General features: G+C 45.3%; 1 protein-coding gene across 4 annotated transcripts; it reads right to left on the bottom strand.

Annotated features, from left to right (window-relative positions):
- Positions 1 to 39031: 39031 nt before the first annotated feature.
- LOC138285741 (caspase-8-like) lies at positions 39032 to 227774 on the bottom strand. 4 transcript variants are annotated; one of them, XR_011201638.1, is made up of 11 exons: positions 227603 to 227772; positions 200608 to 200659; positions 193020 to 193070; positions 164152 to 164457; positions 153149 to 153251; positions 107069 to 107213; positions 74894 to 74991; positions 65354 to 65477; positions 53379 to 53886; positions 46479 to 46564; positions 39285 to 39409 (listed from the first exon to the last, which is right to left on the bottom strand). XR_011201638.1 is itself a non-coding variant. In XM_069226073.1 (10 exons), the coding sequence occupies exons 4-10, from the start codon at positions 164442 to 164444 to the stop codon at positions 39229 to 39231; spliced, it is 1449 nt and encodes a 482-aa protein (XP_069082174.1). In that variant the 5' UTR covers positions 164445 to 164457; positions 193020 to 193070; positions 200608 to 200659; positions 227603 to 227772; the 3' UTR covers positions 39032 to 39228. The 4 variants fall into 4 exon arrangements, 3 of the variants coding, with proteins under 3 accessions (XP_069082174.1, XP_069082173.1, XP_069082175.1); XM_069226073.1 differs by lacking the exon at positions 46479 to 46564 and having other exon boundaries at positions 39032 to 39409; positions 74894 to 74988; XM_069226072.1 differs by lacking the exon at positions 46479 to 46564 and having other exon boundaries at positions 39032 to 39409; positions 227603 to 227771.
- Positions 227775 to 288358: the final 60584 nt, after the last annotated feature.

A 288358-nucleotide genomic window follows, 5' to 3' on the forward strand; every position in this document is an offset into this window, starting at 1 on the left:
TAAGAGGAATAACGCGCGTTGGCACAGCGCTCCAATTAAGAGGAATAACGCGCGTTGGCACAGCGCTCCAAATTCACAGGAATTACGCGAATTGGCACAGCGCTCCAATTAGGAGGAATAATGCACATTGGCACATCACTCCAATTAAGAGGAATAACATGCATTGGCATATCGCTTCAGTTTCAGAGGAGAAAAAGCGCATTGGCCTCAATGTTCGAAAGTGCTTCAGTTCACAGAAACTAAAGCGCCCTTGGCTCAGTACTTAAATCGCTTTTAATTTAGAGGAGGACATTTATGGAAAAAGTTTCAAAGATAAATAAATCACAGTTTCATTGTTTTAGGATGCATGATATGTGAGATACATATTAAGGTGTTTTATATTATGTGAAATACTCATTTAAGTGTTTCTAAACTGAGATCTAATGTTTAGAGTTTTCTCAATGCATAAGTGGTTCCATGATTGATATTTAAGAGAGTGTCCATAGTCTAAGACTCTAGTCTTCCCAGGACTCTGAGGTCTCAGTTCATTCTGGTTTCGTGATTTAAAGAAGGGGCTATTGCCCAATTCATAAAGAGTTTCAATCTGATATTATGGAGATGCATGTACGCAAAGGCTCTAATGGTGAGTTAGATTGTCATGAATGAGTATCTGCATATTTGTTCTAACTTTTTCCTTTCAGATCTCTCTCCCAGCTGTACCCTACCCTAATTCCCTTCCCCCGCCTGGCTTCATCATAACTCTGTGTAATTAAAGCTTTCTGAGTTGGCGACGCCGGGAGGTGGGCCTTCTTTTTCGGCAGCGTGCAGATCCTGAGGAAAAGACACTGTGACAACAGGTTTCAAACGCTTATTCCTTCTCTGCCTCAACCGCCTCCTTACAGAGATTGGGGCTACACGCTATCTCATAGGGGGTGACTGGAACCTCGCACGATATGCAGTGATAGATAGGACAGGCCACAATGACATTAGCAACAATCCAGATAATAATGACGGATGTGATAGCTGACCTCGGTCTGGTAGATTTCTGGAGACTTATCCATCCGGCAGAAAAGGAATATACTTTTCTTTCACCAGTGCATGGGACCCAATCATGACTAGACTATTTCCTTGTGTCGCAAACATTGGTGGCGCAGATATGGGATGCACAGATACTAGAGGGCACCCTCTCCAATCACTCGCTGGTTACAATCTCTGCGAACCTACGTCTCACCTCCCTAGGACGCAAGCCCTAGCGTTTTGCAGCACACCGCTACCGTACACCCCAAGGCAAAACACAGCTACAGTCGCATGTATCCACCTACCTGCGAGACAATCAGGGTTCAGCCCCTTACCACAGATTTATATGGGCGGCCACAAAGGCGACCTTGCAGGGCCAAATGATGCAGGATGCAGTGCTAGCCAACAGAGAAAGAGCAGCTTGCCAGACAGAGTTGGAAAGTACCATTACATCTCTCACCCGGTTGTATACCAACAAATCCTCACCACAGGTGCGCAGACGCCTCGAGAAAAAGCGTATGGCCTTCAATGAATTATATACCTCCCAAGCCGAATATGCGTTGCAACGCTTGCAGGGACGTCTCTACGGACAGGGGAAAAAGGCAGGCAGAATCTTAGCGGCCCAGCTTCACCAGCGGGAAGCAGCACAGGCTATTCCTGCAATATATTCTGAGACAGGTGAGATCCTCACTCGCCCACAAAATATAGTCCAAGAGTTTGCAAACTATTATCAGAACCTATACACACCGGAAGTGGAGTCCAGCCCTATCCAATTAGAATCCTATCTAGACGGTGCCCATCTTCCATGCTTGACGGATAAAGGAAGGGCCCTAATAGGCAGGGAGATCAGTAAAATCGAAATCACACAGGCTATATCTAATCTCCCATACCATAAATCACCAGGGGAAGACGGTTTCCCTGCAGAATTTTACAAATGGACTGGCCAGAAGACGGTGGGTTTCCTCTATGATAACTTCTGGGAGGCCAGACGCAAGGGGTCACTAGGCTCTATATCCAACAGAGCAGTAATAGCGGTCCTCCCTAAGCCCGGATGGGACCCTCTCCTTTGTGGCAGTTATCGCCCTACATCCCTTTCAAATAGTGATGTCAAAATTCTCGCCAGTGTCCTGGCATCCCACCTACGAAAAGTCCTCCCGGCCTTAATCACCCCATACAAGTGGGAATTGTTCTGGGACGTAGCTCCAGGAATCCTCTCCGCCTCCTTCCCCATGTCTTATGGGAAGCTAGGGACAGGCTGGAGAAATCCCTAGCACTATCCCTCAACGCTGGAAAAGTGTTTGACCGTATCAAGTGGAACTACTTGTTCGCAACACTATGGAAATTTGGACTGGGTGACCCTTTCATAGCCTTGGTTCAACTACTCTTTGATTGTCCCAAGGCGCAGGTTAATTGCAGTGATCTGCAGAGGAACGAGACAGGGTTGTCTGCTCTCACCGCCACCATTCGCTAATCTCAGATTATCAGGGGCTCTGCGTACAGAGGGTGGAGGCCAAGCTATACCTATATGCAGACGATATTCTACTTACCCTAACAAACCTAGATCGCGCCATCCCGGCCTTACTATATCTATCTATCTACTAGAAAGCATCAATGGATTTGCCTCTATATCAGGGTACCGGGTGAACTGGGACAAAAGCAAAGCACTACCCCTTTCCACTAACACCACAAGGGCGGCGATTCATGGTTTCCCTTTGCGTTGGACACCATCCTGTCTTAAATATTTAGGGATCCTTGTTAACCACGGACTGGATTGCATGGTGATGGATAATATGGACCCCCTTATGGCGCGTATGTCTCGCGATTTTGAGAAATGGGCCCACTTAGGACTTTCTATGTGGGGCAGAGTCCAGGCAGTAAGAATGGTTACACTGTCGCGCTTCACCTACGTGTTGGACATGTTACGCATGCAAGTACCCCTATTGACCTTTAGACGGATTGACCCTAAAATTAGAGCTTTCATGTGGGGCTACTCCGGTCCCCGCTTGCTAAACTCATGGCCAGTTGCTCATGTGGAGGTATGGTACACCCATCAGTGGAACAATACGCTCTAACTCTTCACCTATCTCAACTGGCACCTTTGGTACCTGAAGTGCCGGACCAATGGGTCCTTGTAAAACATAAGATGCTCGCCAGCCAGGGCAGTCTCAGCTCCCTCTACAGAACCTGTACCTCTAGGCTCAACACCAACAATCCGGTGACGGGGGCAACGCATGTGGCCTGGTGCCGGGCACATCACCTTCTCGGTTCCCACCCCTATCTACAAAAAAAGGCCCCTATATGGGCTAATGAATGCATACGCATAGGTGGGGATACCATCCATTGAGCACAATGGAAGGCAGCTGGCATTGAGCACCTAGACCAGCTTATTGTCAATGGTGAACTCACATCATTTGGGATATTACGTGAGGAATACGGCCTACAACCAGACCAATCGTGGAGGTACTTACAACTTCAGCACTGTCTTCGGCGCGTAATGGGTGCCCATCCATGGAATCTCCAAGCCTCTCCTGTTCTGTCCTACCTAGTGACATGGGGCAGATTTAAAGGCGTGACGTCAGGTTTCTATGAAGTGGTTACACATCACCTATACTCACAGCCCCTCCTGGACAACTTACGCTCTAGGTGTCAACTCCGCCTCCGAACGGAAATCGAGAAGGAGTACTGTACTAATATCATGACGACCCTGGACAGGGGAACCAGGAAGTTCACCTGAAGTTCTTTCTCTTCAAAATAATTCACAACTGGTATTGGACCCCAGTGAAATTGCGCAGAATAGGTCTACCTCACGCGAACTGCTGGAGATGCGCAGAGACGTGGTGCGATCTGACCCATATCCTTTGTGACTGTCCCTCAATATAGCCCCTGTGGGAGGAGGTGGGAACTACCCTCTATGGCTCTATCAACATTAGACAGCCGCTCTCCCCTACTCTTATCCTTCTTCATGACCTGAGGGACCTTCCCGACTTGTCCAGACCACAGAGGACTTGTCCAGACCGCAGAGCCGACTGCTACACACTGCTTTGGTGACAGCTAAGATATGCATCCTCTGTCACTGGAGATCTATCACTCCATCTACCCCAGAGGAGTGGCTAGTGACGATGATATGAACGGCTGCCCATGAACGTGTCATCTATAACCTACAAGATCAGTCCGCCTTGTTCACTCAGATATGGGCACCCTTCCTCCCTGGGGGGGCCATTGAACGCTTCATTAAACGTTCCGGTATTCCCACTGCTATTGTCAATGCTAAGACTGCTCACACTACTATACCATGACATTTTCCCCACGCACCCCTCACCTCCCCCCCCTCTCCTGCTGAACCATTTGCTGATCAACAAGATTACAGGTTTTCCTTGCTATACCAGTTTCCACTCCCCCTCTCTCTCTACTTCCTTCCTTCTCTCTCCCCCTCAAACACCATCTGGCGCTGGGTGCAACACTGCACCTCCTCTCCCCTCCTTCCTCCCTCTCTCCCCCCCAATTACCCTCCATCATTCTTCTATCCCTCACATGGATTCTCTATATCTATCTCTGTACTATGCTATCCCACTCTGGTGTCACAGAAACGACTCTACCCAACCTGCTTACCTCCTACTTCTCATTCTCTCCCCATATCCTCTTCCAACCTACGCCAACAGAGACCAACGCGAGGCCAGGCAAAGTGCGAGGTGAATAACACCTTCATCTCCACCCCCAACCCTCCAGTTGTTAGCGATCGGACTACTGCTTAAGAGACCAGAATAAATCTGTACATACCTGTGGGTATCTGCCATGAGCCAGGATATTCTCCCCTTCGTATGTCAAGGTTACTTTCTGACTTCCAGCCCTCACTGATGAAGTACTCTTTCCTACTGCTCCTCTCCCCCTCTCTTCTTTTCTTTATTTTCTCTTTCTTCTCCATATTCCGAATTCCTAGAGATAATCCCTTTTACCAATGTTTACTCTATCTCTTTTTGCAAAATGTAGGCTATAATGTATTCTGTATTCATGTATGGATATCTCCTAATAAAAAATTACAAAAAAAGGGTACATATGTACTGTATAGCTACACTATAACAATATATAAATTGGTTAACTGTTAATGAATACAGCATTTGTTGAGTTTAATGCTTGTAGGAAGTTGGCTCTGTATATATACTATTTCAAAGTAAGAAATAGTGTGCACAGAGTCCAAGGGTGTAGTGAATCCAAGTTTGTTTTAATGGGATAACAGGAGTTAGCTTAGCCTCTGGCTTGTAGACTCGTGCCCCCGTCACCTAGTGACTTTTAACCTACTTAGCTTGCTCTGTCTCAGCCCATTTAATTATTTATTTCTTCCAAGACGGCTGTCTTGTTTATAGTTGGGCCACTTGTTATGAGTTACATTATCAGTGTCACCGCGCCAAGGCATCAAGATCAAGCACCAAAGACAAACAAACAGTAGGTGTTCACACTTAGGGATTTTCCCTCTCTATACTTTCGAGGGAGTGTTGATATTAATTGCCGTCCCAAGCACGCCTGTTATCTATTGTTTAGGAATACACCTACGTCAGAGGACCTTGTAGATCTGTATAAATACATCACACTTTAGACAGATAATCAGAGGGATTCCGACCAGAGGGCATCGCCACCATCGCTGATACCGATGCTGTAGTCGTCTTGGCGCTGACCCAGTTTTCGTGTCCCTGCGGAGTCTGAGTCATTCCAAGGTAACGAGGGTTGGGGGTTCCTCCCATGGACATGGCATTGGCAGATTAGGTTTAACAAACCCAGCTCTCCTTTAGGTAGGAGGTTAGGACTTTTTACATTAGGGTATTAGGGCATCTTGCATCTCATATATCTTTTCTAAGTATTGCTAAATGGTGGGGGTCTTCGTAACAATGACTCTCGTCTTCACAATACTGTTACTTGCTTTATTCATTATCCTAATCATTGCAGTCCATGCAACTTATCGCAAATTGCAGTTATGTTAAATAAAAACTATTATAACTTTACTGCATCTGTGTCATTGCCTGTCTTTGTATGAGACATGATATATCTGTGAGAAAAGGGTAATCTCCGTTTAACCACGACACTCCCTGAGATATCTTATTTTTGAGTCCATGTGTAAACGGCTGCCATAAATCACCTTTTACTATTGTGTTTCTGGTGAAGTGCTGCTAGTGAGCTGGTGAGGTTAGGATAACAGTTGCGACTTGTTGTAGGAAAGACGCAGTCGCCTACAAACAAAAGTACTGTCATCCTTAAACCAGCAGTCTTGCTCAGAGCAAGAGTCCAAACTACGACATGGCGCCACCAACGATGGTGTTTAGGCACTAATTTACGGATACCCTGACTATCACTGTCTCACAGACAAAAAGGTACCCTAAGTACCATTATACGGAGACGTCCGTGGTCTTTGGGAGAATCCTCCTCAGCTGAAAAGGTAACACCTAATTAAGCTGTAGATTGTTCGAGCTCGAACTCATAAAAGGAAAATACTTCCCCTATCTGGTGTTCCATTTCTCTAAACAAATATGGCTGATGCCATAGACATTCCTGAAAATGCTAGACATGCACTGACGCAACACTTATTAACACATGGCCTTACATATGAGGGCGGGGATGTTACTCTGATAATAGAAGCTACTGAAGCATACCAAACAGAAACATTTTACTGTTGGGTCACCTTTCCTGAGGTTGACCAACGAACGCACACATTTCACACATATGAAGTTGCGAACGTACCATTACGGTACCAAGCATACCAGTATCATGAAATATCGCTCACATACCAGGAGCATCAGAACTGGTTTGAAGGCGCCCTACCACATGTAACACGAAGAGTGAGGTTAGGTCCCTTAAGTAATGATGGACCTACGTGGCCTATGTTTGCCACATACACACCTCACCCAGGCATTCAGAACATGCCAATAGCAGAATTACAAGTTTTATATAATGAATTAGTGGCATTATATAGACGCTTAGTTCAGTTCGTAATGCGGACATTGAACACAACACCAGCGCGTCCAGCACCGCCAGTAGCTGGTGGTTATCAATTGGACACTGGGATTAATCCACAAACAGTGCATACTATTATGGGTAAAGTGCCCACGGAACAGGAAAAAATACCGTTCTGGATAGCCCAGAAAACTAATCAGCTGGAAGCTGTGTTTCCCCATACGGGACCACAGGAAAAACATAGATTGCTCACTATGTGCTTGCCGTTTGGGATGGTTCCCTCGGTGGATGACTGTGCCACATGGGGTACAGTCTTCGCTGCCATATATACTACCACACATGGTACCCCGACACTTGCCAATTTACTGGAAGTGTTGAAGCAAATACAAAATGAGCATGAGGCTGCACCAGCCCTGGATTTGGGGATGAAATTAATGCGTAACTTTGACGCCGTATCCTCAATAATACTAAGTAATATCAAAGGGGAAGCGGTAGCACTGGCAATTCGCCAGCGTCTCCGGGAAACTCCAAATCAGGAACAAGAGAGACAGCTACCGATAATAATTTCCGATACCTATACTAGTATAGGACGGGATAATTTGGGAGCTAAACCTAAAAAATTGGAGTTACAAGGTACCGCCCATAAGGAGGGTACGAAGCAGGCACAAGAGGGCTTTAAGAAGTGCTGGGACAAACAAAAAGATTTCAAAGAAAGAAGAAATAAGAGAGCAGATTCTCCACACCCGGAGAACTCCGAAAGGAGATATCATCTCAGAAATAGGGAGAACATTAAACCTCCAGACAGATATACTGATTCATGCCCCTCTCGTTCCTTTCAGGACGCACCGGATACACGCAGCGAGAGAGGGGGCCGTCAAGATCGACGTCTGGACTACGTGAAAGAAAAGAAAGACTCACAACAGTCTACCATTAAAAAAGAAGAAAAGATTCCTCAGTAAAAGCCACACTTTAAAAAGAAAAAGGTGGCAGCTTTGACAGTTAAAAATGCCAGTAAAATTGAGAACGCTGTTGAGGAACAAGATGTGGGCAGTGACTCTGTTAAACAGTGCGGCAGAAGTCACGATATGTCGCCTGTGTCTGAAAGATCATCTGGATGCGACAGCACCTAGCGATTATATCGCGGTTGAAACAGCGGGTGGCCACGTTCTTCCCCCGATAGGGTTTATGATTTAAAAATTCAGATAGAGGGAGACATGAGGCGTACTATTAGTGTAATATTTTGGGATTAACTTACTAGTGATATCCTATTGGCCGAGAGAGACTGGCCACCTGAACACGTCCGCAAGCTCCCGAATGGGGAAGATGTAATTTTGCCTTCTTTCTCCAATCTTGTTCCGGAAGCAGCAAAAGAAACCTATGCTGCTGAATGGGCTTTAGCGCAGGCACCTGCACTATACCGCAATCATGTAGGTTGGGACAAGGAGTCTCCTTGTCATGTTATTCCCGTTAGGTCTACACCCCAACCGCAGCCACAATATGCTGTTAAACATGAAGCGAAAGCTCCAGTGAAGGAGATCCTATCACAACTTGAGTACCAGGGAGTAATTGAGCCCTGTACATCTGCAATGAATAATCCGTTATTTCCCGTAGCAAAGCCAGACCATTCATATAGAAAAGTAGTTGATTATAGACACTTAAATAGTCATACACCCACGTATGCTATACAAAATTCACACAGCACAGCACTGATAAACAATATAGTGTGTAAAAAATATAAAACTTCATTAGATATATCTAATGGATTTTTCTGCCAGAATTTAGCACATGAAAGTCGGGACCTAAGTGCATTTTCATTTGGCTCTCAGAAACGCTTTTGTCGTTTACCTCAAGGCTATAAAAATAGCCCAGGCCTGTTTTCAGCCTGTGTAACATCAATATTACATGATATTGATTCCAAGGCATTGTCCTATGTGGATGATATATCTCACACAGACGACGTCCTCGACATTCATCTTGCGAGGGTCGATCGGATAATTTTGGGGTTTGCAGACCTCGGTTATAAATTCAATTTTAAGAAAAGCAAGATAGCCTTTCTTAGTGTATTATTCCTGGGATATGAGCTATCAAACGAGGGCGACGAGCGTGCCCCCGCACTTTCTAGAGAAGTGTGCTCAACTACAGCCTCCAAACACACTTAAGAAATTGCAGTCATTACTGGGTTTCTTCAATTTTGGCAGAACATACATTCCAGATTATGCAGAACGCATCAAGCCACTTTATGACTTAGATCAGCCCAATTTTTCTAGCAGACGCTGGACGATTGAACACACACACATCCTTAGGGACATGCAACAGGACAAGCTAGAAGCTAAACACTTACACACACGTGACAATAAAACAAACTTGGTCATCAGAACAATTGCTGGTGCCCTTGGATTTACTTATGTCACCTTTAATGAGGATGACACGATACCGATAGCATATAAATCACATTTATATTCCAATGCTGAACAACATTTTGCACCTACAGAAAAGATTCTGACGGCACTTCAGATGGCCGTCATAAAAGAGAGGCCACTTGCCCCGGGGAAACGCATTATTGTTGTCTCCCCGGTGCCGGCCTTAGAGGCTGTCACTAAAGCGAGCGTTCCGAACGCTAAGGCATTACATCCACGTTGGATTCAGTGGGCAACGTCTCTGACCACCACTGATGTTGATCATATATTCGATCCAAGACTTCAAACACAAGAATTTCTCCAGTATGAACAAGAGTACCCCGCTCCTCTAAATATCTTGCCACTAGACAGTTATAATACTATCATATATACTGACGGATCAGTACAACCGGCTGTAGGTACTAAACATCAATACTCAGCAGCTTGCGCAGCCGTGAGCGGAGTGATGGAAGATGGAGTTTTCCACCCTCACAATACCTACACACAGACCTTAGGGGACTGCACAGCACAGTTGGCTGAGCTTAAAGCTCTTATTCTAGCACTCGAACATACTGAGACAGGAAGCCAGACTTTGATAGTCTGTGACTCTTATTACTGCGTCCAGTCATACAATCAATATCTCAATCATTGGAAACTGAACGGGTTTAGAAATTCAAAGGGGAAGAACCATTAAACACAAAACATTGTGGGGGAGGGTGGCTGATCTTAAGGATAAGCTCCATACATTAGGACACCAACATGTAGGAGTACACGTTGCCGGTAATACATTGGCTGATGAAGCTGCCAAAGCATCAGTAGCTACGGCTTCTGTGGCTGCAGTGACTCGTTCTCGGACGAGATTGGATAATGAATTACTGATTGCCGTTAAAGCTTCGGCTGCAGGCAAGCCCCTTCCGAAAGGATATCCTACCAACTATACTTACCATATCAGTGCACAGAATGTTGCTTATACAACGATTCCTAGGGTTGGAGATAGAGTGATCCCCAATGAAGACACGAGATTAGAGCCGATTACAGCAGCCCATGAGGGTGTCGCTTCTGCACATGCTGGTATACAGGCCACGATAACAATTCTACAGCAACGCTATTGGTGGCCTGGTCTATGCAGATGAACTAAGCAGTATGTCCTGTGACATTTGCCAGCAGATTAAGGGCTCTAATATCAAACGCCCTCCGCAGACATCCCTCTTAGTGTCTGACAAGCCACTTCAGTGTGTGTACCTAGACCATTGTGGTCCCTTACAACCTGATGGTGCATACAAATACATTTTAGTGGCTGTGGATTCCTGTTCTCGATTCCTGTGGGTATGGCCACAGCGGTCGGCTGACGCCCGGACTGTTATAAAAGATTTGCTGATCTTTATCGGTACATATGCGGCTGCAGCATTCCATTCGGACCAGGGCCCTGCATTTGCCTCTAAGGCATCCAGGGACACCATGAGGACGATGGGTGTTGAACTCCATTACTCCTCAACATTCCATCCCGAGGGAAATTCGGTCGTGGAGAGGCGGAATCGTGATCTAAAGCAGTCCTTAACAGCTCGAGTATTAGGTTCAGGTTCAGTTGGTTGCATCACCTATATGGGGTCCAGAGAGCACAGAATAATCTGCCAAGACGGTCCTTGGGGGGATGCTCTCCATATGAGGTTCTCTTTGGGATACCTATGTATGTCCCAGATCTTGATGCCCCTGGTATGGTGGCAGCAGAAACACCGTTTGACATAAAAGAACGTCTCACTGTTTTACAGGAGCTTCAACAGTTTCGTGATAATAAATCATCTGCAAGTGCTGCATCTTAGGAATAAGAGAATTGGCGAAAACTTCGACGGGCTGGATTCCTAACGTTGGGGATCTGGTTTGTGAGAAGACTGCTGTGAAAAAGGAGTTCGGTCCATCATACAGAGCACCTGTACCAGTCTTAGGAATACAAGGCAACAGGACTATCATCTTACCACCACTGTCTGGTTCTAAGTCGAACAGATTCATCTCCATTGATGTCATCAAATTACACCATGTGGCCGATGTTTCACAGTAGACCAGGAGGTCCCTTGGGTGGTTCCCGATCCCCTCTCACTCCCCAACAGGACATCCATCTACATAGTAGGATGAACATCACTACTACAAACTATGCAACAATGTCAACTGCTGTTCCAGACACTTCCTCGACCATGGGGAGGGCGGAAAATGAACTTTTGTTGGTTCCAGTCACATCTTCAGTGACCACCCCACTTCAAGATTTGGCTGTATTTTACACGAACACTTCCACGACTAATGACGTTGTCTATCAAGAGCCTCCATGTGCGGTGGATCAGAATACACCGGCTCCTGTGTTTACAGAGACTACCTCTGGCTATTTTATTGACATTGATGATTTTTCTTCGGATTCATCCTCTACAGTGATTGACAATATTTAAAAAAGTAGTAAGCTGTATCGATGGCTTAAAAATAACTATTTAATCTACCCATGGAACTACCTGTGGTTCTGTTTGACATTTATTGCATTATTTTTATGGATTGGTTTTGTTACTGTTTTCTTTTTGCTCATAAATGGTCACTATATTCCTGATCGCTCATCAGTGGAGCCTGTTGATGAAGTTTTAACACCACATCATTCTTCACATAAGGTCCGAAGAGATTTGTCCCCTGTAAATATTACAGCAATACCAATTACTGATGGGATTGTGTGGGACAAAGTTCCATTCGATATATACGGACCTACAGAAATTATTCAAGTACCATACGTGTTCAAAATTTCAATGTCTGATGTTATTACACCTGATGTTGTCTCTGATGATTGGGATGTCCAAACAGTTGATTCCATGCTAACTTGAAATGAAGGACTATTCCGCTTTTGAAAGTGATGATGTATATGATTATACAATGAATTATGGGGAAATGTTCTGCTATAACAATTGGGGACATCACTACCTACACCGTGCCACTAGATATAGGCCTCTCTTAAACTACACACATTGGGAACACTGTTCTACACCACAGGTGGGGAGTCCAAAGTATTATAGCGATAAATTTACATACTTTTCTGGGTATGATACAAGAAAAGCAGAGTCATATTATTTTAAAATACCTCCGGCACAAATTAGGAACATTTTGCTAACATACAAAACTGATTTATTCAGATCCCTTTGTTTCCCAGCTCTCAATTGAGGGTTATGAATACTGGAAGAGCACTATTGACTTAAAAAGTGCATGGGGAACACAAGATTGGCAGATACAGGGTAGGGAGGCTTTGTTTCGAGCATGCCTGATTCCTGTGCAAATGATTTTCTTAAATGACACTATTGAGCAGACATCCTGTCTGAGGTTAGCAAAAATTAAAGATCTGAACAAGCCCAGTATCCCTACTCCGGCAAAGTTTAAAGATTGGCAACACTTCCTTAATGTCACAGAGGACAGGCTAGATGCAATGGTTAAGGCTGCTACCTATAATTCTTTACTTTCCAGTCCCGCGGGTGGTTGGTATGGCCCACCGACACTAATGAGTGTCAAAGGCATTTCTTGAACTCTTCAGGGGTTTTTTCAATCAACAGGCCAGACCCTCGCTTTATATCGGTTCAACATACAGTTATAGTTACAACATACAGTGTGGGTAAGCTGTGCCAGCAATGGGTGCAAACGAACAAGTTACCAGCAGTTAAGAAACACCTGAACACTCTTTCGGACAGTATAGACTTGCAGGATTTTCTGCTGGGTCCTAGAAAACAGCGCTCAAAAAGGTTTTTATATGCTATGTACAATGAAATTTGGAAACTTTCCCAGATTGAGGCTGCTGCGCGTTTAAGGCAACTAGATAAGGAAAATTTGGAAAAAACATTAGCTGTTGTCGACAATGGCATGAATACACTGTCCAACAGGATTTATTCACTATCAACTATAGTGTTGTCTGCTATTGATGTCACTCAGACAGACTTCTCCCGGTTATATCATGGGCAAACACAGCTACGTTCCATAATGCAGTCAGGTTGGACGTTGCAGACACTGAAAAGTGGCCACATTCCATGGAAATATATTAATGGGAGTGAATTCTTCACTGCTTTTAATTTTTCCAGGGAACAAGAGACAATGGCTAAAAGGGAGGCTAGTTTCACCCTGCTTCAAGTAGAGAAATTAGATAAGTTGCCCTTCACGGTAGCTGAGAGTCCTTCAACTATCTGGCTCTTACACGGCATTATTAATTTACCGATTTCGACCTTTCGTTTCTCGAGCTGCCTGAAACATCTTGCAGTGGGACGATATGACCAACTAGGAGATAGCTTTATTAAGGAAGAGTGGGAGTTGCCCTTTGACTATAGATGTCTGAATGGTGAAAGGGAGGTCTTTCTTAGCAGAAGCGAATGTGAGACTGCTGTTCGTCATTCTATGATATGCAAACAGGTGTCTCTTCATGGTCTTTGCAATGCCGGGGTCGCGAAATTGGCCTGTTTTCTGAAGGGTACTCCTGTCCCCTTGATTCGTCCAGTGTTTCATGTACTTTCCAATGGAAGTTATGTGGTACTGAACGATCAAAGTTGTTGTGGCATGCGACCTGGAATTGCCTACGCAATCTCGGTCACGAAGGTCGTTACGTGTTGTGGACATGTTTTGTTTCCCCCCACACGAGAGATAAAAGTATCTGACATGTGGCCCCCCCACAGAAACTATTAATGTGAACTATGACAAGCTGAGTAGGCTAAAGGCGCTATTGTTTCAGAAACAGGTCACCTTGACATCCGCGAAAGAGACGTATGCTCTCCAGATTGCGAGATCATCAGCTGAGATACAATCCCTTTTAAATACCAATTTCCCCAAACACTTTGGAGAGCTGGTATCAAGAATATTCAATGCTTCGAGCACCACTGGGATTGTTAATTTCTTTAAGGCTGTCGGGTCTGGTTTCGTGTCCATCTTCCAGACTGTCTTCGGAGTCATCCCATCAGCCATCCATTCTCTCTTTTCAAGTGTGTTTGGTGGCTTTCCAATTATTTTGGCTTTAATTGGCGGACTACTACTGCTGTTTCTTCTGATTCGCAGTGGTTGTTTCTTTCCAGCAACGCAGAGCAATGGGAGCCGCTCCCGCCAACTCCACTGTGCCGTGAGCGCATGGTTCGGATCTTCGCTGCACCTTTGCTGGTGGAACTGGAGCTTGACTGCTCGTTGTCATTTAGGCCAATTCTCTGGTGTGTACAACCAGTCTTCCACTGCATATGGTGTCTCTTTGAACATCTGCCTATGGTCTGTCTTGCTGTTGCATCGATATCTCCTGTGGACCACGAACTGCTGATGTCCCCGATGAGGGTTCATACACGGTCATGCCTCTTGAGACTGAGGTTGCTCCGCGAGGCCACCTATGAGCCTTCCGTTGTGAGATCTACCATGGATGAGGACACTGCAACAAGTAACGATACACCAGGAAATACGTCTCACTTCTGCTCTGTGGATCCGTTTGTCCGCCCAGCACTCGACTTAACTTCGGTCGATGTTGACTCATTTTTTAGATCGTTGACTGGTGACTTCGATGACATTCTTCAAGATCATGTGTATAACAAATAATTTGGTGAATTGACTTGCCATTCCCGATTCCAAATTATGCATTTAAATTGACATTTGCTGTTGCACGCTGTACTTGTCATAGTTGACATTAACATCTCTGTATGTATTTTAAACGGATTTGTTTTAACATATTCTTGACACATGCAAATGCTTTTTTAGCTCGTTTTTGCTTTTCGCTTTTAGTTCAGAAGCAACTTTTAGCATTTGGGTTCCTGTACCTTCATCATACCTGTTACGGCAATGGGGAGGGTGTAGTGAATCCTAGTTTGTTTTAATGGGATAACAGGAGTTAGCTTAGCCTCTGGCTTGTAGACTCGTGCCCCGTCACCTAGTGACTTTTAACCTACTTAGCTTGCTCTGTCTTAGCCCATTTAATTATTTATTTCTTCTAAGATGGCTGCCTTGTTTATAGTTAGGCCACTTGTTATGAGTTACATTATCAGTGTCACCGCACCAAGGTCAAGCACCAAAGACAAACAAACAGTAGGTGTTCACACTTAGGGATTTTCCCTCTCTATACTTTTGAGGGATTGTTGATATTAATTGCCGTCCCAAGCATGCCTGTTATCTATTGTTTAGGAATACACCTACGTCAGAGGACCTTGTAGATCTGTGTAAATACATCACACTTTAGACAGATAATCAGAGGGATTCCGACCAGAGGGCATCGCCACCGTCGCTGATACCGATGCTGCAGTCGTCTTGACGCTGACCCAGTCTTCGTGTCCCTGCGGAGTCTGAGATAGAGACCTCATTCCAAGGTAACGAGGGTTGGGGGCTCCTCTCATGGACACGGCATTGGCAGATTAGGTTTAATAAACCCAGCTCTCCTTTAGGTAGGAGGCTAGGCCTTTTTACATTAGGGTATCTTACATCTCATATATCTTTTCTATGTATTGCAAAATGGTGGAGGTCTTCGTAACAATGACTCTCGTCTTCACAATACTGTTACTTGCTTTATTCATTATCCTAATCATTGCAGTCCATGCAACTTATCGCAAATTTCAGTTATGTTAACTAAAAACTATTATAACTTTACTGCATCTGTGTCATTGCCTGTGTTTGTATGAGACATAATATAGCTGTGAGAAAAGGGTAATCTCCGTTTAACCACAACACCTCCTGAGATATCTTATTTTTGAGTCCATGCGTAAACGGCTGCCATAAATCACCTTTTACTATTGTGTTTCTGGTGAGGTGCTGCTAGTGAGCCGGTAAGGTTGGGATAACAGTTGCGACTTGTTGTAGGAAAGACGCAGTCGCCTACAAACAAAAGTACTGTCATCCTTAAACCAGCAGTCTTGCTCAGAGCAAGAGTCCAAACTACAACAAGGGTTCCCCTTAGAGGTAAGATAGTGGCAAAATTAGATAATTCTAATGCTCTAATTTGTGGCAGTGTGGTTGAGCGGTAGGCTTATCACAGGGTAGTGTTAAGCATTTGTTGTACACACAGAGTCAATAAATGAGGAACGCACACTCAAAGACTTACTCCAGGCCAATAGTTTTTTATATAGAAAAATATATTTTCTTAGTTTATTTTTAGAAGATTTGAAGTAAATACATAAAATGCAAGTTACTCCACAAAGGTAAGTTAGGAACTTAAAGCAATATCATGTAGTTTTTGTTAAAATAGCAATAAGCTATTTTAAAAGTAGGCAGTGCAAAGATCAACAGTTCCTGGGGGAGGTAAGTATTGGTTAGATTGTGAGGTAAGTAAGGCACTTACAAGTCTCAGTTCCTGGGCATAGACAGCCCACCGTTGGGGGGTTCAAGGCAACCCCAAAGTTACCACACCAGCAGCTCAGGGCCGGTCAGGTGCAGAGGTCAAAGAGGTTCCCAAAACACATAAGTGCCTATGGAGAACAGGGGTGCTCCGGTTCCAGTCTGCCAGCAGGTAAGTACCTGCGTCCTCGGGGGGGAGACCAGGGGGGTTTTGTAGAGCAAGTAAGTAGTAAGTACCCAAGTAAGTACCCAAGTAAGCACACAAAACACCCTCAGCGGCACAGGGGCGGTCAGGTGCAGTGTGCAAAGCAGGCATCGGGTTTTGTATAGGACACAATGAAGGGCCTGGGGGTCTCTCTAGCGGTGCAGGCAGGCACAGGGGGGGGGGGGCTTCTCAGGACAGCCACCACCTGGGCTAGGAAGAGGGTCGTCTGGGGGTCACTCCTGCATTGAGGTTCGGTTCCTTCAAGTCTTGGGGTCTGCGGGTGCAGTGCTTGTTCCAGGCGTCGGGTCCCTTGTTACAGGCACTTGCGGTCAGGGGGAGCCTCTAGATTCTCTCTGCAGGTGTCGCTGTAGAGGTCCAGGGGGTAGTCTTGGGCTACTCCGGGGGTCGCAGTTGCTGGGGAATCCTCCCTGTGGTGTTTGTTCTCTGGATCTTGAGCCGGGCGTCAGGTGCAGAGTGGGAAGTCTCACGCTATCGGCGGGAAGAGTGAGTTCTTTAAAAGTTGCTTCTTTGTTGCAAAGAAGTTGCTGTTATTGAGCAGAGCCGCTGCTCACAGGAGTTTCTTGGTCCTTTAGTCCAGGGCAGTCCTCTGAGGCTTCAGAGGTCGCTGGTCCCTGTCGGGTGCGTCGCTGTTTGCAAGTTTTCGAGTCAGGAGACAGGCCGGTAGGGCTGGGGCCAAAGCAGTTGTTGTCTTCTGTCTTCTCTGCAGGCTTGTAGGTCAGCAGGCCTTCTTGTTTCTTCAGGTTGCAGGAATCTAATTTCCTGGGTTCTGGGGTGCCCCTAAATACTAAATGTAGGGGTGTTTAGGTCTGGGAAGGCAGTAGCCAATGGCTACTGTCCTTGAGGGTGGCTACACCCTCTTTGTACCTCCTCCCTGTGGGGAGGGGGGCACATCCCTAATCCTATTGGGGGAATCCTTTTAAAACTAAGATGGAGGACTTCTAAAGGCAGGGGTCACCTCAGCTCAGGACACCTTAGGTGCTTGTCCCGACTGGTGGGTGACTCCTCCTTGTTTTTCTCATTATCTCCTCCAGCTTTGTCGCCAAGTGGGGGCAGGGGCCGGAGGGGCGGGCATTTCCACTAGCTGGGATGCCCTGGGGTGCTGTAACAAAAGGGGTAAGCCTTTGAGGCTCACCGCCAGGTGTTACAGTTCCTGCAGGGGGAGGTGAGAAGCACCTCACCCAGTACAGGCTTTGTTCCTGGCCACAGAGTCACAAAGGCACTCTCCCCAAGTGGCCAGCAACTTGTCTGGTGTGTGTCAGGCTGGCAGGAACTGGTCAGTCTACACTAGAAGTCGGATTGGTATTCAGGGGGCATCTCTAGGATGCCCTCTGGGTGAATGTTACAATAAATTGCACACTGGCATCAGTGTGCATTTATTGTACTGAGAAGTGTGATACCAAACTTCACAGATTTCAGTGTAGCCATTATGGAACTGTGTAGTTCATGTTTAACAAACTCCCAGACCATATACTCTTATGGCTACCCTGCACTTACAATGTCTAAGGTTTTGCTTAGACCCTGTAGGGGCATAGTGCTCATGCACATATGCCCTCACCTGTGGTATAGGGCACCCTGCCTTAGGGCTGTAAGGCCTGCTAGAGGGGTGACTTACCTATGCCACAGGCAGTGTGAGGTTGGCATGGCACTCTGAGGGGAGTGCCATGTCGACTTAAGTCTTTTTCTCCCCACCAGCACACACAAGCTGTGAGGCAGTGTGCATGTGCTGAGTGAGGGGTCCCCAGGGCGGCATAAGACATGCTGCAGCCCTTAGAGACTTTATCTGGCATCAGGGCCCTTGGTACCGGGGTACCAGTTACAAGGGACTTATCTGAGTGCCAGGGCTGTGCCAATTGTGGAAGCAAAGGTACAGTTTAGGGAAAGAACACTGGTGCAGGGGCCTGGTTAGCAGGGTCCCAGCACACTTTATATCAAAACTTAGCATTAGCAAAGGCAAAAAGTTAGGGGGTAACTATGCCAAGGAGTCATTTCCTTACAATGCTTATCTATACATTCCTAATATAATGTGATTGAATACAGCTATATTTAAAGATTACAACATACAACACACTACGGACCGCCGCCTGCTCTGGACTGACTGCCACATCCAGCCAGTGCATTGGCCACTGGAGCTGTGCTGCGGCATAATACAACTCAAATGGGGGTGCACCTAGCCCCCCCCTCCGCAAGCGGACATTGAGCGATCACTAAAGCTACTCGACGATGACCTGACTCTCATATTAAGGCCAGCAGCAGACCATTTAGTTTGCGGGAGAAGGCTTTGGGAGCACTATGGGAGCACTGCAAAGAAATATAATAATCTCAACAAGATCAGCATTTTAGCTATTGCTATGCGACCCAAATGGGATAGAGGTAAGGAACACCAGAAGGGGGCGGATCCGCAGTCAATCTCATATGCGCCCCAAACTGCCCTCCTTAAGGGCCATCTCAGAGTGCTAAATGTGAATGCCGAAATATTTAAAGGTGTCACAGCACCATTGGAGATGATGCTTAGGCCCCATCTCCCTATGGATTTCAGGTATCCAGGGCAAGTGAAAACAAGCAGGATTTGCCCCAGTTGATCCAGAGTCCTGATATTGAGCTGAAGTCCTCTCTACAACCTCATCAGCAAGGGTAGAGATGATACTGAATCGCACAGGAAACCAAAGCACTGTTGGTATATAGCAATACGATGCAATGCGCAATTAACCCTGGTATCCCCATCCTCCCACATGAGGTGCAGGTGTCAAGCCAGGGGTTGCAGGGGTGACAGTGGGCATTTCTGGCGAGTGCCCCCGCTGGATGGTGAAGCTTTCTGATATCAGCTGGCCTGTCTTGACCCGGGCAGTCGCACCCAGTCCCGGGACCAAAGCCTATGCACGCCAATGCAGACAACAGATAGGTCCAGCTGAAAGTGTCAAAGACCTTTTCCCTATTCAAGGACACCACCACTCTACCATGTGTCCCAGGGGGTATGTCTTGGATCAGTCACAACAGACGACTGACGTTGAGAAAGGTGTGATGTCCAGGTATAAAACATGATTGGTCAGAATGTATTAATTTGCTGATAAGAGGTAGCAGTCTATTAGCAGGAATTTTTTCCAGGACCTTACAACTGAAGTTTAGTAGGGAGAGGGGACGGTAGGAATGTACATCCAAAGGGTCATGACCAGGTTTAGGGAGGACCATGATTATGGCCTCACGCATTAAAGCCGGCAAGTGGTTGGATGAGTGGGGTTTGTTAAATACCTCTAATAAATGTTGGGAGGGCATTGTTAAGTATGTGGTATAGTATTCAACGGGCAAACCATCAGAACCCAGAGTTTTATTCCTAGCGTTTGTGACAAGGCTAAGTTAATTTCCTCGAGTTGTATTGGGGGGTTGAGCTCGGTCCGCAGGAAGGGAGATAACCAAGTTAGTGGCAAGTTTTGCAGAAACGTGGGTATACTGGCAGGACAACGGTCGGCTCCAGTCGCGTACAATATGCAGTAATAGTCACAAAATTCCTAGTTTATTCCTGTTTGTGTGTTAGTCATGAGGCCGTTCCTGACACAAATGGCACCCTTTGGTGTGTGTGGCTGGCCCTCCCCAACCAACCAGGCCAACAATCTGCCCGAGCAGTCACCTTCCGCGTAGAGTGTGGTAAGTCAGCGTTTATAGTCATATCAGTTCAGTCGCATAGCAGCCTCCCTGTATTGTTTGCATAAGTGTCAGAGTCGTTCAATCCATTCTGTATTAACAGCCACTTCCCTTTCTATTGGGCATAAATCACGTTCCAAGGTCATCAGTTCTGTGTGAAGTGTGTGGCGGATGCCCCCTGTGGCAGACAGGCAATGACCCCGTACAACCACCTTGTGGGCATCCCACTCTGTTGCTCTGGTAGTGTTAGAGCCCTTGTTGTGCTCAAAGTATTGAGCAACACATTGTGAAGGGTCTTCCGAAACGGGGGATCGAGCAAGGCTTTGGGCTATAGTCGCCATAAGGGAATCCTTGGACTCAGCTTCCCCCACTGTATCTCTTCCTGGAGAGGGCAGTGGTCCAACAGCGTGTGGGGTAAACATTCTGACCTGATGATTTGTGCTCCCAAAGCTCTCGTACAGTCTCAAGCCCAGTCCTGTGTGTATATTGTGAACGGGAGAGTAAAACACATATTCCCGTTTGGTTGGGTGCCCCAGGCACCATACGCTGTGAAGACATCGCTGCGTGAGCTTGGACCTACGTAGGCAAAGTTCGGTTGAGGCCTATATCTACCACACAGTTAAAGTCCCCTTCCCATAGGCTTGGCGCTGGGAGATCCGTGAATAAAACTGGAGTGAGGGTATCAAAGAATTCAGGTTGGTTGGAGTTAGGAGCATATACACCCACCAGTATTAATGGAGATCTGTTTACATGTCCTTCTATGATCACATACCTGCCCCCTGCGCCAGCAGTGTGTCTGTCCACCACATAGGGCACCCCTGGCAATCCATATAAGTAACCCACGGGCATATGTTGATGAAGTAGTGCCATATACTAGCCCATGCCATTTCTCACATAGTTTGCATAGTTCCGTGGCAGTGAGGTGAGATGCTTGTAATACTGCAATGTGTGTGTGTGCTGGCGTTTAAGGTTTACATGTATGCAGTATCGTTTAGTGGAAGTGGCCATGCCACACACATTCCAAGTAATTATATTATCGTTGGTATCCGCTTGTCAAGCGAGGTAGCCATAACTTATGGAGGTCTAAGTCGGCACAGATCACGGTCCAATGGTCAGGCCTTGTGGATGTTGGGGGTGGCGTATGACCCCAATTGACATGGCGTGGTGTGCCTCCCTACGTGTTTGTGTCCCAATAATGTATAGTTGTGTGCAGAAGTGTCTTGTGAACTTAAAGAGAACAATATAAACAATACAGGAAACACAAACCCCTCCCAGGCCAGGTGACAGAATGGTCCCCAGCCACATATCCCTAGTGGAATACCAAAAATGTTGCAACCTCTTTAAGAGATAAAACAAGTTGACTTAGAAGTCTCTGTGGAGCATGAAAAACATTGGACAAGTGAGTCTGCGTCATGGGCACTCATCCAGATATTTTAAGGTAAACCGGCTTACCTCAGCGGCCTGCAATTGCAACCCAGGTGTAGGCCACAATTATCTAGCATTGCTGTACGATCATATCAATGTCACATGTCATCCGTGGAGTGACTGCGGGGCCCTGGAAGGATGCTGCTGTCGACGATTCAGGACCTCCTGCTTCTGAGTAAAGTCTGTTGGGTGATCCTTTTGGAGGGGGGCAAAAGAATTTGAGCTAAGCCTAACTCCTCCATCATCATTCTAGCCTGTGCATTGGCAACTTGGTTGTGTGAAGGTCGGGTTTTGTGGTCTTGCGCTTGCAACAGTGGGTGCGGGATTTAGCCATTCTCCGTTGTTAGATTCCCCAGTAGTCGTGAGCGCTAGCCCCTTGGCATGGAACCAAGCATCTTCGGGGAAAGAAAACACACGAGTCATCTCGCCTGCTATTACTTGCAATTTCGCTAGGAAAAAAGGGCATACTTTTAGTTCAGCTCCCGTAGTTTTTGCTTTACTTCACGCTGAGTCATTGTACCTCAGCTGTGAAGTCAGGGTAGGCGGTGATTGAGGCATTTTAATACTTCATAAGGACCAGGACACAGTCTCAGAAGATGACAAGCCAGGTAATGATGGGCTGGTTGACTGACAGGTATCCTGTGAGCTTTCTCCATGGAGAAGAACTTGGGGACCTTCCCTTCCCGCACCGTATCGAACAGCCACATTTCTACAAAGAGTTCCGAGCTGGGCCTTCCACTCTCTCAGTGACTTCATCTGTCTGTAGTTCTTGCACCGTGGGACATAGGGTAGTCAGCGATGATTCTGTGTCTTCCACTCTGTCCACCAATTTGCAGTAGTCGGCTCACAGTAAGTTGACCTCAGGAGAGAAAGTGTAGGTTCTGGTTTCCAGGGAGGTCTTGGTCTCAAGTAAAGCTTGTAGGACTTTCTCAAATTGTGCGGAGTGCGCATTGAGGGTGTTTTCCGGGTGATGTAAAGCCTCTGTCGTGCTGTCCATGGAGGTGGGGGCATTGGGTGGTGGTGCGGTCAAGTCTGGCAGTAAGGGCTTCGTAGACTTTGGTTTTACCATTGTAACAGTTCCCAATAGTGCCCACAGCTCCATCGAGTGAACAGCAGGCTTGGCATCCATACAAGATTGCTTGTGAAGCAATCAGGAGGTCTGATGTCTCTATACAGTGAATAAACATGATGGGCCAGCCCACACTTCGAGCGTGGTGAAGCCTCAGCTCATGCAAGACAATGGGGGTGAAGTGCATGAACGAGCAGGTCCCGTAACATGTCATTGCACCAGTGACTCTCTCTTAGTTCATAAAGTGGATGCAGAGAGTATTAACGGTGTCGGCAGATCTGGCTGAAGCTCTCTCAATAGGCAGCACTGATAGAGTGAGGGACACCCGTCGCGCCCAACGCACTGCGAGTATTGCTTTTCGCCCCTCTCCAAGTATCCAGCTTAGGAAGTATTTTGACAGAAAGTTATCAAGGTGAGGCCCTCATGTCAACAAGGAACGGGCACCAGCTGGTTAAATGTTTGAGGGTACTCCGCACCATTCAGATATTGCCCACGTGTAGAGTAGAGTGGCGTTTCTGCAGCCTCCTGGTGATAAGGTGAGATTTCCCCATCCTGTGCTACTTTTTGGTCAGTAGCGCTAGCTGGCCAGTTGGGTGAGATAGGCCAGCCCCTATTGTCATGAGCACTGTAGTGTTCGGAGCCCTCAAGCAGCAGTGTTTTCGGTATCTGGCACATCAGTGGTGAGGGGGCAATAATCAGCACAGGTCGAGCCAAGAAACAGATGGCAGCTGAACCCTGTGTCAGAGTGGTCCAGCCGAGAAGTAGGCCTGCACTCCCAGTACGTGAGCAAAGACATGCGCTCACTCTGCGATCAGCGTTTGTTAGATGCAGGGGCCAGGAGGGGCGGTCCGCAGCAGTTTGGCACTTACCAGCTTGCATATGCTATAATTGCACATATCACCCAGCGACTGGAGTGCTGCTACAATGGGTGGGTGCTGAGTGTGGAGTCTGTATACTCCTACTCTGGATTGGGAGTGCAGGCTCCTCAGTTCCAGATCGTAAATCGGGCCCGCTGTATTATCAATGCCTTGCGACTGCTATTTTGCCAACACCGGCGCCCCACTCAGAAACACAAGCAGGTGAGTTCCAGCTGTTGTGCTGCAAGTCCCGATCGTCTTGCGATGGCTAGTGTCACTGAACGGGCAGAATTATGTGCGGGTATTTGGCGGGCTAGGCGGAGAGCTTGGTTTTAAGCGTCCAATATGGGCACCATCTTGGCCGCACCTTCCCTCGATAACGACACTTAAGGCAAGAAACATGTCAACCTTTATACACTTTTTTTTATGAGCAGCATGGGATCATTACCTCCACATTCAGCCACCCACTGCTTTTTAATCATACATTTATTTGGGTATCTCTTAGCTATTTTTAATCCACATCATACCAATCTACACCTAGGGCACCTCCACCCTACACTTCACATCGACATCTCATGCTCAAAATACCTCCGGCAAAGAGCCCCCTTGAGGGGCCCACTGGGCACTGCAGCATCGGCCCAAGGAAGAGCTGCCCGATGATGAAGCATGACACCCACCTAGTTGTCTCAGTTCCCCTGTCCTAGATTTTCTCTGCTCCCCCCCCCCCACTTCCCCCTTAGGAACTGCAAACCTATTGTACTACAATGTCAAAATTTAACCAGCAGTAGCATTTAGGCATTTCATACAGTTTCCCTGTGAAGGTCATCACGGGGACTTCCCCTTCAGTCTGAGACAGACGCACATTAAATTGAGTGCGGAGAGCTCTTTCAGCAACTGAATCTGGCTGTGGAAAGAAGACTGGCAATTCCACTGACTGATTAATGTGAAATCGAGAAACCACTTTGGGTAGAAATTTTGGATTTGTCATAAGTTTTTTTTTGTGTTTGTGAACTTGGAAGAAGGGTTCTTATAAAGTGAACGCTTGAATTTCACTTACTCTTCTTAAGGAAGTCATTGCTACCAGGAAAGCAACCTTCCATGAGAGAAACTGAAGAGCGCAAGAATGCATGTGTTCAAATGGTGGACCCATAAACCTTGTGAGCACAATGTTAAGATTCCAGGCAGGAGCTGGTGGAGCGCAAGGTGGAATAACTCTTTTAAGGCATTCAATTAAAGCTTTTATGACAGGAATTCTAAACAGAGAGGTATGTTGTCTGTTTTGGAGGTAGGCTGATATTGCTGTTTAATTAATTTTAATAGATGAATATGCAAGATTTGCTTTTTGTGATTGAAGCAAATAACATATAATATCCTGTTACTGATGCTTTAAGTGGATCAATGTATTTAGGTTGGCAGTAATATATAAAACGTTTCCATTTATTTGCATAGCACTGCCTGGTTGTAGGTTTACGTGCTTGTTTTAGAATGTCCATACATTCTGATGGAAGCTGTAAATATCCAAATTCTATGTAGCCAAATTGCCAGGTTGAACATACTGGGATTGGGATGCCTGATCTGACTATTGTTTTGAGTCAATAGGTCTTGTCTGTTTGCGAGCTTGTGATGTGGTACTACAGACAGATCTAACAATGTTGTGTACCAGTGCTCATGTGCCCACGTGAGAGCTATGAGCATCATAGTGAGAGAGGTGTGACAGATTTTGTTGACTAGAAATGGAATTAGTGGGAGAGGGGTTAAAAGCGTAAGCAAATATCCCTGACCAATTCCCTTGGATCGAGGGTGTGGGAACCTGGATGTGAAGTTTGGGCATTTTGCATTTTCGCTTGTTGCGAAAAGGTCTATGTCTGGTGTTTCCCACATGTGAAAGTACTGTCGAATTACCTGTGGGCGAATCTCCTAGTCGTGTATTTGTTGCTGCACCTTGCTTAAGAGGTCCGCAAGTTGGTTGTGTATCCCTGGGATATACTCTGCTAGTAGTTGATTGTGAATTGCCCATTTCCAAATTATCTGAGCTAGAAGGGACAATTGGGATGAGTGCCCCCCCGTTTTTGCAGATAATACATTGTTGTCATGTTGTCTTTTCTTATTATCACTGTCTTGTGGTTGATCTGTGTCTGGAATGCTTTGAGTGCTAAGAACATTGCTAGCAATTCCAAGTGGTTTATATGGTAAGTTTGTTGTATTGAGTCCCATTCTCCCTTTATAGTAAGATTTTTGGAGACGGGCTCCCCAAACTGTCATTGATGCATCTGTGGTGATTATGGTCTGTGGCACAGGGTCCTGAAATGGCTGCCCTTTTGATAAGTTGGTGTGATCCCACCATTGCAGAGAGTTGTAAGTTTGAGGGTCCAACAACATTAGATCCTGTAGTTGACCCTGTGCCTGAGACCATTGTTGCGAGAGACACTGTTGCAGCGGTCTCATGTTTAGACGTGCATTGGGCACTATTGCTATGCATGATGCCATCATTCCCAATAGCTTCATGATAAACCTTACTGTGTAGGTTTGATTGAATTGTAATTGGGATATGAGAGTGTGAAATGCTTGAAATTGTTGTGGATTTGGGTAGGCTAATGCTGACTGAGTGTCAGAATTGACCCTAGATTATGGTTGAATTTGTGCTGGCTGAAGGTGAGATTTCTGGTAATTGACTGTGAATCCTAGCCTGTGTAGGGTATCTATTGTGTATTGCGTGTGTTGTTGACAGGTGTGAATAGTGCTGGCTTTTATGAGCCAGTCGTCCAGATATGGGAAGACATGTATGTACTGTCTTCTGAGGTATGCAGCAACTACTGCTAGGCATTTTGTGAATACCCTTGGTGCTGTTGTTACTCCAAAGGGTAGTACTTTGAATTCATAGTGCGTGCCCGCTATCACAAAACTCAAGTACTTGCGGTGTGCTGGATATATAGGAATGTGGAAGTAAGCATGTTTTAGATCTAATGCGGTCATGTAGTCTTGTTTTTATAACAAGGAAATTACATCCTGTAGAGTGACCATGTGGGAATGCTCTGACAGAATATATTGATTTAGAGGTCTGAGATCGAGAATTGGTCTGAGAGTGCCATCCTTTTTTGGTATGAGGAAGTAGAGGGAATATACCCCTGTCTGTTGTTGATTGATGGGAACTACCTCTATTGCACCTTTGAATAGAAGAGATTCTACCTCCAGTTTTAAAAGACCAAGGTGTTCGGGAGAAAGCCTGTGTGAACTGGGAGGAATGTTTGGTGGAGTGGAGATAAGTTCTAGGCAATAACTATTGCAGATAATTGACAGTACCCATTGATGTGTTGTAATTTGTTGCCAGTGAAGATGGAAATATTGCAGTCTTCCTCCCACAGGAGATGTGTGCTGTGTGGGGATGCAGGGAAAGTCACTGCTTTGATGAGGTGAAGGCAGCGGATTTGCCTCTAGATCTGAAAGTATGTCCTCTATAGGAGCTCCTGAAAGATCCCCTGGGATAATTTTGTTGTCCCTGTTTTTGTTGGGACATAGAGGCCTCTGATGTTTGCCGCTTAAAACCTCCTCTAAATTGAGGTTCACAAAATGTGCCCCTAAAAGGTGTTGTGTAAAGGGCTTCCATGTCCTTTGCTGTTTCGGAGTCCTTTTTTAATTTGTCAATGGTTGTATCTACTTCAGGTCCAAAAAGTTGTTGTTTATTAAAAGGCATATTAAGGACCGCTTGTATTTCAGGTTTAAATCCTGAGGACCTCAACCAAGCATGCCTTTTAATCAGGACACTAGTGTTAATTCCCCTAGCTGCTGTGTCAGCTGCGTCTAATGCTGATCTAATCTGATTATTGGCAATGGCTTGTCCTTCTGCCACTACTTGCTGTGCTCTTTTTTGGTGTTCCTCTGGGAGGTATTGAAGGAACTCTTGCATCTCGCCCCAATGTGCCTTATCATACCTGGCCAAAAGAGCTTGGGAGTTGGCAATTCTCCACTGATTTGCAGCTTGAGTTGCCACTCTTTTTCCTGCTGCATCGAAATTGCGGCACTCTTTTTCAGAGGGAGGAGCATTCCCCTGTGGCCTGGCTATTTGCCCTTTTCCTGGCTGCACTGACCACGATGGAATCAGGGGGCAATTGCTGTGATATAAAAACTGGATCAGATGGTGCAGCTTCATATGTTTTGTCCACCCTAGGTGTTAAAACCCTAGCCTTTACTGGGTCTTTAAAAATGTCATTGGCATGTTTTAACATACCTGGTAACATTGGCAAACATTGATATTGTTTGTGAGTTGAGGAAAGTGTTGAATAGGAAATCCTCTTCTAAAGGCTCAGAGTGCATCTGTACATTATGATTTGTTGCTGCTCTGGAAATTACCTGATTATAGGCTGTGGTATCTTCAGGTGGAGACAGAGTTGTGGGATACGAATCAGGGTCATTGGAAAGAATTGGGTCAGAATCATACATATGCCATTGGTCCATGTTATAATTATTGTCACCCATATAATCCCCATGTGAAGAAACAGGAGAATGTGTGGACAATTGTGTGGGTGAACGTGGTAGTAGTGGAGTATGAGGTTGTGGAGAATAGGGAAGATAAGGTGAATGCGGTGGAGAAGGCTGCTGTACAGTCTTTGGCTTCTCCTTGTGTTTAAAAATCTTCACCGGTGAAGGGCCAGTTTCCAAGCCTTGTTGGAATGCTAGTTTCCTCTTTGTTATAAGAGGAGAAGAGGCAATAATCTTCCCTGTATCTTTCTGGATTTGAATTCTCCTTTGCTTTTGGTCCAAGACCTCAATAATCGGTCTAATGTCTGTCTCATCTGTTTCCTGTTCTGAAGATGAAACCTGTTTCCCACCAATGAATGCTCCGAAAGCTGGGTGGCAGTATGCTTTATACAGGCCGAAAAAGTGGTTTGATCAGTAGGCGAAGCTTTGATGTTTATGTTTGTATATATAATCTTCTCGTTCTGCAGACAGTTTTCATTATAGGTCGAAAGCTCATGAAGATGTTGCTCGAATGAGAATTTACCATAAAAATAAATAAAAAAAAAAGACGAGGCATCTGGCAAAACAGGAAACGGTTTGTTTAATTAAATATTACAGCCAGAAGAGCAGTTACAGCACTAGGGTCTGAGGACTGTCACTCCAAGCACACTGAAATGACCTACATTTTATACATTTCTCTGGGAGCAATAAACACATAAAACATTCTTTCCCTGGTGAAATATGCAACCAATTGTAGATACAATTTCCAGATAGGGAATGCAGGTGGGCCTCAGCCTGGCATGAACACAGTGGGCCAGCGAGTACGTGTCCAGATGTCCAGCCTAAGCAGCGCGTGGTCACTGCGTATGCAGTGTCCTGACCGGCTAAGTGTACCTAACTACATTTGACATCTAACTTTATGGTGTTTTGGGAATGTATGCGTCCCTCTGGCCATTTGTGCTTTATTGGGGCCAATCTGAGGGGACAGTTGTAGTGTTGCTGCCTATCTGTGGGATCAGATCTAAGCTTGTGTGTTTGGCTGTCAGCTGTTTACCCCATCTATGACCTGTCAGTCATTAACCTGCAGGCCTGGGCTGCAGAGCCTGCCTGACCATGCACCTACATGTTGAGGTTGACAGAGAGTTTATAACGTGGAAATTCAACAGGGGTTATGTGACTTTGTGTATGAAAATGTATAGTTTGTGTATAAAGTTGTGTTGTTGTCGTGTGCATTGATTGATCCTAAGTTAACAAAGTGCTGCAAAATGGTTTGGGAAATATCTTGAAACACTGCAAGTATTCTTGAAAAGACAGCTCCCTTCAAAGTCTTGCTGCCTCTAGCCCCTACTCTTTTACTAAAGTATTGAAACTTCACCAGGATACCCTTATTCTCTGCATGTTGTGCCCTCTGCTAGTGTAATGTGGCATGTAAAGTCTAACCGACTGCTCTATCGCTCCCTGAAGGGTGGAGCAGATACCCAACAAAGCCCTCAAGGTCTGTACCGTGTGCATCCTCTCAGCTCCCTGATCCTCAGATACTCACATCAGAAGCAATTTTCTAGGTCCTCCGGTTCTGAGAATGAGCTTTCCAATTGCACCTCCAGGATGTCACACTGCTCCCTATCAAGGTTCTGCTATGTTTCAGGCTCATAACTTTGCACTCAACTTCCAGCACTCTCTGCTCCAGTAAGTTCATTCACATCATGTCTAAACTCACCAATTTTGTGGTGAGGATGTTAAGTGGGACTGTCAAGCTTTTTGTTGATGTCACTTTTGAGTTCATCCTCGAGTTCCCACTGAACATGTGAAGGTTTTTCATAAAGTCAGATTTTCTGAGGGACACTGCTGCAGCCGGGGAGCTCTCTCCTGCATGCTCCTCCCAGCCAATATTGACATCAGCCCATCTGTGGACCCATGTCTTTTAGATTTATGCAGATAGACTAGGAGTCTGTTCCAGGACTTCTTTTTGGGGGCCATGTAATAAGTTGTGGCCCCCACAGGTTCATGATAGACTACGCTTCTCAGAGCACTCAGGAGTTCAGGCCCACTTAGAGTAACAGGTACCTCTGCAATCCTGGTACACACAGTCAACAGGAGGGGGCCAGTCTGAAGGGATGTCTGCTCATGCTGGTCACATTGAGGTAGTGAGGGAGGACAGCCCAAGTATGCCAGCCGTGTTTCGCACCTGATTCTCCCAGACACTCTTGTGATTCACATTGGAGCTGGGTCTCCATTGATTTTGTTGAATATGCCATCTCCCCCAGTCCTCTTGCAGCTGTAGACCCTCAAAGTGCGCTGAATTACGCTTTGTGCTGTCCGCAAACTGCCATGGAGGCTGCACAGTCATTGGTCTCATCTTCAGACAGGCTCTGCAGCTTCACACACACTTTCAAAGGATCCTGGGAGAACCTTTCACTCAGGAGATTGCCACTTCAGGGGCCTTGGTGCCATAGTTTACTGCATCTGTAATTTTGAAAGGCTGTGCTACGTTGTTGCCCTGCAGGCCTGGTCTGGCCTCAACTGTGCCCCTCCTGAATCCTCCTGAGGCAACCAGTGACTCAAAGTCTTCCACCCGCAGTCCCCTGACCTGCATCATCGGCTCCTGGATTTTATTGGGTTCTGTGTAACAGGGGCCGGGAGCGTGATGGCACACTTTCACTCACACCGCCATCTGAGCCACATCCCATTTCATCGGGTTTTTTAATATCCGAAATATAAAGCTCACCGGCAGGAACAGCCACAATAGGTAATGCATTCTAAGATATGTTATTTGATGGGGATATAAAAAAAAAAGCATTGGCAACGCCAGTAGGTCAAGCCAATGAATGCACTGTTAAGCCAGACCTAAATATCCATGTACATTAATGACTGCCCTCCTCCCATCTGTGCTGCTGCCATAGAAAAGCGCAGTAAATTAAGACACCTTAATTACATTGCAATGGCAAGTGTGTGCCCTGGAAAGTTCAAGCTCAGGCAGCTGGATAAACAATATAATCAAAGCTGTGTGGCGGGCATGCAATTCTTTTCTGGAAGCACTCAGCTTCTGCCCAACCAAAACATGTACTCCTTGCTCCCATTGTGTGGGTGGAACCAAAGCCCCTCCCCTAGCGATACTCACATAATTGTTTGACGACAGCTTTGCGATAAAGCCAGACCATAAAAAACAAGCTAAGGAGTATTGGCTATAGAATTTTTGCTTCACACTCAATTTGTCCCTCTTCCCTTCAAAAACAATACCATGCTTGCATCCAACTGATTCATTTATAAAAATACAACACTAGGGAAGCACTGTTGACATCTCAAGGAGACAAATCGGGCAATACTTAATCAAACTGTTTACAACAACGGACACCAGTATTTCTTAGGTCAAGTACCTAAGATTTTCGTACAGTCACAATGATTCTCCCTCACACGCAGGCAGACAACACAGCCTTACATTTCACCTATCAGTCCATAATACATATAGTTCCACAGGCTTTGAAAAGAACCATACTCTCTCACTTGGCAAACCCAGACAAAGTGGGCAGTACATTATCAAGGCACATTAGTGTCAGAATGTTTCTTAGAACCATTATCAATCTATAAAATGTAATATTTAATGTACAGAAACATACATATGCGTAATGAAGTTGCATTTCATGATTCAAATGAAAACCAATTTGATGGCTAAATAAGACAAGAACACGCCAGTCAGATTTCCGAATCCGCCTGTATTGTACATCTGGTTCTGTTTTCTGAATGTCCATGGGTAGATGGATTATATACGTGCTAAAGAAGTAACTAGACTTTAATGTTCCGTAGTGGGTTGGGACAGGAAGATGCTGGCATGGATTCTCAGAGTATCAGTAGGGGAGTTAAAAAAAAAAATGAAAATGTAGAAAGGAAAAGGGTGAAGAAGATCAATAGAGGAGAAGAAAAACAAGTGAAAGTAGAGAAGACTTGGGTTACAGAATAACAGGAGCTATACAGCACACTATTATTTCTTCTCAGACTTTAGACCATCCTGATGCTGCATTCTAGGATCCTTTTTTCTGAGCCATCAGAAGAATAAGTTACTTACCTTTGGTAGTGCTCTTTGGTGGACACTCTATCTAAACAGGGATTCCTCACCTTGTAAATACAGGGAGTGCAGAATTATTAGGCAAGTTGTATTTTTGAGGATTAATTTTATTATTGAACAACAACCATGTTCTCAATGAACCCAAAAAACTCATTAATATCAAAGCTGAAATTTTTGGAAGTAGTTTTTAGTTTGTTTTTAGTTTTAGCTATGTTAGGGGGATATCTGTGTGTGCAGGTGACTATTACTGTGCATAATTATTAGGCAACTTAACAAAAAAATATATATACCCATTTCAATTATTTATTATTACCAGTGAAACCAATATAACATCTCAACATTCACAAATATACATTTCTGACATTCAAAAACAAAACAAAAACAAATCAGTGACCAATATAGCCACCTTTCTTTGCAAGGACACTCAAAAGCCTGCCATCCATGGATTCTGTCAGTGTTTTGATCTGTTCACCATCAACATTGCGTGCAGCAGCAACCACAGCCTCCCAGACACTGTTAAGAGAGGTGTACTGTTTTCCCTCCTTGTAAATCTCACATTTGATGATGGACCACAGGTTCTCAATGGGGTTCAGATCAGGTGAACAAGGAGGCCATGTCATTAGATTTCCTTCTTTTATACCCTTTCTTGCCAGCCACGCTGTGGAGTACTTGGACGCGTGTGATGGAGCATTGTCCTGCATGAAAATCATGTTTTTCTTGAAGGATGCAGACTTCTTCCTGTACCACTGCTTGAAGAAGGTGTCTTCCAGGAACTGGCAGTAGGACTGGGAGTTGAGCTTGACTCCATCCTCAACCCGAAAAGGCCCCACAAGCTCATCTTTGATGATACCAGCCCAAACCAGTACTCCACCTCCACCTTGCTGGCGTCTGAGTCGGACTGGAGCTCTCTGCCCTTTACCAATCCAGCCACGGGCCCATCCATCTGGCCCATCAAGACTCACTCTCATTTCATCAGTCCATAAAACCTTAGGAAAATCAGTCTTGAGATATTTCTTGGCCCAGTCTTGACGTTTCAGCTTGTGTGTCTTGTTCAGTGGTGGTCGTCTTTCAGCCTTTCTTACCTTGGCCATGTCTCGGAGTATTGCACACCTTGTGCTTTTGGGCACTCCAGTGATGTTGCAGCTCTGAAATATGGCCAAACTGGTGGCAAGTGGCATCGTGGCAGCTGCACGCTTGACTTTTCTCAGTTCATGGGCAGTTAATTTGCGCCTTGGTTTTTCCACACGCTTCTTGCGACCCTGTTGACTATTTTGAATGAAACGCTTGATTGTTCGATGATCACGCTTCAGAAGCTTTGCAATTTTAAGAGTGCTGCATCCCTCTGCAAGATATCTCACTATTTTTGACTTTTCTGAGCATGTCAAGTCCTTCTTTTGACCCATTTTGCCAAAGGAAAGGAAGTTGCCTAATAATTATGCACACCTGATATAGGGTGTTGATGTCATTAGACCACACCCCTTCTCATTACAGAGATGCACATCACCTAATATGCTTAATTGGTAGTAGGCTTTCGAGCCTATACAGCTTGGAGTAAGACAACATGCATAAAGAGGATGATGTGGTCAAAATACTCATTTGCCTAATAATTCTGCACTCCCTGTACACCCAAGCACCAGACTGGATCCAGAGATTTGTCTCAGCAATTGCCTTGTGTGCTACTAGTTTGCATCATCCTGCTCCACCCTGGTGCTGTCTCCCACCCTGGGATGACATTGAGGCCACAATTTAACACAGATTGGGGAGGAGAGTGGGTTGTTGCAGAACTTGCAGGTAAAGTATCCGCTAGAACATGCGTTACCAAAGGTAAGTAACTTTCTTCTGATGGATATTTCTAGCTGCTGATTCCTCCCCTTTTGAATAGATACTGAAGCAGTATCTTCCCAAGTGGTGAGTCTGTGGAGTAGCTCAGACCAGAACATCCTGCAGGACCCTCCCGTCGGAGCAAGCTATCCAAGCAATAGTGCCTCATGAACATGTGGACTGATGCCCACGCAACAGCCTGGCAGGTCCTCAAGACAGGTACACCACAGGCCAGCTCAGTGGTTGGAGCCTTGTCCCAGTTGGAAGGAGCCCACAGGCCTTCCTGGAGGCTGATTCTTGCCAATCCGTAGCAGACTTGAATACCAAGGACAATCCACCTGGAGATGGTTTGTTTCTGCACTGGCTTTCCCTTCTTTGCTCCAGAAAACCGAATAAAGTGCTGATCATCCTCCAGATGGTCTCTGGTGTAATTAATATAGATGCTCAGAGATCTCTTATTCCCGAAGCGATGGAGTTTGTCTTCCTCCTTGGATGGATTAGGGGGGCAAAGAACACTGGCAGAGTAACAGACTGCCTCACGTGGAAGAGCATGACAACTTACAGAAGGAACCCTGCCTTTGTGGTTAACACTAGCTTGTCTGGAAAGAAGGTGATATAAGTTTGCTGCACAGAGTGTTCCTGTAGCTCACTCACACAATAGGCTGACATGATCGTATGAGGAACATGGTCTTCAGGGTTAGTAATCTTAGAGAGCAACTGTGCAATGGTTCAGATGGGATGCACATCCGAAATGTAAGAACCAAATTCAGATCCTATTGGGGCATCACAAAAGGTTTCAGCAGGAGCTTACAGGTCAGCCCTTTTAGGAAATGCATCACCACAGGTGAAATAAACAGAGATGGCTGATGAGGTGACCATAGAAGGGCCAATAAGGCAGATCAATAACCTTTAACTGTGCCCACATGTCTTGCTGGTCTAGTAAAAAGGAGAAAAGAAAGATGTCAGATACCTGGACTTGCAGAGGCAGGATATGCCTAGAAGAAACTACTCCCACTATACTGCATACATGGTTTGGTGGAGGGACACCTATCTGCTAGAATGGAATTTACTACCTCAAGAGGATGGTCAACTCCAACAGGGTGGTGTTGGTGAAGGCAGTTTCCCCCCCAGATACCAGAGTCCTCTGATCTCCACCTCTTCCAGATGGCCTTCCATGCCCAGCAGTGATTTATCCATCACAACCGTCCGTTAGATGTGGGCAGGTTAGGGAGAGAGGTCTGCTGTCAGTTCAACAACCAACCCTGCAGTCTTTTACAGTCTCCTCCAACACCTGGATGGAAATGTTGAGGTTCCCTTGATGCTCAGGCCACTGAGACTTCTGACTTCCACAGAGATGTGCATCCTGGCCTGGTCCACTAGCAGGATGCAGGAGCCGCTCTCACTGAGACTAAGGTGAAGAGTTGAAACATCACTATCATAGCCCAAATATCCTGGACTCGATGAGGAAGAAGGGACGATTTGAAACTGCACTGTGTCCAAGATAGCTCCAGTGAAAGTGAGTTTCTGTGAAGGAGTCAGGTGTGACTTCGGCACATTGATGGAAAACCTCAGAGATGTCAATAGGTCAGCTGTTGTCTGGAGGTGACTGACGACTGAGGCGAGCCCACCTTTAGCAACAAGTCAATGAGGTATGGGAAGACTAGTACTGTCAACCTCCTTAGATGGCCAGCAACTTCCACCATCGCTTTTGTGAACACCAGAGGGGCACTTGTGAGGCCAAAGGGAGCATGGAGAACAAAGTGCTTGTGGAATACTTGAAACTGCAGGTAGCGTCTGTGGGACTGCAGGCTGGGGATATAGAGGTAGGCACCCTGCAAATCCAACATTATTAACCAGTCACCTTGATCCTAGGCAGAACTTGGGCATCTTTAACTTGTTCTTCTTGAGGAAGGAGTTCAGACAGCGTAGGTCTATAATAGGACAAATCCCTATATCCTTCTTCTGTATCAGAAAGTAATGGGTGAAGCAGCCAGTTCTGACCTCTAACACCAGCAACCTCTCTATGGCTCCCTTCTTCAAGAGAGTCTGAACCATCTTCCATAACATAGACAAGTGATTCCCTGGAAGTTGCAGTAGTGTATGAGGCATGTCTGGAGGGTGGATAGAAAGGGCAGAGCATAACTATCCCAGACAATTTGAAGTTCCCATCTGTTCGATGTGATTATTTGCCACAGTTGGAGGAAAGAACTTATTTTGCTTCCAACATGGCTACACTAAGGGAAAGCTAATGTGATTTTCCAGCAGCTGCAGCAGGAGGAGTGGGGGACTGGGTAGTACTTTGCTCCTGGTGACCCAGATGATGTCAGACGGACCACAAACTCTATCCTGAAAGGCTAGGGATGCTGCCTCTTGTGCAGGCATGTTGTAGCGTTGCCTCTGCTAACTGCCTCGTCCGAAGGCTCAAAAGGAGCAATATTATTGGGGGGGGGGGGGGGGGGGGGAACTGTCACACAGGTGCAGAAATAACTTTGGGAGCACACGCTGGCCTTACTTTCCAGGGCCAAATCTGTCTGGTCCCTGAAGAGATGGGTGCTACCAAATGGCATGTTCGTTAGTGATGTTTGGACATCACTTGAGAAGCTCATGGATTTAATCCATGTGAAACGCTTATGCACCAAACTGGTAGTGGCTGCTCGACCCAAACAGTCTGCAGTGTCCAGCTGTGTCCAAATTATTGGCCTGATTTAGATCTCGGCGGATGGACTACTCCGACACAGACGTGATGGATATCCTATCCACTGTATTCTAATCTCCATAGGCTACAATGGGATCTTAAAATGGCAGACGGGATATCTGTCATGTTTGTCTGCTGAGAACTAAATCAGGCCCTATATTTTGCACCTTCTTAGCCACCATGATTTATCTGGGCTAAATTGGCCCAGGGGTCTATTGGGAACGTTGGCAAGATCTCAGCGACCATGTCCCACAACACATTTGAGTAACGTCCTGAGAAGCAACTTAAAATGACTGATCTAGGGGTGAGGCTGGCAGAAGAGAAGATATGTTTTTTGAAGGCCTGCATGCGTTTGGATTCTCTATCCAGGGTTAAGGGTGGACCCTGGGATGAGGTCGAGAGGCACAGTCAGCATTGGGGACAAATACGCCAGCAGTAACCTGGCAAAGGGCCTCTTTAGATCCGTGGGACACAAATGTGCACCACAGGGCTCCAGAAGAGTACTGAAGATGCACAACATGGCTTCATTGAAAGTCTGTCTCTGTTGGCTTTGCTGATGGGCCCTGGAAACTCATTCGGAATTAGGACCAGGCTGGGTATCGGTCCGGAGGTGAAAGAGTGGGACTGAGACCAAGAGGTATCCTACCGTCTGGGCAACTTCTGCTTGATGAGAGTGGCGAGAAGAAGGGGTGTTATGTTTGAACTTATGTTTTCTTTGAACTTCACTTACTGGAGGGTTTGGAGTGGGACAACAACTGGAATCGAGACGAATGGAAGAGCATCAGGACCGAGAAGACATCTGTGTCCTCTTCTTCGACTGGGGCCTTCCCAGCCTTCCTGTGATGCTTGGAGACATAGAGTTTGGCTTCTCGGTCCCAGGTGGGCTTCAGATTCATCCCATTGCATCTGTCGCACAATGCTGAGTCATGTCAGGAGGCCAGACACTAGAGACAGACCTCTTGAGGGCCTATCACTGTTTTCTTTGGGGTTGGGAGGGGAGACACTTACCCTGTACACTGCAAAATGTTTTAGTAAAGTTTTCCGCAAGGTGACAGAAATTGATGGAGTGAGCTCTGCATCTGCATCGGAAGGTGCATAAAGAAAGAAATGGATATTGATACAGAGGTGGTTGTTATACTTTGGCCCAACATCAAATCTGAGGTGGGACATGACAGACCAGATTTGGAGCCGCAAAACACAACGTAGCAGCACAGAAGGGAACTGCTGAGTCGCAAGGCGAAGAACCTGTGGTTAGAAATACCCATCAGATATTCATCAATAGAGGTGCCACAGTATTCAAGCTGAGAACTGACAACCACACCAATTACAACGATCATCTTTCCCATACCTTAACAAAAACAATTGACTGTGCCAGATCAGAGAAGATTTTGCGGAGAAAAAAGATTCTAAAAGATTAAAAGAGATCACGAAGACATCAGACAGCAGAATGAAGTACAGGCAGATATGGAATGTCTGCGGGGTACTGCGAGCCACAAAGGACAGAAGAAGCAAAAACATTTTCCTAGGAGTAAAGTAGCAGCAGACTGGAAGTACAGGAAAAAGCAGCGAGGACGGTGAGACAATGTGCGATGTAAAGAAGGTGATGAGGTAAAGATGAATGAAAAAGTTAGCCTCAGGGCAGTGACAATTAGGAGGTGGACGTCACAGAGTTAAGTTAACTACAATGCTCGGCCCCTGACGATGCTCTTAAGCAACTTTCCCAGCAAGGTAGCTTGTGTGTGGTGTCTGCCTGCTGAATCACCCGGAGCACTTTGCACGTAGGCAGTAGGCACAGCCCAGACTTCTCTGCTGGGCAAGTTGCTTATGTATGCAATATATTTAGCTTAACGCAACTGGGCTTTGGGGTTATTTTGTTTTTACCCAAGGAGCAGTGGATCAGTCCCAATTCCACTTTACTTGTGGAAAAAAAGGAAGAGTTTCTAGCATTACTATGACAAAATTCTGCCCACCTCTACTGGCTAACTGCTTACTGGTATATGGAACTTTCTTAAAGTACAAAACATAAAGTGAAAAGTTTGCAAGAAGAATTCCCAATCGTTGAGACATTCCGGTTCAGTTTGCAGATGAGATGGAGGAAGATGAAACAAGTGGGTGGGGCTTGCAACGTGTGGTGGGGGTATGGCTACAGGAAAACATAACACAAGTGTTTATTTCACATGTATTCATATGACAGAGGTGCAAAATCAGTTAAAAATGTTATCCCACTATCACCAGCGTTAGCACCTATCTTCAATTTGGCAGGAAAGAAAAGATCATTTCACAGGGCCAAGCAGAATCAGATCTTGAAGTAGTACATCGAACAGCCTTTTAGCGTCGCTGAATCGAAGCACTGTAATTCTATCTAGCCCAACGTATCCATATCTTCCTCTTCTCTAAATTCATCAGGCTTTTGCAGAGGGACAGGGAAGATCAACTTCTTCCGTAGGGTTGAATCGATTTTGGGCATCTGTTTATTTCCGTTCAGAACTTTAATGGATAAATCTTTGTTCACTTCAGTGAGAATAGACATCAAATCAAACTCCCTGAAACACAAAGTAATGTAAATGTCAATGCCATGTACACTATATCATTTTCTTTTATGTCAAGTGATCTGTAAGATCTATAGAAACAATTTTCATGCATTTGAAAGTGAATTCCCCATAGGCAGGACCAACACTCATTCACATGTGGCTCGGCAGTGACTGAAGTGGCATAATGGGCAAAATGACAATGGACTTCCTGCTGCTATCAAATGTAACCCCTGCTCACAGCACAGTTGTGCCACAGTTACGCCACCAGGTAACTGAGGAAGCTTATACGTTTATGTTTCACCAGATTATGGAGCCTTACACTGCAGAGCTGCATCCCTACTGATAAAGCATTAATGCATAAGCTTCTTCCTGGTCGTGCTAAAGTGCCCACAAGCTATAATTCAAAGCACAGCTGTGGGTAATTTGTTGGATTGTTAAACTTTCGAACAGGGAAATTACTGTACAAGATCCACAGTAGTACAATAGTCTGGAGGACATATTTCTCAGATACATTTAGTACAGCCACATCAACCTTAAGTGCCACCTCGAACAGCTCTTCCAATTCTCTTTTCTGGAAGCAGAAAGTAGAGGCTGTCTGGAAGCCACATGCACTATGTACAAGGGTCTGTGTAGTACAAGAGTGTGTGCCATTTGGTGGAGTCCACTAACATAGCTTAGGCACAAGAGAACCTAAGTGATAGTGGCCTGTCCGCATGAGAAAATCAGAGGAGGACAATATAACTCATAGTAAAGGAGAATCTGGTAACCTGATATACCTGTTGAAGAATGAAGAGGTCACCATCAGGTTTGCTTAGGGAAGAGGTCACCCTCAGGTTTGCTTAGGGAAGTTGGGAGATCACTGATTTCCAAAGGCAAAGGGTAGAACAATGATGTGGGGACTAGTTTGCACATGTGAAGATCTCTATTTTGGAGGAGTTGAGCTAGATGTGATCACACAACATCCTTTGGACCTCTGTTATGCATGATTGTAAAAGGTGATGGTCATAGATTTGATGATTGTTAGAGGGTGCTGAGGTAAGCACTGAAGAGGAAGAGTGATGGTGGAGTCTTGAGGAACATCTACATTGAGGAGGAAATTGGAAGATGGGAGAGAAGGGAGGGATATATATATTTTTTTTAACAGATATGATGCCGTCCCGTCCAGGACTGCACCTTGTATTCTGAGATTGCTCGGTCTTAGTAAAAATGTTGGTGGTGGACTGTGTCTACAGCATAGGAGAGGGTTGGTAGCAGAAGGGCCTTGAGTCTATTCCCATTGACTTAAATGGGTTCAATGTGGCTGTAAATGGTGGTTCCATGAAATACAGAGGGAGGAATGTTGCCCAATACTAAAAAGAATAGAGAAACCAAAATACGCTGCGACCCAGTATCCCTAGGAACCCGGGTAAGTATAAATTACCAAATAAATAGGTTCCCTAAGGGGAAGCTTACACCTTAGCTTTCTAGGAAAAGAACTGTGCGTGATCACAAAGCGCTGGTAACTGGCCAACTGTTTAATGGATACCCACACAACCTAGAGTGCACAATCCTGTGCAGATATAGGGTATTACACATCTGCATGTGGTACAAATATCCACATCAATAACAAATGACGAACTGTAGGCATTCTTTGTGGACAGTGCAGTGTAAGTGGAAGGTGTGATATTTTGTGAACGAGAAGTGCGCAGAGAAACATTTATCGGAAAAACAGATGCTGACTTAAAGTTGCAAATTTGTGGTCTGTGAAGCCCTGTATTCAGGGTCAACAACGCCCACATTCTCATTGCCGACTCGGACACGGAGCCGGGGCAGGAACCTTGCCTCCTATGGTGGATCCTGAGCCTTATTTCTATGGCCTAGGTTACGGTGTGGAATGGGAGAGGTCCCTGGACCATTTAGAATACCAGCTCCTAGACGCCATGGACTGGCGTACAGACCTGGGTGAAGCCTGTGCCCTGGATACCTCTGAAGAAACTGGCACGCTCTCTTCCCCTTCCATGGCTATGGAGGGAGCTTCGTATTCAATGGTAGTGCTGAGAGCGGCCGAAGTCCTGAACCTCGAGCTGCCTTCGGTGGCAATCAGGACTAATCTCCTGACAGAGGTGCTTCAGCCTGGGGCTTCCTCTTCAGAACCCCATCGCTTCAAGGATTCTTGTGCTACAGCCAGGTCCTTGGGCCTCACGGCGTCCTCTTTTCCACTCAGTCTGCTTTTCGCCCCTTTAGTGGCTACGGAAGGGGAACCCAGCCACATCCGTTCCCCTCCAGCCACCATGCTGCGCAGCCTCTACGTGGCCGGGGAAGTGGGATCCACCGTCCTTGTGGATCAGAGAGCAAGCAGTCTGGCCATCCCCTCCCCCCACCCACTCTCTACAGCTGCCTGCAAACCTTCCTACCCTAACGATTCCTCACCAAGGACCAGTTGGAGGCAGGATTTGCCATCATCTGCTCCGCTGGCAATCCATCACGTCAGACAGGTGGGTTTTGTAGACAGTCCAAAGGAGCTACGCCCTCTCCTTCGAGGCTACCCCTCCATCCATGACACCATCCTACAATCGGATGATGGAGGATTCCTTGCCACTTCTCTGACAGGGAGTTATGGCTCTCTTGTGCAAGGGAGCCATAGAGAGGGTCCCTGTGCCAGACGTAGGTTGTGGGTGCTATTTCCACTACTTTCTGGTGCCCAAAAAGGACAAGGACCTCCGCCCTATCCTAGACCTTCGTCCTTCAATCTCTTTCTCAAGAAGGAGAAGCTCAAAATGATCACTCTGGCTCAGGTTCTATCTGCCCTGAACCCGGGAGACTAGATAGTAGTGTTGGACTTGCAGGACGCGTATTTCCATATCCCTCTCCTGCATGCCCGCAGACGTTACTTGCAGATCATGGTAGGCACGAGCACTTTCAGTTCATCGTTTGAAAACAGCCTTCCTTGTTGCCATTACATCTTCCCGCAGGGAGAGTGACCTGCAGGTATCGTCATCTAAGCCGGCCTTCCTTTCCATCTATCCTGACAAAGTGGTGCTTCTCACTTGGGCTTCCATTTTTGCCAAAAGTGGTCTCAACCTTTCATGTAGGCCAATCCATCACCTTGCCTCCTTTTTACGCACCCTCACATCCTTCTAAGGAAGAGGAGAGACTCCACTGCCTGGGCCCAAAAAGTGCGTTGCCGTTCTGCCTTGACCGTACCAAAGAGTTCCAGATGGATGATCAACCCTTTGTTGGTTACTGGGTGCAAAGAAAGGTTGTTTTGTGCAGAAGAGAACCACCTCAAGATGGGTTGTACTCTGCATTAAAACGTGCTATGCACTGGATAAAAAGCAACCCCCTCTGGGCTTTTGTGCTCCTTCTATTAGAGCTAAAGCTGCGACCACTGCATTAGCACATGGAATTCCAGACATTGACATCTGTCAAGCGGCAATGTGGGCATTTCTGCATACGTTTACTAAACACTACTGCCTGGATAGTCAGGTCCGAAGGGACAGGCACTTTGCCTATTTGGTCCTGCAGGACTTTATAGTATGATCTTAGTTTGCAGACCCACCTCCCCTTTCGGGACCCTACTTTGGATGCACCAGTGGTCAGTATTCTTCATGGCTCTGCACTTCTGGCGTAGAAAGTTGTGAAAAGAAACTGATATCAGCGCACAGGGGTGGCTCCTATATAGGACCTGCTATGTTATATGTCGCGCAGATGCCGCCGATGACTGACACAGAGCCAATTGACACCACCTAAAGGCACACAGGGGTACTGCTCAAGAAAAATCTCTGGATCCAAACTGAAGCCTGGGGAAATTATAAGGTAAGGAATATGCAACTAGATGTCTAGATCAGATGATGAATACAAAGAAAATCTTCTAAGAAGGCTCGGCTGTGCAGAGGGGACAGTAAGAAATGAATGATTGTTCTTCTTCTGTAGTTAGACTATCTATACATTAGGACATGGAATGGTACCTACAAGACTTTTTAGTGGTTAATTGTTGACTGAATCATGTCCCTAAGTAAGAGGGGTATGCCCAAATGTGGCCCAGAGTTTGCTCTGCTTAGTAACTCAAGCTGCCCTTCACCAGTGTCTTTCTAGTAGGACCAAAGAAGTCTCAGGTTGTAGACAGGATGGACTACCTATTTAGGGTTGTGCCAAGAGCGATTAAGTTTTGTTTTAAGCACATTGGTCATTACTTTTTCACTCTCATCATAAACTGACAATTTTTTGTACACCATGATAAAATAGGTCTCCTGATACTTCCATCAGGATGTTAATTACACGGTCATCTGGATGGTTAACATTTATGTGCCACAATCTCTTTAAAAAATGAATTATAACACCTGGCAGCGGCAGACTAGTATGCTCACTTTGCCACCCAATCAGGAAAAAGTTGAGACAAATGAGTGATCCCTCCCATTCAATCTTAGCTGATGCAACATGTCTTGTTCACCCTTTTATAAATTCAAAGAGTGTTAAACAAAAACAAGCATCTATAATGCAATAGGTCTCGCATTAGCAAGAGTTAGAGCTGTTGGCATTGTAAATGATAATGAGAACTTTGCATTTGGGACCTTATGAATATTTAGCCATGCAGCACAATAAACGTTTATCATAAATAAACTATTTGTACATTCCTTCATACACTTGGCATTAGACTGTAATGGTCTGAACAGCCCATACAGAGCACCACAGTAAAAATAGCATTTGGAAGAAACATGATCATGTAACCATTAATTCAGGCCCTAGACGGTATAATCACATAAAAAAAGAATAATAAAGAACATTGCAGTGTAACCATATAATCATGCCTTTGGGGGCATAGTGTATTGCACATTTGCAGGCCTAGCAGGCCTTGTAAGTATCATTTAACTGTGCAGTCTGTGGCACAAGGGTGCAGTGCCACAGATTGTTACTAGATGTCCCTGTAGAGTCAACAGACGGTGCAGTACCACTGGCTGTGGTTAGATGACCCTGTAGAGTCATCAGCAGAAAGTGCAGTACCACTGGTTGTGGCTAGATGTCCCTGTGGAGTCAAAAGCACTCAGAGTACAGTGTCACAGAACACTGCCAGAACTTATTCTGACATCAGAAGCTCAGAATGTCTCCCAAACTTGGAAACTACCAGATCCTCAGTGAAATGGCTGAAATATTTAGCCATGCTGTACATTAAACTGTGCTTGTGCATTAGCAGATGGTACAATACTACTGTTCACGACTAGATGTCCCTGTGGAGCCAACTGAGTTAGTAGAGCCTTGGGGCAATTATCATCCTTCAGCCCTTCCACATCATAGTGCATTACACATTTGCAAGTTGAGCATGGCTGTCAGAATATTATTACAAACAAGAACCTTAGAACACAACCTCCTATCAGCTGTAAAAACAAAAGTTCCAGCTATAAGAGACCTTAAACATGCATTGAAAGGTGGAAGAGGTTATGATTTCTGTGCCCCCTCTAACCTAGTGTGACCCACAAGATGGCCTGGAAAGAGCACACCGTTTTGAATGTTTTGGTGGTGGTCCCATTGCCCTAGGACCATCACAGGGTGAGTTAAGGGCAAAAATGTGTTATAAAAGGAATGCCTGCAAAGCATTATGGGAGAGCTTCCCCAAGTGCAGTGACTATTGTAGTATTGGCTCTCCCCGCGGGAGAGCCGCTGTTGAGGATTCATTCCTGGGTCATTTTCATGCTATATAAAGCTACAAAATCTTATACAAAACACATGCATGACACCACTACTTGTTATTACTGATTTTGTAAAGTAAGGACCAAGCGAAGGGCAAACACAGAAAATGAACTGATAAACACGAGAGGTCAGAAAACAAAGAAAAATAGTCCGTCCAAGGAACAGAAAAACATTCCAGGCGTAATTAAACTGTACTTGGCAGGTGCTCCTCAGCCAAGCACAGGAAGTGACATATCAGCTGCCAAACCAGTTAGGAGGCAGCAAAACAAGAGCGACACTGCCTTCAACGTATGGTAAGCGGCAGGCAGGAACAAAGTCCTATACTCAATCCAACAGGTCTTGCAGGCAGCGCATGCGTGCTGTCTAGGCTCGACCTAAAAAGGAAAGACAACTTTGCTTGGTTACATTCCTGTAGAGGTAAAGACATGTAAGGCAAAGATTGGGGTGTTTGTTTTACAAAATGTCTTCTCATCTGTAATTCCAAATGTAATTGGCACGTAGAAGAAACCTGAAATCAATCCTATTTTTAAGGCATCCAGCATATACTGTGAAAGAGGCACTGATAATCCCGCAGCTAGATTACATTCCAATGTATATGAAACTGTACTGCCCACTGACCATGATCAACGCAGATATTAAGATAATGAGTAGTCTGTTGGCCAATAGATCACTTAAAGTAAGCAAATATTTAGTTCAGGAAGAGCAGTGTGAGTTTATACCATGAAAAGATACATTATGCAATATCAGGCAATTCACACATGTGCTTCACAGTTTAGATACCCTAGGTTAGTACAAGTATGCCCTAATATTGATGGATATAGATAAGGCAATTGACACAGTTGGGTGCACATCTATGTGGGAGGTTTTGGAACATGTAGGAATAGGACAAACATACCTGAAATGAGTCAAGCTACTATATGCAATGCTGTGGGTAGGGTAAACACAGGTCAAATAGTCTCAGACATAAAGGCCCGGGAGAGAGGTACCAGGCAAGGCTGTTCACTCTCACACCTATTGTTTGCTTCGGCAATACAACCTTTAGTATGCCACCTGAGGGCAGTCTTACAGGTTTGTGGCGTGAGACTGGGTGCAATAAACCATGCTTTGTCAATGCAGATAGCACACTCATTCCTTATAAATCCCATTCAACAGACATCTAAACTACTGCAGAAATTTTAACAAAATTGTAGAACTGTGTGAATTGTTCACAAATTGGACAAAATCTAAGTTGTTTCAGCTGATTGGTTTTAGAGGGCTAGGATACAAGGACTACCCGGATATTTCTTGGACGTTATCCAGTTTTATTTGTCTAGGTATCTTATCTGTCTATCACATGAAGAAAGTGTCTATCACACTCTAAAGATTGGTTGAATCTTGGCTGGACTAAAGCCTTTAACAGCATTCTGCAACATCTTACCTCTATCAGTGATGGGCAGGGTTTCAATAGCAAATAATCCGTTTCTGCAGAACTGGATATGCACACACTATAACACTGCAGAAGCTCTAAAAGGGAAAAAAAATCCTTACTGAACGGGACTCACGAAAACATGTCACTATCAGACCTGGTGGGTGGTTAAACACTTGAGTCAATACCCATGGACAATTAGACTGATTGTTAAGGTGTGGGATAGATAAGTAAAAATAGTGCTGAGGCATCCACCTTTTGCAAACGATAAGCTGCTATGAAGTATACCCCCATAAAAAGGATAATTAGACATGAACATATGGCCCAGGAGAATGGGGGTTGTGAGGTGCTGGATAACTTGTACCCATAGAACAGACGTATCACATCTGTAGAAGCGTACGAAATATTTGCATTGGGAAAGGGTTAGTTTAAACATTAAGTGCAAATTGTTCAACCTTCTAGAGAGATATGCAAACATTACCTGGTCTAGTAGACATCACGCAAACCATGGTCACGATATATGCACCGTTGCTGTGCAGACTACCGAATGCTAATATCTAAAGGGCACTCAGAGAAGACAAAGGGGGGTGGCAGGATAGCCAGTCAGCTACAAACTAGTTGGGAAACAGTGATGAGGCGCTCAACGATTCAAAGTGGGTCAAGGTGTGTCAAGGAGAGAAATTAATATTCAGTAATGCCACATTCATATTTGTTCAATTACATTACCTTCACATGGCCTTCTTGACTCCACTTAAAATAAATAAGTTCTCCAGACAGCCTGAGATGCCATACGCAAACTGCACATTTACTACATGCCCCAGAGTGCAAGGTGATTGAACCGAGGCGTGCTGTTTACTGGCAGGCTCCACATGTTTACACAGAAGCAGTGAGCAGATACAAAAATGGAAAAATTAAAAGCAAATTTGATGCGTTGGGCACAATATTGGCCAAAAGGCAAATAGCATATATACCGGCAGGGTCCAAGACTGTCTAGGTGTCAGCAGCTGGTTTACACCAGAGACATGACAGATTGGACAGTCACAGAAGAGAGTCACGTGAAAAGAGTGAGAAGAGACAATAAGCTTAAACAAGAAGTGGCAGAGTGGGAAGCACGATGTAAGACCCCCAGATGCTAGACCACCGTGAAATCGAAACGCGTGCAAGAAAAGTGGATAAGAGAGTATGTTAACGCCATATGGCCATTTACAAAGAATGAATTCCTACTGGATGGTAGCGCCTTAAATTACCTTAGTGACAAAAATGAAAACGTATACAGCATTAATAAAACAAAATAACTAAATGTACTAAGTACAATAGCCCAAAATCCAAATCTCTTTAAAGTGAAAAAACGTAAAAATACTGCGCAGCACGATAATGGTTAAAAAATGTTTATAATGATGCACAGAAAAAACGAGACCGACGCACAAACATTCTGCAGGTCAAAACGTGACAGAATAGAGATTAATGTTGAGATTAATGCTATCAGAATGTACAGCATCTTTGTTCAGGTTCTCGGTCTGTTATTTCACGATATCACAAACTGAAAGTTGATGTAACCTGTTGAAGTGTGATTTATTGTCAAAGAAACATCAATAAATAAATATTTAAAACAAAAATATTAAACTCATTTTGGTGACTTTCTTTGCCTGCCAGACCCATTTCCCAGCTTCTAAGTTCCACATATTTCAGAGATCTACCTCTAATTTCAAATGGAAAGCTCAAATGGACTCCTACATCGTACAATTGATCGGTTCTGGTACTCAAGCTTACATTAATCCCATCTATCACCGATAACCTATTCTTCAGATTCCACTGCTGTACTGCTGGAGGCTGGTCCCGGAGTTGTATGCAGTGGTCACCTGTCACCTCTGGCATACATGATCTATTTGGTGATTTCTCTACATGTTTTGTAGTTTCTTCAGGTTGTCGCAGTTGCTCCTTTCTAAATACATCGGAGGTTCAATGCATCCATGGTTCTGAAAGTCTCCTGGCCCAGGTTTATTATCCTGCCATGCTATAGATGCTGCTGGATGTTCTAAGCAATCTCTTGTCCTTTGCCACCCTTGTTCAGAATCCACAGGTTCTTGCTACGATCTGCTCCTGATTTCAGGGGTATCTTGTCGGCAGAAGACTCCTTAGAGTAAGGTTGCCGCCTCTTGGTCAATGAGGGTTTGCTGGTGCATGGGACTAACTTTGGATCTCATTAGCTCTCCTGAGGCGCTCCTAGCCACCTTCCTGTCTGCAGTTGTTAAACAAAGGCTTGGCTTACCATTCTATCAAGCTCCTTATCTTCTGTCTCAGCTAGCAATTAGCTTGTCTCCAACCTGCAACTTGAAAAAAATCTCTCATTTGCCATCATACGAGTGGCATTCACCTCTAGAGAAATCCTGAACTGAGGAACATTACCCAGGTTTAATGCTTCCTAATCTCTTAACCACAAAACGTTTTTCTATTACTGAATCAGCTTTTCTGTAAGCTTGCTTTGTTTCTGTGCCTGGTAGCTATTGTGAGACTTTTGGAAATTTTTGCCCTCGGGTTTTCTGTAAGGTCATTCTCCCACAAATGAATTTGCTTTTGCCTAATGCGTTGCGCTAAGGTATTGTAGACTTAGGTGTATACTGAATGTGTGTGGTTTTTATACAGCGCAAATCTAACTAAAAGGCAGCGGAGCGCAGTACAGGGTCAAAGATACAGTGAATCAATGCTTGAAGGGGACGCTGGGATCCGAGTGTTGCAGTGGACCATTAGTTTGCTGAGAAGTAGTGTCCTTTGAAAATATGTGCCTTAAGTTCTTTCCTAGGTTGGAGAAGGGGAGGAGCAGTTCTGTTGTGTAAAGGGATACTCGGTCCAATCCTGGGTGAATACATGGAGAAGACCTCTTGCCTACTTTTTTTTCCCTCTTCTTTGCCTACAGTCTTATGGGCTTCTGGCTGCAGGAGTGCTGAGAGCTCCTTACTTAGGTCTTGAGCTCCTTACTTAGGTCTTGAGCTTGTCACCTAGATAGGCAGGAGTGCCTGTTGTAATGGCTTTATAGATGATGCAACTGGTTTTGAAGATGATAAATGCTGACAGGGGAGCCAGTGGAGTTCCTCCAGAGCTGGGGTGATGTAGTTATATATTATCTTGCCCTTAATCTGTTATGCTGCTGTGTGCAGTATGTCCTTACAGGGGCCCACTGTGAAGTCTGGGAGGCCATGGAGCAAGGCGGTGCCACCATCCAGATGCAAGAGTACGCAAGACTGAACAGCAATTCTGAAGGTGCTTACTAAAAGGAATGGTTTCACTTTCTTTATGAGAGACAGACAGTACCAATCTGTCTTGGTTTTCTTCACAATAAGTTCCTTGAGGTCCAAGGTGAATTCAAGGTACCTGACCTTAGGTGAAAGATGGGTCTCAAATCCGTCACCGTTCTTGTCATTGAGTCAGTTTTGAGCTACTTGTGTTGCTTCCAACAAACAGTCAGAATTCAATTTCGGATGGTTTGAACATCTGGTAGATGTTGGGCTTCCAGGTCTGGATGAGCTGCATGCATGGTTTGCCTTCTGTTTTTATCTGACCACTTTGGACTCTAACAAGCTCTATATGGTTTGCTGCCTGAATTTGATAAGGACAATACTGAATCAGCAAAGCAAAAATTGACTTCTGAAAACCTTTTGTCCGATTTTCTCTCCTTGCCGGCTTGCAGGACGCACTCCAATATGTCTAAATTGTGGACAGATTTGGGTGAGTACAAGGCATTCATGAATGCTTAATGACAAAGCTTACAAGTCATCCTTAAAGCAGCCAAATGGCTGTGGGTGTCAACCTTTTGCTTTATTTTACACCTGTGGACTACCCACCTTTATTGTTAGACAAAAACTAAACCTGCTGTTCTTAACTGAATATGGCAAGCAGATGATGCAGCCACCATCATGCAAGGAGCAATACCACAAGGGTACAAGGTTATCTTGAAAAACTCTCTGAATTAAAGCGCTAAACCCGTACATAACTATTCTGCACCACAATGTGTATCCTTCCTAGTTAAACACTATCCTTCCCCCAGTGACACAATTTCAATCTTGGTAATCTATGGCCTCCCAGATCAAAGCACCCCAATCTCAACAAATTTCTGCCATTACGTTGCCAGCCTCAGTTTAAACCACTCAACCTCATTGTGCTGAGCGATTTAAGATTTACTATCGAACTTCGGAGCTCTGAAACTGGCACTAATTATTGCACTCTGCAGAACACACCTTTGGCAGAATGTCTGACAGCACTAGCTTACCACATCCAAACTTTTTACCTTAATGTGCAACCACCACCTTGCCCATCCCTTTCAACATCATGATTCCAAAAAGAAATTTCAACTATGAACTGTAAAATGTGCATGAAAAAAGTTGACATTGGACCCCGGTTACAACCACAGATTTGACTCTCCAAACATTTAGGCGCATGGCATCAGCAATTCCAAAATTCAGTGAATGGCTATCAAAAGCCTTTAACAGGTCCATCCTATGGAGAAAAAAAAACAGTCACATTTGACTCGGCAAGGTTAGCATAATGGTTCAAGAAAAAGTGCCAGTAGAATCCAATACACTTGTCAATTCCAAATTTACAGAGCAACAATTAGGAAAATACAAAAAAAATATATTACTCCTCTATCTTTGCAACGAGTCATGCAAAGAAGGTCTTCATGATCATTTCTGAATTTAAAGATTAGACAGCTTGCTCCAATCAACTGGTTCCCTAACAAATGCTCTGTATTGTTCTGGCAACACATTTTGCAGAAAAAGCCAAACAGCAACACACCCTTAAGTGTTCAAAAGTTTAAAGGAACAATATGCACCCTGAGCCAGCAGCACATGCCCAAGCTATCGAAATAATTACCCTTAGTATGTCCTTCTTTCATATGTGCAAACCTTTAACATAGCTTACAATCTGAATCACCAGCCCCACTAAATCCTATCTCTCAAGCTAATCGCAAAGCAAGCAGACTTACAAATACGCCCACAAGGAAACACAACAAAAAGCCAAGGCGTTATCTTAGGAGCCGCTCTTACTCTGGAACCTCAAATAGACACTATAATAAATTCCTCAACAAATATGTCCAGAATTTTAAGACGAGTTTTGCCTATCCTAAGTTTCTCCCACAGAGTTCAAGCAACAGCAGAGTCTGTGCTCTTCTTCTCCGTTAATTAACAAATGGTGTGCACCCAGGAGCCCTGAATTCTCTCCTAAGCAAATTACAAGGGGTCCAAAACTCAGCAGCCAGATTACTTTTTCATTCCAGCTCACATGATCTTGCACTGGAGTCCACATTCTCATTGGATCGCTTTCAAAGCACTGTGTATAACACACCAAGCAATGTATTGAATCAAACCAATATTTCTACAACAAAAAAAATTGAGTTTACCTCCCTCGATGAGGCCTCCAATCCAAAACATTGCTACAGCTGAAAGGCTATGCTTAAAAAAAAACGGACTTGGAGGGTGTTCTTTCTCAATTCAAGCCATAAATTGTAGAACGTCTGGTCTATGCAAACAAGAAACCTAGAATACTTCCTTTCTTTTTGGAAAGCTGTAAAACTTTGGCTGCTCGAATGTTCAGCCCCTAAGTTACACCTAAACAACTTGAAAGAAACAAAACAACCACGAAACTAATAAACTCAAATGGAAAATGAGACAATACTACTTAAGACAAGAACTCAACTAGGTTTCGAGTAAAGGAAAGCTACATGACGCACAATATATTGCTCTCATATACTCTTTAAACATGAACCTGCATACGGGAGGTGCCACGCTTGCTGCAAAACGACCAAACCATGTTTCAGAACCTCACCCAGGTGTTCCCATGTATTCATACTACAACCACACACTTCTACAGCCAAACATGTAGGTGCAACTGTAATTGCTCCAAACAGTGAGAGAGCCAGGATGCCGCACTAGTGGCAGCTGCACGCTATACACGAGACCTAACATTATACAAATCAACAACCAAAAAAGAACTTTGGACTGCTAAGTTTCCTGATGTTTAATAAGTGTAAAATCAGGATTTAATCAAAAACAAGTGGCTCGGATTATTCTTCTCCTCTGACATTGTTTGCGTGAGCTATACTTTTGTCAGGTGATTTATCAAGTTCATAATTTGATAAACAAGTGAGCTTTTCTCAAATAATTACGCCATTGTGTCAGTATGTTGACTCTCCAAAATGGCTCTCAGATGTGCTGTGGGTATTTCACGGTAGCACTGTATTTCAAAATAGGTGTAAAACAGAGAACGGTATTTTCAGAATAGGGAGTGGAGAATCATTGGGTCTTGGGTTTGAAGGGGTGCTGAATGTGGACAGGACACAGTTCTTAAGATATATTGTCTGTGAAGGTGCCCTATCCATCAAGGGGCAGGGTCTAGTCAAAAAGCGGGAATGATCTTGACATTTTTTCTGTGGCGTCATTTGGCTGATGGCATGGCTTCTCTGTACTTGGACATTTATAAGACCTGCCAAACTGGATTCCCGAGACATCCTTCTTTTCGTATTTTGTCTCAGGGCTGTAGTGATTTTTTAACAAATAGTTCAAGCACGCTTAGGCAAAATAGCTTTTATTCATCTCACTGGAAAATTCATCTTGACTATTGAAGTTTTACATTTTTGCATATGTTTCGTAGAACTGTTTGCAAATAAATGCCTCAAATTCTGGGCTGTGTGAGGAAAGCAGGAAAAAAGGATTTTCGGGGGATCTTTTGTGCCTCTCCAATCCTGTGGTTCAATTTATCAACTGATTATTAGGGATGGAATTGGTTGCATTCTGCCATCTTTTCCTGACCAACAGATGAGCTACTGGCCAGTCCTCTCTATGTACTCTCTCAAATGCATATTTAAGAAGCAAACATGCACACATCCATCCACCACCACACCACAGATGCAGCCTAACTCACCTTGGGCAAAGTTTTTCCAAGTGCTTACAAAGGCTCTGTATGTAAAAGCTGCCATTCGAGATGTGCCTGTAGCTCTCATAATGGTCTACTGTAGAAATTCCAGTTAAGAAGTCGGCCCCGATAGGAATGGAGACCTTGGTATCATCGGAGACCAGAGGGTTTGCATCGGATTTAATGTCCTCACCCGAATCTCGCTGAATGAGGACACCTTTCTGTCCCTCTTTGCCTTGACAGGCCTGGATGAAGAAGACTTTTGGCTTGCCAGCAAGGGACAAGCACCTCTCTCCATCGACAGACCTAGTCAGCTCTTCAATCAACACTGACCGCCCATCTGTCCCATACACTGCTCCTTTTAGTCCATGGGACAGAATACAGCACACAAAGCAGTACATCTTTTCATGGTCCTTTTGTCCGTATTCCATCATAGTCTGGAGGATCCTGTATGCAGTCAGGTCTCGGCGCTCCTCTACTATAAACTGAAGCCACTGAAAGATTTTTTTTAGTTTTTCTGTAAGACAAAAAGAAACCACAGATTTGAATAAATACAAGAAGAAGGAAAAATGAAATAAAAGAAGGAGAGCCTTTAGTCTGTGATTCCAGAGCTAACTGGGTCGTGTCCACCCACTCACACCATTCCATATTTGATGTGTGCGCTGGTAATAACTCACTAAAGTGCCACAATGTATACAGAGCAGGGGTGGTCTGGGTATTGCCCTTACTGAGAAAATGTAAAGTCCACAGGTAGAATTAAACCTTTTACGGCCTTACCATCCTGGTCTAGAGCAGCTTTATAGCACCTGGCCTCATTCCTCCAAAGCAATGTTGCAGATTACACGTTCTGTGCAAGTTCCTCCCCACAGTTTCCCAAGTAAATAAATGCAGGTCACTCACAGGCTTATCTACACAGTTCATGCTCACAGTTTTCAGGGTTGAGTGACGGCATCCTACTCAGTCAAATCAAGGAATTCCAGCCTACAGAGTGGCTTTAATTTTGGGCTCTAGAGGTGCAGCACAGATGGACAATATCCACAAGTCCATGCCTGGCAACATGTATGACAGTGGTGCCCAAGACCTGTAGAGGATGTGTGGAAATGCGAGGATGTGGTTTTACTAAGCCACACAGTTTGTATGTAGTATTCTTGTTGCAATGCCTAATACAAAATGAGGTAGACTGTGGAAGCATGGACAATTTATTGTGTACTAAGGCCATCTTGCATTGTATTAAGCATGTCGAAATTACTTATGCAGTGGAACTTGTCTTGCTGAAAACAACTATAATGCATAGAATGCCTTCCTGCTAGAATCCAACCAATTTGAGTTCTGCTTGACAGGTACCTACAGCCATCTCATGCCTTCTTCCATCAAGTTGTGTTCTCTTTTACCTAATCCTTGCCTCTTGGCCCTTACTTGGCTGACTCTTAGAACTCAGCTTTCCTGTGGACATTTGTTTTACTACTGCACCTATAGGCTTTACTGACAATGGGGCACTCTGAAGTTCGTGTCTTTAGCCAAGCAAATAGTTTTATGCATCCCAGTGATCACAATGCTTTCTGTGGTAATTCCAGATTCGGTACTTAACAGACTTTGATTCTCCTTGAACAGCTAGCTGCCACTGTTCAGCAAACAGTTCTGTTGATGAATCACCAGAGCTGTAGGAATGTCCTTCACACTGCCCTTCAACAAAGTCTGCAATGTGACGAGTCTGTAACCTTACCCAACTCCTTTAGTGCTAATGTTTCTATGCTGATGCGCAATAGACAATATCACCCTTTTAATCAGAATCAAATATGGTAGTGTAACAACAACTGGCTGATTGGTCTCAGACCCTACACATCTTTAAACATGGCGAGAGGTATTAGCAGATGTTAAATATTAGTGAAAAAGTGTATGGCCCATACACAATTTTACAGATAGCAGGACTCTCTCTCAGTCTACAAATGTAAGACTTTTATGTTCTTTAGATAGCAAGGTTACCTTGGAGATATGGGGCAACACCGGCACTAGGATTCTAACAAATGCAATAAAGGACAGTCTAAAACTGAATAAGATGCCAAAAGACCTTAATCAAAACAGACAATTTTCATAGAAAAAAATCCACCATGCTGACTCAACAAGACACCGCATGATCAGATGTGACTAAGAGGAGAAGTTTCTATTTTTGAAGTCCTTGTTAAACCTAAAATAATAGCAACTTTTTTTTTTTTTTTTTAAACAAAGCACAGCAATATGTCTTCTTTTACTTAGCCTGGCAAGTAGAGTTCAAACACTTATCGTCAGAGGCCTGCTATTGTGTAACAGAATGCTTTAAATGGGCAGACATTATTAATTTGAAGAGGCGTGTACCAGCATTCCTTAGACAGGTGAAATATTTGTTCAAGGAAGAGTACCAGGACTTCTCAGTAGCACACAGGAACCGGGAGCTATTGAGCACCAGTGCTTCTTTATTATGTTTTTTTAATTCTTTGTAATTTTTTTTATAACAGAACAATACAATGAAGTAGGCATTTCAAAGGGGGTTCAATCAGATACACAGTTTGTACATTGAATAATGCCCGAAGAAACCCTAAACCAAATATTATTACATATACTGGTTAAATGTGGGTGAATAGGTACATTCAAATCTTGAGCAGTAGAAGATGTACTATTTTTTTATAGCACTCATCTAAAGCGGGCGTGGTCAGGCAGGTATACCAGATTCCTATTATAATCCTTCTGTTTTGGCAAATCCTCTCATAACGTATTGGTTTTTCATCTTCTCATACGTTTCCTTCAGGTTCATCCTGCTGTGTCCTTTTTTTAATTCAGATGTTCTTTATTTAATTTTATGCAAAAACAGAAGAAAACAAAGAAGCTAACTTTACAGTTGTGAGCAGTACACTCCAGTTGCCCGAGGGAACAGAGAAGCAATGCCATCAAATGTATAATATAGATGGTGAAAGTATACACGTAATCCAAGGCATGTCATAACGAGCTTACAAAGCATCTCTTATCACAGAGCAGATGCAGCAGTAGTAGTGATATCGAGCGAGTGGCAGGCCTATGTAATAGCAAACTAGTCTGTTTGTCTATTGTGTACCGCATAAACTGGGAGGAGCCCGCTGTCCCATGTAAGAGAAAGAGAAGAAGAGGAGGGGTTAGAAGTGGAGCAAAAGGCGAGAAGGGGACAGCTGCACTGGGCAGAGGTAGGGTGGCTGTAAGGTAAGATCTTGGCAATACCTATGGCAAGAGGAGATTCGAAAGGGGATATTTAAGGCGGTTTGTTCACCTGTAGATATTTATAGAGGGCTTCCCAAAGCTGCCTGGGGCCGGAGGAGCCATGAAGCTTAGAGTACAAGGTGTTATCAGTTCTTCTAAAGGAACATAGTAAGTTCCACTACAGGCGCAAAGGGAAGTGGACGTCCAACTGAAGAGAACTATTTTGAAGCCCAAGGAGAGGAGGTGGTCTACTAGAGAAGCGGTGTGAGAATCGAGTTCTGCCGCTCAGGGGTTGACATGTAGACCCAAGATCGGTGTTACGAAATCAATCTCTATTAAAACCCCCATGATCTAATGTTATAGGTCTTGGATCTTAGTTCATAGTGGGAGTGTCAATTTGCACGTAAGAAACATACTGAAGATCCCCTATACCCTCTCCACATCAACAACAGGTGCTTGAGTCCCTCAGCCCCAGTTTGCGTAGTCTGTCTGGGATCCAGTGTGTTTTGTGAACGGACCAGGATCTAGATTGTGCAAGGGCAGGGGTGATTTTGGTCTTGAACAGAGAATTCCAGGTCTTTTGCCACATTGTTTTTGTTAAGGAAGAGAGTGCCTGCAGAGTGTATGAGGCCTTCGCATTTTCAGTTAAAGAGTCTCAAAGCCTGTCCAGTGGGCATCGCAAGGAGTTTATACAGTTGAGAGGCAGTATAACCTGGTCTCTTATGGGTGCCCAAGAGCCCAGGAAGGTCTGGATCGTGCAGGGGATTCAGTTTACCCAGTACACTCTTGAGTCTTAGAAATTTGTAGAAGTCAACGTTTGGTAGGTCAAATTTCATTTGCAAGGTGAAGAACGGGATAGGATTTGGCACGCAAACCTAGGTTATTTACAGCGTTTATACCTTTTTGAGCCCATGTGTCTCAGTATAATGTTTTGATATTGTGATTAAACCACTGGAAGGCTAGGGATGAGCCATGCCCACAATGATTCTAGGCGTTTGTCAAGCATAAGGAGTGATGCAACAGTGTCCATTAACATCTGCTTAGAATGTTCCAGAGGAAGATTTGAAATGTTGTGAAGTGTGAGTGTGGAGTATGATTAAAAATGTGGCGCCACGGAGAGGGGTTATGTGCTTGTGGGAGCAGTCACCATGCCCCTTGAGAAATCAAGAATGCTCTTTGGTAACAGGTATTTATTACCTCAGAGGATTTGCTCCTCTTCAGAATTTTCATGGAGATTCTTGTTTGATTGTTTTCCCATATGAATTCGGATATAGTGTTATCCACTGACTTAAAGAAGGAGAGGGATAGGACCACTGGAAGCATGCCAGATGTGAAATTAATCAGTGGGCTCTCATTACCTCCACGGTTCCCATTCTCCCCAAGCAAGTTACACTTTTCAGGGACCATATATTAAGGAGATTTTGGTCAACGTTTTTTGTTCATTAAGTGTAACAGAATGTTTAAGATCCGAGGTAAACCACAAGCCCAGATATTTGATGGCTGTCAGTTGCCATTTTAGACCAAGGTCAACGATTACAGCAGAAGTGCAGTGCACATTCACTGGGAATATCTCAGTTTTATCTTTGTTTAAAGAGTAGTCCTCTACTTGTGAGTATTTATCTATTTCTTTCATGATAATTGGTATGGCTTGAGAAACATTTTCAGTGAATAAGAATATGTCCTGTGCATAAGCAGCAAACATTTATCTGCCTGATAAGAAGCTAATTACCGGAATACACGTTTTATCCCTAAAGGCGGAGATTAGTGGTTCAACGGCCAGTAGAAAGAGCAAGGATGAGAGCGAGCACCCTTGGAAAGTATCTTGTGAGACTGTTAAGGGCTGGGAGAAGTGACCGTTCACTCTAACCCTTGCTGTGGCGACCAGAGTAAATAAATAATCATGCGTATGAAATCTTCTCCAAGGTGATGATATCTGTGTAGTGTGGCATGCCGGAAGGGCCAAGAGGCCTTGTTGAAGGTCTTTTTCTGCATTGAGGGCCAGGGCTGCTGTTGGTGAGAGGGATAATTTGCCCCTTTCTAAAATATGACAGAATGTCCTGATGTTGCCAGCCGTGCACCTGCCCTTCAGGAAGCCTGTCTGAGAATTTTGCATCAATTGTTGAATGACCGGATCCAGACACCTTAGCATAGATCTTGCAGTCAATGTTAATAATGGAGATTAGTCTGTAATTTTGACATTTAGATGGTCTTTCCCTTCCTTGAGAATCACTACGGTGGTGGCTTCTGTGGCCGAGCCGGTAATAAGGCCTACTAAAGTATACTGTTGAAAAATTGCATGGATGGGATTTATCAATATATTGGCCATTGTTTTATAGAACTTTGCTGAGTAGCCATCTGGGCCTGGGGCTTTCCTAGATTAAAGAGAGCGTATAGCTAGGATGATTTCCTCTTCTGTAACGAGCTTATTAATAGCGAGGGAGTCCTGAGATATTTTAGGGAGATTACAGGAATTAAGATATTCATTAATTGGTGGACACATTAATGTTGTAGAGTTCTGTATAGAACAGTTTAAAGGAGTCAAGAATGCCTTTTGTGGAGGTGGTGACTACGCCTCCTGGATTTTCTGTACCCTACATAAAGGATCTATTTTTTTTTGTAAATTTAAGGTAATTAGCTAGCGATTTTCCTTCTTTACTGTTATTGCAAAGCCTAGTTGCATTAACCACATCGGTCCATTTCTGGGCTTTCTAGCTAAGAATTTGGTTATATTGGGATTGCACTGTGAGCAGTTTGGGAAAGAGAGATGAGCCTTTACCTTGTCTAAGTTGGGTACTTAGAATTTGAATCGTTGAGTCTAGTTCCTTGAGGCGTTTAGAGATGGCTCTAATTTTCAGGCTAACTAAGTGAATCAGTGTCCCCCTTAATATGGCTTTGAGAGCATCTCATTGGATTGTAGGTAAAGAGTCATTCCCGAGGATTTCTTTGAGTAAGTTTTTAATGGTTGTCTCGATTTCTAATCTATTGTTAGGGTCATCTGAAAGATCATCATTCAGGTGCCAGTGACAAGGTGGTGTGGTGGGTTAGTTGAGGATTAGTTGGGCAGAAATGCACGTGTGATTATAAATCACTATCAGCTCGACTGTCAGAGAACGGGAGAGGTGGAGGAGAGACCTGCACACCATAATATAGTCTATGTGTGAGATCTGCAATCCAAGGGCTGTAGCTTTGGTTGTATGACACATGCCTTAATAATACGGTCAGAACCATGGCAGCGTCTTTCCCACGCATGCCTTTACAATTAATTTTGTTGTAAAAACATATCTGGGAAAAGAAATATGCTTGGTAAATCCCACCTGTCATCCCCCCTCTCCCCTGTCCTGCCCCTAACGTCCAATACCCCAGCCCTGCAATCCACCCTGCCCCAACCCTTAAAAATGCCCTTTCCCCCCCTCCCTGGCCTTAAACCTAACTGACCCCACCATGCCCTTAAAACTACCCAACCCCTCACCCCAAGCACTACAACTGACCAGCACTGCCCTTAAAACTACCCCTTCCCCTGCCCCTGCCCTTAGGCCTAAAACCCTTCCCAAAAACTACCCTGACCCCAGCCCTCCCACCCTGAGCCCTACAACTGCCCCTGCAAACTACCCCTTCCCCCACCGATCTGAGCCCTAAAACCCGGCACCAGCCCTTAAAACTACCCCTACACCCCCCACCATGAGCCCTATAACCCTGCCCCTTTAAAAAAAAATAAAAAAATACTGGACCCCCCCTTCACCCACCCGGATCCCTAAAAGCAACAACACCTCTAAAAACTACCCCACCAAAACCCCGCCTCAGCTCCACTTACCTCTCCTGATCCTTCCTTTTCCTTTCTCCACTCTCTGTCCCCTTCCAAAAAACTACCCAACCCCAGTTTCCCCGCCCTCAGCCCTAACAGTGACCTCCACCCCTGAAAACTGTCCCTGCCCCCTTAAAACTACCTTGCCCCCCGCCCTGAACCCCCAAAGCCTGCCCTGTCAAAAAAACTACCCCCACCTGCCCTAAGCCCGCCACACCCCTAAAAGTGCCACCCCACCCACCAAACAACGCCCCAGCCCTAGTTACCTCTCCCAATTCTTCTTCTTCTGTTCTTCTCTGCCCATCCTCACAGCTAGACCACAGATTGCTCTCTACCTTAACCAGGCATATGTGTGGTTTAGGCATGTGTGTGGTTAAGGCAGATAACAGGAGAGTCATGGTTTAGGCAAGCAGGAAAGGGCACAACGGGCTTAGCCTGCATTGTTAAGGCCGTTTCCCATAGAATTTAACGTCATAAATGTTTTTCTCGTGGGTTTCTTATAAGAGGATAATATCACCTTGCAATTTGCAGTAGTCAGCCACCACTCTATGTTTAACCAGCTGGTTAAGCCCCTTTCTATTTGATGAGAGTATGTTTTGCGGGAGAGCCATGATGCAGTAACTGGATCAATTTGGGCTGCCGATGTATGGGGTGGAATGTTTAATAATTGGAGTCAGGATTGAGGCACAGGTATGAGTGATGACTTGAAGTCTAGGAGCGTGTTTAAAGGGATAGACCATAACAGAGTATCACCCAGGTAACCGGAGGAGGAGCAAGAGAGGCAAACAGTGGTTTAGAATTTAGGATAAGGGAGGTGAAGAGTGTTGGGGGCGGGGAGCCAGGGGAACAGGACATGCAAATAAAACTCTAACAAAGTCAACAAATCCAAATATTTTCCTCCTACCCCTCAGAATGCATTGAAAATGCAATCCCCCACCCTTAATTTACACAGGACACACTGAGGCACGAGCTGGTCCATCCCAAACTGGCTAGGTAGCTACCCAGCCCTGCAGGATAGCTGGTTGGAAACACAGAGAGAGGGTCTTCTATAGAAAGTCCAGGGAGCACGTGGGTGCACTGAAGAACTGTGCAGCAGTTCCTGCTGAAATTATATGTAGATAGCAGGTCTGTGAGAATAAAGTGGGTGCCTGAGTATTCTCAATCAATCATGATTTGAGGTGAAATTGGGCTTTACTAGAATACAATGTGGATGAACAGAGAAAGGGTAGTATCCTGGGGTGGATATGTATGGTATGTGGTAAAAAGGGTAAGGTTAGCCCCAAGTAGAAACATGAACAAGCATTGTATGTCCCTGAGAAGTGTTTTAAAACCCTGAGTTGTATCAAGGCTATTGGGAACTATGAGCTAAAGGCGTGGGTTTATTCATCGAGTCAGACTGAGCAAACTGGGCTATCCATTGTGGAAACAGGTGGCATCATCAGACAGCAATCTTAACCGGTTAAACAGGAAGTATCAAACAGTATGGTCATAACAAATAATTAGTTAGGAGGCATTGTAGTAAAACCGTATCCCTCCATAATTTTGTGAAAAACCTCCAACATTCTATTAATATCATCAAAGATATTTCTTTTATTAAAGACAATAATGTTCAACACTGAAAGGCATACATATCAGGCTTACAAATCCAGCACGGTGTATCAGGATGCTGGAACAGCGCTGTATATCACGCCTGGATAGAACAGTGTGAACCACAGGGGCCAAACAGTAAGTTTATATCCAAAAACAAACACAGGAACAGGATGGTGACATCAGAGAAAACTAAAGACAGCCTTGCAAGGAAGCAGAGAGAGCGGTTAAACTTGACGGAGGGATGCTGACTAGGGAGACATGCGGACGACTTAGGAAGGAGAAGTGGTGGATTGAGATCCCTCTTTGTGGGATCTTGGTGGCTTCACGGTAAGACAATCACAGAAACTTGAAAGTTAAAGGACATGTCAGGTAAATAATCATTAACAATTCATTGCAGCCTGTACAGAGGAGTCCAGGAATTTTTGGAGTTCTGCTGGGTCTGTAAAGAACAAGGTTTTCCCATGTATGACGATCCTGAATTTCGGGGGGTGTGCCAATCTGTATGGCAGGTTGTGGTCTTTAAGAGACTGGCAGAGGGCCAGGAAGCCTTTCCTAGTTATCACTGTCTCCTTTGAATAGTCCTGCGTGATATTGATTTTGGATCCGTTCCAGAGGACATGTTGAGCTTTCCTCATATGCACAAGAATAAATTCTATATAGCAGTATCTTAATGGTCAGAAGATCATGGCTATAAGGTGCGAGTTATGGGCATTGGAGCGGGGTTTGCCCATTCGTACTCAGTGAGCCTGTTCTACCTCAAAGTTTCTGTCAAATTTGATACCCAGGGTGGAGGGTAGCTAGGCCTTCAGGAATTCAACACAGGAGTTAGCATGGTCTTCTACCCTTTCGGGTCATCGAAATATGCAAAGGTTATCTTTCTGATTCCAGTCTTCAAGTTCGGAAATGTCTTTCACCTAGGTATTAATCTTATTAGTGACTGCATTCACTTTTGACTTCTCAGTTGATGCAGAGTGCTCAAATGCCTTGTTTCAGCTTCAGTGATTCTGCCCGCCACGTTTTGAAAATCGATCCGTAAGGCTCAAAGGTCCTCATAAATAGCATCTGCGTTCACTTTTGTTTTTTTTGCCACAAGTCATGCAGTGCGCTGAGTCCCTGAAGAATCATATCCAGGCTAGTAACGGAGTCTGATTTAGATTTGACGGGGGATGCCGGTAGAGGAGGTTTCTCGTTGGTTCCTTTTAGATATGATTTGTTTTTTCTTAGTGTCTCTGCAGTCTTTACTTTTTTCGTCAGTCATAATGGAGGACATTCAGCGTTCCAGGTTATTTTATAGAGTTGTGTAGCTTCACCAACTGTCTGTAAAAGTAAGCTTGATCCTTTAGCAGTGGAGGAATTTATTGATAGCCATTTCGTACACCACAAAATGGTATACTGAGTTCCTGATAAAGTTGAGTATGTTGCTCACAGCTGCAACAGACCACCTGGATCTGACTGAATGTGTTTGCAGGCCAGGAGATATGAACACATTGAGCATATAGAGTGAGCTGAGCAGAGGGCACAAATAAATTCGTAAAGGGTCAACTAATGGGATGTAGCTTAGTCTTGTTTCTCAAGAAAGACTGCCATTTTGTTTCCCCCCGGGAGGATGATGGTGTTTATTTCTTGAGGTAAGCCAAAAAGCACAGTGCAGATTGTAGTGGGGGAGAGACGTGTCAAAGGTCGCCTTATGATGAAATATACTGTCCAAACAGTTCTCTATTCGTGTCACGTGATCAGCTGGCTTTGGGCGATGATGAGATCTTTCTTATATGCGTAGGGGAATGATGATTCAGACACGCTGGCACACAGAATTTACTCAGGGGCCCGGGACCTGTTTAAGCTTTGACAGCATAATAGCAGGCTCACTATTTGGCTTCCATACACAGCATTGACTTTTATATTATTCCATGTGCTGTACTGACGTTCTGCAGTTATGGCTCACTTAGCTGCGCATGGTCATTTGGAGCCTCAAGCGCTGAGTAGGAAATAGGAATCTTCAGATTATCAGGTATCCATAGGCCTAGCTGTGTGCGGTGGGAGTGGTGTTTGTAAATCGCTGGTAATGATATTAGATCTTAAGAGATCAGCTTGGTGCACTAGTAGGGACGGTTCACTGCTGTCACGGCTGCAGGAGGGATAGGAGGCATAAACATTTCTCTCAGGGAGTGCCTATATATGAATGCGAGTGAAAAAAACCTGGCACAGGTGGCGGTTACTAAATATTTATGTAAATAATCCGGCCGGCGAGCGTTCAGTGGAAATGGCCTGCATTGGTGTCTGCTTATTGAGTTTTGTACCTCACTGGTACTGATGTATGAAGATGTTAGGGGCTCAACAATAAGTGGCGCTGCTGGAAGCCGCCATTTTGTTCCTGTAGCACGAATGAGGTGTAAGATTCTAATCCAGTCCAATCCACTGGACTGACGCACGATTTTCAGTGCATTGCACTCCTCCATGTATGTTGTGTCTCTGTTAGTAAGCCTTGGTCATTTGGTGAGCAAATTCCGCAACAATGTGTTAGGATCTGCAGGGCAGAGCACAGAGCAGCAAGATTATGCCGCCATCTTGCTTGGGACCAGGCCACACCTCCCATTCTTCGGTGTCCTCAACCAAGTCTTCTACTTTGGGTGTTTTAGATAACCACAAGTGAATCATACTTCCAGAGTAGAACGTTATAACAGACATGCACTAGGCCACAGGTTCAGAGACATATTGACATGTTGTTCATATCTGTGTTACTGCCTAACAAAGCCAGCCACACTGGAGCGCACATAACTCGAATTAAAGAAGTTTGCACACATTTTTTTAAATTTAGCTCATCTGGAATCATCATCGGTGGTGGATATATACAATCTAAACAAAATGTACATATGACTCAAATAGACCTTTACATTACTAAATATTTCTGTATTGAAGATTAACGTATCTACTTATTCCTGTGCAGACAGTGATTAACTACAGTATGTTTCACGTGATTTACTTTATCAAAAGACTTGCCAGAGGATTCTCTTTCCTGACTACAGAGTGTAACTTGGTGATCACTACCCTTCCCTGATCTCCAGATCATGTCTATGAGATTGGAGGAACAGTCATAATGGTTCTCCATGTTTTATGTGCCACCCTACACAGGTTTTAGTACTGAAAAATGTACCCCCATCTATTTGAATGCTGCTCTATGGTTCTCTGCATTTTCTGTATTGAATAATGCATCTTCAATAGGTATACATCTTCCAAGAACACAGCCTTCTTCACCTTTTTTTGTCCTACTTGAGCCTTAAATTGTCTTGGTGTCTATGACCATTTCTGCATGTGCTCCCAAACCAAACCACACCAAATGTTTATACATATGAACACCATACTGGTTAAGAATGGCAGCAGTAGTACTTACTTGCATCCGCATCAGTTCCTTTCCTCTGTTTAAGTATATTGGGTAGCGATGTACTAAAATCAAAGTTATTGATGATCAGGCAGTATCCAAGAGGCCTATCACCCATCCGGTATGTTTCCCCAAGCTATGGATATAAAGACAGAAGGCATCAATAATTGGAATTATTTTAATACTCTTTCTCTTGTCAAGACAGTTTCGTGCATTCAGTTAGTGGGAGATACACCACTACCACTGATTCAAAGTGAAAAATAATTAATCCATGTTTATTTTGGAAATATTATAGAAGTCATTCTATGCAAAATGAAAAATATAAACTTTTAACATCAATATACAATTATTACAAGAAAAGAAAATTAGTTCCATAGCTACAGCCCACCCACACAAAAGAAAAAAAGTTCATATATTATAATAGAGTAAAGCAAAGGAGACTGCTTATATCCACTACATTTCAGAGAAGCTGCAGAGCATATTATCTATTGGGGAGAAAAATCATGATACTAATCATAGTTGCATAGTAACAATCTGAAACACATATTAAAGAACAACTCATACTCTACACATTCCCTTAGTGCTATAGATAAAAAAAATAGTACACTTCCGATGATACACAGGAGCACTGCATGGCTAGTTAAACCTCATACTTAAACTTTATGCCTTGTCTTCTAAATTATGTTAAGCAAAGTTTTGCTCACCAATTATTTTTCTTTTTGATAACCAATGATATTGAATTTTCACAGCAATGATCCAAGAGGACATCATACATCATATCATTACAAGGCAGTGGCTGGGGGGAACCAGGGTTAGTACAAACAAAATTTAAGCAGACATTGGTTCACCTCAGATGACCCAATCACCTTCCCCCTACTCATGCTTCAGCTGGAAGCCCCTTGCTTCAAATACAGGTTGTTCTTGTTGTGCACACTAGTCTACTCCCCTCTGCCACTGCGATATCCCCAGGGGGAGCCGGGGTTTTCAATCATACTGCTATGTTGTGCTTCACCACCAGGGTGGCCGCACCGAAGAACGTGGTCAGCTCCTGCACCCTCCAGGACCCCAAGCTGTAAACTCCGAGAGGAAGGTTCTACCTCCCAGCCAAGCACCTCTGAAAGCTGCGGTCATCCAGTATCATTGGTTCACAAGGCATGACCAAACCACATGATAAAAATCTGTGGGGGTGTCAGATCAATGGGGTCAGGCTGGTTCAGGAAGAAAACCTGCACGATGTAGTTTGGCTGGGGTGAGATAGGCACAGTGTAAGTATTAAGTCTGAATCAGATGTAGCCTAGCAGAAATGTTTATAATACAGGGCATCTCGCCAATCGTCGTCCTCAGTGCTCCCAATGCACCCAAAGTGGTCTAGAGTACTGGGGGCGTTGGTGACCAGGGTGCAGTAGGCTTGTTATATGCCTCCCTTTTCCAGCATTCCCATAAGGAGTTTAGCTTCTAGAGGGCTAAATTCTAGGAAGGAGGTTTCCCAGGGCACATGGGCAGAAAGGGCGTGTCTCAGTTGTAAGTATTTGTAAAATCGGGAAGAGGTGAGTGCATAAGTGTCCTGAAGCTCTTGGAAGGAGCGCATCTGAGTACCCGACCATAAAGCACTGATTTGTGTTATGCCAATGAGATCCCATCTCCTAAAGCCCTCTAATGCAGCCACCTTCCTCAGCCATGTGCCATGCGACAAGGGGGTCTAGAGAGTGAGCATGGCATCCCAGCGGGTGTATTAGAGGGCCACACTCCAGACAAGAGAAATTAAGCCCATCACAACGATTAGCCCTTCTCAAAATCGAATAGGAGCAAGGCCAGGTTGGGTGTAAGTGAACAACGATGGGCCTGCGCAACACGAAGGCAGCAGAGGCAAAGAAGTGTGCTTCTATTCAGCATTAATCCACACTGGTCTGGGTGGCTAAGAATGCAGTACACCTGTTTAAGTCAAGTGGCCAGTTTTGTGCCGTAAACCTTAACCACGCTGTTAAAGAGGGAGATAGGATGGTAATCAGTGCAGGAGGTCAACAGGGGCCAAGTTTTCAGAATGATGACAACTGTGGCGGTGTCTATCTCTGGCGAGAAGACGCCAGTCTTTGCCCCTTCTTCATAAAGGGAAAAATAATGAGGCATCAAAATCTCCCTAAATTTGGGATAGTATTATGTAGGAAACCCGTCTGTCTGGTGGTCTTCCCAGAGGCCACAGCTGACAAGGCCACTCAGTCTCCTACCTCTTCAACCGATAGCAGCTGATCCAATAGTTGGACCCCAGAGCCAATTATTTTTCTTAATGAGAAATATTGATTAAATCACTCTTAGGCAGGTCACATCCTGCTATAGTGGCTGTTCCACCAGGTTCTTCTTACGAGCTCAGCAGAGTGACTGTCCTGAGAAAAGTCTGGAGTAGATTTGCAGTGATCTTTAGTGAAAGCTTTAAATTTCTCCCTCCATCGTATGGGCTGAAAGAGATACTGCTTGCATCAAACTGTACCATTTTGGTAATTTTGACCTAGGGGAAGATTTTACATCCTTTGCTGATGCAACTTCTAATTACCTTATCTCCTGTAATCACCCTCTTATTTTAGGCAAGATTTAACGGGATATGGATGATCATAATGACCACATGGTTTCTGAATTTACTGAACTGTTATACACTGCAGGTACACCGCAATGAATTTATGCCACCACATATAAGGAACGCCATATTCATGGCTTAATTTTGTCTCTTACATTGGTTACATTCCAGAAAACATTCTTGCTCCAGTCATTTTGGCCTAATCACCATTTGGTGACTTTTGAAGTGACCAGCCTTGCTTTGGTCAGCCTCATATTAATGAAAAACCAGCAGTTTATAGTGATAATGTACTTATAGCTCCAACTTTGCAGGGATAGTTTAGTAGGGCCTCTCATCTCAAACAACTCAGATTATGCATCTTTCACACACTGGATGAAAACTTCCTTAGACATGTGTCCAGTGCCCTATTTGGCCTGAAGGCCACTTAATAAGGCATCTGGTTAAAAGAATCCCTATTGAAATTGCAAACAAAATTGTGTGTAAAAACATGGAATGATGCTGGAAGCAGAAGGCAGTCCTCCTGACAGTTAAAGCCCACTTTCTGTATCATAACAAGCAAAGTAGAGTTTACTGTACTTTTCATTCTAATAAAATCGTCAGTGTACAAATTTGTCTAAAGAAATGTTTAAAGTAATGTAGGAGTCCTCCAGCTAGAGGAGCCTAGGTGCTGACACCTTCCCTATAGGTCTGTGAAGGCCTGTCACCCTATTTTATATTGAAACTGATGCCCGTAGACACACATTGGGATCATTTTAGAGGCTCATTCTTAAGCCCCAACTATTCCTTCTTCAGCCACAGTTGCACCTATTCCTCACTTCTCTGGGCTCTGGTTTGTCTACAGACCCAGTACCTAATTATATCTGGAGAGAACTTGCACCTGAAGTCGACTCACCTCTCCTGGACACCTTGAATTCTTCCCTAGTGACTGCGTTAATATTGAGACTTACGTTTTCTTTTCAAATCCATATCTCTGGAAACCTCTGGTGGCATTTGTTCATTTTGCTGTCTAAAAATTCATAAAAATATAACCTATTTTCATAAATTGGTGTCATATTTATTTCGCGTTGCGTGACTTTGTTCTATTGTTTTGGTACTTGGTGCTTTGGTAAATGCTTTATACTTGTTCCCTTGTTTAAGCCTGACTGCTCGAAGCCACAGCTACCCAGGGTTGAGCTAAGGTTTAGCAGACAAGCCTGACTGGACCTAAGTTTGTCTTGTGAGTGTATATCACAGCGAGGTCGCACAACCACACTATATTACCCATATTACACCACAATTCCTCACACCTGTAAGCTCTTTTCACCCTGCCTATCATTTAACTCCAGTCAGAGATTAAAAACACCAAGAACCATCAAATCTAAAGTTCAACACTGTATTCTGCTTCACATGAATAATATCTTTATGGTAAGATATATCAATCATCTAGGTGGTACACGGTTCCAAGTATCATCTGAGCTGACCATGCACATTGGGTACCTGTGTATGAATCACATACCATCTGCTCAGGTCTCCCTGGCCTGGCCAATGTGGTACCGCATTGGTCCTCCTGGCACTTGGGAAGTAAGTGGATGATGACAAGGAGGTTTGTTTTCTTGTGCTTGATAGACAAGCAGGGCTCTTATGCCATGGACTAATTTGCTTCGTGGCTGTATCACAGAGTTCTTCAGATGAAGCCTGGTCCCACTGGCAAGGGTTACAAAACTCTTCATGCAGGAGTGAGCTCTATTTCTTACAAACTCTTTTACATCATTTGTGATTATTCTTAGGTTGATAACATAGGCATGACATATTTCAGAAATGGTGTTACTTAAAAGAATGTGAATGTCATCAGTTCAGTTTGGTTACCAGTTCTTATGGAACTTTCTTGGTAGTCAGTATACTTTTTTTCAGACTCCTATTCCAGGTGCATGGGACAAGCAGGGGTTACTGGACCTCAACCACGGGCGCTTAAGTTATTCGCCTCTGATTTTTTGGGGTCTATCTTAGTATAACCCCTCCAGCACTTGACATTCACTGACGGTGATAGCAAATAGTCACAGGCTTCTTGGGGAGGTAGTATAGAGGTGCTCGAGCTCAGCACTTAAAAAAACATCAGGATAATAAAGGATTGTCCAAGCCAGTGCTTTACTTTCAAAACCAAACGAAGAAAAGTACTTGAACTCAACCTAGAGCTAGATACTACACACAGGGATGTACACATAGCAGTTTAGTATCCTGGGTAAAGAGTGAGTCGGCGCCTCTTCCCACTATGTCCTTCAATCACCATGGTCCAGGTGGATCCCTCCTTTGGGTAATGTTTACAGGGATAGTTTCATATGCAGATTGTCCCAACACTCTTAAAAATAGCGCTCTTCTTTAATTTGGTCAAAGTTTCCCAACCAAACCAGTTTTTGATTCAATGCATCTCAGTGGCTGCCCTGCTTCTCTCAGACTCAGCCACACCCCCTTTTCTGGAGCTGAGTGTGAGTTGGCAGTTCCTTTCAGCCTCCTCTATGGTTGGCTGCTCTGAGATGTAAACTACTGTTGGGGGAAGTGCTGGTTTGCAGGCTGCTCACTGAGGTGCAGTGCAGCCCTGACCATGTTGTTCAGGTTCAGATCCATGTGACCACGCACAGGCTGTGCTCTTGTAACAGGTAAGGCATCAGGCAGGTCTCTGCAGCTGTATAGAAGATTATGGATTACTTCATGCCAAAAATCGTAGGTTGCGCAATGGCTCTGGTAACACCGCAGCTTCCAAATGTGGACACAGCAACTCAGGTTGCGCAGCAGTTTCACACTTCAGGTGTAGCCTCTTTGGGCACATTATGGGGGTCATTCTGACCCTGGCGGTCTTGGACCGCCAGGGCGAAGAATGACGGAAGCACCGCCAACAGGCTGGCGGTGCTTCTGATCCCATTCTGACCACAGCGGTAAAGCCGCGGTCGCCCTGCCGGGGCCGGAGGTTTTGCACCGTTTTTGCCCCGGCTGGGAGAATCCGCCAGGGCAGCGCTGCAAGCAGCGCTGCCCTGGGGATTCTGACCCCCTTACCGCCAGCCTGTTTCTGGCGGTTTTCACCGCCAGGAAGAGGCTGGCGGTAAGGGATGTCCTGGGGCCCCTGGGGGCCCCTGCACTGCCCATGCCACTGGCATGGGCAGTGCAGGGGTCCCCCAACAGGGCCCTGGCCAGCTTTTCACTGTCTGCCTAGCAGACAGTGAAAAGCGCGACGGGTGCAACTGCACCCGTCGCATGGCCGCAACACCGCCGGCTCCATTCGGAGCCGGCTCCTGTGTTGCAGGCCTCATTCCTGCTGGGCCGGCGGGCGCTAACTTGGTTAGCGCCCGCCGGGCCAGCGGGAATGTCAGAATGGGGGCCGCGTAATTTTGGCCGCATGGCGGCCAAATGGTGGTTTCCGCCCGCCAAGGTTGGAATGACCTCCTGAGTCTTGAAAAGTAGGGCACAACAAGCCCTACCACAACTTCTTGCTTCAGGGACAGCAGCCTGGGTCCCACCACCACTTCAAACTTTAGGTACAACGGCTCAAGACATGCTGCAGCCTCACATTTCAGCACAACAGCTCAGAAAATGTCCCACCTCATGATTCCTGACTTGAAACGCGGGGGAGAATCTGTGGCCCGCCATCACAAGGGTACATGGATTGCTCTCTGTAGACCTCTGCTTCTGCTTATTACTGCACCGAGGTTTTGCTGCACCTCGCTCCTCCCTGACAGGCCATCCTCCTGCAGGGATGGCAGGCTCCTTCCCTCTCTTAGCAGGCAGGCTGCGTTCTAGGTTCTAGCTAGGTCCTAGCTATGTAATCAGCTCTTGCAGTAAAATGTAGACTCTGGCAATGTCCCCTCATATCTGGAAAGCTGGCTGTTAGGTAGACATTTGCTATGAGGGTACAGCACTCCTCTGAGTACTCTGCGGAACACTCAGTATAACTCAGGTCATAGACAACTTGAAACAGAACAGAAAGTGGATCTTTGGTCTCATTTTTATACAGCCGAAGCAGATAGGAGAGATGAATCCACTGTCTGCACTTTCTGCATCAGTTTGGGGGTTGTTCTTTCAAGTGTCCTCTCCGCTTTCCAGATACAGCTGTTCTGTAGAGTGATGTTACAGCAAGGTTGTCTCCAGCCTTGAGAACCTACAACTCAGGCACAAATACATGTAAGATTTCTGCAACTGGCTGTCATCAGCCACACTGAAGAATGACAAGAGAAAGACAAAAGCAGGTCTCACCTAAGGGGTCCTTTTAACACTGCAGTGCCACCTTTCACCGCACCATCTGCCAGGTGGCAGCGGTTAGCAGTTTCTCTCAAGAAAAGGACTAATACAATCTCTAAAGGAGCCTTGTACGCTCTCTCCCCACTTTAGTGCCTAGCTCTCCACTTATACTGTATGCAGAAACAATTTCATCTCCATCTTGCGCACAAGTCTGGGTCGGGGACGTCCAAAATGGATCCCTGAGACCTCTAATGTTCTGATTCCCTCATAAATGCAATGCATGTACTAAGCAGGTTACATACACAACATAAACTTGAAATGTTAGAGCTAGGATCTGGGTTATCGCATAGAAGTGGAATGTTACATGAGTGGGCCACTAGGCCTCCACTCCAGTGACACAGATTAAAAGTCTGGGCTCAACTCTGTATTCTCAAAACAAAGGGGGTCATTATGAACATGTCGGGAAACCCTGCCGTGTTCATGCTGGCGGTCTAAACATAGACCGCCAGCTCACTTGAGACCCCGCCGGCCCAATAAAGAACAGAATGCTGGGCCAGGACATTGCCGACAGCTCCACATGGAGCAATTGTCAATGCCGCAGTGCGGCGAGTGCAGCAGCACCCGTCGCGCAGATCACTGCCCGTAAATCGGGCAGTGACGTGCGCGATGGGGCTGTGCATGGGCAGTGCAGGGGACCCCAGAGCACCCCTTTCGCCAGGGTAAGGCTGGAGGAACAAGGGTTCTCTATCCTGAGGGCGGCACTGCTTGCAGCGCTGCCCTGTCGGATAGAGAAATCTGCCATCGTCATGCTGCCTGTTGGCGGAAGCCTGGCAGTGGCGGAGGACCGCCTGTGGAGGTCTTCCCTTGTTCTTTATATGTCTTTCCAGACCGCCATGCCGGTAATTTCCGCCGGCATGGCAGTCTGGACCGCCATGTTCATAATGAGGGCCAAAGTATGGTACCACCACCACTCCATGTGCGAAACCCATGACCTGCACCGTAATCTGTTGTCTGCACAATGGGCGCATGCCTGGTGCACTCTTCCAGGTCACAGAACAAGTCCAGGACCTCATGCATGTCAAGAGGCAGGACTAGGTCTCAGACTACAAAACGGATTAGTGTAAGTTTAGGGCCCAAAACAAAATCCAGGTTATTGGATATATGCAGTGCAACAATCTGGGCAGAACACAACTGTACACCATGCAGGAAACATTTCCATATCCAAAATGATTAATATTATTTATGTATTTGTTCATAGTTACATAAACCTTTCAATCAGAAAGCCTGTACATTAGAATATAGATGGTACATAGGTTACATTTTGGTAGATGTAACATTTTTCTTTACCCTAGCATTGGAGCCTTTAGCAGAATCTAGTGGAAGAAACACCTCTATCAGTGTAACATATCAACATGAGTTATCAGTGAGTTTTAACAGTTGCAGAAGGTTCTCTTAATAAAACTGGTGACGATGTCGAGACCAATCTCTGGTAAGGGTGTTGTTCATGCATATGATCACTGGACTTGGGACATAGGACATAGGACATTCTACCATAGTAGGAGTAAGGTGTCACATAACTAAATGAATGAATAAAGGATTATAGATTAGTCTACTATTCTAGTTTTCCTAAAACTGTGTGTGGCGAGATGTTTCCACAAGTGCCAGACTTTACGGGACTACCAAAGTTGCCCGAGTCTTTTGAAAAGCTGTTTACGCCAGTTTCAGATCATACAGTTGCTAGTTGGGTCAAGTGGGTGAAGCAGGAGATGGAGAAAGATACATTTAGATTTGGGACACATTCTAGCAGCGTAGTGATGACCTTGAATGTATTCAAAGTGGAATCCAGGTTAGAAAATATCCTTAAGTCCGTCAGGTGTTGCCACTAACATTCCCGCCTGCTACTCTAAAACACATCCAGTGCAAACTACTTGTGTTTGCATGGGACAATAAGGTCCCTAGAATTGCAAAACAACCTTGTATAAATCCATGTATGATGGAGGTCTGTCATTCTTTCATCTAGAAGCTTATATTTAAGCTACACAACCTAATTTTTGGTATTTTATGGCAAAGCAAAAAAATGACCTCTATTTACTAAAATGGATGAATTCATCTTTGAGGACATATTACAAGGGGTAAAGGTGACGCATCCTGTTACAAACACCATACCGTTAGGATAATTCCTGTGAAATACATCTTAACACAGGCTGTCATGGACTCACCACCTCTGTGCAACACCCACCATTGCAAACATGAAGATTTTTATCAGATGTAGCTATCTTCCGAAATGCCAAAGAAGGGCACAAACTATTTTACACTGGCAGGTGTTCAGGACATTGCAGAAATGGGGGCTTATATTAAACTAACAGTACTTCAGTCTGATTCAGAGAACACTTGCAACTATAATTCTCTTCTCATATCTCTTCTATGCATGTAAGAATGTATGTATGTATTTTGTATGTATGTGGTATTTGTACAGAATGAAGGCAGCCACGGGAAAGCGATATGCAGTACAGGGTCGAAGGCAACATTACGGGCAATACAGAGTCACTAGGTTTTGAGAGGTGAAATGGACATTTCCTCAAGATGTGGTGTTCGCTAAAGAGGTGTATCCTCCTCAACTGGAAAAAAAATTCTGGTGGCAGTTCAGGGACATGTGGTTTTGTTAATTATCCTGCATCTTTTCTCAGAAGAATAGCAAATATATGACAGTACAAGTAGAGCATGAGTCTCTCAAGAAAACTTCTTATGTTTGGTGCTGGTACTTGCTGCTGCCTTACCACTGGTGTTGGCAGCTGCTGTTGCTTTTCTCTAGGCTGGAGCTCACGTTTTGCCCACATTTTCACATTTGTTTGGCTTTCTTGCTGTGGTACACCTACTGAGAAAAGCAGAAAAGGGATAGCTTCACAGGTCCACAGAGCTGACATTTTAGCATCATGCACTTTAACTGTATACACAGTATTGCAAGTCAACACCATGTAGTTACAAAAGAAAACAAGTCACTAAATACTTTCAAACCCAGGACCCTTCACAATATCTTACATCTTTATGAAACTTGAGAAAAAAAATAAAAGGTCAATGAAGTACAAGTTACTTACCTTCGGTAACAATATATCTGGTAGCAACATATTCTAGTTGCAGATTCCTTACCTTTTGAATTCCCCCAGGCGTCAGACTGGATCCAGAGACTTTTTCTTTGAGCAGTACCTCTGCATGCCGGTAGGTGGCATCAGGCGACTCCGTGGGCATCGTGTTCATTATGATGACGTTGCGGTCATATATAGGCACCACCCGGGCGCCCTGACGTCAGTTTCTTTTCAGGACTTTCCATGTCAGAAGCGCGGAGCCATGAAAAACACTGATAGTGGTGTGCCAAAACTAGGGCCCTTTAAGGAAAGTTCCTGTCCCTAGAAATCATTTTGCAGAGCGGGGAGGATGGGCGGGTCGGTAAGGAATCTGCAAATAGAAGATGTCTCTACGAGATATATCGTTACCAAAGGTAAGTAAGTTGTACATCTGATAGAGACTTCTAGTTGAGGATTCCTTACCTTTTGAATAGATACCAGAGCAATTCCATCCCCGGAGGTGGGCTGCGAACCAAGATAACACCAGGAAGTCTTGTAGGACTGAACGACCAAAGTAGCCGTCCCTACAGACCAGACTGACCAGGCAGTAGTGTTTGGTGAATGCGTGCAGAGATGCCCACTTGGCTGTCTGCTAGATATCCAGGACTGGAACACTTCGTGCTAATGCTGTGGTAGCTGCAGTCGCTCTGGTTGAGTGAGCTCGCAAGCCCTCAGGGGGCCAAAGCATAGCACATTTTGATGCATAGGAGGACCCTTGTGAGATGGTTCTCTTTTGCACCGCCTTTCCTTTCTTCACCTCCACATATCCTACAAAGAGTTGATCGTCCACCAGGAAGTCTTAGTACGATCAAGGTAGAACGCTAACGCTCTTTTTGGGTCCAGGAGGTGGAGTCTCTCCTCCTGTGAGGGATATGGGGGTGGGTAAAAAGTAGGCAAGGTGATCGATTGACCTACATGGAAGGGTGTTACTAATTTAGGGAGGAAAGAAGCCCTAGTGCGGAGTACCACTTTGTCAGAATGTACTGCCAGAAAGGGTGGTTTAGATGACAGAGCTTGAAGCTCACTGACCCTGGGAGCAGAGGTAATGGCAACCAAGAAGGCAGTCTTGATGGTTAGGAGCCGTAAAGGGTAGCTATGAAGCGTCTCAAATGGAGTGCACATCAGATATGTGAGGACTAAATTTAAATCCCATTGGGGCATGATAAATGGGAAAGGTGCTAAGAGATGTGTGAGGCCTTTGAGAAACCTCCCAACAATGGGAGATTTGAATAAAGAAAGTTGGTCAGGTAGTCTCAGGAAGGCAGAGATAGCAGAAAGATAGCTCTTGAGAGTGTCCAAGGCAGACCCCTGTTGGGCAACAGAGAGAACAAAGAGCAGAACTTCAGAAAAAGGTGGAGAGGGAGGATCGACAGATTTGTCGATACACCATGCCACAAATATTTTCCAACAACAGGCGTATACTGTTTTGGTCGAGGGACGCCTGGCTACCAAGATGACGTTACAGACTTCGGGTGGAAGGTCAAAAGCCATCAACCGTCGCTGCTCAATCTCCACGCAAGGAGGCAGAGAGTGGACAAGTTTGGGTGGATGACCGTTCCCTGCTGCTGCGACAGAAGATCCTCCCGAGGGGGCAGTCTGATCAAAGGAACTATGGCCATGCTCAAGAGCTCGGGTTACCAGACTCTTCATGCCCAGTCTGGAACCACCAGAATTACTTGGGTCCGGTCTTGCCTGATCTTCTTCAGAACTCTGGGCAGAAGTGGTATGGGCGGAAAGGTGTACAGGAGGCCTGAGCTCCACTTGAGATGAAAGCAATCGCCGATCAAGTGCTGCCTTGGAAACTCCAACGTGCAAAACAGCTGACATTGCGCGTTCTCTGTGGAGGCGAAGAGATCTAACCAAGGCTCTGCACACTGCTAAAAGAGACCTTGCGTCACCTCCGGAAGGAGACGCCATTCGTGATCGACTATGCATCGCCTGCTGAGTTCGTCTGCTCTGGCGTTCAAAGAGCCCGTCAGATGTTGAACCACCAGGGAAATGCCCTGATGTTCCAGCCAAGTCCAGAGACGAAGCACCTCTTGACAAAGAGCCCACGACCCCACTCCGCCTTGTTTGTTGCACTACCACATGGCAGTGGTGTTGTCCGAGAGAGGGAAGAAATGCTTTCAATGCTAGTCGAATCGCTCGGAGCTCCAATAGATTGATATGAAACCCAGATTCCTCCGGAAACCAGAGGCCTCTGATCTCTGCCTCTCCCATGTGGCTGCCCCATCCCAGGAGTGACGCATCTGTCACTATTGTAAGGTCTGGTTGGGAAAAGGAGGAGGATCTGTCCTTGACCCACTCTTGATGCGTTAGCCACCAATGGAGATCTTTCGCAGTTCCTTCTGACATCTGAACTTTGTCAAAGAGTATTCCTTGATGCTGTGCCCACTGGAACTTCAGGTCCCACTGCAGGGCCCGCATATGCCATCTCGCCTTTTGAACCAGCAGGATGAAGGGGGCCGAAATCCAGGACAGAGGCTGAAACATCGGTATCATAGCCCCAATATCCTGGACTCGCTTTTCGGGAGGATGAGTCCGAAACTGCACTGTATCCAGAACAGCTCCTATGAAAGGGAGCATCTGAGAAGGAGTCAGGTGTGACTTCGGTATGTTTATAGTGAACCCCAACGAATGCAAGAGGTTCACTGTAGTCTGGAGGTGGGAGACAACTTTATGGGGATAGTCTGCCTTAAACAGCCAGTCGTTGAGGTAGGGGAAGACTGAGACCCGTAACCTGAGCAGATGAGCTCCAACCACTACCATCACCTTTGTGAACACCCGAGGGGCACTGGTAAGGCCAAAAGGGAGGACGGTGAACTGAAAGTGTTCGTGGCCTACCACGAATCTTAGGTAATGTCTGTAGGCTGGCAAGACGGGGATGTGGAAGTATGCGTCCTGCACGTCCAACGATACCATCCAGTCTCCCAGGTCCAGGGCAGATAAGACCTGAGCCAATGTCAGCATCTTGAACTTCTCCTTTTTGAGGAAGAGATTGAGGGACTGAAGATCTATGATAGGACAAAGGCCCTTGTCCTTCTTTAGCACCAGAAAGTAGTGGGAATAACAACGCCAACCTACTTCTGACGCAGGGACCCTCTCTATATCTGCTTTGGTCAAAAGAGCTTTGACTTCCTCGCAGAGAAGTGCCATAAGATCCTTCCGATATGTGGTCGAATGAAGGTGGCATGGCTGGTGGAGAAGATTCGAAAGGGAGGGAGTAGCCCTTCCAAACAATCTGGAGGACCTACCTGTCCGTGGTAATGGATTTCCAGTGGGGTAGATGATGATGAATCCTGCCGCCAACTGGTTCCAGGTGTTCCAACAGACTAGGAAGGTTTGGAGGCCGAGGAGGGAGGGGCGGGGTGGACTGGGTGACCCGCTGGCACCCTGATCCCCGAGACTGTGGGATCCCACGTCCGCATAGGGGCTGTACAGCATGCGCTGGTTGATGGCTCGGTGGAAAAGGACGCGGTTGGGTGCTCCTTCCGAAGCCATGAAAGGGGCGTGAGGCGGACTGATGGGGACTAGGGGCAAGCGCGAGGCCAAGGGACTGGGCCGTGTCTTGGGAATCCTTGAAGTGTTCGAGCGACGAGTCCGCCTTGTCTCCGAAGAGACCGGTGCCATCAAGGGGCATGTCCATCAACAATTGTTGGACACCCCCCGAGAAGCCAGATTTTCTCAGCCAGACGTGATGTCTTAATACCACTGTTGATGCAACCGATCTGCCTAGAGAGTCGGTCGTATCCAGTCCACAGCAAATGTTTAACTTGGCTGCATCTCTCCCATCTGCGAGCGCTTGGGAGAGGACAGTCGGGGCCTCCACCGGAACTGTAGGCAGCACCTGCGCAACTGTATCCCAGAGAGTATTGGAATAGCGGCCCAAAAGGCATGCAGTGTTCACAGACCGCAGCACTAGACTGGCAGAAGAAAACATTTTCTTCTCCAAATTATCCAGTCTTTTTGATTCCCTATCCGGGGGGGCGGTAGGGAATGCGCCAGAGGAAAAAGAAGAGGAAGCCTGGATCACAAGGCTCTCAGGCACAGGGTGTTGGGTGAGGAATTTCGAGTCTGTTGGTGCAGGCCGATGGCAGCGGGCAATCGTCCTATTCACAGGAGCCCCTGTGCTAGGTCTGGACCAAGTATCCAAAAGGACGTCCGTCAGTGCCTCATTAAAAGGGAGAAGGGGTTCTAATATGGAAGACCCTGGCTGAAGCACGTTGGTTCCGATATTAGGCCTAACCTCCACAGAAGGTAGCTCAAGGTCCAAGACCTCAGCCGCCCTTCTCACCACCATGGAGTATGTGGCGTCCTTCTCCGTAGCCACGGTACGGAGAGAGAGCATACGAGTGTCAGGGGACGTGTCTAGGCCACTGGCATCAACCAAATCCTGCACCTAGTCCATTTGGGGGTCAAGCTGGTATTCTAAAGGGTCCAGTGGCTCCTCTAAAATCTCCCCATATCCATACCCATAAGCATAAGGGCCTGGATTAACCCTGGGCCCACGACAGCCCAAAGAGAATGGAATTGGCGTCAAGCGATGTCGTTCCAGCTCCAGGTCGTCGGGTATGAGAATAGGGTCGACATTGATTGTGGGCCCAACCGAAGTCGGGAGCGTCGACGTCTGGCCCGATGTCGGGGAAGGTCACTGTGGCACGACCGGCGTCGAGGAGGATCTGTGATTGGATCCGGAGGAGCCCTCTGGAGTCATGGCCAAAGCCGACAACTTTGAATCCGAGGGCGCCGAGTGTGGGTCGGTCTGCCCAAAAATGAGGCACATTGCCTCATAAAACTCTTTTAGCTGGGAAGGGGTGGCTCCGGCTCCCGGGAAGTCTGGGAAGCGCGGGCGGACCCAGATGGAGGCTCCGAGGACAGTGGCCTAGAGCTTCGACGGTCTTCCGGTGCTGCATCGTCTGAGAGACGGGCGAAGTCGAAGAACGTTTTTTCTTCTTCGACATCTTTTTCTTATGACCCGAATGTCCAGATGACTCCACGGCCGGTATCGAGACCTTCCTCTCGAACGAGACCGTGAGCGTGGCGGAGTCAAGTGTCAGGCCGCCATTAGCTCTAGGGACCGCTCCCTCAAAGCTTTAGGGTTCATGGCCTGACACTCGGAGCACGGCTTTGGGTCGTGATCGCGCTACAGGCACCAAAGACACACGAGCATTGATTCTTACTGATTAGCTTGTCACTTCCCAAATTAAAGAATGCCCCAATTGTTTGTTTATGTTTTTCCCTTCCACGTATCCCCTTTTTTAGATTACAAATGTTAATCATTTAGGTATGAGTGACAAATATAGAATACATGTTTGTTTAATATAATGTTTTCATTGCAAAGTGATAATCAAGTCTGCTCAAATATATTCACAGTATTTAATCTGAATTGCATTCTCTATTTTGAAATAGTTATTGAGGTTTGAACAAAGTTTCATTGAAACAGGTAACTGCATTTCTTTTTTATTAATATTATTTAAATGGCATGGTTTACCAGAATGAAAACATGTAAAAGGGCATCCAGCCTGTTTTTGCTCATTTGTTATTCTGAAAGATTAAAAAATGACCAAATAAATGTTATATAAGTTAAGAACAGAGTCTGAAGGGCTAGAGAGGACAGTCGTATAAGGCCATACAGAACTGCTTCACCTACTTCTGCTTAAGGCTAATGAGAGGCGCACTCAGCCTTGCCTTCACATCACTTGCTGTGCTTATCAGCCTGTCCTCCCACGGAGATGAGGATAACAGATTGTGCTATTATACTGAACAGTAACTTCATAGTTTGAAGCAGGTATAACCGCATGAACCAGCTGCAAAACTCAAATTGAGCTCTTTCTTTTGGTGTCGAGTTCAGATTAGTAAACCAAAAGTATGAGGGTGGGATTTTTATAAAGTTACCCAGCCAGTATTGTTGTAATACTTTCTGCTGTTCACCTTACTTGTAAACATTACAACTAGTATAGTTTGTTTTCATAATAGTTACTACACATTGTGTGTGCACTAGGATATTATTTTGCTAAAACAAATCTCTAAATAGGTCTATTGCTTCCTATTGTTCTTGAGTGTGCCTTTCTATCATGAAAGAAGGTTTAGGTTCCAATAATCATCCCTGTGATATTTCACAGAATTGATTGTTACCTGAAACGTATATTAATCAAATACTGCTCAGTGGGTTGCATGATGGTTGCAGTCAAACTGGCTTTTTCTCTTGTGTTAGCACACTTATGAAGTCCTTAGAGACAGGTGGTCTAGAAAGCCTATTTTCAGGGTCGTGTTCTGGAAAGATCCAGAAAACGTATCACAATGACATGTTGGTACCTCTCACCTACTCATCACGATCTGGTGTTTGTTATAATCAGGGCCAGTAGAATTTTGGGACTGAGCGGCTGCAACGGTTTTTGCATAATTATGGCTCTTCTGCATTTGCCACATCTGCTGCATAATCTGCAACATTTGTTTCTAGCCCAAACAGTTCAAAAGTTACTAAAACATGCAGCAACACAATCTGTCTCGAAGTGGAATGCCCTTTACAAAGGTTGACTGGCACCTTACTCATGCTTATTGCTAGATTTGAGCATTAAACTGGTACAAATGAGGCGCAATCTATGCCCAGACAGGGTTAACAAGTGTAAACATGACAAAGTAATAAAGTAAGACTATTTGAAAACGTGCCACATTATGCTGCATATTATGCCTCTTCTTGCTGCATAATTTGGTCAAGCCTGCTGTATAATTTGGCCCTCTCTTGCTGCATAATTCCAGTGGCCCTGGTAATAATTAATTAACTTATTAAATACGCCCCCACATTTCAGATGTTCACCTGCTATTAAAATGTTCTCTGTAAAGCACTAGCACCTCCCCTTGCAGCTAGGTTCACATAATATCAAATACCTAATTTAAAATATCAACAGCCTTTTGGTGTGCAAGTTATGGCTTGCATGGCAGCGGTGCAAGTTACAGATTACGGAATTGACCATGTGGCAACCGAACTCCAATATTCTGAACACCTGATTTGTATCTAATCTATTCAGCTCCAAAATCTCCAGTTGATCTAGAGGTTAGAGACAACCAACACACCTCATCAGAAAAATACACACTTTAGTGGAATGAAACAGTATACATAGTGAAGCATTAATGACTGAGTGACAGCCCAAACATAAGGCAAAAATTGCTTTATTACAGTATCTGTAACAAGTAGAGGTACAGAGAAAAATGCACAAATCCCACTGAAGGCCCCAATACAGAAAATCACTATAATCCTTAGCCCTAATTAAACAAGTCTAGGCAAAAACAGAAATTAAACTCAGAGTACTGACAGCACCCTCACAAAAGAAATCTAAGACTAACGGACAGAATCCCAGAAAAAAAATGGCGTCACCTCAGCAGCAGCTGATGCCATAACAGCCCTTGAAACCAATATAAAAAAATGAACCCCCACAATACCAAAATCCAAGAGTTTTCATACACAATTCGCGCACGCTATTAATAGATTCTGCAAATTCAGCATATTAGGATCTTGGTTAGGGTCGCATCAGCAAATCACAAAATTCCAACGTAGTATTTCAAATCTTTAATACTAACCCATTTCCTAAAGTAAAGATAATCTTCCGTTTACTCCCTCGGCAACTGCACTCCAGAGATGCTCAAAATAAAATGAAATATTTCTTAAACAATGGCTCAAAGAATTAGCATGCGTACAATGGAACTTCGAGTGGAAATCCTTCAATTGACACTTTGGATACATGTTGGAAGCTTCATTCACAATACACACTTTCGTAAAGTTGTTCATCTCTGATATCACTAATTTGCTGCTCTGCGGAAATGAGCAAGAGATGGCTTGCGGCAGGACACTGATTGGGAGGGGTACTGAGCAGCAGCAAGAAGAGAGTAACGACAGAAACTGCATCCATTTAGAATAAATGGCGTCTTAGGCAAATGTGGCATAAATACATCAAGGAATTAATTACAACTCTAAGTGATATAGAAAATGTGTTTCAAGTGCAGCATGATTAATTTACTGGTCATGATTCTAAGCATCATCAAAACAGTAATTTTCACTCAATATTTACACATTTTTTTAAAAAGCTACCACAAGCATCATTTGTGAATTTTGGTGGTTTATCAGTTTTAATTTGCAACCATACCTTTCCTTTTTTTTTTTTTTAAATCTATTTATTCAACGTTATTCAAAACATAATACAAGAGCTGCAGTACATTCCACTTAACTTAGCGAGAGTATATACAACTTTACTACTCATATATATCCATGCATATTAGTGGTTTGTGTATAATACAGGTACATTTTAGCGTACTGGCATACAACCTAACATTGTGTAACTTTCAAAACTAGTCATGTCAATCAATATGCATAGGTCTATATATCGGTATCAGGAGTAATGATGTTTGCATTAGGCTGTTTAGGCACGAGAGGTAACTATCTTTTGCTTTTGCATGGCGTGGTTAGTTAGTAATATCGGATCAGGGCCAGAAGACTAGTGGTGCGCGAGCATGGCGTTTCAGTTCGCCTTTGAGTGCGGCTCCGTTTAATAATTTCTGTTATGTTTTGGTTAAGTGTGATGATATCCTGCTAGCCTGTCAGTACAAAGCAAGAGGAAGGGAGAGGAATGAGGGGGCGGGTGTTGTGCTTGCTGAATATCAGACAGGGGATCCACTAGCGGATGTTCTTTACTTTGGGCGTCTCAGGGAGGGTACTTGTCATCTCTAGATTCTATTTTTACTACGAAAAGATCCCAGCTTGCAGCGCCTTCCTGTATCTGTCCCTTAAGTTGCAGTTGTCTTAGTGTTTGTGCCTCTGCTATTGCGCAACTATGCAAGTCTCTCAGCCAAGTGGAGTGAGGAGGAGCATTTGGGGCCTTCCGGTGTGTGGCGATCAGGCGCTTGTATATCATAAATGCCAGGTCTACAAACATGTGGGTGTGTTTGTCTCCCTTAGCCCGGTGTTGTATACAAAGCAGGCAGGATTCCGGAGTGGGTGTTAACGCGTGATCCACTATGTCTGCCGTGGTAACAGTAATGTGACACCAACCAGTATTTACTGAGTGACATTCCCAAACCATGTGGTAGAAGTTGGCTGCAGGGGTGGCGCACCTTGGACATATTGGTTTAGAATTTGGGTATATTTTATGGATACGAGCCGGAGAAAGATATGATTGATGTATGTAATTAAATTGCGTATATCTTAGCCTAATATTACGAGATACGGACTTAATTTAGGTGAGGGCTGCTTCCCAGGATTCCTGGGTGGTTGATGTATTAAGGACTGAATCCCATCGGTGTTTAACCTGAGTTAAGGCAGTGCAGTTGCTTGCTAGGAGTATTTTATATAATTTGGTGATGGTACCCTTTGCGTTACCCATTGAAAGTACTGAAGTGAGTAGAAGGGATTCATTAGGTTCGTTGGGGCTACGTCCCCATAGGTTGTGTAAAAGATTAGCGATGGCGCTGTATGTCAAGAAAGCCCCAGGTTGCATTATTTCAGCCGTCACCAATTCTGCAAACGTACTTGCTTTGGAGCTCGAGTAAAGGTCTCCCAGGTTCAATGTATTAGTCACGCGTATATCGTGATAGGAGGAGAGAGCTTGTATGCCCGGAACCTGCGACAGTGGCAGCAAGGGGGAGTAAGGGGGGGACAGTGCTCTGCCTTGTACATATCTCTGCCAACAGTGCCTGGCCGTGTTCCATAGAGGTGAATGATTTGCTGGGTAGGGGGGTCCTGCCAGCAGAGAGGTCAGTATCGCTTGTGGTGCTGTGTGAGCAGCTATCGCTATACACTCCGGAATGGTCGGTTCGTTGACCCACATTGTGACCCATTGCAGTTGGGCTGCTACGTAATATAAAATTCTAGATTCGGCATGCCAAGCCCGCCTTCTTCTTGTGGGTATTGCGTGATGGCTAGTGCTACTCTGCGCCTGTCCTTACCCCATAGTAAATCAGTTAATAGTGAGTGTATTTTGCGAAAAAACGAGCGTGGCAAGGATATCGGGAGCGCAGTAAAGTAATATAGGAATCTCAGTAATACTAGCATCTTGGCTATGGCCGTCCTGCCCATAGGTGATAAGGGTAGCGAGCTCCAAAATGAGAGGGAGCCACGGGTGGAGCGGAGTAATCGGTCTAGGTTGCCTTCTCTTAGGTCTGACAAAGAGTGGTATATCTGAACGCCCAAGTATTTGAAGGTCTGGTAAGCCCATGGTAGCTGGTGACTAGGGAGTGTCATTTGCTGTTCGGTGGGTATACGAGTGAGAGGGAAAATACATGATTTAGTCCAATTGACACGTAGGCCAGAGGCAAGGGCAAAAGTATCCAATATTTGCATAACCCCAGATAGAGAGGTAGAATAATTGCGTAAATATATCAGGGCATCATCTGCGTATAGGGATATGATGTGATATGTTTTAAATTCCTGGATGCCCCATATTTGAGCGTAGCTGCGAAGCTTAATTGCCAGTGGTTCCATGGCTATTGCAAATAATAACGGAGAGAGCGGGCATCCTTGTCTAGTGCCTCTACCGATGGGGAATGCTTCCGATATTACTTGACCAGTTTTGACACGGGCTATTGGTTTGGAGTATAATGTTGCAATCCATCTGATGAAGCCGCTCTGGAAACCAAACGCTTTAAGAGTGCGGAAGAGATAATCCCAACCGAGCGTATCAAATGCTTTTTCTATATCTAAAGACACAGCCACAGTTTCTGGTTCTGTGGTATTGTGCATGATGCGAATTAACCGTCTTATGTTTAAGAAGGTATTCCTACCCGGGATAAATCCTGATTGGTCTGAGTGTATGAGGTGCGGTAGGTGAGGGAGCAATCTGTTTGCCAGGATCTTCCCTAACAGTTTGCAGTCAGAGTTCAGAAGGGAGAGTGGTCTGTAGGATTTGACGTCTAGTGGGTCGCGGCCTGGTTTTGGTAGGACTACTATTAGTGCTTCGCACATGGAGTCTGGTAGCTGTTTTCTATTGCGTGCTTCGTTAAACACCTCAAGCAGAGGTTGTAGAAGGTGAGTGGTTTGTGAGTTATAGTATTCTACTGGTAGACCATCTGAACCTGGGGTTTTGCCGCGTGCCATTTGAGAAAGAGCCAAGTGAAGTTTCTCAATGGTGATGGGACCGTCAAGTATATCTGCGTTGCTGGTGATGTTTGGATTTTGAGGAATCTGTGCTAGTAGCTCGGTCAATTGTTGGTCATTTGGAGGGGTAGTGATTTGATATAAAGAGCGCTAGCACATGTAGAAGGCTCTGTTTATGTCTACCTGAGTATTAACCATATCACCTGATTGTAACCTAATCGCACCTATTGGCAGGGATTGCGACGGTTGACGTACCAGCCATGCTAACAATCTTCCTGATCTGTCTCCTTCTGCGTGCTGCCTCATTTTAAAGTGTCTATAGTCATGCCTACCAAGTCTATCATCGGCTTCTCTATATTTCGCCTTCAGTAGATTTAGTGTTGCTGATGGGGTGTCGCTTGTTGAGGCTTCAATCTCTGCTCTATGTATTTTGGCTTCCAGCGTTAGTAGTTCTCTAGTAAGCGTTTTTTTGACCCCCACGGAGGCTGCCAAGCATTGTCCCCTGATTACGACTTTATGGGCTTCCCATTCCGTGGTGCGTGTTAGTGTTGAATTTTTGTTTAGGGAGAAATAGTCTGATAGCCAATTGGTTATTTCAGCATTGAAGGGAGGATCAGTTAGGACGTCTGGTTGTAGGCGCCATGTTGGGATGCGCGTGTTTGTGTAGCCCCATAACAAGGTTGCATAGTGTGGGTTGTGGTCTGATATGGTGCGGGCTAGATAGCCAGATGTGCTTATCTTTGAGGTTATGTTGGATGATGCGAAAAACATATCTATTCTGGTGTAAAGTTTGTGTACTGGTGAATAGAAAGACTATTCGCGCAATGTAGGGTGGCCAGTTCTCCAAATTTCGTTTAACCCATTGTTAGAGGCCCATTCTGTCAGGTCAAGTGACGCACGTTTAGTTGGGGCACTGGCTAGTGGGGGGATGGAGCGATCTTTTTGGGTGTCTAAGATGCAATCAAAGTCGCCTCCCCATATTGCATCCGTCGCGGGGTCTCCGAGCCTACTGTTGTTAAGTGACCAGAGGAATTCCCGTTGATTTACATTGGGAGTGTATAGTGCTATCAGTGCTATAGGGTTACCGTCTAATGTTCCTTCTAAGATCACGTATCGTCCATTTGGGTCACTTTGAACGCGGGACATAATATGTGGGACCCCGGGGGCTATCCAGATTGCCACTCCTCGTGCATATGTTGAAAAGGTGGTGCCATATAGTTGTCACCTCCATTTTGTTTTTATGCTTGCGAGCGAGGGTGCATCCAGGTGTGTTTCTTGGAGCATGGCAATATGTATTTGGTGTCTACTGAGATATGCATAGATCCGTTGTCGTTTACTAATGGATGCCATGCCTCTTATATTCCATGTGAGTATTTTATAATGTGGGATATGTCGTTGATTTTGAGAAGCCATGGTGTATATGTGGTTTTACGCGAGCGCATAGTGATTTCGCAAGCCTAACTTCCCATATGTTGGTGATGTACTTCGTGCCTATTGTGCTCAGCCATTTTGCCTTGGGATTACCTAGCATGTTCTTTAAGTTTACATTGTGCTGGACCGTCTTGGTATTGACATTGATCAACTCGTAACCGGGAAACGTCCCGTTTAGTTTTAACAATAACATTTACTATAGTTAACTTTAACTGTAAGTGTGACAAGCACAGGGTTGCTGCAGAACTTGCCAACCTAATGTAATGGTCCATATGGAGCGGGGGGTGCTTCAGATTGATGGGTACAAGACAGCGTTGATCCAGGCCCATTTTACACTTGGTGGTGTAGCTACAGTCCGGGAGCCTCAGTCAACAAGATGGTATAGCTGGGAAAGATGGTGTCACGGTGGAGTGCCACAGCGGCATTCGAGGAAAAGGGGGGTGGGAGGAGGAAGCTAACAGATATCGTCCGCTGTCCGTGGAGTGAGGTTGGGGCCACGGGCCGAGTCCGCAGAGTCAGAGTTTACTTCTGGTTCAGGGTCTGCTTCCGATTGCGCAGACATGGATGTTGGTGATGCCGAAACAAAACGCGATGTGGTCTGTAATAGTAGTGAACGTTCTTCACGAGACTGCTCAGGGGTAGGTTTGGTGTCTTGTTTTCTGCGGGGTCTCCGTTTATCCATTGGTGGAGGACTTTTGTCTGTGGGGTTACTCGCGGATGTCGGGTCAGCAAGGCCTTTTGCGTGAAGCCACGTCCATGCGTCTTCCGGAGTAGTAAAAAAGAGAGTACGGGTATCATCTTGTATTCGGAGTTTAGCAGGGAACAACAGGGAATATTTGATGTTATGGTCTCTTAGTCGTTCTTTGACTCAATAGAATGAGTTGCGCTTCTTCTGTACCTCAACAGTGAAGTCTGGATAGGCCGAGATTTCGGCACTTTCGAAGCGTATTTGGCCTGATTTTCGGAATAGCTGTAATATGAGGTCTCTGTCCCGATAGTTAAGGAGTCTTGCTATTAGGGGGCGAGGTTGAGCACCCGGTGGCAAGGGCCTACCGGGACCCTGTGGGCGCGTTCTATGGAGAAAAACTTTGGGACATTGCTCTTTAAGACCGCTTCAATTAGCCATTGTTTGATGAACAATTCTGCGCTGGGGCCCTCGGCCCACTCGGGAAAACCCACGAAGCGGATGTTGTTGCGGCGAGACCTGCCTTCTGCGTCTTCCGGATGCTGTTACGGCTCCCGTCCGTGACTGGAGTTCGAGTATAGATGGTGTAAGGTGTGACGTATCTTTTTCCAGTCCTGCAACCTTTTCAGCCAGCGCTTGTTGATCTGTGCGTAGCAGGTTAACATCCTCAATTACTGAGCCTATTTTTGCTTCCAAGGTGGTTTTAGTGTCTAGTATGGCTTGCAGTACTTTTTCAAATTGTATTGTATGTGTTTGTAGAGTTGCGTCCATTTTTTGTAGAGCCTGAAATGTGTCGGAAGCCCCAGCGGGCGGGGGCAAATCGCCTGAATCCATGTCTCCTGGGGGCCCACGTAGAGTCTTTGGTTTGCCCATTGGTTGGCTGTTGTATGATATTGTTGCTGGTAGCTGGGTTTTATGCTGTGTTGATTGACTGGTGCTGCAACAATTTGCCGTTTTTATGTGGGCGCCTTGTTTAGCATGGTGCAAGAGAGCTTTAGAGTGTTCTGGTCCTCGGGTGCAGTAATCGGTTGGTTTAATTATTACAGTAGGTACTCAGTCTTTATCAATTCGTTACTTGGTTTCCCTGGGTACTGTGCATATGTTTAAGCCTTTGGGGTAGACAGTACTGAGTAGAAATGTATGTTGGGGCAGCCTATTGATTGTGTAATGTATATTACACGGGGTGTTTATGTTACTTTCACTTTTCCCTTCCTTCTTTCTTCCTCTTCCCTTCTTCCCCCACACTCCTCCTTTGTTTAGTGTGGTGATTAGCTAGTGTTGGTAATTTGCAAGCTTCAATTTTGCGGGCGTTTATTTTTTAATTGCTTTGGGAGGGCTGATTTCAGCAAGAATTTGCTTTACTGCATGCTTTTGTGTTCACTGAGGGGGAAGTTCATGTCCTTTATATGCGCTGCGACTCGCTTTATGTCGCCGGTGAAGCACGTTGAATGTGCTCCTATTTGCAGTTGTTTGGATGCTGCTTTATATCCTCACTGGCTGCATGTAGACGAAAAGGGCACGATGCGTCCCCGCGCGTCGATATGCATTGAAACCCCCAGTCGAGTCACGGGAGTTCTCCTCGACACTCAGTGGCCCCCCCACGATGGCCGCCTCAGGATCCTCGCAACGTGGCAGGGAGTGGGGAGCTGGCAGGGCGTCCGCGCACCACGTCGGTGCTCCGGTCACACCCCCAGCGGGCGCGACCTCAACGGAACAGGGCCACGAAGCTGAAGCAGCGGCGCAGCTTCCCACCCGCACCGCCGATAATCTTGACCTGGGGCGCGCACCGATGGCTCAAGCCGACTCCGTTTATGCGGCGCAGGAGCCTCTCGGGCTGGCGCCGACTCGATGCAGGCCACGTCACTTACTGCGCGGCTCATCAGCTCCTCGGGCGATCAGGGCTTCTCCCCGCTCTCAGCGGCTCCCGGCAGGACTCCTCGCGCAGCTCCGGTGTTCCACCTCCACAGAGCATCGGCGACTGCCTCTCTGGTGTGTGCAGGCGCCTAGGTAAGGATATTTGTTTAGGGCCAGGATCGGAGCTGTGGCTTATGCGTCCGACCCGGTAGCCATGCTGGACACGCCCTCAACCATCAGCATTTTAACCTGTGACCCACAGATTACACGCATCAACCACTGCATCTTACACTCAGCCTGCTGGGCTACCTGGATGGGATTCAAGCCCTAAATTGGGAGATCAAGCAACTAGAGAAAGCATGATAAACACACAGTCACTAAATGATGTTCTGTGCTTGTCTCTAGAGAGCCAACACCTAAGAATGCTTTGTAAATTAATAGATGTAGAGTCTAGGGCTACTCGCATGAAGAGCATTTGCCTTAAGGGGCCTGGGTGCAAATTCCGACTAAAAAGTAATAACTACCCGAGTAGTGGTAGTGGGCAAATTCTTTGGGTTTAAAAGTGTGCTTCATTTCTGTTAATATTACTGTTAACTGTGTCTGGTGTTATTCCATTCTTCTGGAATACATGTACTGCTCCCTTGATCTGTAGTTAAGGACACACTTTATACTACCTTTAGTAAAATAACATAACACTGATGTTCTGCATCCCAAATTTTAATTATCACTTCAATATTTGATCTCAGCCTCAATAAAAATGGTACATGCGAAAAAGATATACAGTATTAGTTCCCCGCTTGTTATAACCAAAACTTCAATAAATGGACAAAGGGGAAAAAAAATGTTTTTGTCATGAAAATAAGTGGTAATCCTGCCCATTGCTACAACCTTTACTTTAAAACCACAAACTGGGTCAGACAAATTACAGCTGATCGGTCTACAAACCAATATACTCTGTGTTTATAAATTTAAACATGAAGGTGCTCTGAGGCACCTTAAAGAGATATGTTAGAGATACATTTGAGCACCTTCATCACAAATGAGGTGAGCTGATATGAGACTTAAACCTGTGACCCTCACATGGGCTCAGCTGCAGAGACAGCGTGGAACTAGAGAGGTCTTGTGAAATCCAAATAATGGTAGCTTGATTCAGCCTAGCGCTATCCCATCTAGCGCTCCCATCTTCCGAATGCCCTCCCTGTTTGAGGCCCTCCAAAATCATTTGACTTGGACATCGCCTTATTGGGGATTGGAGCCCAGCACTGCAGGCACTTCAACACAAACATTGTCCAAAGACAAACATTTTCACCTCTGATGCACTCGGGCAGAAACACACCCAATCAGTCTGAATGTTTTACCAAAACTGAAAGTTTTTCATACTGAACCGTGTAAGCTTCAATTACATAATATTAACTGTAACATGTTGTCAAGGTAGGAAAATGTGAAATTAAGAAGAGCAAAGGTACACTTCCCTATGAATGCTTCCCTTGCTAATACGTTGGTAGTTAATATTCTGGAGTGTAGACCTCAACCTCCATATTTTGACATACAGTCCAATTTTGTAAAGTCCTATCTCCCACACCAGGGTCTCCCCACATACAACTCAAATCTATCCTTCGAAGTTTCTTGTATTGGTTTTACCAGTTAAGTTACCTTGTATTCCATTTCCCAGTAGTCTACCATTGTGGAAAAAAACAGAGGAAAACAGAGGACACAGGGCTCTGCTCTACCTTTGACTTTTTATTAAACCTCCAAACCAGTCACTTTTTTAGTGTGTGATTGACAGAGCTCACAGTTGCTGGGCAACCCACTCTGCCCATCCACGCCATCTAACACACCACCGGGTATAATTACCCAATGCCAAAGACAGCCTGTCTACAGCTATCTGCGACTCGTTTGGGACCCAGACCTCCACTCTTCCTGTCATGCCATTCTGCACACTTACACTCACTCAGAGCTTCCAGAAATCAGACTGAAGTTATGTTCCTTCCCTGGTCCTGACAGCTCCTCTCTTTGGGAACCTTTTTGTACCACCAAACAACCCATACACAAGCTGTACTTCTACTGCTGTAACTGGAATGTGGCTCTTTCTCTGACCACTACAAGGTCAATCCTCTTAACTTACGCTCCCTCCCCAAGTTTTTTGCCTCACTCAAGCATGGCTTTTGGACAGTTGCTCCCTATTTAGATATGGCCATTCCACCTGGTTTTAAGATATCATTTCAAGACCACCACATCAAATGGGCAGCTGCACTGTAATTGTTTTTCACAACAATTTGCAAACTCCCTATCACCTTCTTTCAATCTGTAGAAATTCTTATCTGTGCAATCTCGCACCATCCTTCACTAATGTATAACACTGTGCTCTGCTATCACCCTGCTGTTACCTATGTATATTGTGTTTTGTTCAGACACTGATCACTTTCTAGCCCCATACATATAAGCCGCCTCAAAGTTTTTTTTCCTAGGCGACATCAACATTTGGCTAAAAGATTTCTCAAATCCTGGGGCCTCTTCTCTCCTTAGCAGCTACTCCATCCTGGGTCCTTCTCTTCTTTTTTTTACCCCTACTCACATGCCTGGTCATCTATTGGACCCAATTTGTTCCTTCTCTGGCATTATTAGTTTCACTTTCTGTCCAGTTTCCTGTACAGACCGCTTTCTTCTTTCTGCTTCTGATGCATCTCACTTAAGACCTCATGTCTCCCCCGCAACCATTAAAGCGACAGCTGCTGGGCCACACTTAAACCCAGTGCCTTAGCTAACAAACATTTAAGCACACCATGCGCGAATAGCGAACTCAATAGTTAATTAGCTAACAACCATAACTCATGGCTTCTATCTGTTATTGATGCCCTAGTCCCTCTCAAATCAATCGATATGATGTATGTGTAATTATCACTTTGTCCCTTGATACTCTGACAATCTAACCAGTGCTTTAAACAATGTAAAGGCTTGCACTACGTTGGCATCACAACTACCTTCTAGCAGCTCTGCTATATAACGAATCTAAAACTGTACAAAAAAGATTTAAGGAGTACCTAATATTGCTCTAAAATTGAAGATGCACCCAACTCCGGTAGAGACGTTTCTCACTGTTTAAGAACTATGCTTACCTAAATGTAAGGAACTCCTGCCCTTTCCTAACAATTTTTTGCTTTCTGCTCTTGGACTTTTTCACAATCAAAACTGACAAAATCTTTGCAAATTTCATCCCTCCTAACACCAACTTAAGGGAACATTCTTCCCTGAACGGTTCACTTACCCAATTCCAGCAACTAACCTTGAACTCCTTCTGCTCTCATTTCTAGTGTCAAATCTGGCTCTCCTCTCGATCCCTACTTCCTTCAGTGAATATAAAGACAGGGCCCAGAATAATTCACTCTCTTACTAACCTTCCTAATTTATCAACTCTATCTGCTACCATTCCATCATACTGGAAGACTATTCCTCCCACTTTTGAAAAACCTTAGGCGGAACCCATTATTTCAACTATCGATCAATATCTTTGCTGCAGAAGCCATCCAAGCTTCTAGAAAACATATCAACTCTCGCCTTTCTGCCTCTGTAGAAACCCATCCCGCTCCAGACACCTCAAGATTGGGTTTTTCTCGCCAACACAGCACAGCAACACCCCTACTAGCTGTAATGGATAATCTGAGAATGATTCTTGAAATAGGTGGTAGCACTCCTTTAATATATTTGCCTACCAGTGCATTCGACAAACTGGTACCCTGGGCCATTCATACATTGGCCCATCAGAGGTCAACATGCATCACTATCGCTCACAATACAAACTCTTCTGTGAAGGTTGCTCAGGGTTCATCACCGAGCCCCACATTTTTTAGATCGCCCCCCACACCCCTGCCTGCCCAACCAAATCTGTTGGCCTTTAACTTATGTCCTACCCAGACAACATTCACATCGTACGTAGACTGGTACTTGTTGCGAGTTGAATGAGTTCTAACTTGCGTAAACTAAATTTAGACAACACTGAAATATTTCTTTTTAGGTGTCCACCTACTTTATAGTCATCCAAATGGAGGTCCTTAAAGCGAACTGCTGCACACTGTTTATTGGCTACTGATAACAAAGTATGCACTGTATTTTGCTCTATCCTGTCACCATGCCCTTTATGGCTTAGGGTTATGTCCTAAAAAACTTCAAGACAAAATCCATCGGTATGCTCATATCTATTTCCTTTAATCTGCACCATCCACCTCTTGATATCTCCCAGGGTTCAGCGTTTTAGGATTGGTGGCAGTGTTTTTTCTTATACACCAAGAAGTGAACCAGCCCCCCGTTAATTTCTGTGCACAATTAAACCATCTGCTCGTCTGCATATTTTAATTTTGTCTCTATTCACACCAGTTGTCACTATAAATCTCTCTGTTGCCTTTCATTTGGTTTTAGCACCAGTACACCTCTATGAATAATTGTGTGCTTTACAAAGCCCCTTCATCGTCATGATGCTGTGCCGTCTCCACTTTCACATCAAGAGTGGCACACAACCCACAAGGCTTGAAAAGGCCAGGCATTACCAACGCAGACAAACTCCAGAGACCTAGGTTCTGATTTATATTTCAGCAGATGGGTTACTCCGTCACAGCGGTGTCATATAGCCCGTCTGCCAAAATATAAATCCGAAATATAAACCCCATTATACCCTATAAGATTTTTCGATGGACAGGCTATTTAGGCCGTTGTGACGGAGTTACCCGTCCGCCGAAATATAAATCAGGCCCCTAGTCTCCATTCACACTTGCACTTGAAGAGGAGAGATCCCAGTATAAGAAAGAACATATCTCTCAGGATGAAAGAAGAGAAGCTATAATGTTTTCAAAACAACACGGATAAGAACACATACAAATCTGTTCTCAGCCATTACCACCAGAAAATCTGACCACCAAGTGCTCTGCGCTTTCAGACCACTTTGAGGCCAGCACCAACAGCAGCAAAGACATCTTCACCAGCGTAAAGGATTTAACCTCACTAGTGGTCCGGCCAAAAATATTACCCCCTCACAGGACCTCTGCAACCAACTCCTGCAGTTCTTCTGCAGCAAGACAACCTCCATATATGACAACTTCAACCCTATAATGGAACCGACAGACCTTGCAGCAAGACTTCCCATCACACCCAAGAAAACAACTACATCCACTTGGCCAGACATCACCATGGAAGAAACCGCCACCACTGTGCAGTCCATCCACTCAGGGGTCCATCAGAGCCTTTCCCCCACCACGTCTTCACCAGATGACTTTAACCCATCATCACAATACTCCCTCCGATCCTGACCCTCCCCCCACCTTCCGGGACACTCAGAAACATATCACAGTTCTCCCCACACCACGAAAGCCGCCTGCAGTCACGTCAAGGCTCACCAATTGCAGATCCATCTCCCTGCTACCATAGACAGCCAAAGACCTAGAGAAATCCATCAACAAATGACTAACCGACCACCTAAACCAACACCAACTCCTCAACAACACAAGGTCCGGCTCCAGACCTAACTACAGCTCATAAACAGCCCTGATCGCTGCCTCAGACTGTATTCATATGATCATGGACAGAGAAGACACAGCTGCCCTTATCCTCCTGGACTTATCTGCCTCTTTCGGCACTGTATCCCACCCCATCCTCATCCGAAGCCTACACAAATTTGTAATACAAGGACCTGCCCTTCACTGAGTCTGTACCTTTCTGACTGAACGCACCCAGTCAGTCTGCTCGACCCCCCACACTTCTGGTGCCTGTGACCCCATCTATGGAGTACTGCAAGTAATCTCACTAATCCTGTCCCTCTTCAAAGCATGCATGATCCGTCTTTCTAGCATCATCTGCGCCTATAGCAATAACATCCTCTCCTACACCAGTGACAGCTAATGCTGTCCTTCTTGGCCAAGTTCCTCAGCACCCTCATGCAAGTTCACCACCTGCATGACCGAAGTCGGCAATTGGATTAAGACCAACTGTCTCAATCTCAACAACCCCAAAACAGAGGCTGGGAAGACCAACTGTCTCAATGTCAACAACCCCAACACAGAGGTTGGGATCTTCTGAAAGAACCCATTGTCATGGGACTGCACCTGGTGGCCAGCTGAGCTGGGATGCACCCCCACCTCCCACGCCAATAATCTCGGATCATTATAAACAGCAAGCTCAACATGACCACCCAAGTCAACACATTGACTAACTCATGCTTCTTCACCTAGAAGATAATCTTCAAATGGCTCCCAACCAGCACACACTTTATCATCACTCACACCCCCATCACTATCAAGTTGCATTACATGAATACCCTCTACACCAGGATCAGCAAACAACTCACTAGGCGACTACAAACCAACTAGAATTTGTCTGCAAGAATCCCACTCAAATTCTCACATGGCACACGCATGGAACTACATCGCAAGGAGCTCCACTGTCTCCCAATACACAAATGAATACAGTTCAAATTCCTCACACACACACACACACCTACAAAGCACTACACAACACTAGCCCGGCCTATTTCATTAGGCAGCAGCATCTACTACCACAAACCATTTAGACATTCGGCCAGACCACTTCTTGCATACATACCACTCATACACAGGAGCAGATCAGATAATTGGGCCTTCTCCTACATCATCCCAAAAGTCTGGAATGGCCTGTTATTACACAGTAGAGCCTCCTCTTCAATTCTTGAATTCCGAAAGAAGCTGAAGACCTGGCTCTTCAAAAAGATCTCTCCCTCCGCCTCTCCAGGCGAGATTAGTTGTACACTGGCTCAGTGCCAAGACACCCTCCTGGGTGATAGCACCCTCTATAAGTACACACACACACATTTGCTTTTTTGTAGACATAACAGAAAGGAATTATATGTGCTATTGTCTTCACAATTAAAATATAATACAAGGGATTCTGCAAACCCTTTATAAAATCCTGTCTCTAATTTCTTTATAATCGTCGACTTGTGATGCAGTCGCCAATTACGAAGCAATGATGTCAGAACTCAACTGAAATAACTTAATTATACTCGAGTTCTGGTATCATAATGCCTGCTGCTGGAGCCGACAGCAAGGAAAAAGGTAGATCAGGTCACAGAGCATAATTAAAGCAGCTTTTAAAAAAAAAAAAAGAAAAAGAAAATGTTGCTTTTCTTTCTTCTACTCTGTTTTTTCCAATGTATATTGACAAGCAGAAAGGAGATACTTAAAGCAACATGCTTATATTGTGCACAGCTTTTTTATGTGTTTAATTTTTCACTTGATATTCTAATTTGTTTCTTCATGCTTACAAACATGCTCTCTCTTTCATATGAATGAGCTACACGCCAAGGATTTAAGTGGCTTGTGGGAAAGGAGACGGTGTGATCATGTATTATAAGGAATAAAGTACCCCTGCCGTAATAAGGATATTGTCAGTCTTCTCGGACTTTCAAAACACTGTAAAGGAACTTGGCTTTCGGCCTTATTCCTGTATATGGTCATGGAACTCCTCTGTGACTTGCAAAATCCTTATAATGTACGGCAGGTGCTACTTTATTCTATATACATTAACTATAAAAAGGTATTAAGAGGATGCAAAGGGAGTAAGATGTGTCCGTGTGCTCCCTATTACGGTCTTCGCATTCGGTGTTCTCTTGAGGCATGAATTTTCAGTGAACTCAGTAAAGATAGTTGAGCGATGTTGCTCAGTGCAAAAGGGTACAGCCTAAAGAGCTCAAACTGTCCAGAGACCAGAAAACAGACACTGTGCAGTGGGCTGCCATTTTATACAAATGGCTTTGGTGCACCGTTCACTGTACCCAACACAGACCCAAACCTGTAAAGCAGTGGAGAGAATTCTGTCCACGTCATGCTGAAGCTAAGGATCCAGTGAAGGACAGTGAAGGATACTCCGTACGGTGACCTGAAACTGAAACTGGAAACGGCACAGAAGGTGATCTCCGAGGAATAGAAAGCGGGAATCTGAGAAACTTGAGGGTCCTGTCCTACAATGAATACCAAACATAACTAAGGTGGTGGTGGAAGTAGCTTGAAAAAGGATTGATGAATCTGAATGAATCTGAATTTACTGAAAGTGCTTTTGGCAGACAATTACGATTAACTCATTTAAAACAATGAAAATGGCAAATATCTTACTTAAAAGATCATTAGGGTTCTAAAGAAAGTTCTTCCACATGAGACATAAAACCTTTCTATTTTCAGCCAGGTCTATTGAACAGCCAGGAGTTTTATATGAATGTCCAAGCTTTTCCTCAAATATAAACCAGTTAATTTTGTTGTATAACCTGAAAGGTCTCTAAAGGGGAAGAATATTTGTTCCACTGTTTTTTCAAGCTGTTCTCTGCATAAGATCTTAGCTATTGTATTAGACCTGACCTTGTTGTAGAAATTACAAAACAGCATGCAATGCTCTATGTCCTCTCGTACACCACACAGACATTTATCTGTATCTGCGAGGTTTCTTCTGCTCTTGATGTAATTCAGTAGCAGGCAACCACTTCTTGCCTGGGCAAAGATTCTCCTTTCTCTATGACTCGCTAACAGAATGAGTTATTGTTGTGCTTACTAAGAGGGATCGAACAAGCCAGCATGGCTCCTTGGATGTAAATTTCCAGAGCAACTTTTGGTTCAACTTTTAGTTTCAGAATTGCTAATAATAATGGCGTCTTCTGTTGCGTAAGAAACTCCATATTTGAAGATGCGCTTGACTGAGTCAGGCCAATTCTCTTGACTTCCTTTTTCCACTGGAATGCATATATTGATTTACCATACATAGAGAAGTGTTCTTTCCAGGCCTGGTAAACTAAATTGTTACCCTGTGTTCTTATTCTTTGCAGCCCATATTTTATATAAGCCATGTGGCTTCAATAGTGGAGCAGCTAATGCCTGATTCCAAAGCTGATGTGGGAGCTTGATGGTAGTTTAAGCATTGTTTTCCTAAACTTTCTCTTGTGGCAGCCTACTCAGATTAGGAGTTCATCCAGACTCCACAGCTCAGCCCCATATGAAATTTGGCTTCCAACTTTTGTCTTGATGTAATTAGGGGAACAATGACTGTTTTTACGCACCATCATCAAAATGGCATGTACCGCAGCTTAAGATTTTCCTATAGTTGTTTGATTATGAGTTTTCCATTTTAGTGTTCGGTCTATTGTTACCCCAAGGTACTTAAAGGATACAACGTCTTTCAGTCTGGTTTTCAAACAGTGAGTTCTTCTTTTCACTCTTTGTCCTGAAAGTCATAGTTTTGGTTTTCCCTCTGTTGATTATTAAATTAGTTGCTGTACAATAGTATTCCACAGCAGTAAGTGGGGTTTCCAGCCATTTTGGGGTTTTTGATATCAGAATGCAATCATCAGCATAAAGTAGGGACAGGATCTTAAAGCCGTTTATTGTTGGAATGTCCTCAGTGGCTTTTTGACTTTTGGGTACAGATCATTTGTATAAAGGGAAAACAGGAGTGGTGCCAAAAGGCACCCTAGTCTGACCCTTCTATGGATGCATAATTGTTTTCTGATGTTCACTTTTGGATTGGGTTTCACATGAGAGGAGGTTCCAATATACACCAGCTGGATTAGTGTCAGAAGCCCTCAGTCGACGACCAGAATGGTCAGTTTTTCCCCCAAAGGCGATTTCTTGAAATCAAATCGAATGTCAATGAAAAATCTGAAAATGTCACATAGAAAGGTTTTTGAGTGAAATAATGTTTTATTTTAGTTTGTGACCCATTCGTATGGGCCCTTAAGAATCAATTTCAAGAAAACTGTGCAGTCTATTTCTATTAGACATTTGGTCAGTAGGACTTTGGGTCCTCTTTGTGGCACAATAATACTGTTTAGCTAAGAATATGAGGATTATTTATAAGGAGAATCTTTTTAAAGACTTTTGAAAGTATTTAACACCACCAGTCTGAATCAGAAGGAAACACATCTGGTAGTATCATGTTAGGTCCCGATGCCTTACCTTTGTGGAGGTCTTGCATTAGTTTTTTCACTCTGTCTTTTGAAAGTATGTCAAAGAGGGCGGGAAGTTTGTTCCCTAAACATGACTCCTGCAGTAGCAATCTGAAGAAGTATTTCTTGTAATGGGTCATTTATGGTATTGAAGATGGCAGTAAAATGTTTTACCTATGCTTCTTCTGTGATGTTTGACTCCCAAATGTTTTCTTTACTCCTAGGCCTTTCCCAATTTTCTGTTAAGAGGTGTGTATCCTTCTCCAGAGCGGCTTTTTCTAGATCGCTCTGGCCACTTTCTGTTTAACAGATACATTTTTGTCTTCCTGATTAAAGATTTATAACAAAATTTTGTGGCCCTTATTTTCCTGTCTAGAGGATTCGCTGCAAATTACTGTTTGTAGTTCTGTTTTCATTGCCTTACGTTCTTTAGCAAAGCACTCCTCTGTAGATATATTTTTTGCTGCATGGTGTATTTTTTTTATTTTTTTTGTTATACAAAAGTACACGTTGTCCAAACAATTGGAGTAAATGATTTCAGTAATTAACATAAAAATGGTAGTATAACATTGTCAACTGACCCTTTAGTATGTGTCTTTGAATATCTATCAACTGTGGATAGCTCTGTTTTCCATTCCTCAATACTGGATTCAAGGTTTGGCTTCCATTTTATTCTGATTTGGTCACCTAAATCACGGGTGTTTTTTAGCTGTTGGTTTTCTCTGGACTCTGAGGATTTTATACCCAGAAGTAAGGGGCTATGATTGCTTTCTAGTTTCAACTGGTTCCTCATGTTTTCAAACCTGGGCTAATTGGTGATCTTCATCAAGATGTAATCCGTTACAGATTCTGCTCTGCAAGCGAGGTAGGCACATTCAAATCTTCATTTATGTAGGAATTGCAAACTGAAATAAGACTTATGATTGTACACGTGGGCCAGATCTTTACCTTTGACATTTGTTGTGATGCAGCATGCGGTTTTTAATTCTATTAATGAATCATTATCATTACTACATTCTCCCATCTTCCAGTTGAAATCACTACAGATCAGAGTGTTAACGTTTGACTGACAGGGCAATAATAGTGCTTCCTTAATGATTTTTAAAAGATATGTAATACCAGCCATCTTTTTCTGTTGTGCATAGATGTTTATTATTCTTAGGATTGTTTTATCTAACAGTCAGATGTCGACAACTTGCAGATTTTCATGGATATCGTCCCATGCTTTTGTTGAAGAACATTTGTCAGCTCTGCTCGATACCTGCAGACCACCACTATTTCCTGTTATCTCCAACTCTATTGCCCATTTTGTGAATGGTTAACATATCCAAGCAGGAACCACAGAGCTAAGGCCAACGTTTCTTGAAGTATTATTACATTGTGGGATGTGAAGTCATTACGAAAGTCACTGTCGCCCATATTTGAGGGAATTCTTGCCACGTACCAGGGAATGATTGAGCTGTTTGGTTCCCATATGCTGGATTCAAATACCTCCTTAGTGTGACTTCTAACTAGTGAGTCAGATACAACGTGGTTTGTTGTGCTGGGTTGTGTGGCATAATAAATGCATTCTCCTGTGCTATGCGCTCCTCTTCTCTGTGGCCATCTAAGGTTCTTGCTGACCCTACCTCCAGTAACTTTTTACAATCTGTTTTTGCCTGGGTTTGGTTTGTTGTTTGACTCATCATTCTTAAGCAGGTGATCTTTGCTATTGCTGACGTGACATTTATCGTCTTGCTTCTTATCGGGGAAATTGTGTCATAGTCTATATCTTTAAATTTTGCAGTGTTAATTCACAGTTTTCATGCTGTAAATTTTGGTTAGTCACAATTCTGGTGGCTGAAAAGAGGTTTGCTAGTGAAGTGATCTTGCACATATGATCGATGAGATTTTTATTTCTTGTGTCAATTAAGATACAACTGGTGTAAATGTTAGCAATGGTTTGATGGAGTTTTACAATCTGCAAATCGTTCATCTCTAAAATATTGTTGCGTCTTTTGTCGGTTAACCCTTTGTACGTTTTGTTTCTCATGATTCTCTCCCTTTTCTCTTAGTTGTTAGTGGCAGGTTAAAGATGATAAAATTCCTTGCATCTTTTCTCCAATTCTTCATCACATGGTCTAAATTTCTGTACCTCTTATCTTGGAATAGTAATAGCTCTTCCATTCCAGTAGAGGTATTATTGTCTGACCATTCCGTTTGACCATATTTATCCTTCAGGAGATATTCCTTTCTACTCAGTACCTCTGAAGATTGATAGTTTAAAAAGGTTCACCTCCTGTTTGTATGCTTTTTTTTTTTTTTACCATTGACAGCTTCCATTGTATTTTCTCCATTTTGTTTGATTTGCTCCATGAATGTTAACTGTGTGTATAACTTGTTACCTAAAGGCAGAGGCATAGCTTTGTCTTCTCGCAGATATAATGTACGTGCCTTCTGCTGAACCCGCTTACCTGAGCTCTTGAATTTCCTTTCTCACTTCTGTTATGTCTATGTTAAGTTCGCTTTTCAATAGCACTATTTCCATGCAGTAACACTTGTCGGTGTTATTCGGCTGCCTTGCGTAACATACTATGTCTCCGTTAATCCGGTAGCCTGAACCAGGACATGCTTTTTCTTTTTGATTGCCAGAGTAACCTTGAAGACCCATTTGTACAATCTTGTCCGACGGTCTTATTTTATGATCTATCAAATTTGCCTGATGGTTTGGCTTACTGTCTTCTGTTTGTGTACCCTGATGCATACTGTTGTGTTGACTTAGTCTATTCAGGTCGAAGGTATGATATTGTATGTTGTCATTTGGAATCTGTTCCATGGTCACCTAAGGCATAATTTCATGACTCTGAAGGAGGCAGCCTTGTTAAAACGTCTACCTTAAGACATTTCTTGGGGGTTTTGGCTTCTGATTATATTGTAGATTTTTTCTCCTATGTAACTCTGAGTATTGATCTTGTTTAATCTTTCTTTCCTGACAATGCTAGCTGTGATAACTCCACTGAGTGCGCTTTAATGGCGTTTGCTTGCTTTTTATTGATGGTAACTTTGGGGTTAGGCCCTCTGTTGTGTTCTTTTTATTATTTACGGGAATTTTCATTTCTGCGGCCAGGACAAATGTCTGGGATTTGGTTTGGAGAATTCTTTTTGGCTGATAGTATGTTTTTCTGGGATTTTCTGATGCAACTCCCCTTTGAAGCCTTTGTGAATTCCAGCTTAGCAGCTGCTTTTGTGCAGTCAATTACCAAATCTCTTCCGGACACTCCTGGGGGCAGGCTAGACATTTCCTCACTACTAAGGATGGTTCCTTGATGACACAGAGGATGAGATATAATTATTGGTGAAAATTTAACTAGATAAAGAGTATGATTGCTTTCTGGGAGGCATGCCTTACTTCCTCTGCATCCTTTGTGGCCAAGGACCAAGCAAGGGGTAAGTGATGCCTTACTTTCCTCCTTCTCTTTTTCTATTTCTTTCTCCATTTCTTGCCCCATTGATTTAAACACTACTCTATATATTTACTTTCTCTCCTTTCCTCTCAGTGACTTTTCTGTCAATACCCTTGAACTTCATATTTTTCATACTTCTCTCAGGCAGCATGTCAGTCGAGGTATCCTCACAAACCATTGACCTCTGTGGATTTCAATGCACCTCTGCCTCGATTAGGAGAACTCTTGAGTCTGTTTGAGATGGTTGGACAGTTGACTGGACCATTGTTTGTGTAATCTTAGACACTGTTCAATGTCCTAATAGCTACTTCAGATGGCCTGGGGTGCCCCTGAAGGTTGACATTTTGGCCAATACTTTAGCAGTTTTGTCTGATTTTGGCGGGAAGTTAACAGAAAAGTAAGGTCCACCTGCTTTTCAGTCCCCTTTTAACCCCACCCTCTGGTTTCTCTAATTTCTAGGCATTCTCAGTGGCTGACCTATCAATCTGATGACATGTACTGGTTATCTGATATCTGGTGTCAGACGCTTCACAGCCTACTCTTCTTAACAGATATTTAGCAAGGCCTGCAAATACAATGGGGATAAAACCAGGCACTGTGGGCGCTATAAATTTTAGATGAGCATTGTCATTAACTGGTGCTGTCTACATTGACCTCAGTAGAGTCATTAACAGTTAAAAATATCGGAAGTGCGCAAACAGAATAAGCATGCATGCATTTAATATATGCGGAGTCTTATACCTAGTTGCGAGTGTGCATCTAATTGCACAGTATGAAGCGCAGTATAGAAAGCAAGGTGGAGAGCAAAGTGTAATATCAGTGGATCTGGGCTTACCAGTGATTTATTTACCGTACCGTACTGAATCTGGCCCTGGTTCACGTTGCTCTGCTTGCATCGGCTTACCTTCACTTGCCTCTGCACCTATGAGCCACTTGTCACGGGTCACTCTTGCACTCCTCTGGCCTCCTTTCTACACACCCTACAGTGTGGTTTGGAAATTCCAAGGGCTCTGCGGATCTCTGCCAAGGGGTGAGGAGATGGGCTTTGTGCGGGGGATTCAGATAGACACTGGTTCCTCTTGCCCTTAGCACGTAGCTGGCCCTTTGGTTTGGTGCTTGGTGGCAGGGGCGACAGGAGCCTGTGGATGCCAAGAAGACATGGAAGACAAGCTGGCGTGAGAGAGCAGGCGAGCAAGCGGCACCAGCCGCTAAGCCAGCCACTTGTGCTTCGGAACTGTGCAATCCATGGCATCAGAAGCCTAGTGTACTGACAACTCCCTCCTTGATGATGAGAATACTCAGAAATCCATTCTCAGTGATTAGTCCATACCAGGAAGTGATGAAGATCCTGGGACCAGGCTAAAGAGAAGGGGGACCTGTAGCAGCGGGGATGCCTCCCGGCTGTGAGAGTGGCAGTTTGAGAGTGGCAGGCATGGAGCAATCTCATCTCCTTTGTAATAATTCATGCAGACTGATGTGGCATGACTGCTTGCTGGAGCTACCCGGGCGTCCATGCTCCATGTTGTTGGCATTCAAGGGGCGCCATGAAGAAGAATGACAGCTGTGACATGCAACGGTAGCAGAATTTGATCTGGGAGACTATACCAAAGTGAGGCTTGGATTTGTCTGAGTTGACATTGCTGCCGCTCACAAGGCCCGGATGGGGGTGCTTTGGATCGTGTATCCTACTAGAACTACGAATGTGGACAGACAGCTTTCTAGCTATAGGATGAGTGGTGGGCAAGAAAGCCACAAGGGAGCCCCCCCCCCCAAAAAAAAAATATGATGACACAAATGCTGATACACAGAAAGAAACTCATGGAAAGCGACATACCTGGAAATCCCTGCAATCACCCACCCGTATTCCTGGAGTGGGTAGGTTAAAAAATAATTAATGGTATTATTACATTGTGACCTGAAGGAAGAATTCTTGGTGCTCAGGGTGGATGTTGGACAGAATCTCAAAGAGGTTAAGCAAGAGCTGGGGAAGAGAGTGTGCAGCATACAGGAACAAATTGTGGCTTGCTCAATGCAACTGGAGTTTCCTAAAACAAACATAAGTGTCCATAGAGGAACAGAACATCATTCTTAAAGAAAAACTCAAAGATCCTGAAAACTGCTCACGCTAGCATAATGTGTAGATCAGAAGCACAGGTTCACAACCAGCAATGAGTGGTGGCACGGAGTCACAGCTACAGCCCTGATGAAGTCTACCTGGAACAAAATGCTTTGCCTGGGCTGAGTTGAAGGCATGAGGCATGAAGATTTCAAATAAAGGAATTTTGGACATTACACATTGGTTCCCGTCTTGTAATGGATCTCGAAAGGAACACCAAATTAATAATTGAATAATTAACTCTGGGACTACAGTGTGTGTTCCCTCCATGTGGGTTTTTTCACTACACTTCTAGAATAGAGGCTGCTACAGAAAGGGATTTATCAAAAAGGGCCTCTTTCGAGGAAGAGGGAGGAGGAACTGGTAGGTGACTGGTGAACAATGGAAAATGAAGAATTCAAGGAAGGGAATTGTTCACACTCAGGGACTGGAGTTGGTTAGTATGATGGCATTTGTATCTGTATCCACTGAATGGTACTGATACTAATAATTCAGAGAAATGTTGGAGAGGATGTGGGAGAATGTGACTACTTGTGCATGTGCTATAGGTCAATGTCAAGATACAGGACTTCTGGAATGGAGTGTTGGGTGTGATGAAGGATGCCAACAAGATACTGATGCAGCAGAAGTGGGTGACACTGTCCTGGAGTGGTTACAAAAGGTCTATTGGGGATCCTGTAAGGCAGCTGCCAAAATGTCCATTGTAATGTTATTGGCAGCTAAGAGGGCTATTTTGGGGACGCAGGGGACTGCACTGGTCTGTCATCTTTACTACTTTTACATCTTGGGTAAGGAAAATAAATCATCCACAACATCAGAACTACAAAATGTTCATGTTCGCAATTATAGTCTCCTTTTTTGAGTACTTTTCCATACACTGTAGAGCAGAGGTCTCCAAACTTTTTAATGCCGTGCCGCCCCAATTGAAAAATAAAAATCATTGGGCCCCCCCTCAGAATTTTTCACAATTATTTTATAAACATGGCAATGTTTAAATATGCCTAAACCTATTTAAACATTGCAGTTAAGTACTGTTACCTTTTTAAAACTGCAATAACATGCTTCTGCTTAAAACAAAGGCCTGTTATCTGTATAATGTTTATTTTGTCCAGAGTCTGGGGCCCCCCCTGGGATCACTTGAGGCCCCCCTAGGGGGGCCCGCCCCCCACTTTTGAAGACCTCTGCTGTAGAGATTACATGCCTGTTCTTGTAATTGGCTGTTGATTTTGAAAATGCTGATAGAAAATGTATTGAACCTGAAAAAGAGGTTACCTTTTTTCCTTGTCTCTTCAAAATCCCTAATTTTCTTAAGTAGGTCAAAGCGCTGTATAGACTTCATCTGATATTTCAGCTCCTCGAAATTGGCTTCAGCCAAACGATCAGACCTTTCCATTTCAAGAAACAGCTCCAACACTGACTGCAGGAAAAATGTTACAGTAAATGTAAAAGACATTAGATACAGACTCTAAATCAAACTTTGATAATGTTGACTTTGCATTTCTTTTAGGATTGATTGATCGAGATGCTTTTTTTGCTTCGCTTACACTTGTTTTTCTACACACTAGCATTAAGGTAGACCAACTCACCTACTTGGACTGTGAGCCAATTGATATGTTGGATATGATTACTATCATGTACAGTCCAACTAAGGTCCTGGTCCACTTGGGCTTCATTGTATTGTTTATTGAGAGGGACTTTAAAGATCAAGTCAATTTTCGTTTTGACAGTTTACACTTAGACCACATGGGGATGGTACTTGACCAAAGTCAGAGCCATCTCCTTGAGTTCTGATCTGCACTTAACTCAATAGTAAGGTGATACTGGGGGCCCCAACTAGGCCTAAATGCAATTTTGAATCCTAATGCAGCCATGCCATGAATGTTAATTTTTCCTCTCATCACACATAACAAACTGTGCATCAGTAAAATGCTCTGTGTTGACATGCTGCTCTACAAGAACTAAGGAGGAAGCTTTTGCATGATTCAAGTTTCTTCCTGCCTGTGTTACCTTGGGGTTATTTATTTATAAGACCTGTTCTGAATGTAACTAGATTTGTTTTGGCACATCCAATGACATTCAGTCCATAGGGTGGTTTAATATTGGTGTGAGATAATGAAATTCCATTTTATATTCTGATTTGTCATTTGTGTGTGGCAGCATGATTACATTATGTTCACATTGTGATTTTCACAGTGAATTTCATTATAAAATGAGCTGTTTTTGGAGGAGAGACACTTCTGGTTTACCCAGACACTTGAGAGCGGACACACGTCAGCCTTTCTTAAAATATGTCCTTAGAACAATTTTGCCCTTAAAGTTGACTTTATGTCAGACTCTTTGCTGCATCTAAATTAGCTTTATCAAAATTCTCTATACTGATTTACCATGGATTCTGATTGGCTTTATTTTTGCCTTCTGTATTGCTTCTTAATTTGAAATACACCTTCATGGTTTCTAAGTGTTACTGGACTCCAGCCTTTTTGACTTGTGTTTTATTTGATGAACTGTGCTAATTTAAGTACTTCTAAACTGTTATGTTCTGTGACACATTGCTTCATATATCCTTGAAGATTGTCTATTGATCCTTTATAGGCACTTTATTTTAAGATTATCTGATAACAGTGTCAACAGAGGCATTTCTTTACTCTTCCACCTAAGCGGTGGCAGTCTAGTAGTAATTACATTCCGGTGTTAAAGGGCACTGTAGTCTGCTTTCCATGTCCTTGAACGGACTCTGAAACGTCTGCTCTTTAATGTGTTTTTTATATTTCTACAGTATAGTTATATATGTTTCACTGGGGATACATTATATATTTTTAAACCATTTGTTATGTATTCCTTTACTTCTAATGTTTCCATCTTTTTATGTTGCATACACTGTACCAGTGAGCAGGTCATCCATGTCTATGAACTAGGCTTATTTCGAAGGTATGTTTATTATCTCCAAGGTTTGTGGAACTTGCAATTGTCATTGAGAAAGGCAGAATTCTATAACATTATACACCCACAATTAACAGGTAAGCAGAATTCTGTAGTGCCAGCATTTTCCCTTTAATTCAAGAAACCTTGGCCCCACCAGTTTGGTTTGTGGACCTCTCCTCCTTTAAATTCACTTCTAGAGACTACATTGAACATGACTGTACTGCCCTTTTTTCTTCCTTGCCTCTCATTTACATGCTTGTATGGACATTCTATGCCTGGCTGGACTGTAGCCCCAGCGTCCTGAGATCAGTTGTCAACTGTATTGGGGCCTAGGTCTTGCTGGCTTGTTGAACCACTACTGTGTGGTCCTTCTTCTTAAAGGATCCCCTGTGTTCCAAGTCCTTGCTGACGTGTCACTTGAGTGACGCCTGGGGCGTAGCTTCTATCCTGTGGGACACAAGTCTCTTTGCATGGCATCCCTCTTCTTGGAGCACAGCGATCTGCTTCATGGCTGCATGTACTGTTGATTTGCTTCCTGCTAGTGGATCTGCTCTCGTAGTCAGTATTTGACCCCTATTGATATGAACTCTGGAAGTTCTCCAGAACAACAGCAGTAGGATTTGTAACCCACAGGTGCAAGGAATTGATTCAGTACTCCAGCACCAAGTAAAAAAAGTCTTAATGGGCAGCAGTCCCAATATGTGCATTCCAAGTTACCTTTGTGGAGGCAATGTTTTCAGGGTACTATCAGCAGTTCCAAGGAATAGGTTCAGGGACACAATGGTGATTCCAACAATTATTTAATCACTTGACCAACACACTTAATGACAGCACTTAGAAACTGGGACTTATAGGTCCAAAACATTTATTTTAAAAGTCTTGATCTTGTGCAAAAAATATGGTAAGCACACAGAGAAACAATAAAAAAGCCAGCTAAAATTGTAACTGTCAGCGAGAACAGTATGAATATTTCTAGCATTGTATTGAACTGGCTACCATACTATACCTAATGCTATCTCTAAGCTTACACTGCTTTAACTAGCTGAAACATTAAATAGCATCTCTGCCCGTCGAGTTTCTAAGATGGATTGTACAGACGACCTTTTAAAGGCGCAAGCAGAACATCAATAGCATGGCAGGCTACATGAAAGGGCGACTCAATAATTTAAGAGGACATATTAGTGGAATGTTGTGTCGCCCTTTTTACTATCAAAATGCCAAATGAGGTATTGCTTAGTAAGACATTGCTTAAGCCTGACAGAAAAGACAGTTACTACTTCTATAAATTGAGAAAAAAAAGATGACGGAGGACAGAATCCAATTAATAGGGCAGTGCAGTCGTTTCAAAGGAGAGTAATTAATGCTGTCAGTAGCTTAGCAAAAGAAAATTCTTGCAGCACAGATGTAAAAAACTTGAAATCATATTTATCAACCTGCATACTGTCCCGGGTAGGACGTGCTGACATCTTCGTGGAATACTGATGAGCACATGTGGAAAAAGGTTGTAACAATAAAAATATTTACAGCTTATGCATCAAGAATTTTAAATTCTATTAAGGACATGCAGGTGAATATTATGCATCTCTCTCTTTACTGCATTTTTTTCTTTTACAGCAGCCCATTACAAACAAGAAAACGTAACTACATTTCCTATGAACAGTACAGTTACATCATACGTAACATACTCCAATCACCATGAAGCTAGTACTTTAAGTACTGTTGCCGCCACTTTGCTTCCTCTTTCTTTGCTATATAACAGAAATACCAACATCTTTGTAAACACTGAACCAATACTCAAATATAAAGGAACAAGGTTCCAAAGATCAAAATCCGGACCAACTCTTCCTCAACTATAAATCGTCCAAGACCAACTGAACCAGAACAGATTCTGCATCTCGTATGTGAGGCCTCCTGCCCATAGACCAGGAGTAGACTCAATCGATTTCTCATCACGTTCAATATGCATCTGCACCAAGAACCATGGCCTCACCTGTATTTCTGAAACAAAGAACAGAACACCATAAAGTCTTCTCTCTTAAAATGTATCTTCAAACAAACTTACAATTTACGGTGGGTAGAGAAAACATAACGATGCAATATATACTTAATATATTTTGTCACATCATAATATCACAATGAGATAAATCCATTTGTAAATATGACGGGGTGGGATAATCCTCCCCTCAGTGTCCTTAACAGAACTGAAAAATCTTGACGCGTAAGGTAGAATGAAAATGTCACTTACCCAGTGTACATCTGTTCGTGGCATCAGTCGCAGTAGATTCGCATGTTTTGCAATAGCTCGCCATCTGGTGTTGGGCCGGAGTGTTACAAGTTGTTTTTCTTCGAAGAAGTCTTTCGAGTCACGGGACCGAGTGACTCCTCCTTTTGTCTCCATTGCGCATGGGCGTCGACTCCATCTTCGATTGTTTTTCCCCGCAGAGGGTGAGGTAGGAGTTGAATTGTAGTAATAGTGCCCATGCAATGGAGTGACTAAGTATGCACCTATTTAAGGTTGAGATGATACATATATAAATAGTTGAAGGTAACTTCCAAACTGCTACAGGCTCCCGGGGAGGCGGGTGGTCACATGCGAATCTACTGCGACTGATGCCACGAACAGATGTACACTGGGTAAGTGACATTTTCAGTTCGATGGCATCTGTCGCTGTAGATACGCATGTTTTGCATAGACTAGTAAGCAGTTATTTCCTCAAAAGCGGTGGATCAGCCTGTAGGAGTGGAAGTAGTCTGAAATAATGTTCTTAATACGGCTTGACCTACTGTGGCTTGTTGTGCGGATAACACGTCTACACAGTAGTGCTTGGTGAATGTGTGAGGCGTAGACCATGTGGCTGCCTTACATATTTCTTGCATTGGGATGTTTCCTAGAAAGGCCATGGTAGCACCTTTCTTTCTGGTTGAGTGTGCCCTTGGTGTAATGGGCAGCTGTCGTTTAGCTTTAAGGTAGCAGATTTGGATGCATTTAACTATCCATCTGGCTATACCTTGTTTTGATATTGGGTTTCCTGCATGAGGTTTTTGAAATGCAATAAATAGTTGTTTAGTCTTTCTGATGTTTTTTGTTCTGTCAATGTAATACATCAATGCTCTTTTGACATCTAATGTATGTAGTGCCCTTTCAGCTACGGTATCTGGCTGTGGAAAGAACACTGGAAGTTCCAATGTTTGATTTAGATGGAACGGTGAAATAACCTTTGGCAAAAATTTAGGATTGGTCCTTAGGACGACCTTATTCTTGTGTAGTTGTATAAAAGGTTCCTGTATTGTAAACGCCTGAATCTCGCTTACTATTCTTAGGGAAGTAATGGCGATGAGAAATGCCACCTTCCAGGTTAGGAACTGTATTTCGCAGGAGTGCATGGGTTCAAAAGGTGGACCCATAAGTCTAGTTAGGACAACATTTAGGTTCCATGAAGGAACAGGTGGTGTTCTTGGTGGTATAATTCTCCTAAGGCCCTCCATGAATGCTTTAATGACTGGTATCTTATATAGGGAAGTTGAATAGGTAGTCTGCAGGTATGCAGATATTGCTGCAAGGTGTATTTTAATGGAAGAGAAAGCCAGGTTAGATTTTTGTAAGTGAAGCAAGTAACCCACTACATGTTCTGGAGTTGTGTGTAATGGTTGTATTTGATTAATATGGCAGTAGCAAACAAACCTCTTCCATTTACTTGCATAGCAGTGCCTGGTGGATGGCCTTCTGGCTTGTTTTATGACTTCCATATATTCTTGGGTAAGTTGTAAGTGCCCGAATTCTAGGATTTCAGGAGCCAGATTGCTAGATTCAGCGATGCTGAATCTGGGTGTCTGATCTTTTGGTTGTGCTGTGTCAACAGATCTGGCCTGTTGGGCAATTTGATGCAGGGTACTACTGATAGGTCTAGCAGCGTTGTGTACCAGGGTTGCCTTGCCCAAGTTGGTGCTATTAATATGAGTTTGAGTTTGTTTTGACTGAGTTTGTTTACCAGGTAAGGAAGGAGAGGGAGAGGAGGAAAAGCGTAAGCAAATATCCCTGACCAGTTCATCCATAGGGCATTGCCTTGGGACTGTTTGTGTGGGTATCTGGATGCGAAGTTTTGGCATTTTGCGTTCTCCTTTGTCGCAAACAAGTCTATCTGAGGTGTTCCCCAGAGTTTGAAATAAGTGTTCAGAATTTGGGGGTGAATTTCCCATTCGTGGACCTGTTGGTGATCTCGAGAGAGATTGTCTGCGAGTTGATTTTGGATCCCTGGTATAAATTGTGCTATTAGGCGAATTTGGTTGTGAATTGCCCAACACCAAATGTTTTGTGCTAGCAGGCTTAACTGCGTGGAGTGCGTCCCCCCTTGCTTGTTTAGATAATACATTGTTGTCATGTTGTCTGTTTTGACGAGAATGTATTTGTGAACTATTATTGGTTGGAAAGCTTTTAGTGCTTGAAAAACTGCTAGAAGTTCTAGGTGATTTATATGCAGTTTTGTTTGATGTACGTTCCATTGTCCTTGTATGCTGTGTTGATCGAGGTGTGCTCCCCACCCTGTCATGGAAGCATCTGTTGTTATTACGTATTGTGGCACTGGGTCTTGGAAAGGCCGCCCTTTGTTTAAATTTATGTTGTTCCACCACAGACGCGAGAGGTAAGTTTGGCGGTCTATTAACACCAGATCTAGAAGGTGACCCTGTGCTTGTGACCATTGTGATGCTAGGCACTGTTGTAAGGGCCTCATGTGCAGTCTTGCGTTTGGGACAATGGCTATGCATGAAGACATCATGCCTAGGAGTTGTAGTACCATCTTTGCTTGTATCCTTTGTGTTGGATACATGCGTTGTATGATGGTGTTGAAATTTCGAATTCTTTGTGGACTTGGAGTGGCTACTCCTTTTGATGTGTCTATTATGGCTCCCAGGTATTGTTGTACCTTGCGCGGCAGAATTTTGGATTTTGTGAAATTGACGGTGAACCCTAGTTTGAAGAGGGTTTGTATGATATGATTTGTGTGATTTGAGCACTCTATTAACGAATGGGCCTTGATTAGCCAGTCGTCTAGATATGGGAACACATGTATTTGCTGCCTTCTTATGTGTGCAGCGACTACCGCTAGACATTTGGTAAAGACTCTTGGTGCGGTTGTTAATCCGAAAGGCAGTACCTTGAATTGGTAGTGTATTCCCTTGAATACAAACCTTAGGTATTTCCTGTGCGATGGGTGTATTGGTATATGGAAATAAGCATCCTTGAGGTCTAAAGTTGCCATGTAGTCGTGTAGTTTTAGCAATGGCAATACTTCTTGTAGTGTGACCATGTGAAAGTGGTCTGATTTGATGAAAGTGTTCACTACTCTGAGGTCTAGGATTGGTCTCAGCGTTTTGTCCTTCTTTGGTATCAGAAAGTACAGTGAGTAAACTCCTGTGTTTATTTGTGTGTTTGGCACTAATTCGATTGCATTCTTTTGCAATAGTGCCTGCACTTCTATCTCCAGGAGATTGGAATGGTGTGTTGTCAAATTTTGTGCTTTTGGTGGTATGTTTGGAGGGAATTGTAGAAATTCTATGCAATAACCATGTTGGATAATTGCTAGAACCCAAGTGTCTGTAGTGATTTCCTCCCATGCTTTGTAATAATGACTTATTCTTCCCCCCACTGGTGTTGTGTGGAGGGGGTGAGTGACATGTGAGTCACTGTTTAGTAGTAGGGGTTTTGGGGCTCTGAAATCTTCCTCTATTCCTAGGGAATTGCCCTCCTCTATATTGTCCCCGAAAACCTCCTCTATACTGTCCCTGGTAACTGGACGGTGTTGCTTGTGAGGTGCTGGCTTGTGTGCTCTGACCCCGAAACCCCCCTCGAAAGGGTGTTTTACGGAATGTGCTGTAATTCCCTCTGCTCTGCGGGGAGTAGAGTGCGCCCATGGCTTTGGCAGTGTCCGTATCTTTTTTGAGTTTCTCAATCGCTGTGTCCACTTCTGGACCGAACAGTTCTTTTTCATTAAAAGGCATGTTGAGAACTGCTTGTTGAATCTCTGGTTTAAATCCAGACGTTCGGAGCCATGCATGCCTTCTGATAGTTACAGATGTATTAATTGTCCGTGCAGCTGTATCTGCAGCGTCCATGGAGGAGCGGATCTGGTTGTTGGAAATGGTCTGTCCCTCCTCAACCACTTGTTTTGCCCTATTTTGTAAGTCCTTGGGCAGATGTTCAATGAGATGTTGCATCTCGTCCCAGTGGGCTCTGTCATAGCGCGCAAGTAGTGCCTGGGAGTTCGCGATGCGCCACTGGTTTGCAGCTTGTGCTGCGACTCTCTTACCAGCTGCATCGAACTTGCGGCTTTCTTTATCTGGGGGTGGTGCATCTCCAGATGTGTGGGAGTTGGCCCTTTTCCTAGCTGCTCCTACAACGACAGAGTCTGGTGGCAGCTGTGTAGTGATGAAAACCGGGTCTGTAGGAGGCGCCTTATACTTTTTTTCCACCCTTGGTGTGATTGCCCTACTTTTGACCGGCTCCTTAAAGATTTCTTTTGCGTGCCGGAGCATACCAGGGAGCATAGGCAGGCTTTGGTATGAGCTATGGGTGGAGGAGAGTGTGTTGAATAAAAAATCATCCTCGACCTGTTCTGAGTGGAGGCTTACGTTGTGAAATTGTGCTGCTCTAGCCACCACTTGAGAATACGCGGTGCTGTCCTCTGGTGGAGATGGCTTCGTAGGGTATGCCTCCGGACTGTTATCTGACACTGGGGCGTCGTATAGGTCCCATGCGTCTTGATCTTGGTCACCCTGGCTTATGGTGGTGTGAGCTGGGGAGTGTGATGGAGTTTGTGCTGGTGAGACGTTAATCACGGGCGGAGGAGAGGGTGGTGGGGTAACTCTTTTCACCACTTTTGGTTGTGGTGTCTGTTCAGTTTGGAACTCCAACCTTCTCTTTCTTCTAATGGGGGGAAGGGTGCTTATTTTTCCTGTCCCCTGCTGTATGAAAATACGCTTTTGCGTATGGTCTACATCAGTTGATTGTAGCTCTTCCTCAAACCTATGCTTTTGCATTTGGGAGGTTAGCGAGTGCTCTTCTGTATAAGAGCCTGAAGCTGGGTCGCTTGCAGTTTGTTTCGGCACCGAAACCCTGTCTGCGTGTTTTTTCGGCTCCAAGGTGACTTTTTTCTTTTTCGGGGCCGAAACCTCTCGGCGTCGATCTTCTTCGGTGCCGCTGTCTCGGCGTCGAGCCGTGTCCACACCGGCATCTCGGTGTCGAGGCTTGTCTCCAGCACTTTCTCGGTCCCGAGAAGGCTGCGTGCCGGTGTCTCGACCGGAGTCGGACGATCTCGGCAGTGTTTGGGCCTTTTTCGGTGCCGACGGTCGGTCACCGAATTTATGGGTGGAGCCATGGCCTGATGGCAGTGGCGTCCCCTGGGCCTTGTAAATCTTCCTCTGTGTGGTTTTCGACGTCTTACTCACGGTTTGTGTATCGTCGAATCCTTCGGAGTCCGATTCTTGGATCGAGAAGGTACCTTCCTCTTCTTGTTCCTCGAACTCTCGGTGGGCTGTCGGCGCGGACGCCATCTGAAGTCTTCTGGCTCGACGGTCTCGGAGTGTTTTTCGGGACCGGAACGCACGACAGGCCTCGCAGGTGTCTTCACTGTGCTCAGGTGACAGGCACAGGTTACAGACCAAGTGTTGGTCTGTATAGGGGTATTTATTGTGGCATTTGGGGCAGAAACGGAACGGGGTCCGTTCCATCGGCGTTCTTCAGCACGCGGTCGGGCCGACCAGGCCCCGACGGGGGATCGAAAAACTACCCCGAAGGGCACCGGAGCTCTTCGATCTTCGATGCGGTGTTTAATCTAATTACGCCGATCCCGAACGCAACAATACCGACGAAAATCTTCCGAAATTAGCTATCTTTCCGTTCCGAAACTCGGAGCGACAGGAACACGTCCGAACCCGATGGCGGAAAAAAAACAATCGAAGATGGAGTCGACGCCCATGCGCAATGGAGACAAAAGGAGGAGTCACTCGGTCCCGTGACTCGAAAGACTTCTTCGAAGAAAAACAACTTGTAACACTCCGGCCCAACACCAGATGGCGAGCTATTGCAAAACATGCGTATCTACAGCGACAGATGCCATCGAACATTATTTTATTCTGTGTAAGGACCGGAGGATCCGATTATGCTTGTTTAAAGCTGTGCCACAATCACAGATGACAAATTCACGATCAGTCTGTAGTAGAAAGTTTTAAATGTGGATTTCGAGGACCAATCAGCTGCGCTCAAGTATCTTCAAGAAGAGAACCCAAGGCATACAACTTAGACATCATAGCAGCCCTAGCTGTGTTGGCCCCAAAACTGGAGTTATCTATACCTGCTTCTGCTAGAAGCCACCACATCCATCTAGCTGTGCCACAACAACTGACACCAAATCTACAAACGGTTTGTAAGAGAAAGTTTTAAATGTGAATTCCAAGAACCACTCAGCCACCCTTATATTATCATCAAGACAAGCACCCAAGGCATACAACTTGGATGCCATAGCACCCCCAGCTGAGTGGGCCCCAAAAGTGGAGGTATTTATACCTGCTTGTGCTAGAAGCCACTGCATCCATCTAGCTAAAGTAGCTGCTACTACTGGTATATGTAAAGCGATAAACAATTGTCCTCTCAGATCTAGTCTCAACTCACTAGTACAAGCCTTGTATTCCCTCAAGCACTGTACCCAAGTTAATCAGAAAAGCTGGGTAAGAAACCAATCTGGAGTTGGATTTTATCTGTCTAGTGATAGAAAACCTTACCAGCCAGGTTGAGGGCATGAACATCCAGCCCTCTATTGTACAAGAGCAAACACAATAACATTGTGACCTTAGCAGAGAGCTGCTTGCAAGATAGATATCTGTTTGCTGGCCACTGTTCCAAGAACCTGAGCACTATGTTCACATACCATAATGTAAAATACCTGGGTAGTGGCACATATGACATCCTAATGAACCTCATGAGTTTGCTTATCAAAGGATGTTTGCCAATGGGTTTCCCTTCCACTAGAAATTCACCTGCCAAAATTACTGATCTGAAATTATTAACAGATCTTTAAACCAACCTGTAGGTCACTGGATCAGTCTAAAAATTAATCACCAGTCAGCAATCCACCCACACGGGATCAACACTCCGCTTGTTACACCAACTACACCATCTCCTCTATGTCGAAGCACAACGCTTATGGGTGTTTGCAGACCAGGCCTGTCTGACATAGCAAGCACCTTGCTGCGAAATTCCTGGCAAATTCGTTCTCTCCCTGAAACCTTTCGTGCCATCAACACGAGTTGCCCGGGCAATATTAATGGACGAGGTCAGTCCATTGGGTTTAGCAATAGATTCTAATGAAATGGAATCTTCACTGGCAAAGCAGTTGTCAAGGCTAGCTCTACAGGGAACCACAGCTGTGCTTTCCACAACGAAGTCGCTAGAATGATTTGTTTTCTGATCATAGCTAAGAGTCTGGGGATCATTAAGAAAAGAGGGAATGCATATCCCTGGAACTGAGACCAGTTCAGTAGAAATGCATCTGTCGCCCGCACCCTTGGACCCGAGCACGAACTGAAAAAGACTGGTAAGTGACAACTGAGGCGGGATACAAAGGGATCCTCTTTACACAAATCTTCAAGTCGTTGAGAGCACCATAGAATTTCGGGTGAAATCTCCAGTTGCTGTAGTCCCTGAGGTAATGTGAGTGCCAATCCGCTACCACATTCTCCTGACTTGGAAGATATTCAGCTGTGACGGAGATCCAATGCTCGAGGCAGCAGTGCCAGTAGTCCTTGGCAATCTCTGCCAACAAACTGGATTTTGTCCAAGCCAGGTTGTTGACATACCACACCGCTGAGATGTTGTCTATCCTCAGCAGGATGCAACAGTTTGTCCTCTAGGATAGGCTCCCGATGGCTAAGGAACCCGCCAGAAGCTCCAAACAACGGATGTGGTGACCTTATTCCAACTCCAACCAACAACGTTCTGTGGAGACGAGACTGCGTCTTGCTCGGAGTCCCATCTGTTGGCATCCGACTCTAGAATGATTTCTGGAGTGTTGCTGAAAATCAATTTGCCATTACAGGACTCCAAGTGGTCTAACCACCATGTCATCTCCGTCGTGGCTTTTCTGAAAGGTTGGCTTGTTCAGAATACATCAGACCCATCCCCTCAGGAGTTGAATCTTTAGTTTCTAAACAGGGTCCTGTAATGGAGAGGCCCGGGAAAGAGGGCCGGAATCGAGGAAGCCAGAAGACCCATAATCCTGGCCACAGATCTCAAAGATACTGTCTAGCTGCACATCATAGCAGACCTCAATTCCTTCTTGACTATCCACATTTTCTGTGTGGGAAGAATCAATTGTGTCAGAATCTAGTCTATCTGGAAGCCTAAGAACTCCGGACGTTGAGAGGTTTATGATGAAATCCAGGTCCTGCAAGAGCCAAATGGTCCATGACAGATGAAGTAAAACTGTCTAATGCTTCTGTGCAATCAGAATGAAGTCTAAGTAAACTGTCAGATGTGCACTCCTTGCCCTTAGAGTTTCTACCACTTGTCTCGTCAGATTGGTGAAGCACCAGGAGACTGACTAGAGACCAAAGAGCAGTGCTTTAAATTCGACACAGCACCCTGGGCAGAGGAATTGCAGGAAATCTTCTGTGCGGAGCAAAAATGGAGACTGTCAAGTATGCGTCTTGCAGGTCCAAATAGACCATCCAGTCGCCCTCTTAAAGAATATCTTGTTAATAGCTGAATTCCTTTCATCTTGAAATACCTGTAAATAATCCAGGCACTGAATTCCTTTAAGTTCAAGCCAAACCTGAGCCTTCGCCTTTCTTCTCTAACAAGAAGATAAGACTGATGAAACTGTTGGGATGTGGGTCGACAACGAAAATGGCTTGTTTCTGTAGGAGTATTAGAATCTCTGAGGTTATGAATGTCTGCTCGCTTAGGAAAAAAACCTAGCTCTTTCAGGAGAGAAGTTTGTCCTGGGATTTCGTAAAACTCAACTCTACCCCTGGTCTTACTTCAAAACCTATGGGTGTTGAGTAATCTGTTGCCAGTTGTTGAGAAACAGACAAATTCTGCTCTCTAAAATCACCTCTGAAAGGGGAATAACTATCACCTGTAATCCCCGAGTCTATGATTGCTTTCTGCGTTCCAATGCGACCAATTCTACAGAAGTGGCTTCGGCCTCTTCAGGCTTGTCAGGAGAAGAACGTTGTTCCTGAAGAGTCGCCATACCAAACCCCTCGGCTTCGGGGTAGTATTCTCGTTGGGAGCCTTGGAAAGAGCCTGACGAACGCCCCCTTAATCTTCCAGCCCTGCCAAAAAAAAAGTCTGTATGAAGACTTTTTTTGAGGGATAATTGTGCCTTATCCAAAGTGCTCTAAGTGCATACAAACTTAGTGAGGTCTTTCACGAATGGTCCCCTGAAACAAAGGCCTTCTTTACCTGGACCAGCTTCTGAAGAGGCCTAATCATTCAGCTTGTCTATGCAGATGAGGCTAGACCGTCCGAGCATGGCCGAAATGGCGCAGTTGATGTTCTACAAATGACAGATGCCTCTTTGGGCCCATCCAACTAAGACATCTGGATCTATGGGATAATTTGTGCCTTTCGCACGATACACGATTTAGAGGATTTTTGTCAAAGGACCTGACATGCCTAGTAACTTGTCTTGGCAGTTACGCCACACCCTGTCCAGACCCTTTTTAGGATCCTTGGAATACTTCTTCATGAAGGTGACCATCGCAGGTTCTACCTCTGAGGTTTCCGCAATTTTGCCTGGGAGATCTGGTCTAGGACATTCATCATGTAGTCAAGCCCTGAACTCCTTTTTCAAAACTCTGTCAAATGTGGGTTTGCACATAATCAGCCACTTCCTGTGGGGGAACCCAGTTGGATGCCCTAGGGTGAACAATGTCATTAGGTTCAAAATCCAGCACCTTCTGGGCTTTTGAGGCCATAAAAGTGGTCCTGTAATAGGGTAGAGCACCTCCTTTTGCTAGGCACAGGCTCTTCTTCTAGGGCACCATTGTTGGATTGGGATGAGAATAAATCAGTCAGCAAGCAGATCAGTATTAGCTGGACTATTGAGTTTAGGGGAATCACCTGGCAGAGAGGCGCTATAGTCATGCTTGCTTGCTAGATTGTCCTTTAACATCTCAATTGCTTCTGAGTGAGGCCATTTAGGGGTTTTGGTTTGTAGCTTTACCCGTTTTGAGAGGAGAGACAGCATTGTTTCCAGCTGTGGGGATCTGTTTGGGGGTGAGGGGTGGAGGGGTATGGGGGAGTTGCCCAGCCCTGCTGCCGAGCATAATCACATAAATGCTGAATGAAAGGTCCCAGAGCCCATACCAGGGACTAATTGACAGAGTGCTGGATGCTACAATCTAGAGCATCTACCAGGTTCTGTTCCAGGGTGTCCTCTGTCTCTTCGTGGTAAGCCTCTATGGCAGCCTCACAGGGATCACTGTTCCATTTTAGAATTAACAATGGGATGAGCACTGTAGGGAGGTGGGAATGTATGACCCCAGTCAGGCAAGGAGTATGTAGGCAAAAATACTGAGTGTAAGGGAGCATACTTAAGGCAGAGCCTGATGCGGATTTTACAACCCTGATCAGTCTGCATTGATCAAGGCGTCACTGGGGAGCTATCCTGGCCATGTCAACCATAGTGGGGATCGCCCCTACTCCAGCTGCTTCATTCAGAATATTCAGAATCATTCAAGGATCATGGGTTCTGGAGCGCATGAGGTCCCTTTCAATGGAATTGAGATATTTCTCTCATAGAGAGTCCATTGCACAGGACTGGCGCAGTCTGCACCCACTCCACAATATCACAAGCGACTGCTGGGAACCAGGCGGGTGAGTGAGCCGTCTAAAACTGGAATATGAAAGTGAATAAAAATCGAACAAGCGACAGAGCCCCACGAGATCCTAAGTCAACATGGCTGCCTGAACACTCAAATTTACAATATCAATAATAAAGTAGAAGCACTTAACTGGCTGCACAGCAGCAAAGAAAGCAAAATGGTGGTGACAGTACTTAAAAGGCTAGCTTCATGGTGACTGGAACACGTAACGTATGAAGCAACTGTACTGATCATGGGAATGAAAATGTCACTTACCCAGTGTACATCTGTTCGTGGCATCAGTCGCAGTAGATTCGCATGTTCTGCAATAGCTCGCCATCTGGTGTTGGGCCGGAGTGTTACAAGTTGTTTTTCTTCGAAGAAGTCTTTCGAGTCACGGGACCGAGTGACTCCTCCTTTTGTCTCCATTGCGCATGGGCGTCGACTCCATCTTCGATTGTTTTTCCCCGCAGAGGGTGAGGTAGGAGTTGAATTGTAGTAATAGTGCCCATGCAATGGAGTGACTAAGTATGCACCTATTTAAGGTTGAGATGATACATATATAGATAATTGAAGGTAACTTCCAAACTGCTACAGGCTCCCGGGGAGGCGGGTGGGCACATGCGAATCTACTGCGACTGATGCCACGAACAGATGTACACTGGGTAAGTGACATTTTCAGTTCGATGGCATCTGTCGCTGTAGATACGCATGTTCTGCAATAGACTAGTAAGCAGTTATTTCCCCAAAAGCGGTGGATCAGCCTGTAGGAGTGGAAGTAGTCTGAAATAATGTCCTTAATACAGCTTGACCTACTGTGGCTTGTTGTGCGGATAACACGTCTACACAGTAGTGCTTGGTGAATGTGTGAGGCGTAGACCATGTGGCTGCCTTACATATTTCTTGCATTGGGATGTTTCCTAGAAAGGCCATGGTAGCACCTTTCTTTCTGGTTGAGTGTGCCCTTGGTGTAATGGGCAGCTGTCGTTTAGCTTTAAGGTAGCAGATTTGGATGCATTTAACTATCCATCTGGCTATACCTTGTTTTGAAATTGGGTTTCCTGCATGAGGTTTTTGAAATGCAATAAAGAGTTGTTTAGTCTTTCTGATGTTCTTTGTTCTGTCAATGTAATACATTAATGCTCTTTTGACATCTAATGTATGTAGTGCCCTTTCAGCTACGGTATCTGGCTGTGGAAAGAACACTGGAAGTTCCACTGTTTGATTTAGATGGAACGGTGAAATAACCTTTGGCAAAAATTTAGGATTGGTCCTTAGGACGACTTTATTTTTGTGTAGTTGTATAAAAGGTTCCTGTATAGTAAACGCCTGAATCTCGCTTACTCTTCTCAGGGAAGTAATGGCGATGAGAAATGCCACCTTCCAGGTTAGGAACTGTATGTCGCAGGAGTGCATGGGTTCAAAAGGTGGACCCATAAGTCTAGCTAGGACAACATTTAGGTTCCATGAAGGAACAGGTAGTGTTCTTGGTGGTATAATTCTCCTAAGGCCCTCCATGAATGCTTTAATGACTGGTATTCTATATAGGGAAGTTGAATAGGTAGTCTGCAGGTATGCAGATATTGCTGCAAGGTGAATCTTAATGGAAGAGAAAGCTAGGTTAGATTTTTGTAAGTGAAGCAAGTAACCCACTACATGTTCTGGAGTTGTGTGTAATGGTTGTATTTGATTAATATGGCAGTAGCAAACAAACCTCTTCCATTTACTTGCATAGCAGTGCCTGGTGGATGGCCTTCTTGCTTGTTTTATGACTTCCATACATTCTTGGGTAAGTTGTAAGTGCCCGAATTCTAGGATTTCAGGAGCCAGATTGCTAGATTCAGCGATGCTGGATCTGGGTGTCTGATCTTTTGGTTGTGCTGTGTCAACAGATCTGGCCTGTTGGGCAATTTGGTGCAGGGTACCACTGAGAGGTCTAGCAGCGTTGTGTACCAGGGTTGCCTTGCCCAAGTTGGTGCTATCAATATGAGTTTGAGTTTGCTTTGACTGAGTTTGTTTACCAGGTAAGGAAGGAGAGGGAGAGGAGGAAAAGCGTAAGCAAATATCCCTGACCAGTTCATCCATAGGGCATTGCCTTGGGATTGTTTGTGTGGGTACCTGGATGCGAAGTTTTGGCATTTTGCGTTCTCCCTTGTCGCAAACAAGTCTATCTGAGGTGTTCCCCAGAGTTTGAAATAAGTGTTCAGAATTTGGGGGTGAATTTCCCATTCGTGGACCTGTTGGTGATCTCGAGAGAGATTGTCTGCGAGTTGATTTTGTATCCCTGGTATAAACTGTGCAATTAGGCGAATTTGGTTGTGAATTGCCCAATGCCCAATTTTTTGTGCTAGCAGGCTTAACTGCGTGGAGTGCGTCCCTCCCTGTTTGTTTAGATAATACATTGTTGTCATGTTGTCTGTTTTGACGAGAATGTATTTGTGAACTATTATTGGTTGGAAAGCTTTTAGTGCTTGAAAAACTGCTAGAAGTTCTAGGTGATTGATATGCAGTTTTGTTTGATGTACGTTCCATTGTCCTTGTATGCTGTGTTGATCGAGGTGTGCTCCCCACCCTGTCATGGAAGCATCTGTTGTTATTACGTATTGTGGCACTGGGTCTTGGAAAGGCCGCCCCTTGTTTAAATTTATGTTGTTCCACCACAGAAGCGAGAGGTAAGTTTGGCGGTCTATTAACACCAGATCTAGAAGGTGACCCTGTGCTTGAGACCACTGCGATGCTAGGCATTGTTGTAAGGGCCTCATGTGCAGTCTTGCGTTTGGGACAATGGCTATGCATGATGACATCATGCCTAGGAGTTGTAATACCATCTTTGCCTGTATCTTTTGTGTTGGATACATGCGTTGTATGATGGTGTTGAAATTTTGAATTCTTTGTGCACTTGGAGTGGCTACTCCCTTTGATGTGTCTATTATGGCTCCCAGGTATTGTTGTACCTTGCGTGGCAGAATTTTGGATTTTGTGAAATTGACGGTGAACCCGAGTTTGAAGAGGGTTTGTATGATCTGATTTGTGTGATTTGAGCACTGTATGAACGAATTGGCCTTGATTAGCCAGTCGTCCAAATATGGGAACACATGTATTTGCTGCCTTCTTATGTGTGCAGCGACTACCGCTAGACATTTGGTAAAGACTCTTGGTGCGGTTGTTAATCCGAAAGGCAGTACCTTGAATTGGTAATGTTTTCCTTTGAATACAAACCTTAGGTATTTCCTGTGCGATGGGTGTATTGGTATATGGAAATAAGCATCCTTGAGGTCTAAAGTTGCCATGTAGTCGTGTAGTTTTAGCAATGGCAATACTTCTTGTAGTGTGACCATGTGGAAGTGGTCTGATTTGATGAAAGTGTTCACTACTCTGAGGTCTAGGATTGGTCTCAGTGTTTTGTCCTTCTTTGGTATCAGAAAGTACAGTGAGTAAACTCCTGTGTTTATTTGTGTGTTTGGCACTAATTCGATTGCATTCTTTTGCAATAGTGCCTACACTTCTATCTCCAGGAGATTGGAATGGTGTGTTGTTAAATTTTGTGCTTTTGGTGGTATGTTTGGAGGGAATTGTAGAAATTCTATGCAATAACCATGTTGGATAATTGCTAGAACCCAAGTGTCTGTAGTGATTTCCTCCCATGCTTTGTAATAATGACCTATTCTTCCCCCCACTGGTGTTGTGTGGAGGGGGTGAGTGACACGTGAGTCATTGTTTAGTAGTAGGGGTTTTGGGGCTTTGAAATCTCCCTCTATTTCTAGGGAATTGCCCTCCTCTATATTGTCCCCGAAAACCTCCTCTATACTGTCCCTGGTAAGTGGACGGTGTTGCTTGTGAGGTGCTGGCTTGTGTGCTTTGACCCCGAAACCCCCCTCGAAAGGGCGTTTTACGGAATGTGCTGTAATTCCCTCTGCTCTGCGGGGAGTAGAGTGCGCCCATGGCTTTGGCAGTGTCCGTATCTTTTTTGAGTTTCTCAATCGCTGTGTCCACTTCTGGACCGAACAGTTCTTTTTCATTAAAAGGCATATTGAGAACTGCTTGTTGAATCTCTGGTTTAAATCCAGACGTTCGGAGCCATGCATGCCGTCTGATAGTTACAGATGTATTAATTGTCCGTGCAGCTGTATCTGCAGCGTCCATGGAGGAACGTATCTGGTTGTTGGAGATGGTCTGTCCCTCCTCAACCACTTGTTTCGCCCTATTTTGGAAGTCCTTGGGCAGATGTTCAATGAGATGTTGCATCTCGTCCCAGTGGGCTCTGTCATAGCGCGCAAGTAGTGCCTGGGAGTTCGCGATGCGCCACTGGTTTGCAGCTTGTGCTGCGACTCTTTTACCAGCTGCATCGAACTTGCGGCTTTCTTTATCTGGGGGTGGTGCATCTCCAGATGTGTGAGAGTTGGCCCTTTTCCTAGCTGCTCCTACAACAACAGAGTCTGGTGGCAGCTGTGTAGTGATGAAAACCGGGTCCGTAGGAGGCGGCTTATACTTCTTTTCCACCCTTGGTGTGATTGCCCTACTTTTGACCGGCTCCTTAAATATGTCTTTTGCGTGCCGGAGCATACCAGGGAGCATAGGCAGGCTTTGGTAGGAGCTGTGGGTGGAGGAGAGTGTGTTGAACAAGAAATCATCCTCGACCTGTTCTGAGTGGAGGCTTACGTTATGAAATTGTGCTGCTCTAGCCACCACCTGAGAGTACGCGGTGCTGTCTTCTGGTGGAGATGGCTTTGTAGGGTAGGCCTCCGGGCTGTTATCTGACACTGGGGCGTCGTATAGGTCCCATGCGTCCTGATCTTGGTCACCCTGGCTCATGGTGGTGTGAGCTGGGGAGTGAGATGGAGTTTGTGCTGGTGAAACGTTAATCACGGGCGGAGGAGAGGGTGGTGGTGTAAGTCTTTTAACCACTTTTGGTTGTGGTGCTTGTTCCGTCTGGAACTCCAACCTTCTCTTTCTCCTAATGGGGGGAAGGGTGCTTATTTTTCCTGTCCCCTGCTGAATGAAGATACGCTTTTGCGTATGGTCCACATCAGTTGCTTGTAGCTCTTCCTCAAACCTATGCTTTTGCATTTGGGAGGTTAGCGAGTGCTCTTCTGTATAAGAGCCTGAAGCTGGGTCGCTTGCAGTTTGTTTCGGCGTAGAAACTTTGTCTGCGTGTTTTTTCGGCTCCGAGGTGACTTTTTTCCTTTTCGGGGCCGAAACCTCTCGGCGTCGATCTGTTTCGGTGCCGCTGTCTCGGCGTCGAGCCGTGTCCACACCGGCATCTCGGTGTCGAGGCTTGTCTCCAGCACTTTCTCGGTCCCGAGAAGGCTGCGTGCCGGTGTCTCGACCGGAGTCGGACGATCTCGGCACTGTTTGGGCCTTTTTCGGTGCCGACGGTCGGTCACCGAATTTATGGGTGGAGCCATGGCCTGGTGGCAGTGGCGTCCCCTGGGCCTTGTAAATGTTTCTTTGTGTGGTTTTCGACGTCTTACTCACGGTTTGTGTGTCGTCGAATCCTTCGGAGTCTGAGTCTTGGATCGAGAAGGTACCTTCTTCTTCCTGTTCCTCGAACTCCCGTTGGGCTGTCGGTGCGGACGCCATTTGAAGTCTTCTGGCTCGACGGTCTCGGAGTGTTTTTCGGGACCGGAACGCACGACAGGCCTCGCAGGTGTCTTCGCTGTGCTCAGGTGACAGGCACAGGTTGCAGACCAAGTGTTGGTCTGTGTAGGGGTATTTATTGTGGCATTTGGGGCAGAAACGGAACGGGGTCCGTTCCATCGGCGTTCCTCAGCACGCGGTCGGGCCGACCAGGCCCCGACGGAGGATCGAAAAAACTACCCAGAAGGGCACCGGAGCTCTTCGATCTTCGATGCGGTGTTGAATCTAAGTACGCCGATCCCGAACGCAACAATACCGACGAAAATCTTCCGAAATTAACTATTTTTACCGTTCCGAAACTCGGAGCGACAGGAACACGTCCGATGGCGGAAAAAAAACAATCGAAGATGGAGTCGACGCCCATGCGCAATGGAGACAAAAGGAGGAGTCACTCGGTCCCGTGACTCGAAAGACTTCTTCGAAGAAAAACAACTTGTAACACTCCGGCCCAACACCAGATGGCGAGCTATTGCAGAACATGCGTATCTACAGCGACAGATGCCATCGAACATGTAGTTTTAAGTTTCCTTGGTTGTAACAAAAAATACAGTGAAGAGAGAGAAGCATAATCGGAGTCTCTGGTCCCGATAGATTCTGGAAACCTCCTTCGAATATGGTAGTGCCAAGAAGCGGTAGTGATGAGGAAAGTGGGCCTGTTCTGAGCATGTAGTTATGAGCAGAGGGGGTGGCCATATGTCTATGGGTCGGGAGCATGGCAGCATTAGTTCCCAATATGTGTCTAACTGTTCTTGGCTATATAGGACGTTACGCAGCCAGGCGGTAGCTGTAGCAGCAGCGGCAGGGCGCCCTCCCCAGTGCATGGACACTCTCCTTTTTGCTAACAGGACTAGCTTGGCTGTAAGGCATCTACTTTCAACAGGTACCTTCCCAACGTGGCCTAATAGTGCCAGCAATGGCATCTGGGATGGGCGGTATCCAGTTATTTCTTGTGTGATTCTAAAAACCTCCTCCTAAAATGACATTATTTGTGGACAAAGCCATGCCAGGTGCAGAAGAGGGCTTGCGGATCTCCGCATCTAATGCACTTTGCATCTACGGCTAAACCTATTTTAAATAATTGTAAGGGGTATAAGTAAAGGTGATGCAAATAGTTAAAGTGTATGAGGCGGAGTCTGTAGTTTAGGGAGAGGTGCTCCAGTTGACTACAGCAATAGCCCCATTGTTCATTAGACAGTATAATGGAGAGGTCTTCATCCCACCCGGCTCGGGCTCTAGATGCAAAGAGCAGGGCAAAAGCCTGAATGGGGGTATAGAGGCGGGTGACCAGGCGCCTCGGTTATGGGGACGCGAGAACTATTTCTAGGGATGACAGCATGGGCTGTGCGGCTGGGAAAGTTGGTACATCAGTGTGTCCCACCGGGTATGACAAACGCCCTCTGCCTCAGGTAACTGCGCAATGAAATGACCAACAGGGTATAAATCTGTGAACTGAAAGATATTGTGTTTAAGTGCACGTGCTTTGGTGCCGGGGTCCTGAAGGAGGGAACTGTTGGGTTCTAAAACAGTGTGATAGATGGCGCGTACAGTAAGGACAGTCCGGCTTGTTTACACAACCCCTTCCTTGACCAGCGAACACAAGCAACAGTGTCAATCTCAGCTCTGGATGTCTTATAAGGACTGAACAATGTCGTCCTGAGAGGGCACAGCACTGCTCTATCCGCCTCAATAGCTATATGTGGTTGAAATGGGGTATGATCCACCCAAATGTGCTTCTGCGCAATATGCATAAAGAGCCATGTCCCCAGGATACCTGAGGTTATTTGCCTGGCCAAGCTAGGGTATTCAGGTTGGATTTTAAACGTTCGAAGAAGGCGGCAGTCAGGGGGATAGGGATGTTGAGATAAAAATAAAGGAATTTGGGGAGGACCACCATCTTCGTTACTGAAATACGGCCTGTGAGAGAGTGCAGATAGCAGGTCTATAATGGTATCCTGTCGTCTAACCAGGTCATAGCCCTTCCATAATTTGCTTGCCCCAGAGTGGTAACATCACAGCTAAGCCAAATGCCAAGATAACGGACTGGCTCTACAGCTCATTGAAGGTGAAACTCGGAGGAGAAAGGTAGAGTCTCATCTGTAAGTGGAAACAGCACCGATTTTCCCCAGTTTATCTGAATACCTGAGTAGCATCTGAATCGGATCACCTACTGCATCATAGGATTCAGGTTTTCTTGTGAGTCGCGGGTATAAAGCATGATTTTATCAGCATACATTGAGACCACCAGGGCTCTGGAGGTGAGTCCGATGCCCCTGTGGGCGTGGTGCTGCCTAGAACGTGCCACCAGTGGTTCCATCGCAATGGTGAATAAGAGGGGCGACAGTGGGCAGCTCATCCCCCGAGTAATCGGGAAGGGATCTGAAACAGACCCATTCGTACACACTCTTGCCAATGGGACGGTGTACAGTAGATGGATCTGTTTTATGAATAGTGGACTGAGGCCTATTCTGGCTAGAAGGGGGAAGAGGTAGGAACATTCTAGTGTATCAAACACCTTGGTGGCATCTACTAGGGCTGCTGTTGCCTGAATATATGGAGCAAAAGTTTCTTCTAAATTACTTAACATCTGCGTGCCTTAAAAATATAAATCTGGTTCTACTCACACAACTTATGCCCAAAAATAGATTGAAACTTTTAAATGAGTAAAAGAAGAAAGCAAAGAAAAATGTTTTTACCGAAATGGAGAGAAGATTACTGTAAAAGAAGACCCACTAACTCACACAGTGCCACGTGTGTCACACAATATTGGCTCCTTTCACACGTCATCTTGTGAGAAACAGAGATCACACAGCAGCAAAGAAAACAGCTGGAAACCACTACTAACAGTAGATTTCTAGCTTGCGTTTGAAGGCTCTAATCAGCTGCTGTCCATTAAGAGATGTGAAAACACTCTAGGACTTCGCCACTGGCTTTTTGCAAGCTTTTTATTTTTGGAAGTGGGGACAGGGGCAGAAGTGCCTCAAATAGTTCTTGGCAGGAGGCCTTTCCCCTCCAAGGCCCTTCTCCCTCTCATCACACAGCGAAATATCTTTTCATTTGGCAGGTCTGTATAAGAGTCATCTAAAATGCTCAGAGATTCAGTCCTTATGTGTGAGTAGACACACCACCATCCCCCTTAAACGGTGGGGAGCACACATAAGAAAGGACCAGAACAACCTGGAACACTACTTCCAATATCACACTTCCAGGAAGCGAACTGCCTTGCACATCCTCATGTAAGCATTAAGTCAGGACTGGAAGCTCGACTTATGCTTCTCGAACTTTACTGCTCTAAAACACTGCAGACAAACATATAACAATACAGTTTAAAAATAATAAAAAACACCATTTCCCATTAACACATATCTCAATAACAGTGCCACTATCCACCAATCATAGTCCACCAAGGACTACAAGACAAGAGAACCCCACAGTCGGTCATCTTTTGTGCTGCTTCTGCAGCCAAGCTCACTACTTCCGTACATTTACATAACATGCTTGTTTTATTAAAATATAAAGTGAAATTGGTATAGATTGTTTTTATTTTTTATTTTTTTAGAATGAACAAGGGCTGCGCAGTGCGTGCGGGACCGACAGACGCCTTGTCGGCCCATCCCGAACCACGCACATTGACTATTCAGGTTTTATTTTCCTCAGGTTCCCCACTGTCTTGTTAATTTATATAACTACCCCAATTAGATGTGGATCCTGCAGTCTCCTATTACCGGCGTAGAGCGGGAGCTTGAGGAGCAGGGGATCTTTCTGGGGGCCTGTACTGCTGAGGAGGGGTCCCCTTTCTATCACGGGTGTTTGTGCATGCATGCGTAAGTCACCATGATTTTCAAACAGAGTGGCGGCCCTAGGCACCGCGGCCGAGCGGAGTATATCAGAACCAGTATCCCGCCTTCATAGCTGCTCGATTTGAAAAACAAAAGAAAGACTTTGGCCGTTTTCCAAGTGTTCCCCTTCACGCGTTATTGTCAGATCTAGGGCTGTAATAATGTAATGAATAAAGCACTGCCCTAGGGGTTACAGGCCTCTCCCTCCACACTGCGCTCTACCGGCCCTTCTCACTGCCTGCTTGGGGACTCCCTCCCTTCCCCTCTTGGGAGTGTTTAACAGTCAAGGGATTAACAGTACCTACAGCGGAGGAATATGAAGAGACTGCTGATGGGTACCAGTTTGAGGAGCAATTGGCTGAGGTGCTTGACAACTCCGTGCAGGAGTCAGTAAACAGTGCCCTTGTCATGGCACCTTGCCCACTTACGTGACCGCTGACACTGTACAGCTGGAGACAATTTGGCTTGAAAGTCTCTACCCCATTTTTCAAAATTAAACTGTCAGGCAAACCTGACGTGACTGTGCCCTCAAAAGATGCGCCAAAGTGGCTCTCTTACCGAGGATCTTCCATAATATTTTATTGGACCACGGGTATGGTGTGCCTGACGTACTATCGGGGCAAGGCTCCTCATCACTTCCCCAACAAGATGATTCATAATCACAGTCCCCCCGATCCGACCTTTCTCAAGACAAATAGACACCATCTGTAACAAAGCGCAAGCAAAAAACCCATCATGCACAATATCAACCATCAAAGTGAGGTGAGCTTATTTTGATCCAGAAGAAATTGGACATCCACACTCCTTGGACTAGTCTCCTTCCCCGGAGGTAGCGGAGTACGTTCAGACACACCTACATAAGGGATTTGAGAAAGATGTTCAGGCCCACTCCTGAGCAGAATGCCCTCATCCCTCAAAGATGTGTAAAGTAGCAGTAATGCCAGAAATTTATCCCAATATTGCTCTTTTAATGTGCAGGTTTGTGAAGGATTCAAAGAAGGGGGTTCAATTTTGCCTAGTGCGGCCCTCAGGACAAACTCCTCGACTTATCAGGTCCCACCACAAAGATCTTGGAGGTGGCCTTTTGAAGTCCAGAAAACAAGGGCCAATGTAGACCAGATGTGTTTATAGGATGGACTCATCATGCAGTTTGCTTGCTGGGAAATGTTAATTGTCCAATCTTTTAGGGACAACTTGCTATCTTGCTGTAGAACGACTCGAAGCTTGTGGAACTGGCCCTGATGAAAGTGGATTCATCGGCCAATGATTTACTTTTTGAAGATAATTTTATCAAAGACCTTGGAAAGTTTGTCTCAACTTTCTCCAATCTTGATAAGGACCAGGTTTCACTCAAAAAGGTTTTCCCACCTGTCCTTTTTGCCAAGGCTAGACGATTCAGAGGTAGATCGCCAGCCTGCAACTATTCCCAGATCTCCTACAGGTGATGTGGGAGTTGGTCAGACACAAACAGAAGTTCCACATTCTTCCCCTCCAGAGCCTGTGGAGACAGAGGCTGCTACAACAGCGGTGGAAATCATGGTGGTGCTACAGGACACTCCCTCAATCCTCTCACAAGTGAGCATAATTTCTACATCCGAAGTAACATTGGGTGGGAGAGTAGGTCAATTCCTCAACAAATGGCAAAAGATTTCCCAGAATGTTTGAGTTCTGCAAACCGTACATGGTTACAGACTGGAGTTTTATCGCAGTCTTTTTCAACAATCCTGTCCGGCCCCTCTCCATTTAGAACACAATTCAAACTTCTGATGCGCAAGATTACATCCATCAAGTAAGAACTGAGGCGAGCTCCGTCATCACACATGTTCTCTCTGAGATCCCTAGGCAGGGTTGTTGGCCTCTTCTATTCAAGCAATTTTCCCAGGGTGCCCTCATTATCAGACCCTCCAATGCCTCAAAATTCTCGACCTTCGGAAGGGGTTTACATATTGTGAGCAGATCTCTCTGTCAGACCTGGTCGCTTGTACACACAGAAGCCTGGAACTGCAAGGCCATCTTTGGCAGCTTTCTGGATGTCATAATATAGTCCAATGCCAGAAGGTTGGGTTGGGGAGCGAGATGCAGTGCCATATCCACAGGGGACAGGAGGTCTTCCTCTGAGCTCCAGATTCATATCAAAAGCATGAAGCTGGTGGGCCAGCAAGTCTGCAATCAGCACCTTCTCCCCATACAAATTAAACTGTTGCATGCTGCGGTGGATGGACAACATACCCACAGTGAGATACAGAAACAAGCTGGAGGGGAGACTCAATCCAAACTCCTAGTGGAGATTGCCAAGGATTTCTGGCATTATTGCCTCTGCCATCAGATTTCAGTAATCGCAGAGTACCTTCCAGGACAGAAAAATGTTACAGCAGATTGGAACTCGCAATATCTAAGAGACAGCAACGACTGGCACCTGCATCCTCAAGTCATCCAATCCCTTAACCGGTCATGGGGCCCATGTGCAGCGAACCTATTTGCCTCATGCACAACATCTGATTTTATTCAGTTGGAGAACAGATCCTTTGGTGGTAAGATCAGATGCCTTTCTACAGAGCTGGAGGGGGAATCTATATTATGCCTTTCTCCCCTTTGCAATGATTACAAGAATCATATCTCAAGTGTCAATTAGCCGAGCTGATTCCAGCGACACCAGTATGAAAAGCTCAGCCCGGGTTCCCAGTACTCCAATAGATGTCTTGCGACAATCCAAGACAGACTCTGAGCTTCCAGAAACTTGTGACAGACCTATTGGGTTCTCCTCACCCATTGATGGTGTCTGGACAGCCCTCCCTGATGGACTGCAGGATTTCAAGACATGATGGCAAGGTTCCTGCAATTTTGGAACAGGTTGTTCTCTACCTCAAACAATCTTGGGCCCCCAGTACACAAACGGTATGCTCCTGCTTGGAGATGCTGGGTTGGCTGATGAAACAAATAGGATGTGAATCCCCTGGGCGAGAGCTTCATCTAATCATCAACTTTCTTTCACAACTGGCTGTGCAAGGTTTAACCTACATATCAGTGAACAACTTTAGGTCTGCAATACCAGTGGAGCACCATCATATCGAGGGCAGACCCTTAGAGAAACTTCCTTTAGTTTGCAAGCTGTTGCGCAGTATCCAACTAATAATTACATAGAGTATTTAACTTTTAAGGTCTAAGAGATCAGTTATCTGGTCTCAAAATATCTTATGATGGTGGGGGATCTGCACCCAGGTAAATTGGTGCGTCTCTGGCATCTCATGGATATATTAGTAGGATCCTCACCCACATGTACCACCAGTGGCATCCTTTATCATCAGATCCTCACACACACTGCAAGCAGTGTGAGTGGGTGGGCTCAACGCAGTTTTAAGCGGAGCTCTTTGCCTAAGAGATAACGAGTGCAAGTTAAAATCGTCCTTCAGCATTCTGAATCACGTTTACAAGCAGGGTCCTTTGGCAAGAACAAAAACAGTGAGATGTTTTGTGATTATAATGATCCCTAATATTAATAAGGTGAACAGTGCCATAGGGTAAGTACAAGTCCATAGTGAAAATACACACACACAGCATGCAGCTCCTACTGCCTCTTTCCAGGCATTGCTTCATGGCGTAAAACAGAGCTGGTGTCACTGCACAGCCATGTTCATTTGTGGTCAGTGAATGTTCCGGAATAGGTGGCAGAGGTCAAATACATCAGAAATGTACACTCACACCTGCCTCCAGACTCAGAAAACCATTGGGGAAACATCAATGCACTGCCTTGTTGCTCTGCAAGGTGGCTAAGACATAAGCTGATGCATTTATTAATTTACTTACAAGGCATTCACCACAAACCAAATGGTTTCTGAACATCAGGATTTATGACTAACAAAGAAGCTTAGTCCTTCTAGCGTAGAAGAAGCCAAGCTTTATTCAGTGTGGTGTCAATCAGGAAGCACCTGAAACATTATGACAACTTCTGTAATAAATAATTATGTACACAGCAAGCTAAGAATGTTACATTTCACCATGTTAAATGTCACTGAGAGATCAGAGTGAGTAAAGGTATAGTATAGACTATGTTATAGTCTTTAGCCGATAATATGGCATCTAGTAATGAGACCAGTACTGTATCCATTCCAAGGTGAGGTTGGAAAAACACAAATGACAGTCAATATGAAAGCGTTCAGTTTACTAAGCTTTAGAAAAAGGATTTGCAAAGGAAAACTGAGGAAAAAACATGTGATTATGACCTAAAGAACAGAGAAAAAAAGTACTACATACAGCTCCTGGCAAGCTAAGGAGGACCGTAAGATGGGTTTGAATAAAGATGGCTTTTCATCTGCACAAGGATTGCTGCATCTGATCCGGATAGAGAAGAACATTCATTTTATTCAGCCTAGGTAAAGAAATTGAAGCCCTAAAGCATAGACTAGGAGTTCTAATGCCAGGACCTAGAGGTTGAATAGGATCAGTGACACTAAAGAGTTCTTGGTGAACAACTAAAAGTGACCCGAAGTGAGAAGAAAGTGCACTTGTTGACTAATTAAGGAATCATTAAGGAATCAGCGGGTCCAGCACCAGTGGCCCCTCACTATCCTCAAGGCCTCTCTAAAAATCATGAGAGTTTGGCAACAGGGAATCTACCTGTTGGTTGTTTGACCAGACCTAGAGGTAGGATGTCTAACCTTTGGACCCCTTCCTTACTCCTTGAAGGTGCAGTGTTGCATCTCCAAGGTCATCAAATGCAGGTGATGGCTATCCCTTGCTACTAAATGGCTGGAGGTAGACTAAAAACTGACCACTCTTAAAATATCCAGGTTTAACATGCATCCATGCTCCTGTCAAGCTCCCTCATCAGAATGCAGTAGCTCCTGCCATTTATACTTAAGATGAACCAGAAACCCTTACCTGCCTTTCCCTGCACTCTGCAAAAACTTGTACCATCTGAATTCGTCCAGCACTCTCCATTCATCAGTATTTACTTACCACAGGAAAGGCAGCGGTAATACAGGAACCAAAATTCACCTACTGCTCAGCATCCAAAGAGATGGTATATTTCAAGGAAAAGAATGTGTATTTGTGTTTACGACAATCAACATTCCAAAATTGTCTAGACTGCTGGTAGTGTGGAGGGCCTAATCCTAAAAGAGGGACTGACATTAAAACCACTGGCACTGACCTAAGCAATAGAGGCGTGAGTCACAAAAATAGGTCATTTATTGCCGTCGATTTCCTTTCATTTTTCTGCTGCATACATGAGTTCCCTCTAGAGTCCTACTGTAGGAAGTTGGCTCTGTATATACTATCTAAAAATGAGAGATAGTGTGCACAGAGTCCAATGGTTCCCCTTAGAGGTAAAATAGTGGCAAAATTAGATAATTCTAATGCTCTAATATAGCCTTAGAACCCGCCGTAGCTGGCTCTATCGGCCATTAAAGGCCTGCTCCCACGTTTAACAAGGGAGAGGGCCTTTAATGGCCAGTAGAGCCTGCTAAGGCGGGTTCTAAGGCTATTAGAACATTCTGCCACTCGGGGGCAGAATGTTCTATTAAATAAAACAAATTCCTCACGAAGCCCGAGGGGATTAAAATCCCCTCGGGCTCCGTGAGGTTTTGTTCACAGCTGTTGCTGTGAACAAAGAGAACATTAGAATGTTGGCTCATTGTCTCCAATGGAGATCTGAACATTCCAATGTTCTAATTTGTGGTAGTGTTGTCGAGCAGTAGGCTTATCAGAGGGTAGTGTTAAGCATTTGTTGTACACACACAGGCAATAAATGAGGAACACACACTCAAAGACTTAACTCCAGGCCAATAGTTTTTATATAGAAAAATATATTTTCTTAATTTATTTTTAGAACCACAAGTTCAAGATTTGAAGTAAATACATAAAATGCAAGGTACTCCACACAGGTAACTTAGGAACTTTGATTTAGAGCAATAACATCTACATTTTTTGTTAACATGGCAATAAGCTATTTTAAAAGTGGACACTGTGCAAAAATCAACAGTTCCTGGGGGAGGTAAGTAATGGTTAGTTTGTCAGGTAAGTATAACACTTACAAGTCTCTGTTCCTTGACATAGGCAGCCCACCGTTGGAGGTTCAAGGCAACCCCAAAGTTACCACACCAGCAGCTCAGGGCCGGTCAGGTGCAGAGGTCAAAGGAGGGCCCAAAACACCTAGGCGCCTATGAAGAACAGGGGTGCTCCGGTTCCAGTCTGCCTACAGGTAAGTACCTGTGTCTTCGGAGGGCAGACCAGGGGGGTTTTGTAGAGCACTGGGGGGGACACAAGTAGGCACACAAAACACACCCTCAGCGGCACAGGGGCAGCCGGGTGCAATGTGCAAAGCAGGCGTCGGGTTTTGTATAGGATTCAATGGAGAGACCCGGGGGTCACTCTAGCAGTGCAGGCAGGGCACAGGGGGGCTTCTCGGGCCAGCCACCATCTGGGCAAGGCAGAGGGTCGCCTGGGGGTCACTCCTGCATTGAGGTTCGGTTCCTTCTGGTCCTGGGGGCTGCGGGTGCAGAGCTTGGTCCAGGCGTCGGGTTCCCTGTTACAGGCAGTCGCGGTCAGGGGGAGCATCTGGTTTCTCTCTGCATGCGTCGCTGTGGGGATCCAGGGGGGGTCGTCTCGAGCTACTCACGAGGTCGCAGTCGCCTGGAGTCCTCCCTGTGGTGTTGGTTCTCTGGAGCTCGAGCCGGAGACGTCGGGTGCAGATGGTGAAGTCTCACGCTTCCGGCGGGAAGAGCGAAGTCTTTAGAAGTTGCAGAAAAGTTGCAATATTGTTGCTGTTTGTTGAGCAGAGCCGCTGCTCATGGGAGTTTCTTGGTCAATAGGTTCAGGGCAGTCCTCTGAGGCTCCAGAGGTCGAAGGTCCCTGTTGGATGCGTTGCTGTTGCAGTTTTTCGAGTCAGGAGACAGGCCGGTAGGGCTGGGGCCAAAGCAGTTGTCTTCCGTCGTCTCTGCAGGGCGTTCAGGTCAGCAGTCCTTCTTCTTGTTTCAGGTTGCAGGAATCTGATTTCCTGGGTTCTTGAGTGCCCCTAAATACTAAATTTAGGGGTGTGTTTAGGTCTGGGGGGCAGCAGCCAATGGCTACTGTCCTGGACGGTGGCTACATCCTCTTTGTGCCTCCTCCCTGAGGGGAGGGGGCACATCTCTAATCCTATTGGGGAAATCCTCCAAACTCAAGATGGGGATTTCTAAAGGCAGGGGTCACCTCAGCTCAGGACACCTTAGGTGCTGTCCTGACTTTTGGGTGACTCCTCCTTGTTCTTCTAATTATCTCCTCCAGTCTTGCCGCCAAAAGTGTTGGCAGTGGCCGGAGAGGCGGGCATCTCCACTAGGTGGGATGCCCTGTGGCGCTGTAACAAAAGGGGTGAGCCTTTGAGGCTCACCGCCAGGTGTTACAGTTCCTGCAGGGGGAGGTGGAAGCACCTCCACCCAGTACAGGCTTTGTTCCTGGCCGCAGAGTGACAAAGGCACTCTCCCCATGTGGCCAGCAACTCGTCTGGTTGTGGCAGGTTGGCAGAAACTGGTCAGCCTAACACTAGAGGTCGGATTGGTATTCAGGGGGCATCTCTCATTTTACAATAAGTTCCACACTGGCATCAGTGTGCATTTATTGTGCTGAGAAGTTTGATACCAAACTTCCCAGATTTCAGTGTAGCCATTATTGAACTGTGGAGTTCGTGTTTGACAAACTCCCAGACCATATACTCTTATGGCTATCCTGCACTTACAATGTCTACGGTTTTGCTTAGACACAGTAGGGGCATAGTGCTCATGCACATATGCCCTCACCTGTGGTATAGTGCACCCTGCCTTAGGGCTGTAAGGCCTGCTAGAGGGGGGACTTACCTATGCCACAGGCAGTGTGAGGTTATCATGGCACTCTGAGGGGAGTGCCATGTTGACTTCGTCATTTTCTCCTCACCACCACACACAAGCTGTGAGGCAGTGTGCATGTGCTGAGTGAGGTCCCCAGGGTGGCGTAAGACATGCTGCAGCCCTTAAGAGACCTTCCCTGGCATCAGGGTCCTTGGTACCAGGGGTACCATTTACAAGGGACTTATCTGAGTGCCAGGGCTGTGCCAATTGTGGAAGCAAAGGTACAGTTTAGGGAAAGAACACTGGTGCTGGGGCCTGGTTAGCAGGGTCCCAGCACACTTTCAATCATAACTGGCAACAACAAAAGGCACAAAGTTAGGGGTTAACCATGCCAAGGAGGCATTTCCTTACACCTACACTTCAGAGCTCCAAGCTGCCTGTCCAGGTTTGTTTTTGTACACAAGCAAGACAAAGTGGTGTGTCTTGTGCCATCCTTTGTAGTCTCTAGCGAGGACACCAACGGACAACTGGCTGTCAATCTTGATGCCATTATTTGTTACTCGTTGAGTTATTGAGTGAGTACTGTAGTTGCACAGTTTTCTCTCTTCATGCAACTCATGTCAGCTACTTATAATGTAAGTGGGGTGTATGGCACTCTCAAACTGTGTTCGTAGAAAGCCTTCCATTCTCACTCCTGTTTTGTTGTACTGTTATGTTATCATTCTCCTCTTCAGTTTGTACATGTGGTGGGTCCTTGAATTATTGAACCATTCAGACAAGGGGATCAGTGCATTAGTGTGTACCAATTCTGGTGTTATTAGAGCTATCCGAGAGCGCAAGGTTCAATAGATTTGGATGCAAGTCTGCATCGCAAGGAAAATGTCACTTACCCAGTGTACATCTGTTCGTGGCATTAGTCGCTGCAGATTCACATGTTGTGCATAGCCCGCCATCTGGTGTTGGGTCGGAGTGTTACAAGTTGTTTTTCTTCGAAGAAGTCTTTCGAGTCACGAGACCGAGGGACTCCTCCTCCTTTGCTTCCATTGCGCATGGGCGGCGACTCCATCTTAGATTGTTTTCCCCGCAGAGGGTGAGGTAGGAGTTGTGTTAGTAATAGTGCCCATGCAATGGAATGAATAAGTATGTACTAATTGAGGTTTAAGTAATATATTTACAAATGTACAAATGTTGAGGATAACTTCCAAACGGCTACAGGCTCCCGGGGAGGCGGGTGGGCACATGTGAATCTGCAGCGACTAATGCCACGAACAGATGTACACTGGGTAAGTGACATTTTCCGTTCGATGGCATGTGTAGCTGCAGATACACATGTTGTGCATAGACTAGTAAGCAGTTATCTCCCCAAAAGCGGTGGTTCAGCCTGTAGGAGTGGAAGTAGTCTGAAATAAAGTTCCTAGTACGGCTTGACCTACTGTGGCTTGTTGTGCGGATAGCACGTCTACACAGTAGTGCTTAGTAAATGTGTGAGGCGTAGACCATGTGGCTGCCTTACATATCTCGTGCATTGGAATATTCCCTAGAAAGGCCATGGTAGCGCCTTTCTTTCTGGTTGAGTGTGCCCTTGGTGTAATGGGTAGTTGTCTCTTTGCTTTAAGATAGCAGGTTTGGATGCATTTAACTATCCATCTGGCTATACCTTGTTTTGATATTGGGTTTCCTGTATGAGGTTTTTGAAATGCAATAAACAGTTGTTTTGATTTTCTGATTTCTTTTGTTCTGTCAATGTAGTACATTAGTGCTCTTCTGATGTCTAATGTATGTAGTGCCCTTTCAGCTACAGAATCTGGCTGTGGGAAGAACACTGGTAGTTCTACTGTTTGATTTAAGTGGAACGGTGAAATAACCTTTGGTAGAAATTTAGGATTGGTTCTTAGGACTACCTTATTTTTGTGTATTTGGATAAAAGGTTCTTGTATTGTAAACGCCTGAATTTCACTCACTCTTCTTAGAGATGTGATGGCAATGAGAAATGCAACCTTCCAGGTTAAGAATTGTATTTTGCAAGAATGCATGGGTTCAAAAGGTGGACCCATGAGTCTTGTTAAAACGATGTTGAGGTTCCATGAAGGAACAGGTGGTGTCCTTGGTGGTATAATTCTTTTCAGGCCTTCCATAAACGCTTTAATGACAGGTATTCTAAATAGAGAAGTTGAATGGGTAATCTGCAGATATGCAGATATTCCTGCGAGGTGTATCTTAATGGAAGAGAAGGCTAGATTTGATTTCTGTAAGTGTAGTAAGTAACCCACTATATCTTTTGGAGATGCGTGTAATGGTTGAACTTGATTATTATGGCAGTAGCAAACAAACCTTTTCCATTTGCTTGCATAGCAGTGTCTAGTGGATGGTCTTCTAGCTTGTTTTATGACTTCCATACATTCTTAGGTGAGGTCTAAATGTCCGAATTCTAGGATCTCAGGAGCCAGATTGCTAGATTCAGCGATGCTGGGTTTGGATGTCTGATCTGTTGTTTGTGCTGTGTTAACAGATCTGGCCTGTTGGGTAACTTGACATGGGGTACTACTGACAGGTCTAGTAGTGTTGTGTACCAGGGTTGTCTTGCCCATGTTGGTGCTATCAGTATGAGTTTGAGTTTGTTTTGACTCAATTTGTTTACTAGATATGGAAGGAGAGGGAGAGGGGGAAAAGCGTACGCAAATATCCCTGACCAGTTCATCCATAGAGCATTGCCTTGAGACTGCGTGTGTGGGTACCTGGATGCGAAGTTTTGGCATTTTGCGTTTTCCTTTGTTGCAAATAGGTCTATTTGAGGTGTTCCCCAAATTTTGAAGTAATTGTTTAGGATTTGGGGGTGAATCTCCCATTCGTGGACCTGCTGGTGATCTCGAGAGAGATTGTCTGCTAACTGATTCTGGATCCCTGGAATAAACTGCGCTATTAGGCGAATGTGGTTGTGAATTGCCCATTGCCATATTTTTTGTGCCAGGAGGCACAGTTGTGTCGAGTGTGTTCCCCCCCTGTTTGTTTAGATAATACATTGTTGTCATGTTGTCTGTTTTGACAAGAATGTATTTGTGAGTTATGATTGGCTGGAATGCATTCAACGCTAGAAACACTGCTAATAATTCGAGGTGATTTATATGCAGCTTTGTCTGATGTACGTCCCATTGTCCTTGGATGCTGTGTTGATTGAGGTGTGCTCCCCACCCTGTCATGGAAGCATCCGTTGTTATCACGTATTGTGGCACTGGGTCTTGGAAAGGCCGCCCTTTGTTTAAATTTATATTGTTCCACCATAGAAGCGAGATGTATGTTTGGCGGTCTATCAACACCAGATCTAGAAGGTGACCCTGTGCGTGTGACCATTGTGATGCTAGGCACTGTTGTAAGGGCCTCATGTGCAGTCTTGCGTTTGGGAATGGCTATGCATGAGGACATCATGCCTAGGAGTTTTAATACGATCTTTGCCTGTATTTTTTGTGTTGGATACATGGTTTGTATAACCTTGTGAAAATTTTGCACCCTTTGTGGACTTGGAGTGGCTAATCCTTTTGTTGTGCTGATTGTCGCTCCTAAGTATTGCTGTGTTTTGCACAGCAGAATGTGTGATTTTGCATAGTTGATGGAGAAACCGAGTTTGTAGAGGGTTTGTATGACATAATCTGTGTGTTGTGAACACTTTGTTAGGGAGTTGGTCTTGATTAGCCAATCGTCTAGGTATGGGAATACGTGTATTTGCTGCCTTCTGATGTGTGCAGCTACTACTGCTAGGCATTTTGTAAATACTCTTGGTGCGGTCGTTATACCGAACGGCAACACTTTGAACTGGTAATGTATTCCCTTGAATACGAACCTTAGGTATTTCCTGTGCGAGGGATGTATCGGTATGTGGAAATACGCGTCCTTTAGATCGAAGGTGGTCATGTAGTCTTGTTGCTTTAGCAGTGGTAACACGTCTTGTAGCGTGACCATGTGAAAGTGTTCTGATTTGATGTAAGTGTTTAGTGTTCTGAGATCTAGGATTGGTCTCAGTGTTTTGTCCTTTTTGGGTATCAGGAAGTACAGTGAGTAAACTCCTGTGTTTAGTTGTGTACATGGTACCAGTTCTATTGCGTCTTTTTGCAGTAATGCTTGGACTTCTATTTCTAGAAGGTCTAAATGCTGTTTTGACATATTCTGTGGTTTTGGTGGGACATTTGGAGGGAGTTGGAGAAATTCTATGCAATAACCATGTTGGATAATTGCTAAGACCCAAGTGTCTGTTGTTATCTCCTCCCAAGATTGGTAAAACTGACTTAGTCTTCCCCCCACTGGTGTTGTGTGGAGGGGTTGAGTGACTTGCGAGTCACTGTTTGGTTGTAGGGGTTTTTGGGCTTTGAAATTCTCCCCGGTTTCTAGGGAATTGTCCTCCTCTGTACTGGCCCCGAAAGCCTCCCCTTTGGTACTGTCCCTGGTAGGTGGACGGTGTTGAATGTGAGGTGCTGGCTTGTGTGGCCTGACCCCGAAACCCCCCTCTGAAGGTTGTTTTGCGGAAGGTGCCGAAAGTGCCTCTGCCCTGCGGGGAATAGAGTGCGCCCATGGCCTTGGCTGTGTCAGTGTCCTTTTTCAGCTTCTCAATTGCCGTGTCCACTTCGGGTCCGAACAATTGTCGTTCATTGAACGGCATATTGAGCACTGCTTGCTGTATTTCCGGTTTAAAGCCAGATGTGCGCAACCATGCGTGCCTTCTTATGGTCACTGCGGTGTTTATTGTTCTTGCAGCTGTGTCCGCTGCATCCATAGAGGAGCGTATTTGGTTATTGGAGATGTTTTGTCCCTCCTCAACTACTTGTTTTGCCCGTTTTTGAAATTCCTTGGGTAGATGCTCGATGAGATGCTGCATCTCGTCCCAATGGGCTCTGTCATATCGCGCTAAGAGCGCCTGAGAGTTTTCGATGCGCCACTGGTTTGCAGCTTGTACTGCGACCCTTTTCCCAGCTGCGTCAAACTTGCGGCTTTCTTTATCCGGCGGTGGTGCCTCGTCTGATGTGTGCGAGTTGGCTCTTTTGCGAGCTGCCCCTACTACAACCGAATCTGGTGGGAGTTGTGAGGTGATGAAAGCAGGGTCCGTGGGCGGTGCTTTATATTTTTTCTCCACCCTTGGAGTAATCGCTCGACTTTTGACGGGTTCATTGAAGATCTGCTTTGCGTGCCTTAACATTCCTGGAAGCATAGGCAGGCTTTGGTAGGCGCTATGGGTGGAGGAGGGGGTGTTAAAAAGGAAGTCATCCTCGACAGGTTCTGAGTGTAATGACACATTATGGAACTCTGCTGCCCTAGCTACCACATGCGCATACCCTGTGCTGTCCTCGGGTGGTGATGGCTTGGTAGGGTACGATTCAGGACTATTATCTGAAACTGGGGCGTCGTATAGGTCCCAAGCGTCCTGGTCATCTTGGCTCATGGTGGTGTGAGCCGGTGAGTGTGACGGAGTCTGTGCCGGTGATATATGAGTTACAGGTGGAGGAGAGGGTGGCGGAGTTACTTTCTTCACCACTTTTGTTTGTGGTGTTAGTTCTTGTGATTGAAACTCAAGTCTCCTTTTTCTCCTGATTGGGGGAAGAGTGCTGATCTTCCCTGTCCCACTCTGTATGAAGATCCGCTTTTGTGTGTGGTCTACATCAGTGGTCTGTTTCTCTTCCTCAAACCTGTGTTTGCCCATCTGAGAGGACAGTGATTGTTCCTCTGAATATGAGCTGGTAGTCGGGTCGGTTGCTGGTCGTTTTGGCACCGAAACCGTGTCCTTGCTTGTTTTCGGCTCCAAGGCGATTTTTCTCTTTTTCGGAGCCGAGCTTTCTCGGCGTCGATCTTCCTCGGTGCCGCTGTCTCTGCGTCAAGCAGCTTTTTCGGCAGCACTTTCTCGGTCCCGAGATTGCTGCGTGCCTGTGTCTCGACCCGAGTCGGACGATCTCGGCACCAGTTCGGCCTTTTTCGGTGCCGATGGACGGTCACCTACTTTATGGGTTGAGCCATGGCCTGTTGGCAGTGGCGTCCCCTGGGCCTTGTCTGTTTTCTTGTGTGGTGCTTGTTTCGACGTCTTACTCACGGTTTGCTCGACGTCGAATTCTTCCGAGTCCGATTCATGGATGGAGAAGGTTTCCTCTTCTTCTCCTTGTTCCTCGAACCCTCGGTGTCCTGTCGGCGTGGACGCCATTTGTAATCTTCTGGCTCGGCGGTCACGGAGCGTTTTTCGGGACCGAAACGCACGACAGGCCGCACACGTTTCTTCCTTGTGCTCGGGCGACAGGCAGAAGTTACAGACCAAGTGTTGGTCTGTATATGGATATTTATTGTGGCATTTAGGACAGAATCGGAACGGGGTCCGTTCCATCAGCCTCGATGTTACAAGCGGTCGGGCTGACCAGGCCCCGACGGGGGATCGAAATTACCCCGAAGGGTTTCCGGAACTCTTCCCGATTCGGTGTCGATTCTATCTAATCCCGATACCGAACGAAACAATACCGACGTAGTTTTCTGAAGTTCTGACTATTTTTCCGTCCCGAAACACGGAGCGAAAAGGAACACGTCCGAACCCGATGGCGGAAAGAAAACAATCTAAGATGGAGTCGACGCCCATGCGCAATGGAAGCAAAGGAGGAGGAGTCCCTCGGTCTCGTGACTCGAAAGACTTCTTCGAAGAAAAACAACTTTTAACACTCCGACCCAACACCAGATGGTGGGCTATGCACAACATGTGTATCTGCAGCTACACATGCCATCGAACACAGAAATTACCTGCATGTGTCATTGATTGGCTTTCCGGTTTGTCCTGAATATTCACAAACAGGACAGCTATAACATGCCTACACCATGCAAAACATAACTTTAACTCCTTGGCTTTACCCAAAAAAAGGCTGAATTGGAAGTGGTTGTCAGAGCAGGATATAATGATTAATAAATTATGACTGTGTGCTGCATGTGGCTAAAGTTTAATAGAAGAAAATGTTTTCTATGTTGTGTTGCGACAATACTTTCCAGGAACTGGAGGTCAAGAGGAAAATAGGGAGGCACTCACTGATCCTAATAAGTAAATCTTCCCTACAAACACACAGGGTCATTCTGGCCATAGTAAGGTACCACCTATGGCTTAGAGAACAAAGAGAGGGCAACTACTTAATTTTTCTAGTTTGCGTGCTTATGCTTTCACATACCACATTTAAATGCAAGAATTAACAGAACAGCTTCTTAGTGGGCGAACCTTACCTAGAAGTACCCACGATTAGTTAAAGGAAATGAAGACATATTTGAACGTGCAAACTACCTTTGTGAATAATAAAATGGGTACTGACAGTTCCCAAATTTACAGGAGCAACAACAAAAACCGCAAGAAATTGTGAGACTAAGTGTTAAAAATGGCAGTTTTAAATGTTATTGTACGCAACATTTAGATAATTCTAAACGTCGTGAAAGGCATTGTGTAAAGTTTTGCAAAAAGTATTGAGGGCAGAGATCTTATGGCTTACAGTTTAACTCTAAGGGTGAAAGAAATATTGCTCTGTGCTAATGAACATTTTTAAAGTGGTCCATATCCAAGGGAAGGATCTTTCATGTGCTGGTGATCTATGGCTATAGCTCCATATCGTGAAACAAGTAGAATTTTCAGCAAAGTGACAATTGAGTTAGAGGCCTGGAACTGACCTGTGGGACAAGAAGGAAATCCCATTGAATTTTTTCCTTGCACAGTACATGAATATAAAGTAAGGCTTTTAGGAGAACGATCTAACTGTGTCATGATAACCAAAACTACTTTAAACCTGAGTAGTGAAGAACTGGTTCTACAACCAGGAGTAGCACAGAAGACATGTCTACAAGGAGAACCCCTAGTGTGTAACAAGTTACTTCCACTAGGGTTGATACTAGCCATATAACTGATAGCCATGAAATGGAAATCATGGTTTCTACCAGGCTATGTACATTTGGTGAGACAGGAAATTGTTGAGAGGGTCTTAAGGGTCGAACACTGAGAGGGTCTTAAAGAGTGAACATTGAGAAGGTCTTAAGGAGCGAACTTAAAACAGTAGATGATGATCTTGCAGTGATTTCTCAGTCTTTTCTAGGCTTCATCTACATCTAATAGTTTACCTTCTTAAGCCAGTTAGATAATTAGTCCAAGAGATATGAGAATCTTAACATGCGGCTTTCGAAAATGGACTCCTCAGTGAGAAGACCCTCAGGTGATTTACAAAACACCTACTCACCTAACCAGGAAGAGACAGGCTTTACTATAATAATTATAGGTAAATAATCTGACGAATCTGGATGAATAATGACAGACTGCTAATAGAAAAGTGCAAATTGTCTATGCACAGTGAACAAGTTACTTATCTTCAGTAACAAATGATCTGGTAGAGATATATTCTAGTAACAAATTCCTTGCCTTAGAATTTCCCCAGGCGTCAGGCTGGAACTGGAGATTTTTCCTAGAGCAGTACCCCTGCGCCGTCAGGTGGCGTTCGTCGACACCCCGTCCATCGTTGGTGTCGTGGTCACCTTGACGATGTCACAGTCGTATATAGACGCCTCCCTGGCATACTGACGTCAGTTTCTTTTCACGACTTCCATGCCAGAAGCACGGAGCCATGAAGAACACTGAGACTGGTGCGCCAGAACTTGGGCCATGAAAGGGAGTCCCTGTCCTTAGAAATCAGTTCGCAGAGCGGGAGGATGGTTGGTTCAGTAAGGAATCTGCAACTAGAATATATATGTCTAGCAGATAATTTGTTACCTAGTTGCAGATTCCTTACCTTAGAATAGATACCCAAGCAATACCATCCCAGGAGGTGGGTCTGCAAACCAAGATCATACTAGGAAGTCCTGCAGGACCAAACGGCCAAAAATAGCCGCCTCTGTGGACCTTACGCGTGCTAATGCAGTGGTTGCAGCTGTTGCTCTAATTCAGTGAGCACGCAAACCCTCAGGAGATTGCTTTTTAGCCAAAGCGTAGCACATTTTGATGCAGAGAACAACCCATCTAGAGATGGCTCTCTCCTGCACTGCCCGGCCTTTCTTCACACCCACATAACAAACAAAGGGTTGATTGTCCACCGGAAGTCTTTGGTACGACCAAGGTAGAATGCCAACGCTCTTTTTGGATCCAGACGGTGGAGTCTCTCCTCCTCACGAGAAGGATGTGGGGGTGCGTAAAAAGTAGACAAGGTGATAGATCGGCCTACATGAAAGGGCGTTACCACCTTAGGTAGGTAGGAGGCCCTAGTCGAAGCACCACTTTGTCAGGATGGACAGAGATGAAGGGTGGAGATGAAGAAGATGAAGAGCTTGTGGCTCACTCACTCTCCGTGCAGAGGTGATGGCCACAATGAAGGTCGTTTTTAAGGTGAGGAGCCGAAGAGGTCAATTGTAATGAAGCTCAAAAGGAGCACACATGAGGAAAGTAAGTACCAGGTTCACATCCCACTGGGGCATTATGAACAGGGTAGGCGGAAACATGTGGGTAAGACCTTTGAGGAATCTTGTAACATTGGGAGATTTAAACAAGGAGGGTTGATCAGGAAGTCTGAAGAAGGCAGAGATGGCTGCCATATAAACCTTAAGGTGCCTAAAGTGGAGCCCTGCTGGGCAAGAGAGAGAATAAACAAAAGAACCTCCGACAGAGGTGCAGTAAGGGGATCAACAATTTTGTTGGTACACCATGCCACAAATGTATGCTAACGACAGGCATATATCGTTTTGGTGGAAGGACGCCTGGCTACCTAGATAACATCACAGGCTTTGGGCGGAAGGTTGAAAGCTGTCAACTGCGCCATTCAATTGCCACGCAAGAAGGTGGAGACTGGACAGGTTTGGGTGAAGAAATCTCTCCTGCTTCTGCGACAGAAGATCCTCCCGAAGAGGCAGTCTGAGTGGAGGATCGATAGCCATGCTCCAAAGACCAGGATATCATACTCTCTCTGCTCAGTCAGGAGTCACAAGAACTACTTAGGCCCGGTTGTTCCTGATCTTCTTGATAACTGTGGGAAGAAGAGGTATTGGCGGAAAGTTGTACAGGAGGCTTGAGTTGCACTCGAGGCAAAAAGCATCGCCTAATGAGTGCCACCTTGGAAATTCCAACGCGCAAAACAGCGGACATTGCACGCTCTCTGCTGAGGTGAACACATCTAACCAAGGCTCTCCCCTCTGCAGAAAGAGACCTTGCATCACCTCCGGATGAAGACGTAATTCGTGATCAACCAGGCATTGACGGCTGAGTTTGTCTGCTCTGGCGTTCAGAGAGCCCGCCAGATGTTCAACCATCAGGAATATGCCCGGACATTCCAGCTACGTCCAGAGAAGCAGGGCCTCTTGACAAAGGGCCCACAACCCCACCCTGCCCTCCTTGTTGCAGTACCACATGGCGGTGGTTTTTGCCGTGAACACCTGCACCACTTTCCTTTGAAGAAGGGAAGGAATGCTTTCAATGCAAGCCTGATCGCCCTTAGCATCCGAAAGGCTGATGTGGAGCCCGCACTACGCCAGAGCCCAGATGCCTCTGATCTCTGCCTCTCCCATGTGGCTGCCCCATCCCAGGAGTGATGCATCTGTCACCATGGACTGATATGGCTGGGGAAGGGAGAGGGATCTGCCTCTGACCCAATCTCGGTTCATTAGCCACCACTGCAGGTCTTGTACAGTTCCCTCTGAGATCTGGACCATGTCAGAGCGATTTCCCGAATGCTGCGCCTACTGGAACTTCAGGTCCCACTGTAAAGCAAGCATATGCCACCTGGCATGTGTGACCAGCAGGATGCAGGAGGCTATGAGGCCCAGCAGCTTCAGAGTCATTCTCACCAAAACCCAGGAAAGAGACTGAAACATCGATATCATAGCCTGAATATCGTGAACTCAGCGCTTGGGAGGATATGGCCCAAAATTGCACTGTGACCAGAAAACCTCCGATGAAAGGGAGCTTCTGAGAGGGAATAAGGTGTGACTTTGGCACGTTTATAGTGAACCCAGTGAAAGCAGGAGGTTCGCCATAGTCTGGAGTTGGGAGATGACAGCCTGGGGCAGCCAGTCATCAAGGTAGGGGAAGACTGAAACCCCTAGCCGGCGCAGATGAATTGCAACCATCGCCATCACGTTTGTGAACACCCGAAGGGTGCTGGTAAGCCTGAAGGGGAGCACAGTGAAGATAAAAGTGCTTGTGACCTACCACGTACCGCAAGTAACATCTATGGGCAGGCAGGATGGGAATATGAAAATGGGTGTCCTGCAAGTCCAACACTACCATTCAGTCTGCAGGGTCCAGGGCAGAAAGGACCTGAGCTAGAGTGAGCATTTTGAACTTCTCCTTCTTGAGGAAGAGACTGAGGGACCGGAGGTCTAGGATAGGACAAAGGCCCTTGTCCTTTTTGGGCACCAGAAAGTAGTAGAATTAACATCCACGGCCTACTTCTGGCACAGGAACTCTCTCTATGGCTTCCTTGGCCAAGAGAGCTGTAACCTCCTCACGGAGAAGTGGCAAGTTATCCTCCATCATCCAATCGTAGGATGGTGGAATGGCAGGAGGGGTAGTCTTGAAGGGGAGGGAGTGCCCCTTCGGACAATTTGCAAAACCTACCTGCTGATGGATTCTCAGTGAGGCTGGAAGGTTTGGAAGCTACAACTGGGGTTTTCTCGGGGGGAGGAATAGTTGACTAGCTGACTGCTGGCTCCCTGATCCACAGGGGTGTGGGATCCTGCATCCTGGCGGCGCAGAGACTGTAGGGAAAGTGATGCGGTTGGGTGCCCCTTCCATAGCCACAAAAGGGACGAACAGCGGACTGAAGGGGACGAGGAGCAGCTGTACGGCCAAGGGACCGAGCCACAGCCCAGGAGTCCGCTTTGTCTCCGAAAAGACACGGCCCATCGAAAGGCATATTGATAAGCAATTGTAAGACATCCCCCGAAAAGCCAGATGTACTTAACCAAGTGTGGCACCAAAGGGCCACTGTTGATGCAACCAATCCGCCCAGTGAGTTGGTGGTGTCCAGCCCCCATCAAATCGTGAACTTGGCTGAGTCCCTCCTGTCAGCAACAGCTTGGGAGAGAATGGCTCGGGCCTCCTCTGGACTTGTGGCAGCACCTGCATGACCGTATCCCATAAAGTATGGGGATAACGGTCCAAATGGTATGCGGTGTTCACGGACTGCAATGCCAGATAGAGGAAGAGAACATTTTCTTCCCAAGATGGTCCAGTCATTTTGATTCCCTGTCCAGGGGTGTAGATGGGAATGTGCCAGAAGAGGAAGTAGCCTGAATGACGAAGCTCTCAGGTGTAGGATGTTGGGTCAGGAATTTAGGGTTGTTAGGCACAGTCCTATGGCGGTGGGTAATTGTCCTGTTGACAGGAGCCCTTGTGCTGGGTTCAGACCACGCCCCTCAGCAGGACATCAGTGAGGGATTCATTAAAGGGCAGTAGGGGTTCAGATGTGGAAGCCCTGGACTGAAGCACCTCAGTCAGGAGGTTGGTCCTGGACAACACTGAAGGCAGCTCGAGGCCCAGGACCTCAGCTGCTCGTCATACCACCATTGATTACGAAGCACCCTCCTCCATAGCCATGGTAGGGGGAGAAAACATGTCAGAGTCAGGGGTGTTGTCCAAACCACTGGCGTCGCCCAATTCCTGAGCCCATTCCACGTAAGGGTCTTCAAGCTGGTATTCTAAAGGGTCCAGCGACCCCTCTATACTCTCACCGTATCCATACCAATAGGCATAAAGGTCAGGGTCCAACCTGGGGAAGGAGGCCCCCGTCAAAGCTGGAATCAACTTTGGGTGATGTGGTTCTGGCTCCGTGTCAGAGTCTGGCATGAATATGGAGTCGACGTCAATTATGGGCCCAACTGACATTGCTTTGACTACTGCACCAGCGGCAGAGAAGGTCGCAATGGCACATCCGGCGTCGGCTCGGATCCGCTGGTATGGAATCTGAGGGGGCCCCACCGACCCTACTCGGCCTGAGGGCATCACAGGAGGTTCAGTCTGCCCAAATATGAGGCGCATGGCCTCATAAAACTCCCTGATTTGGGCAAGGGTGGCTTCGGCTCCTGGAAACTTGGGGAGGTGCATATCCGACCCAGAAGCAGGCTCCGAGGACAGAGGCCTAGAAGGATGATGCTCCTCCTGCGTCGCATCATCCGAGCAACGGGGCGAAGTAGAAAATCACTTATTCTTCTTTGTCTTCTTCTTGTGGCCCGAATGTCCCAAGGACGTGGAGTGAGACAAGTGGTATTGGCTCCGCAAGCGGTCTCGTGACCTTCGTCTCAAGCATGACTAGGAGCGACGCAGAGCCAAGCGCCGGGCCACCATGAGCTTTGGGGATCGCTCCCTCAAAGCCTTCACGTTCATGGCTCGGCACTCAGAGCACGACTTTGGGTCATGGACATCATGCGGCGTCAAGAATCACATGGCTTAAATCTAGGTCTTACTGGAAGACACTTTGATGCACCAAGTAGTAAAAAACTTTGCAAAAGGGTAAAAAATAAAAATCAGTCAAAAAGCGTCTGAGGGTAGCTCTTCTCTGAATCTGCGTGTAGGCTGGCACAGAAAGAAAAGAAAAGAACAGGCATCAGCAAGCTGGGGTGGTGCCTATAGTCGACCAACACCACCTGATCGTGTGCAAGGGTACTGTTTGAAGAAAAATCTCTGGACCCAGTCTGATGCCTGGGAGAAATTCTAAGGTAAGGAATCTGCAACTAAAAGTCTCTATCAGATGCCTTTGATTATTTTTAAAAGGTCATTAAGACTGTATATTGTGATGATAAACATTTATGTAGCTTATGCTCTGGTTGTCTCACTTCGATGCCAACCATCCCTTATGTAAGCTGGCAGGTGTAAAATTTCTGAGAGGTGTATTCGAGTAGGAAATTAAAATTTGATCCAGGGACATTCGATTCCAAACTGTGAATACTGGTAACAGAAGTGCGTTTAAATGGCAGGAAGGTGTTTATTTTTTCAGTATTAACCATCCTGGACAAACGAACTCCGGATGTTACAGATAGGTGCACTGTATTCATCCAGGTGAGACATCACGCTGGTCATTGTATTTTATATGAGGAAAGGGCAGGGCAACTAAAGCCCCTGTCAGTGTTGAACTTGAATAAAGCAAAGCAATAATAAATGATCTTATATGTCAGGTAAACATGTCCAAGGCTCCACGACGAGGTCATTAGAAACGGATTATATTGTGCCTATCAATCGGATTAATCATCATAATGATAACACGTACATCTAAACATATTGGTATATCTGGAGAAAGTAAACAGACAACATAAGAAGCTTTTAAAGTAAATGTCCTTACCCCATCTGCCAATTTGTGTTTCGCCACCTTATCATTCAAAAGGAACTTGATTTGTTTCACCTGGTCTCGAGACAGCTGTTCCGCAATGTTAAAAAGAAAAATCCTGGCAAGGTAAATGAAAATGTTAACAGAAACGTTCCATAAAGTCATCACAAGCCTTAAATGAGTTTTCTAACTCTCATCCATTTTTGTGATCACCTCCCAGGCTTGAAGTTTAGCTTTCCAACATGCTGAAACGTTGTGAGATTCCTTCCAGATAGTGGACAAAAGACGCCCACAGTCATTTAGAAGAAGTACTTGATGCCTAACTGGTTTGTGCCTATTTGCGCATTAGTGTTTTCTTTCGGAAGCATATAAACACAGTAGTAGGTGTAGTTTTAGTTGGAAGATAAAGCCTTTCTAGCTATGTGTCAGGGTGTTCTGTACCAAGGACTAGTAGTTGATATATGCACGATCACAAGGGATGACGTAGACCAAGAAATGACATGGCATAGTCTAATAACAACAGAGAAAACACATTAGACTGCATGCTAGTGGACAAAGGGAACATATTTCATGTATGTAGTCACAGCTTCGGCAAGCAATGTCATGGGAACATAGCGGTCAATCAATCAATATTTATAAAGTGCAGCTACTAACCCGTGAGCGTATCAAGGCGCTGATAGGTGAGGGTGATTTTATACTGTAGCATGTAAGACTGATTGTACTTTTGAGTTAGTAAGAGGGCGTTGAGGTTGTACTTGAATTAAGGTATGCAGATTTGCCGGCTTGACCTAGGCCAGCATTCCCAAAGTCCTGGCTATAAGGCGGCCTGTAAACCTGGCACACTACAAGTTACCCCTCCTGTGTGCTGCATATAAGTTAAAAAAGATGTGCTGCACGCAAACTTCTTTACTCTGTGCATGATGCCCACTCAAATCATAAAATGTAGTACCTGGCTGTGAGGGATGTGCTACTAAGAGGTAGTTTGTTTTGGGAATGCCAGTAATTTTTCTCCTGTGTGCATGCATAATTAGGTATCATTCTGTACAGTGTGTTATTTTTCTGAAACTATGACATCTTTCGTATAGGAATTAAACTGAAAAAAACACGTTTTGTGGTCAACCTATACATCCACCCTTGCCCAATCTGAATTTAATCAAACTCTCAGATGATCAAACCGAATTAAGGGCCAGATGTAGCAAGCCTTTTGCGCCTCGCAAACGGCGAAAAACGCAGTTTGCGAGGCGCAAAAGGCTTGTGGCGATGCACAACCTCAAATTGTGAGTCGGTACCGACTCGCAATTTGAGGCTGCGACTCGCAAATAGGAAGGGGTGTTCCCTTCCTATTTGCGACCGCATCGCCATGCTGAGTTGGTTTATGACCACGAATGCGGTCGCAAACCAACTCTTAGTTACCATCCACTTGAAGTGAATGGTAACACATTCGCAAAAGGGGAGGGGTCCCCATGGGACCCCTTCCCCTTTTTGAATGCCACAAAAAATATTTTGTTAGAGCAGGCAGTGGTCCTATGGATCACTGCCTACTCTGAAAAAACCGAAACCAAATGGTTTCGGAATTTTTCTTTTTGCAGCTCGTTTTCCTTTAAGGAAAACGGGCTGCAAAAAGAAAAAAAAAAACTGCTTTATTCAAAAAGCTGTCACGGACATGGTGGTCTGCTGTCTCCAGCAGGCCACCATCCCCGTGAGTGCCTAGACTCGCTATGGGGTCGCAAACTGCGACCCACCTCATTAATAATCATGAGGTGGGTCTTTGCGACCCACCTCATTAATAATCATGAGGTGGGTCTTTGCGACCCCATAGCGAGTCGCAGAATGTGTCTGAGACACCTTTCTGAGTTGCAAATTGCGAGTCGCTAGTACTCGCAATTTGCAACTCGCAAAATGTATTCTTGCTACATCTGGCCCTAAATTACATATATTTTGAAAGGTTTGTGGAAAATTATCAAATGACGCCAAAATTAACAGCAAAACAAAAATGCCTTTCCTATGCAAAGTGCAAGAGGACATGAGGTCATGATAATAAGCCACTAAGCCAATTCGTTTGAAAATACCAAGAATGCCCGGAGATTGAATTAATGGACCAAGTAGTAGCACACATGTATATGTTTTAGTCGCAGAAAAAAAAAAAAGGTTAAAGCGTAGGTACACATAGGTCTAATAGTAAAACAACCTGTTTTAAACCCCAAAAAACACTGAAATTCACCGGTTATATATAAATCACTTAGTTTAACTTGAGCAGCCATTGAATCTAGATGTTATCATCAGTGGTGTAATATGTGAAGTCAGATGTAGTGCATCACAGTGGTGTAAGTTATACTTGTGTCATTTAGGTAAACTGTTGAATTTCACTCATGTTTTAAAACTTTTTTATTATGACAAGACATATGTTTAACTACTCTTCAACCTTAGATTTTTTTAGTGAATATATATATATTTTTTTTAACTATAAAGTAACATATTATTATACATCCATGGCCAAATGATCACAGACCCCAACCCCACATTTTCTTATGTTTTTTTCTTGGTTCTGTGCGCTGGCTCCCGGAGGAGCCCAATGGCACATTTTGGGGTTTGGGGCTTATTTTTGTTTCCCGTCCGGCAAGAGTGCTGCATCACTAAATATAATTTTTTAAACCTTAATTTCTCTAAAACGGCTGAACAGATTCATGCCAAATCAAAACAAGCACTGGCAAAGCCAATAGGTCTCACCTATGTAAGAGCATTGGCTTTGGCAACATGTTTTAGCCAAGTTGTACATCAGTGTGGCTTCTGTTCAGCATGACTAAAAGTTAGTGGCATGGGGTGGGGTGGAGTTGGGTTGGGTGGATTGGGGTAGATTGGGTTCGAGTGGAGTGGGGAAGACTGTAGCACAGTAGACTGGGGTAGACTGGAGTGGGGCAGACTGGGGTAGATTGGAGTGGTAGTTTAGAGAGGCAGAGTGGAGTGGGGTAGATTGGAGTGGGGTGGACTGTGGTAGATTGGAGTGGAGTGGAGTGGGCTAGACTGGAGCTAGGTACATTGGGGTGGATTGGATTAGAGTGGGGTAGATTCGGTGGAGTGGTGTGTAACTGTATTGGGGTGGAGTAGGTTAGAGTGGAGTGGGGTAGACTGGAGTGGAGTGTGGTAGATTGTGGTGGAGTGGAGTAAATTGTGGCAGAGTGGAGTGGGATAGAGTGGGAAGGAATTGGGTAGATTGAAGTGGAGCGGTGTGAATTGGTATGCAGTATGGTGGATCGGAGTGGGGTAGATTAGAGTGGAATGAGATAGAATGGCATAGAGTGGGGTAGAATGGAGTGAAGTGAGACAGACTGGAGTGGAGTAGGGTAAACTGGAGATCAGTGGGGTAGATTGAGGTGAAGTGGCTAGATTGGGGAGGAGTGGGGTAGAGTAGAGTGGGGGTAGATGGGAGTTAAGTAGGGTACATTGTGGTAGATTGGAATGAGGTAGAGTGGGGTAGATTGGGGTGAAGTAGACTGGAGTGGAGTGGGGTACATTCTGGTGGAGTGGGTGTAATAGGGTAGGGAGAAGGGTAGATTAGAGTTGAGTGGTGTAGACTGGGGTGACATGGGGTAGATTGGAGTGGAGTGAGATAGACTGGAGTGAAAGGGAGTGGAGTGGGGCATATTGGATTGGGGTAGACTGGAGTAGAGTGGGGTACATTGGAATGGGATGAGTAGATTGTGGTAGATTGAAATGGGGTACATTGTGGTACATTAGAGTGTGGTAGAATGGGGTAAATTAGAATGAAGTGGGGTAGACTGGAGTGAAATGACTGGAGTGGGGTAGATTGGGGTACATTAGAGTGGGTGGATTGAGGTAGTTTGGAGCGAGGTGGATTGTAGTTGAGTGAAGTGGGGTAGGTTTCGGGTAGACTGGAGAACAGTGGGATAGACTGGGCTAGAGTGGAATGGGGTACATTGGAGTAGAGTGGATTGGAGTGGGGTGGATTGGGATCGAGCAGAGTGGAGTAGATTGGGCTTAAGTGGAGCCGGGTACCACCCGAGAGGAGTAGATTGGAGTGGAATGGGGTAGATTGCAGTGGAGTAGATTGGTCAGAGTAGATTGTGGTAGGCTGGGGTAGATGTGAGTTGAGTAGAATGGGGTAGAGTGGGGTAGACTGAAGTGGGGCAGGGTTGATTATGTTGGAGTTGAGTGGTGTAAATTGGTATTTACTGGGGTAGATTTGGGTGGGGTGGGGTGGGGTGATTGGGGAAGAGTGTTGTAGAGTGGAGTAGTGTAGACTGAGCTACAGTGGAGTGGTGGCGAGTGGGGTAAAATGTAGTAGGAGGAGGTAGACTGGGATGATGTAGATTGGGGTGGGGTAGATTGGAATGGGTGGGGTGAATTAGATTGGAGTACTGTGGGGTGGATTGTGATGGTGTGGGTTAGACTGTGGTAGATCGGAGCAGACTGGATGGATTGGAATGGGTTAGATTGTAGTACAATGCAGTGTGGTAGATTGAAGTGGTGTAGATTGGAGTGCAGTAGAGAATGGAATGGGGCAGATTAGAGTGGATTGGGGTACACTGGAGTAGGGTAGATTGTGGTAGAGTCAGGTATATTGAAATGGAGTGGGGTAGACTGATGTGGAGTGGGGAAGACAGGAGTGGGGTGGGGTTGACTGGGGTAGAGTACAGTAGATAAGGGTAGTGTGGGATAGAGTGGAGTGGGGTATATTGGCATAGAGTGGAGTGGGGTATATTGGGATAGAGTGGAGTGGGGTATATTGGGGTAGACCGGAGTGGAGAAGGGTAGAAAGGAGTGAAGTGGTTTAGATTGGGGTAGATTCTAGTGAAGTGGAGTGGGGTAGATTGGAATGAGATAGATTGGAGTGGGGTACTTTGGAGTGAAGTGGGTAAGTGGTGGGGAGTGGAGTGATGTAGAGTAGAGTAGAGTGGACGGACCTAGAGTAGAGGGGAGGGGCATAGAGTAAGGTGGTATGTCGTAAAGTAGAGTGGCTTGTTGTGCAGTTTCGTAAAATGGAGTGGAATGTTGTAGGGTGCAGTGTTGAAGGGTGGAGAGGCACAGAGTGAAGTAGAGTGTTGTAGAGTAGAGTGGTGAAGTGTGGAGTATGCATGATGTTGTAGCACTCTGCCCTTTCAGATAACACATTTTCAACTAAAATGACCCTTACATTTGCACAGACATACAGTTTTACTGCCCACAAATGATAATGTGTGGTCATGATTGGAGTGGGGTACATTTAGATGAGTGGGTTTTAATTTGGGGTTGGGTGGATTGGGGTGGAGTGGGCTGGAGTGGATTGGGTTAGATTTGAGTGGAGTGGGTTAAAGTGGAGAGGAGTAGAGTGGGGTAGATTGGAGAGGGATAGATTGAGGTAGAGTGGGGTGGAGTAATTGGAGTGGAGTTGGGTGAGATAGAGTGGAGTGGGATGAGACAGAGTGGAGTGACATAGCTTGGAGTGGGGTAGGGTGAACTGGAGTTAGGTAGACTGGAATGGGGTAGATTGAAGTGAGGTAGGGTGGGGTAGATTGGAGCTGGGTGGAGTGGAGTAGCACAGATTGGGGTGGAGTGGGGTAGATTGGAGAGGAGTGGGATATTTTGTAAAGGAGTGGGGTAGATTGCAGTGAAATGGAATGGACTGGAGTGGGGTAGATTGGGGTGGAGTTCGGTGGATTGGGGTGGACTGGATTGGAGTGGGTAGTCTGAAGTGGGGTATATTGGAGTGGAGTAGATTGGAGTGGGATAGATTGGGGTAGACTGGAACGGTCTGGGGTAGATTGGGGTTTGTGGAGCGGGGTGCACTGAATGGAGCAGATTGGAGTGGAGTAGATGAGGTAGACTGGAGTGGGGTAGATTGGGGATAGATTGGAGTGGAGTAGATTGGGGGAGACTGGGGTAGATTTGAGTGGAGTGGGGTAGACTGGAGTAAGGTGGGTTAGATTAGAGTGGGGTGGGGTAGAGTGGAGTTGGGTGGATTGCTGTAGAGTGGGATGGAGTTGAGTAGACTGGAGTGGAGTCGGGTAGATTGGGGTGCAGTGGGTAAGATTAGAGTGGGGTGGCTTGGAGTGGAGTGGGATAGAGGGGAGTGGGGTGGCTTGGAGTGGAGTGGGCTAGAGGGGAGTGGAGTAGATTGAAGTGAAGTGGGGTAGACTGGAGTGGAGTAGGCTGGGGTGGAGTGGGGTAAATTGGGGTGGAGTGGGGTAGATTGGAGTGGGGTGGAGTGGAGTTGGGTAGATTAGAGTGGGGTGGGTTAGAGTGGGGTGGATTAGGGAAGATTGCAGTGGGGTAGATTAGAGTGAGGTACACTGGTGTGGATTAGATTGGAGTGTGGTAGATTGGAGTGGAGTGGGGTGGATTATGGTGGAGTGGGGATGATTGTGGTGGAGAGGAGTGGGGTATATGGAGTGGGGTAGATTGTGGTCATTTGGAGTGTGGTACATCGGAGGGGTGAACACTGGAGTGCACTTGAAACTGGAATGGGGTAGATTAGAGTAGGGTAGATTGGGGTTAGGTAGATTAGGGTGGAGGCAGGTAGATTAGAGTGGAGTGGGGTAGACTGGAGTTGGGTAGACTGGAATGGAGTGGGGTAGACTGGAGTGGAGTATGGTAGACTGGAGTGGGGTATATTGGGGTGGACCATAGTGGAGAAGGGTAGACTAGTGTGAAGTGGAGTAGATTGCAGTGAAGTGGAGTAGGGTAACTTGCAGTCTGATAGATTGGAATGAGGTAGCTTGGAGCGGAGAGGGGTAGTTTACATTGGAGTAGGGTAAGTGGTGGGGAGTGGAGAGGCTTAGAGGGGCCTAAACTAGGGTGGAGGGGCGTAGAGTAGCGTGGCATGGGATGGCTTGTCATGGAGTTTCGCAGAATGGAGTGGAATTTTGTAGAGTGCAGTGTCAAAGGGCAGAGGGGCACAGAGTGGAGTGGTGTAAAGCTGAGTAGCATAGTGTGGAGTATACATGGTGTGGTAGCGCTGCCATTACAGACAACACATTTTCAATTGAAATGACAATTACATTTGTATACACATACAGTTTTACTGCGAACAAACGATAATGTGTGGTAATAATTGGAGTTGGTTAGCTTTGGTGGACTGGGGTCTGAGTTGGAGTGGAGTGAATTGGGGTAGAGTGTATTAGAGTGGAGTGGGGTAAATTGGAGGGGTAGATTGTGGTGGAGTGGGGAAGATTGAGGGAGACTGGAGTGGGGTAGACTGGATTGGAGTAGACCTGAGTGGGGTAGATTTGAGTGGAGTGGGGTAGATTGGAGTTGGGTAGACTGTGGTGGAGTGGGGAAGATTGGAGTAGATTGGAGGGGGTTAATTGGAGTGGGGTAGACTGGAGTGGAGTAGATTGGAGTGGAGTAGGGATAGAGTGGAGTAGGGTAGAACGGGGTGGGGCACATTGGAATGAGGTAGATTGTGGTAGATTAGAGTGCGGTAGAGTGAGATGGATTGGAGTGTGGTACATTGAAGTGGAGTGGGGTAGACTGGGGTGGAGTTGGGTGGATTGGGGCAGAGTGGATAGACTGGCAGGGATTTGGGTAGAGAGGAGTGGGATGGATTAGAGTGAGGTAGATTGAGGTAGACCGCAGTGGAGTGAGGTAGATTGGGGTTTGTGGAGCAGGGTACACTGGAGTGGAGTAGAGTGGAGTGAAGTAGATTGGAGTGTTGTAGATTGTGTTGGAGTGGAATGGGGTATATTGGAGTGGGATAGATTGTAGTGGAGTAGATTGGGGAAACTGGATTGGGGTAAAATGGGGTAGATTGGATTAGAGTGGGGTAGGATGGGGTAGATTGTAGTGGGGTGGACTGGATTGGTGTAGGGTGGGGTAGAGTAGATCGGAGTGGAGTAGACTGGAGTGCAGTGGTGAAGATTACAGTGGGGTAGCTTAGAGTTGACAGAGTGGGATAGAGTGGAGTTAAGTAGATTGGAGTGTGGTAGACTGCTGTAAATTGGGGTGGAGTAGGGTAGACTGGAGTGGGTTAGATTAGAGTGGAGTGAGAGCAGAGAAGGACAGAGTGGGGTGGGGTAGAGTGGAAAGGGAAGATTGGAGTAGGTCGCAGTGAAGTGAAGAGGGGTAGATTGGAGTGGGGTGGGGTAGAGTCGGGTGGATTGGGGTAGATTGGAGTGGAGTAGATTGGAGGGGGATAGACTGGCATATGGTAGATTTGGGTGGGTTAGATTGGAGTGGGGTAGGTTTGGTGGAGTGATGTGGATTGGAGTGGGCTGGATTGGAGTGGAGTGGGGTAGGCTGGAGTAGAGTGGAGTGGGGTAGATGGTGGTAGATTGGAGTGTGGTGTAGATTGGAGTGCAGTGGAGACTGGAATGAGATAGATTAGAGTGGATTGGGGTAGATCGGAATGGAGTGGGGGTAGACCGGAATGGACCAGGGCAGAGTGGAGTACAGTGGGGTAGACTGAGTGGAGGGGGTAAATTAGAGTAGAGTAAAGTAGACTGGAGTGGTGTGGGGTAGAGTGGAGTGGGGTATATTGGGATACACAGGAATGGAGAAGGGTAGACTGAAGTGAAGTGGGGTAGACTGGGGCAAATTTTAGTGGAGTGGCATAGATTGGAGTTGGGTAGTTTGGAGTGGAGTGGGGTAAGTGGTGTGGAGTGGCATAGAGTAGATTGAGGGGCCTAGAATGGAGGGGTGTAGAGTAGCGTGGCATGTCGTAGAGTGGGATGGCTTGTCGTGGAGTTTCATAGAATGGAGTGGAATGTCAGAGTAGAGTGCAGTGTTGGAGAGTGGAGGGGCACAGAGTGGAGTAGTGGTATAGAGCAGAGTGGCTTAGTATGGAGTATGCATGGCGGGGTAGAGCGCTGCCATTACAGAGAACATATTTTTAACTGAAATGATCATTACATTTCCCAAGACATTCAGTTTTACTGCACACAAATGATATTGTGTAGTAATGATTGGAGTGGGCTAGATTCGATGGAGTGGGGTGTGATTGGAGTGGGGTGGACTTGGGTGTAGGGGGGTACACTGGAGTAGGGTAGATTGTGATGGAATGGAGAGTGGTAGATTTGAGTGGGGTCGATCGTGGTAGATTGGGAGTGGGGCAGATTGGAGTGGAGAGGAGTGGAGTGGAATAGAATGGAGAGTGAAGTGGAGTGGAGTAGATCAAATTAGGTAGACTGTGGTAGATTAGAGTGTGATTGAGTGAGGTAGATTGGAGTAGACTGGAGTGGAGTTAGGTAGATTGGGGTAGACTGGGTGGGGTGGGTTGGAGAGGAGTGGGGTAGGTTGGAGTGAAATGGAATGGACTAGATTGGAGTAGGGCACATTGGAGTGGGTGGGGTGGAGTGGAGTGGGGTAGATTGGAGTAGGGTAGATTTGGGTAGACTGGAGCGGAGTGGGTTGTATTGGGATTTGTGGAGTGGAGTACATTGGAGTGGAGTAGATTGGAGGTAATGGGCGGAATGCATTCCAAGGGAAGCCTTCAGAATGCCCACATGAAGTTGTTAGCAAACCAAACAAATGTGCTGTCTCCTAGGCTTTGACATAAAAAAACATGCTTTCTGGGTAAAGATGTAGCTTTCTGCCAATTTTTGCATAAATCTGTTCAGTCGTTTTTTTGCAGTATCGTCTATTTTTCCCTACAGAAATTGCATGGGGAAAAACTGCTTCCGAACCCCCTCTTTTCATCGGCCCGTGCTTGATGGTTCACGTTTCATATCTTTGCAGGAAGGAGCTAAGGTGGATTCACTTTTTTTGGGAACGTTTTGTGAACATTCGTCAAATGGCGCACCGCGCATGGCCAAAGGCTTGTGCAGTCTAGGGTTGCCCACCCATGGGTGGCTGGCTGCCCACAGGGGATTGGCCGCAGGGCCTGGCCAGAGGCTGAAATCCATCGGTGGCAGGGAGTTGGCATAGCAACATATGAAATACAATATTACTTTAAGTTAAACAAAACCCTAGAAATGCACTGAAAAAAACAAATGTTAAAGTGATGTTATAGTTAGGTATGGGTTACATTTAAAAAGAAAAAAAAACAGAAATTCAATTAAAAACAAAACCAAGATTAAAGTGGCGTTATAGCTAGGTGAAAATGTCAGCTAAAACATAGCATCTGGGGCCAGATGCAGGAAACGGATAGCGACTCGCAAACGGCAAAAATTGCCGTTTGCGACTCGCTAATCGTGTTTCCCAATGCAGAAATGCATATTGCGAGTCGGTACCGACTCGCAATATGCATTTCAGAATCGCAAATAGGAAGGGGTGTTCCCTTCCTATTTGCGATTCTGAGTGGTATGCAATACCATTTGGTGTCGCAGTTACCATCCACTTCAAGTGGATGGTAACCCACTCGCAAATTGGAAGGGGTCCCCATGGGACCCCTTCCACTTTGTGAATGGACCCACAAATATTTTTTCAGGGTAGGTAGTGGTCCTGCCCTGAAAAAAAACCGAAACTAAAGGTTTCGGATTTGTTTTTAAGTGCAGCTCGTTTTCCTTTAAGGAAAACGGGCTACACTTAAAAAAAAAAACTGCTTTATTTAAAAGCAGTCACGAACATGGAGGTCTGCTGACGACAGCAGGCCTCCATGTTTGCGAGTGCCTAGACTCGCTATGGGGCCGCAATTTGCGACTCACCTCATGAATATTAATGAGGTGGGTCATTGCGACCCCATAGCGAGTCGCAGACGGTGTCTGAGACACCGTACTGCATACCAATTTGCGAGTCGCATGGACTCGCAATTTGCAACTCGCAATTTTTTTTTTGCTACATCTGGCCCTATATACCTTGCAATACACTGCTTATGACCTCACATACTACATTACTCGAGATAATGATATGTTCTATTATATCATTCACAGATGATGGTATTTGAAATTACACCATTAATGAGAACACTGGAGAGAGAGAGAGAGAGAGAGAGAGAGAGAGAGAGAGAGAGAGAGAGAGAGAGAGAGAGAGAGAGAGAGAGAGAGAGAGATATATAGATATATATATAGATATATATATATATATATATATATAGATAGATAACTGAGCTTTCAAATAAGGTCACACCAGGCCATAATCAAACTTACCGGTAGGGGCTTATTTGGGCTTTATCCTGAAGTTCTTTCTCAACTTCCTCCTGGTTGGTATCCATTTTATTTTTCAAAAGGTCCATTCGTTTTATTCTGAAAAGCAGCTCCTTTAGGAGCCCACTGTTTACTTTTTCAAGCTTGCCATTCTGTTCCAAAGCCTGGAAAAGTTCATACCCTTCAGTGATCTTCTCAAGATTCTGTGTTGTGACAAAGTCTATGCACAAGAACTTAAGACACTGCAGATCATATGTTTTCAGCTCGTTGCTGATGGCCAAGAAGAGATCACTCATGTCCACTAGGTCTCTGGAAGTTAAATAAAAAATAAAAAAATAAAAAAAGACAAAATAAGATTCACTGCCATTAATTATCCAGCAAGTAACTTTCTTTAATCTAGGTGAAAAACCTGCTGCTTCCGTCCACATGTGTAGAGAGAAAGCTGGTTTACACTGTCCATTATAATCTTTCCTTTTTTTGAAATCCTGACCAAACATTTGAGCATCTGATATTCATGTGAAACTGACAGGTTTAATCTTTCAGACAGACAGAGTTTTTTAGGTTAATGGTGTAAAACAGCAAACCGTTACCAACAAAACCGATATGTACATTTTTCTCTCATCCACGATATCCCACAAGCAGCTATATTTTCTTTACTTACGGGTCTCTTTTTACAATTCTTTCATCACACAAAACAAAAAACCTGTTTAACACCTCTCTGCCTATATATCATTTGTATTAAATCGTTCATTGTTGCTATTATGTCAAAACTAAGCAATGTAAATCTACCTGCAATCTGCCTTGTATAGGCCCTGAAAGTGTTCAATAGAGAAGACAAGCACTCAAGGGACAAGAGACCGACTACATCTGACATTTGCATAATCTACAGATTAGGTTAGCGGCTTTGACGGTGGAGTTTGGGTTTTAATACTTCAACACCATCCTAATTTCACAGTACAACTGTGCTCCCAGTGCTACTCACAATACAGCAAGCCTATCTACAACATTCACTCCAAACTTGTTTAAAGTGCCATGCAGTTTCTAAATTAAGCCAGTACATAGTGCATCTGACACAATGTGTATCACAAACCTTCCTAGTCAGTAGGCAATGCATTCTCTTAGCTGCTGATACAGCTATCTCCAGTGCCGCTCCAGTCCACCCCACTCCAATCTGCCCCACCCCACTGCAATCTACTCCTGGATGGTTTTTCTGAAAGGGTTCAATGAGGTCTCGATGTGGTCCCTGGAGGAGGATTTTCAGTGGCAGGTTCATATCTGCTCAGATGCTGCAGGTTGTGAAGGTTTTGGAGTCTTTTGGGACAGCAAGTGGTGTCTAGAACAGTGGCCAAAGCAATGGAAGACATTGTAGGAGTAGTGCCTTCTTTGGAGTCTTTTCCTTTATTGGTAGCCTTGGCGGTCTGGGGTGGACCGTTGGCAAACAAAAATGTGCTCTTCAATGTGGATAACTGGACAGAAGTAGACCTGGTCAATAGCCAGAGAGTCAAGGATAAGAAGCTGCTTAAACCTTTACAGCGTTTCATGCTAGGATCCTTAGTGCATAACATTATTTTTGGAGCCAAGCATGTGCCAGGTTCAGACAATAACATTGGGGACGCTTTACCTTGTTCACAGTGGCAGAGAATATCTGGTTTGGCGCCCGGAGCGTATCTGCAGAACACAGTGGTACCATAGGAGGTTTGGGACCCGACACAATGGGGATCCTGGATGTATTAGAAAAATTATTACTCCAAGCACACGGGATGCATACAGAAGACCTTGGGATGAGTTTTTGGGAAGTGGAGCTTGCTTTGAGACCCATAGCGCTGCAGCCACTGAGACCAGGCATAATGATTTAGTACATTTTATTGGGAAAAACAAAGAAGAGAGTATGTCCACTACCATACTGGGAAGTTAGGGGGCATCAGTTTTTATGGAAAACTTTCTGGAGGTACGAACCGTCTGCAGGTGAGTTGGGTAGGAGGATTTTGGCATGTTGGGCAACGGATTCAAGAGATAGACGTTTGTGAGAGAACCTGTAACTATAGGCAAGTTAATTGGTTTATTTCTGCATTTACAGCAGCATTGTTATTCTACATTTGAAAGTAATTTCTTTCAGCTTTGCATGATTTGGTTATTTTTCAGGGCTTTAGGATTTCTGAACTTTTAGGGGAGAAAAAGCAAGGTGGATTGGTGGTTCCACATGTGAAAATATCAGGTGAGGCTATCCGGATTTTCTTAGCTCGCTCCAAAACGGACTAGACAACTAAAGGTATTAACATGTTCTTAGACATGAATATGGATCTCATTTGAGAGCAGGTCAAGTTTTGGCAGTCATCAGGCAAGTTTTACAAAGTATGGGGGGAGTTCCAGGTAATTTTGGTACACATTCCTTTCGAACTGGTGCAGCGTCTGAGGCTGAGAAATTGGGGGTTTCTATATGTGCAAATAAGAATGCTAGGTAGATGTTCTTCTAACTGCTGTTTGCCCTACATTAGAAGTTTGGATGGGTTATAAACTGTGGGGGGTAATTTAGTTTTCTCATCCTAGGTTGTGTTACAGGATCGACTTTGGCAGCCTTCTCGATTTGGATTGCGTATCACACCTTCATCCAAAGGGCAGAAAAGCATGCAGAGAAAAGGCCATGGGGACAAATTTGGGGTTTCGCTTTGAGGATGTACATTTGGAATGTTGGGGAGGACTGAAGTGGGGGCAGTTATTACCTTGTTTGTCCAATCTGATTGTTAATAGGGCTTGTCCTCATGTTTTAATAATTGATCTTGGGGAAAAATGACTTAGTTAAGGAATCTGGATTGGGGTTGCTTGAAGCCATGAGAGCGGATCTAGATATTATAGGTAGATCTGGTCAGGGACTCATCTCTTTTGGACTGCATTTGTCCCATGGTGGGTGCGGTGAGGTGCTTTCAAATACACATCGGTGGAGAAAGCGCAGAGAAAAGCTAAAAAGGAGATGCAAATATTTTGCTAAGCTAATAGGGAAGGGTGGCTGGAGCATAGTGATATTAAGAAGAATGATTTTGAATTTTTCAGACAGGATGGTGTCCACTTATCCTTTTAGGAAATTAGTTATATTGCCTAGAGATAAAGGATACTTTAGCTAGTGTTCTGGCCAAGAAAGGTTGGTATTAATGGCTGTGTGGCGACAGCCTCATTGCGTTGATTTGGCGTTCTTTGTAAAGATGAATGATATTTGGCTGATGTTTTGGCCAGGGGTATTTGTTAAGGGCTATTTTGGGACAGCCGCATTCCAGTTAATTTGACATTATTTTGTACAAGTTTACACAAGACTGTTTGGTGACAGTCCACTACTCAGTTACCGCTCAGCATCAGCACTGTTAAATTTCATAATGGAGATCACAAGGTAGGGGGGGCAAGAAAATTGCCTGTACAGTGTTTTTTCTTGATGGCAGAAAGCGGGAACCTCAAGACAGGACGGAAGGGTTGGGGGCCTTGCAGGGTAGGCATGGCTGAGGGAATGCAGGGGACAGATGGTTGGGTGGAGTTCAGGGGACAGAGTAGGAAGAAAGGTGATTCTGAGGAATTAATGTTTGGTTGACATGTGGGGGACTATTTTGGTCAGGGTGGACAGGCGTAAGGGTGGGGGGATTATGAATTCTGTTGTATTAGTGAAGCTGTGGTTTTTCACTAATATTTAAATTTCAAGTTGAGTCTGCACACCTGTCCTAGGAATGTGGCCTTTTACTCTCAAAATGGTGTGGTTATTTTTGCCTTCCTGCCCGATGGGGTCCCGGTGGTGGCATCCCAAGGATGTCCACCCACGGAGGTACCCAGGCGGGTGGTGCAATCCAGGCAATCAGGGGTTTGGTATTGAGTCACTTTAAGCTTGGGTGCACGGTTGAAGGACAGTTTTCTGTCACTGTCAATTTAGTTTGGCCCCTCTCCAGTGCATTTGGTCCTAGAGGTAGGAGCTGGTCAGGTTTTTTCCCTCCTTCTCTCCCTCCCTCCCTCAGTTTAGAGGTTTGTTATGCGCAGCTTCACTGGGGTAGGTCAGCAGAGATTAGTTGTTACTCAGGACAGGTTGCAGAAAGGGGGAACCTCATGACAGTGTTGTAGGAAATGTGAAAAACATAAGCATTACCGTGAGTACTAAAAGTGAAAACATCACGCAACGTCAATCATCAATAGAGACTGCACCACTATTCACAATCAAAAAGCAGTTTAGGCCAAACCCCCACACTAACACGAGCAAGGTTGCAAAACAAACTCCAGAAAATGAAGAGGGTCCAAAGGCACTGACTTCCTGTATGAATTGCCTGGTTAATTAGACCAGGGGACATGGACCCAAGTCCTCCAGAGAAAAGGTAAACTGACTATGGAAAGTGGTAAACCACATCAGAAATAAATCCAGAAAGGAACCATGGGAGTCAGCCAACACGTGTTTTGCCCCACCAGGCGCATAGGCTGACGGCTTTCAGCTGATGGGGTGTCTGCTGCCGTTGCAGCTTGTACATCTCCAGTCAAGACATGGAAAAGATTTTGTGCCAAAAGCGCCACCAGTAGAAAGGTCGCGCACTCACCTGAGAGGGAAGAAATTGTTGAATCTGGGTTGCTGGGACACTCGCTGGGCGGATTGAAGAGGCAGGGAATTTGTAGGCTGCCTAGGCGGCAAGGCTTGTCGCTATTGAGGTGGGTAACAGCAGGAGGCAGAGGCTCTGCTAAGACTGCGGTGGCGATGCGCGGCCGCATGGGGGCTCAGATTCGATTCGCGCATGCGCGGATTGGATCGACAAAACAAGCTTGTGCGTCTGTAGAAAGAGGCGCCGAGCGTGACGTGCTGACGTTAGAGATAAGAATGTTAGCGGACACGTCCAAGATGGCGGCGCCCAGTGTATTTTGTCGGCAGGTTTCAGTTTCGGAAGAAAGGAGGTCGGGCGCACAAGTTAGAAGGGACGCCCATGTCTCCAATATTGATAACGAAGTGGTAGTTATTTCAGATGATGAGGAGGAGATTCACGTAAGTCAGGGTGATGCATTAGTGCAAGGGGAAAAAGGGAATTCAGGGTCAGCTCTCCAGAAAGGTGGCAGGCTTATGCAGTTGATTCCGAGGGAGGTCAGTCCAATGTTGCATAGGGTGCAATCTTGGGGGATAAGTAATCAGGCTGTTTTGCAGCTAGGGGAGCAGAATGAGTTAGCGGACAATAGTGGGGCTGTGTTTAAAGGTACTGTGTGTGGTGAGAGGAGCAGTTCTGGTGCTATAGGTAGGGCATATGTTAGTCTAGATTTTTGGCACCCCGATGGTGGGGAAGGTCCTTCTGGGTGTGACACGTCCCATGCTTCTAGCGGACATGGGTTGCAGGCGAGTCACCGGCAGTCTGGGCAGATCGTTGGTGAGCAGAGCATGCCGGTGAAGGTCAGGGCGCCTTCGGTACACCAGAAAGAAGTGAGGGTTAAACCTAGAGCGGTTTACCCGACATCGGGGGAGACCATTGGAGTTGACGAAGCACAGCCATCCACTAGCCAGGGCGCTGGTGCTGGTTTGGCTTTTATGGATGAAGAATTTCTTGACTATGATGACGACTTTGAGGAACCAGTCACGTCACGGCAGCGGGTGGTGTTAACGGGAGATATGCCTGGGGAGGTCCAGGGCGGCCACTCTAAGGCTCATCACCAGGATGTGTCGGCTGGAAGTTTGCCGAGAGGTGAGGATGGGTTGGTGGGGTCTGCAAGGGTTCATGAGCTACGGAAACAATTGGGAGGTTTGCGTGGGGCAAGGGTTTTGGAGGTTATGGGTGGTTTAAAAGAGTACAGGATGGGTAAGGTGGATGCATCTATTCAGGTGAGTTCGGTCACGGAGGTGGATGGTAAGTTGGAGGTAAGTGGTGACAATGTTGATGGGTCTGTTAAAAAGGTTGAGTTAGGTGATGGTAGTAAGAAGACTACAGGTGCTGTTACGGGTGGTGATGAAGCGGGGGCTGGGGTTAAGTCTAAGAAGCTGCCTTATATGGGAGTGTCGATGCCTTTGGGGGCGCATCTCACTCTGAATTTGAAAGAGAAAATTTGGAAAGGGGAGTTTATTGACGTTTTCAAATTGCTTCATAGGGAGGGTCAGGCGAAAAAGGGGTCAAAAGAAGAAGAATGGGAATTGGCTAGGAGGCCTAGAGTCCCAACCACGATAGAAAATTGGACATCGGCCTTTTTGATTTACCCTAGTGTTTATTGCGAAAAACATCAGGACTCTTGTGTGGCTTTGTTAAAATACATGGACGTTGTGCGAAGAGCTCAGGTGGATTTCGGCGGTTTTGGATTGTTTAGGTACGATGAAGAATTCAGGGCACGGAAGGTAATGGACTCTACTAAGATGTGGGGTGAAATTGATAACGAATTATGGATGCAGTGGTTACGTACAGCAAGGAATGCGCCCACAACGCATACGGCGAGTGGTTTACCGGTTCAGTATAAGCCCTTTCATGGGCGTCCCACCCAAGTTGGGGTGGGTTTCTGATTCAGGTCAATTTCAATATAATGGGGCGTGCTGGTCCTTCAACAGCGGTCTCTGTAATAGACAACAATGTAAATTCAGACATGAGTGCTCCAATTGTGGTGGGAGACACCCAGTGTATCAATGCTTCGGTGGGTTTCAGTGGGCTGGACATGGGCCATCGTCAAGAGGAGGCGACAGAGGTAGAGGACATATGCAGCCATTGGCAGGTAAAGGGCCCTACGCCTATTAGATTTGATGTGGTTGCCTATTGGTTACAGTTTTATCCACGTTTTGAGGCCAAGGTTCTTTTTAGTGGATTTTCAGATGGTTTTAGGTTATGTTATCAGGGCCCGAGGTTGAGAAGATGGGCTAATAATTTAAAGTCTGCAAGGGAACATCCTGAGGTGGTGAGGGCTAAGTTGAAAAAAGAACTGGAACTGGGCAGGATTGTGGGCCCCTTTCTAGAGTGGCCTTTGCCTAATTTGACTATTTCCCCCTTGGGTGTGGTCCCTAAAAAACAGGTTGGTGAGTTCCGGCTGATCCATCACTTGTCATGGCCAGCGGGGGCTTCAGTCAATGACTTTATCGCAGTGGAAGACTCGATGGTTCACTATGCATCGGTTGATGAGGCTATTGCGTTGGTACGAAAGTGTGGGAAAGGTGTAGAAATGGCGAAATCAGATGTGGAGTCAGCCTTCAGACTGTTGCCGGTTCACCCAGACGATTTTTCTTTATTGGGAATGCAGTTCAAGGATGTTATATATGTTGATCGGATGTTGCCGATGGGGTGTTCAGTTTCTTGTTCATTGTTTGAGATGTTTAGTTCCTTTCTGGAATGGTGTTTTAAATTTCATGGTGGTGGCAGATTTGTGACTCACTATTTGGATGATTTTTTCTTTGTTGGGAGAGCCAACTCAGGAGATTGTAGCAGAGCCTTAAGTGAATTTGAGTGTTTGATGTCTCTTTTTGGGGTTCCGTTGGCAAGAGACAAAACGGAAGGGCCTGCAACGTGCCTTAATTTTTTGGGTATTGAATTGGACTCTGTTCGAATGGAAGTGAGGCTGCCTAGGACTAAAGTACAACAGTTGATTGCTATGTTAGAGGAGGCTGTGAGGAAACCCAAGCTGGAGCTGCGTCAGGCACAATCTTTATTGGGTCATTTGAATTTTGCTTGTAGAGTTGTAAGGGTTGGCAGGGCGTTTTGCCGTAGGCTCAGCTTTGCGCTGCGTGGTGCCTTTTTGCCACATCATCATATTCGCCTTCGGGCATGTGTTAAGGAGGACCTACGGATGTGGATTGTGTTCTTGAAGGATTTTAATGGTGTGACGATGCTGGTGGAGGAAGAGGATTGGCTTTGGCATATTCAGATATTTTCAGATGCGTCCGGTGCTCATGGTTTTGGTGTGTTTTGGGATGGTCATTGGGCAGCGGAGGCTTGGCCCGTGAGTTGGAAGCGAGCTAAATTTAGCATTGCATTTTTGGAATTTTTCCCTTTAGTAGTCGCGTTGTCAATTTGGGTCCGGTTCTTGGCAAATAGGAATGTCATATTCAATGTGGACAATCAGACGGTGGTGCATTTGGTTAATTCCCAGAAAGCAAAAGATGAGAAGGTACTTAAGTTGTTGAGGGTTTTCTTGCCATATTGTTTGAAATTCAATATTTTGTTCAAGGCTCGACATGTGCCTGGCATTAATAATGACATCGCTGATGCCCTATCTCGTTTTCAGTGGCAGAGATTCCATGGCTTGGCGCCGGGAGTGGATGTCCAGAAGACGGCCATACCTGGGGAGTTGTGGGAAGTAGGAGATTGAGAATGTTGGAGCTAGTTCAGCAGTCTATAGCTCCGTCGACGAAGAGGTCTTATTTTCAGGCTTGGTTGGAATTTTTGAATTCCGATGCGGTACGTCGATTGGGTGGGTTTGATGTGATTTCTAGGAGACAAGAAAGCAGTTCGCTTTGTTATGCAGCAGATTGAGGCTGGTTTAGCGGCGGTCACTATATCAGGTAAGTTGTCTGGGGTTTCGTTTTATAATAAGTATTTTTGGGGTTACGATCCCGTGGAAGGCGTGTATGAGGATTTTGGCAGAATGGGCCAGGTCAGGCGGGGTGAGGTGTGACCGGAGGCGCCCTATCACAGCTCTTATGTTGAGGTCTTTGTTGGGCAGTTTGGGTGTCCTTTGTTTTTCTGGTTGGGAGGTACGTTTATTTTCTCTCTGTATGTGTTGGCTTTTGCATGGGGCATTTAGGATTTCTGAGCTTTTAGGTGTAAAAGGGAGTAATGGGCTTCTTTATGAGAATGTGAGAGTTGGGGATGAGGGTATTTGCATATGGTTGCCTTTTTCTAAAGGGGATCAGTTGGGGAGGGGTCAGGAGGTGATTTTAAAAGCTAAACAATCAATTGATTGTCCAGTGCGTTGTTGGTTTTCTTTTTCAGCGGTGTTGCCTCAAGCATCAAGGTTTGTATTTGTTCAGGAGGATGGGACGCATTTGTCAGCATCTCAGTTTTTAGCTGTGTTGAGGATGTCTGTTAGGAGGTTGGGTTTGGATACCAGTATCTATGGTACACATTCTTTTAGGATTGGAGCTGCAACGGAGGCGAGGAGACAAGGTAAATCAGACCAATCAATTAAACAATTGGGTAGGTGGAGATTGAGATATTTTCAGAGGTATGTGCGTTCTTTTAAGCAGTAAGATCTCTTTTGTGGGTTTCTCTGAATCTTTTATCTATTTTTCCTGCTTTTGGTTCTCTATACCTCGCCCTTTTTTCCCTTTTCTATGCTTTATTCCTTTTATTTCTATGGGGTTTTTCATATACATCAACGCTAGTATGTTACTTAACATATTTTTTCTTGTAGGTTGCGTTGGGGGTCCTGACAAGGTGTGTGGATTGTAGGATACTCTTTTGTTCGCTGGGCGGAGAAACAAGCTTCATCGCGGCATTTTGGGAGACAATTAGGGCTGGATGGGTCAAGGATAAAGATTAGCTGGGTAGGAAGGAGTGGGATGAGATGGGGTGAGTTACTCTATGTGTTGGCAAAACGGATGGAGGAAGGGGTTTGTCCTGATTTGTTGGTTTTACATCTGGGGGAGAGTGATGGGGTTGCACTGTCAGGTATTGGTTTGTTGAAGGTTATGAAGTTAGATTTTTGTAGGATTAAAGAACGTTGGTCAGGGACACATATTGTTTGGACGAGTTTGGTGCCGAGAAGAGTGTGGAGGGGTGCTCATTCATTTAGAGGGATCGAGAAGCAGCATAGGAAGATTAACAGGGAGATGAGGAGTTTTTGTAAGGCTCAGGGCATTTCGGTTCTTACACACAAGAATATTGTGGTTTCTGATGTGGAATTATTTCGGCAGGATGGTGTGCATTTATCGTTTTTGGGAAATGAGCACTATTTGTTGGAGCTTCGGCTGGTGATTGCTGAGTTAATGGGTGAACGTCTATGGGATAGGTAGATAGGTTTGGGTGGGGCAGGAAAACGCCTGCTCGGGTTTTCCTGGGTGGCCTTTCGGGGAGGAAGGGGTAGATCAGAAAAGATGAGAGGGCAGGGAGTTTTCACAGACAAGGGTAACTGGAGAACGTGAATGCAGGACAGATGGGTTAATGGGTTGGTCAGGTCAAGGTGGGGATGGGACAAGGGGTAGTGAGGTGGGGTCACTTTAGAGGGAGGGGGAGGGGTTAGGTGATGAATTTGTATTAGTGAGGTTTGGGTACTTTTGAGAGGCTTTATGCCAAGAATGTATTTTTACCAGACCTGCTCTATTAAAGCGGCCTTTTACCCCTTCAAGGAGTGTCGTGGTCATTTCACTTTATAGCCCGATGGGGCCTTGGGAGGGAGCAAAGAGCTAGCCCTGTCTCCCCCCGGGTTTATCGGGCTAATGTGGAATGTTCCACGAGCCCGAATGTGGATTGGGCAGGGTTTCCGGATGGGGCGGTGCTGTAGGCAGGGGATAAAAGGCATGGGCTGGGTGTGGGTGGCCTCTTTGGCCGTTTGTCACACCCAGTGGGTGTTTTTGTCTTCGTGCCCTCCCGCCCACCCATGTGGATTGTTGTTTTCCTTTAGTGTATCAATCGGGGGGGGGGGATTTAGTGGGTCATTCCCAGTTGATTTGTTTTCTCCCATGGATCAGCGGTTAGTGTTTTTTTGCGTTTTAACAGGGCAGGTCTTGATTTTGTTTGCTTTGTTGTTGGTTACGGTAATGGGCATTGTAAGTATTGGGGGGGGGGGGGGGGTTGTAGTTTTCGCCGCTGATAGTCAGGTCTGGTTTGGGTATGTGCCTTTCGGGGGGGAAGGGGTAGATCAGAAAAGATGAGAGGGCAGGGAGTTATCACAGACAAGGGTAACTGGAGAACGTGAATGCAGGACAGATGGGTTAATGGGTTGGTCGGGTCAAGGTGGGGATGGGACAAGGGGTAGTGAGGTGGGGTCACTTTAGAGGGAGAAGGAGGGGTTAGGTGATGAATTTGTATTAGTGAGGTTTGGGTAGTTTTGGGAGGCTTTATGCCAAGGTTGTATTTTTACCAGACCTGCTCTATTAAAGCGGCCTTTTACCCCTTCAAGGAGTGTCGTGGTCCTTTCACTTTATAGCCTGATTGAAGCTGCCAGGAAGTAAATTATGCTTTGTTTATTTAAATGACTATAGTACGGTCAGTCTTTGACATTGAGAAAGGTTTTATGCCAAAACGCGTTTGTCAAAGTCAGTTTTGTGTTATATGGACCAATAAACATTACGACGGCCCTCCGGAGTGTACAATTTGTGTTTTTGTGAAACAAAAATACCATGAGGCCGCCCTCACGCTCAGAGCACCTGCTGTGCTAGTGGTGCGGTGGAACGGAAGATTTATATATAGATATATATATCCAAACACACATGCCCTCCTTTGGGCGTGTAGCCAGCCCGCACTCGAAGCAGGCTGTTCAATTGTGTTTTATTCCTAACAAAAAAGAGATTCAGCAACAATAGAATGCCATGAACTGAACAGCCTGCTTCCAGTGCAGTCCTTTCCTCACATGGAATTTGGGATTGGAGGTTTTTGAAAAAATATATATATACATTCAACAAAGTGTTAAAGATAAAAAACACTGGCTATGCTACCTTTGGTGCGGAGACATTTTAAAACGTCACACACGGACTTGCTATCGTTATTAATGAGACACTTTAATGCTAATGTAATGACCATAAAAACTAACAACTTATGGCAAAACTATATGATCAAACAAAACATACCAAGATCAACCCTCAATTTCTAAGACTAGATAAGCACGGGATGGGAAGCAGTAAGGCATTCAATAACATGGACATACGCCTTTTAAATGGCAGGCTGTCAACAGACTCCCCAGAGGCCTACCTACAACTTTCAGCCAGCAGGCTAGCAACTCTGGACTATATGTGGGTATCAATTGCCCATTTTCAGCAGGTACCTCCCACAATAGCCTGCGATCATTTGATGCTTAAAAACAGGCTTAACCTGTTGAGCGAGCATCACGCCAAGCAGCTACACATAGGCAAGCAAGAGGTACTGGAATCAGTTAAGAGACTAAAATGGATTACTAAAGATCAGGAGGTATTAAGATGGGCAACGGAAAAAATGCTAGATCACCATCAAAATCAAGCAGAAGGAATAACACAAAAGAAGTTCCATGGCGTGAATGGGACTCGCTCCTTCAAAAAAATCGTAGCTGACTGCACTACATCCAGAAGTAAGCGTGGAGAAAACAACTCACAAATAAAGAATCTCTGCAAAGAAGTAAGTAAAATTAGGATGTTGCTGAACAAGGCTCTTAGAGAACAATGCAAGAGCAACAATGCAAACAAATTAAACAGAAATAAAGTAAAGGTCCTACAGGAAACTGATTCAGGAGAAAAATCGGGAAAAAGAGGCCAAGAAATGGGCACAAGTCCATGAGTTCATAAGCTCTAACAATCAGAGAAAAATCTGAGCACGGATAAACGGCATGGAAGAGGCCACATCTAAAAAAGAAGTGGCAAACATTGCACCAGGTCTATGGGAAACCCACATAAAGCACCTCTTTAAAGATCCAGCACCAATGGGCTAACAACCCCAACGAGGGGACAAGTGAACAAACACTAAATCTCACCACAACTCATGTTGAAAAGCCACTAGGTTCCCTGCTCAGAAATGGGGCGCCCGGACACAATGGCATTCCGGCAGCCATATTTAAAGTGGCACCCAAAAAAATGGATTGCGGTAAATCCCCCCAATCTTCTAATCTTACCTCCCAAGCACAGCGATCCCAGACAGATGGAGAAGCTCAATTAAAGGGGATCGTATAAACCCTGATAACTTCAGGCTAATATCCCTGATGGACAAAGAGGGGAAATGCTACACAAACATCTTAAATAAGGAACTAGAAAAACGGCCGGACGGAAACAAAAAAAACAAAAACAACACTGATCCCACTATTCCAACAGGTTTCAGAAAAGGCTGCCACAGAGGACAATCTGTTCTGCATTTTAAACCTGACAGAAAAAAATGTTGCTGGCAAAAGACAAAAAGCACTATATGTAGGTTATGTTGATTTTGCTGCATCATTCGATAGTGTCTCACAAGGTAAACTCTGGGCCAAGTTACATAGATGGGGGATTTCAGCTACTGTACTCAATGCTATAATAGCGCTATATATATAAAACACATGGGTAAAAATAAAATTGACAGCAGGTTAGGAAACATCTACAAAGCTGGAAACCAATAAGGGCTTAAAACAAGGCTGCACGTTTACGCCCCTGCTGTTCAACCTTGGCAGACCTACAAGATCCTCTAGAAATAACAGTATTCCCTCCAAAAACCGCCACACACAAAATATAGCTTCTACAGTATGCTGATGGCATCGTTCTAACAGACCAGACACAAATAGGTCTGCAGAGACTGTTCAACACTTTATCCGGATATTGTAAAAAAAAAAATGAGGATCAACACAGCAAAAACAAAAGTGTTAATCAGAGAACAATTAAGAATGGTGCATGATTTTGACGAGGGAAAAGGATCGAGAATGTGTTTTCATACAAATATTCAGTAGTGCCGCTGAATACCTGGGGCCGCCATATAGCACAGATCTCCACGCAGTAGGCAGCTGCCAACTCGGTAACTTGGGCGTTCTGTAAACTGAGAAAATTCGTCCAGAGCTCGCAGTCCCAAGCACTGCTAAACGTAGTAGCCATCAAGCCTCTACCTACCATTTCTTATAGTGCAATAGTGCTCTGAGGTAAAATGGTGAAATAGCCTGACAGAGGACAAATTAGCTGCTGCAAGAAAAATTTCGCTCTACCAAACTGCACAAAGCACGCGCAAGTACGCCTCAAATTCTATCTAACCTGTGAACAGTTAATGCTAAGTGCAAGGTACTTCGCTTATTGCCTGAAACTAAAGCAGGCACACTCCGGTTCACTAAAACACATCATTTCGGCAGGAATAAATGACAGTAAATTGACCAGGCAAAGATATCTGGAGAGCTCACTGAAAGATGTAGAAGCAGAAGACAGAGATCAGCGACCTTCCAGCTAGATTTACAGCAAAACTGCCTGTTAAGCAAGCAAAACTAATATAAAAGGATCAAGGCATGCAAACACTGAAAGGAAAAGCGCATGGCAGCTGGCCCCCCAACCTATATTATCCCGGTGCTCTGCCAATTTACCTAGCTCAATGACAGATCAAGGCTTTTCAAACAAACCTAATGAAATTAAGATTTGGCCTTAATCCGCTCAAAGCTTATTGATACAGGAGAAGTGAAGGGGACAAAAGCAGGCTCTGCAGACTGTGCGCACATCCCCAACATATGTAATATGCATTTGAAAAACAATGCTTCCATACAGGATAGGCTGGCTCCGTCCTCTTCTGAGGGCACGAAGGGCCACATGTACAAAAGTTTTTAAGAGGTCGCAAATGGTCCGTTTAGCAGAATAGGGCTATTTGCAACCGCTAAAAAGCATTTTTGTATGTATCAAAGCCAAACTGTGAACTGGTAACCCTCTTACGGAATCGCAATTTGGCTTTGCAATTTGGTATTAGGAAGGAACATGTTAAGAGCATCACTTCCAAATACAGAATAGCAGTGGTACGTATGAATGTTTTGTGACCGAAATGCGGTCCCAAAACATTTGCAGTTTACCACCAATTTCAAATTGGTGGTAACCCACTCGCAAATGAGAAGGGGGCCCCGAGGGATGCCTTCCCCTTTGTGAATGTTTGTAAAAGCATTTTTTAAGAGCAGGCAGTGGTCTCACACACCACTGCCTACCCTTAAAAATGAAAAAAACTTTTCATTTTCTTTTTTAAATGCATCCCATTTTCTTTTAAGGAAGACAGGGATGAAGGACGGCTCGGAATCAAGCCAATAACGTATTTAACTGTCTGCAATATGTGGCTTTGAAACTATTGATATTAACAATCTATTATGCCATGCGGCTCCTTCTGAGCGAGGATTGATTATTGTAACAACATTTTACCAAACTGATTTTATTGCAACTGTAATTGTAATGATTTAAAATAATTATAAAATTAAAACCATTCTCTGATTTTTATCAAAAAGTGGGGAGAGGCAGAGCTAGGCACATTGTTATCTTCAACTATCTGGGAATGGCTATATGATAGAGCACTCCTTTAGTTCCCCGGGCAAGGCCCTAGTAGAATTTTTCTGAATTTAAAGTCCTTATGGAATCCAACAGAGGTATGTGGGAGGTCATTCACTTCATACATGCAATGGTTTGGGGCTTACAATCACCTCCCTCTGTACGTAACCAAATTCGCCCCATCACATTTCCATGACTACGTTTAACTCATAACAAGTGCTGTCTTAATGGCTCTCCACTTACTACAAGGTACAGCTCTGTCTGATTGGCATAGATTAATGTAACTGATTAACACTGCAATATTGCGTTCTTGTTCAGAGAGACTGGTTATGGGTAATCAGGATTTATTTAAAGGTTTTATATCTAGGAGTTATCAAGCCGCAGTGCTGCGGGACGACAAATGTTTGTCTGTTTCTCTTACCAGTCATCTAATAAGAAGATTAAATAAATGCAGCCAAGTTGTTATTTTTAGACCAAACCTTTGATGAAAAAGCCTTTTTTATATAGATATTCAAAATAGTTATATGGTTCAGAGTTTGATAAAATGCTGAAAAACTTGGAGGGATTATGAGCCACTTCAGATATTTTGGTATAGCCATGTTTGAGAGGGAAGATCTTTCCTTAATAGTTACAGGCCATTAGTCTCCCCTTTACCTGCCAGTTTTGGATAATCATATATTACAATCTTCATTAAATTAATTAATGTGTGAATTTATAGATCCAACAAAGTGTGTTAAAGACAAGCATCCACTACATTTCACTTTATTAATGGGTAGGCAGGGTACCTTAGAAGGATTTCTCTCTAAGATAACTGGGGATAAGGCCAAGTGTTACTTGCACGGATTTATCATCAAGACTTGAAGGAGCAAGACCTGTTTATTTTAAACAAATTAGAGAACAGATTTTTAATTCAGAATTGGACAGTCAAGCTAGAAGAGTTTAACACAGATGTATTTAATAAACAACTGAAGATGTCATTCTAATGTAAGAATCACCAATTTGATTATTACACACTTATTTTATTATTTTTGAATTGTTTTGTTATCCAGTAAACCAGGTCAGAACTAAATGCTCACCCTGCGCTCACTATCACAGTTGACAACAAGGTGATCTTTGTTTTATATGCAGGCACAAAACAATCCTGGTCTAATGCCCTACAACTGCTAATATCACTCCACAAATAGTTACCCTGGCCACACCTCTCTGCTTTTTGGTAGATGGAAAACCTCTACTTTAAAGACCACATCTATACTATGGGCAAATCAGCAGACACCAGAAACCCAAAAACCTCAAACATATTATGCAACCACAATTAGTAGGTGTTGAGCCCCAGCTAACTCTTGTCTGGATTGTTGATGTGATGTCTTCATCAAAACACAAATACCGTGAAAAATATCCACAGTAGGGAACTGTAGGCTCTAGGGCCTTCAGGGTGAGCTGGCTTCCAAACAGAACCCGTCATATAGACAAAAGAGCCACCAGAGTCATTTGATCAAAACATTTTAAAATATCCCCCATTTGGTTATATCTATGTTCCCAGTCTGCTCCCAGGCATATATAAGATTGTGGCAGGGTGTCCTCACATACACCAGGTGTCATGCTTCATCATAGGACATCCACATGCTCTTTAAAAACCTGGTTTGATGAAGGGCAGGCCTACTCCCTTGATTTGGAGAGGCACTTTACTGAAAACTAAGGATCCATGAGAAAAAAGCCCACTAAAAGCCAATGTGGCAACCCACATGCATATAGGGTACCACCAGATATTAAAAACTCAGTGTGGGGAGTAGGGGAACTAGTATCCCAACCCCACTATACCACGTGATGTCTTACCAGACTTCTAAGCAATACTTGATATCTTGGGTGCTATTCCCCATGCAGCAGATAATTTCCTGATCAAAATTCAGAAAACCAATGCCATCATTCACACCCTTCTCTCTCTCAAATGTCTGCTTATTGAGAGACATTGCTCACTCGAACAACTTGCCTTACATACAAAGTTCTAAAAATAAACAATCTGAAACACCCTATGTAAGGTCATTATAATATATACTCAAAAAGAAGACCTCCTGTCTCCACCCGTTATCTTCTACATTTTGTACACCTCCAAAATAAATATACTATATTGTTAAAATTGCTTTAGAGATGGCAGCATTTAACAACTATAAAACCCAAGGGGCTTTATAAATAAGTTTTTGCCTTGGTCTGGACATTCTATGGGGGAAGTTCCATGAATCAAGTCTGCTTTCGGTGGGGTTATTTTACTTTCAGGATCCTACAAAATGAATATACTATATTCCTAAAACCATTAACAAAAATGACGTTTGTGTAAAAAAACCTATACAGTGTTTCTACATGCAGTGGGGTAACCTTGATGCTTTCTCAGAGCAATATTGTCTCTTTCCAGACGCCAGCTGTGCCCCAAGAAGAATATATGCAATGGAAGAAGTAATTTAAGTGGAAATCTAAGAGTGTGTTTTAATACACAAATGGTCAACTTGCCACTTACATTAGCCCAAGTTATATGGAGGCTATATAATCAGCATGTCATCTCCTGCATTGTAAAACCAGCTGAAATACTTGGAAGGTGTAGGATGGTCATATAACCTAAAGTAATTCAACTTTTCTTTTTAGCATTGAGTATTATATGATGATACCTGTTGAAGGGAAGAATATGGATAGCTTATTTTTATGTAAATACATGGGATTCAGAAATCCCTGTATAAATAGCAATCAATAATTTCTTTATAATCACTGCCTTGTGACGCACCAAGCCGCCGATTGTGAAGAAAAGACGTCAGAACTCGACTATTATAAGGTTATTACAGTTTAGTTCTCATGTCACAATAACTGCTGCTGGAGCCAGGAGCCAAGTTGAAAGGCAGATCATGTCACAGAGCATAGTTAAGACAGCTGTTTAAAGCAATAAATGGAACATTGCTTTTCTTTCTTCTGCTCTATTTTAATAGCTTACAATGACAAGCAGAGAGAATATGTTTATTTTTTACACTTCTTAGTTACTCAAAAGCTAGAATCTTTCTGCATGTTTCTACAAGTTCTGAGCTACTGCGGTGTTTCTTTTTTTAGAGACTTGTTTTGAACTGTTTCTAATATCTGTTTGCAACAAATATCTAACAGAATTTTTTTTTGATGTGTTTTATTTTGCAACAGAGGTTTTATTTTTATTCTTCATGTTCATATGAAAGAGCTACACACCAAAGCTTTAAGCTGAATGCGGAAAAGGTGGTGGTGAGACCATGTATTATATGAGATAAAGTATCCCCTGGAGTACATGACAAGGATATTGCAAGTGACCTTGGAGTTCCATAAACGTATGAAGGAACTCTGCCTTGTTCCTCTTTGTGGTTATGGAACTCCTTGGTGACTTGCAATATCCTTATAATGTACAGAAGGTAGGTACTTTATCCCCAATATAAGATGCCCCTTACAGTCGAGAAATTTAAATCTTTTTTGCAAACTTTACATTATTCTTAATTGGAATCATCTGAAAGTAGATGAAACATCAAACCATAAATTAAAGACTGTGGGAACAAAGTGCTTGTAACACAGAACACAAAGGAATAATAATACTTATTTACAGGTCTTTGATAAAATCAGGAATCATTAATCTAATCTTTCTCACCAAAGTCATAAATCAATACTCATTCCCAAAAACAACAGCTGCTGGGGACAGTAAGCTGTACACTAGAAGCTGATAACTTACCACAGGAGTCAGTTCATTCACCAAATTCAAGTTTGCTTAATATGTTTTTTTCATTCTCTGCACTTGAATCTTTTTAAAAGTGTCAGCTACGACACAGCTGTGAAACCAAAAATACTTTTTAAGTAAGACTGTTGAGGCTTGCTTATTGGGTCTATACTCACAACTGAAAAAGGGTAGGGTGGACTCCAAATTTCCTGATCTGGCATTGGTGCTCGCCAAACAGGGCATAGCAATACACCAGAGATCCCGAGAGGGTCTCCCCATCCCCGTGCAGATGTAAGGAAGAAGTCAAGAAATGGGCTGCAGTGGAGGCTGCCGTCCTACATGCGGAAGAGAGACTGAGGCGGAATATATACCTTATCGCAGACCTATGGGATGACCTAATAAACTTGTTTACTGAAGCTCTCGATGGAACACGCATAACAGATGAATGGAGAAATATGTGCTGATGTTACTGCTCCATAAATTCATAGAGGATATGGATATTGGCCTCCCAGAGGAGGGCTGGTACACATTCAGTGTAGCACTCTAAGCTTTAGATTCAAGACTTGGAGGTGGGCCGGGCAAGGGTTGTTTTAATTTCTACATTTTGGTTTCTTTTTGTGGAAATTTCGTCCTTATGTGCATAGAACACAGACTGGTCAACTTCTTCTCTTAACCGCCATGGTGCCTGGGGCGAGATGATCTAGTCCAGGCACACGGTTCACGTGTGCCCTGGACGAGACCAGCTCGTCTTGCACCCGGCCCACAGGGGGAGCGCAAGCGCACCCCGTGGGCCTCCCACCCACACCCCCCAGTCGAGGATGGAAGGGGAATCGCTTCCCCTTCCACCCCCGACACGTAGGCCCGTGCGCCGACGTCATCAGAAGCTACCGGGGACGCGCTGGAAGCCATTTGCTTCCAGCGTGTCGGCAGGAGAGGACTTCTCAAGGTGAGTCTCTCTCTTTTTGGGGGGGGTTGGGGGAGAAAACAAACACAGGGGGAAAGGAAAAAGTTGTTCCTTTCCCCCTGTGCCTGTATTCAGTGGATGAGGAGGAATCCCCACTAGGCACCAGGGATTTCCTTTTAGTTTTATTTCGGGGAGTGACCCATTGGGCAAGGGTTGCTCCCTTGGGGAGGCAATTGCAATCCTGTTTCCCCCCCCCCCCCCCCCCGGGGGCAGATCGGCCATTTTTTCGAAAACCACTAGACCACCAGGGATTGTAATTTTCCTATGTTTTTGGGCAGCGACCCCTTAGGCAAGGGTCACTGCCCCGGCGGCAATCATTTTGTATATGTTCTCCCCCCCCCCCCACCCCCCCGGGCTAGATCAGCCATGTTTTTGGCTGACCTCACCCCCGGGGGTCAAACCCCACTAGGCGCCAGGGATTGTGTGGTGTGTGTTTTGTGTGTTTGGGGGCACCCATTGGGCAAGGGTCAGGGAAAATTAGTATTGGCCATTACTGCCCCCCTTGGGGGCAGATGGGCCTGTTTTTTTTAGGCCCTTCCGCCCCCAAGGGGGGCAGAAACCACCAATACACCAGGGATTATTTTTTTTGTTCCCCTTTTTTTGTTCTGTGCTGGGGGTGCCCCCTTTTGCAAGGGTCGCCCCCTAAAGGGGGCACAGAGATGTTGGCCATTTCTGCCCCACTTGTGGGCAGATTGGCCTATTTTCTTTTAGGCCCATCTGCCGAATCCACTTAGGCACCAGGGATCTTGTGTGTGTGTTTTGTGTGGGGGGGGGGGGGGCCCTTTGCAAAGCCTCGCTCCCCAAAGGGGGGCACATTACTGATGGCCATTTCTGCTCCCCTTGGGGGCAGATCGGGCTATTTCTTTTTTTTAGGCCTATCTGCCCCCTAGGGGGCAGAAGCCACCAAGACGTGAGGGATTTTTTTTTTGTCCCCCTTAGTTTTATTTGTGCTGGGGGCGCCCCCTTTTGCCCACTTTGGCAAGGGTTGTCCCCCCAAACAGGGTACAGAGCTGTTGGCCATTTATGCCCCCCTTTGGGGAAGATCGGCCTATTTATTTTTTTTCCACCAGGGACAATTTCTAAGTTCTTGGTGGTGGGGTGTTTGTCAACTGGTGAAGTATTTGTATTTGTGATTATTTCTTCTTTTTGTTCTAGTTCAAAGCTTTTGCTTCCTTTGCTGTGGATCCTTGCGGTTTTGGCAGTAGTTGTCCTGCGGTTTGCATAGTTGCATGTTTTAGATAAGTAAAAGCAATTTACTCCAAAGGAGTATTGTTGGCATGCATGAATGACATGTTTGTAGGTGGTGTACTAAATGCAGTATTGTGTGTGAAATTGTCCTTAGATTTGAGCACAATTATATTTGTGTTGTCATATATCTAATTTGCTTTTTTCTTTTTAGTGGGACATCATTGGTGATTGCTATGTCTGTGCAGAGTAGTTGCTGGTGAGTAGCTTCTTCAGGCAAGTGAGTGGTATAGTTTTTTTAGTACATAACTCTTTGTGATAAAGCTACACTTTGTTTATTACTTATTTTAGTGCTGGTAGCTGTTGGCAATTTATTTGTTGTTAGTGAGGATCATGGCTAGCCGCAGAGTGACTGCTCAGCAGGTTGTTGGCATGCTTGTTGAGTTGTCTTCAGACCATGATTACGAGACTGACTCTGCATCTGAGGCAAAGGAGGAAGTGAGAGATTCTGGCAGTGAGTTATCTGTCCCAGAGGATCTTCGGATGAGGAAGCCACTCTCAGTACAGATGAAGGGCCTGTTTTAGAGGAGGACACTGATGTGCCAAGAGTGCAGCAGCCTGGGGCTGAAGGGTTTCTCATTAGAAGACCTGACACCTGGATTGCCCCAAACATGGAGCAGCCACAGTTACCTGCATTTACTGGTCTCCCAGGGTGTAGAGTCAATACGGAAAACTTTTTGCCTGTCAATTTCTTTCACTTGTTTATGGACGATGTATTTTTGGAAGAGATTGTGGAGCAGACTAATTTGTATGCGGAGCAATATTTGAGGGACAACGCTGCCAGACTTAGGCCTCAGTCTAGAACTACTCAGTGGGTTCCCACATATCTGGAAGAGATGAAAAAGTTTTTAGGTTTGACTTTTTTGATGGGGTTAATAAGGAAGCCGCCACTGGCTTCTTATTGGTCTACTAGTCCCTTGAAGGCAATGGCTATATTTCCTGCAACTATGACACGTAATTAGCTATATTTATTGTCTGGTAAGACATCACGTGGTATAGTGGGGTTGGGATACTAGTTCCCCTACTCCCCACACTGAGTTTTTAATATCTGGTGGTACCCTATATGCATGTGGGTTGCCACATTGGCTTTTAGTGGGCTTTTTTCTCATGGATCCTTATTGATAGAGTAGATCAGAGGTTGGAACCTTACACTGCTCTTCGTAAGTCCTATGTGTGGTATAAAAAGTTGGCCCTACATTTATTTCATTTGGCAACTTTAAATGCTTTCATTGTGTTCAGGGATTGTTCACCTGAGTCAAGGATGAAATTTGTTAAATTTCAGGAGTCAGTGATAGAGAGCCTTATTGTGGTGGAACAGGCAAGAGTTCCTAGAGTAGCAGTGGTGGAGGATGTGGCTAGATTGAAAGATCCCCACTTTCCAGATCACATTCCTCCCACTCCCAAAAAAGACTTGCCCACTAAGAAATGTAGAGTATGTGCCCGAAGAGGTATCCGGAGGGAGAGCCGGATGTACTGCCCCAATTGCCCTTCAAAGCCTGGGCTGTGTGTGGCCTGCTGTTTTAGAAGTTACCACCCGGAAAAAAAATATTGTGAAATACCGTGAGTGTAAACTGCCTATTTTATATTTTCATATGTTCAGTTTCACGGTTGGCATTACTGTCATGTATTTATGTTAGAGCTTTTGTGTTTGTAGTTTTGTACTTATTTTATAATTAGTTAGTGTTTTTTTTGTTGTTGATAAACAAAAATAAAAGTGATGGTGGTGTGCGTGGGGTGGCCCTTGGCTGGCGGTGTGCGTGGGGTGGCGCTTGGCAGCCTAAAGATGTATAAAAGAAGAATGTGTGCTTATCAACTCGCTGTGCTATCCCCTCAATCTCTACAAGTATTTGGCCTTTTTCTGTTGCAGGCACCTGGCCACCCACACAAGTGAGGTATCATTTTTTAAATCGGCAGACTTGGGGGAAAGCTGGGTGGAAGGAAATTTATGGCTCCTCTCAGATTCCAGAACTTTCTGTCACCGAAATGAGAGGAAAAAGTGTTTTTTTAGCCAAATCTAGAGGTTTGTAAAGGATTCTGGGTAACAGAACCTGGTGAGAGCTCTACAAGTCACCCCATCTTGGATTCCCCTATTGAAAAATGCACAGGTTTGGCAGGTTTCCCTAGGTGCCGGCTGAGCTACAGGCCAAAATCCACAGGTAGGCACTTTGCAAAAAACACCTCTGTTTTCTGTGGAAAAATGTGATGTGTCCATGTTGTGTTTTGCGGCATTTCCTGTTGCAGGCACTAGGCTACCCACACAAGTGAGGTACCATTTTTATTGGGAGATTTGGGGGAACATAGAATAGCAAAACAAGTGTTATTGCCCCTTGTCTTTCTCTACATTTTCTCCTTCCAAATATAAGAAAGTGTGTAAAAAAGACGTCTATTTGAGAAATGCCCTGTAATTCACATACTAGTATGGGCACCCCAGAATTCAGAGATGTGCAAATACCCACTGCTCCTCAACACCTTATCTTGTGCCCATTTTGGAAATACAAAGGTTTTCTTGATACCTATTTTTCACTCTTTATATTTCACCAAATGAATTGCTGTATAACCAGTATAGAATGAAAACCCACTGCAAGGTGCAGCTCATTTATTGGCTCTGGGTACCTAGGGTTCTTGATGAACCTACAAGTCCTATATATCCCCGCAACCAGAAGAGTCCAGCAGACGTAACAGTATATTGCTTTAAAAGATCTGACATCGCAAGAAAAAGTTATAGAGTAAAACATAGAGGAAAAATGGCTGTTTTTTAACTTCAATTTCAGTATTTTTTATTTCATTTGTTATTTTCTGTAGGAAACCCTTGTAGGATCTACACAAATTACCCATTGCTGAATTCAGAATTTTGTATACTTTTCAGAAATGTTTAGGTTGTTGGGATCCAGCATTGGTTTCACACCCATTTCTGTCACTGACTGGAAGGAGGGAGAAAGCACAAACAAATCGTAAAAATGGGGTACGTCCCACTAAAATGCTACAATTGTGTTGAAAAATTGGGTTTTCTGATTCAAGTCTGCCCGTTCATGAAAGCTGGTGATTTTAGCACTGCAAACCTTTGTTGATGCCATTTTCAGCTAAAAAAACACAAGCCTTCTTCTGTTGCCCTTTTTTCCCATTTTATTTTTTTAAATAAACAACATTTTCACTTTATTTTGGATAATTTCTTTGTCTCCTTCAGGGAGACCCACAAAGTCTGGGTACCTTTATAATTCCTAGGATGTTGGAAAAAAAGGACGCAAATTTGGCAAGGATAGCTTGTGTGGACAAAAAGTTATGAGGGCCTAAGCGTGCCCTGCCCCAAATAGCCAAAAAAGGCCTGGCACCTGAGGGGGGAAAAGGCCTGGCAGCGAAGGGGTTAAAATTATGTGTGATACCGTAAACTATGGCCTACTATAGAAAACCTGACTTATAACATAGACAATTGTATGTACACAAGATCACGCTGAATCAGTACCTGGTCAATAGTAATACTGTGTATTGAACGGATGGCTGAAGTTCGTAAAATCAGTTAAAACAGTTAAAAAAAAGAAAGACTTTGCTTTGGTCAGTACATCCTAAAGGAGAAGTTCCACCATGAATCAAGTCTTCTGTAAGATGAGCTATTGTAGTTCTGAAGTCGAGAGAGGCCTCTCATCATCTCCAACCGCACTATATTCCAGTTACTATACCAAATAATTACTCATTATAAACGTAGTCCTGAATTCTTTATACTGTACATTTTGTTTAACAAACTACTACACTGTTGGATGTGCCAGGGTACAGCCACATATTTAAAAAGAGACTGCACTGTGATCATGTCATTGCATGTAAAATACTACACATCAAAATGTAGGTTATGAAAAAAGTAATTGTAAAGAATTTGATCAGAAATATGGCACGACTTTGACTGTATTGTGTTACAATTGACCTAAGTTTAATATCAGCTAAAGGCTACTCATTTGGAAGCTGTTGGTAATTATTGTTTGACTAAAGTATACAGCTTCTTAGCAAGGGGTCTTTCTTCTAAGAGAACAATTAATTTATAAACAATTTTCAAATATTGGATTTTCTAGTTGTTGGTATGCTCTAAGATATTTAATACATAACATACTAAACTGAAATTAATGGTAAAATTATGATCCCTTTAATATGTAAAACTAACGGTAAATCATTAAAAGGAGTAATGTCACTATGGTGACTATAGAAAAAAATAATTTGGCCCGACAAACTCATCTTAATCATTAAATTATTTACATTTTAGACACAGCGAACGGGTTGTTGAGGTACTCAAAATAGGATACCCTTGTAGATAAGGTAGAGGATATTGCCAGGACATTGAAAGGGATATTAGAATAAAGATTCTATAAAGACAAACAAAGAGGGAATGTTTTGGAACAGAGGTCTAATAACCAACACAAAGAAAAAGGAAATGTCATCCTTGGAGGTACGCTTATGAAAATATTCAGACCAAAATGCAAAAACAAAGAAAGGGACAATTAGAAAGAATGGCATGGCTTTGACTGCATTGTGTTACCATTGACTTGCGTTCTATGTCCCCTAAAAGCTAATCAATTGTAGACAGCTGGTAATTCTTCTGTGACTAAACTGTACAGCTTCTTACCAAGGGGTCTTTCTTTCACCAGATTGGAATTAATTAAATTTTATTTTTTCAAATATTGGCTTTTCTAGTTGTTGGTATGCTCTGTATGATATTTAATACATGACATGCTCCACTGAAACTAATGGTAAAATAAAGGTAAGTAAAACTAATGCTAAATTATTGAAGGGGCAATGTCACTATTGTGACTACGGAAAAAACACATTTGGCCTAGAAAACTTGTCTTTATCATTAAATTATTTACATTTTAGACAGAATATACCTCAACTATGGGTGACGCTTTTCAATTACATTTTGTCTGTCAATTAACTAATCAAATTGAACAGTCTCACAAAAATAAATTTCCTCTTTTAATAAATATCTTTTTTAGGTACAAGAAAGAGATGGCAAAAGGTCAGTCCTTAATGAGTGAGTTGGTCAAAAATGTTACAAGCTATCTGAAGAAAGAAATGAAGATTGCCAATTAAGAAAAAAAGACAGGCTCTACAACTATATGTTTCGTCAGCAATGATCTAGCAACCCAAGAACCTATTTTCCCAAAAATAGCTTTAGACATTATGAGCTACTGACAACCCAAACTAGTTCTGCACAAATATGCTTATCTCCAAGTATCGTAATCCCATACAAATTTTAAAAAGTGAAGCTGAATTTCTAGTGAATGCTTTAAATTCCTGAATAATGTGTTTTAATCTCTCATGGATGAACCCATAGCTCAAGAACTCTCCAATAGCTCAAACACTCAGTAGAAAGGAGTCAATTGAAACTACAAAAAGGTGGGAATCCATTATTCTTGGAACCAGTTTGCAGAAAACAAATAACCTCTGCATTAGCAGATCTAAGCAGAATCAGTCGAATATGGTTTTAAGTGCAGACTATTCACAGGATGGCTTAGAAAGTTAAAAAATGTCTACAAGAGATTCTAAATGTAATTGAATTGACAAAGTACTGAATTAACCAGACTGGATGTGATAGGAATGTACAGAAACTGTCAAGGAAGATCTACAGTACAGATGGGAAGTATTTATGAGCATTCTACAGTGTGATGAAGCCTGCAGTACTGAAATACAGAAAATGAAAATTCTTGATTTTCTCTGCAAACAATATATCACACTGAGATGAAAGTCAAACACTTTGACACACTGATATCTGGGGAGTGAAATGGATGAGTAGCATGACTGGTTCTCTATCAATTTCAGGGCTATATAAGTGAAATTGTCAACCCAGTATTTCAGGATGGGACTTAGGTGAGGGTGCCCATGTTTATCTCAGGAGTTATGGCTAAGCACATGATATATTCTTAATGGGGGGTTCTACTGGCAAAGGTTGCAATTACTAATAGAGATACACTATCAGAACCTCCCTGCCCAGTACGCTGGCTTAACATTATAGAAAAAAGGATTAGAATCAAAAGTGCTGTACTTTTATTTATGGAAGCAAGTGATATGCAGGCAAGAATTTTGACAAACTCCTTCTCTATAGTGAATTGAAAATCTAAAAGATTTGAAGTGTGCAGATAATCAGCATTTATCTAGCCATTGTTAAGGGCTCTCTGTGTATTTGTTCTTTATCCTAGTATTATTTCCTCTGAGCGCCTTAGAAACCATGGGAGGTCCAGTTGCAGGTATTTCCCATTTTGCCTACAAAAAAACTGTTTTGATTCACAACATAAAAATTATTTTAGCAACATAATATTTGGCTTTTGGCATGCTTCTAAAGGAAGCACATGGCTTTCAGTGGGTCCAGCTGAGAAAACAAATCAAACATTTCTATAAAGACATTCACAATAATACTCTTAAATACACGCAGCCCTTGTACAGAGTGCATCTGTCCATATTAATCTCTATGAGTAGCAACTAATCCATTACAAGATTGTGCTTTCTTCGTGTCCGGAAGGCTGGAAGATGATTGAAAATACTACATATAGCTCTAGCAAAATGAAGTAACAAGAAATGCATAACTGTGTGTTTGAGGACAGAGCAGAGCCATGGGGAGCCCAGTCTCGAGGCACTGTACAGCTTTACCAGGTAAATAAAGTTTGATTGTGCCTTAGGAAAGGCTGAAGCAGGAAAAGTGCATTTTCTACACCACAGCAGTACTGTCAAAGTATTGATACACACAGACTGAGTAGTGTGGATTCTAAACTGTGCATACTTACATCCTGTCCAGTGAGTAAAGTACTGCGTAGGCACTACATTTTCTTTACTTACTTACAATAACATAGTGGGTTTTGATATTAAGAGAATTCTCAGAAAACTTTGGCATATGTTAACTGAGGATCCATTACTAAAAAGCCACATTTCAGAGAAAGCCAGCATTACATTATGTATAGCAATAACTATTGAGTATCTAATAATTGTGAGCTATCTGCCACCCATACCTCTGCTACATATGTGGCACCGAGCTAGAAAACATGGATTCTTCAAATAGATCAGATGTAAATTTTGTAGACACTGACTGGATGAGTTGTCGTAATTTACCAAATTACATAACAAAAATGTCAGGTGCAGAATCATATTAAAAGTCAAACCAAATTTGTAGAATGTGTTATAATCTACCACATGAAAACAAATTGCCCTAGGTTAGATGATCATGCTACTCGGGATAGGATTTGAAAGCATGTGAGAGCAATCACCTACAAGGATCTCCCTTACCCTATGGCTGTTTCACCACAATACAATCCACTACATGGACACACATTTGCGTGAGATTTCATGGGTCACAATACGTTGAACGCAGCCTGAGTGGTGGTGACAAAGTACTTCAATTGCATAGGAAAGAGGCACCCTGGATCATGCAGTTGTGATATGTACAGCATGATCACAACATAGAGAATGAATTAGAGTACTTTGGGAAAGTATGTCATGATTATAAATCACCATTGGGCTGTATGGACCTCCTACTATGAGCAAAGAACTATGAGGCAAATATGGCTAGTGGTACCACTAGAGCAGCAGGGCTGTAAAAAAAAAAAAAAACATCTGTTTTTGAGGTGCTTGGAATCCTCCCACCAGTCAAGTGGGCTTAGGAACAGTTATTACCAGGAATGAGTATCTACAGTGTTTCCATTGAAGTTAAATGAATTTTGGTAGCCTGGTGTACTTAATCTTCTTTATGAACCCTGATACACGTTCTGGGGATTAGAGATTCGGTCTTTTACCTACCTATGAAGTTTGAAAAAAGAAGCAAATAAATTTGGACAATATAACTTATGGGGGAAATCACATATCTCTGTCTGCCAATGTTTCAATGAACCTCCAATTGTCGATGTATGAGGCGGCTAAGGGCCAGTATGTGCACTTACCTGGTTAGCAGGACGAGGTATGCGGAGAGAGCTCCCAGTGGAGGGTGTTACCTAAAAATAAAGAAAGGACCTAAGTTAGGAAGAAGGGAGGGGAAAGGGCACAAATATAACAAACCTGCTGACCAAAAGCAAACTACCCCACACAGGAGGAAAGGGGTGGTGCCAAGAGGAGAAAAGATGGACAAGAGATACAGAAAGGGACACCAAAACAGATGACCAGGAGGAAGACGCCTAGGATTGAGGGAGAATGCTGGACTGTCAAGAGGGTCGGGAAGAGAGTCCGCAGGGGATCCGAAGCGGGAAACTAGTCGGCGGAGTCGAACAGAGCAAAACTCTCACCCCAGCCACAGAGCACAGAGAGAACAGTGAGAACGTTGGGCTCAAGGAAATGGAGGATGAAGATGACTAGTCTAAAGAATGGAGGTTTCTGCTCACTAATGCGTACACCCCTGACAAAACTCAGCAGTGCTGTGGCTACTGGGGTGAGTAAACTGGGACAGAATACTGTTTTTTTTTTTAAAACCCAGATTTTATTAGGAGTTTAACATAGTAATTTCTTCTCATACATATGTTCCCTCTCTGGGGAAGTTCTTATTCACATTTTATAAGTATAACAATTCTATCATATATTCTGGCATGATATTGTCCAAGTATTTAAACAAGATTAATACTAATATCAATACTAACAATCCCCCCTCCCGGTCCCTACCTATCCCCTTCTTCCGAGAACCCTTGTTCAGATGTTGGTATTGCTCTCGAAGTGTCCCATGTAATGTTTTAAGTGTGGTTTGATATATTGGGTTGAGTGTGGTCTACTACTCCTCCGTCTTAATTTTTGGGTATGTGATCCAGGTTCTTATTAATGGCTGATTGCCATGACCCCTTTTGCCGTGTATTATCCCGCCGGTGGTATTACCATCTGAGGGAACCTTAGGGTGCGGTATCTGCTCTAAGTGTGTCCATTATTACTTCCCAACCCTCTGCCACTTCGGGGGGTCTAATCCCTCTCCTGGATTCACGCTGGAGAAGTATTCCCTCCGCATTTGCCCATTTAAGTAGTTTGCTCTTCCATGTTGATACCCTGGGGCCCCTGGGATTTTTCCAAATAGATGTGATCTCCCTTTTAGCCAGTGAGAAGGCCAAGTCCTGGAATCTATCTGTGATTTTGTGTTTGGCCGAGTGAGTAAAGGCGTGTAAGAGACAATTAGCCATGGAGCAGGTTACTTCCTTACTCAGGAGATGCGCCAGGGTCTGGCACACCTCCGACCAAAAGGGTTCTAGCCCAGAACATGTGGCATTCCCAGAACATGTGGCGGAACTCAGAGCCGATCAACCCGCATCTCGGGCAACACTCTGTTACCTTGCCAAAGTATTTGTTTATGCGGGCTGGGGTCAGGTAGGCTTGGTGCAGCACGTAAAAGTTTTTAAGTTTAAATCTAGCGTTTCAAGTCGCTTTGGGGAGGATCCTCAGGATGCATCCCCATTCTTCTTCTGGGATATCCCGGTTAAGATCTTTTTCCCACGTTTGTTTGAGGGAGATCAAAGGTGTCCGTTCTCATCAGCCCATAAAGTATTGAAACTACCTTAGATTTGTCATTTGGGGAAGTCATATATGTACAGATTGCCTGAGAGGGGGGGGGCTCTGTCCCCTTCCTTCGCCAGTGTTTTCGTATGTTGGCCTTTAATGCCCCATACATTAAGAAGTGTCCCGCTGGATTGTCAAATTCCATCCTAAGGGTCTCGAAGGACATCAGTTTGTTATCCCTAAAGAGGGTGCCCACCATGGTAATCCCGGCTTCCATCCATTCCCCAAGATCAATCCGAGTGCCCCCCTGTGTTACTGCCTGTAAGGAAAGAAGGGGAAGCTCCGTAGAGTAAGGAGTCTCCACCTTGATCCTGCGTAAAAAAAGTCTTCCAACACTGATTCAGGATCTTTAATTCTGGAGAATCCTGTTTCCCGTCACCAGGGATTCTCAAAAGTATCTCAAACAGCCTATCTTCCTGTGGGGTGGATGCCCTCACATTCGTTTTTGCAATTAATCTGTCTAAGAACCAATGTGCCAACCACTGAAGTTGTGCCGCTAAGTAGTAGGTCTCAAAGTCAGGAACTGCCATGCCTCCATCTGTTGGTTGTCTTTGGAGCTTTGTCAGGGCAACCCTCCTCCAACCCCTTCCCCATATGAATGAAATTACCATGGTGTCCAGTTCCTTAAAGATGGTCCTAGGAATCCAGATCGGCAGCACTGAGAAATGGTATAGCACCCTTGGCAGTACAATCATTTTGAGGATTGCTATTCGCCCAGCTACCGATAATGGCAGTGTCTGTCAGAATGCCATACAGGTTTTTATGGAGCGTATTGTGCTACCGATATTACCATCTAGGATGTCCTGGGAGTCGTGGTAAACTTTCACTCCCAAATAGGGGAGTCCATTCGGCACCCATCTAACCAAACCCAAGTTCAGAGATGATGACTGCTGTCCCTTCAACGGAAACAGACCTGTTTTATCCCAATTCACTTTTAATCCTGAGTGACCCTCAAATCGGGAAAGCATTAGTTGTACTAGGGGTAAATCTCGCTGGATATCTTCCAGGAATATTAAAAGATCATCTGCATAGAGGGCTATATGGTGTCTCTCGCCTACTGCTAGTATATCCGGGCCCCCCTTCCCGCCCTGGCTGCAGCAGCCAGTGGTTCCATTGCCAAGGCAAACAGAAGAGGAGACAGAGGGCAACCCTGTCTCGCTCCAGGCTCAACCCCATACCTGTTGGATATTGTGTGGCCTGTGCGGACTCTGGCCGTGGGATTGGTATAGAGTAATTTTACCCAGGAGACGTACTCGGGTCCAAGTCTGAGTTTGGACATAACTGTATAAAGGAATTCCCAATCCAAGATATCAAAAGCTTTTTCTATGTCAACTGCTAAGATACCTGAAGCCATGGCATTGGGGGCCAGTTCTCTCATGATGGCTATTAGTCTACGGATGTTTCCAGCTGTACTTCGCCCTGGTATGAACCCTGCCTGGTCTGGGTGTATCAGGGAGGACATCAGCGGGAGGAGTCTGGTTGCCAGGATCTTACTAAGGATTTTATAGTCAAGGTTCAGCATGGATAGAGGTCTATAAGCTCCCACCTTTGTTGGGTCTTTGCCCTGTTTGAGAAGGGGAACTAAGACTGCCTTGCAGGTGGATTCCAGCAGTAAGCCCTGGTCTTTAGAGATTTTATATATATTTTCTAACCTCGGGGAAAGTATATCTGCAAAGGTAGCATAAAATTTGATGGGAACCCCATCTGTGCCAGGCGATTTTCCTCTGGCCATTCCTTTCATAGCCTCACTGATTTCGGCTAGTGTGATGTTCCCTTCTAATGGTTCTGTAAGTTCAGGTTCCAATGATTTTAAATGTAGTTCCGTTAAATAGTCTTCAGTTTGTTCTCTTATGTGATTGAATCTTTTTTTGTATAAACCCTCATAAAATGACAAAGTGGAAGTTAATCTGTTCTGGTTCGTATAGGTGGGTCCCTAGGTCCGTGGTCAAGTCCGTAATGGGGGGAGATCTAACGGATTGTGAAACCACCCATGCTAGTAGTCGGCCTGCCTTATCCTTCTCTCCATGTGCCTGGGTGAGGTAATTTTTGTAATCAAAGCATCGAAGACGTTCAATGCAATGAGCTACCTCAGTCCTAAGGTCTTGCACTGTGTTTTGTAATTGAGGATTCCCAGGTCTATTTTTCTCCGCCTCCCGTAGTTTGTCTTCAGCCCGTTCCGTGTCTCCCAGTAGTGTCCTGCGCACACCCACAGTCTCTGCTGTACACTTCCCGCGCATTAGCACCTTAAGGGCACCCCACTCCACCAGAGGACTAGCAGTGGTTGCATTGTTGTCCTCAAAGCACTGCACCACGCTTTGGCGCAGCCCAGCACGAAAGGGGACATCTTCTAAGAGTTCGGGTTTGAGCCTCCACGTGGGGATACGAGGAGCAATGGACCCCCATTTCAGGGTCAGCAAAAGAGGGTTGTGATCAGAAATTGTGCGGGACAGATATTCCGTGTACGGAACTTGTGAGTATACATCTGGTGAGCAGAGGAATGCGTCCAATCTAACGTGTAGTTCATGTAGATGCGAGAAAAAAAGAGTAGTCTCTAATAGTGGGGTGCAATCTACGCCAAGCATCAACTAGACCCCAATTTGTTTGCCATGTGGTGAAATGTCGAGCCGTTCTCACCAGAAGGGAGCTGGGTAAAGGAGGGTGTGATCTGTCCATATTAGGGTCTCCCACGCAATTGAAATCCCCTCCCAGTATCACTGAGGATTGTAGGTATGGGGCTAGTAAAGTAGTTAGTCGTGCAAGAAACTCTCCCTGATCAGTGTTGGGTGCGTATACATTAATGAAAGCCAAATCCCTGCCCTCTAATCTGCCCTTGACTGCCACAAATCGGCCATCGGGATCTATAAAGTTGTCTGTCAATTGGAAAGGGACTCCCACTCGGATCCAAATCAGGGTGCCTCTCAAGTATGCGGAATAGGAGGTATAGTATGCCTGGCCTCTCCATCTTTTCTGGAGAACTTTACCCTCTGTCTGTGTTAAATGGGTTTCTTGGAGCATGTCTATCTGAATTCCCCTCCTCTGTAGGTATGAAAAAACTTTATATCTCTTAACCATTGAGTGCATGCCCCTGATGTTCCACGTGAGGAACTTGTAGGATTTTGGCATTGTCATGTTGGAAATTCCCCCCCCCCCCCCCGGTTTCGGGCGAGCCCCAGGAGGTAGAGGCTCACATATCTCCCCTTCATGTAACTGGTATCCATGGGTAACTCCTCCTTTTAAGTAAGGGTTCTCAGGAACTTATCTAAACCCATAACACACACCCAAACTATGGTTACCCAACTCCCCAAACCCAGGACAAAGGTAGAAACCTCTCTCGCCCAAACTAGTGAAACATTTTTAACCAGTCCATCAATGTGGGGGGTGCTCTGAGGTGGATCTGAGAGCATAGCGAGGCGTCCTCTCCCCGACCCTCTGGAGTCTATCACACAGGGATTTCATAGCCCCAAATCTGTATTCTGTTCAGTTGTTTTCAGCCTGTTGGGTTACACCGCAGGGATGTAAGCGTTCATTGACTTGGTTACAGGCGTGGCATGTTTTTCTCCTCAGGTTCCCGTGCCCCCGCGGCTGTGACTACCTGACATTCCATCAGATGATGTTATCCGAGGTCCCCGGAGTCACATCTAGACCCTGTTTATCAGATGTGTGCGAGAATTCCGATTCTTGCTCTGATTCAGAATGTTCTATGTCGACTTGGGATTGTTTGGGGGATCCGTGATCTGAGCAGCTGAAGGAAGCAGCTGCTTCCATAGCTTTTTGTCTTTCTTTCAGAATTTCTAGTGGGGACGGGCTGCTCAGTCTACTGGAATTATTCTGTTTGTTTTTCCCCTTGCCGTCCGAGTGGAGATTATCAGGACTGCCATTTCTGTCCCCTGTCGTCTGTGCATCGATCCAGCACCAGGTCTCCTCCGCCGTGCCGAAGAATTGTGCACCAGATTTGGTTACTATTCTTAACCTGGCCGAGAACATCATCCCATATTGGACCCCCATCTTGCGGAGTTTTTGTTTGGCTTCCCTAAAGGAGGCTCTCTGCTTCTGCACTTCTTTAGAGAAATCAGGGAAGATACGGATCACGTGGTTGTCAAGCATGCAGTCTCCTTTCTTCCTACTTTGACTTAGTAGGTAGTCTCTGTCTCTGTAATGAAGCAATCTGGCTATTACTGGCCTAGGGGGAGCTCCTGGTGGAGGGGAGCGCGCCAGAACCCTGTGAGCTCTTTCTATTGCAAAGAACTGGGATAAGCCGTCATCCGCTACTTTCTCCTTAAGCCAATTCTCAAGAAATTCTCAAGAAATTCTACCAGGTTGGACCCGTCAGTTCGTTCCGGTAGCCCTATGACTCGGATATTGTTTTGCTGTCATCTATTTTCGGCATCCTTAGCCTGTAGTTCTAGTTCTCTGATTCGTTTCTCCATTTGATGTGTTAATTTGGTATTGTCTTTTATTTCAGGCTGCAGTTCCTCCAATTGCTTGTCCGTGGTGTTCACTTTTTCTGCAAGGCAACGATGGTCATCCCTGAGAACCGTTAAGTCAGTTGCCAGTGCGTCTATTTTCCCTTCCAGGGCGACTCTGGAGGGTGATATGGCTTGCAGCATATCTTAGAGGGTGGGATCTTCTTTTTCTTCCGCCTCCTCTGGGGCAAGTTTCGTCGAGTTCCCCTGGTCAGTCATCGCCTTGGCCAGTACTGCAGTCTGTGTCGCGACGTCGGCCCGTTTTGCCCATTTTCCAGAGCCGTAGGTGCGCCCAATGTAGGTGGCTTCTCTGCAGGTCGCTGTTATTTGCCTAAGAGAAGGGGCAAGATTTGGAGCTACCTTCAAAATCCACAAGCCACAGTTGGGGTTGGAGATGAACTGGGTGGGCCACTTTAGCTCTTATTTGGTCCCGGTGCCCCCCTCTTTGTGCAGAGTTTTGAAAGTAGTCTTCGCTGGGATCTGGATCGCTGTATTTCCTCTAGGTGATTTTCAGTGCTGGGGGTGTTTCCCTTATTACCAGGGGCTTCACCCTGGTGTCGCGTTTGAATTGCCTTATTTTCAAGTACCCCCAGTGGTGTTCCGCTGGGACCACAAACGGGGGCCCTCAGAGTTTATTTTCCAAGGGCCCCAGGCAGGGGGGCCCTGCCTGCTACGTTCCCAGCCTCCGATCTGTTCATCGGCGCTCCACTTTCTCACTCTCCGCGGGGGCCAGAGATACGTGCTGCTCACCTCGATGCGGCGGGGTCAGCCGGGTCTGGTCTTCCTCAGGGGCCCGTCTCCCTTACGGGCTTCGTGGTACCTGGATGATGTCTCCGGCGCAGAAGACTGGAGATGCGCTGGAGATCTAGCACAGAGCGCGGTGCAGGCTGCTCTTTCCCCCCGCTCTATGCTTGCGATGGGGTTGCGAGGAAGATGGCGGCCGCCATCTTACGTTCTGCCATGGAACCACCTCTCCCCATTTCGGGGCTCACAAATGAGATTCCCGGACCCCAGATCTCATTTTGAAGCAGCCGGGGGGGGGGGGTCTCCGCACCTTCCGCTCCTAGTTGTTTCGGTTTGGGGCAGATTTTGATGTTGTAATCCCGAGGGCGAGGAGAGTAGAGCGGGAGCCTCAGGAAGGGGCTGCAACCGCCATGGCATCAGGCCACGCCCCCCATTTGGGACAGAATACTGTTGAGAAGATGGGGGATCCTGGGAAGGCTGGGGTTGTGATTCTTCTATCTGTGATACACTAGTTCTCTCTCATAAATACTAAGAGGACAACAGTGTGGAGGGTCTGCAAGGTGCTAGTGGTGATGGGTTAGTGTGAGTTCAGTCTACTACCTGTATCAAATCACATGTCTGGCATCGACACTGGGGGATGAGCATCAGAGAGGTAAAACGCTCACCATGATTCAAAGTGGAAAAGAAGAAAGAGGAAACGGAAGATCAAGATTCACTGGTAACGGGAACATATAACACCTTAGAACCACTAAGAGGGAATCAATGCTCTCATTGACAAATATATAATCACACTTACCTGGATGTTCTGGGTGTTTTCAAGGGCCGTGTGTGGCACCACCTTACCGGACCTAAGAAGAAAGAGAAAGGGCATTAATAAAAGGTATTACTACTAGGGCCCGTCCTAGGGTTTGTGGGGCCCTGGGCAGAAGAGGAACATGCGAGTCCCCTGTAAGATGTGACATCACAGGAAGGGACATCAATTTAACATTAATGTTCAGGAATTGTTGAAGCAGCTTTGCAAGACTCTACCAACCTAGTGTGGATATCACTAAAATGGCTACAAATATAAATAATAATCCTAATGAAAATTTAGATATTTTTTGAAGCTGTATCACATGAAAATACATAATATTAATCAAAATGGCTGAAAAAGCTAGGCCTAGGTCTCTCCAAAACTGATATGAATGCTACAATGTTCACCGATTCCAGATTAGGTCATGATTAAAAGTCCAAGACAGATTGTCACAGAACAGTATAGGGGGACTTTCTCTCTATCCAGCTATCAGCTAGCTTCACTGTCAGTGATAGCAATCTGCCTTTTCACAAGGAGCATATCAGTGCACAAAGTAGTTTTGTTCGGTGCAAGACTACTGAGGAAATGTGTGCTTTTTGAGACCAAAAATATTTTTGTTTTTGCAAATGTTTGCTACATGTGAGGAGGAACGGCACGAGCGGCTGGGGCCGGATGCCTGAGTCGGAGCGCCCTTGCGACGCGCCGTTCATCCCGGGGAGGTGAGGTGACGCCACCACCCCCCGGGACGAGGAGGACAGAGCGGACGTGTGACCCTTTTCGGGGCCGGTGGTGGGCCCGTGCTGAACCATGGGGCCCTCTTGGGAGCTGGCGAGGCCCTGGCAGCATTTGTCTGGACCCTCACTGCGGTGATGGAGGGGGGAAGACAACCCCCAGTGGCTTGAGTCTTGTGTTGGGGTGCAGTAAAAGAGTCACCAAGAGTAAGTGATCGGGGCCCTTCCGGGCCTGAGGGGAGAAGCGGATCTGTGCCTGCACCGCCTTTGGATCTAACTGGCCCATTGAGAACTTGTGGACTGTTAAAGGGACCGGTGACACCAGAGTGAGTGGCGGAGTATTAGAGGTGAGGAGACAATTGGCCTTCCCCGTCATCTTGGGCGTCCGCGCGAGCTAAAGATGCACGGAGGCCTCTGCGACTAGCTAACTGTTAATAACGCGGAGGACGAGAGTAGGGGTCAGCGTTTGGTGCTGTTCTCTGATGGGCCGGCCACAGCTGGGGGTCCGCAGCGCGGAGTTGGAGGCAGCCGTTGGTGGTCCTGACTGGCGTCAACTGAGACTGAACAAAAGTAAGGAGCTCACACAGTGGCTGGCGAGGCGGTGAGTCGCGGCTTGGGACTAGACAGAAGCTCCTTGTGGCCTGGTGCATGGCGTCTGCGCTCTGGTGCCTGGAGATCGCAGGACTCGATGATGCAGGACAGTCAGAAACTAGATGCCATACTTGCCGCAGTAGAGCGCATTTGAGATTCGCTGGAGCGCGCCCGTACATCGTTGGAAGCCAAGATAGACACAGTCGCGAGTGACCTTGTCCTGCTGCATGCGGTCCATCGCAAGCTGGCAGACAAAACCAGCGAGATCGAGGCAAAAGTAGGCGAGCTGACACCAGCGGCCTCCCGGCTGAAAACAGAAATGGAGGATGTGCGGGCCAGGGAGGCGGAGTTGGAATGCAGGGTGGAAGACACAGAGGGCCGCTCTAGGAGGAACAACATCCGAGTGGTGGGCTTGCCGGAGGGCGCCGAGGGTCAGGATCCAGTGGCCTACTCGGAGAGCTGGCTGCAGGGGCTGGTGCCGGCGGGCAGGCTCACCCCTTTCTTCTCTGTGGAGCGTGCCCATCGGATTCCGGCGCAGTAGAGGCCACCGGGGAGCGCCCCATGTCCATTTATCATTCGCCTCCTCCACTATGCAGACAGAGACGTTATACTACGAACGGTGAGGGCCATGAGTGGATGGTGCGCAGATCTTAGTATTTCCGGACTACACCCTAGCGGTGCAGAGGGACCGGGCCTCCTACCTGCCTCTGAAGCGTAAGCTACGATCCCTCTGCTTAAATTACTCTTTGCTATTTCCTGCCAAGTTGCGTGTTGTGGCGGAGAACAAATCGCATTTCTGTGCCACACCTGAGGCGGCGTGGGAGTGGCTTGAGTCATTGGGACTGGCTTCTGGTGGCGCCGCTGAACGGACTGTGCCGGTACTTCGAGGCAGACGCAACCGGCCCAGATGGGTCCAGAAGAGAAGTGAAGCTCGTGCTGGTCCTGCGGCGTGTGCGCCAGACCTAGAACAATTAATACAAGAGAGAAGGGAAGCGATTCACTCTGCTGCGGCGATCAGCGCATCTCCCCTAGCGTCAGGGTCAGACACAGAACTCTTGCAACCTGCCAGTGACCAACCTGTTACGCCGGACTGCCTATCGGAATTAGGCCTTGCTGGGGGCCCTCCTGTGACACCGGCCACTGCAGACGAGCTCTTTTAAAAGATCCTTGAGCGGTGTTGAGAAACTGTACATTGTTGGAACTGCCCAACTGGCTAACTAAACTTCCACTAGTATGGTTCAGGAAATGAGCTGGTGGGGGATCCGATTGACAAATGCGTGCGTCAGACTCTGTGTGGTTGTGTGTATGGCGGATGGCACAATGCCCTCCCTCGCGCGCTGCGCCACCTTGCGGCTGAAAAGCGCGAGATTTCCCTTGTGTTCCCCTCTATTTTTTCTATTATCTGCTATAGCCGGATAGAATGGCTTGTGTTTGAACTGCTTTTCTGCGGGTTTGGCCTACCCCATACTCCTACTAGTGGAGACACATAATTTGTGGCTGTGTGGCTACACGCTACTGTTTTCGTTGTTGGGTTTGGGCGGTGACCTGTTGTCTATCTGCTCCGATGGTGTTAACTATGTTTTGTTCCTGCTGGAGGGTGTCTAGTGAATACCCGATTGATGGCTGGGAGTGGATGAATGACGGGGTGGTGCTGTGCAGGGGGGCGAGGCGATGGGAGATGAGCGGTGATCTGCTACCTATGGTATGTCTTTATATATAGCAATTACATGGAATGTGAGAGGCATTCACACCCCCAAGCGGCGATACGCTATCTATTCTTATCTTAGAAGACACTCAGGGGGTGATTCTAATTCTGGCGGGCGGCGGAGGCCGCCCGCCAGAATTCCGCCCCCATAATACCGCTCCGCGGTCAGAAGACCGCGGAGGGTATTATGAGTTTTTCCCTGGGCTGGCGGGTGGTCTCCAAAAGACCGCCCGCCAGCCCAGGGAAAAACTCCCTTCCCACGAGGATGCCGGCTCGTAATCGAGCCGGCGGAGTGGGAAGGTGCGACGGGTGCAGTAGCACCCGTCGCGTATTTCAGTGTCTGCAAGGCAGACACTGAAATACCTTGCGGGCCCTCTTACGGGGGCCCCTGCCGTGCCCATGCCATTGGCATGGGCACGGGCACGGCAGGGGCCCCCAGGGGCCCGCGACCCCCCCTACCGCCATCCTGTTCATGGCGGCTTTCCCGCCATGAACAGGATGGCGGTAGGGGGGGTCAGAATCCCCCATGGCGGCGCAGCAAGCTGCGCCGCCATGGGGGATTCTGAGGGCAGCGGTAAACCGGCGGGAGACCGCCGGTTTACCCTTTCTGACCGCGGCCAAAGCGCCGCGGTCAGAATGCCCTGCGGGGCACCGCCGGCCTGTCGGCGGTGCTCCCGCCGACCCTCGCCCCGGCGGTCGAAGACCGCCGGGGTTAGAATCAGCCCCTCAGTCCATTTGGCGTTTTTACAGGAGACACACCTGGTGGGGCTGGAGATCCCCCGGTTGCGTCGACGCTGTAGAGGACAATTGTATGCGGCAGGTCACTCAGCATATGCTAGGGGTGCATTGATTTGGATCAGAGCCGGCACTCCCTTTGCAGCAGAGGAGCAGGTTGCGGACCCGCAGGGTAGATTTGTGTTGGTTCGTGGGAGGCTGGCGGGTCATACTGCTGTATTAGGCTCTATATATGCCCCAAACACAGACCAGACTTCCTTTTTGCATGGCCTGTCTCAGCATTTGGTGGGTTGGAGTGGCCTACCATGGCTGTTGGGAGGGGACTTCAACAGTGTACTTGATGTGGATCTGGACCGCTCCTTTCCCCCGTTGCCCACGTCCCCGGTGGTGGCTGCCTCACGCGGTCTGGTGAACTGGACTCAGCAATGGCAATTGGTAGACATATGGCGGTAGCGACATACGGTGGACAGGGTCTATTCCTTCTACTCTGCCCCACACTGCCTCCACGTGCGTCTAGACAGAATGCTTTGCACCGCGAACTTCGCCTCAGTGAACACGGACTACTTGGGGTGCACACACTCTGATCACAACCCGCTGGTTTTGCGCCTGTGTTGGGGGTACTCCCGTCTGGCTGTTCCCACCTGGAGACTGAGGCCAGAACTGCTAGAAGACGCTGCTTTCAGAGCGTCACTGAGCGCTGTAATCCCAGAATATTTTGAGCACAATGATGGCACGGCTTTGTCAGGTTTGGTGGAATGGGATGCATTCAAAGATTTTATCCGAGGGCACTGTCTGGGAACTCAATGTATCTGACCAGGATGGAGCGGGTTTTGCTGCGACCGGAGGGGGAGGTAATTGGCAGTCAGGCTGCAAATTCGATGTTACCAGCGATACGCGCTGAACACCTGTCACTGCTAGAGCGCCTGCGATGTTTGAACTATGCTGCGCACTGTGCGAGAACCCATGCTTCGGCTGACAAAGCAGGCAAACTACTAGCTTGGCTGACCATCTAGATTGTGAGAGGGGACCAATAGTGGAAATTTGCTCGTAGGCGGGGGGACTGATACACGCGCCCGGGAAGATACAAGCGGAGTTTACGAGGCATTACAAGACGCTCTACGCCTCGGGGGCACCTTCCGGGGATGATCTCTGCGCCGAGTTTCTCGCTGAGGTGGAGCTACTGTGCTTAGAGGGCAACCAGATTGAGGCACTTGAGGCACCTCTCGACCTTGAAGAGATCAGGTCTAGTATCTGTGAGCTTGCACCTGGTAAAACGCCGGGCCCGGATGGTTTGCCAGTTGACTTCTACAAGGCCTTCGCGCCGCAATTAGTGCCCAGGCTGCTTCGTGTGTACGAGGCGGCTGAGCAGGGAGGTTGTCTGTCAGCTACTTTCCAAACGTGTACACATTTTTACTGGTACCACTGTGAGTACTGCAGTCCAAGCTAGCATATGGACACAAAAATTACCTCAACTGCAGACAATTCCCTTCCCTGCTCCATGTTGTGGTACTGTAAACTGGCAGCCAAAAGGTTTGGAGCTGCAGGGGGTTGGGCCTACTTGTCCAAGGACAAAATAAACATGAAACGTTGTTCTCCTTGACCCCCAACAATATGTCCTGGGTGTTGGGCTAGATGAATTCCACACCCCTGCAACTCTATTTTTAAAAGATGCAAAGAACTGAAATAAGTTAAAGATTTATACAATGAATGGCTTAAAGGAAAAACAGTTTGTGAACTGGGACAAAAAGACTGCCAAAGCTACAGTGGGAGCCAGTCACTAAAGAGATACATTAAACCAACAAAACAAAAATGGCGTACTGAAGTAGACTTTAAACAGTTTACAGCTAAATGGAAAGGAAATGTAGCGATGTGGAATCGGTTGGTAGGGGGAGGTGGTATATGACTTGCAGACAAACACTAAAGTAATACCAGAGACTTACAGTTTAAAAATAATTGTAACGCCCTTAATATCTGAGTAGACACTTGCCAAATCCAAATGGACATAACAATGCAACTCGACTCATATTTAGCTTTAGAAGTAATACCGAAATTGTGCCTGCCCCTCAGGTAAATCCATGGAATCTTGGTTAAAGTGGTAATTGAATGCAATACCTTTTCCATTATCCAGAAGTCAATCCATTCAGTCCCCAGGTACCGAACCAAACATGTTTGCTCTTCCAGACTCCATTGAAAGACCTCTCTTCCTCAACCTACTGGTTACCTACTTGGATAAGCTCAGTGTTAGGGAGATCACTCAGTGTGCAATAATGTACTCTATGGAGTGGCCCCTCAGTTGCTCTCCTCCACCACAGCCCCACCATCTCCTGTACACTGCTCCTTCTTCTCCTAACTCCCCACAGGAGGCCAATTCTAACTGTGTTCCTGAAAGCCAATCACTTTCCCATGCCTCACTGTAACTCCTTGGGGTTTGGGATTATTTGTTGTGGGAAGAGGCACACATCATAACGTGCATGCCCTGACCGGCCTATTGCCAATCTGCACATGGCAATGAACCAGATGTCTTTGTTAGCACAGTCACCTTACATTTTTTCTTTGATTCTGCCACTCTTGCATCCATCTTCCCCCTCGGTGCTCTACTCCTTTCCCCTCAAATTTCCACCCAACCTCTCGCCTTCTCTTGCCTCAACTTTTTTGCTGGTTCTGCCACATTTACATCAACTGCTCCCTTTTCCCCAGCCTTTTTTGCTAGTTCTGCCCCTCTTACATCCACATCTTCTCTCCATTTGCTGCTCTTTTCGACTCTTTTTTTTAGCTAGCCTCTTTCCTTAATCCAGCTGTTCTCTTCCTTTGCATCCATCTCTCCCCTTCTACCCTCACACCCTCTGAATGTTTTTTCCATTTTTGCATGGATTCTGCCCCTCCTAACAAAACTTTCTTTTGCATGGTATTATAGGTGGGAAGGCCACTGAAAACTCTAGCCAGAGGAATATCTCTGCTCAGTTCAAGGTGCTCTTGTAACCAGAGTCCAAAATGAGCCTTATGTACATGGCCAATGTTTGTGCTATGTAAAACTGTCAAAAATACAATTGGACCCTGCCTGTCACTCAGACTCTAGTCTCATCATCTAAGAACTAAAGAGCAAGCGTTAAACTTTCATGCGGGGCGTGGCTTCGGACGTCAAGATGGCGGTCGCACTCTGAGAGTGCTCTGGACCCCTCCGTCATCCGCCCTTAACCACTGTGGTCCAAAAGAGCGGAAAAACGCTGTACATGGCGCCCCGGTGTCCCGGGGACCCGTAGAGAAGTTTGTTGGGGCGAATCGATGGAAAGCCGGCGGCTCGCCCTCATACGGCGACCCGGCTGCTCCCGTAAAGAGGAGCTCAAGATGGTGGCCGCTGCGAGATGCACCCCGCGGATCTGAGGTGGGCTTGGGGGCCCGACGAAGTTCACTGCCGCGGGCTGAGAGGCGGCGAGAGGCCCGGTGAGAGCTGGGGGCGTGCCCCGAAAGTGGTTCCCTGCCACGGGGGCGCCGGCGGACCCCCCCCCTCCTGTCGTGGAGGAGGACGCGGGGTGAGCGGCACCGCACCGGCACGCGAGGCGCGAGTGTGACCCGGAGGACCGGGAGCCCTCCCTGACCGCCTCGGCGGCTTGCAGTGCCGCGCTGGGGCCGTGGCGGAGGCCCTGGACCCCGAGATCCCCCTGCTGCGGGGAGTTTAAATTTGGAGGCGAGAGGCCCGGAGAGAGCTGGGGCGCGCCCCGAAGGTGGATCCCTGCCGCGGGGGCGCCGGCGGGCCCCCCCGCCCTCCTGTCGTGGAGGGGGCGCGGGGTGAGCGGCGCCGCACCGGCGCGCGAGGCGCGAGTGTGACCCGGAGGACCGGGGGCCCTCCCTGACCGCCTGGGCGGCTTGCGGTGCTGCGCTGGGGCCGTGGCGGAGGCCCTGGCCCCCGAGATCCCCCTGCTGGGGGGAATTTAAATTTGAAGGCGTGCTGGGGACCAGGACCCAGCTGAAAAGCGGAGTGGTGCCCGGGGGGGCAGGGAAGTGAATAGAAGACCGGGGGGGTGGAAGGAGAAGACGAGCGGTGACGCCCCCGCCCCCCCCCCGTCCCTGTAGCAACAAGAGGGGACTCCGGGGCCTGGGGACTTGGCTCCGGCCTCTCTCGGGCCTGAGCCCGGGTGGAGCGCGAGCTGGACTGCGGCAAAATCTGGACTGCGGGCCGAGCGGTGGAGGGCAGCACCTTGAGGCAAGTGGATACCCTGGGTTCCGGGTCGTGCTTGGTTGACTTTAGACCCTGGTCGGAACGACCTGAGAGATCGAGAGCGCGATCGCGACGGCACGAGGCCTACAATGGAGTCGCAGAGCCCTTAAGGTGGAGAGACCTGGGTCTGGGTCTCGGACGGGTCCCCCCCAACTGGTGGAGAGAGCGAGAAAAGGAGCTGAAAAGAAGGGGCCAACAATGTAATTGCCGGCCGTCCTTACGTGATCAGACACAGCGAACCCACCCACAGTCCATGGTACTTAACAACGCACTAAATTCTCAGGCTTGAAACCGCGTTAAGGAAGGTGTGGCCCACCTGACGCCCGCCTCAAGTGCCACGATGGGGGAAGGATAAAACGAACAAACAACCTCCGCCCTCCCAACAAAAAAATCGACCAGTTCACGACTGCGACGGGCCAACGAGGAGGGGGAGAAGTGGCTGGTGGGGGTTCAACCCCGGACGGGGTGAGTGCCATTCTCCAAGCTATTAAATCACCGCAGATAGCCGTGGAAACGAAAATTGGTGAGGTGCGAGTGGACATGGGCCTCATCAGACAGGACCTTAGAAATGCTGTAACCCGAATTACGGAAGTGGAAACCCGAGTCTCCCAAACCGAAACTGATTTGTCTGACCTCAAAGCCAAAGTAGCCCAGCTGCAGTCCCGAACCGGCGAGCTTCACCGTCGTGCAGAAGATGCGGAAAACCGGGCCAGGCGCAACAACCTACGCTTCATAGGTTTCCCGGAGGGCATAGAGGATGACAAGGCCGCCGAATTCCTGGAGACGTGGATCAAATCTTGGATGCCTGACCAATCCCTCTCGCCCTTGTTTGCAATTGAAAGAGCCCACAGGGCGCTCGCGCCTCGCCCACCTCCGGGCGGTCCGAAGCGCCCGATGATCGCACGATTCCTTAACTTTAAGGACAGAGACAATATCCTCAGGGAAGCAAGGCGGCAAGATGGTACGCAGTGGGAAAACCACAAAATCCTAATTTTCCCGGACTACACCAGAGAAGTCCAGACCCGCCGTAGGTCGTACGAACATGTTAAGCAAAAACTAAGGGCAATGCAGCTCTCGTACATGCTCCTTTTCCCCGCTCGCCTCAAAGTCCTCATGACTGGGAAAGCTTACTTTTTTGATTCCCCGGAGGAGGCTTGGGACTGGCTGACGGAGGAGGGCATTGGAGCCCGAAAGGGTCCCCCCGGGACCACTGGAAGAACCCCACATGTCGGGCCCTCACCATCAGAGGGGCCCCGGAGGAGCAGGCGGCGCACCAGATCCCGGAGAGGCAGACAGAAAGACACGATCGCTCCTGCAGAGAACGAAGCAGCCCGGGACTCTGGTCCTCAGACTAAATCTAACATTGAGACTCTTCCGGTGGCCCGAACACCGTCCCAACCCGCCGAGGATGGGCGATTGAGTCAGTCTCCGGTACTCGGCTGACAGGAGATGTAGGACCCCTGCGCGAGACGTAAGGGGATTCGGGCTTCGCCTGATCCTCTCAGGCGACCCCTAGCGAGATTAACATTGATGACTCCGGAGGCTTCCTAGAGTATGGTGTTGAACGCTTGTTTTGTGACTACTAATTGCAATTGATCCGAAAGAAAGGAGGGGTCCACCACTCCACCCCAATGACAGTTTTACTGGCTGTCTGGTTTTGGTTGGGTACATGGGCGACAGATGCTTCCGGGGGGGGGGGGGGGGAAGAGTATGGGGAGGGGGGGAGTTTAGGGGGGAGGGGAAGTTCAAGTTAGGTTTAAGAGGCGACAAGTTGGTTAGCCTGGTTTGTAGATTTAAAATTTTACGGTCATGTCTGAAACGGTCATCCCTGGGCTTGCTCCCGCACATCCAAACATGCCCAACAGTGTTACACCTAACGCTTGGTCCTCAGTAACCCAGGTCCTCTCCTGGAATGTAAACGGCCTGTTAGACAAGATCAAACGATCGGCAGTATTTAACAGCCTCCGCAGGTATTCTCCCTCAGTAGTTCTACTACAAGAGACCCATCTTCTTGGGTCCAGATGCCCTATGCTTGCGAGAGGAGGATACGATAGGGTATATCATGCAGGGTTTTCCAGAGGCTCTAGAGGAGTGGCCATTCTGCTCCACCGATCTCTGCCCATGGTAATCACTTCCACGCAATCTGACTCACAAGGTAGATTCATGGTGGTCACGGGGACTCTTCACGGACAACCGCTAAACTTGGTGTGCGCCTATGCGCCCCCGGCAAATCACGACTCCTTCCTACTTTCGCTCCACCGAGTAACCTCAGGATTACCCCAAGGAACTACCCTGCTGGGAGGCGACTTCAACGCGGTCCTTGACCCAAGGCTGGACATTTCTGGGGAAGCTACCATACATAGATCCAAGCGGGCCTCAGCCCTAAGTAGTTGGGCGGAGAGCCTTGGCTTGTGTGAGGTGTGGCGCACCTGGCATCCCAGGGAGCGCCAATACACACATACCTCGGCAGCCCACCAGACGCAATCCAGAATAGACCTGGTATTCATGCCCGCCCTAGATTTCTTAAAAGTAGCAGGAGCTGAGATTCTTCCACAGGGGGTCTCCGATCATGCGCCAATACGGATCCGGCTGGGTAGAGCAGACCCTGCCAGACGGCCTATGTGGCGCTTGAACGCGTGGCACTTACAAGATACAGAGTACACCCAAGAGATCAGGTTGCACCTCGACCAATATTTCGAATTAAATGAAGGCTCGGTTCGATCCCCAGGAATGCTATGGGCTGCTTGCAAGGCCACTATTAGAGGACATGCCAGAAGCATTCTTCGGTCCCGTGAACGAGATCATAATTCCCAAATCACCGAGCTAGAGAACAAGGCCCGGGGACTCGAATGCCAACATATAAACTTGGCATCGGCCACGACCATGAGGAAACTGACCAGGGTAAGAGAAGATATTAAACATATAATGCTAGATTCGGCCAAGCACATGTGGAGAGCCTCAGCAAGCCGAATTTATGGATGGGGGGATAAAAACGGGAAACTACTGCATTGGCTGGCCACCCGCCCCATGGCTAACAGTATTATACCGGAGATCTTAGATGACTCAGACACCCTTGTCAAAACAGCAGTGGAAATCGCACATAGCTTCGCCTCCTACTACGCCCGTCTATACGCCAGGCATCCACGCCCTGCTGTTGAGAGAGAGAGTCCCCCCTACTAAATGAGATTACCCTTCCCGTGGTAACTCCAGAGGCGAGAGACAGACTGGACGAGGCCATCGGTCTTGTGGAAGTCTGCAGCGCAATATCGGGACTGGCATCAGGCAAAACACCAGGCCCCGACGGCTTTCCAGCGGAATTTTATAGTAAATGTAGCGATATTCTGGGTCCCCACCTGCTCAACATGTACGAAGAAGCGGAGAATCAAGGCCGCTTCCCAACAGAGATTGATCAAGCCACTATTGTGGTGATCCCCAAAACTCAACCCCCATCACGACAATGTTCAGCGTACCGGCCTATCTCGCTCCTAAATGTGGAAGTCAAGGTGCTCTCTTCGATCCTTGCTGCCAGACTGAGGGAGGTAATGCCCACGCTGGTGCACCCTGACCAGTGTGGTTTTATGCCCACTCGTAGCACAAGCCACTGCATCAGACGATTACATCTTGCTTTGGCGCACCGCAAAGTGCTATCGCATACGCAGTTGGCACTGCTTTTACTCGACTTCGAAAAAGCCTTTGATACGGTAGATTGGTCCTTCCTCAATCAGGTCCTATGTAAAAACGGGCTCGGACCTAAATTCCGGGGACTGGTGAAACTCCTATACTCTAACCCGACGGCTCAAATCAGGGTGAACGGAGTAGTCTCCGACCCAATCCCCATTGGTCGTGGGACTCGACAGGGATGCCCGTTATCTCCCCTGCTCTTCGCACTAGTGATAGAGCCACTGGCGATATTAATGAGAGGCGACCCACTGATCGAGGGCTGGCATTGGCCCTCTGGTTCGGAAGACAGAGTGGCTTTGTACGCAGATGATGTGCTCCTGTATATCTCTAATCCATCCAAAAGCGGCCCACGCGTCCTAGAGATCCTTAGACTTTTTGCGGAAGCCTCAGGGCTGACCCTGAACCCAGCCAAATCTTTACTGATCCCCCTTCATCGCTCACACGACTGTATAGATTTGCAATGGAATATCCCGATACGGAGAAACAGCTTTAAATATCTTGGGATACATATCTCACTTCTCCCCGAGCTAGCGTGGGAACTCAATGTCACGCCGCTTTCAAAGAAAATCAAAACCGACCTTCTGCGCTGGAGGGCCCTCCCCCTGAATCTACTTGGTAGAATAGCGCTGTACAAGATGATGATTCTCCCCAGGATCTTATACCTCCTGCAGAATTTTCCACACCCCTTCCCCGTGAGATGGTTCAGGGAGATGGATTCTTTAGCACGCCAATTCATATGGAGTGGCTCACGTACAAGACTGTCGCTAAAAACCTGTCAGAGGGATGTTTATGAGGGTGGACTGGGCATGTCGAATATTCAATACTATTATCTAGCGATGCAAATACTTGTAATTAATGACTGGATGGGAGGTGGATGGACAGACCCCGCATACCAACTAGAATTGCAGACAATGGGCTACCCACAGATCCTTGACATACTCTACGGGAGCCCGATACCCCGGGATACTCCAGATGTGACCAAAATGGTACTTCTGGGATGGCGTACAGCCCAGAAAGTGACGGGGTGGTGGGGGCGCCTAACCCAACAAACCCCGCTATGGCAGGGGAAGCAGCTGATACATGTAGCAGGTCTGGAGGGCTTCCAGAAATGGGACACCATAGGGATCTCCACGCTGGGAGATATTTGGAGAGGGACACATATACGATCTTTTCAAGACCTCCAGAAACAATATTCCTTAAACAAAACACAATTCCATCGATATCTCCAACTACGTCATGCCCTACTAGTTCACCTGCAGACAGGAGACACCATACCTGAGCACAGCCCCATGGAAGCCAAGGCACTGATGGGAGTCCTGGGAAGGGGAGGGGTTTCTCAGATTTACCGCTCCTTAATCACCGCCACTGGGGGACCCCTGAGAGAGCTTCACCAAAGGTGGGAGAGTTGGGTGGGACCCATGGAAGAAGCGGACTGGACAGAAGCACTAATGGCCCCACGCTCCCTAACAATGGCCACACGCTTCCGTTTAATACAATCCTATTTCCTTCACACCGCATACCTCACACCCGCCATGTTACATAAAGCAGGCCTCCGCCCCACAGCGGAATGCCCCCGCTGCAGGTATCATACAGAGGATTTCTACCACATGGTATGGACATGCCCGATTATAATGGCCTATTGGGAAAGGGTGGTGCAAGAGATATCTGAGGCCCTACAGAAGGAGGTAAAGAGGTCGCCATTGCCCCTCCTTCTCGGGGTAATGGGAGATACAGAGCTAAGAAGAGCAGATCGGTCCTTCTTAGGGGTGGCATGTCTGGTGGCCAAAAGGGACATAATGGCAGACTGGAAGGCCAGGGTGGCTCCGGCACTGACTAAGTGGAGACGGGGAGTGGATTGGTGTGCGCAGCGAGAGAGACTTGTGTACGAGGCCAGAGGTTGCTTACACAAACACAAGAAGATATGGGGGAAATGGGAGGATGTAGCGGGCCTTTAAGAGGGGATGGTGAGTAACATTAGTGATGAAAGCAGCAGGGACCGAGGACTTGACCATTATTGTATTGTTTTGATGCCCGTTGGCATCATGTTGTGCTGTATTCATAATTGTTCTATGCAAAATTTGATAAAATTTCTTTATAAAAAAAAAAAACTTTCATGCAATACCCACTTGGTGGTTGGATTGCACAATGAGAAACTGGAAAATCTAGGATCAATCCCAGCTTCCCTGCTTGACCAAAATGTGTGATCCTAGGCAAATGCTTTATTTCACCAACCTCTATCATCACACACCAGAACACATTCAAATGCATGCAGTCAGGATGCGTGCTGTAGAACACTTCATTTTTTGATGTAATAGACTGTAATTTTGCTACATGTTTAATGACAATGTAGCTCACATACAGGATACAACTGAACCCTGACATGCCTCTTAGTCAGGGCCACTGGAACTAATAAATTTTCCGGTTGCTGCGATTTCTGAATCATTATGGATTCGTCACGTTTGCAGCAAAAGCCATCTGCTCCATAATCTGTGGCTTTTTTTTTTAAATTACTTTTGTTTCTAGCTCACATGCATTAAATGTTACTAAAAACACAGCAACTCTTGTTGCTGCAAGTGGAAAGACCTCGGCTAAGGTTCACTGGTCACCTTTATATTGCTTATTGCTGTATTTTGATCAATGACAATATAATGAGGTAATACTATCTCAAAATGTGCCACATTACGCCATAGAATTCCATGTACCAACATAAAACGCTACTGTGTATTGAAGCAGTGTGTGTGTTTTTTATTTTGATGATGCTCGACTCTCTTTTCTCCATCCTAGGTAATGGGACATCTTTATTTATTATGTTGTGAGCCCTGACAGACACCCTGCTTTTCATTCATGCAAGGGCAAAGCTCACTTCACACCCAAGGGCCCCCAATCTAATCGCTGTTATCATGCAGATGCAGCAATTAGATTTTTGATGCCCTTTCAGCCCATGGCTGTGAGGCCCAGGGGAGGGGGTCCCTCCCTTGGGCTTTACAGCTCTGAACCAATGACCCTCCCTGAGCCTTGTAACACTGAAGTTTTTTAAAATGTGGTGCAAGGACCCTTAGTTGTGAGCAGGCGCAGGGCCATGGGCAGCTGCCCACACTGCCCATGCCTGGCACCAGCCCAGATTACTACCCAGTATAACAGTCCTAGGAATAAGAGGGTGACTTAACCTGATGAAAGAAGAGTTTTGTTGGAGTGCTTTCTTTACCTGACACTCTTGTCTCACTGTAAAGTATCTTCCATCATCAGGCCTCAAGCTCTTTGTTCTGCACTACATTGCTGCTCAGCTAGATGTCTCTATCAAACAAACACTGGACACAACAACCTCAAGAGACAGGCATACCTCAATTATCGCAGAAAGGCACAGTAGACTGATTGTTTGCTGTAATCATCTACATAACAAAGAGCTAGGCACTGCTTTAGGAGGCACTTATTTAGCCCACAATTTGCTCCTGCTCGTAATAACCTTAGTGCCCCTCAGATGGCAGAAATCGATTTTATATTACTTATGTCTCTGGACAGGACCAAAACTGAAGAACCCCTGAACTCACAAGAAACATTGTTAAACACCTCCAAGACCCTGTGAATGACGTGCGTCATCTTGGACTATCACAATGCAGAAGCCAAAATTAAATAATTATTGCTTGGTTTACAAAATCCTTATCTAATGTCCAACACCAGGTTGCAATACCAAAACTAAACACCATGTGAAATCACAGATTAGACATACGGCACAGAAAAACAAAGATCATTCAAAAATACAAATTATTAAAATCTTGTGGTACATAAAATCTGAAGTAGCTAACCCGAAAAAATACAGAATTAGATATTTTTTTAAAACACATTTTAAAACAATGGCTACAAAATTAATTTCAATGCTGGATGGTGAAATCTTGACCACTTAACATGAAATGTACAGTATCCAGGCATGTTCTGATGTTATATGTCTGATGTCTACAACTTTTTTTTTTTTTAAATCTGCGATAAGTGAATTAAATGTTCTTTAAAGTGTTGTCATGGTCTACAGTGAGCGTTGGGGTGTGGCCAGATTGACCTCAGTACAAAAAGAAAGATTGCATCTGAATGAACTCATAGAATGCATGCTGCAGATTTTTGCCTCAGCCGATTCAAGTCTTAGATTTCTGGTATTCTGATTATACATTTGGTGGTGTTCTGGATTGCATGGTATATTGTGGGGAAGAAGCGTCATATGGCTAGCGAGACAATTTCCATGTATTTGACCTGGCACTTTCTATGAATTATTTACAGTGCCTAAACGGATGTGATGTAACAGGGCAACAATCGGCTGTGAGGGAGGAGCTGATGTTGATCCTCTGTGGCACATTCATTTCTATTTCGGAAGCATACACCGTATGCAACATGATGCTTGAGAGTTTCAATGATGGAGAGCACAAAATCCACACAGTTCCCAGAAGATGCCTATATATGTATATATATTATCGTTGTCCGGGCTGAAGCTGAATCTCGATCCGACGTCCCTCGTGCCCTCCTCGAATATGCTGCACAGGAAGTCGCGGTCAACTTTTCACATTCGGAAATTGTCTGTTTTTTTTAGCTTTTTCTCTCTGATGACGGATGACCTTCCACAGCAAGCCGATTTCGAGTCGACGGCCTTGGATTGCCTTTCCAGAAGCCCCCGGTAAAATCCTTTACATCTGGGGGTCAGGAGCTTTTCAGCGGGACAAACCTACAAGTTAGGCCGGGTCGCGGTCGACATAAGCCAGCTTTTACTCACGACGGCGGGTCGGTCCCCTTATGGAGCTTTTTTCCAAAAGCTCTCCAAAATTCTGGACCTTCTTCCAGAAGGCCTTTGATCGCCCTGGATCTTCTTCCAGAAGGACCTGGCTCAAACTCCAAAATGACCACTGGACAATGGTCAGCTATTGATGGCTATTTTTCACATGCAGCAAGTAGGAAGTCCCTTCTTGAACCAGTTGAAGCCAGGCAAAGTCATTGTAGTGGTAAAGCCCAAGTGTGCAGCTGGTGCAGTGCTTCAGAGTGCAGTGTCCAGGTGCGGGGCAGGGGTCCAGCAGGGCAGTCCTTCTTCTTCTGATGTTGTTCCTTGTAGGGATCTGAGCTGTGGGTGCAGCTCTGCCCTATTTATCCTTACCCTTGAGGTGGAAGGCGGGGGTGGGAGGGGCAACTATCCAATCAGAGGCAGGCCACTACCCCCTTGGATGACCACTTTCTGGGAAGTGTGGCAAAAATCAATCCCAGGCAGCAACATTCCTTAAAAATCCAAAACGGCAGAAACTGAATTTTGGAGGTTAGGTTAGGTCTGGCTGAGCCCACCCAATGGTGTGGCTAAAAATCAATAACACATCCATCTCCTACCCTCTCCTAATCTAATCAAGAGGGCACCTGGTTGTCTGGGTTTGCAGGAAATGGGGGAGGTCCTAAGCTGCTCCAAATGTACTTCCCTCCTTTGAAATCCTGTTTGGCTGCTCTCCTCCATCCAGTTTCACCATCTGCTGAAGCAGATCTCCTCCACCAGGCACTTCCTTTGTGTTCAGCCAAGGCCACTTCACACCTCATCAAGGCAGCCTGACCTGGCTGCCAGGGGCTGGTCAATCAGAGAAGGGCACTACAGAGCTGAAGTTGGCAATTTTAGGGAGAGTTCTAAAACTCTTTCCATGAACAAGTTATATTAAATGTAACAATGGCAAGTTGTTGCATTTATTATAACAATCAGTTTGATACCAAACTTGAAATATCTGGCTCCTATTGGGACTCTATTAATTAAAATAAATTCTCCCCAGCCTATGGAGCCCATTCACTACAGTGATGGAAAAACACATTTGACTATTTTACCTCACCAGGGGTTATAAAACAATTTTCATAAGGCCCCTTCATAAGAGCACTTAGGGCACACCTTAGGGGTGACATGTGTAAAACTAAGGTTCAATTTGATATATAACTTTAGTTTAAAAGCACGGGGCACCTCAGCAGCGCACCTATGGGTGCACTATCTTTGCTGGGGTCCCTAAACCTACAATTAAAGAGCTTATTTCCCATTTTAATTCCCATAGGGATTTTAGACATGACTACAGCCTGAACTGCTGGAGAGAATTACACCAAATTTGACAGAAAGGTAGCTATTGGTTCAGAAACTGTGTTTTTTTTATATAAATCAGTTCTGTAGTTTTTGAGATATTAAAAGAAAAAGATATCTAGAGGTGCAAAGGATTCGTGAAGACTGCCCTGATCCCGTGCAGAGATGTGATTGGCCGACAACACTTCAACCAGGAAGTGTTGGCAGCCATCTTGGGACTCAAGTCTCAGAAAAAAGGGTACAAAAAAAAAAAAAAAAAAAAGAGAAGGAGCCAGGGCAGGGACACCCTGACCCTTTAGCTCTAGTGTTGGGGGTTGCAGTGCAAAATAACACTTTTTAATCAATTTAAAAAAGAAAAAAAAAAAACACAACTACGATCTCCTGTGCTTGTTGTACTAAAGGCCCCGGGTGGGCCAGGTTCCAGGTTCATATAAAAAATAAAGAAGGGGGGGCATGGAGCACCACCCCCCAAGGCTTATTCATTCCCTGAGGACTGCCACCTCCCCAGGGCTGAAAGAAAATGATGAAGGAGGTTTGTTGTGAATGTCCAGCCCAGGGGACCACCTCCTCCCCGGCCCGGAGCAATTAATTGCAAATAAGGGGATGTTGCGCATCCTCGGGACTTGCTCCTCCCCACGGCCCGAGGGACCATAAACATTGGAGGGGGGTTTGCATGGACCCCGTCATGGAGCCACTAACTGCCCTGGGGACCGCCAGCCCCCAGGGCCGGCTCCTGCTATATCCTAGGGTGCCAACCCCATGACACACCTGTTTGCTCTGATTTGGTGGGAGCTTTGACAGCTTCCTCCAAGTCAGAGCAAACACTCTGCTTCCAGCAGGCCAGAGCTGTCAAGCACATCCCTGTGTGCAAAGCAATGCTGGCTCCCGCAGGAGGTGGGATTTCAGCTGGGACAGTGGGGGTCTTGAGGCTCCCCCTGCGGTCCCATTGCACACAGGGTGCCCTGGGAGGCACCCAGCAGAGATGGCTGGGCCCATGGGGATAGGGTCCCCGGGGCCGAGATCGGCCTGGGGGGGGGGGGGGGGGCATGCAGCCCCTTTCTGCAAACAGGTCATTCATCCAACGAGTTAACACTAACTAACCAGTAGAAAGTACTCCAGTTGGATAGACATTTTGTGAAAAACTGTGGAGTCTTGCTGGATAAATGAGCAGGTGAGCTTCTGGCCATGATGCTCATTTCACAGAAATTAAATGTTAACAAGTGCGGTCCTAAGCTTACAACCCACAAACTGGAAAAAAACTCAACCAGCAAACTACTTTCAATAAGCAGATAAGCTAAGATGGGCTGACCTATGGTTTGTTGTGTCATTTTCAAAATGGGACCCACTCTTTCTCATCCGAACCATCGTGATAGAGTCAATCTCAACTGTCACAGAGGTCTTTTCATCTCTGAAAAAAATATGCAAAAATGGTAAAGTCTCATTTGACTATCAGTAATGAATGACAGGGAAATACATATCCCACAGCACACGGCCTGTGGGGTTATTGTGTCCTTTGCTTTGGGTTTGTTCTATTCTACAGTGCTTTCTGCTCTTCGCTAATCCTACTTCTCATGGAAGACGTGCTCGAAACACGTCCTCCTTGGGGCAGAGATTCTCTATTGCAGTTTCTATATTTTTGACCTCTCCTTAGCAGGTACAAGGATTTTCAGAGTATTTTATTAAGTGTTTTTTCAATTCAATTGCTCCCATGGTGTCTTGTGTTTATTATATGCATCTTTGTCTTGGCAGCAGTGTATGACACAGTCACCATACACAGGAAGCAAAGTCACAAACAAAAACAGGCCTTCCAGCATCAATAAGTTGAAAAAGTAACCTATAATGAGGAACGGCAAGTTCAATCTCAGCATTAAGGCAAATGAAGGACAAATAATATTTAAGAGGTGAACAAAGAAAAGGGAAAATTATTAGGGACAATCATATGGATCTATCCTTTAAGAGATCAATAATTTGAAGGGGCAATTTCAAACCAAAAAATCAAAGTACTGATGCAAACTAGCTCCACCTTTTAAGACCTCACCTGTACTTTTCACCATAAGCTATGGAAAGGGGATATTGAATAGTCTTACCTGCTTTGGGTGTCGATATTTTGCAGATGTTTGTTGTGCTTTAGTGTGGGGTACAAAGCTTCACCGACTCCTGAATCTACCAGTGGATGACAAACTCCTCTGAGTTTGGCACCAAATCCTCAGTTTCAGTACGCCTTTTATATTACTTCCCATGGCATGAGTGTGCTCTTGAGATCCTGTCCCAAAGCAGGCCCACCCTCTTGGCATCGGCAGCTCGCTGTCTTACAGTTTGGTACCACTGAACTGTTACCGCTCAGTCATGAATTGTTTTGCCCAGGCTAAATCATGCTGCCACAATGTTTCCTAACCTAATATTCTTGCCAATGGAAGGTAACTATGAGAATCCTCATTTACAGCACATTGTGCCCGCCTACTCTGAACAATATAACGTAACTTTAATCACAGACAAGGACATTAAAATGTGCTCTAAGCAATAGGGAGGTAATGATACAGATGCCTGATGACATCACAGTGTGCCCCGATATTCTGAGAAATAGGACTGTAACTTTAACAATGCCTGATAAGATTTCAGATGATTGATGACATCACAAAAAAAGAATGTTAACAGTGACTGATGACTTCACAATGTGCTCATCTGAACAACGAGAGGTAACCAGCAACTACTGATGACATCACAAAGTCTTCAGAGATAATGAACAGTGGGAAGGCAGCTTTATAATGATGGCATCACAGTGTGCTCTGCTATTTAATCTGAAGAGTGTAAAGCTAACATTCGTAATGACTGAGGCGATCACAACATTGTCTGTTTTGTGTTGTGTTATGTTCTGTAGGTGGTTTCAGCCGCTGTATGCATTTGGATCGGTTAGTGTGTTCCAGGAGACAGCTTGTCGATTGCTCCTGGGCAGACCCAGAATTGGTAGCTTATGCTCATCTCGCGAAGAGCTTTCACTTCACTCTTATTCTGAATAACGGGAAGGTAATTTAACAAGGATGACATCACAGAGTGCTTTGTTATTCAGAACCAGAACAATGGGAAGGAAATTTTACCAACAACCGATGACACCATAATGTGCTATTCTGATCAAAGGGAGGGAGACTAACAATAACCGGTGGAAGGAGGTAGATTGAGGATGATAGAGTGCGTACATCGAGTTTGATGCTGTACTGGGAATGTAACATTAACATCTAGTGATGAACTCACAAATTTGGTAAGCTGTTCTTAACAGCGGTAAGTTAAATGGGTGATAACATCACAAATGTGTTCAGTGATTCTAAGCAATGTGAAGGTAACTCTAGCAATGGGTTGTGAAATCACAAATGTGTTCTGCTGTTTTTAACAACGGGAGGGGGGTTACTTCGTCAGTGAGCAATTCTGAACAAAGATGTAACTTTTGCAAAGACTAGTGACATCACAACGTGTGCTTCTATTTTGAATAAGTGAAAATGAAATTCAGCAGACTTCACATTGCGTTCCCATTGCTTCATTAGCAGACGTTGCAAATGTTTTGTTTCATGAATTACATATGCAAAGGCTTTTAGTGTTTGTTAACATTTCACTGCCTTCCCTATTCCCGCGGCCAAAGACAACAGACCCTTGCACATGGCAAAACCATTTAGCATACACTTTGTAAATTTTCAACAGCAAATATATTAATATTCTGTTGTAAAATAGTGGTTAATGGCAAATAAAGACAGCCAATTTCCAAGTCATTTCTCCTGCTTACCGTAACTTCTTAAACTCTACCTCATCCACAGCTTTATTAGTTTACACTATAAATATACTAATAAGCAGAGCCAGCACTAGCCTACCATTGCTATGCGACTGGCCCCTCTTCTATGTGCCTTGTAACCATGTTTCAGCATTGCGTAGCCCAGGGGAAGCCTTTTCTCCCCTAGGCCTCACAGTCATGGTTGTGCAATGCGAGGCCCAGGGAAGTGGTGCCCTCCTATGGGTGTCGCAGCACCAGACCATGGCTGTGAGACACATAGGACAATACCCCTTTTAGATGGTGTAGCTATCAACAGAACAGTAGATGCATTGGTACCACAGGGTTTAGTGATACTAGGGATCCAATGATTCCAAATTATGGCTGTTCTGCCGACAACCAAGTGGGGGGGAGGATGGAGGGGGGGGGGTATTTGCTTGCAACAGGGATCATGGCATCTTTGATAGGCCACTAGCCCCAAGGGCTCTAAGTCATAATTCAGTGGTACAAGGCCTAGGAGAGGCCCATCTTCTCTTTGCCTCACAGCACTGGACCATGGCTGCGAGGCCAAGGAGAAAAGGCTCTCTGAGGGCAATATCTATAGTGTGGCAAGCGCAGTGGCGCCGTGACTCTGTGGGGTTAAGGCCTAGTGCACCTAAATCATGACTGTATTTTACTGTCCATCCAGTGTATTTCACTGTCCATCCAGTGGACGGGGAATTATGCTATTTGCTTTGTCTGCACCTGGGCCCATGGCACCACTGCTATGCCACACTTGGCCCTCCACCTGTGTCTCTCAGGGTGGTCCTATGATGTGACGCCTAAGGGAGTAGGCATTCACCTGGAACTCACAGTTCTGTATCATTGGTGTGAGGCCCAAGGACACTCCACAACACAGATCATACCTACCTGAACTGCTACATTCATTTCCACCAGTATTCAGACACCTCCGCTTAGACAGTCTCACACTAGAACACACCCCAAGCATAAACAAAAGCAGAGCAGGGTGCAGAGCAGTCTCATACCTGGCTCCTAAAATCTGGAACTACCTCCCACAATACACTGGAGCCTCCTCCTCTCTTCTTGACTTTTGCAAGAAGCTGAAGACCTGCCTGTTAGAGTAAGCCCTCAAGGGCTCGCCCCATACACCGTCTACAGAGAGCCTGCATACCCTCATAAGTGATTGGTGCGCTATAAAAACACAAATAACAAAACATAACGATAACACATACCTCCCTCTCTTTTGCCTCACAGACATGATCAAGGGCAGCAAGGCTCTGGGGAGGAACAGCTGCACCCTGGCTTTGCGGCGATGTTTATGGGTGGGAGCACTGCAAGACCCATTGAAGGGACCCCTAGGTTTCTCTTGATTGCTTCTGAAGTTTAAAGAATAACTTATTTCAGTTACTTACCTGTAAGCAAACTGGTGCCAATGTTCCCAGATCCCAGTCCACCCATGCACAAAATTCCTTCAACGTTTGTTGCACATTGTACAGATTGCATATGGTCATGTCCACTAAATAAACATCTGCTTTGTGTTAAGAACAAACTAATCATTTGTTTTATGCTAAAAGACAATTAAAATAGTTTTACTAGAAATGTCCGATTGAAATTGCACAATCGTCCCAATAATATGACCAGAGTTTTGTTGCTAGTGTATAATGAACAGCAAAATATTCAGTCATCTGGTTCACACTTTCTCAATATACTTAACCTAAATAGCCTTCAGTTGTACCTTGCTTTCTCACTTTTGTGCACCAAGTTCTGCAGATAAAACAGGTATTATGCGCTACAAAGGGTAACTTAACTAGCCAGAAAAGACAAAAATATAAGTTATTGGTTAAAGAGACGGTTTTTGATGGCTTGCTGAATTTGATTAAACTAGATTCTGCATAAAAGGCAGCTGGGAGACAGCGTCACAATTTGGCAGGCATAATGAGGAAAGATCTGTCCCTATGTGTGACTGTTATAATTTGTGCCATGCTTAATGATTGGTGATGTCTGAGGTTTTACTTGGATGCAAAAGTGAACAACAAACCCTGAAGGTGAGAATGGTAGGACAGTGGTGTTGTAATCTTTTATGTATGACCATAAGGGTTTTGAGAAAAATGCTACATCGAATTCGTAGTCAGTGAAGTATCCTGCCATATCTTGAAAAGGTGAAGATGAGGCAGGAAGCAGCATTTTTTGCACAAGTTGAAGGAGGTGTTTTTCACGGACGGCTAAATAAATGGTTTAGTGTACACCAACCTAGACTGAATCATGACTTTGACTACTGGTATGTGCCAGTTGCTGTTGGCATAGGGAAAACAATTCATTAAGATTTTGAACATCTGCAGGATACCACAGTTCAGTTGCTTAGGTGCAGAATAAAAAGGTGGAAATTTAATAATTTGTGGATGGTCAGACAGAAATGATGTAATCCATTTGATGACCTGGCCACCTCGCTGGAGCCCCACTTAATTACGGTTATTTTCAAGATAGAATGATCAATGGTGGTGAAGACTGCTGTCAAATGTACTGGTGTTGGGCATAACCATTGTACTTAGGGAGTTTCACTTAGAAAAGAAAAAAGGTGACAAGTGGAATATTTGAATTCATTTCAGCCCCATGTAATTATTATAGTAATCATTCCAGGACATCATTTTTTTGAGGATTATCATTCATATGCAAGCCAGCCGTGGTCCTACTGTAGAAAACATAGAAAAATGCAGTCTTTTGTCGTTGTCCAATTTTTCTTCTGGTTTACTCATGAAAATAGTTGCCATGCTGGTAAAATGGTGGCCAGTAGGCAACCCTAGAGGGCTGGCCCAAGAAAAGGGCAGGTTAGTGAGACAGACCGTGACTTCATTTAATTGCATTTAGACTTGTTTTTTGTAGGCCTTCTGCAAAATTTGGAAAAAAAATTGTTGTATGCAAGTAAAAGGATATATATCTCAAAACGTAGTTAAACGATCATTGTGCTAATTTATAAATGAATGTGTATTATGGAGCCACCCAAATGTATATGAAAGATTAGTATTAGAACTTTTAAAGGCTGCAGAGGGTTGGTAGGAGCCTTTAAGCCATGACTCAGGGCACATGGCATTGAACCGTTTTAGCCTATATACCATTGCATTCCGGTAGTTTCACATTTCATAAGGTAGATATAAGCTGATAAACACAAGATTGCTAATCACTGTCAGAGAAAACTGTAAATAAAAATACTTTGTTTGTATATCACTCTGCTGCCCTTCTCCTTGGTCTGATCTATGTTTTATAATCTTTCAAATAAAAGTGTAAAAGTATCAGAGCTCACATCTATCTTGGTAGATCCTACTGCTTACTTTTACAGTGACTTAAGTGACACGTTAAATAGAAATCAAGCTATTTCCAACTGTTATATTTGGTTCCTTGTCTTTTTTACTAAAACAATCTTAGGCGCCACACACATTACCTTGCACTGTTTATCTGAGAAACAATCTTTGAGTATTAATCCACAATGCTGCAGTATGCTTACATGCTGCAGTATGGCTCATATGGCCTGAAGTAATTTGACCACATTACCCCACCCTCATGGAATTCCACAGCCTCTCCTTGACAGCCTGCACCACCTTCAAATCCGTCTGCATCATCTACAAACTCATCAGCACTGGCGCTAGCTGACTGACAAGCTCATCATCTGTGGTGGCTCTCTGTACACAAGCAGTCAGGACACCAGCAGAATGGAGACGAAGAAGTGCAAAAAAAGTAAAAACAAAAGCTGTTCTCCAGTTAGGCACCAAGGTCCTGGAAAGATATTACCATATCTATCTGAACTTCCTCAACTCAACTCCAATTTAGAAAACAGCTGAATTCAGCTGAATCCTAGCCTCTTTTAACAACACTTCATCAAGAAGCAGTAACATCCCACAAACCAACTATGTCTCCCAACACGTGGCCTGCGACTTTGACCCTGTACAGCTCGACTGCTTTTCCACTAGGTTTTCTGCTAAATACTGCATATATAAAAACGTACTAACCTGGGGGACATTTTTAACTTAACATTGGACTAAAAACATATTAAACATGCCAACATTTTAAAACAGAAAAGTGGGAGATTGTGAAAAAATGGGGGACTGTATTTTGCACATTTACTTATATTGAAGTAGACACCATTTTAAGTAGGAAACAGCTAAAATAAAGCCATTTTTGCTTCAAAAATCAGGGGTCTCCAGCATGATTTGGGTAAGTTGGCATTTTTTAAATAAGTTTTGGAAAGAACTGACCCAAGCTTTTCCACATAGTGTGACTCATCGCTGGTTAACTATTATGTGTAGTTTTAAACTTTTGTACATCTGTTAATTCCTGACCTGTCACTACAATCCTTCATTTGAGACTTCATTGTAAGTACTGTCAGCCTCACGTTTTACCAAAAAAAAACCCTCTCTATATCTCTTTAGCTACGTTTATATCCATATATCGCATATAGCGCATCTAGCTCACCCCAAACCTCAGTTTACTACCATGATCTCCCAAACAACCCTACTAAATTCTTCCTCATTCATCTCACCTTTGACTCATCCAAAACCCTGACTGCTATTACGATCTCCCTAACCCTTTCCACAGACTCTTCCCTCCTCCAGCTCTCCTTTACTCACCCCAAGCCTCATCCTATTAGTATAAACTCCCAATAAACTGTTCTGGATTCTTCCCTCCTCTCACCCTCCATTACTCTGGTCAATCCAACTAACAAACTCACATATCCTCTGCTCAAATTAACTCATAATAATATTAATACTGTGCTCATATTTTCCTAAACGAATCCACCACTAATTCCTCTTGGGTTCCGGAGTAGCGTGCTACTCGCCGAAAAGCGCTTTCGACGCCTCGTCAGGGGTAGTAAGCACTACAGAAATACAATACAATTAAAAAACGCGTTGCCACTTAATAGAACTTTAAAATATATTTACTTATTTTGTTAATATTATCATTTATGATTTCATTGTTTTATTACTATATACACTACGGCAGCTCCTTCTTGCAAAGTACCTTAAACAATGCCAGAGGATTTCCAGTTAAGTGATCACACTTACTGTGATGTAATTTCCTGTGACGTCATGTCGCATGCAATTTATTAGAGGCCTTTTGGCCTAAGGTACCAAAAATTCTGTAAGTAGCCATGTTATTGTTCAAGAGAATTGTATATGGTAAGTAGCCAAGGATAAGTAAATGCTAGAGAGTAGATCTAGTTTGCAGTTGCTTTCAGGATAGGCTCGATTCCAACTCTGCTTTCGCGCGAGCTGTAACTGAATATCTTAGAAAACGACACTTTGTCATGAAAAGTGCTACTCAGTCCTTTAAAAAGATAGGCACTCCTAAAGGAAAGTATCGGTACATAAACGTCTGCATTGGCGTCGCTCAAACAGCAAAATAGTTCTGTAATGCGCAGTAAATGGTATCCTCCTTTAACGTGTCAGTGCGCGCGATTACAAACCCAATTTGCTTTCGGTTTGTAACAGTCAGTATAACTCAGTCTCAGCAAACTGGCACTTACCAAATGAAGTCAGACACAAGCAGCCTGCTCCTCTGCACAAACAAGCCGATTAACTGTGTTCGAAAACAGATAATTCTACAATATTTACTTCCAGAGCTTGAAGCCTGGAACTCAAGACTTCCTAGCGCAGCGCGGGCTGTAGTTTTGACCCGACTTCCTGGTCACGTCATACAGTATCTGATGTTCCCCGGGTGGGCGGGGCCAGCGAGGCCCGCGATTAGGGATCCGCAGACTTTATTACTCGTGCAATCTTGCTCATTCTCCACAAGTGCTCGCCCAGCAGATGCGAGGAAGGGAAGCAAATCTAGTCGACTGTCAGTGAATACATATATATGTGCACTGCTTCAGATGGACAGGGCCGCTTCGGTACTAAGTATCTGCACTTGGAATGTACCGGCACTTCTCGGGACGGGAGCAATAAGGTACTCTGAATAGTGAGTACCTGCACGTCCTCGTTTCTATTTGAATCCAGGGCTGGCTTTAGTGCGGTGCTAGCGATGCGGCCGCACCGGGTGCCGAACTGAATTGGGGGCGCTGTGTACAATAACTTAAAAACGTGCAAGTTAAAAACACCTGCTGGAAAGTTCCTTCTGCCTCCAGCCTTCAGAAAGCAATTAACATATCACCATATTTCTTGTGATTAATGTCCCTGCTAGGGAGAGAGATGGGAGTTTTCCCTAGGCAGCTTTGACTCGCCATAAAGTAGCGTACAGGGTTAATATTCCTGCAGCAAATAACAGAACTATGGGGCATATTTAAGAAAAGTGCACTTTCCTTGCACCCTTAAGCACCCCCTAACCGCCACCATGTGTGTGCTGTATTTAACATACAGTGCACCATGGTGGTAGTGTTAACGTAGAATTTTAAAGTGCTTTATTAATGAATATTCATGCATTTTGAGTGATGGATTTGCATAGAAATTGTATTAACGTAGAGAAAAATAATGTACACATTTGAAGGTGCGCGTACAAGATTGGCCGTCAATCTTAATGCAGTGTACTTATGGCTTGTTAATATGAAATGTTGAGCTTATGTTTGATTAATGCAATATGTCATATTAAGGGTTATGCATTATATATTAGCTTTATTAATTGTAGGCCTTAACTTAGCGAGGTCTTGGCCTAGTTGCACGGTCTCATGTCAAGCTGCATTTCTTAACCAGTTTATAAAATGGATGCTTAGAGAATTAAATTGTGATTTTCCACTGTACTCTCTATGTGCTCCGAGCTGAAGTTCTTTCTCATGAGAAACTGCTTGCTAGAAGATGATGTACTATCCAAGGTACAATGTTTAATGTGATGTGTGTAAGACTGACCTTCCCAGGAGAAGACAATGGACCCACTGACTGGAGTATAGGCTGGAACAATATTGATACCTGACAAACCACGCGATGGAAACAGGGGTCGAGGAGCCAATCTTCGACATGTGAACCATGTAGTAGAAGAACTTTAGATTAAGGGTTTTAGTTTTATTGGGCAAAATTTGAACATGCGATCCCCTTACCAATGGGGACATTGGAAGTAGTTTTAGGAAATCTAACTTAGCCGGACTGCACCAGGAGAAGATGCGCCATTTCTTTTGACTGCCCAGAGAGGCCATTAGCTATATTCTTTCGTACTGCTTAGAGAGACTTTGCCTTTTCTGAACTTTGATGCCGAACCTGATGCCTTGCTGACCAGACTGATGTCCCAATGATGAAGGCTATCACAGCTTGCTGATCCAAACTGAGGAGAGGTAGATCTCTCTAGATAGCAACCTCTATTTTGATAGAGCCATAGTTAGATGTTTTTCCAAATTTGTGTGACAAAATTGTTTTGCATGAAGTCCAAACATTCTATTCTAACCTGATGTTAGTTAAGGTTCTCACTGATGAAGTTCACTACATGTAATAACAGTTGATGTTTTTTTCTTTGCTGAATCTAATTGTATTTTATATCATTTGCGCAGTTATTCTAGTTATTATGTTAGAAGGAAATCTGTTAATAAAATAAGACAGATCAATTTGACAAACTAATATAGGTTTAATCGATTTTCAGCTGGGAACGATAGGCAGTCTCAACATAGAGGCCATGACTGAAGATCAAAGTTCTAGTTCACAAGTAGTGGTATTTATACTGTAAAAACCACAAAAAACTACGGTCACAAGTTCAGCATTGACGTAAGCAAGAACAAGCAGTACAGGTAAGATAATAGGGGAGAGGGACCTCTTGAAAAGAGCACGTGCACGATTATTGGTCGCCTCATGGGTGGGTAAGTAACATTGACGTCATTCAACATCTCTATCTTTCTGCACAACAAGTGATTATATGTTACATGATGCTCACGGTAGCCATGCCTTGTGCAAATGCTTATCTGACCCTTACACAGTTCCCCTCACCAAGATATGAATGACTTGTGGTTTTTAGGACCCTTGCGCTACGGAAGGATACACCCTTTTGTTCCACCCTGTTCGTGCTAAGTGAAGATTTTGAAAGCAACAGTTGGTGCAGCTCCAAAGAAAAACTCTCAACAAGGCCTTGAACAACCCCGACATCCAGGACTGCACCCAATCGAACCAGCCCTCGAACCACCCATCAGGGGCACCCCCCTCATCGATCGTTTTCTTTTGCAGATCATGCAATGTCTGAATGGCCTGAGTTAATGTCCCATTGTCCGCATCATTGGCCGGCACATAAGTACAGCAGGCCGATCCAATCTTCTTACACACGCCTCCTTCCATAGTCGTCATTAAATCAAGTACATATCTTGTTGCATTACTATCAGCCTAAGGGCTCGGAGTTCTTCCTTGATAGCATTGAATCCATCTTCGGTTGCATTCATGGTCTTCATCAATTCAAAGCGCGTGATCTGCAGCCAGCGTGCAGTTGCTTTCGCCTGAATAAATGGTAGGATGCTACCAAAAAAGATTTGGGCATCATTAAGTAGTCTATGTTCCTGTGAAATGTCTTTCCACACTGCAGTACCAAAATACTCAGCAGCTCTTTTTGTCCGGTAATGGTGAAGCAAGGTTGTTGGATGGCTCATGGGATGGTCATGTAACTGAGAGATGTCCACACCTGGTATCACCAGGGAGGGGGTGTGCAGAGTCACTAGGGAGCAGAGGCCATTCCAGTTCGGGGGTAGTTGTATGTGGAGCTGGGCCCCACACATCCAGTAGTGATCCATCAGGCTGGAGGTGCTGCCCTGCATATCAGCGTTGAAGGTGGTGATGTTGCAGTTGAGGTTACTCCCCACCTTCACTGTCCCATTCCCTCAGAAACAAAGATAAAACTGTGTTAATTTCATTTGCTATTCTAGGGTGTATGGTAGTTCCTGACCATGTATATCTCTGTATGTTCGCATCCCATATTTCCTGACATTGGCCTATTACCTTATTAAAACTTAGTGGACCTGTGTCTCGGTGCCATTCCATAATGATATTGCTCTACATGTGAACCTGGCTTCAGTATGCCATTTATCATGGGCAAATACTGATCCTGTGATACTAAGAACTGGCCTGCTTGCGCAATCAGGGGGCAGGGGTTTAGCTAAATAGTTACTAAATTCAGATGATGGATAAGACCTTCCAAAAATACCTCGACGTAATACCCCTTGTTCCCAATCTGGGTGAAACCTTTTTTGCCCTGCTTTCTTCATTTTTGATATCTCTTCCATTAACTCTTGTTTTTCTGTCAGGACTTGTAGGACTTCTGAGGTGGTGTCAAATCTAGTTGTGTTAACTCGTGCAGTAACAGGACTAACGTGAGTTGGTTGTATCTGTGCTCTCATTCTGCATAAAAATAGGTGCAGGAGGCAATGTGTAATGTTTGGGGATACCTCTTTAGGGAGATGCAATGTATCTACTCCAGCAGCATGGGGGATGAGAGAGCATTCATAACAACTGGTGTTGGACGTGGATGTGCCTATACTATGCATGTGCTGGTACCACATATTATCAAACAAAGCAGTATGGAGAGGGTGATGGTCAATATCATTATCAACAGTTCTACGCATGCATGTAATAATTGATATAGGATCAAAAAAATAAAAATATCCAAGGGCTAAAAACATCAATATCAGTGCACAGAGGAGGAAAAACAAACATAAAATACATAACTTGAAAAAATAATTGTCTAATATTGGTGCTTTAGAGGGAGGCTTTACTCCGGTTGCTTCCCCTGTTCTCCCCCCTCTTTTTCCTGCTTGGTGTCCAAAGGGATGGATGGCATGGTCGGGGCCAGGCGGATGTCCTCGAGGTGGTACAATGGTTTGTGGCCTTGGACTTTCACTGCTGTAGTCATGCTGTCTGTCACTGGGAAGGGTCCATTGAATTTGCAGTCCTTCCATTTTCTGACAAAATTGCGAGTATATACTAAAGTTCCCAAAGGTAATGGTGTTTGTTGATCCTTTAAAGGAGATGCGTGGGCGCGCTTATTGGCTGCGCGTGTAACCTGTTTAGAGAAGAACTTTGCAACTTTGGTTAGCTCAGACATGTATTCATTCATTTCAGTTTGTACAACTTCAGGTGCACTCTCAGTCTCCAACTTATGTCTAGTTGATGGCACAAATGTGCTCATTGTTCTACCTGTCACTATTTGATGAGAAGTCAAATGGTGATCCGATCCTGCGGTATTTCTCAAAGCAAAGAGTGCTAATGAGAGACAGTACAACCATTTCTTTTTCAATGTCACACATAGTTTACTTATTTTGTTCTTCAGGAGGCCATTAAGGCGCTCCACAATTCCATTGCTTTGCGAATGATAAGCTGAGGACAATTTGTGTGTTATTCCTAACAAGGTGGTGAGGTGAGAAAAGATATTATTGACGAAGTGGGTGCCATTGTCGGATCTGATCCCCTCAGGTACACGCCACTGCGGTATTACCTCACAGATCAGAAAATTAGCAGCAGACTTGGCATCACAGTGAACACAAGGTCCTGCTTCAATCCACCTTGAGAATGGGTAGACTACAACTATAAGATAGCGATAATGCTTGCATCTGTCAATCATATCAATGTAGTCAATGTGCAGTTCCTTAAAGGGATCTTGTGGGCGAGGTATTGTGGAAGCCATTACCTTAAAGGTGGGACTTGGTGAATACTGCTGGCACACTGTGCAGGTGTGTATGTACATTGTAATCATCTCATGTAAGTTAGGGACAAACCAATCCCGACGTATTTGGAGGGACATATTGGTGGTCATTCCTGCCGCCCGCCAAGCGGGAACTGCCGAATGACCGCACCGCGGTCAAAAGACCGCGGCGGCCATTCTGGCTTTCCCGCTGGGCCGGCGGGCGACCGCCAGAAGGCCGCCCGCCGGCCCAGCGGGAAACCCCCTTCTACGATGAAGCCGGCTCTGAATGGAGCCGGCGGAGTCGAAGGGGTGCGACGGGTGCAGTGGCACCCGTCGCGATTTTCAGTGTCTGCAAAGCAGACACTGAAAATCTTTATGGGGCCCTGTTAGGGGGCCCCACGACACCCGTTCCCGCCATCCTGTTCCTGGCGGTTTTTACCGCCAGGACCAGGATGGCGGGAAGGGGGTCGGAATCCCCATGGCGGTGCTGCGAGCAGCGCCGCCATGGAGGATTCTTTGGGGCAGGGGAAAACCGGCGGGAAACCGCCGGTTTCCCTTTTCTGACCGTGGCTTTACCGCTGCGGTCAGAATGGCCCCGGAAGCACCGCCAGCCTGTTGGCGGTGCTTCCGCGGTCGTTGGCCCTGGCGGTCCATGACCGCCAGGGTCAGAATGACCCCCATTGTCTCTAGCAGTTTGTGAAGGAAGATGTAGCTGGTTTAGAGCTATCAGTATTAATGCTTGGGGCATGACAGGCTTCCCTGTTGACACTTGTCTGTATATTAAATCTTTTCCTGTCTGTGTGCATCTTCTGGATTCCCACAACTGTTTCTCATGCTCTGGTGCATTTTCTTGTATCTCTCTTATATGCAGATGAGCTGTCTCTGTGTAATGTCTGTGTCGTAGGCTACTGTAGTTACAGAAGACGCCACTATGATGATCTGGTAAGTGGGTTTTATTTACAGTAGGTGGAGATTGTTGTAATGTGAGGATATTCCAATAATAAGGCTACATGTGATACGTTCACAAAAAGTGCGGATGGTTGACGTCTTCTCTGCCCTGTTGTCCGTTGTCTCTTCCTTCTTTCTCTGGCTTTTGGTATGGTGGTTGACCGTGGGTCTTGGTCCCGAGTATACCGGAAAGGAAAAAAAGAAATGGTAGGACAGATAAGTCAACTGGGTTTCTCCGGGGTTGTTGGGGTTAGTTACATGCAAGGGGAACCGTATAAGGGTTTTGGGGAAGTTAAGGTTGGGAGTGCTCAGTGATGTAGGGTTAGGGTCACCAGTGCAATCTCTTCAGTGGCATTCTCTTTCTCTGGGTCATAGACCCCGTGCCAACATAGTGTGACCCGTACCCCTCCCCTTACTCCCCTCCCTGGCCTTCTCCCTGTCCCCTGTTTCCCCTTCCCGTTTCCCTGTTTTAGCCTGGAATCTCAGTAGTCCTATCAAGGACCGTACCTTGTAAAGCCACGACCCTCCAGGGTCGTGGCTGGGCTCCTCCGTGGTAGTTCTGGTCCCCTGGGTGTCTGCTCCAACTCCTTTCTCTGCTCCGGTGTTCCGCTCGTCTCTCTGGTTGCGCCTTTTTTCCTCTGTGATCAGCTTCTCCTCCTTTTTACTCTCCGCGTCTTCCTCCTCCCGGCATTCCGTGCCGCCTGAATAGTCCGTTCTTCCTTTTTGAGATCGGACCCGGAAGTCCGGGTCCGATACGTCGTTCAGCGTTCCCATGTCATCATGGGAACGCGCTCGTCTTCTTGAAAGGAGAGGCGATGTCGGCCCGCTCTGGGTAGGGAGAGACGCGGTCGAAGAGACCCGTCTACAGTCTGGATGTATTCAAAGGGTCTGAAGGTGTCAGTGTTTCACTAGCTAACAAAACTGTGGTATGTGTGTCACTAAGAGGGCGTGCTGCTGCATATTTGGCTGCCCAATCAGCCAGGGCATTTCCACGGGACACAAAATCCTGAGCATTAGTGTGGGCTGCGCATTTCACTACTGCAACTGTATGTGGCAGTGTTAAAGCTTGTATCAAGTCCTCTAAAAGGGGGCGGTGCATGACAGGGCTTCCATCAGACTTGAGAAATCCACGTCTGTTCCACCGCATAATGCTGGAATGCACTGTCGTAGTGACATAGGCTGAATCAGAACATACTGTTATTGTTTCTCCTTCCCCTTGTTTGAGTGCTGCCACTAAAGCTACTAATTCAGCAGCCTGAGCTGAATATTGAGAAGATAAACTTATCTGTTCGGTTAGCTGCAGTGTGTCTGAAGACTTGTGCTGTATCGCTCTGACCACTGCAGCACCTGTATGTCTTACACTGTGTCCTGATCTATTGTGGAAGACCCATCCACAAAATATACAACACTACCTGGAATGGGGTCTTCTGTTGCTTGGCCACACTCATCTGGCGTATATGTGGAACAATCATGGGCATCATCGTCAGTGTCGGAAATGGGGTGTGCAAAGAAGGTAGCAGGATTGACTATGTGGCGTTTAACCACCTTCAAGGATGGTAATGATAATATTATCTCGTAGCCTAATACTCTCTGTATTGTTAGTGTTGTTTTAGCTTTCTGAATTATTGCAAACACAGCATGTTCAGCATACAGTGTCAGAGGTGCCCCCATGACAATGGGGGCACTTTTCTCTACTGCAAAGGCTGCTGTGGCTAGTGCTTGTTCGCAAGGGTAATGGCTTTTCATGACAGAATCAAGTAGGCCACTAAAATATGCAATTGGTTTGTGGCCAAAAGGATACTTTTGGGTGAGGACAGCCGTCATCACCTGGCCATTACAGTGGCAAAAAAGAAAAAACTCTTTGTTGTAGTCTGATGTTCCTAACACTGGTGCATTTGGTATCTCTGTTGTTAGCTTACTGAAGGTTTGTTCCATCTCCGTAGTCCATGTTATCCTGTCTTTCTGTGTTTTCGCCTGTTTGATAGATGCAAGCAGTGGGGATATTAAAGTACTGTAGTCAAAGACCCATTGCCTGACATAATTACATAAGCCTAGGAACTTCTGCATTCCTATCACAGTCTCAGGCTTTGTCATCTGCCGAATGGATTCTGCTCTCCCGGGCATAATTCGGCGGCCTGATGCCGACAGTAGTTGCCCCAAGTATTGAACTTCTTCCTGGCAGTACTGTAATTTGTCTCTGTCCACCTTGTAACCTCTTTGAGCAAAGGTGCACAACAAGGACACAGTGTCCTTTCTACACTGCTCCTCTGCTGGACTACAGATCAGTAGGTCATCGACATACTGCAACACTGTGCTGTCACATTGAAAATTGGTGAGGTCATTCTTGACCGTCCTGTTAAAGACACTAAGGGGCTCACAGTACCCTTGAAGTAATCGGGAATGAAGGTACTGTGAACCGCGATAGGAGAATGCAGTAAAATAGTGACTGTCTGGGTACAGGGGAATGCTGAAAAATGCATTCTTCAAGTCTACGACTGAACAGTATTTAGCATCTTGGGGTATGTTGGTTAGGATGATGGAAGGGTCAGGTACTACAGGGAATTCTGGTATCACTATGTCATTAAGGGGGCGCAGGTCTTAAATCATGCGCCATAAATTTTCCTTGGCCTTCCTTATAGGGTAAATTGGGGTGTTGCAGGGGGATACACCTGGGTATATGACTCCCTGCTCCACCAATGCCTGTATAACAGGTGCAATGCCCTCCTCTGCTTCTTTGGATAGAGGGTATTGTCTCACTCTTGGCAGTATTGCTCCTTCCTTCAAAGTTATTCTGAATGGTACTGCTGTGCGGACGAGGCCTACATCATAAGTGCCTTTTGTCCACAAGTTGGAGGGTACCTGCGCAAGATCATTATCTTTGATAGGACTGGAGACATTTATTGGTATCGCAGGCTTTGTCTCCAGTGTGGTGCGTAGAGGTACACTGTTTTGAAAAACAATCTCTGTCCTTCTAAGATCATCAGCAAGGGGCGTGGCTTCGGGCGTCAAGATGGCGGTCGCACTCTGAGAGTGCTCTGGACCCCTCCGTCATCCGCCCTCAGAAGCCGCCATCGAGAGGTCTACCATGCTGCCCTGGCCGCCCCTGTGAGCTCCTGGACCTCGGGGAGGCCTCCGGCGCTAGCGCTGGCTCAGTCCGAGCCGGGAGAGCTGTGAAGGCTGGATACGACCGGGTCGGTGGGTCTCCTAAGATGGCGGCCTCCTCCGGCGCCGGTGCCGTGTGCGGGGCTGGAGTGCCTGGGGCGAGCTGAAACCTGGTGCCCCCGGGGGACGGGAGAGCGACGAAGCCGGCGTTCTCCGTTGGTCCTCGGAGGGCCGGACTATGAGGTGCTGGACCCGTGGGCCCGGCGAGAGGCCCGGAGAGAGTGAGCCCCGGGAGAGGGGCTCCCCTGCCTGACTCGAGTGGACGTGGTTGGGCCCCTGGACAGGGGCTTGCCCGCTAAGAAGACCGCGCGGAGTGTCCTACGGAGGGCGTCTGGACCGGATTCTGCAGTCCGGAGCCCACGGGCCGGCTTGTGATACCCTGCCTATGCGAGGGGAGAGTAGCGAGGACGACGTGGAGGAGGTGAGCTGTGCGACTACGGGGACGTGACTGTGCGGCACGGCCGCTGATCCTGGGCGACCGGGGTGAAGTGGACGCCTGCGGCCCCCCCTGGTCCGCCCGCGCAGGAGCGCAGTTGCCCCTCACGCCAGAGAGGAGAGGAGGAGGGGAGAAGAGAGATCGGGGCCCCCCTCCCCATAAGTAAGCAGCGTAATGGGAACTCAGTAGGGCGCAGCGGGCCTGAACATTAAGGCTGTGCCCTGCGATTCACAATCCCTAATTTTAAAGAGACTCCCCAAAGGCTTGCCCCTATTCCTCAGCCGCAATTTTGATAAAGCACGCCAATAACCTCGGAGATGGGAATTTAATTGCGACGCGCTGGGGCTCGCGGATGGTCATCGAGCCCCACGACTTCCCGTCTTTCCAAAACTGTCTGATAGGAGAAGAAACCGGCCACGGGGTAATCCAGCTACACATGACTGAGTGGAAGCCAACAAATTCAAAGGTCCTTGACATATTTCGCTGGCACACCCTGTTGGGGCCCGACCGCTGTGTCTTCCCTGTAGATGCGCTTAGGGTGCTGAATTTGGACGGAAGAGCTGCATAATTCGATCTGGGTTCTCCATCCCCTCCCTCCGAGATAACATGGGGAAAGACAGAGCAAGTAAACACCCTCCACCCTCTCAACCAAAGATTGATCAATTTGCAACGCCAACAGGTCCGAGAGGGGGCGGAGAGACAGCCGTGGGGGACCCAACACCAGACGGAGTGAATGCCATCCTCCTGGCAATCCAGTCTTCGCAATCAGCTGTAGAGACTAAAATCGGAGAGGTGCGTGAGGAGATGGGCCTTATCAGGCAGGACCTCAGAAATGCGGCAAATCGGATCACTAACGTGGAGGGCAGAGTCTCCTGCAACGAAGACGAACTAGCTGACCTTAGAACCAAGGTGGCCCAGTTACAAACTCGAACAGCAGAATTACATAGCCGGGCAGAAGATGCGGAAAATCGATCGAGACGAAACAACCTACGTTTTGTAGGATTCCCGGAAGGCGCGGAAGAGAATAAAGCCACAGAATTTTTAGAGCAATGGATCAAAAGCTGGATGCCAGACCAATCTCTTTCACCTTGGTTTGCAGTGGAACGTGCGCACAGGGCCCTTGGTCCTCGCCCCCCTCCGGGCGGTCCAAAACGGCCGATGATTGCCCGAATCCTCAACTTTAGAGATCGTGACAATATCCTCAAAGAGGCGAGGCGCTCTGAAAATCTTCAGTGGGACAACTACAAAATCTTAGTATTTCCAGACTATACCCGGGAGGTCCAGGTCCGCCGCCGCTCATATGAGCAAGTGAAACAAAAACTTAGGGCGATGCAGCTTTCGTACATGCTCCTTTTTCCTGCGAGACTCAAAGTTATTATGGCAGACAAGGCGTACTTCTTCGATTCCCCGGAAGAGGCATGGGACTGGCTGACTGAGGAGGGCGTCGGGGCTCGGAGGGGCCCGGCGGCGCGAAGAGGGGAGCCCTTCCGGGGGGATCCCCCCCCGCTGGTGGGCCCTGGCGGGGTCGTAAACGTACTAGGTCTCGAAGAGGAAGACGAGGACACTTGGACACTTCTGTGAACGGAGAGGCGGTGGGAGAGGCTGGCCCACAAATGGGAGGGTTGCCCGTTGAGTCTCCGACGGGACAGATTCAGGCGCAGGCCGAGGAGGAGGGCCGTCTGAGTCAATCCCCAGCGCTTGGCTGACGTGTTCCATGGAGCCCCGAATGGAGCGCATGGGGAAGTTTGGAGAGTCTGGTCCACCTTGAAGAAACCCGTGATGGGCTACAGCGGGGATACAGGCTCCCCTCAAGTACTGTAAAATATGGCTTGACTTCTAGTGAATAATTGTAAATGATCCGTCTTACTGGAGGGGTCCATCACTCCACTCCTATGGCAGTCCTTATGGCTGTCTTGTTTTGGTTGACGGTTAGGGCGACAGATGCTTCCTGGGTGGGAGTATGGGGTGGGGGGCGGTTTTGGGGGAGGAAGGTTAAGTTAGGGTTAGATAGTTGTATTTTGAGTATTGCGTTATTAAGTTTTAATTGGTCATTCCTTAGCCCACTGACTGGCATCCAAAGCTGTAAGACTCCTTCGCAACCCGCGTCTGGTCCACATTGACACAAATCATTTCTTGGAATGTGAACGGGCTGCTAGATAAGATCAAGAGATCTGCAGTAATTAACACTCTCCGTAGATATTCCCCATTGGTAGCCCTATTGCAGGAAACACACCTCATGGGAACTAAATGCCCTATGTTGGCCCGAGGGGGATTTGATAGGGTCTATCACGCAGGCTTCTCTAGGGGATCAAGAGGGGTAGGTATCCTGCTTCATCGCTCACTACCCATGGTGGTAACATCTACGAGATCCGATCCACAAGGCAGATTCATAGTAGTCTCAGGACTACTTCGTGGCGTGACATTGAATCTTGTATGCGTATATGCCCCCCCAGCGGGATTTGACACCTTCTTATGTTCACTTCGACATGTGGTGGCGGGACTCCCCCAAGGAATCACAATAGTAGGAGGAGACTTTAATGCGGTTCTAGACCCTAGATTAGATGTGTCAGGAGATGTCACAGCGGGCAGGTCGGCCCGAGCCACAGGCCTTAAGAGTTGGGCAGACAGCTTAGGCCTATGTGAAGTGTGGAGAACTTGGCACCCTATGGAGCGTCAATATACGCACACGTCTGCTGCCCATCAGACACACTCTAGAATTGATCTAATATTTATGCCGGCCATGGACTTCTCCGGTGTCACGGGAGCAGAGATACTGTCCCGTGGGGTGTCGGATCACGCACCGGTGCGAGTCCGTCTGGGAGGAGTAGACCTCACCAGGCGCCCGGTATGGCGCCTAAATGCTTGGCTCTTGCAAGATGAAGATTGTGTCCTCGAGATTAGAGATCGTCTCACGCAGTACTTTGAACTGAATGTGGGAACAGTCCAGTCGTCAGGCACGCTATGGGCTGCCTACAAGGCTACCTTGAGAGGGCAGGCTAAGTGCCTCTTGCGAGCACGTGAGCGCATTCGTGAGTCACGTGTGTCCGAGTTAGAAGCGGTAGCGTTAAAACTGGAACGCCAGCAAGCAGTCTTATCCGAAATCCCCACATTGAGGCAGCTCACCAGGGTCCGAGAAGAAATTAAACACCTAACACTTGAGTCAGCGAAGCATATGTGGAGGGCATCGTCCGCCCGAATTTATGGCTGGGGGGACAAAAATGGGAAGCTCTTTCACTGGTTGGCCACTCGACCCTTAGCTAACAGAATCATTCCCGAAATTAGAGATAACACAGGTACCCTTCACAAGACACCCATCGAGATTGCACAGAGTTTTGCTTCCTATTATGCATGCCTATACGCAGAACACCCCCGGCCTACGGTTGAAAAAGCTTCCCCCCTCCTAAACGACATAACACTCGCCAGAGTGTCTCAGGCGACTAGGGACAGGCTGGACGAAGCACTTGACCTAGCGGAAGTAACGAGTGCGATTGCCAGTCTGGCTTCAAGCAAGACACCAGGTCCGGATGGGTTTCCTGCGGAACTGTACAAGAAATGTAGTGACATTCTGGCCCCACACTTACTTGAGATGTATAGAGAAGCCGAGCAGAAAGGTCACTTCCCCTCAGGGATTGACCTTGCTACAATAGTAGTAATCCCGAAGACCCAGCCCCCATCGCCAAATTGCTCGGCTTATCGGCCTATCTCCCTCCTCAACACTGAGATCAAGGTGCTAGCCTTGATCCTTGCCAATAGATTAAAAGAGGCAATGCCCGTCTTGGTGCACCCTGACCAATGCGGCTTCATGCCTACGCGGAGCACCAGGCACTGTATTAGGCGTCTACATTTAGCCTTAGCACACCGTAAAATCCTGTCACACACCCCTCTAGCGCTGCTCCTACTTGATTTCGAGAAGGCCTTTGATACAGTGGATTGGTCCTATCTTGAACAAGTACTTATTAAAAACGGCCTTGGACCCAAGTTCCGAGGTCTTGTGGGACTGCTCTACTCTAATCCGACGGCTCAGGTCCAAGTAAACGGAGTGGTCTCAGGGGTGTTCCCGATCGGGCGTGGTACCAGACAAGGATGTCCACTATCCCCCTTACTCTTTGCATTAATAATAGAACCCCTGGCGAAGTTATTTCGAGAGGATCCTCTGATGGAAGGCTGGTCTTGGCCAGTGTGTCCAGAAGACCGTGTGGCACTTTATGCGGACGATGTCCTATTATACATAGCCAATCCGGCCAGGAGCGGTCCCCGTATCATGCAAATTCTGGATGTCTTCTCGGAGGCATCGGGTCTCGCCCTAAACCCCCAAAAATCCCTGTTGGTTCCGCTCCATCAATCTAGAGATTGTATGGACTGGCAACAAAGTATTCCAGTGCGAAGAAATAGCTTCAAATACCTGGGGGTGCATGTCGCAATGCTCCCTGAATTAGCATGGGAGCTCAATGTCACACCTTTAACCAGAAGAATCAAAGACGATCTTCAACGTTGGAAGGACCTTCCTCTTAATTTGCTGGGAAGAATCGCACTCTATAAGATGATGGCCCTTCCCAGACTTCTCTACCTCCTTCAAAACTATCCTAACCCTATCCCCATGAAATGGTTTAGAGACATGGACTCGCTAGCACGCCAATTTCTATGGAGTGGTACCCGTCCCCGGCTAGCGCTTAAAACCTGTCAGAGAGATGTTAATGAAGGGGGCTTGGGAATGTCTAATGTCCATTACTACCACCTGGCGACGCAACTACTAGTGATCAACGACTGGTTGGGGGGGGGGTTGGACAGATCCGGCGTACCGTCTGGAACTCCAGACATTGACCTACCCCAAGATCTTTGACGCCCTATATGGTGGTAAGATCACTCGTGAGACCCCTGGGGTGACAGGGGTGGTGCTGCAGGGATGGCGGACGGCTCAAAAGATCTCGGGATGGTGGGGACGCCTTACTCAGCAGACCCCACTGTGGCGGGGGACCTGCTTGGGCGAAGTTGTGGGTCTTGATGGATTCCAGAAATGGGATATTATAGGCATCTCTACTCTGGGTGATGTATGGGAGGGCACGAGCATGCGTTCCTTTGAGGATCTCCAAGAAATCTTTGCACTAAATAAGACACAGTTCCACAAGTACCTCCAAGTACGACATGCCCTTCTGACGCAGGTCCAGCCAGGGAATAGCATACCCGTAAGCAGTCCTATGGAGAGGAGGGCTCTGATGGGGAATCTGGGTAGGGGAGGTGTCTCCCAGGTGTATCGCACATTAATCTCTACTACGGCCTGCTCCCTGGAGGAACTTCGTCAGAAATGGGAGGGATGGGTGGGCCCTCTTGAAGAGGAGGACTGGACTGAAGCTTTGGCAGCTCCCCACTCCCTGACTATGACGACACGTCTCCGACTAGTACAGACATATTATCTTCATACTGCTTACCTTGCACCCTCCAGATTGCACAGAGCAGGACTCCGGCCTACGGCTGATTGTCCCCGCTGTATGAGCCCTAAAGCTGATTTTTTCCATATGGTGTGGTCATGCTCGGTTATCAGTACATATTGGAAGATGATCTCGCGTGAGGTCTCGTTGATTCTGCAAGTTGACGTGGCGCTGACACCATTGACATCCCTATTAGGGGTTATGGGAGAATCGGGACTACGTAGAGCAGAACGTACCTGGCTGGGGGTGGCATGCCTAGTGGCCAAAAGAGACATCGTGGCGGACTGGAAAGCCACTATGGCTCCGGCCCTGACCAAATGGAGGAGGGGAATGGACTGGTGTGCCCAATGTGAAAAGCTCGTATATGAGGTTAGAGGGTGTCCGAGTAAGTATAACAAGATCTGGGGGAAGTGGGACGGAATGACATTTTAACCCCCTGGGATGCGGACCGACATAGTGGAAAGAAGAACCCTTACACACTCCACCAACTCCTTTGGAGGGAAATGAGACACATACGTGGCACGTTGGTATTGACATGTACCGTCTATCTACTCAAGGTGCTGTCTGGGGCTTTGGAGCTGACCACTGTTTGGTGCCCATTGGCGCCTTGTTACTTTATTTTTAGTATATAATTGTATTGTTTGTTTTGTATTACTTTATTTTATTGCAAAATCAATAAAAATTCGTTATAAAAAAAAAAAGATCATCAGCAAACAAATGGTCATCTGATATGTCACCCACCTGCAGGTTGGGATCATAAAAGATGATACATGCCCACATCGCACCAGTGTGGTCACTTGCCATCAGTGTTCCATAGGTGGGGGACACTTCTAGAGCCTCTATTTCCAGAATTAGGTCTTTGTCTAATATTTCAAAATAGGGGCCCTGTCGTCTAAAGAGAAAGCTCTTGGGTAATTCAACTAGCTTCCCTGTCAGTTCTGGTGTTTCTGCTATGATGGTGTACACTGCTCTAGTAAAGGCTAAAATGTCTACAGGTCTGGCTCTAACTTGGTTACCATCTTGGGGGGGGGGGTGGTGTAACTATTGTCATGATGCGTGTACTAGATACTCCAGGTGTTGAACAGATCATAGTCCCATCCTGTTCAAAGTGAATAGTCATGTTTAATTTTGCCATGAGATCACGTCCTAGCAGATTAGCTGGTGCATTTGGGGAGAATAAGAAACATCCATCAACATACCTCCCCCCTATTTCCATCTCCACAGGTTTAGTGAATGGAACCCTCATTACAGCCCCGGAGAATCCCTGTGTGTCCACTGATAAATTTGACAATGGCAGTCCCCTCTCACGGATACAGGACCTAGTGGCCCCAGTGTCGATGAGAAAGGTGTACTCCTTGTCATTTATGGCTACCATCACAGTGGGTTCCGCATCTGGCCTGTGGGTTACCGATAAGACTGGACACATGAGACTTCTCCTTGGACACCTTCATTGGGCATATCCTCCCATGTAGTTTTGCTGGAATGGGTTCTCTCCCCTGACAGTTACCCCTCCTTGTAAGGTCTGGTGCTGCAAAGTAGGCTCCACTGTCCGATGTGGCCCATACTGTATTTGGGGCACTGATTGCTGTAACTGCTGAGGCTGTATCTGTGGTTGAGGCTGCAGTTGTATTTGGGGCTGTGGGAGACATATCACTTGGGGACTCATGGCAGGTTGTGCTACAATGCCACCAGACGGTGCCATTTGTTGGCCATAATTTCCCCTTGTCAGGTTGCTAAGTTCAACTTCCTTTTTAAACCTACAGTCTCTAATGAAATGTCCTGTCATCTTGCAATAGTGGCATGTCTGTCCACTCTGGAATGTGTTTACTCTATTTCCCCCAAACCTTCCTCGCCCTCTTTCCATTATTCCTGTTATTGCTTCTCTGGGCATACTGGTAGGGTTGCATTGGGGTGCCTGAAGGGGACACTTCCAGGGACACTGCAGCTAACTGGGTGGTGGCAGTGGCAATTCTATGTCGGGACCGGAGGCTCCGATTATGCTATCTCTTTCTTTACTGTATAAAAGAGCAGCCAATCAAATAACCACAAACAAAAAACTACACATCCCATGATGTTAGTAATCAAGTATCACATGCTCCAATCACTGCACATGACCTTTGTCCATATTAAGCATGACCCCCAACATCATATCCTCTTTCTTTGCTGCTTTGCAGCAGATAAGCGTATTTTCCTTTTCTCTCCGTATATTTAAATGTGTTGAAGGCTTATTTTGTATATTTTTGGATAGGCTCTTAGCGACGCGATTCCGCTCACTAGCCTTGATATTTTATACTATTTTTGGCTTCGTGCCGATATCGGTGCCCTTATTTGTTTATTTTAGGTGGAGTAGGAGTTTATACGTGCCTCGCGCGTACAGTCTCTTTTCTATTTTTGGCACAACAGGTTTCGTGCGCGTGCGATTTCACAAGCCAATCTTTCCTTTCCAGTATTGTTGGAGATCGGCTTGTGATTTCAAGCGCGGTGTACTTCTGAAACTGGTTGCCTCCTGATAAATATATATTTTTACTCCCTGACGCCCAGCATTTTGATGCTAGGATTGTAAAATTAAATTAGGCATTGCCTAGAGTGTTCCTGCAGGTTGCCCCCTCCACATCTTATTGGGCCTCACAAATTTGGTGCCTGCAAGGGGTTTTTGCACTCCCCCTAAAAAAAGTTATTTCTGCCTAGGTACTATTAAAACAAATGGCTCAATGGAATGAGCAAGATGCAGGATATTATCCTGATGATTCTAACAACTGGTTAGAGGTTAATCTGGTTGAAGCATTGGACTCAAGGGTTCAGCAGTCCGTTAATGATGCCCTTGTGAAAGCGTTAGGACCCTTCTCGGGTCAACTTTTTGAATACGCTCAATCACAGGGCTGGTTAGCTAATCAAACCTCATCTTTACCCGAAAGGGAGAAACCTAAGGCAAAGATTAAATCTAAGAACAAATCCAAGAATCTTGAAAGTTCTAATGCCCCTGCTGGAGATTTTCATGCCGATATATTTGAGAAACTCCGCAAGAAACGAGTGGCGGAACATAATTATACTACTGGAGATACTTCTCCATCGTCTTCAGATAAGAGCTCTTCAGACAGTGATTCAGATAATTCTAACAATCCTGGTCCTAGTAAAAAGTCAAAGAAACAACCCTCTACTTCTCAAGTTTTGGACTTCGACCCTTCGGAAATAGTTCACCCTAGATCTTCTAATTGGCTTCCGTCAGAGGAGGTAGCTCAATATATTCATGCTAATCTGAGACGGGGATTTGATAAAGAGGTTCGCTCTCGGCTGAGAGCAGAATGCCCTAGACCAGACTTGGATAATATAGTTTCGGATACTCCGGAAATTGATCCTACAATGATGACCTTCATGAAAAAGTTTGGAAAGGATCCTAAAAAAGGTCTAGATAGATCTTGGCGTCTGTGCCAAGATAAGCTTTTAGATTTAACAGGCCCTCTAACAAAGATTTTGGACATGCCCGTTCTGGCGAAAGAGTCAAGTTCTGCGGTAGACACTGAAGTTCTGATGGGATGGGCTCAACGAGCCGTTCGTCAGCTGGGTAACATCAATTGCGCTATTTCTGCGAATTACCCTAAATTAGTGGGTTTAGCTTCTTCCGAAGCAGGCCCAGCAGCAGAAGGTTTACGTTTTGGCTCCTCATTCATCAAAGAACTGGCAAAAGTCTGTTCCACCTTCTCTTCATTGGATAAAGCGCAAATGTCCCTTAAAAAAGTCTTTAAAAGAGGCCTTTTTGTCAGGGCCGGTCATTTTGGTGGACAAAAACCCGGCCGTGGTTCCTTTTCCAGTCCCCAAAACTATACTATCCTAGAGGATGTGGTAATTGGTACGAAGAACAATCCGACTCTACATTCTATCCCACTCGTTCCAGAGGTGGTAGACCCAGATTCCGCAGAGGACATCGCAGGGGTCAGCAAGGAGCAATCGAGGAAGCTGCCTATACAGGTAAACATTATTTCCCATTCACAAGTTATTCTTGGACAACTTGTTGTTTTTGGACAACTGGAGAAAGATATCAGGGGACCCCTGGATCCTTCAGACGGTCACAGGTTTTCATCTGGAGTTTATCAATACTCCAATCCAACTTTCTCCTCCAGTTCAAATGCATTTTTCCCTCGCAGATCAGAATTTTATAGATGCAGAAGTTCAGGTGTTATTAAACAAAGGAGCGGTAGAATTTTCAAGTCCACACCCCTCAGGGTTTTGCAATCCCATTTTTGTCGTAGACAAGAAAGGTGGGGGTCATCGACTGGTATTAAATCTAAAAGATTTCAATTCTTGGATTGTGTACAGACATTTCAAGATGGAAGGGATACACATGTTGAGGGATATTCTATTAGAAGGAGACTGGATGGTCCACCTAGACCTAAAGGATGCTTACTTTACTTATCGATTCCGGTTTGTCCCCCTCACGGGAGACTCCTTCAGTTTCTTTGGAAGGGCTAGTGCCTAGAATTCAAAGCCCTGCCGTTCGGCCTGTCCTCAGCACCATGGAGTTTCACGAAATTGCTGAGACCAGTGGTGGAGTGTTTGAGAACCAAGGGTGTACGTTTGATCATATATTTGGATGACATCTTATTGATGGCGCAGGATCCCTGTTCTCTTCAGATACACCTGAATCAGTCTGTTACAGGATTTAGGTTTCCTGATCAATGTGCAGAAGTCATTCTTGAATCCGACTCAAGTGATAGAGTTCTTGGGTTTCAAGATAGACTCAGTCCTGTCTCAATTGATCCTTCCCTCGTTAAAGATTCTCAATATCAAGAGGGAGTTGAGATCAGCCTTAGCCAGCCCGACCATCTCCTTGAGGAACATTGCCAGAATAGTGGGTCTATTGGCCTCATCTATTCAGGCAATCTTTCCTGCCATCCTGCACTATCGTGCTCTACAGAGGTTGAAAATCAGACACCTACATCAGGGTCTGAGCTATTCGGAATTGATTCCGTTAACCTCAGAAGTCAAGGAGGATATTCATTGGTGGCTTCAACACATGGAAGCCTGGAATGGCAGAGCCATCTTTGGGTCGCACCCGGAAGTAGTGATAGAATTAGACGCCAGTCAGTGGGGATGGGGAGCATGCTGAGGGTCCCTAGTGACAGGGGGCAGTTGGTCTCAGGTGGAACAAAACCTGCATATCAATTGCCTGGAACTCCTAGCCTGAAGACAGACTGTTGCATTCTTTTGAGAATGGACAACATTTCAGCAGTCCGATATGTAAACAAGCTGGGGGGAACGAAGTCCAGAATTCTAGCAGAGATTGCCAAGGAGTTCTGGCATTATTGCTTGAACCATCGACTAGTTGTGATGGCAGAGTACCTTCCGGGAGTCCAGAACACTATTGCGGACTGGAACTCCAGGTACTTGACGGATCCCAGCGACTGGAAATTGGATCTCTTAATTTTTCAACAGATAGTCAAGCAGTGGGGTCCTTGCAAGGTGGATCTTTTTGCGTCTCGGCTCAATGCCCAGATTCCGAAATTCTTCAGTTGGGGCCCAGACCCTCTGGCTCTAGCGACAGATGCTTTCCTGAAAACCTGGTTTCCTTTTCAGGGGTATGCTTTCCCTCCTTTTCTGTTGATTCCCAGGGTGCTGTTGCAAGTTCGGAGACAGAAATCAGACCTGATTCTGGTGACACCATTTTGGAGGTCACAACCCTGGTTCCCAATTGTTCTTCAATTAGATTGTGCTCTCCCGCTACTCATTCCTCCTCGTCTGAATCTTTTATTGAATCCGGAGGGCCTTCAACATCCTCTGATTTTAACAGGGAAATTGACGCTGATGGTATGGAAGGTTTCGGGGCAAGATGGAAAACCCCAGGCCTTTCGCAACAAGCTGCAAACTTTATCAAACAGGCTTGGGCCCCTGGCACCCACAAAAGATATTCTTCGGCATGGCGCAGATGGAATAGGTGGTGCAACGGAAGGGGTAGTAATCCCTTGGAGGCAGGTATTGAAGTGATTGTTGATTTTCTTGCTGAATTGGCATCCTCGGGTCTGGCATATAGATCTGTTAATAATTTCAGGTCAGCCATTTCTGCTGGTCCTCGGCATGTTGATGGCAAACCGGTGGGTGAGCATCCCTTAATTTGTAAATTATTGAGAGGTATTCGATTTGCCAATCCTCCTCAGCCTAAATATTCAGTCTTATGGGATGTGAATATTATGTTAAAATTTCTAGTTTCCTGGCCTAGTAACAAATATCTTTCTCGTAAACAGATCTCTGCCAAGTTGACTTTGTTATTATGTTTAATTTCTCGTAAGAGGGTTTCAGATGTCAAGGCTTTGGATTCATCGGGTAGAGTTTACTCCCCTAATGGTGTTACTTTTACCATTATCAGAAGGACAAAGACTAATTGCAGGTCAGTAACCTATCCTATGTATCCAGATAATCCAAAACTCTGTGTTGTGCAATGTTTAAAGGATTATGAGGTGGTTACAGAGGAATTTAGGCAGTCTGCTAATGGGCAATTACTAATTTCTTTGCAGAAACCTTTTAAGCCAGTTTCCTCAGCCACTCTATCAAGATGGATAAAATGGTTAATGAATGAAGCAGGTATAGATACTAGTCTTTTTGGGGCTCATTCTGTTAGAGGAGCTATGACCTCGAAATCTTATGCTTTAGGTTCTAGACTGGAAGATATTATGAAGGCAGCAGACTGGTCTTCTGAGGATACTTGTTATGAGACAAGTATTTTAGGGTCACCAAATGTGTCATTGAAAAGATGTACAGTGCTGAACCCCGCAACCTTACTCCCAAATGAAAATGTTGAAATTGAAAAGGTGGAAGACATTGAGCATGATTGACTTGAAGTGACTGATCTGTACAGAAAGCCGAGACCTGATATTAGGGATACCCGATTGGAAGAAAATGACCAAATTATCTTTGTTGATGGTTCCTGTTTAAGGGACAATACAGGAATACTGAGAGCAGGGCACGCGGTGTGTACCATTACTGGTATACTGGAAGCATCTTGGCTTTGAGAAGTATACTCTGCACAAGTAGCGGAACTGGTAGCCCTTACTAGAGTATGCCATGTTTCTGCTCAGCTTAAAGTTACCATCTATACGGATAGCCAGTATGGATTTGGAATAGTCCATGATTTTGGCCAGTTGTGGTCACAGGGAGGCTTCATGACCTCTTCTGGTTCACCAATGAGAAACGGTGAGAGAATTAAAGAACTGTTGCAAGCTATCCACAAACCTGAAAAGATTGCTGTGGTGAAATGCAGTGCACATCTGAAATCGCAAGATTTTGTGTAAATGGGAAATGGATATGCGGATCAAGTCGCAAGGTTCTGCGCATTGCACTGTATATCTTTCAAAGATAAGTGGGAATTGTTACCTGAGGACGATGAAACATGTCCTAGTTTTGCATTGCCTGTATTAGATACATTGGAAGTATTGAAAACACTGCAGAATATTGTTGACAGGGAGGAAAAACGATCATGGAGTAAAATGAAATGTGTACAGAGACAAGATGAATTGTGGGTTTCAGAAGCGGGAAAATTGTTTTTGCCAAACAGTCTGTTGTCTCAGATGGCTAGGTATTATCATGGTCAAGCCCATGTTGGGAGGGATGCAATGATTCACCTGTTCAAACATGATTGGTTCAATCCAAAGTTTATACAAGTTGCTGTCAAGAAATTAACGTGGAAAAAGAGACAGTGGTTAATTTGCGCCACATTGGAAGAGCAGGAGGTCAATTCAGCAGAATTCAAATGGATTTTATTGAGATGCCTGTGTGTGGAGGGTTGAGATATGTGTTAGTGATTGTCTGCATTTTCAGTCCCTATATAGAAGTGTACCCTACGCGAAGAAATTACAGCCTCACAGTAGCAAAATTACTGCTTAGGGAACTGATACCACGCTTTGGGTTTCCGATCTCTTTAGAATCAGATAGGGGAAGTCACTTCAACAATGAAGTGATCAAATTACTATGTGCAGCTATAAACATTGAGCAGAAGTTGCATTGTAGTTACCGCCCAGAAGCATCAGGACTAGTGAAACAGATGAATGGTACCTTGAAAGTAAGAGTGGTGAAAATGTGTGCGTCCCCAAATTTGAAATGGCCTGACGCACTGCCGTTAGTTCTGATTACAATGAGAAACACACCAGACAGGAAGACAGGATTGTCGCCGCACAAAATTATAATGGGCAGAGCAATGAGGTTGCCAGCGGTGCCTGCAAATGCGCTTGTGAGCATTACAGATGTTATGGTGTTAGACTACTGCAAAGGTCTGGCTGTTGTGGTTCGCTCTTTCTCTCAGCATGTAGAAGCCACCACACTGCCACGATCCATGACCCAGAACACAACCTGAGAGCCGGTGCCTGGTTTGTGGTCCGGAAACACGTGAGGAAAACGTGTTTGGAGCCCAGGTGGAACAGCACGTTCCAGGTAGTTCTGGTTACTACCACAGCTGTGAAGTGTGCTGGAGTTCTGAACTGGATCCACGCCAGCCACACTGAAGAGGAGTTGTTGAGGGACCACTAAGCCTCAGAGCCGGAAAAGAAGAAACCGGTTCTGAGCCCATTGAGGACAGTTCAGTCACTCTTGTGAGAGATGAAGGAGAAGACCTCCAGGAGAGTGACAGTGAGCCAATATCAATTGAAGCAGCAGGAGAGCCTAGTCAGAGGAAGGCTTTCCCAGAAGTAGACAATTTTGAGAGACAAACAGAGCAAACGCTAGACCCTGAGGGGGAAGGAGTTGAGGCGGATCAAAGTCAAGGTGATCTACTCCTCCTGAACCAGTCGCTGGACCGTCAAGAGAGAATCCTGCAGAGCAAGAAGAAGTTTCTAGTTTGTCACTGAAAAGAGCATTGACCAAAGGTCCACTGGAGGGAGATAAGTGGCCGGAGTCACAAGCAAAGAGAAAAGAAGCAGTTGACATGACAACAATAGAAGAGGAAGTAGATACAACAAGGAGATGCGATCTGAGTGAAATGAGAACTGAATGAAGATTGAAAGTTGAAAAGAAAAAGGATAGCAAGTCAAAGGTACGCAGGTCCTGAGTGGGTGTATGCAACTACAAGTGAATGTCAGAAGACGTTTTTGTCTTTTTGTTTTGATTGAGACATTCCAGGTCAATATTTTGGTACTTGAAGGAAGTAACAAACTGAACTGTTGAGACAAATTTGAAAAACAATACAAGGAGAGAAGATACTATTGAAAGTAACCGGAAAATACTTTGATAACCTGATTTGACGAGATAACCTGATTTGACAAGCTACTAAACTGATTTTGAACAGCTTACCGATTTTTGACAAAGGATCCTGGAAGTGAGACTGAAAGCTGTAAATAGCTGCTGAAAGAAGATTTTTGTTTTTAATTTTTGCTGCATAGTTCTAAATTTTCTCTTCTACTTTCTGATTCTTTACGGATCATGAGTAACATTAGCCAACAGGGTAGGAAGAACAGGTGCTGTAAATACATAAGTATTGGTTTAGCAATTTTATGTGTGATGTTGTGTGTGATATTGATTGTGGGTATGGCTGTTCTTGACAAGAGTAAAGCCAACCACACTTCAGCCTTAGAGACAACTACTGTATTAACAGCAATAGAGAAGTTCAAGTTATATGAGAAATATCTGCATGTAGATAAAGCCCAAGGGGAACTTTCTTCTAATGTGTTCTATCGCTTATTGAGTGAGTATGTTGAAACGATGGATGCGAAGAATTGTTATGTGTGTACGCAGATTCCTTCATCAGTTGAAGGAGTTACCTATCATAGTTTGCCTCTAACTTATGGGATAAGTTGTAGTTTGCTACTAACCAGATTCTATAACCAGTAGTACCTTCAGTATTTCTACTCCAACCACAATGTGGTGTTTTCATTTGTCCCTATAATTAGGTATCTGAGTAGATTAGCTAAGGACAATTACATAGTTTTAGTGAGGGGTTTCTTTGAGCCTACATTAACTTTTGGGACAGCTTATGCTCACAGGAATAACCCGACATGCTTGCTTACACCTTTAGAAAAGAGCTTCTTAGATCACACAGATGACAGGAGAAAGGTGTTGAAAGAGATGTTAGAAAAGGGCTTAGAGAAAAGGACTTTTAGAAATGATTAGCTTTAAATGGCAACACGTAGGGAATCTTTGTGTATATAGGCCTAAATCTAGCAGTGACACTTTGTGGGAACAAGTGAATGTAGGAAAGTGTTTTTGTTTCAGAGTAAATTGACATTTATGTTGAATGGACAGGATCCAGCGATTCCTGGTATACATTACATTTGTGGACCTAATGCGTATTACCGTTTTCCGAGAGGATGGTATGGCACATGTTATTTGGGGATAGTTTTCCCAAAGATTTACCAACTAGACGACTTAAAGAAATTTCCAAAAGTGACTTAGTTACATCACATTAGAGAAAGGAGAGAGTCTCTCTCCTTCTGGTATAGTAGGAAATATATATTTGGAGCAATGATTCCTTCAGTGGGAGTTGTTCTGAATTCGATAAAGATTCGAAAGTTGTCTACTGTTGTGGATAACATGCTGATAAATTTTTCAGGAGTTATGATCCTGATAGATACTGAATTATCTGCGGAAAGAGCTATGACTCTTCAGAACCACCTTGCGTTAGACATTCTTTTGGCAAAAGATGGCGGAGTTTGCAGAATGCTTAATTCGAAGCATTGCTGCTCGTATATTCCTGATAACAGTGTAGAAATTAGAAGCTTACTTACTAATCTAACTAATGAAAGTGCTGATTTGAGAGAGTTGAAGGAACCAGTTGGTAGGGAAAAGGTTGGCAAAGGATTTGCTTCAGTGGGAAATTGGCTCAGCAACATTGTGAAAGGGATAATATTGAAAATAATGTAAGGGATGTTGATTATTGAGATTTGTACAATTGGAGCATGGGGAATATGTAAATTGTGTAGAATGATTAAATTGAAGAAAATGAAAAATAATCAGAGGAGGGAAGAAATGAAAAGGGAAAATTTGTTTAGGAGAAATTTGAAAAAGGGACAAAGATTTGAAGTGGTAGAGATGACAGAATTTTAGCGTGATGACATATTTAGTCATCAGAGGAGGGATTGTTAACGCAGAATTTTAACAAGTTTTATTAATGAATATTCATGTATTTTGAGTAATGGATTTGCATAGAAATTGTATTAACTTAGAGAAAAATAATGCACGCATTTGAAGGTGCGTCTACCAGAGTGGCCGTCAATGTTCACAAAGTGTACTTATTAATGGCTTATTAATATGAAATGTTGAGGTTATCTTTGATTAATGTAGTGATGTGTCATATTAAGGGTTATGCATTATGTATTAGCTTTATTGATTGTAGGCCTTAACTTAGCGAGGTCTTGGCCTAGTTGCACTGCCTCATGTCAAGCTGCATTTCTTAACCGACCTAAAAAATGGATGGTTGGAGAATTAAATTGTGATTTTCCACTGTACTGCCCATGTGCTCGTAGCTGAAGTTCTTTCTCATGAGAAACTGCTTGCTAGAAGATGATGTACTATCCAAGTTACAATGTTTAATGTGATGTGTGTAAGACTGACCTTCCCAGGAGAAGACAATGGACACTCTAACTGGAGTATAGGCTGCAACAGTATTGATACCTGACAAACCACGCAATGGGAACAGGAGACGAGGAGCGAATCATCGACATGTGAACCATGTAGTAGAAGAACTTTAGATTAAGGGTTTTAGTTTTATTGGACAAAGTGTGAACATGCGATCACCTGACCAATGGGGACATGGGAAGTAGTTTTAGGAAATCTGCACCAGGAGAAGATGTGCCATTTCTTTCGACTGCCCAGATAGGCTATTAGCAATATTCTTTCTTACTGCTTAGAGAGACTTTGCCTTTTCTGAACTTTGATGCCAAACCTGATGCCTTGCTGACCAGACTGATGTCCCAGTGATGATGACTGTCAAAGGTTGCTGATCCAAACTTAGGAGAGGTATACTGACTATGACACTGTTTGCTATCTCTATTTGATAGAGCCATAGTTAAATGTTTTTCCAAATTTGTGTGACAAAATTGTTTTGCATGAAGTCCAAACATGCTATTCTAATTTGATGTCAGTTAGGGTTCTCACTGATGAAGCTCGCTACATGTAATAAGAGTTGATGTATTTTTCTTTGCCGAATCTAAATGTATGTTATATCATTTGCGCAGTTATTCTTGTTATTAGTTTGTACTGTAACTTTGGAAGGTGTAGTACTTCAAGCTTTGGTTAGATTGTGATTCTTTCGCCGCATTGGACAGCCAATATTGTTTCTGTATGTTTATCATTTGATTTTGAGGTTGTTACGTGACATTGGCATTGTTAATATAGGGAAATAAACATTATAACCATTACAAAGGTGTGGTTATTCATGGCCACGAGGTCATGGTGAGTGGAAATTTCTGACTCTATTGATTGTTGATGTTATTGATCTGTATTCATACGGGTTATATGGTGGGAAAACCTTGAAGCGAGTCAAAAAGTCCATTTGCCTATTTGTGTCTCCCTTGTAAGTTTACTTAATAAGGTCTGATATGCTAACAGTAGTTAAGGGAACTAGCGCCAAAATGTTTGACGCTAGATTGGCGCTAATCCTGCAAAGCACCTAGAGGCCCATTGAATACAATGGGAGCCTCATTTTAATGCCTGCTCTTTGCAGGCGTTAAAAATGTCAAAAAAATGGCACAAAGATTCTTTTTAGATTTCAGATTTCTTTGTGCCACTTTTTCAGCCTCCCTAATGGGGGAACGCCCCACTTGCATACATTATGCCTGGCGCAGGCATAATGTGGCGCAAGGGGTTACAAAGTGGCGCAATGCATGCACTGCGCCACTTTGTAAATATAACACAGAGATTTTGGCCTCATTGGCCACATTAGCGTAAAAACAATTATGCTAACGTGGCACAAGGAGGGCGGTAGGGGCTCTTAAATATGCCCCTATATTTTATGTGGATAGCTGAGTGAATTAGTAAAGCCAGCCTTTACAAGACCTTTAAAACAAATGAATGTATATGAAACGGAGGCTATGGAGTGATGAGTGGCACATTTGCTGGGTGGTAGTGAAGGAATCCGAGGGTGTGGTCATAGACTGTCGCAGAGGGCACCACCAGCGCTAAAGCCGTCCCTGTTTAAATCACTTTGTATACATGGATTTTACGACTTAGTAAAGAGACAAACATAATTCTATGTCAGGACCGGAGGCGAGGATTAGGCTTTTTCATTCACGTTATTTTAACAGCAGCGTTAACCAATGAGAACTTGGGAAAAGCAACAAGGAAGAAGGACCAAGCAGCGGCATCCAATCAACCGTCATCAGGAGCCTGAAGAGCCCAAGCCTACGTCTTCTCCTCCTCTTCCTTCACTGCTCCTGAGATAAGTACCACTCTTTGTCTCTCTACAAAGTTTTTCTGTGTAATTCTGGTGTATTTGCTGGTACTTTAAGGGGAAATTCCCTTATGACATTTCCCGACTCCTTTGAGGCATCACATACAAGCTCCAAACGTGGTGCAGTCTTTCGACCACCAGAGGGCCCCACGCATTCTTTGCATTCCTCACAAACGGCACTTCGTGAATCAGACCCCAGCAGCCAGTGAGTGTCAGTTTCAATGTTCTGAGCAACTGTCACTGACACGCAGCCGCTCTCTAAACTGGCAGGAGGATTTACCTTCCCTACGCTTGGTGGGAGCTGTCAATTATTATATTGGAGCTGGCCTGGAGCCTGACACCCGACGGGGGTAGGGCCTATAAAATACATTCCAAGGGACACAGCACAGGCACGATAACGCTCAGCGTTATCAAAATTTCCCTTATAAAACAAAGGGTGTATTAGTGTCCCGCCTTACTCCTCAAGTGCCCCAGGCACATTCTTACATAGGGCTTGACCCGAACCGAACCAACCCGCCCTTCCCTCAGTGCTCAGTGCGCATCGTGCCCAACTCACAGTCTGACCTGACCACACCTCGCAATATGGCTGGGAAACGCCATTTTGAAGACCCCTCTGGGGATTATGTAGAGGAGTAACAGATCTCCTACCTCCTGAATGATGAAAATTTTTGCCAAATAATGGATGCTTCCATATTTAAGGTCGCCACTCAATTAATGGTCCTCCCTGGAGAGGAAACTAGACTTGATGGCATCCCGATGCCCTCTACCCCTTCTAAGGGAAGACCAGGCTGGACCCTCAGGCCTTACACCTCAGGGGCAGGCGAAAAGTCTGGGTCCTAAGCGAAAGTGTGCAGGGGAAGATGGCATCAACCTGGAGGCCTTTGCTCGCCTCAAAAAAGCTTTCAAGGAGAATCCCCAATTCCCTGACCCCCCTGCCCAACCCATCCAGGGAGCCTATGCAAACCGCTTGACAAGGAAGCCAGAAACCGTATTAAGGCGGAATGTCCCTGCCCCTCTCTCGAGGTTTAAGTGGCAACCACCTCCGAGATTGATACCAGTATGGCAACGTTCCTAGTAAAATTCATGAAGGACCCCAAGAAGGGGATCGACCGGTCCTGGCGGGCCTGCCAGGATAAACTCTTGGACATAGTAGGCCCTCTCACCAAGATCCTCGACATGGCAGAGGACTTTAAGTCCTCGGGTACCCTCATCTCCCCAGAAGCGCTGTCAGGATGGGCGCAGCGGGCAATCATCTTCCTGGGAAACGGAAACTGCACGTTCTCGACAGAGAGACACGGGTCCTTACTTATTAGGTAGACCCCAAATTAGGGGAATCGGTGATGTCAAAGGTGGGCCTAGTGGCTCAAGGCGGACTCTTTAGTGAGCCTTTTATCTGGGAACTCAGCAAGTTCATCAACACCTTTACATCCCTGGATAGGGCGCAGACGCCCATCAAGAATTTTTTCACCCTTCAGGTTTTTGCCATGGCCAATCGATGATGGGGGTGCTCGACTGGCCGCCCGCCTCAGAAGGCCTCCAGGGGGCGAGGACAGTCTCAGGACGCCTCCCGCTTTGGGCCCTTCAACCCGACCAGATGATACCTAGACACCGGGGATCCAGAGGCACTGGCAGAGGCAATAACAACAATCCCCAAGGTGAGTGCATCCCCTATCATAGGTTATCCTTTGGGGGGCAGATTGGCGCAATTCTCACACAATTGGGAAAGCCTTACCTCAGATGCCTAGGTCCTGCAGACAGTGAAAGGGTTTCATATAGCGTACTATGACTCCCCAGTACAGGCAAGAAGAACCCAACCCCTACTGTTCTCCACAGCCCAAATGGATCTGAAAGAGAAATATCCAAACTATTGGGGAAAAGGGCTATCACCCCATCCTCTCCCCACCCTTCTGGATTCGTCAGCAATCTTTTTCTGTTGGAGAAGAGGGACGGAGGTTACCGTTCAGTTATCAATTTAAAAGAATTCAACGAATGGGTGGTGTTCCGGCATTTTAGAATGGAGGGGATCCATCTCCTGTGGGACCTCCTGCAGGAGAACAACTTGATTGTGCACCTCGATCTAAAAGATGCTTACCTAACAGTGCCTACTTTTCCCCCTCATCGTTGCTTTCTCCAGTTTCAATTGAGAGTTGATGTTCGAGTTTACTTCTCTGCCGTTCAGCCATTCCTCTGCCAGTGGTGTTTCACCAAGCTATTAAGGCCCATGGTGGGATTCCTCAGGGTCAGGGGTATCAGGCTCATTATCTACCTCGATGACCTTCTCCTCATGGATCAATGCCCATATTGTCGCTCCACGCATCTCCAATTCTCCATTCACATCCTGGAGTCTTTAGGTTTCATCATCAATGTGACGAAGTTAGCTCTGACCCCTGTTCAGTCCCTCCAGTTTCTGGGTTTCATAGTGGACTCAGTCAAGGCCACCCTCAGACTTCCGACTCGTAAGCTATCCAAGATACGTCACGAACTCAGACGGACTTTGGTCAAGGAAACTATCTCCCTTCGCCACCTGGCTCACATTGTCGCCCTTCTATCATCCTCCATCCAGGTGATCTTTCCGGTACCCCTTCACTATCGAGCCCTGCAACGGCTCAAGATCTCCCACCTTCATAGGGTCCTCACATACTCTCAAATGATTCCCCTCTCGAACAAAGCTAAGGAGGAAATCCAATGATTGATTACGCACATGGAGGCATGGAACGGCTGCGCCATCTTCGGCTCTCAACCGGATTTGGTCATAGAATCCGATGCCAGCACATCCGGTTGGGGAGCGCGATGTGGGGAGTTTACCACAGACAGCGTGTGGTCTTCCGAAGAATGTTCCCTCCACATCAGCTGTGTAGAACTTTGGGCGGGCTCTTTCGCAGTACGCTGCTGGATGAGAGACAAGCCTCAGTGCTGCGTCCTCCTAAAGATGGACAATGTGGCAGCGGTCCGCTACATCAATCACCTGGGAGACACCCGCTCGAAGGATCTTTCCGACCTAGTGAAGTCCTTCCGGGAGTATTGCCTCGACAATCGAATCTCGGTGGTGGCAGAACATCTACTGGGAACCTCCAACCAGATGGCGGATTGGCACTTGCATCATTGGCACGATGCAAGCCTCTGGAAGCTCCACAAGGAGGTCTTCAGAGCAATCAAGGATCGTTGGGGTCCTCTCTCTATAGACCTCTTTGCCTCCAGACTGGACCATCAAATCAACAGGCATTGCAGCTGGAGACCAGATCCCGGGGCGATCTGGACAGGTGCGTTCCTCCGAGATTGGTCTCAGGAACAGGGATAGGCGTTCCCTCCCTTCGCCATGATAATGAGGACATCATCCCACCTCCGGTGGCACAAGGCGGACCTAGTGCTGATCACGCCGACATGAAAGTCTCAAGCTTGGTTTCCAGTTCTGAAGGAACTTTCTTGGGATTTTACAATCCGTCTACCCCTTCTCCCGGATGTCCTACTCGATCCATCGGGGTATCCCCATCCCCTGATAGGGAAGTGTTCTCTCAGTTTTATGGCGTGGAGGATTACCGGGGACGATGGAAAGTCCTGGGACTTTCACAAGAGGCTGCCTCTCTCCTTGCCAAAGCCTGGTCAGAGGGCACCAACAGAAGATACAATTCTGCATGGAACCGCTGGCTGGGTTGGTGCCTTCAACGACCCCTGGATCCCATGGGGGCAGGAGTTGTCCATATAATTAACTTCTTAGCGTCTTTAGCATCTGAAAGGATGGCGTATAGGTCGATTTAATACCTTCCACTCCGCCTTCTCAGTGGGTCATCGCCCAATTGAAGGGCTTCCCGCAGGGCAACATCCTATGGTGTGCAAGCTGTTGAGAGGTGTTAGACTATACTCTCCTCCCCAGCCTCGTTACTGTTCCCTCTGGGATGTCAGCAAAGTTCTTGCTGTATTCCACGCTTGGACTTCTAATAAATACCTTTCCAGGAAACAATTGTCAGCTAAGCTAGCAACCCTCTTATGTCTGGTATCATGTCACAGAGTTTCAGATGTCAGGGCATTGGACTTAACAAGTAGAGTATTCACTCTGAAGGTGTGACTTTTCATATTCACAGGCGTCCAAAGTCTAACTCACAGACAATTTCATATACACAGTTCTCACAGGCTTCACAACTGTGCCTGGTCAGAGAGATAAAGGCTTACGAATCCATGACAAGCGAACTCAGGCCACATGGAGAAGAACAACTTCTCATAGCCCTGACGAAACCCCATTGAGCGGTTTCTTCCCCTACGATTGCAAGATGGGTTAAACGGGCCATGAGTGAAGCAGGAATAGACATTTCTATTTTTGGCGCAACCTCGGTTTCATCCTGGACCCGCTTCTCACCATGACCAAACAAGTCAACACCGTATCATCTTCCTGCTTCCTCACTCTCCGCATGCTCCGAAAGATCTTCCGCCGACACCAGAAAACTGTGACCCACGCCCTCATCACAAGCCGCCTGGACTACGGAAACACCCTGTATGCAGGAACCACCGCTAAACTCCAGAAACGTCTGCAGCGAATGCAAAATGCCTCCGCCCGCCTCGTCCTAGACATATCCCGCAACAGCCACATCTCCGCCCACCTGAGACACCTGCACTGGCTTCCCATCAACAAAAGGATCACTTTCTGGCTCCTCACCCACGCACACAAAGCCCTCCACAACAAGGGACCCGAATACCTCAACCGTCGCCTCAGTTTCTACACGCCCACCCGTCAACTTCGCTCCGCCAACCTCGCACTCGCCGCCGTCCCTCGCATCCGCCACACCACAGCAGGTGGGAAATCCTTCTCCTACCTGGCAGCCAAGACATGGAACTCCCTCCCCGCCAACCTCAGGACCACCCAAGACCACCCTGCATTCCAGAGGCAGCTCAAAACCTGGCTCTTTGAGCAGCAGTAACCCCCTCCCCCCAGTGCCTTGAGACCCTCACGGGTGAGTAGCGCGCTTTATAAATGTTTTGATTTGATTTGATTTGATTTGGTGCCCATTCAGCGAGAGGCGCTATGGTATCTAAAGCTTTCTCCTTGGGAGCTCATTTGGAGGATATCCTTAATGCAGCTGACTGGTCTTCAGAGTCTGCTTTCAAGACATTCTATTTTAGACCTATTCGGAACGTAGCCTCACTAGTGGTCAATAAGCTTTAAACTAGCCTAATCTTCACCTCCAGTCCTGACATAGAATGAAAAATTTCCTAGCTATCGTAACGGAAAGTTTTAATTCTATTAAGGACATGGAGGTGAGGATTAGCCCTCCCTTTAGATCAAGGTTCCCGCCCGACGTATCAGGTGGGTAAGCTAAATTGACTTCTATACCTGTACAAAAGTGCTAATGACGAAGGTTTAATGTTCTATATACAGAAGTTCTAATGATGAAGGTTTTGATGTTTTATATACTCGCATGTTGTTTCTGCAGTTCTTGGTATGATGTGGAACTTGGACATGACCCAGTTGCAATGTTTGATTATATGTTTTCTTTAGAGATGACTTGTGTTAATCACTGATTTGTTACCTTAGGGACAGATACCTCGAAACAAGAGTGAGGAAGTCCGTTCTGTTGCAGGTCGCAGGAGAAAGAGGAGGAGAAGACGTAGGCTTGGGCTCTTCAGGCTCCTGGTGACGGCTGATTGGGTGTCGTTGCTTGGTTCTTCTTCGTTGTTGCTTTTCCCAAGTTCTCATGGGAAATGCAGTTTAATGAGTGGTTAAACGCCTGGTTACCGCTGCTGTTAAAATAAAGTGAAGAAAGAAAAAGCCTAATCCTCGCCTCTGTCTTCTTAATACAATTGAAACCTTCCATTACGATAGCCAGGACATTTTTCATTCCTATCTGAGTGGAGGTCCCAACTCACTTGTGAGAAGGCCATCTTTGTCCAAGAGAGTAACTCACTTTGTTAAGAGTATAAAATTTAGTAATGCTTTTAGTGACCCAGACATCAGCATTCAGTGACATTTATACTCATGTTTAAAAGCTTAACATAGAGAGAAAATGTGTGCCTACCAGAATTCACAATGATGAAGTATATTTTACACATTAGAGTAACCGTTAGTAGTGAAACGGAGTTGGTTTAAATTATTGTGATTTATTAGTACAAAGTTATGTGTGCATAAAAATAAATGCACTTCTCTGTCATACTTAATGTGATGCTTTAACAAAGTTTGCAATTATTAATGACATTTTATTTTCATATTCTGATGATATTTTAATAATGCTGAACTTATAAATTTGCATTTTATGTGTGTTTTATTAATAACAATATCAATGTATTTTTATATCTCCTGTGTTAGCATAACTAGACGTGAAGTCTTTGTATTTGTAGTCATGTAAAAGTGATGAAGTATTTCTTTTGCCTTAACATTAATTTTTCCATTGGTTGTTTCTCATGATTAGTAAAGGGTCTAATTGTTCACTGTATAAGATTTGTTTCCCAGTGACCTTGATTCTAGACCATTCAGGCATGAAGATTGAAAGCTAAAGTAGTATATACTGTTGAACTGTATTTTTCTCATGAGCACTGTTGAAATTGTCTTGCTTCATGAGAAAATGCGGATTGCAGCAAATGATGTACAAAATTGTTATAGTTTACTGCAGTGATTCCCAACCTGTGGTCCAGGGATCTCTGGGGGTCCGCGAAGCTTCCTCAAGAGGTCTGTGACTGCTTAGAAAATTAAATTATATTAATAGATTAGGTCCCCCAGCTTTCAGTAATGATTTAGTGGGGGGGGGGGGTCACAGGATTCCAGTAATAATTCAGTGGGGATCCCCATGTTCCAGTAATGATAAAGTGGGGGTCCACAGAAGTCAAAAGGTTGGGAACCACTGTTTTAATGGATTCACACGGAAAGGGAAGACTTCTCATCAAACTTGAAAACTTTCTGTCATGTCTCAAACTCAATTTTGCATGATGTGAACTCATCAAACTGACCAATCAAACTGTTTGGAGTATTTCTCATTAGGGATGGATCTTGTAAGTTTCGGTCAGAGTCCTCTTTAGAATTGCCCCTTGGATGTTTCCTGATTTCTCTGTGCAGCCTGTGTTCTACACTTCCCCATGATTGTGCCTCTAATGGACTTTGCTGATGATCTCCATGCTTTGCTGATGAAAGTGAATTGAATGCTGACCCTAGGAGAGGTATATTCTATTGCAGATGCTATTTTCCCCCTGACGTGCGTTTCTTTAGTAGACGTTAGCATGCTGACACCTGTTTAATTTTTCTAGTCAGTTTAACTTAGCTCAAGAGAGATGATTTTCCAAATTATGTTGGTTTTTCTTTTTGACTTTTGCCTACATGTGTTAGCCTGTTCACACATATGCTTGTCCTAGTTTGGTCAGCAATAAGGATAACATATGTTCAAAATCCTGAATTCTAAATCTTTGTAATGTGATTTGACTAATGTATTCACAGTCTGATTTAAACAGTGTTTCTGTGTCGTAAATTATCTCTTTGTTAACATGCATTATTATTCTTGAATGTCTAATGGTGGTGCTATTGAGTAAATTAAACATTTTTTGTAGATTTGGTCAACCCTTGGTTCTAATTTACCTTTACAATCTGATTTTGCGCACTAGTTACATGACTTTGGCTTTGGGGTTATAAAATAAATTGTGTATGGTTAACCACACTCTTCACTGGGTCCAAAGATCCCATCGACCTCGGGGAAGCGTTTTCGAATCCTGCGAAGGATGAGAAAAATGTGTTAATAGATCTGGTAGCGGAGTGATGGTTTTGCCCAATAAGGAGAGGAACCATATATTTGATTAGTGTTAAGGAAAACAAATTTGATAGTAGAGTGGTGGTTATGTTCCAAATTCGTGGATCACTCTGTAAGTTGTTCTATGGATAGTTTGAGAGGTTGATGAAATTCCAGCGTTGTGTTACAAGTGTATGGCATATGGATAAGTAGGGATTTTGCTACAGGTTGTAGTAAAGTGTGATGATGTGTGGTGCTTGTGGAGTCATCGTACCCAAAGGTGCTTGGTGCTCAAAAATGTCTGCAGTTGTTGTTGACTGGTCCGACGATACCTTAGACCCCCCGGGGTAGGGCACAAGTGTACGGAGACACTTGGTTAATTTATTGTCTGCAGTGAGGTATTGGTCATGAGGCTCCATTGACAGTATCAGTAATTTTCCTTGAGTGAGTGTGAGTTGTTGGTTGGTATTAGGTGAATCCTGAATGCACATGGGGGATCTGTATCAACCAGGGTGAGATTTGCTGGTCAAGATTCATTCATATAGTTGTGGAAGCCACAGTCGGAAGTGTAGCCTGTACAGCTTCAGAGTGTTTGAGTTCCTATCCTTTGTGAACAGTTTTTATTTAGTGCTTGCAATAATATGCATTTAGTGTATCTGTGAGTAAATGTGTAAGAGACAATTACAAAGCGATTGCAGCTGCTGAGTGAAGTGAGTGTGACATCAGTAGTTCTGCGCTGGGATAGGTTGGTTAGTGAGAAAGCAGCTTACGTATTGGTGGACAATACTGCGTTGCCATTGGTTTAGAATTGTGAGATTGAATTTACTTCCTGGTTTTGTAATACTGATTGAAAATTAGTGCAACAATGACATTTGTCAAAGCTTTAAGAAGTGCACAAAGAGGAGATGTGTTTATTCCCGTTAAGGAGGGTGACCAGATAGCACCGAAGGAACGCCAGCATATGAAGTGGCAGGGACAAGAGGAGTTTCAGCATGCATTTGGGTTAAACAGTGGTGTAAGATCACTGAGAAAGAAGGTTCTTTGGCTTCTCCATGTTATGGAACCTTTAATTTGAGGATTTTAGAAAATTTGAGGAGAATATTGTGCGATTTGAAGCCTCCTCCAACACCCGCACAATTTGAATCTCTTGCTGTTTGGGAACTTGTTGCTAGGCAAAAAGAAACTGCAGAATTCGAGAATAGAATGAGGAGAGCAGAAAAGACAATATCGGAACCTAGATGGGATGAACAGCAGAAAAGGTGGAGAACAGAAATATCAGAAGAAGTTGGAATGTTTCCAGTAATCACAGAGAAAGGTGATGGTAGTACAAAACCTAAAATGAAAAAGAAGCAGATAGAAAGGACAGAGCAGACAGCAGATGAGGATAAAAAGACGGTTACACATGAAAGTGACTTAGAAGATGAATTTATAATTTAGCTTTTAATGAATCATCCCCGCCATATCATTCAGTTGAGGGAGGAGTGCAGAATGTAGCCCCAAGTGTGCCAAAAGCTCCAGTTTCACAAAGCCCAATTGAGGTAGCCCCAAGTACACTTGTCAGTTCAGTTTCACAGGTGCCTGCAATTTATCCACCAGTTCCTCTTGTTAGTACAGCACTGCACGTTACAAGCCCAGTTGTGAATCAAGTAGTTCCAAGTACAAAAATTATTCAGGTGGAATCTACACCTAACGTGGCAGCACCCGTGCAAAATTTCAGTCAGAACCAGACGATTCACATGTATAGTCCAGTACAGACAACCCCAAGTATTACCCCAAATCAATCAGAACAGACTTTCAGTACATTATTAACAGGTCAAAGTACTGGTATGCCGATTCTTCAGAGTCAGACTAATTTGACAGGACCAAATGCACTGACAGTCCCTGTAACCATAGGTCCAGTTGTTCCATGGTATGCTTCAGGTAATTCTGGGAGTAACCTCCAGACTCCAAATCTCGTATCGGCAGGGGTGTCACCATATGATATGCAGAGATTAGTATACTCAACTAATTAGGAAATGGAGAGATTAGCTTTGTTTGTTCCAACTTAAACCCCTACATGAATTGAAAATTCTGACCAGATGTTAAATCAAGCAGGACCGATAGTAGATGTGAGAGATGTCGACAGGGAACTCCAATTCCATACATGCCCACACCAGATCTTTTAGGAGAGGTATATTCTATTGCAAACATTATTTCCCCCTGACCTGGGTTTGTTTAGTAAAAGTTAGCATGCTGACACCTGTCTATTTTATTTTTCTAGTTAGTTTAACTTATCCCGAGAGAGGTGATTTTCCAAATTATTTTTGTCTTTCTTTTTCACTTTTGCCCCCATGTGTTAGCCCGTTCCCACACATGCTTGTCCTAATTTGATTAGCAGTAATAACATATGTCCAAAATCCTGAATTCTAAATCTTTGTGATGTGTTTTGACTAATGTATTCACAGTCTGATTTAAACAATATTTCTGTGTCGTAAATAATTTCTTTGTTAATATGCATTATTCTTCTTGAATGTCTAATGGTGTTGATGTTGAGTAGATTATACCTTTTTTGTAAATTTGGTCAACCCATGGTTTTTATTTACATTTACAGTTTGATTTTGCGCATTATTTATGTAACTTTGGCTTTGCGGTTATAAAATAAAGCGTTGAAACTTTTATTGATTTGGAATTTTCTTCCGTTGCCACATTGGTCATGGTGTTTAAATTTGTTGTTGGGTTTGAAATTATTGTGTATGGTTAACCCCACTCTTCACTGAGTCCAAAGATCCCATCGACCTTAGGGAAGCATTTGTGAATCCTGCGAATGAGGGGAAAAACCCATTAACAGATCCGATATTTATGACCTATGAATGTCCAGTATTAATATTTTATATGGAGCACAGGATACTGATTATACTGCTCATTAACTGTTTCAGTAATATGTGCACTATAAAGAAAATCACATATATTTGAATATTTTATCAAATAAGAAATCAGATGCAAAGCCTTGCTAAATCATTTTTTGAGGACTGAGCAATTTATCAACTTGAGCAAACTTGGACTTAAATGCAGCAAGCACATATATCCTCCCATTTTGCCTGCCAAAATACGCACACTTGGTTGTGAGCAGTTGTCTTCCAACCACTCAGCTTCACAAGCCTTGAAGTACTTTGTAACTTTCAACCTCAAAATAGACAACTCTGTACACTAACCTGCTAACTGGACTGCGTGTGATCATAAGAAATACCATAAAGGGACCAGCAGCTTCTCAAAGTTGCCAGCATACTGAAAATCACAAACCAGGCACCTGTCTCTCACACTCCATTATCCTCCACACTTCCTTTTCCGTAACACAATAACCGAACACCAGTCGTCTTCAAGCATGACATTAAAACACTTCCCACGTCTTCAAGCACAACATTGACACACTTCCGATGTGGGGTCAATACTAAAACGACACTCTCCCAACCACACACCTTACGCAGTGTAGCATGTTGGCCATGTAAACAAGCACTTTAGCGCCCCACATAGCAGCAGTGAGTGCTATATAAATGTGCAATACTACACCCATACATTTTTAGACAAAGATTGGGAGTGCTGCTGTTGCTGACCTGGTATTTACCTTTCAAGGGAAGAGGACTGTGCTGAAAAAGGGAGCATCCATTATTCAGCACAATAGACTTTTGAGACTGCATTATGAACATTTTCTGCAGCTCATAAATAGGTCACCATTTTATGTATATGTTAGTATCAATCCCATGGCTACCTATATGCACAAGCTTGCTGTGCAGCATCAAAGGCCCACCTCAAACTGTGATGCTATATCCATTTCACAAAATACAGTATTTTTGACTGAACAGCATTTCTCTCCTTGCAGCAGTCTGACTTCATAACTCTAGTCATCCTCCATGTTCGCCTACAGGCACCTCAACCTATGATGAGTTTCAATCTGAAATGTGTCTTAGTACATCAACGAAGGATCCCACACCCCTCTCTCTCACTCACTCAGGACATCAAATCTCTAAAATAGGCCCAGGTAAATCCTCACTCCTGAAACTTAGACACCACCTCTCTTCATTCCAATTATCGCCAGAACAAGACATTCAGAATTGTTGAATTCCTATAGCCCAACGCCTAGATCATATTGTTTGGTGTCAAAGTCAACAGGTTTTCATGTTTATTTTATCCTAGGGACAAGTGGGCCCTCCGCAGTACAAAACCTTTGGCTGCTAGTTTACAGTACCACGTTATGTATCAGGGAAGGGTATTGTCTACAGTTAAGGTAATATTTGTGTTCATATGTTAATGCTTTTTGGTTAATGCTGTTCGAAGTTGTATTAATGGTTTATTAATGCAAAGCCTTTATTACTAGGGTGAGCGCTCTAAAGAAATGTAAGCTCGAATTGCACTGCTGACAGAGGCGCCAGTATAAAAATATGTAGTCATGTTTGTAAAGTGAGACTACACATAATGCTCCCGAGAGTGCACTCTGACAAGGTGCAAATATTTGCAGAAGCTTGAAAGCAAAATTGATGAGACTTTGCTTTCAAATTAAATGTGCACAAAAAATGCATCTTGGAAAATAAACGTTTTGGTGAACTACTGTGAAAATGTAGGTACCATTTCTTTGAAGCATCATCTAGTAAGATGTGGTGATGCATGATAGTATTCCCAAAAATATATTCATAATGGAAATTCAGTGCAAACAGTTCAACAAGATTATGAGAAACATGAAAATAATCATTGGCAAAGCCAATACGTCTGACATTGGTGGTCAGGTTTTTGGTTTTGTCAATGTGTGTCTCGTTTTGACATGGTTTTTGTAAAACTTTATTGTTGTTGGAGCTGCCAGGCCTTCTCCATTATAACAAACATTGGCAAAGAAGAAAATGATTTTTGGACTCACAGAGCACACATTGGCACACTAGTCCCAGGCATAAAAACAAAACTACTTTGTGTGCCGATATGCTCCTTGTGAAAGAGCAGAATACTGTAACTCACAGTGAAGCCAGTCTATAGCTAGAAAGAGAGAGAGAGAGAGAGAGAGAGAGAGATAATTTTAATAAAAACAAAAGGTCTTGGTTAACTCAAGACCTAATTAGGGGCCCAATTTTTAAATAAAGACACAAAAGTGCACCCATGGTACAGGCCTTTCCATTAGTGTAGATTTAGACCGTTCATGAGTTTGCAGAAATGTAAAAAAAGTAGACCAGGAAATCATACTCCTAGGAAATATTTGTGAACTGCATTTGAGCACGAGCAAATATGCATGTGTAGATTTGCTCTCATGAAAAGTTTGAGTGTTTACAAGTTCACTTTCCTTCCAGCCATTTTTCTCCCATCCATGAAAAAAGTTTCACTTCTGCTCTTGTCAGGAGTAAATTTCCAACCTTTCTCAGAATGGTAAAAGATTAGAGGAGAGCTGGTGAAAACCCCTAAAACATGCAAGTTATTAGGTTTGCATAGACTCAACAGTGCATTCCAACCCTGAACTATTTATTGCTTAACTCTACCGTCAGCCCCAGTATGTAGATCTGTGAAAATGTGGCAACATGCGGGAATTGCTACAATTCCAACCCTACTATAGTATGAGCCTTGGCATAATCAGAGAGGCTATTATCAGAGCTCTTATATAATGAGATTGCTGCCATAATGTATCGCCGCACTACGTAGCACAAAAGGGACAAATGGATTTTGAACAGGACAATTAGATTTATGAAGCAACCTGTCCCATGGATAAGTGGATATTTTATTAAATTCTACATCACAGATCGATATGCAGGAATAACATGGTTGGCATCCTTGCACCAACATTCTACCTAGTGGATGTCACTATAAACTGCAGGTCTTCAATATTCCGATCTGCAGCAATCTCTCCCTTGGATAAAACCTTGAAGTGCCCATACTTAATAGAAATTGGATTCATACCTTCATGAGCAACAGGCGTCTTTGGCTGTTACTTAACTCAGCCTTGGCCTGCATGGATTTGGTGTAGCACCGAGCAGTGCATGACACTTGCATATTCATGCTGAGATGTGTGTGTCTCTGTGTATGATACATAACATGGAGGCTGGTGGGTTCCTTTTTTGAAGCCCAGGGCTTGGAGAAGCTAGAGAAGGTGAGGACTGCAACCCCAGAGAGGAGATATATATATTGCTGACATTCTTGAGGGCTGAAGTGGAAAAAGACTTTGGAGTAAGGGGAGCAGAGCATACTCTGTGCACTTAAGAGGTCTCTTTTATTCCAAGAAGGGTTACTGGTCAGTGGGGCCTGGGCTAATTGTCAGGGTGATGGCAGGATTGATAAGGTTGCACTGTAGACCCCATAATCTTGACACAGAGGAGAGGGGCAGTAGGACCATTGGGCCAGCGCCCATGTCGGAGGGTTTCCTGCAGCCAAAGGAGGGAGTCAGAGCAAGGTCAGAAGCAACCTCATAGCACATACCCTGCTCCATCAACTTACCGGGAGAAACCATGCAGAAGAAGAAGCTAGTGCACCTGGAAGCCATTTCTTCCTGCAACTGCTTCAGTATGCCTCCCACAGACAGCAGGATGACATGGTGCAAGCTGCTTGTTACTGTAGAGCGGGAAGACGCGCCTGACTCCCAAACTGTTCTAGAGGCATCAGTTGGGTAAGACTTTAGCAGGCCCCCAGGCACTTTTGGGAGATTTGCATGAGCCCGACGGACTGTCACCCAAAGAGCTGAAACTTTCAATGCTAAAGCCTGACTTTGATTCTGAGAGCAGTGAGGTAATCTCCAAAGGTCTGCCAGGGAGATGTTGGTTAGCTTGGAGAGGGAGAGTACCCTGGTGGGGGACCTAGGCTGCTACAGCACCAAGCGGTAGGACATTAGCCAAGAGAATTATTTTGTGTGACTGATTCAATGTGCTGTGGTTGCATGAATAGTAAATACTGTTTTCTTATGTTAAGTAGGTATTAAACTGGGAAATCAACGTATTTCCCAGTATGGGCCTATTCATACCTTGCATCTGCCTTCCCCTGAAGAACCTCTGACTGCTCGACCCACGCTGGCACTGTAAGTCAAGTGTTGAAGGGGGGTACATAACCCAGTTACTCAGGACTCATAGTAAGTCGGGCCTTGGCACAGTAGGAGTTAGAGGCCTCAATCCCCCACAGTTGGGCCCAGAAACCCCTGCTTGATTAAAGGGGTTGTGACAGATTCTATCATGCCACTGCATGATAGTTAGTCACCTTGGCAGGCAGACACAGTTCACAGATCCACACTTCACACAGCGTTCATGTAGGGGTGTCGCTAGCGTTGGTCTTCACGGCAAACACTCTTACTAGTCTTCCCCGAGTATTCCTAAGCCAGTAGACAGTACCCCTCCTTCGCAGTTGTCAGTTCAGTTCATGGTGTTGACACCCACGTTTTCAATTTCCTCTACAGACTCCTCTTTCCTGCTTTGTCCCTCACTTTGTAGATCCAATAACTAGTCTCCACTGCATCCAGTGCCAGACCAGTCACAACTGGTGTGCTTCACAAGAAGAGTGTTTTGGATACCCTGTTGTGAAACTCCCAGAGATCAGACCACCCTGATCCTTTTCGCTGACAAAACACACCGCTCTTGGTTTTTGGAGGGGGGTTGCATTTACACTCAGCAGTCTCTCATCTCTTCAAAGTCTTGCACCATATATGTTCTTGAATCTGTCTTTCTTCCCTGTGGGTTCAGACTTCCAGCTGTGCTCTGTCTATTGGGAGCCCCTAAAGGCTGGGCTCTGGTGGCTAAAAGCACCCAGTGCTTCTTTCTGGTTTGGGGCGAGTGAGGGTCTGTTTCCCCATCTTCCTGGTGACAGCATTAGTATGGGTTGCAGTTTAACACTGATTAGAAACTCCATCAGATATAGCACCTAACAGCGATGAGGGGGCAATGCCATTCTCCTGATCAGTCATTCTACAGTTTGCTACAAATCTCTGACTTAGTGTGACAACTCGTTTAAGTGAGTGATCGGTTTACAGCTTTTAAAATAAGACAACTGTAATGGTAAAAATGGAATACGCTATCAAAAATTATCAAAAAGGCAATTTATATTCATTCTCTCCCATGGAAAATAATTCTGATCTCAGCCAGGCTAGTTTGATGACTCCTGGTCCTAGCCCTCCCTGTCAAAACAGACTAAAAACGTATTTCTCTTGTGCTGCTTTCAGGTTTCACCATAGGAATGGCCCTAATGCACAACTCCTGAAGCCTGTGAGTTCATGCAAAAGGAGTCGGCTATTCTCATGCAAAGAAGAAACAAGCTGCACCCCTGTAGTTGAGAAGTGATATACAATACACATGCAATCCCTATACCATGAGTATTACAATTTCTCTTCATGTTTTAAAGGAAACACATGCCCTGAGAAACCAGTTAGTGGTTCTCCATGTGTTGGGTCAAAATATGAGGAGTATCCAGCAGAGGAAAATGAGGAAAACCATGCAAAAAAGTAGATTTTCTACAATGAAATACCTGAAAATTGCAATTTTCCTATTGGCATGAAAGGTGTTCTCCTTTGGCTACATCATTGTGGACAACTACATCAATGCTGGCCTTTTTCTCATATTATGCAATGCTGTTAACATATTTTTGCCCCTTTTCCCTTTATATATCAAGTGAACAGATAAGTCCAGGCTTCCTGGTATCAAATCAAACACCTGCTAAAACTAAAGTCACAATTTCAAGTATTTCTCCTCTCACAATGAAGGAAGCAATGCTTTGCTCACTGGCATCAATGATACCTCACTAACCCACTCAAAGCTAACTTCTAAGGAGCTGCTCAATAATAATAAAAATAACAATAATAATAAAGGGTCTGATTACGACTTTGGAGGAGGTGTTAATCCGTCCCAAAAGTGACAGTAAAGTGACAGATATACCACCAACCGTATTATGAGTCCATTATATCCTATGGAACTCGTAATACGGCTGGTGGTATATCTGTCACATTTGGGACGGATTAACACCTCCTCCAAAGTTGTAATCAGGCCCCAAATGTCTAATAATTACAAGAGGTGCATTGAATAATGGTCTGTTTGATTACACAGTAGTAAAATAACATGTAGGTGTATTTCTTTGTGCTCCTTTGGTAGAACTGTTCATTTCATAGTGGAAATTCATTTGAGGTAATTTGTGTAGGATACATTTGAATTTCAATCAATACTTTTTTCATAATTTGTTGAATACCTATATTGTAGTGTATAACACACAACAAGCTTAATGCATTGTTGCCGTAACATAGTTCATTGCATTTATTAAATACTCATTTAAGAACACTGAAATCTTTGGAGCTCCACTGAAAGCAATTAAGACACTCAGGGCAAATAATAGCTTCCATCATTTCAATATATGTCTTTCTATTCCTTCCTGTTTATTTTAGAACAGTCTTTCCTTAGTGGGTAGATTGTTTTAAAAACATAATACAGGGTTGCTTGCTATCTCTGTATAAAAGTAAATCTCCAATTTCCTTATTTCAGGCAGCTTGTGATGTATAGTCACCTGTAATAACAAAATGACGTAGCTGCTAAACTGTGATAAGTTATTATGTTCGAGTTGTGACATCATAATGCCTGCTGCCAGAGCCAGAAGCCTGGGTGAAAGGAAGGGTACAAAGCAACATTACAGCTTGAGTTTAAACAAAGCAGCGAAAATCAAAACTGCCTTTTCATTCTTCTAATCTTTTTTTGTCTCAAAGGAAAATTGATGAGCATATAGGAGATATTTCCGGGAATGTGTTTATCAGACTAACTGTGGTAACTGGAACAATACCATATCGCTGCATTTATCTACACGTTGTGAGCCCCAACATTCTTAGAGGTCTGGCTCAACAGCGCAGCTGTTTCTCAACCTTATATGACAAACCTGAAGAGCTTTCAGGAGTACTATAGAGAGGGGCTTTGGCTCAGCCAACATGTTGGTGAACAGGAGTACATGTTCTCCTTGGGCAAATGTTGTGTGCTTTCACTGAAAAAGTGCCTACCGTTCAACAGCTGTAATAATTTATCAAGTTGTGTGAGCCAAAGCACATTATCAAGTAAAGCTATTGTTTTACCACAGAACCCGAACTCTAAATCAAACATATCTCACTGCAATGCTACATGTCTCCTCAGTAATCATGGTGGTTATTCTTCTCTAGCATAACATGTAAAAAGAAATGGTTCTGTCGGAAATGTTTGAAAAGAGAATTTATAACTTTGAGAGAAAGAATATATCATAAACAGCCCACCAGAAAGCAGTTAAAAAAAAGAGTAAAACATTGACCCACAAAAGACATGAACATATTTTTCTGAGTTTAAAATATATTGACTCTAGATAATTCAGTTTAACACATAGGCAATAAGCATAAACAAGGTGCTCCATGTGCAGTGTAAAAAAGTGCTCATGCAAACTATAAGTGCGCATGAAAGAATATGTACAATGTTCGATCAGTAAATCATGTATGTGCTTACTCAATGGTAGTGTGTAACGGTGTGCAAGCCCCCCTCCAACTTTCACATAGCAACTATCCCACACCCACCTCACAGAATATCACCACACATCATTTATTAACCACCACTCCCTCACCACACAGCACCTATGTCCCATCATCCTTTTACACTGTTATCCACCACCACCACAATGTCACCACAAAAACATCCCCTTTTCATATACGAAGAGTTAAGAGTCAAGGTGGATGAAATTATCAGAGTAGAGCCACACTTATTTGGAGCCCAAGTCCAGTGCACCACAATTGCGAGGAAAATGGAAATGTGGCAAAGAATAGTCAACAGGGTGAATTCCATAGGCAGCTACCCAGGCACAAGGGAGGATATCTGGAAGAGATGGAACGATCTGAGGGGGAAGGTGTATTCTATGTCAGCAAGGCACCAGCTGGCGGTACCCAGGACTGACGATGGTCCCCCACCTCCACCCCCAGAGTTCACATCATGGGAAGAGAAGGTCCTGGCCATTCTGCATCCTGAGGGCTTGACAGGAATACCTGGGGGATTCAAGTCAGGTAAGTCACTACACCAATTAAGCCACCAAAATGTTTTGTCATGCATGCTCATTGATCAGCTTTTACCACCTTAACAGTCAACCCACTCACCACCCCTGTGTCCAACTGTCCGAATACCCCTGTCTGCCCTCTCACTTGGGTGCACAGTAACTGACTGGCGTGGGTGTTACAGGGACTGACAGCACTACAGCTGCCAGCAGGCATTGTTCTACCATTAACAAAACCAGGACAGTGTACCATATTGAAAATAGCTTGGCATGTAACCTGAACAATGGAGAATACTCACCTGAATGCTCCACAATAGTACAGTCTGTGGGAATGACAGCAATACAATGGAAAGCTGCTAGTACAATAACACAAACACACATCTACAAACTGTCCTTTCTACCTCACATCACCTATAGAACTGTACTTACCTAGGGGGATATCAATAGTGTAGTTTGTTACCATCGGACAGCTATTAACAGGAATGCCAAGGACAGCTGCCACTGACATACCCCCCACACACAGAGCTACAACTGTGTTCTCTGCTACTCTGTCCCTCCTACTTCCCATTACCTAATCACCTGGGGATATCTCACATATATGCAGTGTGCTGTACTCGGTGTAACACTTTGTTGTGTAGCCATTTTAGTTATAGCTTCATGCATGTTATTTTAGCATACGAGGCCTGCCGCTGTGCACTTTAACCTAGATATATTTTATTCGGCTTCATTTTATTATTGTTACAATAGCCACTTTTACGGTCTTGTTTCATTTTCTCTATCTAGCTGTTTTTGCCTAGGCCAGCACTCTGTTCTCAAACAAGACATTCTTGCTCACTCTGTGCTTCTTCCAAGGCTGCAGTAAGATAGGTTGCCGATGAAAGTGGTATAAGGTTTTGTCTCCAACATTCATAGAAAACACACTTCCTTACGTAGGGACATTTTCTCAGAACATCAGCTGTTTTATTATAAAAACACTTCCTTGTCCCTTACACGTTAGAGGGAGATTCCAGCCAGAGAACCATGACTGTATGCTGATTGCTGAATGCTTCGCTACAGCTGCTTATGCAGACTTCAGGCCTTTTCTCGGGTATGGGGGTTGATGTCTTCCCAGGGGAACACTGTGCTCTATTATAGCCTAGGTAGGAATTAGTCTATTGACTGTAGTGACATTATGATAACGCTATTTCTGTGCTTCACTCTCCTTGTCACAATTTTAATCTTGTCATGCTGTATCGTCCTGTTTATTGCAGCTCACGCTTTGCTATCTAAGATGCAGTCGCTTCGTTAAAGTCATTATTGAAACATATACTGCCTCTGTTTGTTATACGTATGAGACTACTGTAACTGAGAGAAACGGATGAGACCTGAGTGTCCACGGCTTCCCTGAGAAACCAGTTATGTCATGCGCTCTGCTTTCCAGTCACCCCTGCGTAGAGGTGAGGCACTGCTAGTTAGCCGGAGCAAAACCCGGATTGGAGCGACATGTGCCACCTGTAGTGGGTCAGACTCAGTCTACCACACCGCAGGCGATTCTGCCGCTCAGAATCCTGTAGTCTCATTAGAATAATGAGAGCCTGCGCAACATGGCTCTGCCAACGTTTGGTCAGGCTCTAATTTTCAGGTCCTCCTGAGTATCTCTGTCTCATTATATACAAAGACACCTCAGTACTATGTACAGAGACATCCGTGGTACTGAGGATTTCCTCCTCCGCTAGTAGGGAACCCTATCTGATGCTGGAGGTTGTTCAAGCTTGAACTCTAAAAGGAGAATCCCCATTTGGTGTGCCTTCTCTGAACAAATTTATCATATAAAATGGCGAATCCACAACAGGTAGCAATCGCAGTCAATATGAGACAACCCCTGGCTGCACATTTATTGGCAAATGGCTTAACGGCCCACGGGGGTCCACTCACATTTGTGGTGGACGCACATGCAGCTTATAGAACAGAACTTTTTTATTCTTGGGTCACATTTCCAGCAGTCGATGGGAACACAAATACATTTCATCACTTTACACTTGCAAATGTACCTGGACAATACACGGCATATGCATATTTAGAAATACCTTTTATCTTATCAAGAGCATAATAATTGGCTTGATGGCGCCCTACCCCACACAATTTTACCGGTTAGGTCCTCTAAGTAATGATGGTCCTACCTGGCCTTTATTGGCCACTTATACACCTCACCCTACAGTAGCAAATTTAGCAGAACTGAGGTCCGTCGCTTATATACTGAACTGACGGCAATATGTAGATTAGTACAGTTTGTAATGCAAAAATTGAATACTATCCCAGCATGCGATGCTCCAGCGCACCCACATGCAGTGACACCAGGCATTAACCCTGCAACTGTATATTCGATCATGGATAAAGTACCTGCCAAATAAGAAGAAATTCCGTTTTGGCTAGCTCAAAAAATAAGCGCACTGGAAGCAGTATTTCCCAATACGGGACCTCAGGATTAACATAAAATTCTAACGATGTGCTTGCCATTTGGGATGGTCCCTACAGTTGATAACTGTAATACATGGGGCACGGTATTTGTCGCGCTCTATAATACCACACACAGTACACCGACACTTGCCAACTTACCGGAAGTGTTGAAACAAATTCAAGATGAATACGGGGCTGCCCCGGCCCTAGACTTAGGGATGCAATTGATGGGCAATTTTGCCGCAGTATCCTCAATTATTTTAAGTAACCTTAAAGGAAAAGCGGTCGCACTGGCAGTGCGCATGCGGCTCCGGGATGTTCCTCAATAGAATCAAGAACGCAAGCTGCCAAAGATTATTGCAGAGACCTATTCCAGTATTGGTCGAGATAGTCTAGGGGCCAGACCAACAAAACCACAATTTCAGGGAAAATCAAATAAAGATTTTTCCAAGCAAGCTCCTGAGGGTAACAAGAAACGCTGGGATAAAAAACAACAAACTCCAAAAAAAGAAAGGGGAGAATCTCCGCTTACCGAGACCCCACAGAATAGATATAATCTCAGAAATAGAGACAATATAAAAACGCCTGATAGATATCAATATACTGATACATGCCAATCTCGTTCCTTTCAGGACTCATCAGAAAAATGCTGTGAGAGAGGTGGACGATTAGAGGGAAGAACAGAGTATGTGAAACCAAGACAGGAATCACAACTCTCATCAGAGGTTTCTGTTAAAAAGGAAGAGAAACCTCCTCAACAAAAAACCCCAATTTAAAAAGAAAAAGGTGGCAGCAGTCGCAATACAACATGCTGCTCAAGAAGGGGGCCCTCTTGAAGACGAGGGCACTAGCACTGCTAGACAGCGCGGCAGAGGTCACAATAGTTTGCCGGAGTCTTCTAGAGCATCTGGAGGTGAAAGCAACTGATGACTTTCTACAAGTAGAACCTGCGGACATGCATGTCTCCACGCCTGATAGGGTGTACAAAGTAACGCTACAGTTAGAAGGAGACATTGAACGCACAATAGACGCAATCTTTTGGGATCGCATGGTAAATATATATGATGTTTAGTTGGCCAAACAAGATTGGCCACCTGAATTTGTCCATACCTGCCCATGTGGGGAAGATGTTATTAAACGTTCTTTCTTGCCCCTTGTTCTGGAGGAGCTCACTGAATCCTACGCCATCGATTGGGCATTGGCGCAGGCATCCGTGTTATATGGCAACCATGTAGGATGGGATAAAGAATCCCCCTACCTAGTAATTCCTATTAAAAATCAACCTCAACCTCAGTATCCAATAAAACAGGATGCAAAAGCACCCTTGAGAGAAATCCTCACACATCTAGAGTACCCGGGCTTAATTGAACCCCGCGTCTCCTCAATGAATAATCCTTTATTCCCAGTAGCTAAACCGGACCATTCATATAGAATAGTCTTAGACTACAGACACTTAAACAGCCATACACGCACATATGCTATACAAAACTCACATAGCTCAACACTGATGAACAACTTAGTGCACAAAAAATACAAAACAACACAAGACATTTCCAATGTTTTTTTCTGCCAGATTATAGCACATGAGAGTAGAGACTTAACAAGTTTCAGCGCACTAGGCTCTCAGAAAAAATTCTGTTGTTTACCCCTGCAGTTTTGCACGACATTGACCCTGAAGCATTGTCCTATGTAGATGATATCTATCTTACGGATGATGAATTGCTGCAACATTTAAGAAGGGTAGCCGGCATTGTTGTGGGATTTGCTGAATTTGGCTACAAGTTCAACTTCAAAAAAACAAAAATAGCCTTCCTCAGCGTCATGTTTCTGGGAAATGAGCTATAGAGTGAAGGAAAGAGCCTAGCGCCACAATTCTTAGAAAAATGCACACAACTACAACCTCCAAATACGATTAAAAAACTCCAATCTCTATTGGGTTCCCTAAATTTTGGCAGAACTTACATTCCTGATTATGCATCTCGCACAAAACGTTTATATGACTTAATACGTCCAGACTTTTCAAGTAAATTTTAGAAAGTCAAACACACACGCATTCTCAAAGAGCTGCAGACAGACATGTTAGCTGCACAACTAGGGACATTAAAAAAAACTTGGTCATCAGAGTAATTGCTGGTGCCATTGGTTTCACCTATGTAACATTTAATGAGGGTGAGACAGCCCCCATTGCACACAAATCACACTTGTACTCAGAAGCAGAACAACACTTTGCTCCCACTGAGAAAATTCTCACTGCTGTTCAGATGGTTGTCATTAAAGAAAGACCTCTAGCCCAAGGCAAACGCATTATTGTGGTTTCTCCGATACCAGCCCTAGAGGTTGTTACATAACCTAGCGTTCCTAACGCTAAAGCACTACATCCATGTTGGATACAATGGGCCACGTCTTTGACAGCCACTGATGTAGATTATATTTTTTACCCAAAGTTACAAACTCAAGAATTTTTGCAATACGAACTAAAATACCCAGTTCCAGCAAACACGTTGCCAATTGATCAATATCATAGTCATGTACACCGATGGCTCAGCACAACCGGCAATTGGCACAATACTCCGCTGCTTACGCAGTCACAAGTGGCTATATGGAGGATAATAAATTCTGTCCCCAACATATATTCACACAAACCCTAGGGGATTGCACAGCACAACTAGTGGAGCTGAAAGCCCTGGTGATGGCACTGGAACATATGGATCCTGCACAGCACATACTGATTGTTTGTGATTCATACATTTGTGTCCAGTCCTTCAACGAATACCTGCATTACTGGTGCCAGAATGGGTTAAGAGATTCCAAAGGCAGTACCATTAAATACAGACTTCTGTGGGGGAAAGTAGCGGATCTGAAGGAAATGCTACCAAATGTCCATGTTGTACATACACTTGGACACCAACGAGTTGGAATACACGTGGCTGGGAATACACTGGCTGATGAAGCCGCAAAGTCAGCCGTTGCTACGGCCACAGTTGCTGCAGTAACCCGCTAAGGAGCGAAACCGGACGCAGCCATATGGGCTGCCGTGAACGCTACAGCTGATGGTACGCCCTATCCAAAAGCATTTCCTGCTAAATATTCCTACCGATTGGGAGAATGCCTAAACGCTGAAGTAAAGATACCAGGCATAGGGGTGCGAGAAATTCCCAATAAAGATATAAGACCAGAGTTGATTAAAGCAGAGCATGAGGGAGCGGCATGTGCCCATGCTGGTGTGGCAGCTACAATATCATTGCTACAAGCCCACTTCTGGTGGCCAGGGATATACAAGGAGGCTAAGCAGTATGTCCTTTGTTGTGACATATGCCAACAAATTATATTTTCCACTGCTAAGCGCCTACCGCAGACACCCCTCTTGATTTCTAATAAACCTTTACAATGTGTGTCCTTGGATCATTGAGGTCCCCTAACACGGGACTCTGCATACAAATACATCCTAGTCGCTGTTGACTCTTGCTCCAGATTTCTATGGGTGTGGCCACAAGGCTCAGCTGACACTCAGACTGTTATTAAAGATTTGCGAGCCTTTATCGGTACATATGCTGTTGCGACTTTCCATTCGGACCAGGGCCCTGCATTCGCCTCAAGGGCATTCAGGGACACCATGTCTTCATTGGGGGTCCAAATCCAGTACTCTTCTCCATTTCATCCCAAGGGAAATAGTGTTGTGGAGCGATTAAACCATGATTTAAAGCAATCCATTACAGCCAGAGTCTTAGGTACGGGTCGTAGTTGGTTTAATCACCAGTACGGAGTCCAGAGAGCACTTAATAATCTGCCTAGAAGGTCCCTGGGGGGGTCGTACTTCATATGAGTGCCTGTTTGGAACTCAAATGTATGTTTCAGATCTTGATGGTCCTGGCTTGAAGGCGGCAGAAACACCTTTTGACATAAATTAACGTGTCACTGTCTTACAGGAATTACAACAGTTCCGTGATGACAACTCTTCTGCCAGTGCCGCCTCCAGAGGAATTAAGGCTGTACCTGTAACACCTACCGGCTGGATTCCTAGAGTGGGGGATTTAGTACGTGAAAAGGTTGCTGTGAAAAAGGAATTTGGTCCTTCTTATCGTGCACCGGTCCAAGTCCCGGGAATACACGATACCAGAACTGTCATTCTACCACCGTTGGCAGGTGCCAAAGAAAATCGTTTTGTCTCCATCGACAATGTCAAACTACACCATGTGGCCGATCCTGCACAGCCGACCAAAAGGAACAACCAGTAGTTCCCAAATCCCTCTCACTTCTAGTCAAGAAATTCCTTTACAAGTTGTAAGCCGCAACACTGACACCTCTCGGAGCTTGAGGGAGGGGGGGTGGAAAATGATCTTGCATTGGTTCCACTAACATCAAATAATACAGAAATAGTTGATTGATTTGATACAGCTTCAACACAGACGGATGGTGCTATTTACTCTGTGCCACCGCGGGAAACACCAACGCCACCAACTAACACAGCTCCAGCTTTTGCAAGAACTGCTTCTGGATATTTTGCCAACATCAACGATGACGTCTCAGACACATTCGCCTCTTCGACATTTGAACTGTCAAAAACACATAAGCTAATAAACTGGCTTAAAATAACATACTTTATTCTTCCATGGAACTATCTGTGGCTCTCTTTGACTATACTAGCTTTCCTGCTTTGGATTGGGTTTGTCATCACTTTCTTTTTGTCGATACATGGTCATTTTCTTCCCGAAAAATTGACATTTGAACTGGTGGATGAGGTCCTGAAACTACACTTTTCTTCACACAAGGTCCACAGAGGCTTGTCCTTTGTGAACATTTCCGCTATACCAATTCCTGATGGGATTGTTTGGGATAAAGTAACATTCGATATTTACGGCCCTACGGAAGTCATTAAATAGCATATGTGTTTAAACTTTCAATAAATGATATAATAATACCCGGAATTGTTTCTGATGACTGGGATGTGAAAACAGTTGATTCTATGATGACCGAATTGCAGTATTATACTGTATTTGAAAACGAAGATGTTTATGAATCTAAAGAGAATTATGGTGATATCTTTTGCTATAATTATTATGGGCACCATTTCATCCACAGAGCAAGCAGCCCAAAAACTGTTTTTAATTTTACACAATGGGAACATTGTCCGACTCCACCACATGGGAGTTCTAAAACGTATTCTGAAAAGTTTACATATTTTTCTGGGCACGATGTTAAAAATGCTGAGTCGTATTATTTTAAATTGCCACCGACAGAAAACATACGCATACTATTGACAAATACAAAATTTATATATTCGGATTCCTTTGTTTCCCGGTTGACTATAGAAGGCTATGAATATTGGCTGAAGTCGATTGACTTAAAAAGTGTGTGGGGAACTAGACATCGGCAAATAAGGGAGAAGGAAGCTTTATTTAGAGAATGCCTGATACCTGTTCAAATGATATTTTTAAATGAAACTGTACAACAAACAAGTTGTTTAGGCTTAGCAAAGAACAAGGAATTGAACACGCACAGTATACCTGCCCCTGCATAATTTTATAAATGGCAAAAATTTACAAATGCAACTGAAGATGAGCTCGATGAATGGGTCCAGAATGGTACATTTAATATTTCACTGACACGTCCTGGCAGGTGGTTATTGTGGCCAATAGATTCCAATGGGTGTCACAAATGTTTTATCAACTCTTCTGGGGTTTTTAGAACTAGTAGGCTGGACCCTTGCTATATATCGTCCGAACATGTGGATTTAGTAACAACATACAGTGTAGGGAAACTATGCCAGCAATGGTTAAGAACTTCCTCACTAGATGCAGTTAGAGAACACCTCAGTCTCCTGTCTAATAACGCCGATTTACAGGACTTCCTGTTAGGACCCAGAAAACATTGCAGAAAGCGTTTCTTATATGAAGTATATAATGAAATTTGGAAGCTTTCTCAACAAGAAGCTGCTGCCCAGTTAAGGCAAATAGACCAGGAAAATCTAAAAAAGGCATTAGCTGTTGTAGATAATGGGATCAAAACCTAGTCCGACCGGGTATACACCTTAAATAACATGGTCTCTTCTGCTATAGACATTATACAAACAGATATGTCTTCCTTACATCATGGACAGAGTTAGCTAAGGTCCATTATGCAGTTGGGTTGAACACTTCAAACACTGAAGGCGGATAGCGTTCCCTGGCAACATGTCAGCGGGAGGGATATATTTTCTTCCTTTGAAATTTAACGCAACAACCAATGGCTAAGAAAGAAGCGACTTATGTCATGCTAAACATCAAGAAATTAGAAAAGTTGCCTTTTTCTGTGGCTGAAATGCTATCTGCTGAGTGGTTAATACACGGGGTCAATAATCTGCCTATTTCCACACTTCAATTCACCTCTTGTTTGAAACACATTCTGGTAGGCAGACATGAGAGGCTGGGAGATAGTTACATCCATGAGGTGTGGGAGCTTCCCTTCCCGTACAAATGTCTCAGTGGCATGAAAGAAGTCTTTCTTAGCGGTAGTAAATGCGAGACTTCTGTCAGCCATTCAATGATTTGTAAACAGCTGCCTTTGCATGGGACGTGTAACGCGTCTGCAGAGAAACAGTCCCGTTGATTAGACCTATGTTCCAGGTGCTTTCAAACAGCAGCTGTTTCCTCCTCAATGGTGAAGCTGTTGTGGGATGCGAGCTGGAATAGTTTGTGTTGTTTCGGTTTCTAAGATTGTTACATGCTGCAGGAACGTACTCTTTCCTCCCACTAGAATAAAAGAAGTAGCGGACATCTGGCCTCATATTGCTACTTCTAATGTGAATTTTGACAAGTTGAGCAGACTCAAGGCTTTATTGTTTCAAAAACATGTGGCTCTCACATCTGCACGCGAGACCTTCGCACTTCAGGTGGCAAGGTCGTGAGCAGAGATACAGTCCCTTTTAAGTACTAACTTTCCGAGACACTTTGGTAAACTCGTGGGACGGATACTTAATGCGTCCAGTACAACTGGAATCGCAAATTTCTTTAAGGATGTGGGTTCTGGTTTCATTCACACCTTCTCCTCCACATTCGGTGTAATACCATCAGCCATCCACTCAATTTTCTCTAGCATTTTCAGGGATTTCCAGTAACTTTGTCTATAATTGTTGGCGTTTTGTTGTTGCTATTTTTTATGCGCAATGGCTGTCCCGCCGCAACAAGAAGGAATTAAAGCGATCCCATCAGCGCAGCTATGTCGTGACCGCATGATGCAGTATTTTGGAGCAACACTCCTGGAGCGATTGGAGTGTGACTGGTCTTTGTCATTCAGTCTGGTTTTACATTGTGTGCAGCCTGTATTTCGATGCTGCTGGTGCCTTTTCGAAAATGCACTGGAAGTTTGTCTTTCTATTCAGCACTTACTTTCATTGGACACTGATCTGTTGATGTTCTCTCTGAGGGTTCATTACCAAACATGCGCGTTGAGGGTGCGTTTGCTACGGGAAGCTACTTATGAGTTGCCCTTCCTGGAAGATGTGGCATTTGACTCATTATTCGGCACACCACGGAATGCCGACTTGGCTGAGGCTCAGGCTATGGAACACAAATGCTCCTTGGTCCTTCTCGGTGATGCCTTTTTATCTTTAACACCTGCCAAAGTGGAAGATCTTCTGTCTTCCGTTGTCCTGGAACAGATTGGAAACTCTAAAAATAACTCTGACTCGTGAAATTCGGTTCCCTTTATGCCACATATTAACATTTTACATTTTCCTTTTATATGCTCATGTGTCCTTTTAACTTGTCATTATTGACATTCTTCTTTTACATGTATATCTTAGGTTGAGCTTTTAGTGGCATTTTATATGTAATTAAGCTTTGAATCACCTTCAACCGACAAGGGGAGGGTGCTGTGTAGCCATTTTACTTATAGTTCCATGCACATTATTTTAGCATACTAGGCCTGCCGCTGTGCACTTTAACCTAGATATATTTTATTTGGCTTCATTTTATTATTGTTACAATAGCCACTTCTACGGTCTTGTTTTATTTTCTCTATCCAGCTGTTTTTGCCTAGACCAGCACTCTGTTCTCAAACAAGACATTCTTGCTCACTCTGTGCTTCTTCCAAGGCTGCAGTAAGATAGGTAACCGATGAACGTGGTATAAAGTTTTCTCTCCGACATTCATAGGAAACACACATCCTTACGTAGGGACATTTTCTCAGAACATCATTAGTTTTATTATAAAAACACTTCCTTGTCCCTTACACGTTAGAGGGAGATTCCAGCCAGAGAACCACAACTGTATGCTGATTGCTGAATGCTTTGCTACATCTGCCAATGCAGACATCAGGCCTTTGCTCAGGTATGGGGGGTTGATGTCTTCCCAGGGGAACCTGAAGGGCAGACTTAGAGCTTAACACACTGTGCTCTATTATAGCCAAGGTGGGAATTAGTCTATTGACTGTAGTGACAATATGGTAGCGTTAATTCTATGCTTCACTCTCCTTGTCACAATTTTAATCTTGTCATGCTGTATCATCCTGGTTATTGCAGCTCACGCTTTGCTATCTAAGATGCAGTCGCTTCATTAAAGTAATTATTGAAACATATAGGGGGTTATTCTAACTTTGGAGGAGTGTTAATCCGTCCCAAAAGTGACGGTAAAGTGACGGATATACCACCAACCGTATTACGAGTTCCATAGGATATAATGGACTCGTAATACGGCTGGTGGTAAATCAGTCACTTTTCCGTCACTTTTGGGACGGATTAACACCTCCTCCAAAGTTAGAATAACCCCCATAGTGTCTCTGTTTGTCACTGCACATATGAGACTAATGTAACTGAGAGAAACGGATGAGACCTGAGTGACCGCGGCTTCCCTGAGAAACCAGTTATGTCATGCGCTCAGCTGGGTAAGGTGAGGCACTGCTAGTTAGCCTGAGCAAAACCCGGATTGGACCGACAGGTGTCACTTGTAGTGGGTCAGACTCAGTCTCCCACACCGCAGGCGATTCTGCCGCTCGAAATCCAGTAGTCTCATTAGAATAATGAGAGCCTTCATGACAACTTCACATATGGCCAGGTAGAATGGTAACTCCAAATCTGATGGCCAGGTCAGTGTCCACAGGACATTGTGCAGCTGTCTGTTCACTCTACAATTAAGTATTGCTAACTGCGAGGTATCATGAAACATATAACGCTACACTGCTGCCAAGTTATGAGTCAATGAACAGACATCCAAGTGCCAAGAAACTCTGACATCCTGTAGCAAGGTGACTAAAGAAGGAATTATCTGTACCCCAAATGTCAGGTCTCTATAATTGCAAGCAGGTGTCATTGTCATATGAGGGGATCAAGCAAAGCCAATCTATACTTGAGCGAAAACATATCTAACTGTCAAATCGGGTGCTACATGTCACAGAAACAACCTTCAACTGGCTGTTTCCCATCTTCAACAGGTCTACCTGCTACTGGGACGATGGAAAGCACTCCTGAGAAAGCCACCTCCCCCTGGATGAAGCCCTCAGTATGGAAAGCACTCCTGGACGTGTGAACATTGAGGACGGCTCTAGCCCATCTTGGCAACCTGGTCAGATGACAACTGTCAGCCTCCCCCTGCCGAAAGCAACTCCTCCCAGCCCTGTTGCATCTACATCCCAGGTAACCAGTCACCCACAAACCTGTGTCCCAAAGACAGTAACAACTATCATGTGCACCCCACTGAAGCTACCAGAGTCACAAAACTCGTAATCCCTGACAATGATGGACCTGCCACCAGTGGCAGTGGGCAAACTGTGCCAAGGGCACAGGCACATGGGGGTAGGGTGCCTGGGAGGGGTGGTGTGGGCCAGCAGCATGAGGATGCTAGGGATACTTGTGGTCAGGACACCATCTCCCAAGTCTTGGGAGCCTACCAACAATCCCAAGGCGTAATGGGCCAGGTACTTGCCATGATGGGAGAGATCAAGCAGCTGCAGAGGGACAACCACCAGGAAGTCATGCAACAGTGGGAGTCCAAAATGCCCATCTGGCTGCCATGACAACACCAACCTGAGCAGGGAGCGTCTACAACACTAGACCCCTTCCATTGGCCAAGTTACACCAGCCCCTTCAACATCTGTGGCAGCCAGTGGCATGGAGGCTCTGCCAGGGGAAGGACATGCCTCAGACACCCCTGCCTCTGTAGCTGAATGTTCTGTTTGAGCCACTCACCTGAATTCCAGGTGTTCCTATGGGAAGATGGCAATTCCCCAATCCTAGTGAGGACTAACTTGACCACAATGAAGAGTACATTACCCTCTCTTAAGTCTTCAAGGGAAAGGGGTATTTGGGAAGAGAGAAAGAGCAAATACCAGCTTCTGCTTCATGGACTGCAGAAGCGGACTACTGAAACCTGGACTGCATGTCGAGTTAGGCGTCAGGACTTCTGATTTCTGAAAAATACTGGGTTCTTGGTTTTTAGGATTCTGGGCTGCAAAAAAGTTACTTAATTAATACATTGAACTTGCATAAACTATTGTACATCGCATAATGGCAGTTATTGTTGAGACAATGTGCATACGTTTCTATAAGTCTCTCCCTCTTTTTACAATACTTTCAGAGTCTCTGAAGCAATGTCCAAACTCAAAAACAATCAACTTGACTAAAGGGCTTCTTTGTGTTCTGGTGTAATCTCTTGCCAGTAATAGTTTTGATAAACTTGTTCTATTTCCAATCCCCTAATTCTTAAGGGAGCGCATGTTACAGGAAATACCTCTTTCCTTAATGTCTGTTTAGCGGTATCTTGAATTCCCACTAAAACGATAAATCATGCTAGTTCTTATTGTCATCAATTATTTGAAAGATAGAGCTCTGTTTTTTTTTATTTAAGCGATTAATCTTTCTTTACCTTGAAATTAAGTTACTTGCTTGAAAATTTCAGAAGAACCCAAATTGTTTTTTTTCACCTTTCTTATTTTCTCTTTTTTTTACAGAAAATATGGGATCATTGGCAGAAGATGGAAAAGGAGGGCCAGGAGTCTGCAGGAAGCCAACCGCAGGGCAAGGGTCGCCAAAACTCGACTGGAGGCTATCTGGAGGACTAGAAATGCTGGAACTCGACTGGAAGCTTGTCGGAGAATGAGTAACACTGGAACTCGACTGGAGGCAGGCTGGTGATCAAGGAACTTGACTTGCACTGGAACTCGACTGGAGGCACCCTGGAAGACAATGAACTTGACTTGACTAGAAACAGGTGAGCAGAGCAATAGGTACGAAGTCGAGCAAGGCTTCAGACTCACAAGCATCCTTAAATAATCAAATGTGCACATGTGCCTTTTGGCAGTTGATTGT

The sequence above is a fragment of the Pleurodeles waltl genome, chromosome 3_1 (assembly GCF_031143425.1).
Source record: "Pleurodeles waltl isolate 20211129_DDA chromosome 3_1, aPleWal1.hap1.20221129, whole genome shotgun sequence".
NCBI classification, from domain to species: Eukaryota; Metazoa; Chordata; class Amphibia; order Caudata; family Salamandridae; genus Pleurodeles; species Pleurodeles waltl.

Coding starts and splice junctions, on each gene's coding strand:
- LOC138285741 (XM_069226072.1), bottom strand. CDS start 164,444: ATGAGTGATCTCTTCTTGGCCATCAGCAACGAGCTGAAAACATATGAT. Junction 74,992..107,068: donor TGAAGAGACAAGGAAAAAAG/GTAACCTCTTTT, acceptor TGCTTTTCTCAG/TAGGTGTACCACAGCAAGAA. Junction 39,410..53,378: donor TTGGAAAAACTTTGCCCAAG/GTGAGTTAGGCT, acceptor TTTGTGTTTCAG/GGAGTTTGATTTGATGTCTA.